This window comes from Patiria miniata, unplaced genomic scaffold (genome assembly GCF_015706575.1).
Source record: "Patiria miniata isolate m_02_andy unplaced genomic scaffold, ASM1570657v1 HiC_scaffold_3, whole genome shotgun sequence".
Lineage (NCBI taxonomy): Eukaryota > Metazoa > Echinodermata > Asteroidea > Valvatida > Asterinidae > Patiria > Patiria miniata.
The window spans coordinates 8,603,439-8,891,796 of NW_024037069.1; the positions used below are offsets into that span (position 1 = coordinate 8,603,439).

General features: G+C 40.6%; 12 protein-coding genes, 15 non-coding genes and 1 pseudogene across 31 annotated transcripts; 19 read left to right on the forward strand and 9 right to left on the reverse strand.

Moving 5' to 3' along the window:
* The first annotated feature begins 223 nt into the window (after positions 1-223).
* On the forward strand, positions 224-6,897 carry LOC119738492. Its single transcript, XM_038213397.1, has 4 exons — positions 224-684; positions 2,880-3,014; positions 4,587-4,739; positions 5,415-6,897. Exons 1-4 carry the CDS (start codon positions 322-324, stop codon positions 5,514-5,516), a joined length of 753 nt encoding a protein of 250 aa, XP_038069325.1. The 5' UTR covers positions 224-321; the 3' UTR covers positions 5,517-6,897.
* Positions 6,898-8,989: 2,092 nt separating this feature from the next.
* Positions 8,990-26,310, reverse strand: LOC119738180 (TBC1 domain family member 22B-like). The gene is made up of 11 exons (XM_038212928.1): positions 26,042-26,310; positions 24,570-24,886; positions 22,745-22,939; positions 21,877-21,947; positions 21,160-21,288; positions 20,001-20,066; positions 17,655-17,769; positions 15,354-15,545; positions 14,538-14,665; positions 13,416-13,511; positions 8,990-9,336 (listed from the first exon to the last, which is right to left on the reverse strand). The coding sequence occupies exons 1-11, from the start codon at positions 26,158-26,160 to the stop codon at positions 9,196-9,198; spliced, it is 1,569 nt and encodes a 522-aa protein (XP_038068856.1). The 5' UTR covers positions 26,161-26,310; the 3' UTR covers positions 8,990-9,195.
* Positions 26,311-29,201: 2,891 nt separating this feature from the next.
* Positions 29,202-31,454, reverse strand: LOC119737227 (very-long-chain enoyl-CoA reductase-like). Its single transcript, XM_038211417.1, has one exon. It carries the CDS (start codon positions 30,969-30,971, stop codon positions 30,123-30,125), a length of 849 nt encoding a protein of 282 aa, XP_038067345.1. The 5' UTR covers positions 30,972-31,454; the 3' UTR covers positions 29,202-30,122.
* Positions 31,455-31,593: 139 nt separating this feature from the next.
* LOC119737226 (ceramide kinase-like) lies at positions 31,594-54,694 on the forward strand. Its single transcript, XM_038211416.1, has 13 exons — positions 31,594-31,878; positions 38,100-38,234; positions 41,165-41,287; positions 42,386-42,514; positions 43,020-43,083; positions 43,955-44,100; positions 45,149-45,223; positions 45,943-46,095; positions 47,747-47,852; positions 49,579-49,685; positions 51,542-51,753; positions 53,216-53,436; positions 54,417-54,694. Exons 1-13 carry the CDS (start codon positions 31,758-31,760, stop codon positions 54,529-54,531), a joined length of 1,707 nt encoding a protein of 568 aa, XP_038067344.1. The 5' UTR covers positions 31,594-31,757; the 3' UTR covers positions 54,532-54,694.
* An 8,583-nt stretch (positions 54,695-63,277) lies between these two features.
* Positions 63,278-97,233, reverse strand: LOC119737182 (glucose-6-phosphate 1-dehydrogenase-like). 3 transcript variants are annotated; one of them, XM_038211358.1, is made up of 13 exons: positions 96,923-97,233; positions 81,396-81,485; positions 79,432-79,469; positions 78,751-78,859; positions 77,576-77,793; positions 76,023-76,181; positions 73,306-73,431; positions 71,875-71,968; positions 71,245-71,431; positions 69,796-70,031; positions 68,823-68,899; positions 67,754-67,846; positions 63,278-66,272 (listed from the first exon to the last, which is right to left on the reverse strand). In XM_038211358.1, the coding sequence occupies exons 1-13, from the start codon at positions 97,112-97,114 to the stop codon at positions 66,185-66,187; spliced, it is 1,707 nt and encodes a 568-aa protein (XP_038067286.1). In that variant the 5' UTR covers positions 97,115-97,233; the 3' UTR covers positions 63,278-66,184. The 3 variants fall into 3 exon arrangements, with proteins under 3 accessions (XP_038067286.1, XP_038067287.1, XP_038067288.1); XM_038211359.1 differs by lacking the exon at positions 96,923-97,233 and adding an exon at positions 93,008-93,369 and having other exon boundaries at positions 66,185-66,272; XM_038211360.1 differs by lacking the exon at positions 96,923-97,233 and adding an exon at positions 88,925-88,995 and having other exon boundaries at positions 66,185-66,272.
* Positions 97,234-100,665: 3,432 nt separating this feature from the next.
* LOC119737144 (protein disulfide isomerase Creld2-like) lies at positions 100,666-128,004 on the forward strand. The gene is made up of 13 exons (XM_038211263.1): positions 100,666-100,856; positions 103,490-103,767; positions 104,476-104,558; positions 109,646-109,700; positions 110,948-111,056; positions 112,878-112,916; positions 113,652-113,701; positions 114,614-114,740; positions 116,198-116,299; positions 117,274-117,453; positions 118,667-118,801; positions 120,712-120,756; positions 126,906-128,004. Exons 2-13 carry the CDS (start codon positions 103,624-103,626, stop codon positions 127,115-127,117), a joined length of 1,281 nt encoding a protein of 426 aa, XP_038067191.1. The 5' UTR covers positions 100,666-100,856; positions 103,490-103,623; the 3' UTR covers positions 127,118-128,004.
* A 260-nt stretch (positions 128,005-128,264) lies between these two features.
* Positions 128,265-174,069, reverse strand: LOC119737142 (ATP-binding cassette sub-family C member 9-like). Its single transcript, XM_038211260.1, has 31 exons — positions 173,075-174,069; positions 171,891-172,133; positions 171,028-171,219; positions 167,786-167,941; positions 167,237-167,392; positions 165,955-166,089; positions 164,726-164,888; positions 164,495-164,535; positions 163,520-163,768; positions 161,916-162,095; positions 160,391-160,469; positions 159,962-160,067; positions 159,285-159,383; positions 158,660-158,825; positions 157,813-157,950; positions 156,639-156,852; positions 155,981-156,198; positions 155,053-155,219; positions 153,705-153,774; positions 153,248-153,405; positions 152,459-152,551; positions 150,577-150,679; positions 149,946-150,059; positions 149,032-149,143; positions 147,794-147,921; positions 147,447-147,525; positions 146,016-146,124; positions 144,841-144,944; positions 144,123-144,256; positions 130,402-130,464; positions 128,265-129,026 (listed from the first exon to the last, which is right to left on the reverse strand). The coding sequence occupies exons 1-31, from the start codon at positions 173,684-173,686 to the stop codon at positions 128,889-128,891; spliced, it is 4,719 nt and encodes a 1,572-aa protein (XP_038067188.1). The 5' UTR covers positions 173,687-174,069; the 3' UTR covers positions 128,265-128,888.
* LOC119737146 (ATP-dependent DNA helicase Q-like 2) lies at positions 137,063-139,127 on the reverse strand. The gene is made up of 2 exons (XM_038211264.1): positions 138,939-139,127; positions 137,063-137,779 (listed from the first exon to the last, which is right to left on the reverse strand). Exons 1-2 carry the CDS (start codon positions 139,115-139,117, stop codon positions 137,200-137,202), a joined length of 759 nt encoding a protein of 252 aa, XP_038067192.1. The 5' UTR covers positions 139,118-139,127; the 3' UTR covers positions 137,063-137,199.
* A 165-nt stretch (positions 174,070-174,234) lies between the features above and the next one.
* Positions 174,235-185,032, reverse strand: LOC119737143 (battenin-like). 2 transcript variants are annotated; one of them, XM_038211261.1, is made up of 13 exons: positions 184,654-185,032; positions 183,928-184,012; positions 183,093-183,173; positions 182,779-182,858; positions 181,794-181,885; positions 180,957-181,029; positions 180,478-180,618; positions 179,938-180,109; positions 179,451-179,519; positions 178,422-178,477; positions 177,036-177,129; positions 176,139-176,279; positions 174,235-174,970 (listed from the first exon to the last, which is right to left on the reverse strand). In XM_038211261.1, exons 1-13 carry the CDS (start codon positions 184,734-184,736, stop codon positions 174,854-174,856), a joined length of 1,284 nt encoding a protein of 427 aa, XP_038067189.1. In that variant the 5' UTR covers positions 184,737-185,032; the 3' UTR covers positions 174,235-174,853. The 2 variants fall into 2 exon arrangements, with proteins under 2 accessions (XP_038067189.1, XP_038067190.1); XM_038211262.1 differs by lacking the exon at positions 183,093-183,173.
* Positions 185,033-192,721: 7,689 nt separating this feature from the next.
* Positions 192,722-209,549, reverse strand: LOC119738378 (battenin-like). 2 transcript variants are annotated; one of them, XM_038213252.1, is made up of 13 exons: positions 209,106-209,544; positions 207,784-207,874; positions 206,467-206,550; positions 206,127-206,206; positions 205,537-205,622; positions 203,878-203,950; positions 202,977-203,117; positions 201,919-202,102; positions 199,183-199,251; positions 196,153-196,208; positions 195,568-195,661; positions 194,968-195,108; positions 192,723-193,483 (listed from the first exon to the last, which is right to left on the reverse strand). In XM_038213252.1, exons 1-13 carry the CDS (start codon positions 209,303-209,305, stop codon positions 193,367-193,369), a joined length of 1,416 nt encoding a protein of 471 aa, XP_038069180.1. In that variant the 5' UTR covers positions 209,306-209,544; the 3' UTR covers positions 192,723-193,366. The 2 variants fall into 2 exon arrangements, with proteins under 2 accessions (XP_038069181.1, XP_038069180.1); XM_038213253.1 differs by lacking the exons at positions 195,568-195,661; positions 196,153-196,208; positions 199,183-199,251 and having other exon boundaries at positions 192,722-193,483; positions 209,106-209,549.
* Positions 209,550-213,543: 3,994 nt separating this feature from the next.
* LOC119736432 (ficolin-1-A-like) lies at positions 213,544-221,894 on the forward strand. Its single transcript, XM_038210450.1, has 2 exons — positions 213,544-214,471; positions 221,809-221,894. Exons 1-2 carry the CDS (start codon positions 213,544-213,546, stop codon positions 221,892-221,894), a joined length of 1,014 nt encoding a protein of 337 aa, XP_038066378.1.
* A 3,085-nt stretch (positions 221,895-224,979) lies between these two features.
* Positions 224,980-225,052, forward strand: Trnaf-gaa. Its single transcript has one exon. It is a non-coding gene; the product is annotated as a tRNA-Phe (tRNA).
* Positions 225,053-225,156: 104 nt separating this feature from the next.
* Positions 225,157-225,229, forward strand: Trnaf-gaa. The gene has a single exon. It is a non-coding gene; the product is annotated as a tRNA-Phe (tRNA).
* Positions 225,230-225,335: 106 nt separating this feature from the next.
* On the forward strand, positions 225,336-225,408 carry Trnaf-gaa. The gene has a single exon. It is a non-coding gene; the product is annotated as a tRNA-Phe (tRNA).
* Positions 225,409-225,514: 106 nt separating this feature from the next.
* Trnaf-gaa lies at positions 225,515-225,587 on the forward strand. The gene has a single exon. It is a non-coding gene; the product is annotated as a tRNA-Phe (tRNA).
* Positions 225,588-225,693: 106 nt separating this feature from the next.
* On the forward strand, positions 225,694-225,766 carry Trnaf-gaa. Its single transcript has one exon. It is a non-coding gene; the product is annotated as a tRNA-Phe (tRNA).
* A 106-nt stretch (positions 225,767-225,872) lies between these two features.
* Positions 225,873-225,945, forward strand: Trnaf-gaa. The gene has a single exon. It is a non-coding gene; the product is annotated as a tRNA-Phe (tRNA).
* Positions 225,946-230,163: 4,218 nt separating this feature from the next.
* Positions 230,164-230,236, forward strand: Trnaf-gaa. Its single transcript has one exon. It is a non-coding gene; the product is annotated as a tRNA-Phe (tRNA).
* Positions 230,237-230,339: 103 nt separating this feature from the next.
* On the forward strand, positions 230,340-230,412 carry Trnaf-gaa. The gene has a single exon. It is a non-coding gene; the product is annotated as a tRNA-Phe (tRNA).
* Positions 230,413-230,518: 106 nt separating this feature from the next.
* Positions 230,519-230,591, forward strand: Trnaf-gaa. Its single transcript has one exon. It is a non-coding gene; the product is annotated as a tRNA-Phe (tRNA).
* Positions 230,592-230,697: 106 nt separating this feature from the next.
* Positions 230,698-230,770, forward strand: Trnaf-gaa. Its single transcript has one exon. It is a non-coding gene; the product is annotated as a tRNA-Phe (tRNA).
* Positions 230,771-230,876: 106 nt separating this feature from the next.
* Positions 230,877-230,949, forward strand: Trnaf-gaa. Its single transcript has one exon. It is a non-coding gene; the product is annotated as a tRNA-Phe (tRNA).
* Positions 230,950-231,055: 106 nt separating this feature from the next.
* Trnaf-gaa lies at positions 231,056-231,128 on the forward strand. Its single transcript has one exon. It is a non-coding gene; the product is annotated as a tRNA-Phe (tRNA).
* Positions 231,129-231,234: 106 nt separating this feature from the next.
* Trnaf-gaa lies at positions 231,235-231,307 on the forward strand. The gene has a single exon. It is a non-coding gene; the product is annotated as a tRNA-Phe (tRNA).
* A 106-nt stretch (positions 231,308-231,413) lies between these two features.
* Positions 231,414-231,486, forward strand: Trnaf-gaa. Its single transcript has one exon. It is a non-coding gene; the product is annotated as a tRNA-Phe (tRNA).
* Positions 231,487-231,592: 106 nt separating this feature from the next.
* Positions 231,593-231,665, forward strand: Trnaf-gaa. The gene has a single exon. It is a non-coding gene; the product is annotated as a tRNA-Phe (tRNA).
* Positions 231,666-232,021: 356 nt separating this feature from the next.
* On the reverse strand, positions 232,022-248,148 carry LOC119738282. Its single transcript, XM_038213120.1, has 9 exons — positions 248,046-248,148; positions 245,132-245,372; positions 241,003-241,099; positions 239,830-239,882; positions 237,897-238,025; positions 236,878-237,071; positions 236,209-236,283; positions 234,462-234,675; positions 232,022-233,595 (listed from the first exon to the last, which is right to left on the reverse strand). Exons 2-9 carry the CDS (start codon positions 245,355-245,357, stop codon positions 233,561-233,563), a joined length of 1,023 nt encoding a protein of 340 aa, XP_038069048.1. The 5' UTR covers positions 245,358-245,372; positions 248,046-248,148; the 3' UTR covers positions 232,022-233,560.
* Positions 248,149-249,459: 1,311 nt separating this feature from the next.
* LOC119738719 lies at positions 249,460-270,294 on the reverse strand (annotated as a pseudogene).
* Positions 270,295-288,358: the final 18,064 nt, after the last annotated feature.

Genomic DNA, 288,358 nt, shown 5'->3' on the forward strand with positions numbered 1-288,358 from the left:
CAGTAAAAGCAAATGCTAGTTTTTATTCATAGCCCCATTGTCACCCCATATGCATCAGTGCTGTCTCGCTACATACAATACTGTCGGCACTTAGCGTGCGATTAGTATATGCAGGAGGCACATCAACCGCTTGCTTCGTCAACGACATAGCCTATGACGTCACAAGAAAATAAATTATAAAGCTCATAGTCTAGTGCATGCACAGCATCCATGCATACACGGACTGTCTATAGTGATATCAGGGCTAGGCTTGACAACAGCCATCATAATCATCATTTTCTGGCTATACGGCGTTTTGGCCAATGCGCGCCACATAAAAAAATGGCGAAATGCCAAGTGCCCGAGTGCTTCAACCGGCGCGATAAGGACAAAGGCAAGAAGAGTTTCTTCCGCATCCCCGACCCGGCCAAGGGGTACCGGGACCTGGCCCAGAGGTGGCTGACCAACATCGGCTCGGGTAGGCAGGTGGAGGGCTTCGTCTTCTCCAAGAACAAGCTGGTCTGTGAGGACCACTTTGAGGTGACGTGTTTCAGGGAGGATCTGCAGGCCCGGGTGCTTGGTTACCGGCCGGCGCGCAAGAAGCTCAAGCCGGGCTCCGTGCCAACCATCTTCGCGAGCTGTCAGGACGGGAGGCGGGACCCGCAGCGACTCTGGCCCAGTCAGCATCTCACGGTTGGCCGCAAGGTAGGCAGTTTTTGGTGGGAATGTCAATTGTATTGATGACCTCTCATGAATATTCATGTTTGGTTATTATGAGCGCGTGCATTTCGAACGGTAATAGCTAGGCAGTCATGCTCTTCAACATGTTCCTTTTCCCCCTCTCAATAAATTTTGATCTTTGAGCGTTTTATTTTAGCCAAAAATCCTTTTAAAAGTGGGTGTTTATAACCCTCGAAAAAAGGCTTTTATTTTGGATTACTTAAGCGCACAAATGAATTTGCCCAGCCCCGGTTCCATAAAGGTGGTGGGAAACCGTGGCGGCGCCAGACTCTTCAATTGGTGGGGGGATGGGGGCGATTTTTTTCTCAAGCAAGGGGGGGGGGCAAGGAAGACAATTGGGGGCAAATGCCCCCGGGCCCCATTGCCCCTCCCCTTCCCGTAGTGCAGCCTCTGTGGAAAACATCCTTCCCTTAGAGAACTGAATTATTGTCCGATGGCAAATAACTGGAAAGGCCTCATTAGTCCATTACTAAATGCAGGCCGATTTTGGTCAATGTCTCAAAAATGAATTTCTTTGTATTCCTAGGGAAAACATTGCAATTTCATTTGTTCTGGTGACGACACGCCCAGTCGTATTTCTCGTATCCCTCCGCTTATTTTAAAAGCGATGTTTGGGGACATCATTCTGTTTGTCGTCACTGTTTAGGAAATGTTGTAGATTGATCCAGTGCTCAGTTTTACGATAAAAATAAAGAATGCTGAATTCATCTTAAGAATTATGCATGCAGGTCTACGTCTCATAAATATTAAAGGCACGCGCGCGCGCTTGGTACGCAGCAAATATTGGCAAACATCTGGCAATTGATGGTGAATGGACCAGTGAAAATTCGGCTCTCGATCATGAATATTGTATGAGGTATAATACATTCTACCTCACCATTACCTCCACTCAAAATCACGTGAGATTGTATTGTCTGGTTGTACTGAGGTATGCCACACATTTTAAGGAACAAAAGAAAGCAGAAACGGGCCTACCTATATAACCGGCCGTTTCGTGCTCATTCATCAGTTATTCAAAGTAGCATTTATTACACTGGCTGAACCCAAAATTATGGACGGTGGGGAACTTTTAGGGAGTGCGTCACGTGACTCCTCATTACGGTAATGGATAGGTGGAATCCCAATCGAACTTCACTTCGTTCGTTTAATTGGGGAATTATACGGGTTGAGACAATAGTTCGGCTATATAGTTCTTTAATTATGCGTTGCAGGTGTCTCGATCAGAGGCTGTTCTTTGTTATTTTAACTTAGTAACAATTTAGTGACAATGAATTCACAAAAGGTTTACTCATGCCTATATTAGCCAGTCAAAACCACTGCCCTCTAATCCGCCTCAACACACAAGGTCTATAGCCCTAAAAAAAATCATCAAAAATAATGCAAATTTTGAATCTGATCGTCTTATGATAATGTCATTTATATAGACCGGAATATTGTTAGCTACATTTTGATACCCCGTTTGCTACCAAAGACTGTAAATCGTCCAACATTGACAACGGTTTATGAAAAAAATGGCGATTTGAAAAGTTGCAAATTTAAAGAGTACGCGAGTGGAAATTTCTGCGAGTGACAATGTCGCACTGCCCGAAACGAACGGCAGGGAATATCAATCGCATAATTCTTAAGATGAATTCAGCAGCAGGTGTAGTGCATGGGAGCACGCGCATTGAAGTACCCGCGCTTCGTTCGGGCACTGAGCAGTCGATTGGGGCCAATTACGGGCATGTGTGTTTACGCTTTGCAATTTCTCCATGCGTATAATCTTTAAATGTGCAACTTTTCAAACTGCATCATTTTTCATAAACCGTTGCCAATCTTTGACGATTTACAGTCTTTGGTAGCAAACAGGGTATCAAAATGTAGCTAACAAAATTCCCAAAGGTCTATATAAATGACGTCATCATAAGACGATCACATTCAAAATTATGACCCCTACAATGAGTGTGGACTTTCCTTTTTTTGCGTACAAAATTAATGTATCCTTAATGATAATTTTTTTCCTGTTCGGTTATACATTTAATAGGGGGACAAGGTTGTGATTTTCCTTGAATCGATTTGAAATGGTACAATTCTCGATATAATCATAGTGACATAAATAATGTTTAAAAAAATTCTGCAATAGACTTTTTTTAAGTTTGTATTTTTGTTCTTGAATACAGAGTTCCAAAATACGTTCCAGGCTTAAACCAGACCTTTCACTTCCGGTTCCGGGTGAACTTCAATCGATTTCCAGTTCTGTCTACGGAGCCGGTGAGATGAGCGGGCCAGCGGAACCACCGCCCTCCCAGGCACGTGTGAGGATGCCTCTCAACTCCCAACCCCATCCCACGTACCCAAACCACCCACCCCAAACCACTAAGCTACACCAAAAACGCGTGCGGTCACTCGCACTACATCGTTAACATCGCTGTACTGCAACGTCAAGAGCCAAATCCGGCAATTGGCACATTCTGTACACTATTGGTCATTTTCTACAAATATACTGATTTAATAAGAAAAAAAGATGGCTTACCAATAAAAATAAAAATAATAATAGTTGGTTTTTATAAAGCGCACGAAACCACCACGACTGGCGCTCAAGTTACCCCTGCTCATTGGGCCCATGAAGCATTCCAAATACCATCTCAGCTCCCCAGCTCGATGCTGCCTGTTACTGTTAGGCGCAAGGAAGCTATTAACCATCTCTGCCCTCACAGGTACCCATGTACTCCTGGGTGGTGGAGAGAAGCAAGGAGTGACAAAGTGCCTTGCCCAAGGGCACACGCACCATGACCCGGCCCCAGGCTGGACTCGAACCCACAACCTGCTGCAGCTTTACCCGCAGACCACGAATCCAATGCCTTTAACCACGAGGCCACAGCATTCCACTCAAGCTAGATGAACGTTTTCCTCACATGTATTCATTTAGACCAATATTCATAAAGACATAATAAGTGAGTGTTTATGAATGGAAAATCAGGTGAAGCCACTACATGCATGATTGTGCAAGCAAACTTTTGACGGGATGGTGTTATGTTCGAGTCAATAACAAGTCATCTCAAGCCAAAAGCTGTTCACAAATGAACTTGTGACAAAACTTCACAGAAACATTCCATTGTCATTATTGTTCAACCCGTTTCAGTCAGGGGCGGATCTAGCTTTCAGGAAAACGGGGGTTGGGTGCGTGTGTGGGTGTGGGTGTGGGTGGGTGTGTTTGTCTTACATACGCAGTATGGACTTCCGAACAAAAGACGTCCACATAATGTAGGTAGCACCGACGTTGTGTGGACTTACCCCACGTCCACACAGTGTTTCCCCATTTCTGGAAAACAGGTTTAGAGGCATTTTTGGGTTAGGTTTATCTGTAGCAGAATGAAGAGAAACACTAAAGGGAATCATAGAAAAAAAATTGGGTTGAAAGAGTTTTCACAGTTTGAGAAAAATGAGTTTTTTCACTGGTTTTTCTTAACTACACGAAAGCAATGGAAAGTCTACACTAGTCATGTGAAACAAGTATGGGTGGGTGGGGGTGTGTGTGTGGGGGGGGGGGTGATACGAACGGGTGATGAGCGAAGGCGTGCCAAAGGCAGGTATTCTGCATTCTAAGGCAATTTGAGAATAAATTTAGGAAATTTAGCACTCCGTTTTTGTTTTTTTGGTGGCCCCATTTTATAATAGTTTAAGAATTTAGTAAGCAGGTGAACTGCCGCTCCCCCCCCCCCCCCGATCAACTACTGTTTCCTGTGACTGGACTTGTGAAAGGTCTTGTGATTTATTCTTGACTGGACTTGTGATGGACTTTTGGCAGTGAACGCGGCTCGACTAAAACAGTCACTGTCATGTGACAAAAGCTCAAATACCAAGTTCTTTGATTTTTTTCCCCGTAGCAATTACCAAATTCCTTGCCAGCTGAGAGCACGATGGGAGACCAGGATGACTTCACGAGAGAGCCGGGTACCAGGCAAATTCTGACCCCTGTGGTCAGTGCTGCTATGAGTCCACCTGACACATTGAATCTGGCTCCTGGGAACCACCTCAAAGTATGTCAAATGTCCTTGTTTAATGCAGTTTGGTCGATGGCCGCAATTTTCTTTCTTACGTCTATGGCTAAGGACTTTTAACGGTGATGTTAGCCATACTCAAAGACAATATATGATTAGCCACAAAAAATAGCTTCACGTATGCAGCTATGTGCTTGTGCGTGGGTAAAGAGAGCCAGTCTAGTATCCTCCTTAATTGTACCTTTCTTGATGACTGACTGACTCACTGACTGCCTCCCCTGCAGTGAACAAGGCAGTGCTATTGTATAGGATTACCTGAACTGCCAAAGAATGAGCTTAAACCGATCCATCGAGTAGACGAGACGCATGAAAAGACTTCAAGTGCGCTCTGGCACAAGCTCCATTCGGCTGTGTGCACAAACCAAAGACGTTCGACTTAATTTGGACACTACGCCTATGCGGTAGCCCTGAAAGGACATGTAATGTCGTCAATGTGTTTTACGTTCGGATGTCGCTAAAACGGTAACCAGGTCAAAAAAATGATCAAAAAATGGTGACGATAAATTTGGTGCCAAAAAAAAAAATCCAAATGTCTTACGAAAAAGAAAAGACTTTAAATTGTGCGCTCTTTTCCCTGCTCTTTCTGTTCGAGCGATCTTTTCCGGCCAAAATATGGAAATTATAAAAATTGATCTCTATCTGTTCTTTGGGCAGGTTCGCCTGGTGGAATTCGCCGACAAGGAGGTGCAGACGGATCCCGTTCTTATCTTGCCGATCAGACGATACAACTGTTCGCAACGCGACAGGGTGTCATAGGCCAAGGGTCAAAGGGTGAAATGGAATCCACAGTAACACCAAATCCATAAGACTGGAATTAGGTACACATCAACGCATTCTCATCATAAGATGTTCTTTGCTTTAATTTATGTACAAAATATCTTACATAGTTATACTCTGCCAAACAAAAAATAATGTTGACTTCATATTGTGCAATTTGTTTTTGAAATGTATTTCTTGATAACATTCAAACATTTCCCGTTGGTGTAAAATTCAAATATCTGCCTATATAATAGCCTGTGAAATTTCTAATAATTGGGCAACAATTGTACTTAATAAGAGTAAATAATTCCATTCTATTCCATCAGCCGTTACTATTTTTAGACATTGATCAATCAGATACAAAAGAGCACCTCATTTTTTTTTTGCTGCTAATTTTCACCCCAGTGCCTGGCATTTTTTTCCCCAGTCAAGATTAAAGGCAAAACAGTGAGGTGGCCACATTTGAACACTAATATATATCCCAATATTGACTTCTGTGCACATTACAACTCTGAACCTGGTACCATTTTCTATCCACCCTAGCATATCAAGTAATCCAATATGTCATCGTCTGCTCTAATATACTGAGAGTAAAACAAACCACAAGTATAATGTGCCAGCAAGTAAAATCAAAGATGCATTTTCACAACTAAAAGGTAATATACAACATTTTCTTTTGCTGTAATTTTCACAGATGGATTTAGGGGTTAGTGTTTTACAGCAAATATTGTTACACTAACCTGTTTAAAGGTTTGAGTTCATAGATGCTGGAAAAACCAACAAAAAAAAATATGCTATTCTTGTAGTCTGGTTCCCTGACCCTACTTTGACGAAACGGAGCAATTTATAGACGTTGCGAAATTGTCATGTCATTGGGAATTGATACAAAAATTCCACTTTTCTTGAAAATGCAGCACACCAGGTGCCATGATTTCACAGTATGCTTGAGACTATTATTCACTTACATTTATTTCATAATAAGTTGGTAATTTTGTTTTTTGATGTTTGCAAATGTTGTATTATTACCTTTAAGCGTCAAACTGACATATTTATCCACAATTTGAAATTCCACAACCGTCATCTGCCCAGACATCCTACTTCACCATCAATGATTCTAACATCCCAGAACCTGATTTTTGTGACATTTTGCTTAAGGGAGATTCTAAATCACAAACTTTTGTACACAATTCATTTCTCGTGCAGTTGAATATAAATGTGTGTGGCAGTACAATTACAAAATGAGTCTGTATTGATGATTTCTTTGAAATGTAATAAAACAGAAAATGCTGATAAGTATAAACAAAGTAGCTGTTGTTAACTGTTGATATATTGTTTGTTTCTTTTCTTCTGCTTTTTTTTTTTGGGGGGGGGGGGGGGAGGAATTCAGTCGATTCACAATGCAGTGCGTCACCAAGAGTATGCCATGGAGAGTCCATTTTTCAAGTTTACTGTCAACAAAACATGACCCATTTGAATGAGTGTCTGTAGACAACTTGAGCTAATTTGTCATAGATTGGGGCATAGCGTTCTGCCACCTTATAAAAAAACCACCATATTGATAACAAGAAAAGAAAAGAACAAACATATACTCGAATCATACCCTTACGAAACTACTGGCCGGAAAAACTAACAATTTCAAATGTCCCGCGCTGTGAATTTGTCAACCATCTCCCACAATGCACTGGGAAAAATGTCTATCCGTGGCAAACTCTTGGTGGCGCACTGCATTGTGACTCGCCCGAATTGAGTCTCAATTCAAGCGTCTTCAATTGCAAGCATTTTCTTCCATTTGAGCCATGTATCTACTGGGCAAATAAGCAAAAGAAAAATTGTTGGTACTAACTGAACTCTGCCCAGACCTGCGGTAGCTACTGACCAGAAAATCTTAATTTTCAAACAATTAATGCAGGCTTTCAAGCGAACCCAGGTGAATAAGTACAAGAACAGTAGGATTAGGACTTTGAAGAACAACATCAGGATAAAAGTAGGGCTTCTGCGGCCTTCCAGGAGTAGTTTTCGTTGATGCTCACCCACGTCCACGGCATCATAAGCCTCGTTTGGCATGTTCTGTACTCACAATGAAGATATATGCCTTTGACACTCCTACAATGCACAAACATTGTGACGGTGGCAAATTTACGCGCCTTTTTTTTTTTTTGAATACCAAAAATACAATAAAAAGAAGACTACCAACTGTGCATCACCAAATTTTTCGAAAATATGAAAATGAAACAAAATGTAAGCAAAGTCAGTGCATCCGGACATTTTGAATCAGTTGCTGTTATTGACAAAGTGTACAGAATGTTTGCTTTGCTTTAATGCATTATTCCCAGTACTGCCCAAAACGGTGCTGCCTGTTACTCCCTGTACTGCCCATAACCGCCCAAGGACTTTGTGGTTTTACGGATTCACCAGGGAATGAATGCAATGAAGTACAGGGTCCAATTTCATAGCACTGCTAAGCACACAAATTTCTGCTAACACAGCGTCTGTCTATTTCATTGGGACTGTAAGCAGCACACACGCTACCTCAGGGGAAAAATTTGCTTAACTTAGGCGAGCCATCAGATAACAGACCGTTCGGGTACCGGGTCCGGTATGCTAATTTCTTTCACCCCAATCGGTACTAAGCCAGAAGCCACCCGGTCACTGAAGCGTGACGCCCCAATCGGCCCAAACTGGCGACTCAGGGTTTCACAATAGGCAACATAAATTGAAGTCTGGCCATTGTTGGAGGATTATTCGGCCCGCTAGGATTACCAGCGGCAACTTCTATGAAGCTCATCACAGTCATTGTTGCCTACTGGAGGATTAGCGCGTCGCAAATTGGTTCCTTTGTGATGAGCCAGAGCCATGGTGCAGAAGTCTGGTGGAGTTAATCCAGGCCGATCGGTTCCATGCAAGGTCCCAATCCCTTCAACATACTGGGCGGGCTCAACCCCGAACGGTCCGGGGAGGGATTCTAATTTGAGGGCTCGCCTTAGTGACATAACAACAGATATCTCCATGCGCCCTACCCTTAGCACACACACGCCGTGAAATAGTGCTTAAGGATAGCACATTTGTGACCTACTGAGGCAAAATGAGGAATGTCCCCCAAAATCTTGTTTCACGTTATCGACGCCTGAAATCGGATATACTAGAAAAATCAAGACAAAATTGATATTGATTGTTTGGTATTTTTGAGTAGCCAAGGTATCCAAGATTCCAAATTTGCAATTTTTTGGGAGGGAAAAAATACCCACAAAAGTGAACATACAGAAGAACATTTTTCAGTGCCGGTGGTGGCGGAATGCAAGTCTTTTTTGTTTTCGAAATGAGGGTTGCGAAACTTGGCAGGATACAGTTGAAGTTCCTGCGTCATATCTTTGGAATAAATTGAGCTACAGAAATAAATTTGGTGTCATTGGAAAGCCCATGATTTGCGCTTTAACATGATGTACATAACGTGAAAAGTCAAAGGTGGGGGTTATTCCTCATTATGCTATGGCAGGTCACATTTGTCTGCTATGCTAAGCACAACTTTTCTGCTAACTGTTAAGCAGTGCTATGAAATTGGGCCCCCGCCCTAACGGGTAAACTTGTGTAGTTCTATGTCCGTCTGTGAGCAGTTGCTGGTACACCGTACCTTGGCTCGTGTCTCGGTGGATGGGCTGAGGGCTACGGCTGACCGATCTCATTTCTTGGCCTGTTGGCTCAAGTGCCGGGGTGCGTCTGCAAACATGTATTTGAGGCTATAAGCTTCGGCTAGTAGCAGGCTGATGTCTTGGTTGGTCCAGCTGGCTGTTGGTAGGTTTTGAAGCAACAGCATGATACCCTAAACGCAGGAACAAAACAGTTTTTGGATTTATTTTTTAATTTTATCTTGGTAGGCCTAGTTAGTTCTGCACTCAGGGTTCCCAGCACTTTATGAAAACAAAATTCCCTGAGTTTTCTCAAAACCGCCACACTCACTGGTTTGATTGGAATCCTGCTGCTGCACAATTTTAACTTGTTTTTGGATGGGGTTACGATTGAGTATAAGCTTTATGTGGCCTCTCTGGCTCCCATATATTTTGCACTAAATTTAGTCGGTTGTGTAATTTTGTAATTGTGCGTCTGGAAGCCAGACTGAGGGAGCGATGGTCGTGTATCTGGAACCTGTAAATGCTTTTTGATTAGCGCAATATATAAGGGAGCAGACAGCGTCATCTGCAACATTAGCCGACATTTGAAGAAGAAAAAAAGTTGGGGAAAAAAAAACAACCCGCGTCTAGGGCTGAGTCAATTCGAATAATTGAATATTCGACCTTCCAATCGATCGAATATTCGAATATTCGGTTATTTGGCCATTCCAAATTCCCTCAAAAGCAAAAATATGCCATACATGTACATGTAGTCAACGTACGTGCGCACGTCAGCATGCCATGTATGATTTCTTCACAGGTAAGTCAGGTATTTGACAACAATCAGTTGTTCTTCTGTCGTCAGTAATTTAAAGATTAACAATAACCAGAGAAGCTAGAGTGAAGGATTCCTTGTTTGCATGGGGGACGTATTAAGCCGTGAACCCCAAACACGGCGGGTGGCGTCAGCTATTGTGACTCTCCGACCCTTAACTCTCAAACAGGAACCGAGCATATCTATTACTGGAAGCTTCTTGAAGTCTACAAAACGGTGTACTTCCTAGTCACAGTATTGAGGATAAAAAAATCACTTTTATAATAATAACTCGCACTTTTGTCACCAAGAATTGAGGAAATGATTTTATATCATTTTAAATAAACTTATTCTCAACAACCAAAAACTCCAAGAAAAAACCTATATTATAATGTCTTTATTCAATGAAATATGGGTCTTTGAATTGTAAATGCATATTTAAGTTTATGCAAATAATGGGCGTGGGCGCGGCATACACACGCCCCAGCTTGACACGTGCAAAGCAGTATTTCCTTGTTTGCCCACAGGGGATGTATTATAAGCTGTGTACCCAAAACACGAAGGGTGACATTTCAGCAAAAAAAAAAAATTAAAAATCGCCAGCCGAGCTCCGGCGGGCGCATTGTTGGCGGGCTAATTAGGGCACAGGTGCGCTGACCCGGTTCTTTTGTCTGGCTAAGTGCGTGCTCTGGAGATAACTTTCTAACAAATAGGCCACTAAAAGGTTTGGAAATTCCAACTTGCAACATTTTGATACATTTTGTCTAGCTGTGGTTTTCTATGCTGGGAATCAGGGGTACGGTGCGGTGAGTTGACCGCAAAGTCTGTCTGGCGAAATAAAATGAGAGCTCTTTTGAGTTTGAAATCCTCTCTGTTGTCTGCCCTTTTTCTTGCGTTTTGCTCGACTTGGAGGACATAAGCCAGAGGTTCCCGCTATTATTACTGAAAGTATAATTGCTGAACTAGTTTTTGAAGTGTTTATGTATGTTTTATTTGTGCAAATATTGGGTGCAATTAGCAGACTAACCCAGCGAACAAAGCTGACGGACAGCGAACGAAAATGTGTTCGATAAAAGGGTGCTCTGATCAGTTGAGAGAACTAGAATATTTTGTACACGTATTACGGAGGCATTGAGGCGAACATCTAACAGCCATAATAAATTTACCCCTAAAAGTAAACAAGAAATTCTTTAAAAAAATCCCAGAGTCCGTAACGTAAATGAACCAAGGTTTTCAAAACGTTTTAATGTAATGTTGGGGTTCATGACAAGTTTTCTACAACACCGCCACGTGCTGTGGGCAGCATACTGCGTGCAAGGCGATTCCCTATAACCATGTGCATTCGACACGATTGAACAGGCGATGGAAAACTTTGGGGGGAATTGGCTTCGCTGTATCAGTGTAATGTACCGCTTCTTGTGCGACCCTGTGCGAGCAGAACGTCCTCAAAATAAGTACATGAAAACGGAAAATACAAAGGCCCAAACAGAAAAAAGAAATCAAGTTCTTTGCATGAGATTGCAGAGGCCTTCTACATCGATGTTGGCATGCCATTTTCGCGATGTCAATAGCCGATCCAGTAAGCCCCTCCCACTGCGCACGTGGGCAAATTAACACGTGCTCCTCTCCAATGCCACGCTGCATTTTCCTATGCTGCACACATGTACATGTAACACCAACTTGCCAGGATCGCATCGGGGAAAACAGCGGCGGTTTTCTTTTGAAAGTAGGGATTGTAAGTAGGACAACAACAAACAAAAATACGGACAACGGAAACATTACTACTCATGCTAGAAGTTTGATATGAAAAGGTGTCAGGAAGTGTTTTGTGAAGACATGAAAGACAAAATGTCTTGTTTATCTTGTCGGAAGCATCAGCGATTGGTGTTGCAGTCCGGCGTTAAAAAAATGGGTTGGCTTTACTGCAAGCACTCCCAAAGCAGAAGTAATATATGTGTGGCATTATTGCTTGGCATATATACAAGCTACTTTTATGGGGGTTTTTGGCAGCAACTTGAAACTTAACTTTGAGAATACACTTTTGCTGTTAAAAAAACAGTTTTTTCCACCTTTTTATTTCATTGCATATCACCACCGAATATTCTTATTCGAAAATAAATATTTGAATATTCGATTATCGATCGAATAACCGAATATTCGAATATTCGGCACAGCCCTACCCGCGTCGCCGCACCACTTTTGGGGCAAGCTCCATACCAGAAACCGGAGACTTTTTTTTTTTTGGCCTAACATCACATTTTTCGTCCTGCAATCTTCAAATAGACCATGTTGAATACTATGATAATTATTTCCTTCATGGAACATTTGATAGGCGTATTACAGGGACAGGACAAAAAGTGGGCCCGCCATTTATAGAGTGACCGATGTGCATTGCATTACAATGCTTATGTGGAACGTGTAGTGATCTTAGAAGAATGGTTGACCTACAAATGGCTTGTAGTCAGTTCTTGATGCCTGAGCAAGTAAGATAAAAAATAAGCATAGTTCCCCACTCCCACCTTCTACTTTCTGTGGGTGGCTGTCCAATCAAAGGGGCTCCGCGCACAAGTACCCCCCTCAATGGTTAAAAATGGAGAGTTTAGTGAGACCACTAGGAGAGACATTCGAACGCATTGCTCATACTACTGGATGCTGGCGCAAAGACACTACGGGTCTGTAAACCTTCAGAACTAGAAAGCAATCGGAGAGCGCACACCGCCGAGGCTGAACAAAATCTAATCGATTTGTTCTTGTACCAAGGACGACCCCTCTACATATATATGGTTGTGTTGGTCTACCTTTCCACTCCCCCATTGTATAAAATGGTCTAGTTCATTGACCTGTGTGGTTAGTTTAGTTGGGTGATAAGGCATACAGGATCACCAGGTCAGTGCCACACACACGAAGCTGTCACACAGAGCGATCTGGTGTCAGTTTTCCATATGATGGGTAAAAAATCCTTTGAAAAAATCCTGCATCCCGACGCACATCCGGATCACTTCCAAAATCTAAACGATTTGTACTTGTACCAAGGACCACCCTTTAAATTTTATTTTATGAAAATCTGTCGAGAACTTTTTGAGTTATCCTGTTCCTAGACAAACACACTAAACAAACAAACCAACGCCGGTGTAAACATAACCTCCTTGGTGGAGGTAGTATAATAAAGCCCGTTTCGTACTTCACGCGAAAACGAAAGCGAAGCGAAATTCGTGACGTCAACAATACGTTTGAAGCGCGTCCACCATTGTTGACGACATGAATTTTGCTTCAAATTTGCTTTCGCGTGAAGTATGAACCGGGCTTTAGTCGTTCGTTTTTTGCACAATACGCACACAAACCAGTACCAACACGCGGTGTGTTCCTCCCAAAGGGGCTCACCAAAGTGGTTACAAAGCCCCAGCTACTAATCCTGCACAGAGTCCACAGGCCACAACCTTCACTGTAAGCTGAGAGACTATAGACTGCACAACATACCTGGAAGTCTTTCTCTTTCATGGCGGCGTCAGCAAACTTGATAAGGAAGGCAGCACAGACGTAGAGATGGAACACGGCAAAACCCTCAGGCTCGCTCTGAAAAGGAAAACAAGAAATACCAACGATGATGATTAATTGTCGAAGATTGTCTCTATATTTCCTTAACCCTAACCTCACCTAAAGCTACAAATACTACTAGGAGTAAACTTTAGTATGGAGTACCTCATCATAGAAGTGGACACAGCACTCATAGTATTTTCTGGTATTTGCTACCTGCATACATAATTTCTGTAGTACTTTGCAGTGTGTGGTTCTTTACTCCAAATTAATTCTTAGGGGGTAAGGGTTAATAATGACAGTTCTTTCATTTAACCCTCCTGCTGTTTGAACAGTTACAGCACTGATCCCCTGCCATGCATTTATACACAAGCTAGTCAACACCAATCAGATCATCTTTCTTGTAGACATTGTGACAATCACATTTTAACAACAGACAAAAGCAAGTAACTGGTAGGCACAGCTGGCTTATCAATCTCGCACGGTCAAAACAAAGCTGTATCAAGTTGCATAACAGTCACAGCCAGTCAATCCTGCTTTGTGCAGGCAGAGGGGACTCAGATAAGAATTGGAATGGGCCCTTAGGGTTGTGGAAATCGCAAAGCGGGTCTCAGTAGGGTTAAAGAAAAAAAGGCATGAAGGCAAATCATGAACTCACGCAAAATGTATACTTCCAACAAAATGTAAATTCTGAGGGAACTAGCAACTTCAAAAGCATGCATGTACATGTATATTAGGAAGTAGTGAATTTCAAGAAAGCAAATTTAAGAAAGAATTTAAAAAAAAAGTTAAGCCCAATGTATACTTCCAACAGACTGTGAATTCGTAGGAAACTACCAATTTCACATTTTGTAAAGGCTGAAAACACATTTACACTTTGCTGAAAAATGATTCACAGCAGCCCTTTTGCTTACACGTATTGGGCATGTGTCACACAGAGTTCAGCTGCTCACCTAGTCTTGGGCCAAGACAGGACTATTTTTCTGTTCCCCTGATGCAGTCGGCCCTATCCTCAGTTAGGGGAACAAAATCTAAGTCCAGTCTGGGAACAAGACTAATGCTCACCATGTACGTGTCCCAGAGGCGTATTGTTCCTTTCAACGGCAGTTCCCTCATCAGCAAGTTGTTCATCCATCGGAAGGCAAACTGAAGATACTCTACTTGGTGGCTGAGTAGATGGTGGTGTAGGGGAGCTGTGGTAAAGGTATGCAAACGCATTACAGGGCGAGTAAAAAAAAAAGGCAACCAAATGTCGCCCCCTATTCTTTTTTTTTAAGTTCTGCATGTAGCACTTTACAGATCTCGGATGTGAAAGCCCTATTAATAAGCTTTCTTTTAGTACAAGAATCATTCATATCGCATATATACTTTTCGAATTATGGACTTCTAAACACAAATACAGTTTCAAAATTGTGGCCACGAATCACAATAAAGGTAAGTGATATTTCAGCAAAACGAAAACCATTCGCGTATAAATAACACATCAGAAACACTCTCATAACAATGATAACTGGATAAAATACTTATCACAACCTTTATTTAAACACACATTGCTTCCAATGTTAGAACAACATGCTTTATAATGTCAAGAGTTAAAAGTCCTGCCCTGCCTTCTACTTTGGCTACCCTGGAGACTTATGGGATTATTCTGATATCATTTTCATGACACGAATGGCCACATTTTACTGAAAATCCCATATCTTAAATGTGATGCCGTGGACAAAACTAAAAAAAAATGTCTTTGTGTTCAAAATTCTCCAACAAGTTAGGTTTTGAAAGATGCTTCTTTTGATTTTGAGTGGTGTTATTATTGGAAACGAACGTAATGCATGAAAAGCAAATGATCCTAATACGCCTTTAACCCCTGACTACGCTTCCTACCGTTGACTCTTTGCACGAGTTCTTTGAGTGAGTTGATTTTGGCCTGAATGCCCGGCTGGGCAAAGGTGTAGTTGTCCTGGATGCCGTCCAGCAGCTTGCTCATGCACCAGAACGTGTCTGCTTCCACCTTGCGTATCTTGTCTGTCGGTAACGTCGTGATGTCCAAGTTATCTGTAACATCTACATTTTCAGCTGGGAAAAAAATTATGTAAAATAACAACATGTTATACATTTTTGACTGTAAGTTTCCACACTGGTTGTTTTTCTAGACTAATGTGGCCCTGGCGTGATTCCTTCCAGCAATGGCCGAGTAGAATTTTAACCGTAACACCCTAGGCCTTTTTGCTAGGATGTAGCCTCAATCCTGCAAAATTCTCCAATTGGCCTTATGGAAAAATAGCAATAGCATCAATCCTGCAAATTCCTCCATTATCTCTTGAATATGGTCCGTGGAGGAGTGACCACTGCCTGAATCCTGCAAAATCCTGTGGCAGTGACTGTCAATATGTTGAGGCTTGGCCAGTGACACCCTGGAGCAGTACGGAGGATTTCAAGCATAATCCAGGCCTGTATTTATGCATGGCTGAGCAAAAACAACACAAGGTCCGGCACAAGACCTTGACAAAGTGCATCCTACGAAATCAGTAACGCACTTTTGCCATATGTAACCTCAATCCTCCAAATTCCTCCACTTTGGCAAAGAGGATTTTGAAGGATTCAGGGCGGTTAGATTTAAAGAAACGGTTTTAAAAGTAGTTATAGACTACTCCGGCGACTGTTTTTTTGTGAAGTGGCACCAGGCTAGCGTGAGTCGCGCTCAGATAATACGCACACACTGCGGACTCCTTCAACCAATAGGATTACCAAAATGCGAGTGCACTTCGTTTTGAAGAACGCATGCAGCGTTCCCGTGAGCGTGGTACCACCGCAATAACGGCTTCTAATTCTGGTCGCCAGATTCCATTATACGTTTTTAGACAGCCGTCAGTAATCAACCATTCGATTAACTAGGGCTGTGCATCGGAACCGGGTACCTGCGTACCCGACCGTTAGAGTCAGGAACCAGTTCTAGATTATGGGATCGGGTACCTGTAACCAACTTTATAAAGTACTTACATGTAGTTTCTTCTCAGACAATGACAAAGAAAGGTTTTGAAGTCATTTGTGGGGAATTTTCAAAATGAAAACCAGGCCACATGGGAAAACAAAACATATTTCACATTTATGACGCTCGCCAAAAATGCAGTTTACACCGTAAAGCTACATAAAGCTAACTGTACTTGTATCTTGTTGTGTTGATGCGCCGATGCGGTAGTACATGTAGTATCGTGCAGACCTTTGTAAACAATCTCAACAGTAACTTCCGAGATTTGAATTTTGGCATGTTTGGTGTTGGGTTTCTTTAACGGGTACCCACGTACACATGTTTTTTATTCAATCGGATACCAGGTTCCTGTGCTACTCGTAAATGCACACCCCTACGATTAACCCTAGCCCCTCTTAGGAATTTTGGCTAAAAAGCCTGCTAAACACAGCAACATGCAGCACTTGTCAAAATGACAAGCCTGCCCAGTGCACATGTAGCAAGATCCATCAGCTCAAAAGTCTCAAGGCCAAACTGCCTCAGAGTTTGTGGTCATCGAATGCAGCAGGATACAACTGTGGCATTGCTCAATGGCATTAGCTCTCATTATTACAAAATTAGCAGTTTATGCACTGGTGTTGATGGCTCAATGCAGCAAGGTCCCACAGACTTTTTACACATGATGCACTGTGCTGCGTCTGGCCAGGTTAGGGTTAATCAACACTGTCACTACAAAATGATCATTTAATCAATCAAGAAATTACATATTAAAATCCGGCTCCGACAACAGCCTGTCAGGGCACTGTGACACTGATAAGGCCAAAAAAAAAAGAGTCCGGTTTCTGGTATGCACGCGCGTCGCCGTTGCCATGCGCGTCGGCAAAATGAAAAAGTTTTTTTTTCAATGAAAGATGATGTCTCAAAACCGCCAAACTCACTGGTTTGACTGGAATCCTGCTGCTGAACAATTTTAACGTGTTTTTAGATTGGGTTATGGTCGAGAATAAGCTTTATATGGCCTCTCTGGACTCCCATATATTTGCACTAAGTTTAGTCGGGCACCATTGGCAGTCATCAGCCGACATTTGAAGCAAAAAAATCAGGTAAAAAAAAAAAAAGTCGCGTCACCGCACCACTTTTTGGGCAAGCTCCATACCAGAAATCGGAGACATTTTTTTTTGGCCTAAAAAACAACTAAATGTGCATTTAAGAATTACCTGTATGTTCGGTAAGGAATACTACAAAGAAGGGAGTAACTAGATCGTTGATGCCTTGGACATAACCACTGGCTGGATGCCGGATCGCCCAGATGTACAATATTCGTTCAAAAATCTGTAAAACAGAATATAATCAATATCAGTTGGGCAAAGCACATTTCAATTGGAAATGTCAACGGGGACTTTAACTATTACATATCTGGATTACAAAATTAAACGCAGGAATTAACTAATAAATTGTGGATAGCAAATTTAAATGAGGTGAAACTCAATTAACCCTAACTCCCTAGGCCTTTTCGCTAGGATGTAGCCTCAATCCTGCAAAATCCTCCAATTGGCCTCATGGAAAAATAGCATATAGCCTCAATCCTGCAAATTCCTCCGTTGTTTCTTAAATATGGTCCATGGAGGGGTGACCACTGCCTGAATCCTGCAAAATCCTCCGGCTATGACCGTCAATAGGCTGAGGCAGAGGCAGTGACATCCTGGAGCAGTGCGGAGGATGTCAAGTATAATCAAGGACTAAATTTATGCACGGCTGAGCATAAACAACACAAGGTCTGGCCCAAGACCTTGACACAGTGCATACTCCGAAATCAGCAACGCACTTTGGCTATGTAACCTCAATCCTGCAAATTCCCCCAATTTGCAAAAAGGATTTTGGAGGATTCAGGGCGGTTAGGGTTAAAGGCAACACCTCTTTATAAATTGACTATCAAAATTATTTCCGGGATATAAACAACAAACTCTAGAGTTTAGGGTTTTCAGCAAAACTCAAGCAAGTTTGAATCCTCCAAAATGGCAAAGTCATAGTGGTGCTATCTTCCTCTGTCCTGCAAAAAATCCTGAACGGATTCTGTTAGATTTTAAAGGGATGTTTTGAGGGTAAGAAGGGTCATTCCTTGTCGATTCATTACAATTTTGACCAAACCCTCACATATTTAGGATATTTGGTGTGATGATTGGCCTATATGAGAATCTCCCACAACTATTTTTTTTGGTGTAAAAATTCATTACTAAGAAAATTTTAGAGCGTCTATCACAAAATTTTCTCAGATTGATGCTTACATCATAAACTAACAAGTGAAAAAAAAAAATTACGACATTTGATTACTTAATTTTGTAATTCACTGTCAAAAGGCATTTCGTAATGCACTAGCGCTGTACTTCATGCTGCGATTTTTGGTTTTATTTTATGCATTGGAGGCCATTCAAGAGCTTTTAAAATGACATAAAAGTTGGCTTTGTAGGGGCTTTACTTTTGGAGATAGAAGTATTTAAAGTTCGGAGGTCACGCTAATCAGTCAAAATGTGTTGACCCGTATCTCAAATACTACTGAGCCACATTACCACAAAACAAACAAAAAATCGGTTCTGGGGGTTTCTCACATCCCTAACCTAGTCTAGAGGCTAGACGTTGTTATTGTCTGTACGCGATAACCTGCCGCGCCGCCGTGATAACCGGCCGCCGCACGAGGGCGCTATCACGACCAACCAATATCGCTCGCAAACCCGTCAGAACAACGTCTAGATCACTTGCTATTGGTTGTGTAATGCGCGCACCGGTTTGGCCTAATATATGCAGCACGCAATTTAAAAAATTCATAGTAGTTCCGAAGCAAACTCTCAAATTTCATTCGGTAGGTTAAAAGCTGCAGCAAGAATTTTGTCCGATTTTACTGGTCAGCTCTTTTGTTGTGTGTAGTATGTGTGGAACTGAAAATGGACCGTAATTGCCTGCAGAAGTCGCGCATGCGCAATAATTTCCCCCATTTTTCAGGGGGAGATTTTAGCAAGTGATCTAGATGTTGTTCTGATGGGTTCGCGGGCGATATTGGTAATCGCTATTGGCCGGTTATCGCGGCGGCGCGGCGGGCTATCGCGTACAAACAATAACAACGTCTAGCCTCTAGACTATCCCTTACCCTGCTAACGCAACAGAATGCAACAGCGGTAAAAAGTTGTTGCAAGTTGTTGCATTTAGCAGCCAGCTCCAGTCCCCATGCTTTGTTGCATCTTGTTGCATTTAGCAGGGTAACTGCTCATAGTGCCAAGGCGGTACAAGAGTATCCACTGTTGCAGTTTGTTGCATTTAGCAGGGTAACTGCTTGGTGCCAAGGCTGGTATGCATTGGGTTCACTGCACAATGCAACAGAATCAACTGTTGCAATTTGTTGCAATTTAGCAGGGCACTCATTTGGGTTGAGTTCAAGAATACCCGAAGGGGTTAGGTTTGAAGGCCAATCATCACACCAAATATCGTTTCAATCTGTGAGGGTTGGGTGACAAATCATGTTGTATTGACACGGAATGGCCCAGAGTTATAATAAAATCACAACAGCTCACCTCTTGAACTTTTGGTTGTTGAAACAGTGGTACTAGGGGGTTGGTTCTAGGGATGTCTATGTGAATCTGTAAACAGGAGTAAACAAATGACATCATTTTCTATTTATAGAAATCTGGACATAAACATGTTGTAGAATTCTTGCACATAACTACACAAAAGATAAAGTCTGAACAATACATGCATAGAATGGACAGCCCGAAGGTTCATGTACCTGTACATCCGGAAAATATATGGACGTAGGTTAAGTGATTTAGAAACAATACAGTGTTTTGAATTATGAGGAAAAAAAATTGTATGGAAGCTAACATATTTTATATCTTCAGTACTACAAGCATCACAACAACAAATATGGTGTCAAATTAAAGGGGACATCAAGATCTTTCATTTGAGTGGTATACCAGTGGGATGAAATGTAGCTAAGTACTGGTATGTTTTTTTTGGTGGAAAAAAAACAAACCCTTTTTGGGGGGCTAAAATCATGGATTTTGGGTAGTCATTTTGCCACCTTGTGTTAACACACGAGTGTAATTGTGAGGTTTTTGTTTTTGAATCAGAGAGAATGGTTTAAATTCTATGCCAAAAGATTTATTTATTGTTTTTATTGATTATTACCTTCTTAAATGTTTAAACTTGTACGAGAAATGGGCGGAAAATCTGTAACGTAAGTTACCGTAACGAAAGTTACCACCATTTTACAGCATGTGGCCAAAATCAGAAATGAGATTTCCTGTATTACCCTACTAATAAATAATTTAGTTACATTGTACCAGCAAATATATGGCATATATTTCTTTTATCAATGCATTGTCCAGTATAAGGAGATTTTTGAATCAAGACCTCCAAGAAATAAATGCATGTCCTTTTCATGAAACAAAAGTTACCAAAGTTTAAACTGTTGCCCCCCCCCAAAAACACAAGTTGTCCACTTCGTATTCATGAATGTGTTCAAACAGACTATGTTACAGTGTTCAAATAAAAAAAACTTCTGACCTTTGAAACCACTGCATTAAGTTGTGAGACTCTTTTGTGCGTGTCACAGTGCCTAAAAATGTAACGAAAGTTACCGTGGAATTGCCCGAAAGTAAACAGGTAAAATAGGGCTCAAAGTCAACATGGATAAAAATGAAGCTACTGTAGAAAAGAAAAAATAGAACTGACCTGCCTAAACATATCTTTGTGTAATGAATCAGTCCTCGTGCCGTAGTACTGATCTACAAAACCAAAATATTCCTCTTGTTTCCGCTCTAATGTAAGTTCCCGTCGGTCCGTGTTGGCCGGTAAATAACCCTGGTGGGAACAATGAAAGTAAGGAATCATTTGATGGACAACTATGAGTATAAATAATTTCTGGTAATGAAACCAAGGAGTCCTCAAAAGTGCCTTAGGCACTGTAGCTCACAAGCCTGAAGAAACCTGTGGAGAGAAGACAACGAGAAGAAGTTACAGTTTTAGAGGTGGGAGGAAAAGCCCAGAGTATATTCTGGGGAAAACCCATGGAATCAGGTAGGGACTGAAAACCCAATCCACATATTGGCCCAGGCAGGATTCGAACCTGGGTCACAGCGGTGGAAGGCAAGGAAAGTACCGCTACGCCAACCTGACTCCTCATCTGTGGCACTAGCTCGCAAGCCTGAAGAAACATGTGAGAAGACAATGAGAAGAAGTTACAGTTTTAGAGGTGGGAGGAAAAGCCCAGAAGAATATTCTGGGGGAAACCCACGGAATCAGGTAGGGACTGAAATCCCCAAGTAATGTTTCCATTTGCACCCAAAACTAGGATGAGGTTTAATGGAATTGCTGGAATGTTAGATTTTGTTTTGTGACCACTTCATAAAAAAGATTCATAATTAAAAAACAACAAAAGTAAGAGTTTACCAATAGAAGTTTCCAGGCTGTTGGACGGACCGCCCCTGAAATTCCTGACCAGCTAAGCTTTCTAAGGTCATCTGGAAATCAATCAATAAAAAAAAACAAAGTTGGGAAAAAGCTTTTATGGATAAACAGTCAGAAAACGTTTTGCTGGAACTTTCAATTTTTACAGTAACTGACCTTACTACAGCGTGTCCCAATAAACATTGTGCATGAAGAAATCGCTGATTTTCTCAAAAGTTGGTCAAACTAGCTAATCAAATTTTAAAGCATTTTCAAGCCTATGGTCTTGTTTACAATTGGTGAAAAAAATCAAGAAAATCCAACTATGCAAATATCTTTGACTTGGTAAGGCTATGTATTTTTCGACCTGCACAATGTAATTTCCACACTTAGTATTTGCTTTTATACAACAATTATTGGGTTATTGGTATGTGTTACGCAGTGCTTGAAATATTGCATGGCCTTCATGTTGCAATTGGATAAGAGTGTTCACAGATAACATTTTGGGTAGATAACATTATGTAATCAAATCTAATACATTTTCCAATGCCTAATATCTGGTGTTTAGTCTTTGAAAAAAAAAGAGCTGAAATCAGCTTTAAAGCTGAGATTTCACACCCCTGTACTTATGCATGGCTGAGCAAAAACAACACAAGGTCCGGCCCAAGACCTTGGAAAAGTGCATCCTATGAAATCAGTAATGCACTTTTGCCATGTAACCTCAATCCTCCAAATTCCTCCACTTTAGCAAAGAGGATTTTGAAGGATTCAGGGCTGTTAGGGTTAATGGGGTTAAAAAAAAGTTGGGTAGAATTTATAGAGCTGCTCTGCATTCTGTAAATATCAATTTCTTTACAAATGCCACACTTACCTAGTTCTGTATTAAGGCCACTCAGTAGCTGCTTAAACTTGGCCAGTTTGCCGACTTCCCTGTCGGGCATGGGCATGGGGCTGGTTCGGATGGGGGAGGAAGGAACAGGAGGCTCCAGGTCCGAGTTCTGCCTAACTGCGAGGCCTGGAACGCCGGACCGCAATGAGGGGGAGGGTGGAGGGGTTTCCTGAGGATCTGAAAGAGAGAACATGGAGAAGATGCAGCTCAAAATAAAGGCAAAGAATTAGCTCCTTGCTTCCTGACAAAAAAAATGAACAACATTCTTCATTTTCGTCATTATGAACTAGATTATCCCTAACTCCCTACTGTCTTTTACTAAGTACTGGACCAAGTCCACCAAAATCCATCAATCATACTGCTTCCAATGCAGGCTTTGCTTTAGGCCTCCAGGCTTAAGTCCATCATACATGTACTCCATCAATGTTTAGTCAAACCAGGCCTGCAGGACCAAGTCCCCCAAAATCCACCAAAATGGGAGGATTGATTTTGATGGAGTTGGGGAGGTTGGGGTTAAAGGGGCACTAGGTCCTGAAATCCCCGAAAATTTTATGTTGTGAACTGTTTACTTATCCTATTTCAAACATCTGGTTGAAAGGAAACTAACCTAATGTCTTACCGTTCCCGAGAAAAAGACGAAAAAAAACCTGCTTGTTTACATCGGACACGACGGAGTACAAATACGTTTTTCGTGTCGTTCTCAGTGTACCATATACACGTTGTGTGTCTCAGGAACAGCGGTGACCAATCACCAATGCAAAAAAAGTGGTTTCTTCAACGTCTGCAAAAAGTGAATTCTTTACGAATGAAATCACAACTAGCATCCAAACAGCTCGAATTTATGGGGTCGCAAAAGTGGACCCCGAAATTCGTTCTCACACGTATAATACAGGAATAACAGAAAAACGCCCAGTTTTGAAAGGATAGTTGTGTGGATGTTTATATCCTACTTCTAAATGTTATTTCCGATTAACACCATCTTGTTCAAAGCGCGTTTTGTAGCCCAATTGGGCTGTTCCAGGACAGTGTCCCTTTAATGTATGTACCTACATGTACAATGTACAAAATGTAAGTATTTATTTTCTTGTGTGCCAGGGTAAGTCATCCCTGTATGGGCTCCTGAGTTGTAACATTGCCACTAGGAGTTGTAACATTTTAACGTGTCACCACGTCAAGGTATTGAAAACATGCAATACAAGAAAATAGACTGGCACCGGAAATAACCAGTCCAACAAACCTTCAGTGCTGCGTCATTCAACTGTGCCAAAAGAAACATCTGGCATGTCTGGTACTAGTCTCCATTTCTACACTTTTCTCCATTGTCAGCCACCAGACTAATGGCAGTGAATGAGTGGGTCAGTCTTTTCAAACAGTTGGACCATGGTTGGACATGTACCAGTCTAGTCTTTAGCCTCATTTAAAAAAAAATGACTTGAGTTTTCAAACTTGGCCGGTGAAAAACAGAGGACCTTTTCTTTGCCCAATGAAAGTGTGTCTCACCCCCGCCCCACCCCCCCCCCCCTCCCAATGGGTCATTCGTAGACTTATGATAACAACCCCATTGTGGTCGTTAACCGGTTCGTTAGTGTGACGTCATCTCAACTTAACAATGAGTTCTTCACACGGTGTAGCATAGCACAAATGGAACCGGAAGTTAACGGAACTCAAGCGTTTATCCAATGGGTGCTAGTTACCAGTGGTGCGTGCGCGTGTATGCCGTTTTTACTAAAGAACCGGATACTGGCAGTGAAGGTTTACACAAAAATAATTTTGGCCCTTAGCCTGACCGAAGAGCAATCTGTTTTACCTTCTCTCCGTTCTGACACATCTCTGCTGGGCGACCCCAACTCAGTGTCTTCGGACCTGATTCTGGCCTCCAGCATCTGCGCCTGCTGAGCGGCCCTCTCGGCCTGCTCACTCCTCTGCTTCTCCAGGGACAGCTGTCTGGCTTTCAGCATCAACAGTTCCTCGTCGTTTACTTCCCAGGCGTCACTGGTCTTGCTGTCAAAGGCGGCGAAAGCATCCTTTTGTTTGGGGCGGGGTTTGACCCCAGTCTGGTCCCTCATTTGTGTCTGGTTCAGAATTTCACTGGGTGGATACTTGGCACTGTACACAGGTTTAATGCTGCAGTTGACAGAACAAAACAGAGGTTTTGATTATGATCACAACTACATGTAGGCCTAGCCCCACTAGTGTGGCCCGAATATTGCTGCGCTGTATCCTTCCGTATACACACTGAGACTGAGAGACGGTTTCAAGATAACAGGCGGTCAAAATTGTAGGGGGCCTACTGCCTTTTGAAAGTATTGGATGTATTCTACGACCTCCCAGCCTTTGCTGCTCCGGGCTATAAATTATGTAATCTTACCTCCGATTCTTCGAGAAATCCAAATGAATGCAAAGTTCTGAATTAATTCTTTGGATGATACATGTACAACTAGGAGTCAGTATTCCTCTTTATGTCAGGACACTTGTTTTATTTTTAGAGCCATGCTGATACTTGTTAATATTATTAGCACTGATTGAAAATGACTTATTTTGCATGGGTTGCTGACTGAGTGAGATACACAGCCCAAAACCATTGGATTCCCTCAACCATTTTTGTGGCGATCGTGTACTGTAGGGCCCGGTTTAAGGGAACAAAATCCACTTTAAAATTATTAGACCAACCAAACTAGTTGGTGACATTCTCAATAAACAGGTATGTCATAGATAGAGGGCAGGGTTTTTATTTTTGGAAGGAAATTTGGGGGTAAAATGACGATGACAGCATGGCGACAACACGCGACCCAAAAATAAAGATGGCGATCACCGTGCGATGAACCGTAGCATGCACGGCGCGCCAAATTAATCACAAGGCACAAACCGCGCAGGAGAATCGCGATTTCTACCCCAAGAAACTGTTCAAAATTGCAAAACGGGTGAATTAGAATTGAGAAAAGTTTGCTTTTGATTGTAAAGGTGATTATTGATCAATAAAAAACATTTTTTGACTCTAAATCTAATTTGATCAAAACAAAACAGGGGCCCTACACTACACGATCGCCATTTTTGTAAACATTGTGTAATGTTTTGGTTTCGTAAAACTTAAAAGAAAAGACCAAAAGTAGGCAAAACTGAAAACAATAAAATAGTGAGCACATAATGTGCCTAGTATCAGTATCAACTATCAAGTATCATTGTGTCAATGCACCCCCCGCCCCCCCCCCCCCCCCCCCCTCCCCCTCCGCCTTGTACTCAGGTTTACGCCCGCACGCACTGTTTAAATACCATGTTTACCTTCCGGGCAGGCGCTCCGAGTTTTTCTTCCAGTGCGTGGCTTTTTTCCCCGTCCCTTTACTGCCAAATCCCGAACTTACGCCCGTTGGAACTCGCACGTTTTCATTGGCAGATGCCATTGCGTCAAATTGGCCAATTTATACGGCAAGAATAGGGCACGGAGGAGGAAGGAACGCGTCGGAAATTGTTCAGCAATCAAGTGAAACACGGAAATGTACACACACTACACGGCTGCCATATTGGAAGTGTTGACGTCAACATTTCAATGAAACATTTCCCTCCTTTTTTTACGAATGGAAGATCTCAAGCGCTGGTCCCTTACGAAAAGACGCATACAAAAAGCCACAGTCATCTTAAAAAGTACCAGTATAACCCTTTAAGCTTCTAATAAAATGTTCCTAAAATTCTTGATGTGGTGGCCTCTAAAGGCCACAACATTCCACCATGCCTGCAAAATGTGTTATTCAAGTACATCTATCATGATAATTTAACGACACCGGGTTTTTTGTTTTTGTAATGACTGCCGCAAGTCAAACTAATGATATCACTTTTTAGAATAATTCTAAAATGTTTCATTGAAATATTTGCTAAAAGAGTGGCAATATATAGATTCGATGAGTAGAGCGTCATATCGCCAAAAAAATCAGTCGCTCCGGCCCCCCGACTGGAAAATAAATAATCCTTAATTTTAGTCGAAAACCTTTTCTTTTTTCTCGATTTGCAGGTGATTTGAATGTCCCGTGGAACGCGTATAACGATACATATTGTCCGACAATGACTGTTCGGTTTTCAACAGCGCCCCTAAATATGGTTACTCTAAGAGTCAGTTTATAATTATAAAAAAAGAGGCTTGTTAGGCCAAAAAAAAAAATAAGTCGGTCTCTGGTCAGCGCGCGCGTCGATTTTAATCATGCGCGTCGATCTTTTTTTTTCTCCAAAATGTTCCGCGGTAGCTCCAACAGCGCCCTCTATTTCTGCACCTCCTCAATTTTTTTTACCAAAGAGCACCAAGGAATGGGAAATTGCACCAAGGCAAATGATCGAAAGCACCAAGGCAAATTATGGAGGACACCAATGTACTTGAGGACACCAAAAAAGCAAAATAGTACCTACCTTGTCTGTACAATCCAAGCTTGAAGAAAGAAAAAAAAAAGGAAAAAAAAAGCCGCGTGGCCGCGTCAATTCTGGAACTTTGGTCTGACCAGAGACCGAATATTTTTTTTTTGGCCTTATGTTCCAGGTACGAAGCTGAGTTAATTATTCGCGAAATCTGTTTCTGTAGTTTAAGTATTCTGTTGATTTGTCCGACAGCAGAATTACCCCATGCTAAGATCCCATATGTTAAGTAAGGTAAAATTGGTATTGTAAAGTTTAAATGATTTATCATGAGGAAAAAACCTTCAGTTTACATATGACACCTAGTGGAAATATTATGCGCTTGTATGATTATTATTTTTTTTCATTTTTTCCATGAAAGACTCTCATCGATATACAAACCTAAACATTTCACACAATCAGTTTTTATGATGAGTATGTCGTCGATAAAGATTTCAGACAACGAACACCTTGACCAAGGCTAGTAGTTGGTATTTTGTTTAAAGTTAGAGAGGGGGTGGGAGCTGACGACGACACGTGACTTTTAACGGCACCACCCTTTCCGATCGTCAGGTATATGGGAATATTGACCTTTCGCGGTAGAATCGCGTTAGAATCGCGTCAACGCTTGTGAAATATTGTCCAATTACATAATATACAAATGGACGTGGAACGCGCGAAATCTGAGACAAACAAAACTTAGCGTACACAAACTTTGTAGGGCCGTGGCTTAGTATCGCGGTAGAAATATTGTCCGATTTCATGATCATATACAAATGGAACTTGCGCGCAAAATCTGAGACAAACAAAACTCAACGTACAAAAGTTCCTCAGGGTTGTCTAAGGGGAATGGCTAACGGCGAAAGATCAATAATGATGCCCACCCATTAGTAGTCTAAGTATCACCCGTTCAGAGTCGAAAGTCTGACATCTCCTGACATGCAAATTTATGCAAGCCGCGCGGCAGCCAATCGGAGTCGACTTTATTAAATCATGACGTCATTTCATTCCCAAATCAGGACTAATTAACGCGTTGTCCAATGCCAGCCGCAGTTAAGCCACGATGGACTTGGCGAAATGCTATAGGGAGGCCGTTCTCAGAACATCACACTTGGCGTTGGAGGTTCGAACCCCAGGTTGTCACCACTGACGTTTACTCGGTTTTTTTTTCGTGAGAGCGGAGGGGTGAGGGGGGGGGGGGACTGACGACGACACGTGACTTTGACGTCACGACCGGCAGGAAATATAGATACACGTTTTCTGTTTTCTCATAAAATTTGCAAGGGCTCGTTTTGTCTGTATTTTTTTAAATGTAGAATCAACTGAGGCTGAAACCTCAACAAGTACACCCTTCTTGAGATTCTGATCAATGTTGTGTAACGGGAAAAAAACCCACAAAAGCATTACTATTACTACTATTGTTGACAGCTTGCCTTTTTTTGCGACGTCACTTAAAAAAACCAACCATATTTTCGGATTTTTTGGGGGGTGGGGGATGGCCTCCGTTGGCCCCCTGGATCCACCCTTGAGTATAGAGGGAAACTTCACCCATGAGTTGCGTAGCTATGTGGAAGGAAATGAACTACACCTCTCAACCGACTCTTAGTAATAATCCCCGAAACAAAATTAAACTTGGGCCACTTTCTCAAAAATATTACCGTCTCAGTAGCTTATAAGCAAATGCCGCCATTTTGTGAACTAGATCAGTAACAAAAACAATTTCGTTAGGAATGTCCAACGATATCTGCGTTGCTTCAAATTTGTTTGGATATTTATTTGGATATCTTTTTCAACGGAAACGCGATTCTAGAAAGTTGCAAACCAGTTGCCGTACTTTTCCCGAAAATTTTGCTACATTGAAAATTGTCATCTTACATTTAAGGCATTGTATCGTTATTTGATAAAAAAAAAATCAAGGACTTGTCTGAAATTTTCAGTCCAAAAAAAATCTCATGCCAACACGAAATCTCGGAAATTAACGCATAACGCGTCATTTCAGATAAGACCTATTAGAAAACCTGATGACACTACGGTCACCCCCATGCGTTCTTTGCCTAACCAATAGATATCACTTTTGAAAACAGAATCGGCGCGTGACATGTTTATTTAGATAACAATTGACGGACAAGTTTTTTAATGAAATTATAGTGTGTGAAGTATCTAATTTTTATTTCACTATCAACTGACATGTTAGGTGCCACATTAACACAAGACACTGATTAGTACAAAGTCCAATTTCTGTTGCTGATAAACGGGTTGAAGTCCTTTGCAATATTGAACTCGTGCAAGGTTTTATTATACTATTCACTAATAAAAAAAAATATCATAATTTTGTGATGCATGTATTCAGGTTACGTACATGACGTGCTTGCCATTATACTTCACTTTGTCTAAATTTATATTTCATTTTTTCCTGATCCAATCAGTGTTTGCAGAGCTGAATCAACAATATGAAGATAAAAACTAAACGATACATCACTTAAATCAAAATGAAAACAGATACACAATGCATATACAGATTCAATTAAAGCAGAACCCTAACTTCGGCTAGCATGATTTAGGAGCCATACCCATCCTGTCAAATTCCAACACCATGTGGGAAACAGGCTGCACACACTTAATATACATTTCTGACTTTGTTTCTGGAGGTGTGCCCACCTAATGTAAAAGACTGTTAGTTTAGGGGTACTGTTTCTGGAGGTGTGCCCACCCAATGTAAAAGACTGTCAGTTTAGGGGTACTGTGTATACCATCCTGACAAATTCCAACAAAACATGCCATTGGGGCTTGATGGATTGGGTTCTGTTGGTGTTTTTTTTTTAATGTCCGCTTTCATTAAGTTGCTATTTCTAGGACAATCCCCGGCATTATGAATAATGGTATCATATCAAAAAGATGACAAGAAAAAAATCATGTCAATGAGAATGATCCCATATTGAAAATCTATCAGTTTTTGATTATCAATTTTGGGTCCGTACGTATATCTTCAAAAAATAAACGGAATGAGTGCCTTTCGGCACGTGGGATACAGCTCTCTCCCGTCCCGTCCGTCAAATTCCTCCTTGTACCGCCGGTGGTGCTTGGTGGAGTAAAATATCAAAGTTATGACTGTTGCAAGAAGAAATAGGGCTCCATTCAGGGTCCAAGTTGCCAGGAAGAATCCCACCCACGAGATGATTTCACTAGTGTAGTGTGGGCAGGACACCAGGGAGAAGAGCACGCCCCTCGGGATCACGTGGCCACTGGGCGGAGCTTGCTGCCCCTCCCTCTTTCGGTCACCGCCGCGGAGCCTTCTCAGCTGGATGTGGGCGGCGCAGTTCCCGACCTCCCCAGCAATGAAGATGATGGCTCCGGCAACAAAGAGGGCCACGTGGGTGTTGATGTATCCCAGGTCGGGGCGTAAGGCCCACCCCGCCCAGAAACCAAAAGTCCAGTAGTAGACCGGAGCGCCCAGCGTTTCCCCGAGGGGCATTTTTCTCTTGTACCGGTGCACGAACAGGACCTCCGCGGTTCTTCGAATGAAGTGGCCCACGTACAGGACCATCAAGATGACCTGGCCACCGGGCTGCCAGCGACCGAAGCTACCGGAGTTAGCGGTGACCATGCAGCCGATGACCGGGAAGGGTAGCTTGGGTAGGCCCGGAACAAGAGACGCGAGCAGGAAACTCACAATCGTACCGATGTAGAACCCGGAGTTGACGACGACTGCATTGAAACCCTTGGTCGTCTGCGCCGCGGCGCTCGGACGATTGACGTTGATTGGATCGGATTCCCGTCCTTCGTCACTGGATATGGCTGGTTCCGCCATTTTTCTTCTCCTGCTTTGTTTAGGCATGAGATTGACTTCTAGTCCAAAATGATCAGACTTTAGATTGTGAAACAACAGGTGACAATCACAGATAGCAAGACCCGTGGCGCGGCATTGACACTAGCACTTGAGTGACCTTGAAAACAGCTGACCTCAGAGAGGCCTAGCTGTTCAAATTCCAGAGGAATATTCACTAAATTAATTTAGAAATTAATGATTTCGTAATGCAAGAGGGAAAAAACCGAGGTTTAATTATTCTCTCAAATTAAAGGAATATTTCAACGAAAAGAATAGTTGTAGCCATGTGATGTTTTGGAGAACTCATGCATTTTTTAATTTGTATTTTTGATATGTCAGCAAAGAGGCACCGTACATTGACCCTGCACGCCGTAGACACTTTTCAAAGAGCTGCGGAGTACTAAACTTGTTAAGGTCCAATTTTTCCACATTAAACTTATTTCAATATTTTTTTATTGGAAATACACATTGGATGATTTCTAGTGCAAATATCATCATTTTACCCGTGTACAATTTTGAAAAACTAATGGTATTACCGATTATTAAATGTTCTTTTCAGCAAACGGATGAAATATTAATGGACGTGCACAAGTTTATGTTTTTAAAACCAAGGTCAACAAACTATCGATTGAGTTCAACACACTTTGTTCATACGACAATTCAACATCAACACAACCAAAGACTGCACAATTTTTACGGGCACGTACTTGTAAAATATCATCAGTATTTCGTGATTTGATCACGCAGGTCATGTTAAAATCACGCAGTATGTAACTGGCAGCATCGTGCGCGGCAATGGCAGAGGATGTGGTACTATTTTCCGTGTTGAAGTTGGCCGGAAAGCCTTTGGATGTGACCCTCTCGAGCCGGACGATTTCATGGGTTGCCAGCGCCTCATCCACGGCGGAGACCCGCGGTAAGTCTGGTGGTGGTAACCGTATTGTGCGTGATCATCGGTCGGCAAAACAACTGCTGCAGTTGGCGCACGCAGTAAATCGTGGACAAAATGTTGCAATCTGACGCAACTTGTTTCTTCATATATCATCTCAATGAAGATCATTCATTGCAGAAATGACGATAAGACATTAATCATATTTTAGCACACAACCAGAGGGAAGGTCATTTGCATGTTAAAGATAAGATAGGATAGGCCTAGATCATTTGTCATTTGTGCATTTTTTAATTTGAAGCAACAAAAGCGCTCAAAATATAAAGACGAGTGCTTAACAATTGTATTTAACCTGATGAAGTTTACAAACCAACTTCTTGGGGAAATTTCCAAAAATTTCCATCTTTGGAAATGGCTTTCTTTTATTGTTTTCTTCAAAATAACAGCATGCCGGAAAGAATAATTTCAAGGGGAATTTAGTACCATTACTACATGTATCTTCAAACTAAGTAAAGCTTTTTATCAATAATTTGGTGATTTTCTTTTTGATAGCTGCAAAGTGCAAATGATCTACTCTACCTTTAATGTTAATCTTGAATTTAATATGTAAAACTTGTCATACTTGTGTTAACCTGTGCCATCTGTCATTGTCTGTGTATCGATCACCAAACCGTATTTTATTTCTAGCCGATTACGCAGGAATCAGGCAGGGTGCCAGTGTGATGTTGCCTTATATTTACAATTTTTCAAATGAGACAACTGGAACCGGTGAAACAGCAGGTATTTTACCTGGATCACTTTTCTTACGCTGGACATTTCAAGGGATTTCATCGCATTTCTCTCAAGCCAAGCCAAACATGCCAAATCAGGAAGATTTTACTATCATACATGTACATTCTACCTCCACCATAAAAAAAGGTCAGGCAGGGGCGTAAATCCCGGTGGGGATGGGGGTATATATCTTCCCCCCCCCCTCCCCCACTTGTTGACCCCTACAGGGTATTTTTTGGATTTTGGTCATCCCCCGTCCCCCTCACCCAACTCAGCACAGATTTGCGCCTCTGAGCTCAGGAATAGAAAAGTCTGTGAAACCAACTTTTCACTCATGGAAATGCATGGGACAACTTATTTTCAAGACAATTTTTGGTTCTGTGTACAAAAAGGCCTAAATGTATTAACAATCCATACATGTGTAATTTATACATCGCTAATCCATACATCGCTAATTTAACTGAAATATCTTGAACTAAAAAGTTGTGCCATTGTGTTGATGTGGCTCTGATCGAGGAAAGTTGGATGCTTGTCCAGATTTTCTTTTCCTCCATTTCTGACCATTCATGGTGAGAGATATGAAAGTGAAATCTTTCTGCTCAATCTTCTTTCCCGTCTGCTGTCATTTTCTAAAATAATGACCTTTTTTTGGCATTTTGTTCTGGTAGCATTTTGCTTCTTACCTGCTTGCTGCACCTTGATTTTTAAGATAGTTGCCATAACTTATCTTCCTGGGTTTCCTTCTCTGGCTGGCAATTTCAGCTACGCCATCATGGCAGTCAAAATCAATCGATTGGCCATTTTGGACAGTTATTAATTGAAGAAACATTTGATTGTCTGAGAATGATCGAACAATAGGAGGGTTTTAAAGGGCAAACCCCAAACTTGTAGATGTATGGGGTTAGGATTGACACTTAAAAAGTTTGTGTTTGTGAGTAAAGTATTAATTTTTTTTTGCATTTCCCTGTTAAATTGTCATCCATGACATGTACATACATGTACACGTACACGTATGTATGTACCCTAAGTTACCACATGACAATGTATGTATCTTTCCTCTCACATGGTAACATGCATTGTCAGCCTGCTTATTACTTGGGTCAATATTGGTCAAGACCCCCATTGGTTTGTACACAGTAGGCCAGGAGGTGAGGAAGAAAATTTTGACCATTGGTGACCTCTTAAGCAAAGGGAGTGTTTTAATTAATAAACAGTGGGATTGCAACCCCATATTGCTCCTTTAAACTTAAAGCTTTTAGGAGCAAAATAAAAAAAAAGGAAAAAAGTATGCAAAGAGATCTTGAATACTCCTCCTTTTGAAGGTAAAAAAAAATATCCTTCTGGAAATTGATGATTTTTTCCCCCTAAGTTTTGCGTAAATGTACAGCACCAAAGACTGTGAAAATATAGTCTTGAATTTCATTGTTGATTTTCTTCCCTTATTATTTTTTTTCCTAGTAATATATTTTTTTTTATCAGTAAATTATTAGCAGGGAGTTTACATGTATGTCTTCTAGAAATGCTCAACCATGTGGCATTTACATGCTTCTTTTCCTAAAATGTACATTTTATTTCTTTGGTTTATTTAAAGGCTTTGATATTTTGGGGGAAAACGTCCAGTCTTTCCTTCGCATGTTATAACCCCATCTCCTTGAAAGTTGGTGAAGGGGTGTATGGAAACAATACTTTTTTTTTCCAGATATTTTTTATCAGGCCTATATTTCACTGTCAGTTTATATTGATTCTTCTTTTTTATTACCTAAAGGTTACAGGTACATGTACATGTACATGTATTGCCTCTAAGTTCGTTCTCATGGAACAAACAGCACAGTTCAAATGACCTGCATACAGGGTCTACAAATAAACAAAGATAGTGTTCATAATACCAGCATCCATGGAAAAAGAAGATAGCATGTATTTGTATACACATGTACTTTGGACAGTTAAATATGTTACATGTACAATGTAGGTACAGTCGGACGCAACTAGAAATTGTTCTATGGGCTTCATGCGCAGGTACCCCCTCAACGGTAAGAAAGGGAGAGTTGGGGGTGACCACTGGGAGAGCTAGACATTCAAATGCATTGCCCATGTCGCCTAATGCTCATGCGAAGGCTTTACACATTTTAAAACAAAATTTGTTGTGCGTCACATCCTTTTCAGCATACATGTACAATGTATGAACCAGTACACATGGTACGTATGCGTACGCGGTGTGTCCTGTCGTCCGGTGGGTTCCCAAAAGTGGTAGAAAAAGCGCCCTCTCCGGTTTGCGGCTAAACTTTGCGCACGGAGCCCATAATACATGTAGGTCTTTACACACAGGCAATGATTTTTCCATTCATTTCTTGATGGAGCAAGATTTCTTTTGAAAATGCAAATTAAAAAAGTCAAAAAATTAGATCCATTGTCGATTGACTGGGTAAACAGCAGTTGTTTTTTGTATGAAATGCAAAGTCATCTGGCATCAATGCTTCACATTGTTCCATCATTCATTGAATTGTTTCCTGATCAATGATCGTTATCATGCATCTACTTCAGTAGCACTTCAGTGGCAGATTTAAAAACAATGCTGAGCACTCATTTGGGTGGTATTGATTTCAATTACGTGTACACGTTCGTTAACAGAACACTACAAAACTTCAATACATGTTTATAATTAACATGTACAATGTACGTCATTGATTTCTGCAAAGTCTACCTGTATGCGTGTGTATACACGTGTTCATGTACAATGTATTGCAGTGTTTCATCATACAATGCAAAGATCTGCTTTTTACATCAATCTATTTAATATACATGCTCTCTACATTTGACATTTCCATTTTTAATGATTATTGGAAGATCGTACAAATTAAAGTACATGTAGGTACAGAAATAGAGTCAATTCATTTTCCAGAAGGTACTTTAATATGATGTGAACAGCTTCCCCCCGGCCCCCCATTATTTAAAGGTATACATGTTTGTTTTTTGCTTTTGCTGTAATTTTCAGAAATGGATAATTTATAGCAACTATTGTTACTATGACCTGTTTAAAGTTTTGTGGATACATGTATGCAAGTTTCATCAGCTTTGTGCAAGAAGGTCAGATTTAAACGCCATACAAAAAAAAGTACATGTAGTACATACATGTACATGTATTGCAGCCTGAGGTTGGGTTAATACTGCAAATTTCATGCATCAACCATTTTGTAGAATGTGGGGATCGCTGTATAGGCCTACCCAAACAAAGCCGCTTTGCAATAAAATTCAATTGTAGTCATGGTTGTGTGAATTGTCCTTCACCGGGGCCCAATTTCAAAGAGCTGTCTATCAGAAAATATTAGCTTAGCAGATTCGTGCACAATGCAAAACAGAAATCAGCTGGAAACCAGGGCCCAATTTCATAGAGCTACTTAAGCACAAAATTTGCTTAAGCACGAAAAAGCATTTCTTAGTAAAATTAGGTTACCAGCCAAAACTCCATGTACAAATAAGGTGCATTGCTTGTGACTGGTATATAGCTGTTGTTTACTTAACATAATAATCGAGTGGAGTTTTGGCCGGTAACCTGATTTTATTCAGCAAAACTTTTGTGTGCTTAAATAAGCAAATTTTGTGCGTAAGCAGCTCTATGAAAGTGGCCCCTGTTACAAACGATACACAATGCATGGTGTTTTGGACTGGCAACCATTTTTTGCTGAGCAAATATTTACGTAAGGCTATGCATTTTCATATAATTTGGACTTAATCCAATTTTCGAATATTGATTTCAAAATGCAATGATCAAGTTAAACATGCGCAAGCCTCCACTTGCTGCCTTTGGACAAGGGCAGCCTCAACTGGCCTTGTTCCAAAAAAATTGACGAAGAGCTTACTAAAATAATATAAAGAACAGGTGGTCGTGGCTGATATTTGGCCAATTGTATAGAAGTAATTTGAGCTTATATTTAGGTGTTGGGCTTTAGCCCAAAACCTATTGTTTTTGCTAGGGTTTTTAGGTTTTTTTTCTTCTATACACATTCCTTCTCCAGAACTGTGTGTCAAAATGAAAACATATATGAACTTCAATTGTCAATACATGAATGCACAACCTACCGCAGATGTGCTTTTTTGCAATTACGTAATCATGACATCATCACGGATCACATGACGTCACTTCAAAGTTTAATAAATTTAATCTTTGAAATTCCATATAAAATCAACCGTGAGAGACCGGAACCTGCAATTTGCGGGAATCGACATGGTAATACATGATCTTCATTTTATTTTGTGCTCGTAAAATCACGTGACCCTTCCTTCCGGTCGAAACCGGAAGTGCCTAATAATTTGAAAGTGGAAAAAGATATGAACTTGCTTTAAACGATTGAAGTGTCTGCCTGGATTGACCTTTCAAAAAAAATAATGGGTGACGCCATGAAGTGTTGGAGCGCCCTCTAGCGGCAAGTTAAAAAACGTCAAAAACGCATTTTCACTTGATGTCTGTGGCGAAAGTTGCGGTAATCGCTTCAAAGTTAATGTACATGATGACCATAATGCAGGCAACACCTGTGCGCGAAAAAAAATGATTACGTCATCAGACCGGAAGTTACAATAAAAAGACCTTTAAACTTTCAAAAATTGCTAGAAAATATACCGTGATAGATATAATCAAGATTTGGCTGTATATAGCACAGTTCAAATAGCTCTTGAACTTTCTGGTAATGACGTCATAATGACGTCATCAAGTATCGTATTACAAGCAATCAAAGATTTCTAGATTTAATCTTTGAAAATCAATATAAAATCAACTGCTACAGATTTGATTTTGTTTTTTATGGCAATCGATACAATATTGCAGGGTCTTCAGTTTTGGTATTAAGTGCAAAATCATGTGACCCTTCCTTCCGGTCAAAACCGGAAGTGCCTTATTAATTGAAATTGGCAGAAGATGCGAACTTGCTTTCAACGATTCGAGTGTCTGGGCAGTACTGTACAACAATATTACAGGTGACGTCATCAAATGTTAGAGCGCCCTCTGGCGGCATGTTGAAAAGTCAAACATGGATTTAAACATGCATATTTTGAGTTGATGTGTGTGGCAAAGTTTGCGGTAATCCATGGCCCAACACCGTGTGGTTGTTCCTACAACCTCTAGTTGTCATTGATACTTTTAAATCGTAGGTGATAATGGCTTTCAGTTTGACAAGCAATAAATTTTGACTTTTTTCATCGTCTTCTCCAGACTGCTAACATTTTTCGAATATTTGAATTGAAAAAATGCTATTCGGATTTCGGGTTGATTATCGAATATTCGAAAATTCGGTATATATGTAACACAGCCCTAACATTTTTTTTGCTTACAAAATGTACATGAAGCTTTTTTTTCTGCTCATCAACTCTTTAAAATTTGCCGCAGAAATCATCAATTTTTCATTTCTTTTGGATGAATTTTCTTTATTTCCTTTTCTTTTCCTTTCGATAAAATAACAAATTTGATCTTTTTGGATCCATGGCAGAGGTCCATCACTACCACTTTGTAAAGATGAGTAAGGTCATCACAGCGGTGGTAGACAGCGAGAACGCAGGAGACAAAAACCCCGGCTCGGCCAAGCCAAGAAAACTCGACAACCATGACGACTTGACATTTACAGGTATGAATGGCATTTACCTACATGTGGTAGTCTCAATCCAAGACTGGATTCGGATTTAGTACCCATAATGCCGCGTGTCCCTGCACACTCAAGCCGCTGTGGCAGTAGAGGGCACCAACATGAATCAATTATAGTCTTAGGAACTTTGGCGCTCGAACCCGAGCTTCGCTGAAAGCATGTATCTAGGGAGTCAGGTTGGCGCAGTAGTTACTTTCCTCGCCTTCCACCTCTACGGTATGGCCCGGGTTCGATTCTAGCTGCCCTGATCACATGTGGATATATGGGTTTTCAGTTCCCACCTGATTCCGTGGGTATTTTTACCTAAAATATTCCTCTGGGGTTTTCCTCCCACCTGTAAAACTTTAGTTTCTTCTCATTATCTTCCCTCTACAGGGTTCTTGAGGCTTTCAAGATTTTGATTGATAGATCCTTGGTTTCATAACCGATAAAAATGCCCCTCACACACATTGCCCAGGCATGTACAGCGTGAGATTTACTCGGAATTTCGTGGGTCTGAGAGCCAAATTTCCATGACTGGATTTGGTTCATCCAGTACCTCGCATGCAATACATACGCAAGCTAATTAGCGTGAGGTTTACTCGGAATTTCGTGGGTCAGAGAGCCAAATTTCCAAGACTGGATTTGATTCATCTAGTACCTCGCACACAATACGTCGGTACATACTCGAGCTAATGCATGTACAGCGTGAGGTTTACTCGGAATTCGTGGGTCAGAGAGCCAACTCCCCAAGACTGGATTTGATTCATCCAGTACCTCGCATGCAATACATACGCAAGGTATAATACATATGTTACAGCGTGAGGTTCACTCGGAATTTCGTGGGTCAGAGAGCCAAATTCCAAAGACTAGATTTGATTCATCTATTACGGTACCTCGCACACAATACAAACTCGAGCTAATGCATGTACATGTACAGTTGACAGTTTGAGGTTTACTCAGAATTTCGTGGGTCAGAGAGCCAAATTCCCATGTCTACATGTAGATTTGATTCATCTAATACAGATTGTCACAAAGCTGTGTTAAATCCAGAAAGCAGCACACACAAAATAAAGACAATTTATTCTGATGCATGATGGTAAAATTATAAAACCAAATTGCCAAATTGCTGTGAATGCTCATAAGCCAGCCTTGGCACAGGTGGCCGTGAATCCAATTAATGAAGCATCCACACATGTTGCAGGTTGCCTGTTTTCCTTATGCGATATATCCTTGTGATTTAATTGGATTTTACATTTATGCACTGAACACTAACCATATGTGGTATTACACTGTACATGAAAATGTAATTGCAGCAATGAATGTTAATGTTATTCCACCAAGCATACAGTAATAATTTAGGTACGAGTACAGTCATTCTATAAATTTAGGGTCCAAAGTGAGACATTTGTTTTCCTGTCCATACCTCTGAACTTTGTAATTAAGAACATTTGGCTTCATCAGAGGATTTTTTTGGCGGGGGTAGGTACATGTAGTGTGCTACATGTGCATGCATAATCGTTCTCGGAGGACAATTAACTGTTGTAAGGAATGCATACGGAATTCTAAAATCATAGATGTCAGATGTAATATGGACAGGAAAAGAGACAAAAAATACAGAATGATCCAGTATTGAAATACAATAGGATTATTGAACACAAAATTTCTCACATGTGCCTATAGGGGCCTAGATAGTCAGAAGGTCAAAATAATTGAAACAGGCAACTCATGGGCTACATGTATACAATACATGTACGGTACAAATTGTAGTATTCAAATAGGTATGTTTACAAATGTACATTGTGAGATGGTAATACAATGTACATGTACATGTATGTACCTTTATTTCCTTTGAAATTGATCTGTTGTATTGCAAAATGTTGCCAATTCCCTCCAATAAGTACACACATGTTATTAAAACTGAAATGCACACAACTCATAAGACAAACACAGTTTTCAGTAATAAAAAATACACGTAGACAGTCCTTCTGTTTTGAGGCGTGCGATCACACACCCACGCCATCACACGCCTAAATGCTTCCTGAGAAGTACGAATAATCGCACGCCTGAATCCCTCAGTACCGCACACCTCTGCATACATTTACAGCATAATTATACTTCATAATTTTTGAAAAATAAAATACGTCTGTGAAGAGAAACGGCTTTATTGTAAACCAAGATGAATATTATGAAGAAAAAAAAAACCAGATTGTTCAGTCCCAGCTTGGACCACAGAATCACACACCTAGAAAAAATCACACGCCTTGAAAAATCACACACCTAGAAAAATCACACGCCTAGAAATATTCAGGTGTGCCTTTTTCCACACACCTGTGATTTTCAAATCAGAAGGACTGCGTAGACAGAAATTGTTTTCCTGTTTTGTTTTTTTAAATTGCATACAAGCACTCAAAAACTTGCATGTTGTGTGGGCGGCTGTGGTCAAATGGTTACGGTGTTCGACTCACATGCCGTTGTACGTGGGTTCGAAACCTGATGGGGGACATGGTGCTTTTCTTCTTGGGCAAGACACTTTACTACAATTGCCTCTCTCCACCTATGACCGTGGTACCTGTGAAGGTACAGACCAGAATGCGCTGATCTTGAGCTGCTGCAAAAACTGGTCTCATGGCCTGATGAACAGAGGTACTCATTGTGAAGCGCTTTGAGACCTTTGGTATAAAGCGCTATATAAGCACCACACTATTATTATTATTTATGTGTACAACAGGTTTAGGGTCTTCAAGACATAGACAAATGTAAAATCAGCGAAATGCGTGTTTCTGTTCACGTGATTAGCCCACTTGACCTAGTTTTGTGTCATAATTCTTTTGTAGAGATGTAGTTGGTTATGTTATTTGAATGTAGATGGAGTGAATCCTAAATGTTCTACATTGACCATTTCATTGTAAAGTTTTGTTTTGATTTCCCAGTACACTGCATTCGAAGGAACAGCCAAGGCAAGTGGAGAGTGCGGGAACTGAAATTTGAGTGTTCGGATCAGGAGACATGCCGGCGATGGGTGGCTCATATCAAGGAAAGAATTGTAAAACAAGGTACAATGGATTCACAACGTTAATATTAAGGCATAAAGGATCATTTACTTTTCATGCATTGTGTTCGTTTCCAATAATAACATCACTCAAAATCCAAAGAAGAGTGTTGAAATCCTAACCTATTGAAGGTTCAGCTAAGTGGATATTACACATTTTGAGAGAGAAAAAAAGGGAAAAACAGTGCACAACTTTTTGACCACGAAACACGATTTCGTCCATAGCTTGTTGGAAATCACCTACATTTCTTGATTTCCTCTAAGTAACTACAAGCCAGACGGAATAATCTTACAGGATGTTTAGTGCCACTACTATCTTCAGTACAAGTACACTTTTTTATTAGAACTCAGTAGGCTACTTTGGGTATAAATGCAAATAATCCTTCAATGTAGATACTTTTAATCCTGCTGGAAAACCTACAATCCTCCATAGTTCACTATTGTGAAAGAACCCCATTCTAAGGTTTATAGAAGTACGAAAACTCAAGATGGCAGGGTTATTTTTTATAAATTTGGCACATTATCCAAAACCTCCTTGTGGATTTGAAGGACCATTGAATGACCAAGATTCAAGAACTGAACAAAATTTTACGAAACCTACTGGTGGATTTGAAGGACCTTTGAAGGACAAATATTCAAGCTCTGAGCAGCATTTCCAAACCCTTCAGGTTGATTTCAAGGACCTTTGAAGGACCAAGGTTCACAATTTGAACAAGTGCATTAGGTCTTCATGATGAAATTTTATTGGGTACGAAATGAACAAAATTTAATTTCCACAACTTTGTGGTGGATTTGAAGAACCTTTGAAGGACCAAAATGTAAGCAATGAACAACATTTCCCAATCCTTTCAGGTAGATTTGAAGGACCTTTGAAGGACCAAGGTTCACAAAGTAAGTTATAAGATAGGTCTTCAGGATTAAACTTTCTTGGCTACATTGAAACAGAAGAATCGGTACATTTGTGTATAGGAAATTGTAGACATCAGTATTGCCCATGTCCACGATTGTTTTTACAATCTCAATCAACGGCTCTCATACTCTATGTCTGAGTCTAGCATTTATTACTTCATATCCTTCAATCACTTTTAATCTATCTTTTCAGGGAATGTCAGGCCACAGAATCTGTTGGTATTCATTAATCCGTACGGTGGCAAGAAAGAGGCTGGCAGCATCTACGATACGCACACTGCACCGCTGTTCAGCCTGGCAGGCATCAAAACGACCGTCATCTGTGAGTGAATAAATAAATAAACTACATGTAGAAAGCTCTCAGAAGCGCAAACCTCCGCCAAGGTTAAACAAGTACAATGTACTCACCATAATGTCAGTACGCCCGCAGGGCGTGATTGACATAAGTCAATAATGGCAGTTAAGGAAAAGTATTAAACTTAACTATGCATACTCCGAATGTAGTCAAATACTGTGCTTCTAAGGTGTTGTAAATAAAATAGGTTTGAAAGCATCATTAGTTGTGCTATGTACCGTATATGTAGGTTTAACTCAAAAGATAATCACATGAACGTAGCTCCCTTTTTGATAATTAAGGTTTTGTTTAAACATTTTGGAAAATTTTTTTAACAGATTTAGAATTGTTTTTGATTAAACGTTTAAACATGTAACGGTCACATCCTTACTTTGGGGCTTATTTGACTAAATTTTTGTCAGGTTGTGATTTTTCGGCAAGCCCCAGGCATATCCCTTGACCAGATATCTAATATAAAACCTTGTTTCTGCAGATACTGAGGCCAAGAACCACGCTCGGGATGTCATGCTGAAAAGAGACTTGACTGAATTTGATGGGTAAGATTCCTCTTTCCCCTCAAAATGTCTGTTAGTTTTCTTCTTCAACTTTTGGTGAACTACTAGGCAATGATGATTATACTCTTCAAAATAACTGGCTTTCTGAATAAAGGATTAATAGTGTGGTGAAGTAGCTTTTAAACATCTGGGTAAAGAGCCAGTTAGAGGCCTGGTTGCCGATGATGGCCCAAGCCGAGTAAAAACCATAATTTGGTCAGAAACATAATAAATTTGAAAAATTGAAAAGGTTCCGACGATGGTTTGTTCATCAGCTTTACTACATGTTCAGGTCACTTCTATGGTGTGCGTCGTGCATGTTTGCTCAACATCTCATTCCCCTTATATGGAGACGAAATCAGCGGTTCTCAAGCACCCATTTGTAGTAGGTGTGCACAGCCCGTACTGTGGGCATGTGGCGAGCAATGTCCCGCGACAGGTTTTAAACATAGCTGGCCGGTGTTTAAATGGCGTTATAAGACCACTCATGTGTCAGGCTCTTGACCCATTTAGGAATGGGGTAACTGTCTCCCACATTTATGAATAATCGTTAAATATTGTTATCTGGTGTTAATGAAAACAAGGATTTCTCAAATTGGTGTGGAGAAGATGTTGACTCAGTTTTAGAGGTGTGAGGAACACCTCAGTAAAGGTTATTGGAAACTCTGCAGAATCAGGTAGTGAGTGTATATAAACCCAATCCTTATGCCAGTCTGGGCAGGATTTGTGCCCTGGCATGCCTGATCACAGAGATGGAAACAATACTGCCCTATTTTTTATCTCCAAGCAGCATCCATTTCCATCAAAGAAATTGAGCTAAAAGTGTGAAAAGTAAGGATTCTCAAGTATAGCAACGGTTTGATATTGTTTCCAGGGTTGTCTGCGTCGGGGGTGACGGAACCTTCGCGGAGGTCGTAAACGGTCTTCTTGTCCGTACTCAGCAAGAAGGCGGTGTTGACTACAACGACCCTGATACGACCCCTCAGTGCCCCCTCATGAGGATTGGAGTCATACCTGCAGGTAACAATAAGGCAATTAGGAGATTTTCATCAGTTTGGCTCTTATCGAAAGTCAGTTCAAGGGTGCTGGCGACAGCTAATTTACATGACCTCTCATTGGACAGATTTTGTCTCAAAAGTTTTAAGAGTTGGAACATTCCTGGCAAAAAGTCCGTTCAAAATCCGGACCATTTCGCCATTCCACTGAGAACACAGACAATTCGGGCGATTCACAATGCAGTGCGCCACCAAGAGTTTGCCACGGAGAGTTCATTTTTCCCAGTGCATTGTGGGAGATGTTCAACAAATTCGCAGTGCGGGATGTTTGAAATTGTTAGTTTTTCCGGTCAGTAGTTTCGTAAGCGTATGATTCGAGTATCTGTTTGCCCTTTTCTTTTCTTTTTATCAATGTGGTGTTTTTTTGTAAGGGGACAGAATGCTATGCCCCAATCTATAGCAAATTAGCTCAAGTTGTCTATTGACATTCATTCAAATGGGCCTTGTTTTGTCGACCGCAAACTTGAAAAATGGACTCTCCATGGCAAACTCTTGGTGGCGCACGGCATTGTGAATCGCCCGAACTCCAGTGGAACGGCCGAAAAGCCCAGTGATAAAACGACCCAGGTGGAACACATCTATTGAGCGTGCCATTGGACTGTGTCACTGTTAACCATATAGTACATTTAGTAATCTTTGCCTGTTTCCAAAGTAAAGAATATGTCTGTCTTCACTATTAAAGACACAACCCAAACTGGGAACGGTCCCTGTGTGAACCAGAAATTCCCACCTTCCAGACAGACAAGGGAATGTTCTGACGGAATGCCTCACTCTAATGGGAATGTTCCAACGAGAACGGTCCAACGGACCACGAGCACTCCCGACTGATTCCCGAGCATTCCCGATTCTTTTAATTGGTGACCCGGGGTCAGCTCTTCTGAATGTGCTCAGAAAGCTCTGTTGACGAATGAGTGTTGCTTGATGAATCAATTTCACCGTGAACTGAACACAGCTTTATCACGGGTGATATGAACATAATTTTTCATTTTCTAGGTTTTGTTTCGTTTTTTCAGGTTCAACTGACGTCATAGTCTGTGACACTACAGGGGTTACTGACCCCGTGACCTCCACTTTGCAGATTGTACTCGGTGAGTACTTGATGGCCACTACGCAGTAAATAGATTTATTCTGTCGATGCTGCCCTGAAAACAAAATGCAAGCTTCGTTGCTGAAACAGCAGAAAAGGCAGTAGCTATTAAGCTTGCAGTTTTAGCAAAACTTGAGTAGTTGAGATTTCTGCTCGTAAACGTGAGGTTGTGGTTGGTTTTCTGTCTTGTGCAAACTTCTAAGTTTGTTGTTCCCCAGGCTCCGAGAAAGCCCTGGGCACACATTTGGCTTGGACATACCTTAGTTTATAAACTTGCCAGCTCTTGGGCGGATATGTAAGAAAAAAATATATTTGGGGGCTAATCGTCTTTACTCACAGAAAAAGCTGAATTGCAAAGGACACAGCACCACCGTGGTCGAACCGAAGGCAGTTAAAGGTACTGGTACCTTAGGCAGCCGATATACGACCCATGTCTTACCACTGAGCACAACCAGATCGGAAGAGTTGATTTTGTCGGGGAGATAAACTGGAGAACCCAGAGAAAAACCCTCGTGGCACAGTTTAGAATCAACGAACGACTCTACTCACATGATGACCTGAGCCGGGAATCGAACCCATGCCACAACGGTGAGAGGCGAGCACTGCATCACCAATGCCATCCAGATATATTGCAGACTGTGCACGTACTTTCCCTTCCTGAATTTGTGTAAATCATTGTTTGGTCTTTTTTATTTCCTTTTGTGTATTGTCCATCGTCAGGTTGTTCGCTGGGCCTGGACATATGCTCAGTGCACAGTGGCCATCAGTTACTACGCTACACTGTCTCCTTCATGGGCTACGGTTTCCTTGGCGACGTCCTGAAAGACAGCGAGAGCCATCGCTGGATGGGGCCACACAGATACGACTTCTCAGGTTGGTATTATGTCCATGCACAAACTGTAGAGGGCGACATGTTGAATGCAGTTGATAAGTACTTGCTTGTTGTCCTACCACACTTTTTTTTTCTTAAAATTTCAATTTTTTTTTATATTTCACATGTTCCTCATTCAAACAGAGCCAAATAAAGTGGTGAGAGCCTGTTTAACTAGAGTTGAACTATTGACCCTGAAACTCTTAGCCAATCCCCAGCCCCTCTGACAAGAACCACATGTGTAATAAAGTCCTTATAGTGAGTCTAGCTGGTCTCGCCGCAGGGCGTGGATTATCAATCATCCTTTCAACAAGACTAGCCAGCAAGTCAGTAGTTTGCAGTCCTCTGATGACCACTTTAGGGACCTTGACCATTCAGCCCCGGCATGAAAAGGGCCCCCCGGTAAGCTCGTCCCCTCCCAAGTAGTCCTTTCGTACTGTCCCAGCTACGGGCCCAGGAGCTGGTCTGGTTGCTAATCAGGAACTCCTCTATCCTGGGGTCTATTGTTTGCAAGTGTTGACACATGTAATATATCCCAGAAGAAACCTGCTTGTGGTTTTCATCTCTCAGCGCGAAACAATAGAACACTTCCGTCGGCACAGATCAAAACCCCTGCCATGCGGTTTCGCACACAATGGGACCGTAAATTTAAAAGGCGTTTGGAAGGATTTTATCTTTAATCCGGTAAATCTGCTATTGTTCTGCTCTGGACGTTCTCTGAAGGGCAATAAATTGATGCGCCTGACTGACTTCAAAACTTCTGGTCAGACAGGACCATGTACCGGACGAGACTGGGCTGAAGACCGGACTGGCTCTGGACCGGACGAGGTACCGGGGGGCCTTTTCATACCAGGGCTGAATGGTCACGGTCCCTTACAACCTAAATTTAATTGATAGACAGCAAAGAGTGAATTTGAACCGCTATTATCACAAAGTCCTGGCCACCGTGCGTGGAAAATGCCATACTAACGTCGAGGTTAAAGAATGAATGTCCCTATTTGAACTAACAGTTGAGTACAATCACTAAATTTACAATCCTGGTTCCCTGCTTTATATTGTAATACTGTGGCTATTGATTACCAGTCATGCAACCAACCTTAGCTGGTAAGTTTGAAACTATTTCCTAGTCCAACCATCATTGACTAGCAAGCACTCAGTGTAGATCAGTCAAGCCATGGTTATCATATCGGCCATCATTGTGTTTTTTTCGGCAAGGTATGTACCCCTATGGTTTGTAAATATGTGATAGCATTGCAGCGGTGGCAGCTTTTTGGGTGCTATCACCTTTTAAAAACAGTGGTGGCCAAAACATGCTTGTAAACACATAATTATAATTAATTTTTTAATATAAAAAGCATATTGGCTTCCATTTTGAAAAAAAAAAATTAAAGTGATAACACCCCAAAAACTGCCACCACTCATACTGCAAATCGAGCTATCACACATTTTTCCAACTTTAGATGTGCATATCTTGCCAAAAAAAACACTTTGAGCATTGCTCCTTGCGATCATTTCATACCAGCGGCCCATTTTTGGGACCAAAGCTGATAGCCCAATAGTCCCTGAAGGAATGTATGATACTGTACCTTTACCAACTTTCGGTCTAAAATTTCTCTGTTTGTCTATTTAATGTTTTTTTTCTAAATTGACCAGGTTTTAAAAAGTACTTTGGGAACAAGGCCTACGCAGGTGAGGTGACTTTCTTGACCAGTGGTGATGAGGACCATCATCCGCAAGACAAGACCAAGTGCAGGGTCGGGTAAGCTGGATTCTCCCGTCGCAAAGCCATACATTGTTGGATTAAATCAATCTCATGGTGAACTCAGATGGAGTGAACAATATAGAGGGCCCCTTGTGATCTTCCATCATTGTATAGCCCTTTTCACACTAGAGCCTCTCAGCCCGGGTTGAACTCAACCCTGGGCGAACCCAGTGCCGCCCCGGGTTCAGTTTTTGATTCTTTAACCCCACGTTCAACCCACTGATCTCTATATAAAGACTGGATAGCGGATATGCATACAACATTCACACAGTAGACTTTGCATATTGACCAATTCGCCCCTGGTCTCACGAAGATGGCCGCGTATATACGAACGTTCTACGCGTAAATACGCGCGCGTTGTATCAACAGTTGACGCGCATTTTGGTCACGTACACATATTATGATGTTCTAAAAAGGACACATTTCCGTAGTGATTATTATTTCAAAAACGCCGAAAAAGTGATTTGCGGCATTTTAAAGGTAACCACGACGTTAGAAAAATTGTAGTAAACCTTGGTCAGTTGGTCAGTGGTGGTGGCCAAAATATAAGTCAAGTGAGCCGCGACGTTACAAAAGAAATCATGATGTCTATAAAGACGGCAACTTGTCCTTTATAGATCACCAGCCGGTCTCACCAATATGGCGTCAAATTCGTACATTGTGCGGCTCTTTATTAGCTATCCAGTCTTTATATAGAGATCAGTGGTTCAACCCCGCATCGTTTCACACTTGTTTCATGCAAATCAAGCTTATCATGCTCAGTTACTACTGTTTCGAACCCTGGCAAGAATTTCAACCCGGGTTGAAAATCTCAACCCTGGTCTGGAGCAGGGTTGAGTTCAACCCCGAGCAAAATAAATCTCAGTGTTGATGCTGGGTTGACGCAGGGTTGAAATTCTTCAAGTGTGAAACGATGCATGTTGTCAACCCTGCGTCAACCCTGCGTCAACCCCGAGATTTGTCTAGTGCGAAAAGGGATTATGACACACTGTACAAATGGGCGTGTTCAGGACGAAAAATGATGTAGAACAAAAGAGAACAATACCGTCCGCGATTCCCAGCATACATCCGTGTTTTGGATCATGCACAAAATATATGGGAGTCTTTCTAAAAAGTTAGGGTACAAACAAAAGAGGGACAATAGGACGTCCACGGTGGGAGGGCGACACTCGACTGTGCAGGGGTTTGCTGCCATTTGTGGTGCAAAGTACACACACTGACTGACTGCCACTTGTGAGCCTGGCATTGCGATATTGTTGATAACCCAGTAGCTGGGTAGATCCATCTAGCCCATTGGGGAGACCAGATACTTGAATACTGTTTCTGAATCAATTCGGGCAATTCACAATACAGTGCGCCACCAAGAGTTTGCCACAGAGAGTTCATTTTTCCCAGTGCATTGTGGGAGATGGTCGACAAATTTGCAGCGCGGGACATTTGAAATTGTTCGTTTTTCCGGTTAGTAGTTTTGTAAGCGTATGATTCGAGTATCTGTTTGCCCTTTTCTTTTCTTTTTATCAATATGGTGTTTTTTGTAAGGTGGCAGAACGCTATGCCCCAGTCTATAACAAATTAGCTCAAGTTGTCTACTGACACTCATTCAAATGGGCCATGTTTTGTTGACCGTAAGCTTGAAAAATGGACTCTCCATGGCAAACTCTTGGTGGCGCACTGCATTGTGAATTGCCCGAATTGAATAGATTGCCATGTCTTGTCATTGTAGGTGTGCCGTTTGTCTTCGACGATCAGATTCCCAAACCAGCGATGTGTTTGAGTGTCTCGATAGCAGCACGGGTGGACCCGACTTACAGGATGACAACAAATCCCTAGGTACATTAAATAAAGGCAAAGAATTTGTTTTTGTTATCAGTTGCTCAGTTTCTGAGTTTGTTATTCTTCAAAAAATGAATATACCTGAATCAGGAAAATGCCCATTCTGTCTAATGTGAAAATGCATTGGTGCAATTTTCCAGTACTACAAAATAATTTATGCTCTCCGTGTCATGTTTCCCCAGTAGATTTACAAAAGGTTGCAGAGAAAATGCCTGAGAACATTGCAAATGGGGTGCTGTGGTCCAATGGTTACGGTGTTTGACTCGTGTGCCGTAGTACATGGGTTCGAATCCGGACCGTGGGAACATGGTGCTTGCGCTCCTGAGCAAGGCACTTTACCATTATTGCTCCGTCCTTCGGATGAGACGTAAAGCCGTAGGTCCTGTGTGTTGTGTAATGCACGTTAAAGAACCCAGTAACACTTGTTGCTAAGAGGAGGGGTTTGCCCCGGTGTTTCTGGCAGTGGCAGCAATTATGCGCCGCAGCACCTAGCAAAAAGGTGCTACATAATGGGTCTCATAATGTTCACATACATGTACTTCATTTACCTGGCTTTGGTTGCATTCTCCCCAGCGCTTTGTATCCTCTGGCAAAAAGCGCTATATAAATACAGTTATTATTATTATTATTATTATCTGTGTCAAGTTTCCCCAGTAGATTTACAAAAGGTTGCAGAGAAAATGCCTGAGAACATTGCAAATGCCTGTAAATTTCCCTTTGATTTGAGTACATTTCAGAAAGATTACAAGTTCCCAGCCACTCTGGAAATCAGGGGAAACGAAAATGAGTTTCCATTTTCCCAGTCAGGGAAAAATCAGGGAATATGGGAAAAACACCAAAACTCAGGAAATAAAACTGGGAATTTAACAGTGACCCAGGAGGGAAAGTTTTTTTGTTGACAGTTTGGCGAATGCCATCTCTGTTGCATATGGTGAGGAAAGGATGGCTATTAGAGGAGAAGGCAGGCCATCGCTTGTCAACATGCCTGTGTGTTATCAGTATCTTAGTTGCTTTGCTGCAACCACCTCTTGACTTTCCGACAACCTCGTTAAACTGCAGATATTTCTCAGGGAATTTTTGACATTTGTCAGGGAAATATCAGGAAAAACCCAGTGAATTGTGTTTTCATAAAGTGCGCAGAACCCTTTATTACTCATTAAATATGTCTCATTATATAACCGACACACAGATCCTTGTCATTTGATTGGTGGAACTCACATCACATGACATTCGTTATTGCTCCCATTCACGCCGCGGCTCAAAAAGTACTATCCGCCCATGGGGAATGGGAAATACTATTGAACAGTTAGGATCATGACGCGGTATTTATGTGCAAATGCATGCTGGTGTGCGCGTTCAGCGTTGCCCGTAGCGCGTATTGTTCCAAAGAGCCAGCGCTACAGCGTTGGGTTCAAACATTTTTGTGAAGGGGTGGTTTGGAAGAGAGAAATACATTTTCCTCCAGTTTTGTATTGAAATAACAGTTCAAATATATCAAATGACAAGGATCTATATGTCAGTTATATAAAACAAATATTGAGTGGCTTTAAGTTGTGAAATGGGAGGAATATTATCGCTCGGTAAAATCTGGACTTTTCCAGTTCACTCGGCTTCGCCTCGTGAAATGGAAAGGTCCAGATTTTACCGAGCGATAATATTCCTCCCATTCCATGCTGCGCCACTCAATATTTGTATACTGCGGTTTGGTTGTGATTTCTGTCAAACTTCTATTTAAAAGTTGGATGATTTGATCAAAAGTGTTTTATAATTTTAAAAGCCAATGTTTATAATTTTAAAAGCCATTATTTGCAATAAAACATGAGGTTTTTGGAAATACGTATTTTTTTTTCCAGTCAAGGAAAACAACGGGAGTTGGAAGAAAGTGACAGGCAGTTTCTGCGCAGTCAACGCCGCCCTGGTAAGCGGCTGCAACCGACTGGCTCCCAACGGTATAGCGCCCTCATCGCACCTCGGCAACGGATGCCTCGACTTGCTGCTAGTCCACAAGTGCTCGCGGTTCAATTTCCTCCGACACCTCATTCGGCTTGGGAACTCAGGAAATCATGTGAGTGATTCTGACACTGATTGGTCTTAGAGGCAGTGGACAACATCAAATCAAATCAGATCACAGTGATTCAAATCAGATCCAATCAAATCAGCATTTGCAAAAATACAAAGGTTTGTCAGAATAATATGAAACAGCTTACTTTTTAGCCGCGGGATAGCAGCTCAACAAGTCTTCATGTCTCTCTGTTAGTCCGTTAGTTGGTAACAAACGTTGACATTGTCTATTGCTCCAACATATTTTGACCAATTTCAATCAAACTTTGTCAAAAGTATCAGTAGCCCAGCCCCAACATGTCACATGACCAAACTGGGGTCAAAGGTCATCAGGGGTCACTGGGGTCAAACATCTGAATTTTTTTTTTTAATCCAAACACTACTCCTTCCAGAAATTACATGGCACAATAACATGACTCATGCATGAACACAAATTTGTTGGCCCACAGCTTCCGAGATAATTCAGATCGAGCTAATTTCGAACATAAATAATAGTGTTTTTATCCTGTGAAATCATGGCACCTGGCTTTTATATTCAAGTACGTTTCTCTAATGCATACGCTCACTTAATATGCGGTTACATGTATGTACTTTTCCCCCCGCTGGGGAGTGTGTGGCCTAGTTACTAGGTTAGGGTTCGTGACTCATGATCAGAGGGTCCGGGGTTCGAATCCAGCCGCTGGTCATAGGGCAAGGCACTTCACCCCCACTTGCCCCTCTCCACCCAGGAGTATAAACGGGTACCGGCATTAGCTGGGGAGTAACCTGCGATGGACTAGCATCCAATCCAGGGGGAGTAGAAATATTCTCAGTCGTTTCATGCTACTGAAACCGGAGATAAACGCCGGCCTGATGAGCCACATTGGCTCGGGACAGACTTTACTTACTACTTACACAGACACACACAGGCATGTAGATTTCATCGGGGTCTACCCGATATTCCCCGATACCTATGTTCCCTAATTTTTATGTTCCCCGAAATCCTTAGGGTTAGGGTTAGGGTTAGGGTTAGTGTTAGGGTTGGGGAACATAGGTATTAGGGAACATAGATATTGGGGAACAAAGGTATCCACCCGATTTCATCTGCAACATAGCAAGCTGGAATTTGAGGGTTGAATACAAACAGTACTTTTTGTTTTGTTTTTCTATCACATATGGACACACAAAATGAAACAGGCCAGTGGAACAGCATGCATTGTCAATTATAACAACTGTAAATTTTGTGCACTACCTTTAAACATAATCCGATCAGTTTCTGCAAACTGAACGTGGACGTTTCAGAGAAATTTGAAAAATGTAGTCACTTTTTTAGGGGAGCCATTTTTTGACAAGATTATCAAAACTAAACCTCTAGATGGTCAGAAACAATCTGGGATCAACTTTGTATTATAGAAAACACTGCCAAATGATAAATTTCATTTAAAAGCTTTTCCTTTTTTTTCCCCTCATTTTTTTTTCTCCCTCAGTTCAACTTTGACTTTGTTGAAGTGCACCGCGTCAAGGAATTCACATTCAAGTCCTTGACGAGCCAGGACCTGAAATCAGCCGGTAACCCGGCCGGAGAGTCCACCTCAAATACATCGCTGGTCAAACAGCGGCAATCGAGGTACCAGGCAACGGGCGACAGCAACACCAGTACTTGGAACCTGGACGGGGAAGTTGGTGATATTCCTGACATCAACGTTCAGTAAGTTGAGCAGACCATTTGCCAAATCACCCACCCATTGTTGTTGCAAGAGATTTATAATCAGTATGTTATTCGCTGCTACAGAGTCGGATACATTGTTCCAAAGAGCCAGCGCTACAGAGTTGGGTTCAAACATTTTCGTGAAGAGGTGGTTTGGAAGAGAGAAACACATTTTCCACCAATGTTGTATTGAAATAAAAGTTCAAATATGACAAATGACAAGGATCTATGTGTCAGTTATATCAAACAAATATTGAGTGGCTTGAAATTGTGAAATGGGAGGAATATTATGGCTCGGCAAAATCTGGAATTTTCCAGATCACTCGGCTTTGCCTCGACTCGTGAAATGGAAAAGTCCAGATTTTACCTGCCGATAATATTCCTCCCATTTCACTCTGAGCCACTCAATATTTGTATACTTGTCACTAAAGCTAAGGCTTGGGGCATGTGATGTGATGTCCTGCATGTATTATATACATGTGTAAATCCACTGTACATTTTATCGCATTTTATAGCCTAAACATTTCGTGTACGTTGGTAGAGGGGATTTGGTAACCGAATAGAATAGAAGAAAGGGTAGGCCTAATGTGAACTATGTAAACATCCCCCCCCCCCAAAGTCCCCGACTAACCTTCCCCCTTATATTTTTCATGTGTGGGCAATACAACAATTTTTTTTGCCATAGTGTGCCTAGGTGTTTACCCACTGGTGTTTTTGAAATTTCTTTTTTTTTGGGGGGGGGGGGGACATGGTGCCAAAAAATCCACTCTACCTTTGTCTAGGGAAAGTCTGCTTGCCCACCGTGGTGTCTTTTGTGCAGTGACTCTCTCTTTGACTCGGTTACTTTGAACGCTTTACATCTTTTCACTTGACCTGCAGAGTTTAAAAAGGTTTTACATTTTGTTGTGAAAATTGGCTTGCCAATAAGATGGTAAAAAAAAAACCAGAAGTAAGCTTTCGGTATTCTCTTTTCCCATCAGCGTTCACTGCCAACTCATCAAGATTTTTGCCTACGGCCGAGAAGACGTGAAATCCTTGAATGCCTCCTGCTGCATGTCCCGAAACCGGACCAAGAACAAGTCAGCCTGGAGATGAAGACCATTTTGCAGATCTCAGGAGGTCACCTTGATAATTAACAGTTGAAGATATCAACTCTTTCTTGCACCAAAGCCTCGCCCCGGCACAATCGCCAGCCAACTTTCAATGTTGTCACAGTTATGTGCTCTTATCAGCACCTTATTTATTGTAGCCTTGGTCAAGGTGTATTTGGTCGTTATAAAGCATACACACTAGCAGCACGCTATGCACACATGTACATACACGGACAGCGACCTCAAGCTGCTACAAAATGCAAATTTGTTGGGGAAGAACGAACACCTTGGAACAACTTTTTCTTTATTTTGTCACTGGATTCATTTCCATTTATATTTGGTCTGCAGACTCCAAACCTGTTGGAGAATGTAGCCACACTATCCTGCTCTCTATCCATGTAAACATTATGAGCGTCTATAACCAAGTACTGAAGAATAATCTCATCTGTATTCGCATGTGAGGTTGGTTTTTTTTGTGGTACGGTTATATCATTTAAAATACTTTTACCAAGCAACTGCCGAGGTTTTGAGTGGAAAGGTTGGCCAGTTACTGTCCAGGATTTATAGGAAAAAAAAAGTTGCTCGCAACTGCCAATGCTTACCAAATTAATAAAAGGCTTGCTCGCTACTGCTGAGGCTTACCAAATCACTAGAAGACTTGCTCGCAACTGCCGAGGCTTACAAAATTACTAGAAGAGTTGCTCGCAACTGCCGAGGCTTAGCAAATTACTAGAAGACTTGCTTGCAACTGCTGAGGCTTATCAAATTACTAGAAGACTTGCTCACAACTGCCGAGGCTTATCAAATTACTAGAAGACTTGCTCGCAACTGCCGAGGCTTACCAAATTACTAGAAGACTTGTTTGCAACTGCCGAGGCTTAGCAAATTACTAGAAGACTTGCTCGCAACTGCCGAGGCTTACCAAATTACCAGAAGACTTGCTCGCAACTGCCGAGGCTTACCAAATTACTAGAAGACTTGCTAGTAACTGCTGAGGCTTACCAAATTACTAGAAGACTTGCTCACAACTGCTGAGGCTTACCAAATTACTAGAAGACTTGCTCGCAACTGCTGAGGCTTACCAAATTACTAGAAGACTTGCTCACAACTGCAGAGGCTTACCAAATTACTAGAAGACTTGTTCACAGCTGCCAAGGCTTTCCAAATTACTAGAAGACTTGCTTGCAACTGCCGAGGCTTACCAAATTACTAGAACTTGCTGGCAACTGCCGAGGCTTACCAAATTACTAGAAGACTTGCTTGCAACTGCCGAGGCTTACCAAATTACTAGAAACTTGCTGGCAACTGCCGAGGCTTACCAAATTACTAGAAGACTTGCTCGCAACTGCCGAGGCTTACCAAATTACTAGAAGACTTGCTTGCAACTGCCCAGGTTTACCAAATTACTAGAAGACTTGCTCGCAACTGCTGAGGCTTACCAAATCACTAGAAGACTTGCTTGCAACTGCCGAGGCTTACCAAATTACTAGAAGACTTGCTCGCAACTGCCCAGGCTTACCAAATTACTAGAAGACTTGCTCGCAACTGCGGAGGTTTACCAAATCATTAGAAGACTTGCTCGCAACTGCCGAGGCTTACCAAATTACTAGAAGACTTGCTCGCGACTGCCCAGGCTTACCAAATTACTAGAAGACTTGCTCGCAACTGCGGAGGTTTACCAAATCATTAGAAGACTTGCTCGCAACTGCCGAGGCTTACCAAATTACTAGAAGACTTGCTCGCGACTGCCCAGGCTTACCAAATTACTAAAAGACTTGCTCGCAACTGCGGAGGCTTACCAAATCACTAGGAGACTTGCTCGCAACTGCGGAGGCTTACCAAATTACTAGAAGACTTGCTCGCAACTGCCGAGGCTTACCAAATTACTAGAAGACTTGCTTGCAACTGCCGAGGCTTAGCAAATTACCAGAAGACTTGCTCGCAACTGCCGAGGCTTACCAAATTACTAGAAGACTTGCTCGCGACTGCCGAGGCTTACCAAATTACTAGAAGACTTGTTTGCAACTGCCGAGGCTTAGCAAATTACTAGAAGACTTGCTCGCAACTGCCGAGGCTTACCAAATTACCAGAAGACTTGCTCGCAACTGCCGAGGCTTACCAAATTACTAGAAGACTTGTTTGCAACTGCCGAGGCTTACCAAATTACTAGAAGACTTGCTCGCGACTGCCCAGGCTTACCAAATTACTAGAAGACTTGCTTGCAACTGCCGAGGCTTACCAAATCACTAGAAGACTTGCTTGCAACTGCCGAGGCTTACCAAATCACTAGAAGACTTGCTCGCAACTGCGGAGGCTTACCAAATTACTAGTAGACTTGCTTGTAACTGCCGAGGCTTACCAAATTACTAGAAGACTTGCTTGCAACTGCCAAGGCTTACCAAATTACTAGAAGACTTGCTTGCAACTGCCCAGGCTTACCAAATTACTAGTAGACTTGCTTGTAACTGCCGAGGCTTACCAAATTACTAGAAGACTTGCTCGCAACTGCCAAGGCTTACCAAATTACTAGAAGACTTGCTTGCAACTGCCCAGGCTTACCAAATTACTAGAAGACTTGCTCGCAACTGCCGAGGCTTACCAAATCACTAGAAGACTTGCTCGCAACTGCCCAGGCTTACCAAATTAATAGAAGACTTGCTTGCAACTGCCGAGGCTTACCAAATTTCTAGAAGACTTGCTCGCAACTGCCGAGGCTTACCAAATTACTAGAAGACTTGCTTGCAACTGCCCAGGCTTACCAAATTACTAGAAGACTTGCTCGCAACTGCCGAGGCTTACCAAATCACTAGAAGACTTGCTCACAACTGCCGAGGCTTACCAAATTAATAGAAGACTTGCTTGCAACTGCCGAGGCTTTCCAAATTACTAGAAGACTTGCTTGCAGCTGCTGAGGCTTACCAAATTACTAGAAGACTTGCTCGCAACTGCCGAGGCTTACCAAATCACTAGAAGACTTGCTCGCAACTGCCCAGGCTTACCAAATCACTAGAAGACTTGCTCGCAACTGCCGAGGCTTACCAAATTACTAGAAGACTTGCTCGCAACTGCCGAGGCTTACCAAATCACTAGAAGACTTGCTTGCAACTGCCCAGGCTTACCAAATTAATAGAAGACTTGCTTGCAACTGCCGAGGCTTACCAAATTTCTAGAAGACTTGCTCGCAACTGCCGAGGCTTACCAAATTACTAGAAGACTTGCTTGCAACTGCCCAGGCTTACCAAATTACTAGAAGACTTGCTCGCAACTGCCGAGGCTTACCAAATCACTAGAAGACTTGCTCGCAACTGCCCAGGCTGACTTAGTCACTAGAAGACTTGTTCACAGCTGCCGAGGCTTACCAAATTAATAGAAGACTTGCTCGCAACTGCCCAGGCTTACCAAATTAATAGAAGACTTGCTCGCAACTGCCGAGGCTTACAAAATTTCTAGAAGACTTGCTCGCAACTGCCGAGGCTTACCAAATTACTAGAAGACTTGCTTGCAACTGCCCAGGCTTACCAATTTACTAGAAGACCTGCTCGCAACTGCCGAGGCTTACCAAATCACTAGAAGACTTGCTCGCAACTGCCCAGGCTGACTTGGTCACTAGAAGACTTGTTCACAGCTGCCGAGGCTTACCAAATTAATAGAAGACTTGCTCGCAACTGCGGAGGCTTACCAAATCACTAGAAGACTTACTCGCTACTGCCGAGGCTGACTTAGTCACTAGAAGACTTGTTCACAGCTGCCGCAGCTTACCAAATCACTAGAAGACTTGCTCGTAACTGCCGAGGCTTACCAAATTACTAGAAGACTTGCTCGCAACTGCCCAGGCTTACCAAATTACTAGAAGACTTGCTTGCAACTGTGGAGGCTTACCAAATTACTAGAAGACTTGCTCGCAACTGCCGAGGCTTACCAAATTACTAGAAGACTTGCTCGCAACTGCCCAGGCTTCAGGTAGGACCCATTCACTCTGAGCGGGAAAACGCCACCTGGCCAATATCCGAGCCCAAAGAGTCGAAGATTAAACTGAATTTACAGTTTGTCAAAAAGTCTCTGGGATCACTGCAGTTGTCGTCTCTGGGAGTAAAATGGAGTGTCTGTGTCTGCGTGATAGCGCTTCACGTTTTATACAACTGTTACATAATAGCCCACTTTAAGGAAAAGAAAAGAAACACATGCGTCTTTTGCATGAAACAAACTCTTTTATTTGCCACATAGCAGTCGCATACTTTTGACCATTTAATACAAAAAGGAGGAATTCACTACATGTTGCTGGCAATCAAGCAACAAAATAGATAAATGATAAGCCAACATGATCTGTTGTGCCAAGACGTTCATTCTTCCCCAACTGATTTGCATATTTTGTAGGCGCGTTAGGTCGCTGTTCATGCTCTGTACGTACAGTGTATGTATGCATGTAGTGCACAGCTAGTGTTAACGTGAGCGGCCAGATACCGTCACGGACACTATCGACGAATTTGAATACCTTGACAAGGCTATAAATTGTGGCAACAGTTATATGTGCAGTACTTTTTAGATGATATATTTTATTGTATAGATATAATGTTTACTTAAAGATTACACTACATTGATTTCGCTGTCATGGAGTCGTGGATTGATGGGCTTTGTGAGCGTAGCATGCTGAGATTTCCCTGTGCTGCATTTACCTCCAGTCTATTATCAGTGCAAGTACTAATAGTTTGTTCCTTATTCAAATCAACCACAAATAGGTGAAAAGAGGGCTTGAAACTTGTATTCGTGCATCAGGCTCAACAGGGTAAAACTTTTCGCTATCAAGTTGAATATGATGTGACATGCTCCTACAGGAATTAATTTGAATGTTGTTTCATTTGATTGGACATTCATATGCCTGAAACAGTTAACCCATTCCTATTGGTCGAGAGCCCGTCACGTGGGTGGGTTTTAAACGGTTGATAAACCATTGACTGGTTTTAAACACTTTTTTTCGGCACCGCTGCATTCTGCGCCACATCACTGCAGTACACGCCACTTGCACGTCAGTCTCCATGTAAGGAGATTTTTAGTACTACTCGCGCGAGGCACATACCATAAAAACATGGTTAGAGGGGTGTTTCACTAAACATGAAGTAAAATCGTTGAACAAATTCATTGGAAATTTACAATTTTGTACTTGTTTTGACTTTTTGACTGAAAGCAAATTTATGAATGGGACTAAGTGTTGGCCGGTAACTGGCTAGGGGGCCTGGTCACTGATAATGGCCCTCGTCTTTGGCTCGGGGCCATAATTGGCGTCCAGAGGTCCCTAGCCTGTTTACCGGCCAATCACATGTTCATTCCCTTAATTATTATACGTTTCTTCTACCGTGTACTAGATTTTGTTGTTTTCATCAAACAATTACAAATCCTGTTATTGAGGCAATATATGACAGCATTTTTTATTTTTAAAGTCACAACTTCTTTTTTTATGGAGTCTAATCATGTTCTCAAAATATCAAAAACATCAGTTAGGTCGTACCTACAATGTAGGTACCGTGCATTACATAGCATTGGAAAGCTTGTTACATGTATTTCTCTTGATTTCTCTTGATGACAATCTGAAATTTGTAGAAAAATCTTTGAATTGCTTTGAGAAGCAACCATTCTGGTCACATACTTTTTGGAGCTTTGGTGATCGGACTTAATTTATAAAGTTTTGTTTTTTATGTCGTAGTTGTGTGGATGATACATTTTATTGTATTCTGTGGTTTTTTAGTGTGATATTTACGTAGACTCAGGTTATAGAGACATTTCTTTTATTTGTAAATTTGGCAACTTGCAACCATTCCGGCAAACTTTTAAGTTAAATTTTAGTTGTTTTCAAATATACCAAAAATGTGAAATTTTAGTTGATATGATATGATACTTTGCAGGATTTTGTGCGAACAATTCAAGAAATACGATTCTGCGCCACACAGTATATACATTTGAAATCTGACAAAGTTAGCAATATGTTATAAGAAACATATTTGTTTCATCGGGTTTGGGTTTGAGGTAAAGTACTTGGCAATGAGTTTATTATTTAAAAGAAAATAAAGGTTAAAGTTCATTTTATTAAAATTCTGCGGAATTGAAATTTTCAAAAGTGCATAAGGCCAGCAAGTTTGGATTTACAATCACATTTTACCTGAAAAGCAACAAAAATCAAGTCTCTAATATATTCTAAAGTGTCAATGAAAACATATTTTTTTATATTACATAACAGGACTGGTATAATATTGAGCCTGACGTGGTATATTATATTGGACCATGCTTGAAAAAAGTGCTATAATGTGCAACATCATGTTAACAAAAGGTCAGGGGTTAAAATGATTTGTTGCTAGTCTACTCGTAAAATTTCATCCAAAGAAAGTATTAGCAGTATTTGTATTTGGTGAATGGGCGTGTAGTGACATACCTGTGTATAGGACAAAAGAGGGTGTAAAACATGTGGGTCACGCCGTAAATTTGGTGTCCATTTTGTAAGTGTGTCACTGTTACATCTGATATAAGATTTTTGAAAATTCAAGACACTTCTTTAATGCCTTCTATAGAGTCCAAGAGTGATTATGTAATAATGATAATAACTGTAATGCTTATATAGCACTCAAAGCGCTTTACATCATGATTAGGCCACGAGACCACGCGGCAGCCGATATCACTTATCAGCACACACTCTGTCCTCTACCCTCAGAGGTACCCCTTTATACTCCTGGGTGGAGAGAGGCAATTGTAGTTGAGTGTCTTGCCCAAGGGCACAAACACCATGATCCTGGCAGGGTGCGAACCCACGCACCATTGTACATGAGTCAAACACAGTATTCCACTGTACCATGGCATTCTATGTAAAGCAATGTACTTGCCAGACAAAAAAGTTAGCAGTCAATGTTAATGGTACCTCATGGCAAATTACAAAGATTAGGCGCAACACACTCAAAAGAAATGTCGTAATTTGGACCTCAAATTTATGGAACGACCCATGTATCATATGACTTATGTGCATTGTAGCTCTCTTATGGAACACCTTGGGAATCATTTTAATGTTGCACCAAAGTATTTTGTGTGATAAACCCCCAGAAGGTGTTTTGTAGTATTAATAGGGTGTTACTGGTAAATTCAGTTCGGAAGCATTGCTACAGTTTATTTTTGTTCAAGCGAATGACTGGTACCTCAGTTATCTGTTTATTCTCACATATGTAAGCATGATGATGGACTGAACAATGTTTTAACTCAAAAGTCAAAAAAGTTAGCATTCCATCGGTGAGAGGGTCTAACTTAGGCTCCAATTTATGAATTCGAATTGGTTGACTATTGTGTCTGAACAGTTTTAAAGATTAGAATTGTATTTCACCACTTTTATGTACACCTTCAGTATTTCAATTTTAACTGTTGAACATTCTTTAAAAGGTCACAAATTGAAGAAAGTATTCTTTAAAATCCTGTGAAGTAGACTTTGAATTAAGAAGAGCCATCATGTTGATTGTAAAGTTAAATTCATTGCCTTGCCTTGAGAATTTTCACCATCTTGACAATTAAGTCTGTGTTAAACATCGGAGAAATTCCACAGTTCTCAGCCAGCTATATTTCACACTTGTTGATTTTTTTTGTAGAGAGATGCACTTGCATGTAATGCGCACTGGCTTGTCCCCTGCCGAAATATCAATTGTCACTTTTTGGAAAAGAAAGAGAATAAATCATATATTTCAAAAGAAAGTGTCTCCCATGTGATCCTGTGATTATTGTGGTTAGTTTGTTTTAAAGGGCCCGTGCAATGAATTTTTCATTTTGTGCAACTTTCTGCTCTTAAACATATGAAAACCATTTGACATATTCCCTTTTTGGTAAAATTGATTGAACAGTGGATTTCTTTAAACATTTTCCATGCTTTTCCGGACAACTGAGGGCGCTGTTGCTGTGATGTCATTTCAGGAAGACACTTCCGTTTACGGGTTTTCTGTTCAAATTGTGAACTCAAATATTTGCTCATTTGAAAACAATACTGACAAAGGGTTGCTCATTGACTTACTACACAACGACAACTCACCAAAGAGAAGAAAATGTATGACACTGAAAAATCACAAAATTCTAGGAACTATTTGTGTTGAAAGAGCTGTAACATTGAGGTTTCTGCCTCAAAACGCTTTTGCTCATGAATACTGAATTTGCATTAGCATAAAAACCACAACGGCACCAAAATGCCCTTCAAACTGGCGAAAATGAAACTTGAAAATAAGGTTACATGGCACATAAAAGTGCATTTTCAAGGATAGCATTGCAACAAATTCCTTTGTATCGGCCCTTTAAATGTAGAGCAGGTTTTCTTGAGCCTGGTTTTGGGTGGTTTGTCACTTTTCACTCTTTTTTCTTCAATGAAATTACATGTTTATCAAAGCCCGACTGTTTCTCAATCCCCTCTTTTTACCCCGTTCCATTTGGGTCCCTAGATCCAGAAATACAATCAATTAAGTGAAGGGTGTAAATTTGACTTGGGCCACTCTCACCTGGACATGCCGAGTCTGGGTTAAGCGTTGATTAGGGATCGAATCGGCATTGAAGTTGGTGACATTAAACAGTTTGAATTATCTGTTTGCTGAATGTTGTACTTTTTTGGCAAACTCTGTATCTAATGTAACATTTCATTTTCTGTTGGAGAACTCTACTTCCATGCAAATAACCCCACATCGGGAAAGGGGGGGGGGGCAGAGATTAAATATGTCTTCAAAAATCTACAATGTGTCACACTTTCAATAACTGCCTATTTTCTTTTATTTTCAGCATCTGAAAATTAGATTTAGATCACTTTTTTTGCACAGTTTTGAGCAACTCCAGAGATTAAAGACAAAGTCTAGTAGAAAGTGATAAACAACTGTTCCATGTTTCAAATTTTGGAATCTAACCAGATCAAACAAAAGGTAAAATGCAGAGTTTATCAAAAACCAAATTTACTTCATTTTTTTAAGTCAACCGTTACTGCTTAAGTTATAACAATGCTTTTGAAATAAAATAATTGAAGATTTTGCAATTCTTTTATTTAACATTTGACATTTTTGATTGCTTTTTATTGCCAATTTTTAAATATCCATCAAAAAACCAAGCAGCTGAAAGTAGACTCCTAGGAGTGTTGAATTTTTTTAACAGTTTCAAACCAGTTTCTCAAACTTATCTAAATAAAGTTTGGCTATTAATATAAGCTTTAACGAGGAAAAACTAACAAGTTCAAAATTAAAACGTGTAATATAAGCACAGATTGTTTTAGTGCACTTTTCCTGAAGCAATTTCAAGTCTTACAAACATATACATCAGTTACTTAAGGTATAAAAAATACTTTGTAAACATCTATAAAACATTTGTTTTTAATTTAAATTCAAAAATCTTTTCTGTTTCCTCCACTCGTAATGCAGTCTCCATTATACATGGTATAAAGAACATCTGCACGTACGAAGAAAAGATATATTTTCAAGTAAAAGTCTATCTACCACAAGTATTATTTTTTTAATTCATTCCGTTTAGAGGGCAAACAATGGAAACAAAATCACAAATAAATGCCCTATGAGGATGGAAAATGTACAGTAAACTCACAAAAATACAACTGAACAAAAAACTGCCTTAAACATATTTTGTTTGGTCCAAACGTTTCCCTAGTCTGTGGAAAATCCCCTTGCTGTTCGGCGAGTGAATTATGCAAAACAAAACTGCATCTCGACCTCGCGATACTGACCATTCAGCGGGCGCCTTCTATCGGGTCTTTGGTAAATGCCGTTGTTGTATTACAAAAACATCTCAGCCCAATTCGGGCGAGTCACAATGCAAGTGTTTGCCATAGAGAGTCAATTTTTCAAGTTTACGGTCGACAAAACATTGCCCATTTGAATGAGTGTCAGTAGACAACTTGAGTTAATATGTTATAGATTGGGGCAAAGCGTTCTGCCACCTTATAAAAAAACACCATAATGATAAGAACAAAAGAAAAGGGTAAACAGATCCTCGAATCAGACAGTTACGAAAGGACTGACCGGAAAATCTAACAATTCAAATGTCACGCGCTGCGAATTTGTCAACCATCTCCCACAATGCACTGGGAAAAATGAACTCTCCGTGGCGAATTCCTGGTGGCGCACTGCATTGTGCATCGCCCGAATTGACCAATCAACAGCTTAGTCTACATTTCTGATCAAAATGATGTCACATTTTCTAATGTAGACTCCAATTGGCTGGCGCGTGAGGTCGCACAAATTTTTGCAAAACTCACATCAGACGTCGGTTACTGAGAGGATTCCGTTGGACAACGGGAGATACTCAAGGCTACATTTTGTTACGGCTGGTTTTGGAAAAAAATTCCAAGATATGCGTACGGTTACTGATGGGTAAAGAAAACATCTGCGTACTCTTACAAACATTTAATAAAAGCAATTTTTTGTGTTCAGCTGACTCATATTATAAAAAATACAAAATGCACCGACAAAACATGTTACCATATTCTCCCACAAACTCTCAATGATGACTACTGTTAAGAAAACGCCTTACCGTGGTACCAGGGCTAAAATAAACCCAGTGCAGCAAGTTGAACTTGTAAAATAACTATATGCCTCTACCTTCTAAAAGGCGAAAATAGAAAGGACATTTTTACACTACAGTATATAACTTTTTTTTTTCACTTCAAAAATATGAAGACAGAAACAAGAATGCTAGTTTTTCCCTGACAGAAAAAAAAGATAAAACGGACCAATTCCACGGAGAAAGTGCATAAATTTAACTACAAAAAAACCCGACAAGCTTGGTATAAAAAGGTTACTAGCCCAAGTCTAATGTAATATTTCACAACTGTTGACTGCCGTGATGTGGGATGTGACATTCTTAATACCCAAAAGGTTACTAGCCCAAGTCTAATGCAATATTTCACAACTGTTGACTGCTGTGATGTGGAATGTGACATTTTCAATACCAAAAAGGTTACTAGCCCAAGTCTAATGCAATATTTCACAACTGTTGACTGCCGTGATGTGGGATGTGACATTTTCAATACCAAAAAGGTTACTAGCCCAAGTCTAATGCAATATTTCACAACTGTTGACTGCCGTGATGTGGGATGTGACATTTTCAATACCAAAAAGGTTACTAGCCCAAGTCTAATGCAATATTTCACAACTGTTGACTGCCGTGATGTGGGATGTGACATTTTCAATACCAAAAAGGTTACTAGCCCAAGTCTAATGCAATATTTCACAACTGTTGACTGCCGTGATGTGGGATGTGACATTTTCAATACCAAAAAGGTTACTAGCCCAAGTCTAATGCAATATTTCACAACTGTTGACTGCCGTGATGTGGGATGTGACATTTTCAATACCAAAAAGGTTACTAGCCCAAGTCTAATGCAATATTTCACAACTGTTGACTGCCGTGATGTGGGATGTGACATTTTCAATACCCAAGGGAGGCATAGCACCGAGGCGAAGCCCTGGATGTGCCACAAGTGGGTTAAAAACGGCCGTCCTAGGCTCTGAAGGTCACATAGTGGGTGAGGCCATACTAACCAGCCACTGTTACACCTCGGCTGATTACATGGCCTGGAAAATGACAGGGCGAAGAGGTGAAAGAGAAGGTCTTTAAGCGACAAACTGAGGATGTTGTCAGCGTTCCAGGCTGGCTACTTTCTACAGATTGGGGTTGGTCCACTTGTACGTTCCGGTGAATTTGAAGTTGTTCTTTTCCAGTAGTTTGTCTGCCTCTGGGGGGCCTCGGCTAGAACAAAAATGACAAATCAATGTTTCACTTCTCGCAGACAATTATGTATTTTTGAATATTTATATATCCCTTCTCGTCATATGTCCTGCTTTGGCAAAATCAAAGGCTTTGAGATGTCTTGCAGCCATGATCCAGCAGACTGTAAGGAACACACTCTCTGAGAAATTTCGCAAAACTGAAATACTGTAGCTTATTCGATTGACAAGATTGTTGAAATTGTGCAGTAACAGCTTTTGTTTTTGTTTTAACTAACCCTCCTGCTGTCTGAACACTCACAGACAGTCAAACAATTGATAATCTTTCCCCAGCCATGCCTTTTTCACAGGCTAGTCACCAGCATTCAGATCATATTTCAAGCACTGAAGCACTGTGACCAGTCAAATTCGGTCAACAGACAAAAACAGGCGAGTGGTTGGCATAGCTGGCTTATCAATCACCTGCAGTCATTAAGCATAGCTGTATCAAGTTGCATGAACAGTCACTGCCAGTCAATCCTGCTTTACATAAGCAGGGAGCTCTTATCCCTTAAAAACGGTCACTGGGATTGCTTTTGACTGAAAAGGGCAAGTTTGCACAGAATGTATATGTGTGCTTGCATGGGAGGGTTAATTGGAAGGTAAAGCTTTAAGGCTGATACCTGCCATGCAATGTTATACAAATATTGAGTGGCTCAGAGTGAAATGGGAGGAATACTATCACAAGGTAAAATCTGTACTTTTTCATTTCACGAGGCGAAGCCGAGTGAACTGGAAAAGTCCAGATTTTACAAAGCAATAATATTCCTCCCATTTCACAATTGAAAGCCACTCAATATTTGTTTTATATAACTGACATATAGATCCTTGTCATTTGACATGTTAAAACTTTTATTTCAATACAAAATTGGTGGAAAATGTACTTCTCTCTTCCAAACCGTCCCTTCACGAAAATGTTTGAACCCAACTCTGTAGCGCTGGTTCTTTGGAACAATGTATCCGACTCTGAGGCAGCCTATAACATTCTGATTATAAATCTCTTGCAACAACAATGGGTGGGTGATTTGGCAAATGTTCTTTCCGACTTACTGAACGCGCACACTAGCATGCATTTGCACACAAATACCGCATCATGGAACAACAATGATCCTATCTGTTGAATAGTATTTCCCATTCCCCATGGGCGAATGGGACTTTCTGAGCCCCGGTGTGCATGTGAGCAATAACGAATGTCACGTGATGTGAGTTCCACCAATCAATTGACAAGGATCTGTATGTGAATCGTACAATACCTTTAAGAGGTAGAACTTGCTTAAAGCAATGACGCAAATATAGAAATATTCATGCGAGTGCAACATTTAGAATGTTTCATAATGAAATAAGCTTGCAGTTAGCACAATTTTCTTATTTTAGCTATAGTAATTAGCCTAACTCTTCAGACAGCCATTACACAGGACCATGCAATTGGCTCAATTCTCTTTTTCTGTCCATGTTGTGTCTTACCTGCCAAAGACGTATTCAATGGGCTTGGGTTTGTTGTTCTCAATCTCATTCAGAACAGGTGTGAAGATGCGCCAAGCCTCTCTCAACTCATCGCTGGAGACGAAATGGGACAAAAAAAGACAAGACATACAAGATGGGATTTGGTCGGAAATGTAATACGTTGAAAATAGGTTGGAAATTCCTACCCACTTTTGTTCCTGTTAAAGGGAAGATACAACATTTGCAAACATCAAAAAAGAAATGATCAAATTATCACGAAATACCTTACTGAATTGCTAGGGATTGACAGTCTTAAAGCACCAGTAAAATGGTGGCTCCTGGTGTGCTGACATTTTCAAGAAAAACTGTATTTTTCCAACGCTGGTCGGCCGACCAGCGTTGGAGAAAACTGACTTTTTTCAAAAACTGCTCCTCATTTTTCATATTTAGTTATTCCGTATTTTCTTTGCAATTGATTACACACTTGTGAAGGGGTACAAGCCTGCTAGACTGATTCTTTGACCTTACAATTCCCTAAAGTCTTTACATTTCTCCGTTTTATCTTAAGTAGGGTCAGGGAACAAGACTACAAGAACATGATTTGTTGTCTTGGTTTTTCCAGCATATACAAGCCCAAAACGTGAAACAAGTCAGTTTAACAATATTTGCTATAACATACTAATCCTCCAAATCGATTTATTTCTGAAAAGTGCAACAAAAGCAAATGTTGTACATTCCCTTTAATAACTGGTAAGGGCTGATCCGTGAGGGGGCGTCAATGGAGGCCGTGCCACCCCCCATTTTTTTGTTTGAAAGTGACGTCGCAAAAAAAAACAGCCACTGTGTACAACACAATGCACCAATGCCATGATGAGTCATAGTGCCCCCCCCCCCCTTGCTTTTCATATTAAATTTAGGATGGACAAATTTTGGACCCACTTTTTTGGGGAACGAAAAAATTTTGGTCCCCCCCAAAAAATTGTGTTCTTCCCACTTATGCTTAATAAAAAGCTGTGCATTTTCAAACTATTTTAGTATTCAATTATTCAAGCTTGGCTTCCATCGAAGAATAATCAACGTTGGAACTCACCTGCGCACAAAGTGGATCTGGAGTCCACAGAACACATCCAGGATAAGGCGCTCGTAGGCGTCAGGCATCTTCACATCCTGCATTGTGGACAAAGGAAAGCTGGTAAGATATTGGAGAGATTATAAGATTCCAAATTCCACCACAGATTCCAAATTCCACAACAAGGCATTGATAGCAGCACCCACTGCGATATCAGATGGAAACCAGCCCGCCAACGCCCAGCAAGCTTTAATAGTGGTTGGTGAAAAGACATCTTCACAGAAGGTCATGGGTTCGAGTCCCAACCACGTTACATTATGAAACCGGGCTTGTGGCCTGGTTACAGATAATGTCCCTCGCCTTTGGCTCGGTCCATTATCAGCGCTAGCGGGATTTACAAGTACTTGTTTAAAGCCAGCCCAGCACATATTGATTTCCTAACTACACTTTGCCTCCCAGTTTCATAATGTTACTTGGTCGGTCAAAATGTCAAAACAAGTCAAACTTTCACAAATTTCCAACAATTTTGTTCAACGATTTTACTTTGTGCTTTGTGACACACCCCTCTAACTAGTTTGTGGAACGTGCCTCGCGGGAGTAGTACTAACTAAAAAAAATCTGCTTATATGAAGATTGGCGCGCGTGTGACGCATCCTGCGTAATGTGGTGCAGAATGCAGTGGTGCCGGTATGCAGTGTGAACTTAGGACTATGAAATACGGACTCATTGGTAGTATTGTGCATGCCTAAGTGAAGGTAATAGGAGAGTGACTGGTCACTTATGAGGGTTCAACCAATAAAAGGGTAAACGGGAGCAGATTCAAAGGAGTCCAAATTTCATGTGACACCGGAAAAAAAGGGTTTAAAACCAATCGGTGTTTAATCAACCGTTTAAAACCACCCACGTGATGGGCTCTCAGCCAAACTGTCTTACGTATTTATGAAGGTAACATAAAAAAACACTTTTTAATGAATAAAACTGAGTAAAAGAAAACCTTGTATCTGGCTCCATAGGTGAGATCCAACTCAGTCTCTTTTGGAACGAAAGACATTCCCGGGGATTTGGTCATCATCTTACAGTAGACGGCCTCGTTGGGCTGCACGCGGATGACCAGCTCATTGCGCTTACAGTCACCGGCGAAGATATCACCGGGAACATCCTTGAACTGGATTCGAACTTCGGCCTTGCGTTCGTTAAGCGCTTTGCCACATTTCAGTACAAATGGAACACCTACAAATAAAAAGGATAAAGATAAAACTTTTTGATGCAAATTGGTTCACTGCGATAGGTTTGACAATTACTGTGTACTGTGGTCAAGTTGAGACTTGAACACATTGACTTGAGACTTGACCAGATGTGACTTGAGACTTGACCACAGTGACTTGAGACTTGACCACAGTGACCTGAGACTTGACCAGAATGACTTGGGACTTGACCAGAGTGACTTGAGACTTGACCAGAGTGACTTGAGACTTGACCAAAGTGACTTGGGAATTGACCAGAGTGACTTGAGACTTGACCAGAGTGACTTGAGACTTGACCAGAGTGACTTGAGACTTGACCAAAGTGACTTGGGACTTGACCAGAGTGACTTGAGACTTGACCAGAGTGACTTGAGACTTGACCAGAGTGACTTGAGACTTGACCAAAGTGACTTGGGACTTGACCAGAGTGACTTGAGACTTGACCTGAGTGACTTGAGACTTGACCAGAGGGACTTGAGATTTGACCACAGTGACCTGAGATTTGACCAGAGTGACTTGAGACTTGACCAGAGTGACTTGAGACTTGACCAGAGTGACTTGAGACTTGACCACAGTGACTTGAGACTTGACCAGAGTGACTTGAGACTTGACCAAAGTGACTTGGGACTTGACCAGAGTGACTTGAGACTTGACCTGAGTGACTTGAGACTTGACCAGAGGGACTTGGGACTTGACCAGAGTGACCTGAGATTTGACCAGAGTGACTTGAGACTTGACCAGAGTGACTTGAGACTTGACCACAGTGACTTGAGACTTGACCAGAGGGACTTGAGACTTGACCAGGGTGACTTGAGACTTGACCAGAGTGACCAAAGGCCTGACCAGGGTGACTCAAGACTAGACCAGAGTGGCCTGAGGCCTGACCAGAATGACTGGAGTCTCGAACAGAGTGACTTGAGACTTGACCAGAGTGACTTGAGACTTGACCACAGTGACTTGGAACTTGACCGGAGTGACTTGAGACTTGACCACAGTGACTTGAGACTTGACCACGGTGACTTGAGACTTGACCCGGGTGACTTGAGACTTGACCAGAGTGACCAAAGGCCTGACCAGGGTGACTCAAGACTAGACCAGAGTGGCCTGAGGCCTGACCAGAATGACTGGAGTCTTGAACAGAGTGACTTGAGACTTGAACAGAATGAGACTTAGCCAATGTTCAACCATGACCTACGTACCGTCCCAGCGTTCATTGTTAATCCTGAAGACCGCCGAGGCGAACGTTGGCGTGACAGATCCTCTAGGGACAGTGGGGTCCTCCAGATAACCCTCCTTAGCATCCCCTTCTCCGTCGGGATTACCGACGTACTGTCCCAGCACCATGTCGTCCAGCTTCAAGGGAGGGATGCACTTGGCGACTTTCACCTGTCAAGCACAAACAAAAAAGATTGTCTTAATTGGACTTTTGGTGACACGCTGGAAAGAATAGGGGTAAACTCTTGCATGTTCGTATCAAAATTTACCCAGTCCAAATGGTGCTCTCCAATTGTGTCTGCCATGTTTCAAAAAGGCTCATGGGAGATATTTGCTGTATTTAATTAAACTAGAAATTGAGGAGACTTTCTTCAATACTTCTCCTCAGGTATGGTTGAAGGGGTTGTCCAAAAAGTGGAAGCAGAAAGTGCTGCGTGAGCGGGTACATTTTTTAACCATTACAATTATAACATCTTTTTTTATTATAGGAATGAAAGTTTTTAATATGGCCAACATATACCAATGCAACTAGCTGACTCGATCATAACATCCATGGCTAATGATTATTGAATAAATGCATGCCACGGTCCAACAATCAACTTGGAACTACGTACCTTTTCATCGCGCATGTCGTCTGCGCTGGCACTGGTCGGTTTCTCCATGGCGACCAATGTCAGAATCTGAAACAAATGGTTCTGCATCACGTCCCTGCCAAAACAATTACAGAAATGAAGCTGTCAACAAAACGAGCAAATTGTATAAAAAAAGATATCTTACATCTTTTATTATGCCACAAACAGACTTCAGGAGGGCATTTGGAGAGGGGGGGGGGGGTGTGCAGCTTGCCCCCCCCCCCTATGATGCTTGTATGTTTGGGTTTCACCTCAAGTTTTCGCCCCTCCCCTTTCCATAAATCCTGTATCTTATTTCACTCAGACCTCACTTTTGTTTTCTGATTTTCAAAATTCATATCCATGTTCAAGCTCAAAATACAACTTTTCCTAATAGTTGAATTTCAAATGAAATTCCCCCGTCCCCACAAAAAAAAATATTATATATAGGCTATTTTGGAATAATACTCTTTTAAAGAAACAAATAAGTATTACATATGGTTGCTCATGCAATATCCACACTTTCACATTCAAGCGGATTTTAAATTGAAAACATTCGCTAAAATGTTTATCAAACTGTTAAATTTGTTTTAAGGTTGAACAAAAAAATTGACTGGGGCAGGGTTTGAACCTACGACCTCCAGACTACCGTTCCGGTGCTCTACCAACAGAGCTATCCAGCCCTAAGTTGGTGGTTTCCCAATTTGTCAGCGTCCTTGTTCAAGGGGCGCTACTCAGAAACCATACACCCATATATGCCATGTAGTCAGGGATCATGGCCAAAGTCATGTTGCTAGCAACATTAGCACTGTTGTAGATACTCACAAAGATATGTTATCTAAAATAATACTGCTACTGCTGAAATAGATCTGTTCCACTCTACATTTTTTATTTTCCCCACTTCATTTAAGACTTTCGTGAATGAAGAATAAATGCAATGCAACCTCTTACCTAATGATGCCAAACTGGTGACTTGACATTTGACCAGAGTGACCTGAGACTTGACCACAGTGACCTGAGACTTGACCACAGTGACTTGATACTTGACCAAAGTGACTTGGGACTTGACCAGAGTGACTTGAGACTTGACCCGAGTGACTTGAGACTTGACCCGAGTGACTTGAGACTTGACCAGAGTGACCTGAGACTTGACCACAGTGACTTGAGACTCGACCAGAGTGACTTGAGACTTGACCAGAGTGACCTGAGACTTGACCAGAGTGACTTGAGACTTGACCAGAGTGACTTGAGACTTGACCAGAGTGACTTGAGACTTGACCAGAGTGACTTGATACTTGACTAAAGTGGCTTGGGACTTGACCAGAGTGACTTGAGACTTGACCACAGTGACTTGAAACTTGACCAAAGTGACTTGGGACTTGACCAGATTGACTTGACTCATGAATGAAGAATAAATTCAATGCAACCTCTTACCTAATGATGCCAAACTGGTCGAAGTATCCACCACGCCCTCCGGTGCCAATGGGTTCCTTGAAGGTGATGACCACACTGGCGATGCTATCACGGTTCCAGACGGGACCGAAAAGCCGGTTACCAAACCTGCGGATGAATTACCAGAGAAATGAGAATTTAATTTAATAAACCTGTACGACCGTAGTACGGTGGGTGTAAAAGTGATAGTGAGACCCATATTGGCCGAAATTGGCCCCAGATTTTACTAGGCAATGCTTTGTGCTTACTAGCTTTTTATGGATTTAAGTTGGACACTGAGCCTGAATTCTTACAAGTTTGAATCTGACATTCATAAAATACCTAAGACAGTTTACCCATTCCTATTGATCGAGAGCCTGTCACGTGGCCGGTTTTAAACGGTTGATGAAGACATGGCTGGCTGGTCTTAAAACACTTTTCCAGTGTCACATGAAATTTGGACTCCTATGAAATCTGGTGCCAGCACCGTTCTGTTGGTTGAACGTTCACAATCCTCACGTAGGCATGTGCAATACTGCCAGTGAGTCAGTATTTCATAGTCCTAAATTCACACTACACCGGTACATCTGTGTTCTGCGTGACATCATGCAGTACGCGTGACGCGCATGTCAATCTCCATATAATGAGTTGTATACCAGAGTGCCTTACCACTGTGCAGGGCGAGTCAAAAAAGCAAAACCCAGACGTCAAGACCATTGTTTTAGTGAAGTTCTGCATGTCGCCCTTTCAAAATCTAGGATACAAAAGCCCAATTCATAGGCTTTCTTTTAGTACAAGAATCATTCATATCATTCATGTACTTTTCAAGTTACGGAATTATATTAAACATACATGTAACCACCGTTTTAAAGTTCTGTCCACAGATCACAAGAAGGTAAGTGGTCTTTCAGCAAAACGAAAACAAATCTCATAGGGATGTGCGTGGATTGTTTTCATGTTGCTGAAAGAACGAACACCTTTTTTGTGATACGTGGACAGAACTTTAAAACGGTGGTTGTGTTTAAAGGGAAGATACAACATTTGCAATCATCAAAAAGCGATAAGATCAAACGATAACAAAATATCTTACTTGACTGTTAGTGAATGACAATCTTAAGCGTCCTGTAAAATCGTGGCTCCTGGTGTGCTGACATTTTGATGAAAACTTGTAATTTTCTTACGCTGGTCGGCCGACCATCGTTCGAGAAGAGTGCCTTTTTTTCAAAACTGCTCCTAATTTTTCAGATGTAGTCATTCCGCATTTTCTTTGCAATTGATTACGTATCTGTGCAGGGGTGCAAGCCCGCTAGACTGATTCTGTAAACCTTACAATTCCCAAAGTCTTTATATTGCAACGTCTCACCTAAAGTGGGGTCTGGGAACCAGACTACAAGAATATGGATGGTTTTCTTAGATTTTCCAGCATCTCCGAACCCAAAACGTTAAACAAGCTAGTTTAGCAATATTATTCATAGCACGCTAATCCTCCAAATCCATTTAGTTCTGGAAACTGCAGCAAAAGCAAATCTTGTATATTCCCTTTAAAACTCCGTAACTTGAAAAGTACATGAGTGATTTGAATGATTCTTGTACTAAAAGAAAGGTTATGTATTAGGCTTTTATATCCTAGATTTTTAAAGTGCTACATGCAGAACTTAACTAAAACAATAGTCCCGACATTTGGGTTTCGCTTTTTTTGACTCACCCTGTAAAGCTAGAGGGGAGTTTTGTTGATCAAAATCATTGAAAATTATAATTTGTGACTTGTTTTTACTTTCTGACTGAAAAGTTTTTATGAATGGGAATACATACGGGTATGTGCTTGGTTGGTAGTAAACACTACAGGGTGGTAAAAAAAAAAGGACACCCACATTTGACAGCAATTTTCACCTATTTTTAAAAATTATTTTTAACTGTCGATTAGTAGCTATTAAAGTACTGGCCGTTAAGCAAATGTGACGAAAAAATCGTTGTATTTGCTCATTTTGTCGTTGAGCTATGCTAATTTGAACATTTCATGTGCGAAACCTGTTTATCCATGGAGGTATACATTCCCTTCGCTTGACTGAGCTCAGCTATCAGAGCTTTTGAAAGGGCATGGCATTTGATTGTTATGTTATGTAATGTTATGCAACAATGAACTTAAGCCGACAGCTCATTGAGTAGATGATCTTAACACTGACATGAATAATTGGACAGCTTAAAAGAAAGTCACCATCGCAAAATGTATTTTGGTGGGAAAGTTTTTTAATTTTTATGAACTACGAAAAAAACGTCAAATTTACATGGAATAACCCGTGGACAAGACTGATTTTGGTGACTTGTATTCAAATTAGCATAATATCACAATTTTTGCGACTTTTTCTAAGCTTTTTTTTCACCATGCATAGTTAAAGGCCTATACTTTACTACTATGTGAAAAAATATTTAAAATAAGTTCATTAAGTAGGTAAAAATTGCTGTCAAAAGTGGGTGTCCTTTTATTTTTAACCACCCTGTATGTTTAAGATGGGGTGGAGTCTGGCTGCTGATTATAACCCTCGCATTCAGCTCGGGTAATTATCAGCATTCCAGACTCCGACTGGTCTTAATTAAGTGTTTAATACCTCCCAAGGACATATTTATTCCCTTAAAAATGGCAGTGCTTGCTACTCATTCAGGTTGACCTTTGACCTGACACCAATGATTTATATCCCTTCCCCCACCCCCAAGCGACCTACCTGAGAATCATGATATTCTGCACCATCTCCTTGCCCAGGTAGTGATCGATACGATACAGCTGGTCCTCAGTAAACAATGACTTCAGGTGATTGGACAAATCATTGGATGACTCCAGGTCACGGCCGAAGGGCTTCTCGACGATCACGCGAGACCAGCCCCTGCAAATATGAGGGAACAAAAGAAAGACTCACTCTCGAATCATAGTTGGAAAAGATAGAATGAAATATTACCAAATGACTTTGCAGCATGAAGACTGATATTGGACTCTGTCATATTAACATAGAAATGATAGTTATCTTTCAGAGTCCGTTTATTATTAAGTAGGACGTAGCTTGCAAGGTCATCACGACCTCTTCATTCAGTGTTGTGGCTAAATTCCTCGGCTCAGGTGACCACTTTTAGGGGGGGTCACATAAGAGCAGAAAGCTTAGTTGATCATAAAAGAAAGCTTAGTTGATCAGCATTACTAATTGTAGCAGAAAGCTCCAATTGAACTATCCAAATGAACGCAATATTAGGAGAGTGAATTCTCCATGTACACTGGCTCATTATATGTACTGGTAGCAGTATATGTTATACATGTAGTATAGTCCATCACAAGTCCATAAAGTCCGGTGCTGTCATGATTCCACTAGCACTTAACAGGGGTTGAACAAGAACAAAGACTGCCGACAATTCATTTGAATAGCTAGCGATTTTACTTGAACTGCGGTGGACTTGTGAGGGCTAACACACTGGTAACGGGTACCAACTTGTGAGCCAATAAACTGGCTTTATTCCATGCGCAAAGATTTACATTGTATATATGTAGGTTCAACGATTGTGTCAATGGTTCCCTGCACGTGCTGGATATTGAAGGCTTCGGCCAGGTTCCTACACATCGTCGCAGAGCTGATATACCGACGAATAAGTGAAAACCCTAATTCGAGTAATTCACGGTTGAAGTTGGACTTATTTCTGGGCGTTGTATTTCACCCTTAATGTTTCGATATTAACTTTTTTGGTGTATATCCGAAATAAAATAGGAAACGTAGTATCCATCAGGTTACTTATTTAATCAGAGTAGTTGTGCGATATGTTTTTATTTGATCGTAAACGTATTCGTCAGATAGTCAAATTACAAAATCTCTAATAGCCGGTTGTTTTTCATACTGTTTGTATGCTATTGGTCTGGTTGTCGGATCGCACACTGTACAGCCTTCAGCGCACGCGATCCACTGACAAATAGCATTCATTGGTACTTTGAATGCACGCCTTCCATTAGCTGGTAACCAGCACACTTTCGTATTCGTCACTATGTCAAATTATGGATTTGTTATTATGACTGATTCGCCACAGGTGGGGCCCCGAATCTCAAAACCCAGACAAGAGTTAAGAATTTTGGCATAAATACTTGAAAGAGCAACCTTTCAAAACCACAAAAACGACAAAATCTCAAAGTCGCCAAAATGGTCGATTCACCAGTTTGTCAGCTCTGCGATGATATAGACAGTTTGGGTTAGCAAATAAAATTCTCCTGTCTTGTTTGAATGGAATGCCCGAACAATCTTACGTGCTGGACATGCAGTGTGTCTTGATGTGCTTGCTCACATCCTTGAAGACGTTAGGAGGCAGAGCCAGATAGAAGACCCTGTTGGTCTTGGCGCCTCCTTCTAATCCCGTCAGGACTTCGTCGAGATGCTCAAATGCCGAGTCGTCCGTGTAGGAGCCCTTGACGTAGCGGTTGGCCGCAAAGAACTGCTCCAGCTTGTCCGCCTCGCCATCTTTGAGCTGGAATTTGAGATGGAACAGCAAAAAGGGATAGGAATCGGTGTTGGATTTTGTCACGTTTAGCCAAATTGCCATGCCCTGTTTAAAGGTAGAGTGGATCATTTGCAGCTATTCAAAAAGTAACTGACCAAATTATTGTTAAAAAGCTTACTTGGTTTCAAGATTGTAATGGCACTAAACTCCCTGCGCCATTATTTTATGCCGTCATTTTGAATAAAACAACAACAGAAGGTCATTTCCAAAGATGAGTCAAGTGGCGCATTTTTTGGATTTCCTTTTGTAGTAGTTGGTTTGTAATTATGTGAATCCGTGAATGGGTGTGCGCAAGTGTTGACACGAAGCAAACGCAAGCACAGTTGCTAAGTATTTTCTGTCGGTTCAGTGCTTGACATCGCGTAGCTGCAACCAGCTAAAATAAGAACATGTTCCGGATGCAGATTTCAGACGCAATTAAAATATGACTCGGCAACTTTTGAATTGAAATCCAGATCCTAGAATATTGTTTTCTCGGAATATAGCGCATTCACAGACAGGACAGAGCTAAAAATCCATCAGGCTACTTGATAATCAAGCACCCATCTTGAGATTTTGAGCACTTTTGTGGCTTCAAACAAAAAACTGCACAAATGAATGACAAATAATCTACTCTACTCTGTATTATGAGCAGCAAAATATCACTTCCATTCCAATGAATTCTTCAAGGATTTTGAAAGCTGCTACCCAAACAGGGCAGGCACTCTTAGTACTCAGGATTGGCTCAAAGGGCGCCGCCATTTGGACAACAGTTTTTTGTTGATATTAGTTCGACATCGTTCCATTTGTAGCTTGCATGATCGCAGCCCAGGCCAACAAATGCAAACATGTTGGCATGAGTGGAACGCACAGCACCCCTGGTTGACTGAAAATGTCCGCATACGAGTCAATTTATAGAAATTAGGACTTGTATTTTTAACATACCTTCAAGAACGGAGACGTTCTGGTCTTGATGTCAGTGATGGAGAGAACTGATCGGGCGAACCCGACAAACATGGTCTTCTTGGGCAAAAGGCCATCCTTGTACAGCCACCTAAGAAATCCAGTGATGCGTTACAATTTATGCATTAAATTCAACGTCATGCATGTGTGAGAAACATATGGTACGTGTTAATTACGGAACGGCTACACATTCAACATGTAAAATATAGGGTTCTGCCAAAAATATCCAATATATACAAACATTTGATCATGCACCGAATTTGAAACAATGTGAGACGTCTCAAAGTGATGACAAAATGTCTGTGATATAGATTTTAACCCTAATTTGCATTTTTATAATCTTTACAATTTTTTTCACTGAACAATGAAGATGCCTTTTCACAGTGATCTCAAATAGTACCGTATATCTACTGAGCTGAAATTTTGACGGGATAGTTTCTTTATTAACTTGCTTTGCATTTATTGTACTGTACCGGTATTTCCTTGCATTAAATTGCTAAATAAACACATTTTTTTTGCAAAGATGACAATAACATGACCTTTAAAGGTCCATAAAAAAATGGATCAAGTGGTGCAACCGATACCTCCCGGGTACATGTACATGTACCGGTATCAGCTGGCCCTTAAAAATATTATCCAGGGATACCACAAGACTATACTCACCACAATGTTGGGTAAATCTTCTTCTTTGCTAGGTCACCCTTAAATAAGAAAAAAAACACAAATTGTTGGTCCAAAAAGAGAAAACAAATTGTAATTTTATTATATATTTTACTCCATATTAATTATCAAGCCCTCACTGCTCTCAGGCCTAACTGCGGTTCAATGTACAATTCATTAATAACAAAAAAGCTGTTTACAAGTTACCACAAAAAAAGGTATATTAGATAAACCACACAAAGAGAAACTGACAAGGTCCGTTATATCAAAGTTGAACAAACCATTGATTGGAGCGGGGGTTTGATCCTCGTGTATTTCCCTTTGTGTGGTTTATTTAAAAAATTGTAACAAAATGCCTTATACTCTTTGAGTCATCCCTTTGCTACCAGTATTTTCCGGGTTTGCAGCATTGCTACATGTAATGTCGTGACTTTGGGTGTGATTCCCGGCTACATGGCATTATGGTTTATGGCTTCTGGCCCTGGCACCCCTTGAACAAAGACATTGACAAATTAGGGAACCACCAACATAGGGCTGGATAGCTCAGTTGGTAGAGCACCGCAACGCAATCCGGAAGTTGCAGGCTCAAACCCAACTCCAGTCAATTTCTCTAGAAGAGATTTGGTTTATTGCTATTTATATACAATTGTATACAATAGAAAGTGTACTGGTTTTCGTGCTCAAAAACATTAAAATACATTAAAGCTTTATATTACAAACAACTTTGATTAACTTTGAAAACAAATATTAGACCAACCCTAAACCATTCCAGCCAAGCCCCGCTCCCCAATCAAAATACATATACAACAGATGAATGCGAGTGAAAAAAAGGTTTTTAGCAGATAAGAATTTATGAGCATAATTAGACAAGTTACATACGTCTATATGTATGTAACCCCAAACACTGTCAGAGCTAGATCAGGTAGGCCTACACATGCATGCATATTAAATGCAAGTTGTGTAATAAGACATGGGACAGCACTTTTGCCGTACTTTTCAACCTAGTCTTGCTCCGAGACTGGATTTGGATTTTCTTCCCCTTATACAGCCAGTGCGTGACAAGCGAGGTCTGTATCAACAAGATGAATCAAATCCAGTCTGGGCAATATTGGCAGTACTACCCACGAAAATCCGAGCATACCTGTATTCAAGCTATATGTAATGCATTTTCCCGGGTAGTGCTGCCAATATTGCCAAGGCTCTAAGATTTGACTCATCGTGTTGATAGAGACCTCTTCTTAACAGCGTTTGTCACAGGACCGGTTGCAAAATACGGTAGTGGAATAGAAATCCAATCTTTAAACAAGACTAATTTCAGCCTTGACTCCAGGCTCATTTATACTGGTAATGTCATTTGCGCCTAAGCTCTACATGGCATGAACACTGGAGTTATTTTTGGCAGGGATCCAATATTTCTTAACAATCTGCTGTGATTATTAATAAGGGAATAAATACTTCCGGAGGTATTATAATACTCTGTTTAAAACTGGTGTGAGTCTGGATGGGAGATAATTACCAGAGGCCAAGCCTTCCCATTCATAAATACCTTTTTGGTCAATACAACAATTTTACTTCATGTTTTACGAAACACCCCTCTGACTATAATATGGAATGCCCCACCACAATTGCGTGCGCATTGCGCATTCCACCTCCATGGTCGCGCGTACTGCGCCGCAAAACGCAGCTGGGCTGGTGTAGTGTGAATATCGGACTATGAAATAATGATTCACTGGTAGTATTGCGCATGCATACGGTACGTGGGGAAATTGAACGTTCAACCAATGAAATGTAAAAGGCATCGGATTTCATGGGAGCTAGTCCAAATTTCATGTGACACTGGAAAAGTGTTTATGACCAGCTAGCCATGTCTTTATCATCCGTTTAAAACTGGCCACGTGACGGGCTCTCGACCAATAGGAATGCGTAAATGGTCTTAGGTATTTATGAATTGTGTATTATATACTCACGGATGCACCGAGGATGATGAAGATGTGGAGGTCGTCACCACAAGCTTCGTTCATCGTCCCCTTGATGATGCTCAGCCCCTCCTGGCGATTCTGAATCAAAATCAAAATCAAATCAAATCAAATCAAATCAGTGAGGTTAAGAACCCAATTGCTTGTCATCAAACTTTTTGTGGCCAAATGCTGCTGACTTTTAGAATAATCTCTGCCACCTTCCCTGAATGCTACATTGTACGTGTTGATGTAAAATGGACACAAAAATCCCTCTTCAGTGCTAAGTGATGCCGACATGGATCAGAATTACATGTCCCAAAGGTGATTGAAGAACTGTTTTAAAAGCGCTTTAATGGACCTTACAGTTGCCAAGGTAACCGAGGCAAAAGCCTGTGCATCATCGATACTAACTTTGTGTGCGTGCGCAGTGTACAAAACATGTAGACCAACAATACCATGACATGGACGTACATGTACCGGTACATGTGCTATGATTTGATGAAACAAAAACTGTTTCAATTTTCAGACATTGTTGATTAATTATAGAGATACATCTTAAAAATCACATTTCAATTTCAATGTTGCACAAACACAGAACTGATGCCCTGGCCTACACTGCGCTATGGGGAAGTTTTCAGGCAAATTTGGACGAAGTTTTGGGGACTCACTGCTGTCCCCACAGCATTTCTGGTCCCCACAGCGTTTTTAGTTACCACAAATACCTCGTACAGACGAGTGTAAGTCCCTACAACTACGGAACAAGACATACATAACATGGATACATACATGTAAAGAAGACTTGACAAGAAGTTGCTCTCTGTCGTTGGATCAAACACCGACTGAGTGCTAACCGTACAGTACCGAGCATGTCCCGCCTTGATTTCAGAGGAAAGTGCAATGAATCAGCATTTCCCAACAGTGGCACACTTCAAGAACAACTCATCAAAGCAAGTGGATAAGACACACATTCTCAACAGAAAAAAAAACAACCAGAAGACAGCCGCACTCTCTGCTTCGTTACCGATTACCCTCACAAGTAGGGACACACAGGTAATTGCAGCGACCGCAGTTTAACAACTTGTCCTTGTCAATATAAACACACAGTCAGCGGCGCTCTCGTCTCTCGAGGGTAAACGTCAGCCAGAGTTTCTGCCAACTCATCCCAGTGGCGACTTCAGAATTCTCAATCTCGCCTTGTAATGGTAATTTACGTTCCAAAAGTGCAAAGCAATACCCACCCTCCAAAGTTCAACGTACCCGGTACCGGTACATGTGCCCACAAAAAGTAGGCGAATTGCCTGAAAAATCAAACTTCCAATTGGTCTGCATCAAAATAGAGCTTATCAGAACTTGTGACCCAGATGAACTTCAACCGGCAAGTGTCATAATATCAAGTATACATTGAACCTGTATTTTATTTAGTAAACTGCTGTTTTATGAATGAGACCTGAAACTATGTACAGTTTTCTGAGTGTATACTGTACATGTAGTCCATGTGGTTTATGTCCCAAGTTATTTATGATTTATCACTCAGTTTTATTAACTCAGCAGCTGCGCACAGCATGGATGACTCCATGGGAGAATTGCAGCATCCCATCGGTGTGAGTAACAGCTGAAGATTCTGCAAACAAAGTCCATTTATTTCAGCCGTTGAACACGGGACTTTCTTTATCTAATTGTCAATTTTTAATCATACTTGAACCATACAGTTGCAAGCTACCGTAAAACCTTACCAGTAGGCCTATATAAGTACGGCAAGTATATTATCCAATTAAATGTCCGGAATGCAGCTGCGGCAGTCTCAACATGATTGACCAATCAAATTCCAATGCCAAATTTCAATATTTTATGCATTAAGCGCTTGGCCATTTTCTGTTGGTATGTGTAAGTTCCTATATACATGTATATTCCTCAAACTTCAACAACTGCATGGGAAACCAACATTTGCACAACAGTTGTAGCTTAAAGCCGTGTTCCTATTGGAATTAATTTTGTAAAAAAAGTACCAGTTATTTAACATTCCATTGTGGTTATTCTATTTGCACAAATCATTTGGTTGCACAAACTTTACCGCACCATTTTTTAAAAACTTTTTCACCCGCCTAACGCCAGATGTCTTTGTGGAAAAACACATCAAGAAACATTGCAGACCACAGCAGAAAAAATGGTAGAAACTCACATACATACAAACTTTGTACATAAATTGTACATGTACCTGTAGGCCATCTGTTGGCCTACATGTGCGTATCATACCCTGTGGTGTATGACTTAAGCGGGTCAATAAAGATGATCCGTATGGAAGTCACGTGACCATAACGTTAGTTTTACATAGCAGTGTCCATCCATACGGGACTTTTCTGCATGTTAAACCGATGTAATTCTTCTGCGATCCAGTTGGCTCTTTAACACTAACTGCTGTGGATCGTAAAACAATAGTCACACTTGACAATTTAGGAAGTTTAAGCCTATCGGCTGTTTACACATGTACCGGTATGTGGGGAGTGTTGACTAGTGGTTAGGGGTTCATGACTCAATATCAGAGGGTCAGGGGTTCGAATCCAGCTGCTGGTCATACATGTATGTTGTGTCCTTGGGCAAGCCAATTCATCCCCACTTGCCTCTCTCCACCCAGGAGTACAAATGGGTGCCGGCATACATGTAGATGGGGAGTAACCTGCTATGGACTACCGGTAGCATCCCATCCCAGGAGAGTAGAAATATTCGGTCGTTTCATGCCACTGAAACTGGAGACAAACGCCGGCCTGATGGGCCACATTGGCTCATGACAGACTTAAATACTCCTTTTTAGAAAATAAAATGCTATGGATTCATATTTTTCACATTTGTCTCCACTTTATATATGGCCTGTACCAGTTCCGCCTCATTTTGCCAGATAGAAACGCCTCACATTTATGCAGCCTAACCAAGCCCATCAGATCTAGATAATGTACCGCACATGGACAAGCTTCACACAAGCTGCAGATTCATGCCGACATTACTAAGCAGGTCTGACGGACTGTTCAAAGCATTAAAATGTACAATGGAGGTTCACGCACTTCACAAAGAAATGGCCATGTAACTGAATGCCGTCTTTAATCTGGCATCATTTGTAACTGATATGTCTGCGCCAGGATCATTCCCCCAAACTAGATCACTGACATGACTGCTGACATTTACTACTCACTCAACACCCAGGACAGAAATGAACCGACATTTGTACATGTATGTACCGGTATGTACACTCAACTGAACTATTTGTGGCAATTGAATTATCTTAAAATTCTTCTTGGCTTGTACGCCTCTAATTTTTGGTGTGTCCTTTCAAAACTGTTTTCATGCCACGGAAATTTAAGCCCCTTTGAAAACAAAATGAAGAAAGAAAAAGCAAATCCATCAGTTCCAGTAATTCAGTTTATAAAATTAACATGTTATAAATTCATTGAAACTATAGGCATATGAGATATTATATTAAAGGAAACAAATTTTTTGCTGTTGCAGTAAATTTCAGAAACGGATGGATTTGGGGGTGGGGGGTGTTAGTAGTTTATAGCAACTTACACCGACGTTTTGTGTTTGTTGATACTGGGAATAATAAACAAGAAAAGCAATCATGTTCTTGTAGTCTGTTTCCCTGAAGGTGACCTCATCATAGATGAAAGATGTAAGGGAGCAATTTATAGCTGTCAGTGTCAAGGAATTGTAAGGTTTAGGGAATCAGTCTAGCTGGCTTGTACCCGTTTACGAAGAAAATGCGGACAAAGTATGATAAGTTTGGAGCAGTAGGCTACAATTTGAACAAAAAATCAAATTGATACAAAAATACAACTTTTCTTGAAAATGTCAGCACACCAGGTGCCATGAGACTATCATTCACTAACACCGTATTCGTGATAATTTTTTTTTTATGTCTGCAAATGTTGTGTATATAGGCCTATGTGCTTGACCGGTTCTAATTTTGTACGTTTAAAACCGGCTGGGGGGCCTGGATGACGCGAATGATTTTTAGAACAATTGAAAACACTTTCAAAACTAATAAATAAATAAAAATGTAACAAACCGTCCTATACATTCTTGATATCCTGGTACAGTATTTGGTTGGAGAGAGTCATATAACAAAAATAAGCTTAGGTTACGATAGTGAATTTGTCCATTATACACACAAGCGCTCTTATTTATTATTGGATAATAAATTAAATTAGGCACAGCACATGCACTGCAATTTGACAATCCGGGGAATAGCGAGCCATAGGCCTACTGGGTACCGTATTTTTAATTTAATCATAACTACGCTGTTCTTTTCAAATGATCAGATTAACTTACAAGGACCCAACATTTACAGGCATCTGTGAATTTATAGGCATAGCCTACAGTACAGTCTGAGAGATCAAATGCTATTGGAATTGAAGACCATGAAAAAGATTTTATAAAAAAAAAATATCATACATGTATTTATAATAATGCACAACCATTCGTGTTACGGGACATTGCATTTATATATGAATTATCATCAGATATAAGTGAAATTTATATGCTTTTTTTTTTTTTTTTTTAAATAAAAACGTGAAAAAAACCTCCCCCACAAAACATTTGCTAAAGTCAGAGAAAACTAAGGCGAGGCGTCATAAATAAATTAACCATTCGAACGCGTGCGCACGCTAGGAACGGGGCCTTTTGTTACATCTACCTCCCGTTCGCACGCGTGCTCACGGCATCCCGTTCCGAACGCGTTCTTATACAACAAAAGGCCAGTCACGGTCTGTGCACACACGAAGAGCTCATCGGCACAAAAAGTATCCGACAAATTTTCTCGTCGCTACAGGCTAGCCCGTACAGTACAGGGGGGACCTATAAAAATACGGGCACCTTGAACGGGGAAAGCAGTCCTTTGCAAACTTTACTATCAGTATGTAAAAACCTTGAATATTCGATTTATAATTCGCTGATCGTGTGTACAAGGCCAGTTTATAACATCAGTCAGCAAACTTCTTACAATGTTTAAACTTGTTTTTGTGAACATTATATGCAGTACCGTACCTGCTAATTTACATTTCCGTGCTTGTACCCAAAAAAAGAAAGAATACTCGCACTTCGTTTTACATAAAATAAGTGTTAAACGTCTCAATTATTTTTTGGGTTGGATACGATCTAGTGTAGTATGTCTGGTTTTCTCAATTTTTATTTTAAAACGACTTTATCTTCTTCGTCTGTTTTCATTTCTGTTCTTCGCATCTTTGTTGTGCTGCTCCCGTTCTCGCACGCAAAGGAACGGTTGATTAACATAACAATACCCCCTCAGTGAAGCTTGCCCAAGCACGATCTACGGAACGCGTTCTAAAAGCCATTCGGCACGGGAAGGAACGGGGGCCGTTCAGAACGGGAAGGAACGCGTGCGTACGCGTGCGAACGGTTAATTTATTTATGACGCCTCGCCTAATGTTATTGAAAAATTATTATTTTACACTTTATTCCAAATAAAAAGCGACCAAGAGCGTACATGTACTTCTATAGGGTTCAAAATATTTGCATAATTTTATGCAAGCGCTTCATGGGCTATTATAAATAACCCGTGGCCAATGAAGCGCTTGCATTAATCATGCAATGCTTAGAATTAGTGCTGGGCAAAGCATTTTATCTGCTGGTGTGCCACAGTCTTGTGCATATTCACACGTGTACACATTTTTAGCCCTTTAAAGGGAAAATACAACATTTGCAAACATCAAAAAATAAAACTACCAAATCATTTTGAAAAACCTTGCTGGACTGTTAGTGAATGATAGTGTAAAGCATCCTGTAAAATCATGGCACCTGGTATACTGTCATTTTCAAGAAAAGTGGTATTTTTGTATCAATTTCCAACGCTGGTCGGCCGACCAGCGTTGGAAAAAAACTGGCTTTTTTTCAAATACTGGCCCCAATTGACCATCGCACTTGTTTGCAATCGATTACACACCTATGAACGGGTACAAGCCAGCTAGACTGGTTCCCTGACCTTACAATTCCCCAATGTATGAAAACTTCTCTGTTTCTTCTTATATGGAGTCAGGGAACCAGACTACAGGAAAATGATTGTTTTTCTTGGTTTTTATAGCATTTTCGAACCCAAAACCTCAAAAAAGTCAGTGTAACTATATTTGCTATATATTTCCAACCCCCCAATTCCATCCATTTCTGAAAATTACAGCAAAAGCAAATGATGTATATTCCCTTTAACAAAAAACACTCCAAACCACAATTAACAAAACCAACTTCATAAATTTGTAACTCTGTGAAGGCCAGCTGTACAAAATATTGCCTGTGTACATTATTTTTTCCTCTTTTTGGTTTGTGAGTAGAAACATAAGAATTTGATTTTCCTTCTTTTATTTCATTGAATTAATTTTGTAAAAGGGTCATTCCATAAATTTGGGGTAAAATTTCCGTGTGTGTCCCTGTTACATCTGATGTAAGATTTTGCCAAATGCAGGACCAATTCTTTAATGTCGGTGCCGGCCAAACAAATACAAATAGTTTGAAGTCAATTATGGTAAATTCACAGATCAGGTGTAACGGGGACACACACAAAAAATCACGCTTTTGGACCCTAAACTAATGGAATGACCCAAGGCGTGCTGTCGCATCCAATCAGCGTAGATAATTTATCATCTTTTATAGTAGATATCTACATGTACAATCTCACGATATCAGGATTCTACCGTAACTTTCAAATCACAAATTTATACAAAGCACGCATTCAGATTCAGATGGCTAGAAGCAATCACCAGCCATGCCAACAGTCAAATATGAAGCAGTCGGGGCGGGAAAAAAATTTTTATATTTTTGGAGACTGCCAAGGTGATGCAGTGCCATACATGAGACTATCAGCTGAAATCACCAGTACATAGCACAGAGTCGTGACAGCGAGTGTAGGCCTACTACAAAAACATCCCCAGGCCAATATTATGAAAAAACGCTGGACCGCCAACACCCCTAATGGGTACAACGGAGTTCATTTTACCCGTAAATCTGGATTGCCTCGATTGATTTCCACACTTGGGTGGTTTGTGATTTCCTCCGGGGTCGTTTCCAATTTAATCAAAAAGAGACAGAGTTTTAGTATACGTACAGTACTGTAGGCCTACTACATGCTTCTCTGAAATAAATGTGTATGATGTATGTACTGTAGATACTATGTGTGTACACGTCAATTTTTTTGCAGCACAAATTTCAGAATATATTTTTTTCTTGTAAAATACATAAAATGGAGATTGATGACAGTGGAGATTAGAAATTGATGATTGCGGAAAACTAAAAAAAACAAACTTGGTAAACAAGTTGGACCAAAAATATCCAGACGTTTTGTTTCAACTTTCATACCGGTATAATCAGGCCCATAATACAACTTCCAAGGGTGTGACTTTGCGTTTAATGTAATCAAATAAGTGCTTCAAAGGTTTTTTAATGTTTAAAAGTCACATACCAGTACTTCTAGGGTTTTCCTTAACCAGAACTCCGAAGGAGACTTTTAAACAAAGTCATTCAGTTTTTAAACTGTCACTTACCAAAATGTTGAACAGTTTTTTAACACTCTAAAAGCTTTGGGTCATTACAAGCCACAACCGACGAGAGAAAGATTTCTTTTCTCATTGTGGCCCCAAATTTATAGCAAAAAGGCACCCATTCCAATTACAGAGAAAACAGGATTTGACCATGGGCATACATGTTACACTGTACGTGTACATACAGTACAAGACTCTATGAACATTGTACAAATTAACTCCAGAGTCTCCACGTCCTGGTTGTGTGGCTAGCAATGCGTGCACACACACCAAATATGATGCAGTACCCTAGTGACATGTCACAGCCTGGATATCAAGAAACAGGAATTTCCTGTTTGGGCTTTGCCAATATTGATGATACTACAAGTACACTGTACATGTACACCAACCAGCATATTTGTGTGCACTGTGGCCAAACATCCTAAAAGAGGGATTCCGGCCTGAAATCCCCAGAAAATTTCATGTTTTGGATTGTTTACTTGTAAATTTATACTATAATTTACAAGGTCTAGTTGAAAGGAAACTGACCTAACTAAACCCTGGTTGTTTACATTGGACGCGACGGAGTACGCATGCATACATTTTTCCTGTTGTTTTCATTCAATGTACATACGATACACATTGTGTGTGTCACATAAATTACACACAGCATCAATACACAAATGTGGTTTCTCACACGTCCGCAGAAGGCCACCATTGTGCGGCAGGATTCAAAACTAGCACTGAACAGCTCGATTTTTTTGACAAAATTGCGTACCCCCCCCCCCCTTGAAATTCGTTCTTGCGTGGTTCTCCCAAGAATAACTCCAAAACGCCCAGTTTGTGAAGGATGGTTGTGTGGGCGTTTATGTTATACTTTTGAATGACACTCTTTCCATTAATATCATCTTGTTTACAACACGTTTCGTAGCCCAATTGGGCGTATTCCAGGCCGTACATGTAAGTCCCTTTAACCCTCCTGATATTTAAAGGGACATAGAGGGAATTATTAATAATAATAATTATATTAATTACTGTGGCACATAGGCCTACATCAAACAGGTTATCATGGCGCGGCCATTATTACCCCTGCTCACTGGGCCAATGGAAACATTCCATAGACCATCTCCGCTCCCTGGGGAATTAATAATAGATTTCCAATGCTGGCACATTGGCACAGTCAGCTCAAAATCAAACACCTTCCCATCTCTACCCTCACAGGTACCCATTTACTCCTGGGTGGGGAGAAGCAATAATGAGTGACAAAGTGTCTCGCCCAAGGGCACGCGCACCACAAAGCACACACCCAGGTTGGAATCGAACCCACAACCTGCAGATTTACCCACAAGATCGTGAGTTCAATGCATCAAATCACGAGGCCACATTACTCCACAGTGTATAAATGACATCTAGCAAAACAAACAATCTAAAAATGTTGTTGTCTCAAGCAGTTGCAAATTTCCAGTTGTACTGATACAATGGGTCACACAATACAGAAAGAATAGTATTCACAACACAGGCACTATGTTCCAACCTCTACCTTCCACAGTGGCAGTGAACACAACCCAGTGACCTGATTAGAAATCTCTACTCTATTGAAGAGTGACATTTTAATTCAATAAAATGACATGCACTAGAACTAGCGTGAATGGTGTGCAGGAAATTGTGCATGCCGAGTGCTAAGGCCAGATGAAAGAAATAGTTCTGCTTCCAATTACATGGCATTTGAAAATGCGGTAGGTACATGTAGGTAGGGATTTTTTTTTTTGGCAATTTGTTTGTGTACGATCATATGGAGGTGTCTGCATGTAGTCAAGGGTAAAAGGTAGTCATTGATGGTTTTCAGGGTTTCTCTTCATTCCCCCCCCCATAAAAAAATAGGGTAAGGGCTGTCAAAATAGTATACTTAGTAGGTATGGAAAATGGAAGGGTATCCGGAAGCAGATTAAGTTACACTACATACATGTAGTACTATCTCATCTTATTTTTAAAAAAAATTATAAAGGGATTTAGCTGTGATTGAAGTTTATTATTTACAATTTGATGTACTGATTGTGGGCAACAACATTTCAAAAACTTCTAATACAAACACAGACAAAAATGACAATGTCTAGACTGTATTAATGTTTAATAATTACCGTGGCTTCCCGTAGCTAGTATGATGCATTAACACTACTAATAAAGGCAGAAATTTAAGTGGTATCAAATTGAATAAAATTAGTAAAAAAAGATCAAATAAGAACTTTGTCTCTCGTTAATTACCAAGGAACATGACCAGTAATTTGAGACTGAATTTTCTGCAATAACCTAACTTACAGTATCAATCATTGGCATGTGTTATTTTTAAAACCAGGAAATAGGGCCTATTTATTTACCAAAGTTAGCCTACATACTTAAAGCGAAAATACAACATAGTTTGCAAACATAAAAAAAATTTACCAAAATTTTTCGAAATACATGTACCTTACTAAGATATTGTTAAATGACAGTCTAAAGCACCCTGTAAAATTATGGCACAAGGTGTGAAGTCCTTTTCAAGAAAAGTGGTATTTTTGTATAAATTTCCAACAGTGGTCAGCTGACCACCGTCGGAAAAACCTTTTCAACTACTGCTCCAAACTGACCATTTTTCAGTCCAAATTTTGTTTGCTATATTGGTTACATGCAACCTCGTCCCCAGGGTGTCGAGCAGTACGCGCCCACCACTACCTGCTCTCTCACCCTGGTATTGGATCATTTGCATCCATGTGTGCAAGATTTTTGAACACGTAAGCAAATGAGGAACAGTCTGGTGCCTGGGTATGCGTTACACATTAGCGTTTGTTTTTGTATGCGGTGTCTTGGGTAAAAACAGAGTCGATTCGTAGCAGCGCGAGCACGGCGTGAGTTACGAAAACACGATTTTTGAAATCAAACTGTTACGATCTTATCGAGACAACATGCAGTATCATATTTCATATTTAGGCCTATATGAGCAAATTGGAAAGAAAAAATAGTATTTTCGAGAAGGCGTGGACGAATGATCGCGAAAACACACACTGCACGTTGTGAATAATAGCACCAAGTACACGATAAAAATCCATTACTAGCTAATTGCGGTATCCAATCAGGATACAGGAAGAAAGTTTCCTATCCAGGGCTTACTATTGGAAACGCGGTTGGAAATAAAGTAAGCACTGGGGACGAGGTTGGGTTACATGTTCATGGACGGGTGCAGGCCAGCTAGACGGGTTCCCTTACCTTACAATTTCCCAGCACCCATAAATTGATCCATTGTATCTTTAGTGGAGACTGGAGTCAGAGAACCAGAATATTGAAACATTTTTGTTTTTCTTGATTTTCCCAGCATTTTCGAAAAAACAAAACTTCAAACATGTCAGTGAAACAATATTTGATCTATACCGATGGTTACTATTTACTAACCCCTCAAATATTTCATTTCTGAAAACTACATGTACACGTACAGCAAAAGCCAATGATGTGCATTCCGTTTAAGGCTACAGCCTACATGTCCAAACTTATTTTTAAAAAAAATAATTAATTAATGTCCAAAAATAAAAAGGATCACATAAAACCCAAGGCCAACAGGGAGTATTTACAATTATTTAGTTTTGTGATAACTACAGCTTTAAACTGAATAGGCTACATATATGTCATGTATACATCACTAAATCTCCTGTCCAGACTAAATCTTGATAAACAAACTCTTCTTATGGAGCTATAGGCCCCTACATACATGGTTATCTCAAAACGACTGTTCAAACAAAGAATCCATTTCCTTCATTAGTGTAAGTTACTCTGCTTTTAAGTAACTCAAACCTCTGCTGAAGTCAAATTTTGAACTTGTTCCCTTGGTTTGATTTCATTGTGCCATACCCCAAACAAACCCATCCCTAGCCACGCCCACACTCAATATACAAAATGTATACATGTACATGTACGTACATTTGTACATGGTGTACAGAAAACTACAGGATACCGGATACTGTGATGACTGTCATGACTGTTGTAATACAGGTTTTTCTACTTTACAAAATACAACAATACAACATTGCGATCACACCTTTTGACATGTACAGTTTTGCGATTAAGATTCGTTCGACATACCTCTGTTGCTCCACTTTTTGCCATGCTGAATATTGCAGTGAACGATCACTATGCACAGAATTTCTTGTAAATTCTAGCAGACGTCGCTAACAAAACTGCAAGTCACTCCCGGTGTTGAGTGTGTACACGCAGAGTTGGTGATTATTAACCCGGCTGGACTCGGCTTGCTCTAGTACCGACTGTCTGTACGTGTGCAGATGGTTTTGTGGTACGATACAGGCAACTTTCTCGTAGCTCGTGCAACAAAATTCTGACCAGGAACAGACATCAATCCCAAAGATAACTGTCTGGTTTCATCACCCGATTCTCGATCTATATCTCATAGCCGGGTGCTTACTTCCTCATTCGACCCAGCCTAGTATGTAAATTCTATGTCCTTGTAATTGTACAGCTCGAAAACCTGCGATTGTTGACTTGCGATGGCACGTGTACTATGCATGTATGCAGTACGTGCAGTATATATAACGGGTTTATCAAACCTCGGCCCCGCGTGACAGTATCGGATCCAGGCTTCAAAATAACAATTGTTTTAAGCCTCTTCCTGACTCCATAGATCTTGCTTCCATCATCCAATATTTAGGCGAAATTCTTTGTTAGTTTGATTCCGACAGTGAATGTTTTCAAGTGGTTCTGGAACCGAAATGAAGCGAATCCGGAACTAAGCCGTAAGTTTGGAAATGATCAGTTCGAGGTACGGATGACCCGATTGGGACATCCTCCAATATTTTAGGCTAACATTAACTAGGAGCGTCTTTACGAAGAGGACCATGACCATCGCCGTTACATTTTAATGGCAGTGTCTTGCAAAAACCTCACCTTTCTGTGTTAAGATTTTTTCATTTTCTCCACAAAGATGTCCGTTATTCATGGGTATGTATTATTTTTTTTGCACCACATCTTTCGCCTGAGGTCGCTGTTCATGATAACAAGTACTACATGACACTGGACAAAGCTGGGCCGCGTTAACCCTTGCTCTTCAAAAAGAATTTTTTTTTTTTCTCTCTCTCCTAAGAAATTTTCGATTTGTATTTTTGTTTTATTCCAAATTTGATCGTCTGCAACTCCCTGGGAAAACAAGGGCTTTTATTTAGCGCACAAATGAGCCCGCCCGCCCTCTATAAGAGCCGAATTATAGCAGCCAATTGCAATAATTCGAATTTGGAAGGAAAAAAACTAAACGTTGCTGGAAGTTTGCGTTCGCTGTCTCATTCAAAAGTAACAACTTTTGTACTGCTAGGAAAATAGCAATTGGAAAAAAAACACTTCCGAGTCGATTCGAAAATATAATGTACGGGGAACACGACTTTAATAAGCCCTAGCCCTATCCAGCATTTTCTTTAACCCTGCGCAGCGTTTACAAAAAAACTTTACAACAACTCGTCAACTGCTGCCCTTTGGGCAGCAGGTACTTTCCCGCACTACGCAAGACCCTATTCATAGCAATACAACAAAAAGCCACGTGCCAGACAGTGTCCAGACAGTTGCCAGACAGTGCGCTGGAAAGACAATTGACTGGCGGCTGTGGTATGCAGTTATGAAGGGAGATGACTGTGTCAAGTTACAGGTCTTTGTTAATGTTTCAATGAGACTTGGCAGGAGGCCTGGTCGAAAGTTTGTTGACACGGCCTGGGTGTAGCCCGGGCTGCAAAGTTCATTGAACCAGCTTATTTGGCAAGGGTCGAATGAGGATTAGATGGAAGGTGACCGTCATTGGCCCTCAATTTTTTTTTTCAAAAAATTCGGTTACCTGGGGCCCAAAGGGCAGCAGGTCACTCTGCGCAGGGTGCAGTTTACGCTACAATTCACGTATTGGCTTTTTCGATCACTTCGTTTATTTTCTCCTTCGTTTCTACTTCGTTTATTTTCTCCTTGTTTTTTTTTTTTTTTTGCATCTTTCCCCACTCCCTCTTAATGATGGTGCAACTTTTTCGCGTCGTTTTCCTCGTGAAATAAAATTGGCGGATGCCAGAAGACGTTATAACCTTTGTATTACAATGTTTGATCTTTGCACCACATTAAGACCTGGTTTGTTTGATCATTTAGTTTAAATGCAATGGGCACATGCTTTATGGTCATCGACAGTGGTGTCTCCACTGGCCTTCGCTGATACGCCACTGTCGTTCCTGACATCAAGGTACTTCATCGTCCATAAGCTACGACGGGTTTTTTTTATATACCGGTACATATATATATATATAAAACCCCTAATTTACTTAATATGAGAAGCGGTAATTTAATGTCGTACCGTGATCCAGGGGCGACGGAACCGTGGGTGGCGGGCACTTCCCCCCTACCCAGATTTTCTCAGGCCAACAAAAGTGCCCCTCTCGCGGTTATAAAATATGTGCCCCTCGAGATGAAAACAAAACTGCCCCTCAATTAACGCATACGTATATGAAAGCATGATCGCGCGATAAGTAAAATTGTCTCCTCTCTTGTAATGCAAAAGTGCTCCTCAAAAACACAAGTGCCTCTCTCGCACCGTCTAGATGAAAAAAACTATACCCCTCGAAAGCACAAGTATATACCCCTCTCGCAATAACAAAGTTGTGCCCCTCCCGAGATGAAAAATGTGCCATCAAGAACAATAGTGCTCCTCTCGCGATAACTTCTCGAGATGGAAAACTGCCCCTCAAAAGCACAATTAGTGCGCCACTCGCAAGATTAAATTGTGCCCCCTCTCAAGATGGAAAACTGGCCCCTAAAAAAATAATAGCGCTCTTCATGCGAATGAACTAGCCATCAAAAGCAACAGTACCCCGACAAACATGGTCTCATAACTCGGTAAAAATGCACACAAAGAGCAAGATGGAAAATGTATTCATAATTTGTTCCTCGTCATATAAGTTTATAGCAAAATGAACGGGACCATCATCTATTATTCACTTTCACACAGACGAAGCCGCGCCCCTTTTTCTGAGCAAGTGGGCCGTTTTTTAGGTGTTGCCCCTAAGTGTGAAAAGCGTTCCGCCGTCGCTGCTGTGATGTTTTCGAACTTAGAAACAAAGTAATCGTTAAGTTCATTTCTATTATTTTCCCTAATCCAATTCGTACCAAGTGAAATAATCATTTTAAGTAATAATGTTTGACACTAGAGCCTAAATTTACTAGTATCAGCTGTAATTTTAAGAAAGAGTACCTAATAGTTGGTAGATACGTGCGCTATATAAGACTCCGATATTATTATTATATTAATTCAATATTAAAGCCATCACAATCTTTTCCCTGCATGCAATGACCTATCAATCATCAGAAAGCAATAACATGTTCTAGAAAATATTGAAGCATTATTTTACTCAGAAAACACTTTGAAATGTTTCCAGACCAGTCTCATGTAGGGTTTGTACACAGGGTGTCAAGTATGGAATTCTTTCCAATTTTTTTTAATGTCGGATTACACTTAGCAATTGTGACAATAGCCCAAACTACAGTTGTTAGTTACTGACAGTCTAGTCCCGACTGTAACTAAGCTGTAAATAGGTCAACCATTTGGACGACGTTGTGCATGACAACAAAACTGTAGGATGTCACAAAATTGTCACTATGCAAGCGCTATGCAGTTGAGCAAGTCGAGGGGTAAGCTAGGGGGGGGGGGGGTATACATAATTTGTGTGGGGATTTAGGGTTTGTTGGAGTGTAGTGATTTTAAGATATACCCCGGGGCCTACATAATTAGGTATTTATAATATACTTTGTTATATATAGTGTTGTCGGGCCCTATCATACGAAAGGATGGGCCGGACCCGGGGTATGACGTTCCCTAACACCTATTTTTACCCAATACCGATGTTCCGAAATCCTTATAGGGTTGGGGAACATCGGTATTTGGGGAACATAGGTATTGGGGAACATAATTATGCACCCGCCGGTCCCTCTAGCTGTCATGTTGTTCAATGCAGTCTTAGGCTCCTATACCTTTTCGGCCTCTGATGCCATTTCGTTGGGCGTTGGTTGGATGGATGTGGGCTGAAGGGTGGGCTGACTTGCTGGAGGTTGACTTGGTTTCTCTTCTCCTGATGTCGGCGTGGTCTTCCCCTGAGGAGGCTTAGGTTTCTGTTGCTGCTTTTTCTTCTTGCCAGAAGACGCACTGTTGCCCATAGGGGGCATGGATGCAACGAGACGGGCTGCACAGGAGCACCTTACGATACGTTACATATAGAACTCAATCGGTTACTGATCACAGCAGAGAAGCAGGCGTCATGCATGGGCAACTAAACTGACAAGTGCAAAAAGAGGCACACACAAAGAGATATTTGTTGAACTATTCAAAAGGCGCTGTGGGATATGCGGACACTTATCCATTCTACCGAGCTTAGCAACACTGTACACGAAGCTAAACACATGTCGGCGCCCCGTGGGTTCAGTATACAGGTGCACAATGCGGAGAAAATACAAAGGTCACTCGCGAAAGGCTTTTGTAGATATTTTTCATGCTTGAAAAAGCATGAAAAATAACCTTGTTTGAAGGCCGGGAATTTTTCTAAGCTTTGAGGATGTGCTGTGGGAAACCTATTGGCTTGGTTAATATCTAGCTTTAGCTGAAGGGGGAGGTGGATAGGTGGTTACTGAGCGGGGCGGGGTTAAAAAGAGACCGTCGTCCGAGGCAGCAGCGGCGTAGCCAGGGTTGTCATCATGGTGTGAGGAGGGGGAGGGGAGATGGATGTTATACAGTCGGGGGCAATTTTTGTTAAAGTCGTTAACCATGGTCACAAAGGACTCACACATTTCCTTGGGGGGTTGCATGGGGCGACGATATTTTTTTATTGGGGCGTGCGCCCCCTCCCGGCCCTTGGCTACGCCCCTGCGAGGTACCGAACAGACCCTTGACAGGCTGACAGCACCTACCGTGACATCACGACCGTCAAGGCCTAGCGTAACGCCCTGCCAACTTCACCAGGCTACCTATAGTCACGTGAAGCTATAATCCCGGCCAAAATGGTTGGGACGCTTGGAAATCAACCTTAATTAGCCTGCCGCGGTCATCTACTCTCCCGCTCCCCTGGTCAAAGTTGTTCTCTCCAGCTGATGGAGCATACACCGCGCAATGAGAGACACCATTGACAGGGGGGTTGGGGGCCCAGCGAGATTTGGCCAGATTGTAGTGACAGCAAGCATATATCAAGGGTCCGTGCTCAATGCTTAGATATGATATGCTATGAGTGTCAAGCCCAACGGTGCAATACAGCTGGAGGACACTACACCCACGCGGCAAGAAACGCAAACTAACCCGTATTGTAGATGGACCCTTTTATAAATTGAAAACATTATTTGCCGGTATTATTTAGGATTAATTTATCGTTTAGTAAATTAAGTGATTATTACATCATTCCTGTTCCACTTATTGAGTTTTCTAAGTAAGTGTAGGCTAGGATTATTCTATAATTAAGTTAATTGATGATTAACTAGATTATTTTGTGATAAATGTGTTAAATTATTCACTAAAGCCTTAAATATAATTGGTACTCTTAACGCTCTAAAATTCTTCGTATTAGTGACGTGAACGTTTTGGTTTCAAATCTACTTTCGTTGAAACGTCTCTCACGGTAATACAGATTTCTTGCAAGCTTAAATAAAGTCGTTCGCCTGGCGTAACATTCATCTCAATGGACCACCGTCGTTTAATTCTTTCAAATAATAATTCCCCGAGGCTTTTGCATGGAGAATTTGTAAATAATAAATTACTTAACAGAACGTTTCAGGAGAGTCTTGCAGAGTTTGCGCGAAGTTGTATGTGAGGGGAAAAGTCGGGAAAATCGTGCTGCGCTATTACTTGGGAAATGCAGTTGTAGAAACACCAAGTACACGTTCCCAAAATAAAAACCTCAACCACATAAAACTTTGAACTACACGGTCCACATAAAAACATGAACTACCCGTTCCACATAAAACTATCAACTTTAATACACGGTAGAGAAAAAAACCCACTATGAATAAGAACGTGTAGTTGATATTGTTATTTGAACAGGTTCATGTAGTTTTTTTGTTCAAGTAAACTTGAATCCTCGATCCTTAATGTAGATGAGGTGTTTATATACACGTTCAAAATACAATAAAGAAATCCAATTCGTTGGATTTTTTGTTAGCAGAGAAATGTACCCTAAAAATGACTGCTGTGACATGAATTTTTCTTAGGAACATACATGTAGTTTGTGCAACTTTTGTATAATGATGCTTTATTTAGTGACAACTTTGAATTTGTGTATTAATCCGCCTCGTCACATTTCTCTTCTTCGCAAGATTATTTTTTTAAATGATTAATGTTTCCTAATTTGAGAAACAAGGGCGGATCCAGGGGGGGGGGGCAAAGGGGGCCATGCCCCCCCCCCCAAAAAAAAAACGAAACCAAATTGTTTTTATGTGACATCGCAATAAAGGCAGGCAGTGAGTACACCACCATCTTTTCCTCAAAATAACATTGGTTAAAGTGGTCAGAAATTGCCTAAGATCGCACCACAGAGCATCTAGAATCCAAAAAAATTTCAGGGCCCTTAAGCGGGCCCCGAACCCCACGCCGTAATTTTTTTGACCCACTTTTTGGGGGGACCAACATTTTGTTTGTTTGCCCCCCCCCCCAAAAGGATTGTGTTCTGGATCCGCCCTTGTTGAGAAACAGCTCTAGTTCAAGTCAATTTTATCTCCAATTTTGATCATCATATTTGTTTTTTTTTAATATTGTAATGCCCTCTCTGTTTGTTGTTTAGTATGTGCAACTTTTTTTAATGAATGTAATTACCGCAATTCCGCTTTTGCCTGCTGTAATTGAATGAAAATAAACTATTTTCAAATTCAAACTCAAATTCATATAACGTGAAGATGATTCCCCCTTTTTTTTATTATAACTTGTGTTTTAAATTTCTGCTAGCAGAAAAGTAAGGGTTTTTTTTAAATGCAGTGTTGCAATTTCAAAAAACCTAAAATACTACTAGCAGAAAATGGGAAAATACGGTTGTCCACTTTTGACGCTCCATCTTTTTTTGGGGGGGGGGCGGAGGAGCTGGGTTGGGCTGGTACCCATCTTCCAAGTTCAAAATGGGGGCGCTCTTCAAAAATGACCATTATTATGCATACTGCAAAGTAGATGCCCATTTTCACGGCGCATTGTAATGGTTTTTGAGCGGGTTTTCTTTTGTGGGATTGATGTCAGAACTCTCTAACCATTTATTGAAATAACCCCCCCCCCCCCCCCCCCCGGATGCGAAACTGTGACTGTACTAGCAGAGGGAAATGAATACCTCAGTCTCCATGGATCACCGGGAGAACTAGGCTGAGAGTTTAAGAAGTCAACTTTTGCTTTATTAATCCTCACCCACAGATCGTGCTTGATTTGAACTGCTTATTTAAGTGATTAATTAACCAAAATCCAATTAAAATTTTCTATTTAAACGTTTCAATTAGTTGAACTTTTGCCAAACCACCCTTCCATGAAACTATTGGGCCCAGCATTGAGGCGCGTGGATTTAAAAAAAAAATCCTTAAAATTTCCTTAATTTTGTCATTTCCCTTAGAAAGGACCTTGGCAGGTTAAAAAAATATCCTTATAAAAAAATAAGGAATTTTAAGTGGGAATGATTGTTCCTGTTTTAGGCCCGGGAGCCTAGTCCTACTAGAGGGCGGTGTTCATAGCCACCGTTACAGTTTTGGCGTGCAGTTCACGTAGAGCGGGATAATGAGACGGCTGTTTTGTGTCTTTGTTGTACACGTTCCTTTTGATGTGGCAAAAATCCATTGGCTGGTACGTGCAAGATGGCGGCGCCCATGGACCTACAATTTTGATCAATTCAACTTGCAGGTTTTACGCTTATCCCATTTATAAACGATTAGCTTTTTGATGGTTCTACTGTGTAGAAAGGTAAGTGGAAAGATCACCTCAACAGACCGGGTCGAAAGGTATTTAATGTGTCGAATAGGAAGACACTAAAGTAAAGAATTAACGCAGTGGCTATCGTTACGGCAGCCGTAACACATTTCCCATTTTCTATCGTTTCGGTAGTACTGCAACTTTTATAAAAACATGAAAAGAAAATATAAAATTAGAAGGAAAAAAGTGAATTTGAACGTTATGAAATTCGGACTTTATTTCCCTTTTAAAAAAAATCCTCCAAAGCCTCAGGTCAGGTTAGAAAAGGAAAAAAATTCGAGTGCAAAACTGAGATGAGAACCCGCAACCTCGCGGTGCAAAATCCTACCCTCTATCGACTGAGCTGTCGCACTGCTCGCTAAAACGTGGGGAAACAAATAATTACAAAATATACCTGCATGCGTATCAAAAAAGTAATCGTAGAGGGCGCTTAACAACGGCTGCCGTAACGATAGCCACTTCAAAGAATTAAACAAAAAAGTAGGGAAAAAAATGCTGCAACCTGACGCCACTCAGCGGTCGTGTACAAAGTCTATGGAAAGTCAAGAACATTTTAGTCAGACTCCCTATTATCGCGGCATCCCTATTATCGAAGCATGGGAAATTTCTCTTTTTGTGTTGCCAAACTCCTTCAAGTGGCGATTTTTATCCAGTTCAACAGTCATTAAGGACTTTTTGCCGAGTTGAGATGATTAAAAAATGTTGTGTCTTTCGGGACTTTTAGTTTTAACTTTTAACGATTTTTAATAAATATTAACTTTTTCCAAAACTTGCAAATATTTTAATATAAATCTGTAATGGTGCTCTGTCCATGAAAGTTCTATTGTCTGGTTCCCATTCTTCAGCTGCAAATGTAAAATGAAGTCGAAGGATGATATTTGCACCGCAAAATTGTAAAAACCTTTACGGGATAAAAATAAGCACAGCGCGTTAACAAAAATACATGTAAAACGGCACACCGTGTAAAGTGAATGGCGCCCCAAATCGCCAATCAGTAGACTTGCCTCAGTGATTTGTGTTCTCCTTTCGGGGGAAGGGTAGGGTCTTAAGAAATCATCCTGCAGACATATAGTCTTTTATCAACTTGAACGTTACAGGGAAAATATCACACTTTGTTCAGGGGATGTTTTGGTCAAACATTAACTATGATATGAATAAAAAAGTTGAGACCATTATAAACAACACTTCCCGCATACTGCGATAATAGGGAGTCCACCTCCGTTCGCACACTCTGAGCATGTCTATTTTCACAGGCATCGTACACGGAATAAAGCACACCACCGTCGGATTTGTTTATATCAATTTGAAAAGGAAGAGTTATACTACACAAAAGACAGGACAATTCGGGAAGGTTAGTGGGCAATCTCTATTCCGAACGAGAAACGTGATAAGTACCGCGGTAATACGGCGACCCATCCACTTCCTAACAAATTGGAATATCGAAATGTTTCGCAGTCCCAGATTCATGTCTTAGGCCTATATCCTCATTTTGCAATGACTGACCTTCATTGAGATGATTGATGAAGAAAAAAGTGGCGTCAGGCTACAGCTTTACACAGCATGTAGTAGCCTATGTACAACATTTTTTTTCCTTTTTCCTTCGCAAACATCACATTGCAACCAAAACTTTCATTTTTGTAAAATTTATATATTTTGCTTTCAGGCATTGTAACACTTTCCCCCTTGTTTGTTTATTGTGTTTTTAGTATTTTCCCTGGTTTCACTTTCAGGTGACCTTTTGCCCTTGAATTTAACGTGCCTCTTGCTTGTTACTTCCTTGTTGAATACATGTAGGATGGGACTCCGTATTATCGCGGTACTTATCACGTTTCTCGTTCTGAATAGAGATGCCCACTAACCTTCCGGAATTGTCCTGTCTTTTGTGTTGTACAACTCTTCCTTTTCAAATTGATATAAACAAACCCCACGGTGGTGTGGTTTATTCCGTGTTCGATGCCTGAGAAAATCGACATAGGATACCCCATTCAATCAGCACAAAAAAAATTCTGACCGACCGACCCTATTTTTTGAGAAGCATGTAATCGGAGGCAGAACTATATTTTTTGGGACTAATATGTACATGTACATGAATGATGTATGGGTAAGAAATTACTTGTGTATAGACCCATGAATGTGGCTGCCTGTATATATAGCCACGCTCCAGAGTTGCGTACAAACATTTCGTGCGTGCATGAGTCGGAGTTCCAGCATACCGTGCGTGACCTCAGAAAATCAAAAGTTCTGCTCGTATGTTTGTTGTTGTGTTGAGGTAGTTTTTTCTCCTCAGATTTCTTGGCAATGCAAAATCCTACGCTCGCGTGAATGTACAGAACGTGCCGCATGACAATTTTGGGTGTTTTTACGCGAGGCTGGAGTGTGGCGTTGTTATTGACGCCACGTTTACGGGTCGCGTACATGTATAATGTTTTGAGCTGTATTTATTTCAGAATTTCATGATTATAACTTACATTTGTATGCCGATCCTGAAAATTAGGAGCAAACTAATTCTTTCTAAGGCTGATGGAACAGAAAACTCTGTGCTGTATTTGTTCCCTTGCCTGCTATTCCTTTTTGCATTTTGTTTATATACAAAACTTTTCTGATGTCGCATGCATTTTGTACAGACTCATCATCGGCCGATCCTGAAATTCTGCTTGAAACTGATTCCTGCCAGGACCGAGTTGGAACGCACCAGTCACATGCTTTGTTTGAAGACCCACTGGCCCAGGTGATATAGAAGTGCACGTTACTGTTAGCAATGCCTCCAAGGAAGACTGCAATTGTCAGTGTCTCAATCATCTTTCTGCTGTTTGTCGGCGGAAACTTGGCAAACAAGAAGAAAAACGAAGAGGTTCAGAAGAAATGTGACACGTGCAGGGAACTGGCCAAATCTTTTAAGGAGGTAAGGCAATGACACTCTATATCATCTTGGTCTTATATTTTGTTTCAAGAACTTTCAGCTTGAACTTGTATGAGTTTAATTCTGTATCTTTCATTTTTGGACCCTCATCTTTGGCCGCTGCTAAACTTGTCATTTTTTGAGGGGATCGTGTATCTAAAGGCCCCGGTTCCTATAAGGGAACAAAATCCTTTTAAAAATTATTTGACCACCCAAACTAGTTGGCGACATTAAGAACATACAGGTATGTCATAGATAAAGGGCACGTTTTTGAATTTTTTAAGGGAAATTTGGGGTTAAAATGACGATGACAACGACAAAACGCAACATGAAAATAAAGATGGCAATCACCATGTGATGTACCGCGAGCGTGCAAGGTGCGCTGAACCTCACGGCACCAACCGTACACCGCGCAGGAAAATTATAATTTCTACCCCAAGAAACTGTTCAAAAATTACAAAAAAAGGTGTCATTATATTGAGAGAAGTCTGCTTTAGGTTAAAAAGGTCATTTTTGAGTAATAAACAACACCCTTGACTCTCATTTGATCGAAACAAAACAGGGGCCCTACACTACACGATCGTCATTACTGTTGGATTCAGGATTTGGAGGACATCACTTGATTATCTTTTCAGAAAGATGGTCAGAAATTGATTTTAACGAATTTTTAAAGAAGTATTTATGGCTTTTGGTTTTTCTTTGATTGTGTAGGGGATGGAGCGAACAGCTCGGTACAACTTTGCTGGAGGTGACACAGACTGGGAAGAAAAGAAACTTGGAAAATATTCCACCAGGTACGTAAATGCACACATGACACTATCGCTTGGGTTGTGACACAGAAGTGCAACCCTAACTGAACTCAACCCATCAAAGTTGACCAGCAGGTTTTGTTGAAATCTGTTAGAATGGGTCCAGTACCCCTAAACTGATGGTCTTTTGCACTGGGTTTGGCATACCTCCAGAAACTAAGTCCAACAGTGTGTGTGTGTACAATTTCCCATGTGGGTGTTGGAATTTGCCAGGATGGGTACGGTTCCCAGTAAATTATGCTATGGGAGTTGGGGTTAAGTCATTATTTGGTGCAGACAGGGCTCTGGAGTGCTCTGAAACGTGCAAAACTAAATCAGGCCCACTTTACTCACAGTTTAGCCAGCAAATTTCTCAAAAAATTTCACTGGGGCAAAGAAAATGTCCTCAGTATTTCACCAACCAAGTTTGCAGACTCAATTCAATTTTTAAAGGAGACTTTCTTCAATATTTTGCACATGAGAGGGAAGTCAAGTGATTTCAAAATGGGGCTAAATACTAGACTGGTACATGTCCAACCATGGTCCAACTATTTGAAAAGACTGACTTCTTTTCAGGGTCAATAGTCTGGTGGCTTGACTATGGAGAAATGTGTAGTAAATTGAGACTAGTTCCCGCTTCATGACACATGTTTCTTAAATTCTTTTGGCATGGTTGATTGATGCAGTACTGAAGCTGTGTTGGACTGGTTGTTTTAGGTGCCAGTCTATTTTCTTGTTTTGCATGTTTTCAATACCTTAAGTTTTGGGACTCTCATACACAGTATTGAGAGTCCCAAATTTTCGGACTAGATTTGGTGCATCTAACAACACCTACTGTAACACATATGGGCAATTCTCCATGGGAGAGCAAAAAATGTCAAAAATAAATATTTACATATTAAACCTTTTTTGTACTTTTTCCAGACCTCAATTAAATGGGGAATTCAGTTCAAAAAACGAAATTGAAAAAAAATACATATTTCTGGTAAAAACAGTGATTTTTGCAATTTATGATTAAAAACGTTCAGATTTGGTAAAAAAATAAAATTTTGTGTATGTATTACTTTCTGAATTATAGGGAAAAGATTTGATTTATTTTATGATGTTACAAGTTACTAACATTACTCAGGGTCATTAAAAAAAATTTAAAATATAAATATATATATATATATATAGTGTAGGCCTTCATTTAAAAATGTCAAAATTAGCACGTAATTCCGTTACCAAAAAAATGGCAAAAGTTACTTATTTCACAAATTTTCTTGTTTTTTTTCTTCAAATCATGTATGTTGAGAAAAGACCCTACTACAAACATAAATGAAAAATAAAAACTTAAAATAGTAATTTCTTGGCATTTTTCCAAGTGGTAACGGAATTACGAAACGGTAACGGAATTACGGTAACGGAATTACGCATGCACAAAGTATGCACATTTCCTCCAGGTAATGTACATGACATATTAAATTGGAGATTTGCATGTAACCTTGGACAATAACTTTAAATACTAAATTACTTGTTAAATCATTTCCCTCTTTACTTTGCTATTATACAATTAAAAATAATCAGGTGTTCCATTGATATTTTTTACTTTTACTTTTTCTTTTTTACTATTTAAAAAATGCTAATAGTTGTTTGGATGCTTAAAGGGAATATACAACATTTCCAAACATCAGAAAATAAAACTAACAAGTTTTTACGAAATACCTTACTAGGATGTTGGTAAATGATAGTCTTAAGCATCCTGTAAAATTATGGCACCTGGTATGAAGTAATTTTCAAGAAAATGATATTTTTGTACACATTTCCAACGGTGGTCGGCCGACCACCGTTGGAAAAACCTAACTATTTTTCAACTACTGCTCCAACTTTACACTCTTTCCAGTCCAAATTTTGTTTGCAACCGGGTATTTGTTACATGTTCATGAACGGGTGCAGGCCAGCTAGTCTGGTTCCCTTACCCTCCAATTTTCAGGCATTTATAAATTGACCAATTTTACCTTTAGTGGAGTCAGGGAACCAGACGACTTGAACAGTTTTGTTTTTCTTGATTTTTCCAGCATTTTCGAACACAAAACTTCAAACATGTCAGTGTAACAATATTTGATCTATTATACTAACCCCTCAAATAGTTCACTTCTGAAAATTACAGCAAAAGCCAATGATGTACATTCCCTTTAAATATGTGTTGCCAAAGCCATTGTCTGGTACCCACAGAAAATATATTCGACAACAAGTATATGAAAGTTGAGTACCAGACTGTACTTGTACTTCTACATGTTCTACTTGGCATTTAACTTAACATCTTCCCTTGCTCAGAGATGCCAACCAGTGCAGTTTTATTGTATTTTCCACGATAAACTAGTGAAATATGATAATACAAATGTTCATAGTAAAATTCGATTTTCGGTAAAAAAAATATACATTGCTAACAGGCAATGCAGCCATCACCAGACTGCTTTCATTTGACTTTGACCTTTGACCTAAAAAATGAAGCCCAGACATATTTAGGCCTACATTTACATTTTGATCTGCTAATTTTCACTTAGCTTTCCCCTTGTGGCATTTTATAAACTTCTAAAATTTGTATTGTGATGAGTTTATGTTGAATTCAATGTTAATGTATTGCATTTACCTATTACATGTAAACCTATGGCGTAATTCCGTTACCGCCCAGGCGTAATTCCGTTACCGTGATTAAAATGCAAATTATGAAAAGAGTGATTATTTTTTCAACTTTGTTCTGCATTGTAGTTAACAACACCCCTGAACTCTACAAATAACAGGTAGTGTCCAATTTTAAAATTTCCAAACTTCAGAGAGTTTTATTAATTTATGCGAGAACTCAAATATGCTTGTCCTCTGTCCGTAATTCCGTTACCGATATTAAGCTCCGCCCCTTAAAGGGAAATCTTGTGGGATTTTTTTTTTTTTAGCGGTCAATCAATTCTATTGGGTCTTGGCTCCCTTTCCATGTTTAGATTAGTTGCCTAGCATAGAACATATTTTCTTGGGAAAGAATAATCCTTGACAAAGTGACAAAATTCCGTAATTCCGTTACCAAAGAATTGCCCATATATATCACGAAGTACATGTCCCGGTAGCACGACTTATTTTATTCTGAATGTGCACAAAGCCATAGAGTCTTTGCGTGAGCGTCAGACATCATCGGCAATGCGTTTGAATGTCTCTCCCAGTGGTCTCCCCTGACTCCCCTTCTTTAACGTTTAGGGGAACTAGTGCACAGAGCCTATAGTGGAACAATGCTGAATTCCCCAGATACAGTTTTTTGGAAGTTTACATTTTGTGGGACTTATTTCTGTGATGAAAATGGATTTCTTATATTTTCTACATCCGCACACAATTTGTTGTACATGTACCAAACAAATTCATCCTGAACTGTGTATTAAAAACAGCTGTGTACAGCATTCAGACAGCTCTTTTGTTTGACTGTTTGTACATGGTACATGTATCTATACATGTAAGTGTAATACTGTGGAACCAAGAGAATTATTGATTTTTTTAAAATGAAAAACGACAGATGGTACTGCATTAATTACTTGCATACAAGATTGCAATCAGGATAGTGTTTACTCAAATCCTGCTGTCAATATTTAAATTTGAAGCAAAAGTAATGATACCACAATTATTGGAATAATTTAGTAATTTATCACGGTGGAATGTCGTATTGAACCATTCTGAAACTAACTGTGAAAGTACACATGCACGTTTGGGTATGCAACAAGAATCATGTCTTCTGTCAACGTATTTTGTGTGAAAACATATACTAAACACCCTCCTCCCAATTTTCTAAAAGTACTTGCGAATCTTCATAAGGCTAAAAAAAAAAATGGTTCTGCTTCCGGTTTACCCTACCTACCCTTTTTTGACAGTCCCTACCCTAATTTTTTTGGGAGAAAAATGAGGGGAAAATCCCAAAAATCATCAACTACTGCCTTTTACCCTTGACTACATGCAGACACCTCCATGTGATCATACACAAAAAAAATTGCTATGCCATGTAATCAGAAGAAGAGCTTTTTGGGCATAAAGCAACTGGCAATGTAATCAGAAGAAATGATTTCACAGGAAAAAAAGTAAAGTACTTGTATCATTGCCACAAAGAAAATGTTATCCAGTTCACATTGGCTAACATGTAATACACACAAAAGTTTTGCGGTATTCAGTACGGATGACAGATAAACATGCAGCGAGCGAGGCCGGAAATATCTGTCAGCAACCCGCTCGTAGTGTGCGAGGCCGGAAATATCAGGGTGTGCTACCTGCAGATGAGGGCCCGAATCCGTCTGGCATCGAGGTTCATGCAAACAATCCCACGCCTGGGTCCGGTCAAAGTCAAAATACTCCCAGTGCCAACTGGTTAAAGCTACAGTCCATCATTTGTAATTAGTGCATTTTGTTCGTTTGAAGCAACAAAAGAGTTCAAAATCTAATGAAGGATACTGAGCAACTAACCTGATGAAGTTTCAGCTAAGCTTCAGCTGTTCATTCCGAGAAAAACAGCATTCTAAGATCTCAATTTCAAATCAAAAGTTACTGAATCATGTTTTGAATTGTTTTGAATTGCAGCTATACGCGACGTCGCGCACTGATCCGACGAATTACAACAACGGCGCGCGCGTGTGCGTCGTTCCAATACTTGTGCGCGCTGCACTGAATAACAAAACAAACTACTAATTGAAATTTTCCTACGGTGCTTCTTAAGAATCACCGTTGAAAATGCCTTCTTTCATTGATTACTTCAAAATGACAGCTTCCCAGAAAGAATAATTTCATAGGGAGTTTAATTCCCTTACTATCTTTCAACCAAATTTGTTTTTCAACAATAATTACGCCAGTTACTTTTCGGATGGCTGCAAATGATGGACTCTGGCTTTAAAGCTGCAACCTTGATTTGATACTTGTCACAAGAATGTCTGGACAGTTTTAACCAAATTTACCAATTGAATTCTTTACGAGCTCCATCTTTAACAGGGCTCTACAACTTTTTATGTTCAATACATGTGTGTGCCTTTGAAAATTTTGAAATTAAAAAAAATCACATTCTAGTTATTTCTCTTCTTTTTTTTACACAGTGAGACAAGATTGATTGAAATCGTGGAACAGGTGTGTTCCAAGGATAAATATGAGGTGAGCAGTGCATTCGGTTGGATCACTTGAAAATTCAAACGAGTCGTGTTAGTGTTGGGCAGATGCATTTGTCCTGTTTTGAATACGTTACACTTTCAAAGAAACTTATGAAAACTACTGTTAAATTCAGTACGTAGACCAATGAGTTCTCTATTCCTACCCCCTTGTCTAGGTTGAGTGATCTATCTCCTCAAAGGCAGGATGTCTTTGAACAAACGACAGACACCTAAAAGAGTGTTCCTTTTAGGGTTATACTCGGAGGCAAATCCAAAACAAATCTTAACACCAAAGAGTTCGAATGACACTCAAAACTTATTGCGCTATAAATTCATGTTGTCCAAGAGTTTTTATCTGCATGTATTCATGTACGTGTTCTTGTGTCCCTGTCTTCTGCACTTCAAAATCTTTCATGTTTTGCGGAAACATTTTTTGCCCAAAGAGGTAGCACCCACACTTCAAAATCCGTTGAGGTCATGTTAAGTGGAGTAGGGTAACACTTCAAACTCCACAACTCTTTTCTGTGGTTAAGATACGTGCAAGCAGGTGGATTTTGGTCATGCTTCACTGCTCTCCACAGTGCTTTACTTGTGCAGAAACTCTCTGTATGACACATAACCCACCTCACTCCTCCAAAATCCTCCTGGCGGTTTTGGAGGATTCTAGAGGATTGAGGATGAATGGTGATTGAATCAAATGAGGATTCTGGAGGATTGAGGATGAATGGTGATTGAAGCACATGAGGATTTTGGAGGATTGAGGATGAATGGTGATTGAAGCACAAGAGGATTTTGGAGGATTGAGGATGAATGCATCTTGAGGCAGGACTGTCTGATGATTTTGAAGGATTTGGCGTTGGTTATCCTTCATTTAAACACGAGTGCAAAATTTTGAGATGAGGAGGATTTTGGAGGATTGACGATGAATGCATTTTGAGGCAGGACTGTCTGACAATTTTGAAAAATGTAGGCGGAGTTGCAAAATTTTGAGGATGGTTCTTAGCAAAAAGGGCCTAGGGGGTTAGGGTTTTAAAGTAAATGTGTCGTACAAAGAGTTAAGACTTCATAACCTTTCATCTAAAGGGCTTTAAAGGGTTTCACATATAACTGTTGCATTGAACATTGATTCCCAGGTTCTGCCACCTCAGTTCTGTGACACACAGATCAGATGATTGGCGTCAATGTTTCAAACCATGTGTTTACTTGTTGTTATTTAGAGGAAGTAATAACTCATGATTGTCTTTTGTGCAGTGCAATACCATGCTGGAGCACAACGAGGAGACACTAGAGACATGGTGGACGGAACATCAGACCGACCATCCAGATCTTGTACAGTGGTTTTGCATTGACACTCTCACAAGTAAGAACTCTTTGCCACAGATTTTGGTCATGCTATTGTTTGCGTGTATACATACATACATGTATATACTGTACAGGAAAAAATATGTCCAGTAGAATACATGTACATGTGCACGTATCTGTAGTTGGCAAGATCCTTATATCCGCTCCGTTCACAAGTACCCCCTCACCGGCAAAGAAGGTACAGTTGGGGGTGACCGACCGACGCCATCTTGCCTGACTGCAATTCATTTGCTGCGAAGCGCGGCCAACCACTGCGTGTACATAGTACATATCCCCTGGTGTACATGTATGTGCGTCACACACAAGGAACGGTGCGCGTCAACCAGCTAAATGTCCTGCCCATGGGACGTCGTTGCTACGTAAAAGGGCGCCCTCTTTCATTGGCGCACGGAGCCCATTCCCTTGACTAATATATGATTGTGTTGTTTGAATATTCCTTTAAAGGTAATATACAGGATGCCCCCCCCCCAAACAGTTGTGCAAGCAGATATCTTTAAATTTCTCAAAAATTACCGAAAAGACTGTTTCATTTTAATTTTAATATCTTGTGTACATGTATAATCAGTAAATATGTCATGGAAACCCATTCATGTAAACCAGAGCTGAAACAGATTATAGAAAGGATATGTGTTTTCCAACCATTCCAATGGGAAGTACACATTGCATTGGAAATCACTCAACCGGCACTCTGCAATGGGTCTCTTCATAAACTGTGTAACATTGGAACGGGAGAAAAACACATTGTCGTTTATAATCTGTTGTATCTCTGGTTTGCAGGAATAGATTTTCATTAAATTTTTGCTGTGATTATACACAAGAGTACAAGCAATATGCTCCATCAACATGAAATGCTGTTGTTGGATACTTTTTGAGAAATTTAAATATGTCTGCTTGCTAAACTTTTTGGGGGTCACCATGTTGCAAACATCAAAAAACAAAAATACCAAATTATTATGAAATTCCTTACTTGACTGTAGTGTAAATGAATAATAGTCTCAAGCATCTTGTGACATCATGACACCTGGTGTGCTGTCATTTTCAACAAAAATGAAATTTTTATATCAATTTCCAATGGTGGCTGGGTGACCACCATTCGCTCTTTTTACGCTCCGTCATTGGACATGCAGAGCCTCGATCTGGCAACCTTACACAATAAAAAATAGCCAGTTCAGTGATCTGAACCCCGACACGGGAACCACTGAACCGACTATATTTATTGTGTAAAGTTGCCAGATGGAGGCTGTGCATGCCCATGGAGGAAGTGTGAAAAGAGCGAATTGGTAAAAAGCTGACTTTTTTTTTTTAAGATACTGTCCCCAGAATACCAAATTTAGTTAGGCCACATTTTGTTACACATCCGTGAACGGGTACAAGCCAGCTAGTCTTGTTCCCTGACCTGACAATACTCTGACCTCTATAAATCGCTCCTTTTTGTCTGAAGTAGGGTCAGGGAACCAGACTACCAAAACAGCATTTTTTTCCTTTGTTTTTCCAGCATCCATGAACACAACACTTTAAACAGGCCGGTCTAACAACATTTGCTATAAAATACTAACCCCCCCAAAATTATCCATTCCTGAAAATTACAGCAAAAGCAAACGTTGTATATTATCTTTAAGTACTTAGTGTTTTGATCATTACAGCACCCTTGCTACTTCTTTTCCTCTTTGGTCACATGCCACTTAAAACTACCCAGAAACTCAAACAGTACACACAGAAAAGTGATGGACAGAACATTTTTGTGCATTCCAGTGACTTTACTTGAAATGTTTCAGCTTTTCATTGATTCCACTGTTGTTGTTTTTCAATTTGTCTACAGTTTGCTGTCCAGATAACACATATGGCCCAGATTGCCAAGGTACAGTATTGATGAGATTTTATGAATTTTTTTGTTATAACAGGGGGGCTGTGGTCCAATGGTTACAGTGTTCGACTCGTGTGCCGTGGTACATGGGTTCGAATCCTGATGGGGAACGTGGTGCTTGTGCTACTTTACCATTATTGCTTCGTCCTTCGGATGGGACGTAAAGCATTTTGGTCCCGTGTGTTGTGTAATGCACGTTAAAGAACCCAGTAACACTTATCGCTAAGAGAACGGGTTTGCCCCGGTGTTTCTGGCAGTGGCTGCTTAATGCACCTTATAAACCCTTATAAAGGTGCTACATAATGGGTCTCATATTTCTCAAAAACTTCATTTACCTGTCTTTAAAAATAGACATAATTACCAGCGCCTTGAGTACCCAATTGTTGGTAGATACCTGCGCTATATAAGACTCTGGTATTATTATTAGTATTATTATCGTGAGTAATATCACTGAAGTAAAGCATTTTGTTATTATTTGTTTGCACAATTTTGCTTTTATGTAGTTGTTGAATGTAGACCTGTAGACATGTGGACCTGACATGCAAAAGCAATGCAAAATATGATTTTCCAAATGGTGTCAAGTATTCACACAGCAAATTTGTAAAGCTGGAACTCATTTGAACTCAAGCGAATCTCAGATCAAATGTGTTGGAAATCTGAAGTGGCCTGTTTAGGGGCGATGGAGTTCAAGAAATTCATTTACTGATTGTGAATTTTGTTTGTTTACAGAATGTCCTGGAGGCATCGAGAGACCATGCAAAGGCAATGGAAAATGCTCAGTAAGTAATCTAAGGGAATTTTTTTTTTTTTTGTAACTTTTATTTTCTGGGGGGGAGGGGGGAGGGGGTTTGTGGCATTGTTTCTCAGTGTGGTTGAACGTGGATAAATATAATATAGTCAGAAAATTGCTTCAAAAGGATAAGTGTGAAAAGCGAAGTGAAGTGTGATAGACAAAAATTTGCTTTTGTGTGGTATCAAAAAGAATCCATTTAACCATACGCTATAGAGTACCGAAGTGAATGCATCATGTGCACAATTGTGACCTGTTATGTCAAAAGCAGACGCTTCTGGGCAGAGGTTGAAATGAAGATAAGGCAAAAAACGCTGTGGGGGCGATTTTTTTCGATTTTCAAATGTTTGCATATTTGTAATCCTGAACATGTCTAAAATATACTATAAACGTTTGAAACCCTAATTTGAACTCTAAATATAGTATTTTTGATGATTTGTTAAGGCGTATCAGTTAAAGATATTACTGTTTTGTGACGTTCGTGGCCATTTTCTCAGTTTTCTACTTTTCAACACAATAAACTTCAAAATAGCATAACTCTGCCCAGGAATGACTGGTTTCAAAAATTGAACCACCTATTAAAAGTGAAAAAGAACATATTTTAACAATATGCAAAAATCTCATTTTTGACCTTATGCCCAGAAGAGTCTGATTTTGACAGAACAGGTCACAATTATGTGTGTAAAAGACATTTGCGAGTGGTTCAGCCTGTGAACCAACATGCGTGTATAGTCCATTCCTTTGCACTACACTTCCCGTTTCAAAATGACGTCCACGCTTCGGTAGTCTATAGCTAGAGCAATTTGGGTCGGTACAGGCATTAGCAGGAGGGCCGGCAGGGGTGGTACACAGACTTAAGGGATAACTGACGAATTTGCTGTGATGTGTGTTCTTCTTTCAGGGCGGAGGTACAAGAGCAGGTACGGGGAAGTGCAAATGCAACGGTGGATACAAAGGTGAACTCTGCGATGTCTGCAAAAACGGCTTCTTCACGGAGATGAGTAACGAAACACACACAGTCTGCACAGGTTAGTCTTCATTCATAGTAGGAACGTTGGAGAGTGCTAATTGTGCAATATAAATAGATTTTGAAATTGAAAATTCTAAAAGTGGCTGGAAGATAAGACTAATGAAATCCAATTAAAATTTGGATTCAGCTCATTGAGTACTGAATAGATTGCCTTTATTAGACTAAATTAAAACAATACACAATTGCATTAAAAGCCCAAATGCTCTTCTGAAATTTTGAGATGATTTTTCCGCTCACCAAACGTCAGCGTTAAGTGAAAATAAGGGAGGATCATTTTAAGTTACTGTGTACAAAGCAGCGAAAAAGTACAAATTTTTGATAAAAATGCCAAATCTCTTCAAGTAACAAGAAGATCACAGATCGTATTGATAAAATTACTATTATCCCGACGACGAGTGGAACACAGAATAAGGCTTATTTCGCCTGTGTCCCATATGCCATGCATTACATTTTCCGTGTTCCACACACTTCATTTTCCGTGTTCCATGGGCGTGAGTGGGATAATGTTATTGCAAACTTGACGCAGAGTAAAGATGGAACATACACACTGTACACGACCTTTATCAGCGGTTTGCCTATTACAAGTGTGTGCAGCGGGAATGGCGTGCACATCTTAGAATAGTACAATAAACTCAGTGTGATGTGAACTGTGTTATATGGGATAATACCACACTGTTGTCGCCATGGATCGACCAATCAGGATCGAGAATTCAAGTTTGCTTGAAGATAAATTTTCATTTATAGGTAACATTTTCTTGATCGCCCGTTCTTTATTCAACTGCTGTGAATCTGTGACCATGACATTTTGATGGAAACTGGCTAAATATCTGTAAAAGCAATTCTAAAGATTGCTGGGTTACATTACACAAATATTCAGTGGCTCAGCGTGGAATGGGAGGAATGTTATCGCAAGGTAAAATCTGGACTTTTCCATTTCACGAGGCGAAGCCAAGTGAACTGGAAAAGTCAAGATTTTACCGAGCGATAATATTCCCCCCATTTCACAATTTAAAGCCACTCAATATTTGTTTTATATAACTGACATATAGATCCTTGTCATTTGATATATTTGAACTTTTATTTCAATACAAAGCTGGAGGAAAATGTATTTCTCTCTTCCAAACCACCCCTTCCCGAAAATGTTTGAACCCATCGCTGTAGCGCTGGCTCTTTGGAACAATACGTGCAACGCTGAACGCGCACATCAGCATGCATTTCCACACAAATACCGCGTAATGATCCTAACTGTTCAATAGTATTTCCCATTCCCCATGGGCGGATAGTACTTTTTGAGCCGCGGCGTGAATGTCACGTGATGTGAGTTCCACCAATCAAATGACAAGGATCTGTATGTCGGTTAAATAAACTTGTATATCGGCTGTTTATTCATTCGGGTAAAATTATCTTAACATTTGGACTGATTTTTTTTGTCATTTTATGCTTACTGTTTGTCAGCATGTGACGACTCGTGTGCAGCAACCTGCACTAAGGGCGGACCCACAGGATGCAAGAAATGCAAAGGGGGCTACAATATGGTGGAGGAAAAAGGTTGCCAAGGTAACCGGCCAGTTTAATAGTGACAAAACTTTGAAATAATGTGTTTTTGTGGCTATGTGTTTAGTGAACTTTGAAATAATGTGTTTTTGTGGCTGTTTCTCTTAAAGATGGACAAAAAAATTTAGGTTTTTTTTTTGGAGCTACGGTGCTTCTTGAGCACCGTTGGAAAGGCCTTCTTTTGTTGATTTCTTCAAAATGACAGCTTGCCAGAAAGAATAATTTCACAGGGAGTTTAGTCCCCTTACTATCTATCAACCAAGTATGTTTTTCCACAATAATTACGCCAGTTACTTTTTGGATAGCTGCAAATGATGGACTCTGGCTTTAAAGCTATAGTCCATCATTTGCAGCCATCCGAAAAAGTAACTGGCGTATTATTGTTGAAAAACATACTTGGTTGAAAGATAGTAAGTGGACTAAACTCCCTGTGAAATTAATCTTTCTGGCAAGCTATCATTTTGAAGTAATCAACGAAAGAAGGCCTTTCAAACGGTGCGTCTTAAGACGCACCGTAGGAAAATTTAAATTAGTAGTTCGTTTTGTTATTCGGCGCAGCACGCGCAAGCACTGGCACGACGCACAGGCGCGCGCGGTTGCTATAATTCGTCGGATCAGTGCGTGACTCGCGTATAGCTGCAATTCAAAACATGATTCAGCAACTTTTGATTTGAAATTGAGATCCTAGAATGCTGTTTTTCTCAGAATATACAGCTGAAGCTGAACTGAAACTTCATCAGGTTAGTTGTTCAGTATCCTTCATTAGATTTTGAACACTTTTGTTGCTTCAAACGAACAAAATGCACAAATTACAAATGATGGACTATATCTTTAAGACATGGGTTGTATTGCAGCTGCCTAAAGCGCCTTTACATGCCTTCGGCTCTGCCACATTGTAAGCTGCGTCCTTCCCAATTCAGCTTCTGCTGCGAGCAAGGATGATTAACCCCCAAAATGTATTTGTATGATTTTTGCAGATATTGATGAATGTAACCAAGAGAAACCACCGTGCCAGTCCAGTGAATTCTGCCAGAACTCTCCAGGGTCTTATAAATGCGTAGAATGCAATATGGCGTGTGATCAGTGCATAGGGGAGGGGCCTGACAGCTGTGTCAAATGTAAAACTGGCTTCCAAATGATAGACACTACATGCAAAGGTAAGGAGAAACTGAAAGCGAGATTGAAGAAATCAAGCCTTTTATTAAACTCTTTTCGTAAATTGTGAATGTGGTGAGTAGTGCAGTTAGAGTATCATTAAATTGGAGACCCAACTCATTTATTGTGGCTGCCATAGAGGTAATTACTAGAGTGCTAACTCATGTACAAAGTGATGCCTGCTGGGCGCATTCATGTTTGTACACAAACCTATGGCGAACAAGAAATTCTGTACGTCTTTTGTACGACGATCTGCATTTGTATTCCATATCGGTGCGTCATCGAAGCCGATACGCCCAAAACTGAAACGCACGGTCAGCAAATGAGCGTGTCATTTTGCTCTATGCAAACAGCGCAACATGTGTGCGTCCCTCCGCTGCAAATGCTTTTCGCCGTGACGTTTTTTGAACCATCATGGCGCGCTTAAGTTGTTTGCGTATCGTCTATTTGCGCGTTGCATTTAGAGTACACTATTAAAATTCAATCCACCTATTTTGATAGTGTTCTACAAACACGCACATGAATTCAAAATGTCTGCACCCAGAGCGGCTTCAAAGTGTCTCCGCGCGCAAGAATGAAGAGTTAGCGCTCTAGTAATTTAATATAGCTCTATGGTGGCTACCCATCCATTGTGGCCACCTGTCAATCATGGCCACCTTTCCATTGTGGCCACCTGACCATTGTAGCCACCTGTCCATTGTGGCCACCTATTCATTGTGGCCACCTGTCCAATTGTGGCTACTACCTGATCATTATGACCACCTGTCCATTGTGTAGCCTCCTGTCCATTGTGGCCACCTGTCCATTGTGGCCACCTGGCCAATGTGGCCTCCTGCCCATTGTAGCCACCTATCCATTGTGGCTACCTGGCCATTGTAGCCACCTGTCCATTTTAGCCACCTTTTATGGCCACCTTTTCGTTGTGGCCACCTGTCCAATTGTGGCTACTACCTGATCATTGTGACCACCTGTCCATTGTGTAGCCTCCTGTCCATTGTAGCCACCTGTCCATTGTGGCCACATGGCCAATGTGGCCACCTGGCCAATGTGGCCACCTGTCTACTAAATATTTGTGTGGTCACCTGGCCGTTGAAGCCACCTGTCCATTGTAGCCACCTGTCCATTGTAGCCACCTGTCCACTGTGGCCACATGTGACCTGTCTATTGTGGCCAACTGTCCATTGCAGACACCTACTCATTATGTTTTTCTCTCAGATATTGACGAGTGTGAGACAGACGAGACTTGCAAGAAGGAACACATGTTCTGCAAGAATGTACCTGGCAGCTTTTTATGTGAATGCGAGGAGGGTTATCTACAAAGTGCAGATGGCTGTGTCCCTAAATCAATTTGTAAGTTGTGAGAATCTTTACTTTTTGATTTTGCTGGTCCCAGAGAGCCAGCGTTGTGTCCTCCTTGCACCTGACTGACTGACTCACTGACTGATTGACATTTTACAATTGTTGACTGCTGTGATGTGGGATATGACGTTTTTAACACCCGAGGGGTGCCGAGGGTGCTATGCACCCCGAAATATTGTCCAATTGTGAAATATTGTCCAGTTGTGAAATATTGTCCAGTTGTGAAATATTGTCCAATTGTGAAATATTGTCTAATTGTGAAATATTGTCCAGTTGTGAAATATTGTCCAATTGTGAAATATTGTCCAATTGTGAAAATATTGTCCAGTTGTGAAATATTGTCCAATTGTGAAATATTGTCCAATTGTGAAATATTGTCCAATTGTGAAATATTGTCCAATTGTGAAATATTGTCCTATTGTGAAATATTGTCCAGTGACACGATATACAAAATGGACACGGAATGCGCAAAATCTGAAACAAACAAAACTTAAGGTACAAAATTCCATAGGGTTGTCTAAGGGCGATAGGTCAATTGGGCGAATCCGTGAATGGATGCATGCATGCTGACACTGTGCGCGGTTGCAATTCTTAGCGAGAATCGTCGGTTCAGTGTGTGACATCACTTTGCAACAATCGTCTGAATGAGAATCATGTCTCAAATGCTGATTTCGGGATTGTGTCATAACTCGGCAACTTTTGAATTGAAATCGAGATTCAGAATATTGTGTTTTCTAGAAATATACAGCATTCACAGAGCGAACGCTTCATTGGGTTAGTTGTTCAACACTGGTCTTTAGATTTTGAGCACTTTCGTTGCTTCAAATGAAAAAAATGCATAAATGACAAATGGTTTGCTCTACCTTATTGGCCAAAATGTCATGCAGCGTGTGTTGCTTGCAAGTGGGTCTCCCCTGTTTTTGGTTAGCATGTAAATCCAAAAATTTAACAGCAACAGGACGACTAAATTCCTTTGTAGACTACGGTTCTTCACCGCTACTAGGTTTAATCTCAGAGCCATCAATATTTACTATTATACAACGCCTGAATAAATCCCTGTCGTCTGATTGGTGGGTCGTTGATCACATGCCATTGAAGTACTCGTCCAATGCACGGGGCGGCAGCACGGCAAAAATATACGTTCTACACTTTTGCCGGCTCTGACCAGTCAGATGACAAGGATTTATTCAGGTGTTGAGTAAAACAAAAAAGGAATGTTTCACATTCGTGCAATGGAAAAAAATTATTTCATTCAGTGACTGGGCTTCGTCTTGTGAAATGGAACGTATCATCTGTCGCCATATGAAATTATGCTCATTGCACTCACAAACATTCATTATGTGTATTTTATACAACACCCGAATAAATCCCTGTCATCTGATTGGTGGATCGGTGATTCGTCCGAACGCACAGCGCGCACGTGGCGCGCAGCGCACAGTGCAATGGAGGTTCTATCGCACGGTGAATAAAACTTCCATTGCATGGTGTCACAGCTGCCGGTGGTGGCGCTGTTTAAAATCAAGATATATTGAATATGATTGTTCTCAACCTGTTGAACAGTTTGCATAAATTAAATATGATGAACTTGTCGAACTTTCCAACAGTTTTTAATCCGAATAAATTGGCTATTAAAAGTCAACCAATCAGATGACGAGGATTTATTCAGGTGTTGTATAAAATAAATAATGAATGTTTCACGTTCGTGCAATGATAAGAATAATTTCATTCGGTGACAGATGAAATGTTCCATTCCACTCGGCTTCGCCTCGTGGAATGGAACATTTCATCTGACACCTCATGAAATTATGCTTACCATTGCACTCACAAACATTCATTATTTGTGTACTATTAGTTAGTCGGATAATCAATATTCAACCTTTTTTTCTTCCTTTTGTTTGTAGTGGAAGGAAAGGATATTCTACCGGACCCCTCGCTGAGTCTTAAAGGTGAAATTCTAATCTATCTTCTTTACTTCTTTCTTTTTGTTGGGTCCATTTTGGCCAGTAGAGGGAGCCCTATCATGGCCGTTATATTTGGGATGGGACTTGGGGTGTGGTACATCACAAGATTCTTTGCTCAGCATCAGGAGGCAGTAAGAGACACATGAGAATTGTAGGCTGGTAGGGGGAGGGGTTAGTTTGGGAGGATGGGGGGTGTTGGAAAAGGGAGGGGTGGATTTGAAAAGTGCACATTCATGCTTTTATTCCCCTTCAAGTAGCTTGGCATTCTTTCACCTTTTCATTAATTAAATAGAGGTTTTTGAAAAGGGTTTTTACTGAAACAATACATTAAAGCTATAGTCCATCATTTGAAACTATCCAAAAAGTAACTGATGTAATTATTGTTGACAAACATACTTGGTTGAAAGATAGTAAGGGGACTAAACTCCCTGTGAAATTATTCTCTCTGGCAAGCTGTCATTTTGAAGAAATCAACGAAAGAAAGCCCTTTCCAACGGTGCGTCTTAAGACGCACCAATGGAAAATTCCGTCAGTAGTTCGTTTTTTTATTCGGCGAAGCGTTGGCACGACGCACACGGGCGCGCGACTGCTATAATTCGTTGGATCAGTGCGCGACATCGCGTAGCTGCAAACGGCTCAGAGAGAATGTGCCTCGGACGCTGAATTCAGGCCTAATTCAAAACATGATTCAGCAACTTTTGATTTGAAATCAAGATCCTAGAATGCTGTGTATCTCAAAATATACAGCTGAAGCTGAGCTGAAACTTCATCAGGTTAGTTGTTCAGCAGCCTTCTTTAGATTTTTAACACTTTTGTTGCTTCAAACAAACAAAATGCACAAATTACAAATGATGGACTATACCTTTAAAGTTATATGTAGGGGTATCCAGTTTCGAATAATTTAGTATTTGATTACTCGAAACTGCATTTGACCGAATATTCAAAGCTGCCGGCTGCAACTGCGTGCGCGCGCCAGTAAAAAGTTGCACAAAGAGTGTGGCAGTCAAAATTTGTAACTGTAAAAGTGTTTTAACCTGCTAAAAGGATGGGAACAATGAACACGCCGTCTACAGAAATTTTACTTTCGACAAAAAAAGTGGCACCTGACAATAAAGCGCCGCAAGTTTATGATAAAAACATTACAGTCATGGGTACATGTATGTGCATGTGTTTTTCTGTTTTCAAATATTCAAACCAGCAAAAAGCTATTCGAATATTCGGATGATGATTGAATATGTGAGTATTTGGTATAGTCTGGACAGCCCTAGTAATATGGCATCTTTTATTGGAGAGATTTTATTTAGTCCAGTCTGTCAAAATGCAATAGACCACTTTTTAAGGAATTCTGTAAAGTTGATAATTAGCTTAAGCGTGAGTTATTGAGCAGTCCGCTACCTAAAAAAAATCCTCCATTATTTGCTTGAAAAAAAGGGCAAAAATCCATTTTAAAGTTTACTTTCGGACAGCTTTGAGTATACAGTGCTGTTGAAATTATGTCGGTGAAGTTCAAACCAATCACAGGGTGAGTAAAAAAACCACCAAAACCCAAATGTTGGGACCATTGTTTAAAGGACGTTCTGCATGTAGCATTTTCAAAATTTAGGATATGAAAGCCCAATTCATAAGCTTCCTTTTAGTACAAGAATCATTCAAATCACTCATGAACTTTTCAAGTTACGGAATTTTAAACACAACCACCGTTTTCAGGTTCTGTCCACGGATCACAAAAAAAGTTCAGTGTTCTTTCAGCAAAACGAAAACAAATCACATAGGGATGCGTGTGAATTGTTTTCGTTTTGCTGAAAGAACGCACACCTTTTCTGTGATCCGTGGACAGAACCTTAAAACGGTGGTTGTGTTTAAAATTCCGTAACTTGAAAAGTACATAAGTGATTTGAATGATTCTTGTGCTAAAAGAAAGCTTATGAATTGGGCTTTCATATCCTAGATTTTGGAAATGCTACATGCAGAACTTCACTAGAACAATGGTCCCAACATTTGGGTTTCGTTTTTTTGGACTCGCCCTGTATTTAATTTACTGGTACATGTACATCCATGATGTAGTAATGGTCTAGGAGACTACAGACTGGGAGTTTGAGGTCATTTCTCTGAATCATTAGTTAGACATCATGGCTTATTGGCTCTGTCAAGGACATTGTATTTCCTTTCATAATATTGGAATTGCACATTTATATTTAGTGATTTGTAAAATGGGCTACGTTCAATAATAACAATATTAAATTTAGGTTTTGCCCTTCACCGACGTATAAACACTGTATACTCAGTGTGTTACCTCCCGAGTGAAAGTTGGACAAAATCACTCGGGTGGGACTCAAACCTATGACCTCCTGCTTTGTAGTGCAGATGTCTTACCACTCGACCACCGAGCTAACGGGATCGATTGGCTGGTTCGAATCTGATGTACATAGCAGCGGGTACCGCATTAATATTCATAAGATGGGATATTTGCGTCGGGGTGATGTATATCAAATTTAGGTTTTGCCCTTCACCGACGTATAAACGCTGTATACTCAGTGTGTTACCTCCCGAGTGAAAGTTGGAAAAAAATCACTCTGGTGGGACTCAAACCCACGACCTCCTGCTTTCTAGTGTAGATGTTTTACCACTCGACCACCGAGCTAACAGGATCGATTGGCTGGTTCGAATTTAATGTACGTAGCTGCGGGTACCGCATTAACTATTCATAAGATGGGATATTTGCGTCGGGGTGATGTATATCAAATTTAGATTTTGCCCTTCACCGACGTATAAACGCTGTATACTCAGTGTGTTACCTCCCGAGTGAAAGTTGGAAAAAAATCACTCGGGTTAGACTCAAACCCACGACCTCCTGCTTTCTAGTGTAGATGTTTTACCACTCGACCACCGAGCTAACAGGATCGGTTGGCTTACCATATTGCCGTTGAAACATGTAAATTTATGTAAAATGGGCTACAATGTATATTATAACGCCATTATATATACACCATTCTTGAATTTCTTGTTCAAGGACGCCATTTTTATTTATCTTCTATCTTGTGCACTATTTATGAGTAATATCTCCCATCCCATTTGATGTTGTGGAATTTTTGTATATTTAAAATAGTTTTAAGTCATCAGGGTTCCCACGGTCCAAATCCTGGAAACTCCTGGGGAAAAAAGGTGTCCTGGAAAAGTCATGGAAAATTGGGAACAATAAAATAGTCATGGGAAAGTCATGGAAAATTGGGAACAATAAAAAAGTCATGGGAAAGTCATGGAAAATTGGGAAAAATAAAAAAGTCATGGAAAAGTCATGGAAAATTGGGGAAAAACAAGTCATGGAAAATTTGGAAAAACAAAAAAGTCATGGAAAGTCATGGAAATTTGGGAATAATAAAATAAGTCATGGGAAAAGTCATGGAAACCAAGATTATGTAACCATGGTAACTAGGAGTATTTTTGATGGGTCACTTTTGATTTGATAATGGAATGATGATTATTTTTAAAAGCTAACAAATGGTTAGCCCAACATCAGTGGTTCGTCAGTGTCATAATACCAAACATATTCTCTGCAAAATGGCGTTGAATGTCAGGGAAATTGTCATATTTTATTCCTGGAAAGTTCTGGAAATGTCATGGAATTTGGTTTTCAGATTTCTATGGAAACCCTGGTCATTGAATCACTTCTAAATAATTCTCCAAATGCAACATGCAAGTATTTCTCCAAATATTAAGTTTAAAATGTAATTTCAAACGTTGAAAGAAAATGCAACTGGCCATATTTGCCAGAATAAAAGGGTTTTGCATATATATATAATGGTAGTCTTGTTTGGAAATTGTACTGAAAGTGCCCTTTTAAACATTTTGTGCGAAATTGTGTTTGACTTTATGTAGAATTTAGTATCGTGTGACCAAAGATAGCTCTTTTTAATAATCATGCACTATAAGATATTTCACTTGTTCAAAGTACTTTCAACGTGTGTGTTCCATTGATAATTAAATTACACAAGCTTGTCTTCCTCCAGCTATTTAACCTGTCTTTAAACCAGAATTTAATCTGTTGCTCTGATTGCTTCAATAAAGGTATGTAGGTTAGTTTGCACTTTTTGCCAAAAAAATGCTTATAAAGCAACAAAATTGCAAAGCAATTGGCGTAGGGTGCATAATAATGAACCTGTTGAAGTTTTAGCTAAGTGGCTACTTTACATTTTGAGAAAAGAGAGATTTCTGATCTCATAAGTGGTTTCCGTTGGTTGCACTTCTGTTTCAAATGATGCTGTTTCATAGTTATTTTTAATGATAACACCAAAAAAAAGTACAAAAATTGGTAACTTTCAAAAACCATTGGACATACTTGAGCGAATGCACCAATGGCGTACTTACATGTACAATAGTACGGCAGACAGGTGATGAGATTGTTCATTGATGATAAAAGCATGGCATGTGGCACACAGTAAGAGTATGTCATGAGAAAGATATTTGGCAATAGGGCCATTGCAGATTTGTCCTTTCAAAAATTAAAGGTAAAATAACAAGCAATGGCAGCCATTTAAAAAAAATTGAAAATTCTACCTATATTTTTTTCAAAGGACAAATCTGCAATGGCCCTATAGCCAAATATCTTTCTCAAGACATTTTCTGACTGTGTGCCAAATGCCATGCTTGTATCATCAAAGGCACAATCCCCCCACATAATTCCCCTATCTGCCCCACTACATTGATATGGATCCCAACAGCATTCATAGACAGTGGACGTTCCAATCATGGCCTTTCACCAATAGTGCCCCTCTCACTGACCCATGTGACTTGGCCTGCATCCCAATACCGGAAAGTCAGCATCGCCATTTTAGTAGGCAAATATCATATTGCGCTTCGTGCACTGGGTAATAGGCAAGCCTTCAAAGCTGTGGATGGCAAAAACTGTGAGAAAAACGCGTAGCCAACACCCAGTCCTTGGTCGGCACATGATTGTGACAAATGTACACGGCACAGGTAGTGACCATTATGCCATTTGGTAAAGAATTTGCGATTATTTTACCTGAAAATAAGCCCTACTGTCCAGTTCACAATGCACGACGTGGATGCGAACCAAACGCTTGCCTACTGCAATGGTGGCCAATTGCCGGGAACTTCCAGGTGGTCACGTGGTACTTTGATGTCATATGATCGGACCCTATTTGTACGAGTTCGTGTTTTGAGTTCATTTTGTGCAACATGCTGTTATCCACCCACTGGGTTTGCTGGTGCTTTCAACACCTGATCTGACGAAACCCCCTCTGGCCTTAGAAGAGAAAAACTGGAGCTGAACAAAAGGTTCAAAACTCTTTGAAGCTCTTATAGTTGTGTTGCAATAAGTGGAGTACTAGTCTGTCATGTAATATATATGTTGCTTGTTAATTTGCTCTCGTTATTTATTGATTTTTTAACCTGGTGTGATTTTCAATTTTGTATTGTATTGGCTTTGTGAAGTTGTGCTTCTTTAGCATGATTTCACCTGTACTACCAGTATTGTTGATTTTTGGAGTTTTTTGTTATTTTACTGGCACGACTGTAAGTAATTTATAATAAGATAAGTTGTTGTGGACTTGCGGTAGCACCATGTGGTTAAGTATATTTTGCGAGTATGTGTGGTTCTGAAAAGTAACAACTGTATTTGTTTAATATAGTGACAATGTATATTGTAATAAAGTAAGTTCATTGCATGAACATGCATGGTGGTCAAGGTCAAACTAAATGCACTGTTTTGTATGTTCCTTTTCGTTTTTAACAAGATTTTGTGTAAGATTGATTTCACTGTGTGTACAATCCATGGTGTTTGTCAATCATCTGTTCTCAGGGAAACAGCCTCAGTGTTGCTGTTTGCCATCTGATGCAGGCTGAAAATCAAGCTGGTTTCCACTCTTGTATCTCAATAAGTTGTTAAAAGCTCTTGTATTGAACAACTTAAAAATAGCCTTGTTGTTTCTTGGTACGTTCTCAACAGCTTTGCAAACACTGGTGTGGATGGAACCCATTTGCAACGGTTTGCAAACCATTACATCGTTGATGTCAGAGAGGTACAAGCTGCGCGGTGTTGTTTTGCAAAGTTTCTGTTTTAGCTTGACTAAACTTGAAACTAAATTATTTGTTGTTGTGCCACCCCTCCTTTGCAGATGGTGATGCTCCACCTGCTGCAGAAACAGATCAGGAAGCAGACAGTACCACTACCAAAGGAGGGGAGGCCGACAATATCAGTGACGAATCTCTGAGAAGGGAAACAGGGGAAAATAAATCCAACACTGAAGAACAGAATGATTCAGTGGATACAAACAGTTTAAGAGCTGAGGAAATGGAGAGTATGGAACAGCATCATGAAGAGTTATGATGTCTGTTTTTATTTTATATTCGAATTGGAAAATATTTCCCTCATAGTATTTATAAAATGTCTTTTTTTCACTGAGGCATTGTATCAAGTTATAAATGAAAGGTCACTAATTTTAGGCGCCATTTTGTAAAAAGAAGTTAACGAACATCTCCTTACTTTAATGCTAATGTTTAAAACTAAGCAATATTGACGTAATTCAACCACGATATTAAAATATATTAAAATATACGATTCCGATTGATGTGAAAAAAGCGTGTTTCTCTACAGCTAGCTTTTTCTTATAAAGCTTGAAGTGGAACATGCAAGTATAGTCTCAAAATGCACTGCAAAAACTGCGACTACTTTTTAAAACAATTTACACTCCCTAAATAATGCCAAGTTAACACTAGCTGTTGCATCAGGAAAAAATGTTTTGTTCTCTTTTTGTATGCAATTTTTAGCTGTTAAACTGGGCTCAAGGTAGATATGAGGCTCTGTCTAAAACCTACTTTTTTTAAAAACAGTAACCGGTATGGTATATATTACAAGTCTGATAGGATATGGGACCGCTGTCCGCTTTTCAAAACTTTCCAGGTCAGCATCTTCAAACTCTATAAACTACAATGCCAAACTGCAAGCTTTATCGCAAAAAGTTACGGATTGTGTTATGAATACAGTGGATGTTTTTTTTTTTCAACTTCCTAGGAAATGTATATATACATCGTCTCGAAATTGAGATGCACAAATGTCAGATATACCTTTGGTACTCAATGTGGTCGGTAGCCCTGCCTTTATCTCCTGTACTATTCAACCATTTATTACTGTTATTTATCTCTACGTAATATTCCCCCAGAATTGAGCGGAGTTGGTGAAAGGTATTAAAACATGGAGAATTTATTTGTATCTTCTATTGTGAGTTTGACTTTAAGAATTATTCTCTGGAAATCATCCTTATTTAAAAGCAAAAGCAGAACTTTCTAAGATGCTGCAGATTGTTCCAAGTTGGGATCTTGGGGGGAGGATGGTTGGGTCGGCTAAAACAATCCCAAATTTCCTTCAGTTCCCTCAAATAATTGACTAATAATCAATTCAATATACACATCTATGTTCATTGCTTTAGATGTTTTGTCTATTTTTATGCCTGACTGCAATGCCACATCTAGCTTGGACTAAAATGACTAAACCGCAACTGTGCTCAGTTACTGATTGGAGTTTACTATAAACGAAGCAAAGATACTATTATGATGAGCAAGCAAGTTTGTAGTGAAATTCCTACAGCAGCTGTATATATTATATGCAGTCCTGGCCGAAGAAATAAAAGTCAGTTAAGTCCTTTTTTGTTCTGAGTTCTGCCCTATAGGCCAAGGCATTTTTGAGTTCTATTGCCCATTGTGTTCAGTTCTTTGGACTGGGCAGGGCAGGGCATTCCATTCTACGCGTCGGTATATAAACCAGGAGCACATGCTTTCACCACCCCACTCCTTCGCTGTGTAGAGACTTGGCAGTGTTATGGTCGTCTACTCTACAGTTCCAGTCGCCATTTTTATGCCATATGTGTCCAGATAGGGGAATAGGAACCATTAGGTAGTGTTTGCTCCTTACAGTGACTCTTCCCGTGGAAGGACACACTACTTTTGTATATACGCCCGTAAATAAATATTATCGACCAAACCAAGAGAAGTTTGACGTACAACCAGGAGTCCAAAAGAAGCCGCTGCAAGTTTAGAGCGCAGACTCCAGATGATTAATTTAGGGTTAATATTTATAATAAAACTTAGTCCCTAAAACTCAGTTACTGATTGGAGTTGACTAACGAAGCAAAGATGCTATTATGATCAGCAAGCAAGTTCTCTGGTGTGTCGTACTCGATGACCTCTCCGTCTGCCAGGGTCAGAATGGAGTCGGAATCCAAGATGGTGGCCACTCGGTGCTGTTTGAAATGATAAGCAAATAAAAATCAGAGTTTTATACAGCGTGTGTCAATAAAAACGCAGGATTAGAAACAAAAATATTAAGAATATAAACCACCCTTATTCATCATAATGTTAACCCTCTTTTCAAAGTACCTTTCCTTCTCTTCACTATATGCTTTTTATCCCATCTCATTTGGACAATCCTGTCCAGAGATAGAGTACATTGAAGAAGGGTTATAATTCCAAGCTGGTCTGATTTGTGAAATCACACATACCTAATGAAAGGTTTGAATTCAGTACAGGTGAAAGTATTTGTGGATCACAAAGAAGGACATGTCTGGCAGGATTAGGCTTACATTTGATATGTCAGAGACGACATTCATGATGCTTTGAAACAATGATAGTCCAGTTATTAAATTTAAGTTATTCTTATCATCAGTTGTTTCAAAGAAAGTTTTGTTCTGGTTTAATTGTCTTCAATGCATACCTGCATTGTACATAACTGGTCGTTGTGTTTAGGTCATTGAATCAGACCAACCCGCTTCAGAAGGGCTTCACAAAACTTGTCATAACTTTTGAACCAAAAGTCCAAATTCCACCAAACAAAAATCTTGTCAAAGATGAAATTATGGAAAATCAAATCCTTATCAAATTAGGCACTCCAGTAGCATAATTTTCTCAGAAAAAAATCGCTTTGAATCCTGCGTTTTTATTGACACACGCTGTATATGCACATATTGGGACTCTTACCAGGGCCAAATCTCATGGCGCTGCTAAACACAAGAAAAGTGCTTGCTATAGCAGAACATGTGCTGACCAGACCTTCAGCACTATTTCATGGCATGGATGAGCTAACCGTTGTTACGTAACTCTCTAAGTTAAGCAACTTTTTCCTTTTGAGGTAAGCATGTATTTTGCTGTGCTTACTGCCTACGGTCTCCATTAAATAGACGGAAGCTCTACTTCTAGCAGAAATGTGCTTAGCAGTGCCATAAAATTGGGCCCTCCAGTGGTGTAATCCAACAAAACAATTTTGTTTCTTTTCAGAACTTTGACCTTCCAATACAAAACATAGCTTTAAAGTGAGGTTAACCCTGCAGGGCCCGGGGTTGATTAAATCTGCTCAACTGTCTGCTCAACTGCCAGTGTTCCCAATTGTCAATCAGCCAAAGCAGCCCTCTTTTGTTAGAAAGTAAGATCACATGACTGTCGCTTCCTGCATCTTGATGCCATCTTCATTATTGTGTAACATTGAATTCCACTTTAATCCCTATCTCTGGCCCCACCGTTAGGCCCTTCCTGTGAAAAATGTCAAAAGTAACTTAAGAAAATTAAATCTGCCCCCAAATTTGATGGAATTTCACACCGATCCTTTCCGGCAGTTTCACTCACCGCGATAGTTAAGACGGTGCAGTCAGCAAACACTGTGGCAACAACTTCCTGAAGAATCTTATCCTGTTGAGGGAAAAAGTGAAACACTATTAATATCGGTGCAAAATTGCTAAAATCAATCACAGTAACCATCTCTCTGCCCTTACAGGTTCCCATTTAGTCCTGGGTTGAGAGAACTAATGAGCAACAAAGTGCCTTGCCCAAGGGCACACGCACCGTAACCCCAGGCTGGACTTGAACCAGACTGGGACCGTGATAGACCCGTGAACGTGGCGTTGTATAGACCCGTGAACGTGGCGTTGTATACAACGCCACGTTCTTATGTCATTTCGAACCTGGCGAAATCGATCCGACATACATAATTCCGTATGGGTGTTGAGTACTCACCTAGAAATCTAAATTTGCCCGTCCGATTGTTTCGGCTGTGTAATTTCGACGAAATTTGCCCATCAGTAAAGACCCATACGAACGTGTAGAATTAGATTTTAACCTGACAAGTGACCCTGACAACTGACCCCGGACGAGTACCCGGGTCATTTGCGTGCAACAGATTGACGGCTGTTTCATGTCGCAACCACGAAAAAAAACCCCGCAAGATGATTGGCTGCTCGGCTCACGTGTGCGCTTGCACTAACGCGCGCATGCACTGCACTGCTGCTCGTCTGTGTGGGATCGCGTGTGTACAGAGTACGTAATACAGGTCAGAATTTTCACTTCTGAATGAGCACTATTTGCACATAAAAATCATTGAAACACTTATGGAAGCATTACCTCCTTTGTAAATAGTTTAAAAGTAACAATCAAGGTAACTGGGATTAAAAATAATAGATAAAATCTCACAGTGATCATTTACTATTTTGTGCAACGAAGACCTGGCGGTCTATGTAATGTGTGTAAAGTACATGTACATGCACATGATGTATGCACACATGTGATGTCTTGTTACATGTACATGTACATGCAGCATACATGTGCATACATGTGCATACATGTGCATACATGTGCATACATGTGCATACATGTGCATACATGTGCATACATGTGCATACATGTGCATACATGTGCATACATGTGCATACAGTACATGTACGTGCACGGTGTAAATGATATAATGTACATCATTTTACAAGTGCACTAGCTGCTGCATTGACTGTCTTTTTTTTAACATTGTTGTGTGAGGAAATTCATTTTCAACTTCCGAGCTTTAAACTATTATTGGCAGAGGCAGTTTCACGCACTACGCGCTATTGGTTTGCATTTATATTGGTCAATGGGTGTATGTACATCATGTTCATGAGCATGTTTCATATTTAGAACTGGAGCTTATTGAAAATCCTCAAAGTACATTGTTTTGTCAGTCGTGTAACACTAAATCTTAGTGAATATCATCAAACGTTTGTTTTTTGGTTTGTTCATGTATAGACCTGTCACTTCTGATGTGATTAAGGACATTCAAAGCGTGTTTTGGTTTTTGTTGGTGAGTTGAAGGGTACCACTACATGTTGTTTCAGTTGAGCATCACCTGAGTGAACATCATCAAACTTCACTTTGACCATGGATTTGAATAATTGTCTCAATTGTCAGCATCCTTTTGAGAAGCAAAACAAAAATAAGGGATGGAAAAGGGTTGGCATTCGAGCATTGCATCTCTCACCAAGTAATTTTGGAGGAACAGATGGATACATTTGTTGGTCGTGCAAGAATTATGTAATAAAAACCATCAAAGTGACGCCCAATATAAAAGGCAAGAGCATGAAGAAGAGAGTGCTCAGTTCACCATGGAGCATTCGAACTCCAAAGGCCCGGCGCATGAAATCTCCTAAGTCATGCAGGTCTACGAATAAAATTTCATTCAAAGACAGGGCCAAGTCTGCCATAAATGACAGCAAATATGAAATAGCCTTCAGAGCGCTTTTGGAAAGTAGCTCTGCTAGCGAAGCTTTCTTGAAAATTGTAAGAAAAAAGATTCAGGAAGAAGTCAAACACTACCCCAAAAAGGGTAACTTTTCTCGGTCTGCCAGTACTTTCGAAAACCTTCATACCTGGAAATGGAAGGAGGTTATTGAGGAAGCTGCTTTACACATGCCAGTACTTGTGAATGCACTTCAAGGTAGTCTCCCAGACCCGGGAAAGACTAGACCAGGACCACAGATCTTCTGTGGTAGGAAAATAACGTATAAAGAAGAAGCTGAACTCTTGGTTCAAATGCGTGTGGGTTTTCTTCTGTCCGTTATGTTGTACTCTCACAAGGCCATGATTTTCAAGTTCATCCAGAGTTGTCTTTCCCTGCAACTTTGGAGACACGGTTGCAGCCAAGCACTCATTGATTGTCTACATAGTCTTGGAATCTGCCAAGGAATGTCAGCCACGCGAAGCACCCTTGACAAAGCGTGTTTGAACTCCAAAACCAAAGTGAAACAGTGGCAGCATGACATTGAAGGCATCATGACACAAGCAGAGGAAAGACCTACAGGTTGTACATCTGAATCAACATGTACACCCGTTCAGGGTGCTAAAAGGAGATTATTTTCAGGCGAGGAATGGGATAGTGATGGTTGGGACAGTGACAAGAGTGGAGGTACATGTTCAGATGGATCATTAAGCAGTTGTGATGACAGTACTGGTGACTTGTGCCAAGTTGGTCCATCGCAAGAAGAAAAAATCCAAGTGGATGTACATGTACCTTCATGTAGCTCATCTCAAGAAAAGACACAACAGGAAAACACAGGAGATGTAAGTAAACAAGATGATGCAGTTCCAAAGGGTGCGGACAACAGAGGGGATGAGACAGGGATACCTGGATACTGTATCACTTGGGATAATGTCCAGATCCAAACAACAGCACGTCGACAATCGCGTGAGCAAGGTAACAAGTTCAAGATTTGGGCAAATGCATTTGCCACAAAGAACAGAATTCCTGTTGGTGAGGAGTCATATTGTGATGTTGTCCAGGCAAAGTGCATTCCACTGAGTAAGTTTCTGCCCTCTCAGTGTGATTGGGATGATTTGAAAGCTCAAGTTTGTGGTGTTGTGGAACGCATTCTTAAAATGCATTTGACATTTCTTGGGAAGGTGAAGTGTTCACCCTCGGCCAAACATGTCTACAGTGACCAAATGAAGGGCAAAAGTGAGATAGTCAACTTGGGTGTCATTGAAGAAAACCCCTCCACCACGCATGGAACTGTTCGGATCATGACTGACCTCCATCAGTATGTTCCAACAAACAGTAAATCTATGCATCCTATTGTTTGCTTTGGCGATGGCTTGTCGATTGAGCGAATGCTTGACTCCCAAAAGTCAAGATGTACAGGTCACACTATGAGAACAAGACTCCAGGGATTAGTACCATGCCCACAGGAATTCCACAAGCGAGGCATTCTTTTTCAAGACACAATTACCAAATTCTTCAAAGGTAATAGTTCAACTCAGCGAGGATCACTCTATCAATTAAAGCAAGCTTTCAATCACAAATCGGTGAACAAGAAAGTGATGGAAAATTTCAATCATGTGGCTGATTTGCTCCAATTCACCACCCATGCTTACTGCACAATGCTGGCTATGAAACTTGGTCGGATTCAAACAACAACTGATGCACCGTCAAGTTTTCCTTCTTGTGAGCATCCCACAGAGCAGAGTGAATGGCTTAGCAACCTCGCCCATGAGGTTGTCGATTTCATTTGGCCCCAATTTCCGTCTGAAGAAGTCAATACTGTGTGCTCACAAAAGGGCATTGATTCTGAAAGCAAGCATGCTGCATCACGTGTACACGTGCATCACCTTGAAGGGATGAAGGATGCTACTGATGCTGAAGATGATGGTTGCAAATGTGGAGAGAGTACAGGTGAGGATATGGTAAGGTGTTCAAATTTTGACTGCAGTTGGTTCCACCATTCTTGTGTTCAGCTCCAGGAGGTTCCTAAAGGTGATTGGTGGTGCTCTACTAAGTGTAAAAAGTCCAAGTCTTACATTTATTGCCACTGTCACAAGAAGACTGGCCATGAGGATGAAATGGTACAATGCGAGATGCAAGATGGATGCACCCAAAATGAGTGGTACCACCCTGATTGTATTGGTGAAGGGGCTGATGACTTGCCTGATAAATGGTTCTGCTGCATAGAATGTGAGAAGAAAGGATCAACAGAAATGGCAGATGGTGGTGATAGCAAGTTGGAATACTCAAAGGCCTTGTTGTATGACGGTCTGTACCACCTTGCTTTACGAGATTCCATACGTATTGGTGATGGCCCTGCCCTGATGAAGCACTGGCGTTTCAACATGATTCCATTTTGGAATAACAACCACTACAAGTATTTCATTTTGGGTCATAATATGCTAGCTGCAGTGAATGGCTTCTATCCTGCAAGAATTGCCCATGACATCACATGGAATAGGGTAGCAAACTTGACAGGTAGGGAGGAGGGAAATCTTGGTTTGGATCTAGTCAATGAGTTTCTTAATCGGGATTATAAGGAGATGCTGAAGAGATCAAGGGGGGTGTATACAAAACAGCAAGTCCATCGATGCAGCCAAATGGCTGGGGCATATGGTCGCGAACTTGACAACCTCTTTCTCCAGTCCATTGTGGGGATTGAAGGAACATCGTCAAGACACCATTATGAGAAGTATGCCAAAGACGTGCAGCTGTTTGTAACAGAATACCAAGATGATTGCTTGTTTGACTTTGTTCCTGGACGCTTCCATCGTTCCTTTCCAAATTTCAGGCATGCAGTAACCATCAAGTCTCCGGAGAAAATGGGTGCAAAACTTGTTAAACTGAGCAAGTCAATGGACGAGTGGAGGTCAATTTCCGATTTCCATTGATGATACATGAGACCATTTTGTTACAAAATACAGCCAATAAGAGACATGACAATTGAAAGATTGGCACAAAAGCCACAATGAAGCATTCCACCTGTTCTATTTTGAACACATTTCATACAAATGTAAATAATAGCACTTGAACAAGACTTATGAAACAATACAAGATATACCTGAAGTAAGTCAAGGAAACCTTCTGTTCATAATAACTTAAATTTACCAGATGATTGATCTTGTTTTAAAGATTGTGCCTTGATGAACCTGAAATTTATGCCGAAAAGAAGTGAAAAGTACAGTGCATGCACATTGTAATCTAAACTCTGAAATAAGTGAGTATAATAACTGAATATAACTAGAATTTGTGCCAACCTAAATTTCTTTGGTGAACATGGTGAAAAAAAGCACTTTGTTTTTTAATAATGCATACATGTATGTGTACTAAAGCTTGATCATCTTCAGATTTCATCTGAACTTGGTGGACACCGGGAGTTTTGTACACAAAAGGGTGACCTAGCAGTTTACTAACCCAACGAAACAATGTATGTACCCTGGTTTTTTTGTGTTAAATAAATGACTAATGTACATGTAGTACTATAACGGGGTCTCTATCAAAAATTAAAGGCCTACCGCTATTTAAAAAAAAGTAATAGATACATGTACATTAAATTCAAAACCATACGCCTAAGATAAATGAAGGTACATGTACATGTACATGTACAACCCCTGAGTGGGTACATGTACATGTTCAGTGTACAGCTCATGTTTACACACGTTTAAGCACCAGTTTTCAATGAAGAAATTCTAATTCTTTGGAAAGATTTGTATAAGTACATGTAGTTACTATGGGGGTATTTTTTTAGGGGGGGGGGGCCCTGGGATATTCAAACAAAGTAAATGTACCCACATGTACCCAGTACAAACCCTACATGTACTTTGCCAGACCATTTATGCTTCTCAATTTACATTCGTGTAAGTGTTTCAATGTAGAAATGTGCAAGTGTTCGGTACAACAAGCTTATATCTGCACCTGTATACATTGTACATCTGTATTACATGTACAATATAGCGGTACATGTACAATTTCACCGGACACGAATGTATTGCTGCCTTCATTTTCATTACTCATCTGGGATCAGAAATCATCTTTGTGAAAGAGGTAAGTTTTTATATTTCAGTAGTACATTGTTGTACGCTACATATCTGTATATTCTTATTAACTTTTAACAAACCAATGGGGGTCTTTATCAATATGAAAATGTCCATTCGGAGCCGTGTTATTACTTGAGTCAATATTGGTTAAGACCCCAATTGGTTTGTTAAAAGTATGCCAGGGGGAGTGGAAGGACATTTTGACTGCTTTTCAGTTTGTGACCTTTAAAATAGCAGTAGGGTTTATTACCCATATGTATAACTACCGGTATGAGAACCAAACAAGCACATCACATACATGTTTTCATTCTCGGCAACATGAAATTCCTTTAACCTTAACCCCTTTAAATATTCTTCAGGCCTACCAGCAGATACATACTTTTATGTACATAAAACACAACTTAAATGAAAACCCTGCAACATGTTAAGCCAAAACAAAAAATAGTTCTGCTTCTGGTTTGCCTACCCTAATTTTTGTATGGGAAAAATGAGGGGAAAAACACCCAAGATTATGGATTGCTACCTCTTCCCCTTGATCACACCCAGACGCCTCCATATGATCTTACACAAAAAGTCCTCATTTCATTTCCAACATCAGGTATATGACCAAGTTAGTGTACAAATAGTTTTTTTTAAATTCTGGTAACCCCCCCCCCCCCTGCCCCCCTCGGCAAAAGCAAATGTTGTATCGGTATATTATCTATACAGAAGTGGATTAGCTAAATGTGGAAGTCATACTAAACTGTCAACATACAGACATGTTCATGTACTGAAAAAATTGCTGAAACGATTAACAACACATCCCCAGATTGGTCAGTGTTTACTTTTTGTTCATTTTTGAATTCTGCAGGGGCATCGACTTCGGCAAACTGAGCAGCACATGCACTTTGTGCATTTGCATTCCTCAATGCATGTGCTCTGACAGCTGTCTTCATCATGAACAGGCTGTGGACCCATCTCGTCCATCCACAGGTGGGACAGAATAGCTTCCCTCATACACGGGACCTCACCACTCTCCACTCCTGACACCATCTCCTTAAACTCCATGTCAGTTGTGACGTGACCGCGGGTTGGAGTCCGATACAGCACTGCTGTCCCTGGCTCACCATCCCGACTACAGCGACCAACCTCCTGCCAGTAGTCAACAATGGTCTTGGACAGCCCCCAGTGGAAGATATACCTGACTTTGTGCACCTCGATACCCATGCCAAAAGCAATTGTGGCAATGATGCAGCGGAGATTTCCATCGGTAGTAAATGAGTTTACTACCCTCTCTTGACTGTCGATGTCTAGGGATGAGTGGTACATGTCAACAATGAGATTCTTTGGCAGTTTCTCATTGTTGACCCATGCTGATTTGCCCAGTGTTGCCATGATGAAGCCAAACAATTTACAAACTTGGCCAATGTATCTGCAAAATATTCAAAAATTGAAATAGGAATGATCATTGATTTTTAGAAGGTTTGCATGGTTAAGGTAATAATGATAAAATAAGTTGTTGCGGTACCACCATGTGGCAAAATCTTTTTTGTGAGTATGTGTGGTTCTGAAAAGAACCGGAGGGTACTCAACGTTTTGGACAGTATGCTCTGTCTGTCCCAGTATCTCTCTCATGCTTCATTGCCTCCAGGCTCCAAGCACTATAACCAGGCACCAGGCACCATATAATCCCACTTCACTGTTGGAATCCTTCAGTCTCCTGACAACGGACAGAGCATACTGTCCAAAATGTTGAGAACCCTCCGGTTCTTTTCAGAACCATACATAATCACAAAAGAAATTTAGCCACATGTTGCTTCTGCGACAACTTATTTTATGATCAGTGATTTGTTTGCAAGTGCTACATACATGAGCCTTATTCATGAGTTGGCCATAAAATCTTAAGTTTTTAAATTGCGAAGAGAAATTAAAGCAAGTTAGTCTGGCACCATCTCGTACAACAGTTAACAATTAATGAAATACATTTAGGGAACTTGACAAAAATGGCCAACTCTTGAAAGGCCCATGTAGTTCTGGTTCAAAGAATGGATGTTGATAATGCTCTCATAATGCAGGATGCCTTATTAATTGCAATGTGTACAGGCAGTACTGCATACAGGGTGCAGACAATTGGCCTACCTGTTTGTAAATAAATTGAATTCGAAGTAAAGTTAGTTTAGAAATCGAGATATTCTCAGCCCATTTACAAATGTAGGTCTTCAAATCACGTATTAAAGGACAATCAACCCTAGTCCCTTTCTTCCCACTTCACAATCAACCCCTCCCCCCCCAAAAAAATGAAAAATATTGAAAATTTGAAAAAAGGGACCAGGACAGATCGCATACTTTTACACATAAATTGGGACCCCCTCTCAGTCTCACTGCAACACCCTCTGCATTCTCAGCCACACTCCCCCCCCCCCCCTCAACCGGCTTCCAGTAAAGTGCGATGCTTCAAAGTCAAAATTTCACCAGGGTACCCTTAGAGAGTGCTTGAGCAAACTATCAGATAAGAAACAAGGAAACACGTTTTATCCATTTCTTCACAATTCCTATTGGCACCCAACATGAAATGTATACTCCATTCATACCTGCAGTAAATTATGGCTTTCTTGGCCTGTGTGCCATGAGTTTGCAGCTCTGCAACGTACTCTTGCAGCCATTGCGGCTGTTCGATGTCGTCCTGATCTTGTCCTGATCTAGTCCGTGGACAGAATTGTAGGAAAATGTTCGGCCTAAAAGAGGGAAAAATATGGTAAACTACTTGCATGTATTGTGGAAGGTCATTATGTAAACAATGTTAATGTTCATGATCATGTGCACTTTGCCCAGGTGTGCATTGTGTTGATTGACATACATACACATGTATATGTACATGACTTAATGTTATCTTCGAAAATAATACGCATGTACATTGTTGGATGTAATCTTGGTTACCAACATATGCAGTTGTCTTGGTATTAAATATTAGGAAATTGTTGAAAGCTTTAAAAGTTCTACATTTATTCATTACATTACTGCATGGAAAAAAGACCATGTTTGATCCGGAGATGAAGGATGACTTTTATTGTTTAAATTATCTTTTTTCTTCCATGTGACAGTATTGGTCAATGGCAATGGAAATTTTTTACTGATCAAGATAGTCCTTTGCCACAAGTGTTTTGGAAAGCATGACTTGACAAACATGACTTGTATATACTTTAGATATAAATTATGTGATATGGCTCAAATACTTGGGAAAAAATGCAGACAGTAATAAATGATAGATGATAAATAGTCATGCAACAAATGTTCAACCACCTTTGTGATTCACATTTTACCTGTACATTTCATTCATGAACATGTATACAATTTGAGGCAATTCCAAATGTGGTCTGCCAACATGTACATTTGTAAAGCTAGGTCTGACCTGTCTGGACTTCTCGCTACTACTTCTATTTCAGCAGGCTCCAGATGTAGTGTGTCGAAAATGCTCGTCCTTAGTGCCCCTGTCAGTGTAGCAGTTGCTACCAGTGTCGGCACGCCATCGCCAAGCATGCTGCGTATTTGTCCAACCTGACTATATGCCTCACGAAAATCATGTCCCCTGGAAAAATAAACACATTGTTGGGAACTATTGTCCTACTGCCTTTTTCTTACTTGCATTTTGGGATTTGAGTCTTTTTGAATTCAGTTTAATTGCTTTGAATTTAAATATCGTAAGGTGATTCCAGAGGTTTATGAAAGAGCACAAATGTCTCATTTGTCAGTATTTCTCAAGCCCCCCTCCCTTCCCCACCTGAAAACCCCGAATGTTTAATACAAATGTACATGGTATAACACAGAAACAATAATGAAGCAGAAAGAGTCGGTAGAACTGGACCACCGATTGTTACTTGTTTTGTTCATTCTGTCTCTCTTTCATTCTTAATTTTTGTAATTTGTATTTTCAATTATTTTTTGAAATTATTCGTGGTGGATTTTTTTTGTAATAATGTACATGTATGCGTACATGTAAAACCTTAATTTCAAACATCCATCTATCTTAGCAGAACCCAATGACTGTTGAGTGTGAAAGTGAATGGGCATTTTAAGTTCAGAAAATATGTCTGCTGGTTTAAAAATCCTTTTGTTGAGTAATATATAGTTGTTCCTAAAAAAAAAATAAAAGTTAAAATGGTGAGTTTATGCACATGTCTTCAGATTTCTTTGTTTCTACTCAGACCCATACTGCAATGTATGTGGCTCCCTTTCTGAAAACCCCAGTCTGCATTCAGATTCTTGTCATACAGTATTCTTGCCAGATAGATAGTAAGAAATAGACACAAACAAAGCAAGAGTGGTTACCGGTAGTTTACCATCCAATTACAGTTATGAGAAAAGATTAATGTTGAAGTCCTAAAGAAGTTCCATTTACCATTGTGCGATACAGTGCGCCTCATCAAATGCAATTAAGCACACATGTTTCCTGAAACGGGTTTGTCGCATCATCTGTCTCCAAGGTTGGTCTTCTGCCAGCAATGCCTCTGGTGAGGTGAATATTAGACTCGTCCTGCCTTCCATGATAGCTGAAAAGAAAATGTTGCTTAATTGATGGGATTAAAGGGATTAAATACATGTTCTGACATTAACCAAGCATTGGCAAACATTGTCTTTTTTTTTTTTAACTACATAACATATCTGTTCATTTTATTCACATGATAACAGCAGGCGCAGCAATAACTAATATAAGATGGAATTTTTGCGTCGGGTGATGTAAAATTGTTTTAATAACTAGTTATGTTAGTCTCAACAAAATGTACACTGACAACACAACATGTTACATGTACAGTGTATGCTGATAAAAACTGTCCAAAAGAAAACAAATATTCGGTAAATGTACAAGTAATATTTGTAACTGAATAATCACAATTTAAGACAGTCAATTTCACTTGGCTTTTCAGACCCCCAGGTGTGGAATAACCTGTATTCAATTTAACATCCTTAATAAAGTGCCCTCTTCAGCAAGTGAACATTGAAGGTCATTTATTTACAACTCACCCTTTCTGTTCTCTGCTTTCATCTCTGAAGGAGGTAAGATGCAGCCTGCTGTTATGAACCCACTCTCACCCCATCTTTTGACTTGGTCCATCATCAGTGCCCTCAGTGGAGACACTATCAGGGCAATGTGGGGGCTGTTTTCAGGGTGTAGCTGTGTATTAAAAACATGTAACCTCATTATATACCAATTAGTCACCAAGCAAACTGATGGTATATATAGACAGAGAACTTAATATCAAACATATTAATTTTGGTGTAATTGGGTAGGATTAGGGCAATGTGGGATGGGTTGGGGAGCAATTTCACATTTAATCTTTATTCTCTTAAAGATATGATAATGGGTTGTCTATCCATTGCAGTTCCTTTTTATGAATTTGATTACAACAATTATAATAATTTTATTAACCTTCACTAGGCCAACAAATGAAACGAGAACAATGACAGTGCAAATATGAATTTTATATTTAAAAAAAATCAATTTAACTATAAAAGCAAGCAAAAATGTAACTACAAAAGTAATAAAATTTAATAAGAAAAATGTAATACAATTTCATAAGAAAGAAAAAGGTAATCAAACTGTAAACTTGCAAACAATGAAAATAGGCCTATTATTGAAAAGTAAACATAGATTACACACAAAAAAGGAAACAGCTTGGAGTAGAAAAACAACAAACAAGCAAACTTACAAACAACCAATTAGCACCAGGGAATAGAGATATAGGTAATAATAATTTTAAAAAAAAACACCCAAAAAGGGGGAAAGAGTCATTAGGATGCAATCCAACGAAATAGGGTTCAGATAAGAAAACTGAAAAATTTACCCCCCAAAAATGGAGAAATTAAATTGGCAAGAACAAACAAGTGGAAGCTCCAGGTGGAACCTCAACTTGTCAAACAAAAGCAAAATAAAGAATAATAAACTAACCTTATCATGTATATATGGTATGGATGCAAATATGGTGCTCTTGCCCGATCCTGTGGGGAGGACAGCTATCACATTCTTGTTGTCCATAAGAAGACCTATAGATTGTTTTTGTGGTGAACTCAATTGATAACCGAGTTCACCAACAAGATCAGAAAGGATCTTTTCCATGCTGGCCGTTTTACTTATTTTTCAAGGAGCAGGTCTTTCTGATTTAAGGAGCAGGCGTACACTAGAGCATGAATGGCAACTCGCTATCAAATGTCATGGCACAAGAGGTGAAAAGTGTAATGAATGCATCTTTTTAACTCAGTTATTAATACAATTTGGATATTAAAGTGAAAAACAATTAGAATATTCTTTTATGATGAATTAAATTTTCAGGAAGCCAGATCCACCCATTTCTTGTGTTATATATATATTTTTTTATTGAAAACCAAATTAAGCACAAGAACTAATGTTGCAAAGTAGGGTGTAAATGTTGCAAAGTAAGATGTAAATTTGCTTTGCAGGTTTTGCTTAGGAATTCCTTGTATTTGTAAAGCAGGTCCTTGTTATTTGTTCAGGAAATCAGCAATAAGATTTTCTCTCGATTTCAGTCTTGCCAAATAATTTTCGCGTCGCGGCGAGTAGTGCGCCCGTGTGCGGTGCGGTGAGAGAAGAAAGGACTTGAAACTTGTCTAAAACGATGTCTCTTTTAGCTGCGACAGTAAACAGCCGTCTGATCATACGAAACAGACGGCACAATATAACGCAATGCGCATGCGTCAGTTGGGAGAAAATGGCAGCTCGCAGTAGCAGCAGGACTTCATGAACTGGGGCCAGAATTTTCCTCAAATTTCGTCAAATGCAAGTTTTGACGTGCAAACAGATTTCAAGATAGCTTCATATGTGAGTACTTATTACATGGGCAAAATAACGTCCAGTGTGTGTAACGGAGGGAGTCAGAGGGACACGTTCGCCAGGTTCGAAATGACATAAGAACGTGGCGTAGTTTACAAGCAAGCCACGTTCACGGGTCTAGGACCGTGAGTGCATAAAAACGTGCAAAATTACTACTGACATTTTTTTACTCACCATTCAGCTAATTAATGCCCACAGAACACATACATCAAAATGCTTAAGTTGCAAGCATGTCACCTGCAAAATTTGAGACCTTAAATCCAATTTTAAGGCAAGTTTTTGACAGTTCAAAAACCATCCACGTCATTCTCCATGCTTAAGAAATTGTGGTGTGATTCCCAAGGTATTCTGGGTAGGTGTAGGAAGAGCCTTGCAGCTTACTTGTTTTTTAATCAATGGCCAAATGAACATAGCGCCCTCTGTTAAAAAATGAAACATTCTGCATTCACTCAGATCAACAAGAGGGCGCTGTTTTATATACACAATGAAAATGTTTTAGCTGAGGAGTATTTTTGCACAATGCATTGCAGTACACATCAACCTGATGTTTCGCGTTTGGATTTCGATAACTCCCTGCAAAATTAGAATTAAACGCTGAATTTTTGGTGATGCAAAGCTCACAACAGCAACTTTGCAGGGCAGAAGTTTTGGGGATTATTGAAGAAACTGTAGTGAGTAAGAAGCTTGCACATTTGATTCACACTGGTTTTATTATGCAGCACAAACTTTTGCACAATATGGATACCTTAAGTTTTGGGACTCTCATACACAGTATTGAGAGTCCCAAATTTTCGGACTAGACTTGAACCCACAATTGGCAGAACTACCTGCCGGTCACAAACTCAATTCTCCAGACCATAGGCCATGGTGTGTGGACCAGAAGCCCCCCCCCCCCCCCCCCAGTATTCAAGTGATGCTGATGTTGACTCACCGTGTCCATATCGATGGAGGCCGTAGCCTCATCCATGATGAGAATCTTAGACCGTCTCAGGAAGGCACGAGCCAGACAGAAGAGCTGCCTCTGGCCAACGCTGAAATTCTCGCCACCCTCTGATACCTCAGAATCTAAAAAAGGAATATTATGGTGTGCATTTGGTTTCATTAATGGCCAGATGTTATTACCATTGTCAAAAGATAGAGCTGTCTTGAAAACAATTATGCTGGCATTTTTATTTATCTCCGATTTTCTTGGCATTAAACGAATAAGAATATTTTTAATCCCCCTGGATGGGATGCCAGTCCATCGCAGGCTACTCCCTAGCTAATGGCGGTACCCAGGCTCGTCGCTAAGTGTGCCCCCCCCCCCCATCGGCAAAAGCCATACGAGTAAAAATTAACTACAATTGTGTTTTTGTCTTGTGGTGTGGCCCCCTAGCTGGTACTGTACGTGCCTCCCCCATTATTATTGTCATTTGAGAGTTAAGGAGGCTTTGTGCTCCCTCCCTCCTTTTTCCCCCTGGCGCAGAAGTTGCGGAAGGCAAAAAATGACCTTCCTATCAAAAGTACACCTCTGCAATAAAATCACAGTTACACCACTGTTTCAAACACTTTTCCCCTACTCAGCATCCATTTAAGCTGGAAGAGAAAGTCAAATGAAAATTTTGACCTCCAAAAATGCTATTTTTGATGGGTTAACATGATTTACTAACCTAGACCTTTTGGCATCTGACTGACCGTCTCCTTGAGCTGAGAGATCTCAAGACTGTCCCACAGTTCATCGTCAGTTCGATAGTTCTCTGGATCCAGATTGTATCTGTTACAAAAAAACAACACAATTACCTGTTATATTTTTTAATAAGATGGAATTTGTGTCATCAGATGTAAATTTTTATGTAAATGGTTTTGCCCTTAGGCCAAAAAGAAGAAGTCTTCGGTTTTTGGTATGGAGCTTGCCCCAAAAGTGGTGCGGCGACGCGGCTTTTTTTTGTTGTTGACTTTTTTTCTTCTTCAAATGTCGGCTGATGACTGCAAATGGTGCCCGACTAAATTTAGTGCAAAATATATGGGAGCCCAGAGAGGCCACTTAAAGCTTATTCTTGTGCAGCAGCAGGATTCCAGTTAAACCAGTGAGTTTTGCAGTTAGTGAGACATCATTTTACATTTTTTTTTTTTTTTTTTTTTTGCCGACGCGCATGGCTACGGCGACGCGCGCGCATAGGCCTACCGGAGCCTTTTTGTTTTGTTTTGGCCTTAACTGCCCTTTGACGACGTACTTTTAGTCATTTTCTGAGGACTTGCAAGAAAGAATTCAGAAGCTAACTTGAGAGGGACTCGAAGCCACGGCCTCCTGCTTTAAAGTGCAGACGTCGTACCACCTAACATGAGCTTGCAGGGGTCCATGCTGCATACAGTGTTTACAAAATATGTCGGCTAAAGGCAAAGCTGTGTTACTAAAAATCGTACATAGAAGAAAGGAAATTTGGACTAGACATTGACATTGGATGGCTTGTTATTAGGGCACTCTAGACAGTGTGGTCAATATCTTGTAAAGAGAAGGAAACATACTAGGCTATAGCTTTTTGACAGAGAGTTTTAAATTTGGCTTTGTAACTGGAAATACGGTATAATTAATCCTTGGAAATACATTATTTTGTCTGATACTACAATTATGGTTTTGTCAAATCAAATATCAAGATGCAAGTATGGTATCTGAACTTCGCTCATACTTTTAGAAATTGATGTAGCTAGGCCTATGTAAGTTTACAAGGTTAGTACTGACTGATGACTCAGATTGTTTCTTATCTCTCCGTGTGGTTTAAGCATGAAGCATAAAGCATTTTTACAGAAATTCAAGAAGACAACCCTAAAGTCAGCTGTAGATTACCTGATTGTGCCATTAAACAGGACAGGATCCTGGGGGATAATGGCCAGGCGCTGCCTCAAGATAGTTAAGGGGACAGTGTTGATATCAATGTCGTCAATAAGGATGGAACCTGAGACATAAAATCCGAGATAAAAAAAAATCAAAACAAAATGGTCCATATCACAAAGGGTTGAGGTAGTTGAGCCCGTCACAAATTTATCACAAGTTTTGTCACAAGTAATTAACAATAATCTACAGCACTGGTACGAAATGCCAAGGCGTAGCAGCTAATTTGCCTTGACATTTCAGTTTTGAATTTTTATTTATTTTGACAACATCCAACAGCGCAAGCGCCAGAACAGGATGGATGAGTGATAGAAGATGTGGAAGGGATTGCAGTTTTAGTGGTGGGAGGAAAACCCCAGAGTGATATTCTAGGGGGGAAAAAACACAGAATCAGGCAGGGACTGAAAACCTAATCCACATGTTGGCCCAGACGGGATTCAAACCCCAGTCACGGCGGTGGGAGGTGAGGAAAGTACCACTATGCTAACCAAATCCCCCAAATGTTGAGGTACTTGTATTGACTGAATATGAATCTTTTCATTTTATAACAAATATGAGAGAAATAGGAGACACCAAAATATTTCGTTGTTCCCAGTGTTCTGGACGAAGGATTTTCAGTGGCAGCTGTTTGGAATGTGCTTCATCAAGAGCAATGGATACCTCTCTGTATGTCATTTACTTTGAGAAGGAATACCCAGTGCTCTACTCCTTAATTAGTATGATACCCCAGTGTTGTAGTCGAGTCACAAACGTCGAGTCCGAGTCCCGAGTCATAAGCCTCGAGTCCGAGTCCGAGTCTCGAGTCACAAGCCTCGAGTCCGAGTCTCGAGTCACAAGCCTCGAGTCCGAGTCTCGAGTCACAAGCCTCGAGTCCGAGTCGCGAGTCACTTGTTCTTAGTTGTTGACCAAACTAATCAATTTTTTTAAAATTATTTTTCAATCATCCATTCTGTCTTTTAAGTAAGTCCCAGTGTATATAGTTTACCTTGTGTGTGTACATGTTGTTCAGACCCAAAATGTGTTTTCCTTTTAATTCCCATCCCTAAAAAAATCCTCCTCCATCCCTTCCCTCCATGTTTTATCATCCAAACATTATTCCTCAATGATCCTTTCCCATCCCTATACGTTAGGTTTTTTCTTTTGATGAAAATACATGACTCGAGTCACGAGTCACCAAGCTCGAGTCAAAGTCATCATGGTCGAGTCCGAGTCGGAGTCCGAGTCATTTTCCAATGTGACTCGAGTCGAGTCAGAGTCACGAAAAATGTAACTCGAGTCCGACTCGAGTCCGAGTCCTGGACTGGAGTACCAACAATATTGCTCGGGATGGTTTATGGTGATTTTCTACCCTCGCTGCATAATTAAACTGGTGTGTTTGAATGATACCTTTGTAAGTGTCAATGATTCTGAAGAGTGCCAAGGTAAGCGATGACTTCCCACTTCCTGTCCGGCCACAAATACCGACCTGGAATTCAAAGCAGAAAAAAGGTAAAAATTAGATTTTTGAATTTGAAATGGAAGGAAGAGTCTCCCCTAGAAATTATGCACTCAGAATATCCCCATGAAATTATCTTTTTTTCATAGGGTTGTCTGATGTGGATTTCAGTACTACTTGTACATTTTCTCGATCCGGCAATCAAAAAATTTACAATACACCAACAAATTGATAACACAAGTGTGATATAGAAAACGTTGTTTTTAAAGACAAAAACGTGAGACTTATTAAAGAGTACCTTTTCTCCAGATTTGAAAGTGGCTGTGACATTCTTGATGACAGGGTCAAGTTCCTTAGCGTAGCGGACAAAGATTCCTTTCATTTTGATTTCTCCTCGCTGGGGCCAACTCTCTGGGGGCTCTGTACCTGTGAGGATTAAAATTCAAAAAGGCAAACAATCAGTGAATGAAGTGGTGTAACTTGGGGGGGGGGGGCAAAATGTTGCAGGACACCCCATACCAGCTTAGAGATAGGGCAATGAACTTTTTTGGGTCAAAACTCAAGGAGTGCCCCCTCCATAAAGGCCTCCTTCCAAATAGCTAGTGGACAGAGCTAAGACTCCCCAGCTATCATTCAACTGCTCCTTCCCAAAAGAACCCCGTATAATTTAGTGTTTATCACAAACAGACATTTGGAACCAGTGTCTATTAATTTTCAAGAATTCTTCTCTTGGTCCTCAAAACGATATTGAACATCCCTTCGTAAAATACAACTTTGGTTAAGAACAACAATGTGTTGTGAGGAAATTGGGGAAAAGGACATTTTTGCTCTAGCATTAAGTGAAATTTTCTCTTGATGAAAGGGTTAAAGCCATGCGGTGCATGTCAGATAAGATGTGAAGGTTTCATGGTGAGGATAGCAAAAAGATAACGATTTACAGTATATGCAGTAGCAGCATGTGACAAACTTCTTTTGTGAGTTTGTGACGCTCTGAAAAGAACTGGGGGAAAATTTTTCTTTGGTATATTTCATTTTATCAACAGTGTATGATAAAATGCTTTATACTCAGCAGGTACATGTTTGTATGTACATGTACATGTACATGAATTCATTTTGCACGTAGCCCTAGTTTTATATACATGAATACAGGCCAGCAATCTGGCATGCTGCCAAGTATTTGAGCTAATTAGCTGGATCACCTCACTCATTTTCTCCAGCCTTGCACAGCTGCACTCCATGACCGTATTTGGTAATCAGAAGGTATGCCAGTGAGAGATTTGAATATGCAAATGTAGAGGCCAACTTTGAACCAATGAAAAAGTTTGTTTTGTCTTATGTTGCTTGGTGTGAAGTGGTGGCCCGTGTTGGGCCGGCTGTGCTCACTTCTGTCACAGTCATCGAGAGAGCAGGATCACTTTTCATTATGCACAAGTATATGCCCTAAAGGGAAAGTGCCTTTTGGGTATCTCGAGCTACATAAAATTCTTCAACCTAAAACGAGAGGAATAACTGCAATAAACGAGGCCCAAAGTGTACCTTTGTAGTTTTCATTGGAAATGCTGGAGTACTCTTTGATGCGCTCGATTGCATTCATCTGCATCTCAGTCTCAGCACCGAAGCGGACGGCAAAATTCATGAAATTAGCAACCTGTGAAATTGAATTCCAAACATTGTCTAGTTGATAGGAATATAGTTCTTTACTGCATTCTTTACTTGGTGTTTGGGGGAGGGACAGATTATCAGTGACATATATAGCCAGGCTTTGAAGCTTAGGATTTTAATTTATCACATTTTCTTCGAGATCAATTAAAGAAAGCTACTTTAAAACTGGGTTGGTATTGGCCAAGTACCAATGATGTTGCCTGAAAAAAAGCTTGTTGGAAATAGTCCTCAACATCCAGAGAGCTATTTAAGGATGTAGTTCAAACAAAAAATGTAACATTTGTTACAATTTGTTTGTTTACCCCCACAGCCCAACAAACAAACAACTCAACAAACACATTCATACAAAAAATGCACAAATCTCTAAGAGAAAGAAATCAGGTTTCCTTAAAGATCCATCCCTACGCTTCCCGCCAAAAATGAATATTTATGTATTTTATACAGAATTTTCAACTTGTATGTTTATTTTAACCAAAAAACCCCTATTTTTCCACCGATTTTTGGCATCTGCAACCTCAAAAAAAGTGCTTTTATTTTGCACACAAATCCATCCACCCTACAAGAGCCGCAAATAATTTTAATTTTGTATTAATAATTATATTTGAATTTTTTAACCAAAAAACAACAACAATACATCGGTGGATTTTCTTCATTAAATGTCCCTTTTAAAAGTGACAAACGTCTTTATTGCTGTGGGAAAATAGAAAAGCAATTGAAAAACAAAATTTATTTTTCGGGGTGAAACTCAATATAGCACGGAAATTCATCTTTAATGTTTCGAAACTCACCACCAGTGTGTAGGACACTGCCAACCCAACTTGACTGGGATCAATGGTGCCATTGATTGAACTGATAATGGTCCCTACTCCAGCTACCAGGATGCCAATCACCCCAATCAGTTCCTGGTACAAAAAAAAATCAGACCCTTTCTCAAATCGAATTTCCCCAAAGAGTAGAGCGTCAATGTTTTCCCTTCAGAGATTATTATTCATTTATGCAACTCAGTTTTATTTATTTAAGTAGCGCATACAATATTAAAGTTTGAACTTTCAAAAAACAACACCATTTTTTTTTTACATTTGGAGCTCACATCAAGTGATCCACCCAGAACCATCATGCATCCATGTCACGCACATCATGGGAAAAAAAACAAACCCTGAATTGGCAAATGTGAAACCCGTATCAACATATTCGTTTTCTAGCACTCGATTGGTTGACGCAATTTCCCGTCTGCTTACTTTCGCCCAATCAAGGGGCTTTCCTGCGCGTTAAATTTGCATATAAATACCCTCATAAACAACTGCACCTGTGTCTATCCCCGATATGCATACAACGTGCTGTGAACAATAATGCAGTATCTCCGTACCGTTTGTGGCAAGTGAAGTCCATCAAATTTGAAGATTATAAATGTGAACTTACCATTCGCATACCAGCCCATCTGTGCGTTGTTTGGAGGTACAGAAAAGCCGTGTTGTTAACGTTTACTTTCTGAAGGAGACTGCCGTAAAAACGGCTCTGGTCTCTGTTAAATACAAAGCATAAAGTATACGTGGATAAATTAAAAATATACGTAAAATACAGCACAGTCAGCAGGCCCGGACGGTAAGTTTGCATGTAAAGATTGTAACCATAACAAATTACAATGACCTATCCTTGGGGATACGCCAATAGGGGATTTTGACGTGGGGATTTTGCACTTCTATCCGAAAAGCGCAAAATTTAGGCCAGGTTGGTTGGACCAGGTTGGAACCCACTTCATTATTTTCACATCAAATAGGAGCCTACAGATAATAATCAACGTGTTATGAATAGGACAATAACCCAACAGTGGGACTTTTCTTTCATTCGGCAAGATTTGGTATAAAAATCTTAGTTTTTTTAAAACTAAACAATACCGACTGTATACACTTATAAATAACACGCTTGTGTATCAATAAAAAAAAATGAAAAAATTGGCAAGTTAGGAAATAAATGTTTAATGTTCAAAATTCAGTCGTCCGTTGGGGATAAAGGCTGACTGATTATAGTCCTTGCATTAAAGTCGTGTCCAGGTAACTACAATCCCGGCCAAAATGGTTGGGACACTTGGAAATACCTTAGCCTCCAACGGTCACCAACTCCCCCGCTCAATGTTGTTCTCTTCAGCGGATGGAGCACACACCACGCTATGAGAGACAACATTGACCGGGGGCTGGGGGGTTGCGGGCCCAGCGAGATTTGGCCAGGATTGTAGGTCCACGTCCGTTTAATATAGCTTTTCCCGGCCAATTTCCTAAAATTTTCATTCACATCTGAAAATAAGTCATTCAGTTTCGTCTGAATTTGAGAATCGCTCTGAACATGCGTTTCATTTTCACTACCAGAGCATTCGATTCCATTTCAGTTCAATCAATTCAGTGATTGAACAGCACATTTCGTTTATGTCCATTCAGATTCGTGGGCGATTTCAAATATTCACCATTCTATTACACTATTAGATTAATGCCATCGGCACCAGATACAATTAAGGGTTTCCTTTTCATTAACCGTAAATCAAATTAGCTGTACCTGAAATCAATTTAAAAAAGGTATGCTTGCGTAAATGAATGCGCAGGTAACGTAATTGGCCGTCTGTTTCTCAAAACCGAATGCACGGACAACGAAAACCATTGAATTATCATTGAATTGAAATGGGATAACGGGCGTGCATTCAAATTCAGACGAAAACGAATGACCGATTTACAGAAGTGAATGAACACTTCAAGAAATTTCGCCGGAAAACCTATATATCAGCAATTCTGGACAAACAAATTTTGTGAAAATTCAGTTCTGGGTTAAATTATGTCCATATGAATATAAACACTACTTCTTTTGTTTTTTTTCCCGAATTTACTCATTTTAAGAGGGGTTTTATAAACTGTTTAGAATTCAATTTCTATATCTTTATGGTTTCAATTTCGATATTTATTTCTATCTTGACGCCACTAATTTCATCATATATTATCTCAATGAAGGTCAACGATGTTGAAAAAAAGGGAATCTGGGACTGAGATACATTTCCAATGTTGGCAGAAAATACTTTAAAATGCACTCGACTCTCCATAGACTATGATCACAACTAAATAAGTGGCGTCTGAATACTACATTTTTCCTTTCTCTTTTTAGATCATGAGTTTACCTTCAAATACTAAAACTTTTGGAAATCAGAAAAAAAGATATGAAGTTGCAGAAAATGAAAGTCACGTCCTCTTTGTCCATCACAACTGTTTTACAATCGATCGATTACCGATAATCGATTTCAGATGACCATCACGTTTTATACCTGTACGCTCGAATGGTAGACAATCCACCGAGAGTCTCCGAGAAGTGTGCGAATACAGGCGACTTGGTGACACTGTCGAGCCTCTGAAGAGATCTGCCGAGGAAACCCTTAAAATGGTAAGTCCATCACATTGATTCCTTGGGCGTTCCAGCAATAATAATTTCATGTTTAATTGGGGCGGGGAAAAATCCAAACATCATTAACCTCCTTGATTTTTTTAAATTAAAAATTGAAATGTAACAGGTACCGCGGGGCATGCTGTGCTCGTTTTGACGTACGACTTGAAACAATACATTTTGCATTTTGCCTGGGAATTTCAACAAATAGCATAATCAAACGAGCCGAAACAACCAAGAAACCCTAACGAACATGGCAATAGACTATACAGTGGCGTTGCCCAGGGTGTGTGTGTGTGTGTGTGGGGGGGGGGGGGGGTTAAGGGTGGTATCCCCGGCCCCCTCCAATATTTTGTGAAGACTGCCCTTTTTTTACTTAGAAATCAGCAAGTGCCTTGGGTTTTTTTATCAGTGGCCTTTTACGAGTGCCCTTTCTGTAATTTCGCGTAGCTGTCGGCAATTGTGCCTCCATGAAAGCACCACCTATATTGTCCGATAGTGTAGATCGTCCGGTTTGAACAGCGGCCCCATAGGAAGATGGTACCAGCCCCCTCCCCCACCCCCCCCCCCCCCCCACCCCCACCCCGGAGAAACAAATCCCTGCGTACATTGTAGCATGGATTGCGAATGCCCTGTAACGAACGTTTAGATACCGAAAAGTGACACCGCTTACCTGGACGTTGTGACATAGAACTTTGCCAGAAAGTAATAACTGACCATCATAGGCACAACGAAGATGAGGAAAATCGGAAGGATGATGGAATTCACAACCAGGCCGCTGACGTAACCAACAGAAAAGAAAACCGTGGCATCCATACTCTGGTAAAGTTTCTATATGATGAGGTTGGAAAGACAAAGTTGGAACAAACGAAATTAATTTGATCTAGTTCAGGTATTACGGGTATTTCCTGCTTAATCGTTGTCGGTTATTTTTGGGAACACGTGGTTTGGTCGTGTTCACGAGCCGAGACAATTGATGAGCTATTGAGCCATTTCGGTTGCCAGTTCAATTGACGCAATGATCCCTATTTTTAGAAGTGGTTTGGGGTATGGAGTGACCGAGATGCAAAGATATTCTCTGTTTAAAAATATAATGTGGACCTTATACGTCAACTTTTCTCCCCTCTTACCATATCCAAAAGAGTGGTGTCAGCGGCAAGTCGATTCAAGACGCGGCCCAGAGGAGTCGTGTCAAAAAACCTGCAGCAACGAAGTCAAGGGAAAGCAACATGTAAAAAATAATTAAATGTATAGCCTTTTCCCCTTTATTAGACATTAAACAGATATTGAAATACGAACAGGACCGGACAATAATTAGCATAAAAAAATACGCTGTTAAATTATTCATTTCAACGTTTTACCCTAATATTTAGGGGAAAGATATTCTGATCGCATTCAGCACGTGTACACAGAATCAAAAACAGATTGTCGGTCCTTGTTTTTAATTTAGAAAAATATATATTTATATAAACTACTCCTAACAAGTTTCAGCAAGCGTCGAGCTTACGTGCGGTGGAACCTTTTTTGCGGAATTGTTCACTATACTCCATCCCTTAAAGGGAATGTACATCATTGGCTTTTGCTGTTATTTTCAGAAATGAAGATTTGAGGGGTTAGTATAATAGATCAAATATTGTTACACAAACATGTTTGAAGTTTTGTGTTCGAAAATGCTGGAAAACCAAGAAAAACAAAAATGTTCAAGCAGTCTGGTTCCCTGTCTCCACTAAAGATGAAATAGATCAATATTTATAGATGCCGGAAAATTGTAAGGTGAGGGAACCAGTCTAGCCTGCCCGCACCCGTTCATGAACATGTAACCAATAGCAAACAAAATTTAGAGAAAAAATGGTAAATTTGGATCAGTAGTTATAAAATAGTGAAGTTTTTCCAACGGTAGTCAGCCGACCACCGTTGGAAATGTATACAAAATTACTATTTTTTTCAAAATGACTTCACACCAGGTGCCATAATTTTACAGTACGCTTTATACTGTCATTTACCAACATCCTAGTAAAGTATTTTGTTAAAACTTGGTAGTTTTATTTTTCGATGTTTGCAAATGTTGTATATTCCCTTTAACAAGAAATCTTACGGGCATATAGGATCATGCATTATGTTCGGTTCCAATAAAACCAACACGCAAAATCCAAAGAAGAATGTTCCGAACCTATCCTGTTGAACTTTCAGCTCAGCGGATATTACACTTGCCGTTAAAAAAACATTGAAAAAATGCACAACCTTTTGATCACGTAACACGATTTTGCCTATAGCACTCTTTATTTCCAAAAAAAACCAGTCGGTTCACTGATCGTTGGAAATCACCTACATTTCTCAATTTCTTCTAAAAGACAACAAGTCAGACGGTATAATTTCGTTAATCCAAGTAGGCTTTTTGATATGCAAAGTTCGATAGGTTACTTTAGGGATAAATGCGAATGATCCTCTGTCCCTTTAATCAGGAAAATTATCATTTACCTCATGGGGCATCTTGTAATATTTTGAAGCATGCTCATGTGCAGATCACGCGAGGCGATGTAGGCGCCGAACACGATGAACAAAGAAGCGATCAAAACGGACACAACCCCGCCAACGGACAGACCAGCATAGCCAGCAATGTAGTACCCTAACATATCGTCTGTGGACTGAGATGCAAAGTAATAGAGATTTATGTCAACTCAAAAAGACCATTTACGTGCAAAAATGTTAGAACTCACATATCATTGGTCTGATCATTACTAAAAACTGATTGATGGCTCATATTATTATTATTATTTATTATTATTTATTCGGCCAACAAATGAACAAAAGTACAATGACAAAGCAAAGATATATCAAAAAGTAAACAAAATTGGAAATTGAAAAAGTATGACCAGACAAGACTGAATGATGCGAGAAGGAATGGGTCGAGGGGGGAGGGAAGGGAGGGTGGACAGTTTGACAGGGGAGAGGAGATAGAGGGACAGAAAACAAAAACAATATAACATTCCAAACCGGCCAGGGTAAACAAAAGTGTACTTAAACACTGTAGCCCTAAGGCCTGCATGCCTACCCATATTGCACATCCATCATTTTCTGAAAGGGGTCCTCTTTTTTGTTTGTATGCCTTCCCCAAATTCATAATTGGAAAGGGGGTGTCTAGTGGAGGGGACACCGGCCTCAAGCAGGGAGGGGGGGGGTGCGTACCCCATCGACAATGCCCCTCATTAGTCAATCCACTGTTTGCGTATTTGAGAATAGGCCAGGATGCAATTGATAACAGAGGGTACTTAATCACTCTAATTTACAAGCGTAAAGATCCACGTAAGCTATACCTGGTTAAAAAAAAACAAATTAATATAATCTACGTCAATGCCGTATGCAATTATCCGTACGTTGTCCCCTTCAATCAAATCATAATATTTACATTGCCATTCATGTCATCTGTCATTCCTGCTGTCGACCACTCTGCCAGCCAGAAGTTGGTTCCCACAGTGAAGCCTGCGTTGGCTACATATCCCAGAAGGAAGGAAATCGACATGGTCCACGTCATAGCTCGGCAATAGTAGGCATACACCTTGTAAGACACCGAACCTCGTTCCACTTCTTCCTCTTCAATTAGCTTGGTGGCTGTATGCGAGCTTTCTGCGCAGAACAACCCCAAAAGAACAAAGAGTATAGAGACTCATATTTCTCAACAATCACGTGCTTTTTAAATAATTTTATAATACCAGTATCACTGTTTTCCACTTCAAGTTGGTGTATACGTGCTTTTTTGGGTGTGGCATCTTGAAAAATAGATTATCAAATTGAATGGATAATTTTCCAGCATTACATTAGTTATCAGCTTTCCAATGAGATACCGCACGAAAAAAATCGGCCGACGACAAGTTATCAATTGAATAATTTCACTTTTTGAAATAAGAGCGGGACGCTCCTAATATGTTCTGAATAGTGTGCGCAATTTCTACCCTGTAGATATACACCAATTACCACTACTCTAAAATTCTTCAAGTTTATCTTTTTCTTCTGTTTATTTCTCTTCACGGTAAGTCCGGATCTCTTTGATACGTTTTTTCCCTTACGTGAGTCTTTTGACAGTTCTCGTTTGAGTCTCCTCTTGAAGACTTCTCTCTTCTCCTCGTCAGACATCGTCATGATGATCTCATCTGCCTCCGTCTCTGACTCCGTCGCCGTCTTGACGGCCTGTTGGTACTCACTGTACAGCTCCGGTGCCTCATCGATGATGTCTTGCAGAGTTCCTTGGTAGGCAATCTTACCATCTTTCATGACAATGATCTGGTGATTGAGGTTCAGAGTGGCCTACTTTAGAGTTTGTGACTCATGATCAGAGGGTCAGGGGTTCGAATCCAGCTGTTGACCGTATTTTTTGTCCTTTGGGCAAGTTACCGCGACTTGCCTCTCTCCACCCAGGAGTACAATGGGTATTTGCCGGGGAGTAACCTGTGATGGACTGGCATCCCATCCAGGGGGGGGGGGGGATAGAAAATATTCTGAGTCGTTTCGTGCCAAGGAAACTGGAGATAAACGCCGCCCTGGTGGGACGTGCATATTAGCTCCTGACAGACTTTAGGCCCACTTGCATTAATGTGTGTTTAGCTTCAGTGGCCCACAGAGGGCAGCATAAATAGGGAGGGAGAGGTGACAAGAAGCGGTAAGAAGGTTGCCCGTGGTGCCCAGACGATCAAGGGTTAAGGGACCGGAAAGGGCAACTGTTCTCGATGCAGTCGAGAAGAGCTGCTGTTAATAATTGCTCATTTTAAAGACATGTAGGTTCATTTGCGTTTCATAGATTATGTTTATTTCCAATAACAACACTCAAGATCCAAAGAAGAATATTCAAAACTTAACCTGCTGAAGTTTCAGCTTAGTGGATATTACACTTTTCGAGAAAGCTATAAAAAACAAACATGCACGAACTTTGGGGTCACGAAACACGATTTCGTCTATCCTCGAACTCTTTACATGTATTTCCAAATAGTCGTTGGACATCACCCAGGCTACATTTTTTGATTTCTTCTAAATGACAGCAAGCCAGACGAGATAACATCACTGTGTGTTTAGTATACCAGTACGTTTTTTAATCCAAGTAAGCTTATTTGTAATTAGATAGGCCTACGTATAATTATTTGTGACATTCCTAACAAAATGGTGAGCACAGTTTGTCTGAAAATAAGTGATTTATTTGCGAACATTGAAACACCGATGATTGTCTATTTCTAATGTTTTCTTTCTTACCTTGTGGGCATGATGCAAGTACTGCAGTTGATGCGTTACCAAGACGACGGTTCGTTTCTTTTTCAGTAGGTTACCGACGATAGCTTTGCGGAAGACGTGCGATCCCACGTGGACGTCCAGGGCCGAAAGTGGGTCGTCCTGCCGGGAAATTAATCACGATGGAAAGAGAACTTGTTTTAACAAATTGGTAACGTATATTTCATGAGTGATTTTGTAGAATTTAATTATTCCCAAACGCAAGGCAGTTGTAACTTTTATATATCTGTGGAGAAAGTATGGGTCACACGGCAAAAACTGTATGCAATAAGAATTATACTTTTATATAATAAATGTAAGTGTCAAAGCTGATTTTGAAAAAAAAAATAACATTTCCATCCTTTTTTTCCCGATATGACAATTAAAAAGAGCAATACAATATCAAAATTGTCTTTCTTTAAAACGTTTCTATCTTGTCAGATACCAAAACGTGATGAAGAAATTTACCGAAAATATAGGGAGACATTCCCATAGGGTTGTGCACAAAAGTTTCAACTGTCATGACCCAAAAAAAAAACCTTTTCCTTGTCCTACACCCACGAATTTGGGTACATTCATGTTTTGAACCACGAGCAATCGATCTAGCCTATTTGCGACACTAAAGTTTTGCCTCTAAACAGGAATTGTCACATTAAGGAGACATTGAAATGTCTCCCTAATGTACCTTGTCTCTCTAAGGTATACTGATAACCAAAAAAAATTCCTTAAGGGTACATTTACTGGAATTATTTCACAATCAATTATCCCCCCCCGGCCAACCGCCCCCTCCCCAAAAATCCTGAGCGTAAAATAAAAGCAGGGGTAAACCAACCAGTATGACGATGTCCCTGCCTGAGTAGACTGTCCTAGCGATGCTGACTCGTTGTTTCTGTCCTCCGCTCATATTGATTCCCTTCTCTCCAATCTCAGTCTGGTCTCCTCCGGGGAGGATCTCAATATCTGGCTTGAGGGCGCATACGTCGATGGTTTTCTTGTACCTGTGAAGAATTGTCAAGCAGTTTTCAGGCTTTTGTATGGTATTCTTTGTAACAGCCCTTTACGAGTGGCTGAAGTGACGAAATGTGATTTTACAATAACAAGTTGAGGTTTTTTGGCCCGCATTTGGGATTTTTCTTCCATTGACAAGGTTGATAGTGTAACCAATAACTAAGATGCCTTGATACATCGCGCACGAATGACACAGCTCTGTAGGCGTGATATTCTGGTTAATACGGTGCTTGGGAAATACGTGCTCAACTTCGATTTAGCTTTTTCCCATTGAAATTGAGACCAGATATAGCTCGTAAGCGCCGAAAAAATCCACGCTCTGACCACAGTTTATCGTGTGTCACAGTTTACTTCAGGCACCAGTGGATATGTTGTAAATGTATAAGTGTCAAGTTTCGTAACTGGTGTTGTTCATCACGTATGTACAAAAAGCAGGGCTTATGAATTACTTTTTGTTGTCGAACTCCTCGCCGAACAGGATATTTCCCTTTAGAGTGTCGTTGATTAACCACGCTTTCTGGGCTCCGTATGCAACAGACAGTGTGCTTCTGCAACGAAAAGGAACCACAATGTTTTAAAGCAAACAGTTACAATACTTACCTTTTCTCCTAACAAATTGCGAATGAAGTACAATACTTTGGGATGTGAATGCCTCTAGAATGAACAATGGGCATAACAGTATCCGCACTTGAAGTAGGCCTGTACCACTCCTGTTTGTTTAATAATGATTCCGATTTTGCCTTTAATAGTTATTTGATCATCAAAGTTCCGATAATATATATCAAAGTTCCGATTCATTTATACCAATCATTCAGGTAATATTCGTTCCTGGATGACTTCAAAATGTTATTGCTCTTTTTATTCAATTCAGTGCAACATTGATTTCTATTCAACCCCACACTAAAATAAAAATCAACACGCATGTACATTGAAAGAGATATAAAAAAAAAAAACATAGGCAAAACAAAAGTAAAAACCACAGAAAACACAACATTAAAGAAAAAGGCAATTAATTTATAACTTCTTTCATTTTAGTGGCATTCAACTGACCTTCGCTACTTCCAGCTGTACTAGCTATCTGCATGTATAATCGTTTATAAAAAAAACTGAAATATGAACGACTCACTCGTTGAACTGAACGTTTCCTGATAAGGTTGTCATCTCGCCTTGAATGGCCGACACTAATGATGACTTGCCGCTACCCACTGATCCTATAACCATCGTCAGTTTACCTGAAATAAATTACCGAGCAAATAATGTTTTTATTAATTTAGTTCCCTTTCTTTTGGACGGTATGCAAAACCTTAAGATGGAGCTTACTTTTCTGGAGAAAACCTCGAGTGTAGCCTATGTTTCCTGACGGTTAAGCTTACTGACGGTAAGCTTCAACAGTTTGCCACTCTTTCTTTATAGTCCTATTGGTATTATGAAAGAATGTAGTTGGAATGTCTCAAACGCAATTGTTCATTTAGAGCATCACTCTGACTTTATCAAAACATCTTATGTCATGAAGACTCAAGTCTCAAGACTCGAGTTTAGTACTTATCAAGGATACCTGCAGGAATGTCAACATTGATGTTTGAGATGATGGGTACGCTGCTGCCCTTTTCCCAAGTGAAGTTGCCGTTAGTAATCTAAGACAGTGAAAGGGGTGAAATGGTAGCGACCAATAAATGTAATATTCATCACTACACACCTACACACTCAGACTAGACACACTAACGCGTGTTCACCGTCGATCGTGGACGTCCTATTGTCCCACTTTTAATGTTTGTACTAGGAAGACTCCCATAGGTTTTGTACACAACCCCAATCGCGGACGTATGCTGGGAATCATGGACGATATTGTTCTCTATTGTTCTCTGGTATTTTTCGTCCACAGTTTGAAAAAATGAAGACGTACATGTTTACGTTACATACCAAGTGTGGACATTCCCTTGGTTTCGTGTAGTTTACAAAAACCTCGGAAAAAATAATTTTACTCTCACTGTGAAAACACTTTCAATCCAGGTTTTCTATGATTTCCTTTAGTGTTTCTCTTCATTTTGCCACGGATGAACCTGACCCCAAAATGCCCCTAAACCTGTTTGCCAGAAAAGGGGAAACACTGTGTGGACTTGCCCACGTCCACAAAACGTCGCCTCTACCTGGTTTCTTTTGTTCGCCGAAGTCCACACAGTGAATGTAATGCCAACCCACACACACACTCACATACACACCGTACATACTGAAATTTGTATCCTTGTGGAGACATTCCTTTGTTCGTGCGATCTGATTCACCGTGCCCTCTGGAGACATGCACACAATAGGGAGCAAAAGATTGTATACGTCTCCACAAGGCAATTTCTATGGATGAATACGTCTCCACAAGGTTTTCACGAAATATATACATGTATATGGATTTTACTCAAAAACTAGGAATTGCCGAGGTATGCTGATTTGTCGCAAATGGTAGATTTTCAGAAAAGGGATATTAAGTCCTAATTTCAGCCAATGAAATTAATTCTGGTTAAAATAAGAGCATTTTGAAACTGTACTTTCAAACTCGAAAACTTTAGTGCACGAGTTTTTTTATGGTGTAAATCGAGTATTTTCTTTTGTTCCTCCACCCTTTTCCTTTGTTTGTACTCCAGCTTTTTTTGCAACAGCTCTCATTGGTTTCGTAAATCTTTTCTAATCGAGGTCACCGATGACGTTGAACGTGTGTGTCCTCAATTTACACCTACTGAAACCTCACAAAATACGCTCAAGGAAAACCAAGAATGCAGGGGAAATATATTACGCACGTATATTCCACCAAGTGAGGGCAAGATTAAAACATAAAAGAATTTAGACTTCTAGCTACATCTATCTACAACAACACGCCAACACATGTTAAAGCCTGTCCGTCACTGTAAGAGTATAGACATAGGTACAATTTTTTTATTAACTGATTCCTATTGGAGAGTATGTATGGAGTATAGCCATCAGCCACTTTTTAAACTGACTCTGCGTGAAGATACCTGCAGGGATAGACCAGCAACTTTGAGATGTGTTGAAACTAAATATTAACCTTCACGACAGTTAATATGATGACATACCTTGATTGCTACTGATTTGGGCAAGCGACTTCTCTTAGTAGTCTTGGTGTGATTGGTTGCCTGGTACCCGTCGGGTCGTTTAATCTTCGACTCCTTGATCTTGGGCAGCATGTGCGTCGCTTCGTCGACGTCACTTGTCATGACGCCATCTTCAGTCGCATCTACAGTGGTTTCGTGTTGCTGTTAAGGCAGTTAATTAAAGTTTTAAATACTTAACTTCAGGAGGAATCAATACCTGAGACGATGCATAAAGGTCAGTTTAATGCCGATTGCATAATTCCAAAACAGATTGCAGTTGCGTAGCACGGTCATTTTTTTTTATGGGGGGGGGAAAATTTCTTTAAAAGGGCACTTGTACATCCGTGCTGAAATGTAGACACGTTTTTTTCTCCGGACACTTGGCCTCCGTAAAATCAAATAAGGGGGGGGGGGGGGGGGCTGGTAACATTTGTCGATGGGGGCGCTCTTCAAACTCGACGATTGTGCACACTAATGGACTATATATGATGCTTTTCAGGGCGATACATGCGCAAAATTTAAAAAAGAACGGCCGATGGAACAAAAAAGGACACGACTTTGTTTTAAAGAAAGGGAAAAGAAAGGCACCGGAACGGCCGTTGGGACAAAAAAAAGGGCACGGGTTTGTTTTAAAGAAAGGGCACTTGTTCAGAAAAAAAATGGCACTTGTTAAACAAGGGCACTCTTTACAAAAATATTGGGGGGGGGGGGTTAAGCGCTGGTAAAAAAAATATTGGAGGAAATACCCCCCCCCCCTACCCCCGCCCCGCTGGCTACGCGTATGGATTGTGCAACACGGGCTTGCTGTGCGTACCGAGGTAAGTGTTTAATTTATATCATAGTCATTAGATGAAAAAAATTTATAATGGAGAAACGGAACAAAAACTCATCATTCATTGCTTTTCGGAAGCTAATAACTCCACATTTCCGGCTTGCCCTGCAGCAAAGTTGCAATTAAGTTAGCGAGATAATTAATATGCACCTGCGAGGAATAATGTAAAGAACATGTGTATTCTCCAATCAGCCTGCAGAATCGGGAAAGAGGAAACCTATATATCGCCGAACCGTTGAGGACATGTTAACAATCATATGGCCGGGTGGTAGAGTGGCATTCTTTGCCAAGATAATAGGGAAAGTGTAAAGACAAGTGACAAGGTCCGAGCTATAATCCATTGCTTCTCTCTATCTAGGATTAAAGTATGATCATCACAACTAAAAAGCGTGGATGTTATTTGGCCAGCAAGAAGCACAATGGAGTGATGAAATGCAAGCAGGGGTACAACCTCGTTTCCTGGTGTGAGCGTATAGATGTTCACTACGTATCGCAAGGCATGCGATTTCCACAACACCAGCAGGTTACAACAGTTTGGACCAATATATCGCTGTCACCGAGGCATTCTCAGTGCAGTCATCCCGATCTTTTGGGTAGGTATCCCCATTTGTCCATAAGGACCCTACATCGGCCATATCAAGTGCGCAGTCGGTTCATCTCTCCAGGTTGTCCAGCAATGGTTTGCACCTGATGGTGCCAGAGACTCATGTGGTTTTACCCACGTATTATTTACAAGACAGGAATGACGACTTACGTAATCATAAGGGCCCCGTCCATCGTCCACTCTCTCCCTCCAATCTTCTCCCATGCAACTCTTCTCCACCTCCTGAGCAAGGAAGAATTTCTGGAGCCGCATTGTGCTGATATAGCCGTTGACTATGGCAGTCGTTATTAGCGGCAGCATGAAAAGGGGGCCGGAGAGTATGTTGAAGAGCGCCAGGGAAGAGAAGGCTTTATCCGCGGTCAGCGGCTCACCGCTGAAGGCGGTGTACGTGCCGAACGTCTGCGAAGGGAATTTCGAGTGTGGGGCATCGTGAGGCAAGTGAAAGACTAAAGAATGAAAATTCCATCTTTACGACAGACTTTACTTGAACACCTTTTGATGAAACGGTGACGAGGAAAAGTCGTTTCAACCTTCACTTCATAGTCAGTTCGGGTATTGCATAAAATGTTTTTATTACCCGAAATTTCAGTGTCAAAAAATCATATTTCACAAGTTTCTCATTCAAACCCCATGTTCAAATAAAGGTAAAAACACGCGCAAGCCCTTTATAATAGGTTGAACCATTGACCCAGAAATTACCTAGCGAAAGCACCAGCCCCAGTAACTAGAACCATCTGTTTATGTCAACAACTCCCTGGCAGGGCAGATATCATCAATCATTCTATCACTAGAATTGGCAATGAACATTAAATGGCATTTTATTTCCAATCCTTTGAGATCCACTACACCCCCAAACAGCCTCAAGACTATTGTTGTCTTAGTGGTTGGGATAAATACCCAACGTACTGAGTTCAGTAACGTTCTGACACATGTACAAATGGCGCAACCGAGGGTTAATTACATCTAAAAACCAATTAGAGTGAGTACATTGTAAACCTTTACGTTAGTCTAATTAATAATAGCTCACACATCAAGGTGAGATCAGCTACAAAAAAATAGAAATGCAAAAGAATTTACACTTCAGAAATTGAATCAATAATATTTTTACTTTGTTAACAGACTTACCAAAACCGTTACAATTAGGGGAGACGCAGAAACTATAAACCCTGAAATTATGAAAGAACAAAAATAGGAAGATTTGGAACAGAATTGAGGAAGAAAATAAATCATCACATTGTCAGATGCGACTATTTTTGCTACTTTCCATCCGACAAAAACGTTATCTTAAAAAACAAAATTCTGTAAAACGACAAGGAACGCAGCGGGTACACATACAGCCGCGAGTACACGACATACCAATAAGTCCATAACAAACGTTCATCTTGAGTAGCGACAGAAGCTCATTATTGCGTATGTTCTCCACCACCTTCAGATAGAGATGCTCCCATCCGTAGGATTTCAGGAGTTTGATGCCCTGGAGTATCTCGTTTGAATGCTTCAGTCGTTCGTCTGCAAAGAACTGAAATTGGCAACAACGTGTATCGTTCTAGCTGTACTATAAGGGATATGATGGATTTGTTATTGTTTTTTATTGAAGTAAAGCAATCTGTTGTAGAACAAAATGCAGTTCTAATATAGGAATTTAATATTAGAAAAATACGACTTTACATCAGTGGCGTCGCCAAGGGGGGGGCCAGGGGGGGCACGTGCCCCCCCTGGAAAACCTAGTGCCCCCCGAGTGCCCCCCCCATCTGAGATTTGGGTTGGTAAAAAAAAATTCTGCGCGTTGTTAAAATCATTACCTCGAAAATAGCAATTTCTGGAGATATCTTCAGATCGAATTTAGCATCAAATGTGGCACCATTTTGCATCTAGCCCATCCTCCGTATGCGAAAATTTTCCAAAGGGGAGGGGGGCACCCCCTCCCCTTAGACCCCTCCCCCAGGACGGCGATCCGTATCCACCTAAGTGCCCCCCCCCCCATCAAATGCTGGTGCCCCCCCTGTGCCCCCCCAGACTGAAAAGTCTGGTGACGCCACTGCTTTACATCGCATTAATTCCTGTGCCTCAAGAAAATGTTTCCTTAGACACTTATTTTGAAGTTCAAATATGACTGGAGCGGGCTTTGAACCTGCGACATCTAGATTGCCATTCCGATATTTTACCAACTGTTCTCCATTTTATTCAATGTCTTAAATGTGTTCAAAACACACTATATATATATAGTCAAAAGCCATAAACCTGTGAATGCCAAGTAGCCAGAGAAAACTTGTTACAGGGTTATGTTATAAGTTTGGGTCCCAAACTGTGACATTTTGGTGTCCCTGTTACACCCGGCGACCTGTAGTGTGTCATTTTACATGGAAATAGCATTGAAATTGATTTCAAACTATCTTTTATTTGTTGAGCAGGTACTTTGCATTACATAATCACTCTTAGAGGTAGAAGACATTACAGAATGTGTTTTGAATTTACAAAATCTGATGTCAGATGTATAACTGGGACACCAAAAAATAAAAATTGGACTCCAAATTTATAGAATGACCCTACAGTGAGACCTGTTAAAAGAACATTGCTATAGTTACCAATGCTTTCTTCTGATGTATAGCCATATAGTTGGCAATGCCTAACTGCAATGGAATCACGATGACGTAGACCACAGCTCCTAGCAACGCGGCCACGCCTAGAGCCTCGTACAGGAAATACAGCACGAGGGCAACCTGGTATCAGTGCAACGAAAAAACAACTAGCGTTAGTAAACCACACAACAATTACTTACAAAACCTACAAAGACGAAAAGATTTTGTTGGTGATACCCTAAGAAATTCCATCCATTCATTACCATCCGTATTTCGATCCGTAGGTCACAATGTCGGTCCGTCGGTAAGGTGGTATTCGTCGGTCGGTCGCACCTTCACAGTCACATAAGCTTTCCTGAAGAGGAAGTCTTACTGAAATGACTGAAACGATTTGATTCAAGTTGATTTGTTCCGTAAAAATGGATAACATTGGCATGATCCCAACTGTCATTATTATTATTATCATTGTCAATGATTTCTGACAATGAAACCAAGGAATCCTCAAAGGCGCCCTAAGCACTGTAGATCGCAAGCCTGAAAAAGCCTGTCGAGAGAAGACAATGAGAAGAAATTACATTTTTTTTTTTTTAGGTGGGAGGAGTACCCCAGAATCATATTCTTGGGAAGCAGGCAGGGTCTAAATATACCGAATCAACATGTGTCCGGGGCAGGAATCGAACCCTGGTCACAGCGGTGGACGATATCCATACTTTCATTAAAAGCCTTTTAATTGAAATACAGGGTGACAGTTTTAGCCGATTTCGGCTAACTTTGACAGATTTTTGGTTAAAAAATGAGTTTAACAGAAAATTTGACAGAATGGATTTTTTTGGCAGATTTCTGACAGAATTATGCAAAAGTGGTTATTTGACAAAAAAACATAGCAAACTTGAAAAAGAAATGGTATATTTGTGTGAAAAAGCTTTTCAAACAAACCCTTGCATAATGGGACAGGTTGGCTAGTCTAGGTGCTGAGGTTCACTGGGAACCGGACTTCGTCGTGACGAAAATGTTATGAAATTTACGCAATTTCATAACATTTTTATGTGACTATAGATTGTTTAGGATGTAATTTGAACCTTAACTAAGGCAAAACTGCAACACCTGCATGTGATTTTAAGTGGTTATAGTGTATTTAGAGTTATTTGGGGGAATTTGGCAGATTTTTGATCAAAAATCTGTCAGATTTAATCTGACAGATTTTGGAAGTGAATTGAGCAGAATTTGGCCATGACATAACGGTCACCCTGTTGAAATGTTCCTCCAAATATTAGGGTTTTTTTCTTACCAAGAAAGGAACAGTCCAGGAGAAATGGAAATACTGGAACATGTACAGCAAGTTCATGGGATCCGTCGACATATGATTGGTGATCTGACCCGCTGTCATGTCTCCCCCAGTCGTAGCGTACGTTGACAGACTCAGTGATTTCTCGTACACCATTGTCTATGAGGCACAAACACCACACTCGTAAAAACACATAATGGTAAACATATATACAGATATTAACATATATAAGTTATTCATTTTCATATTTTCAGTTGCAAGTAGGGAGTTCAGTATGAGGTAGTTTCCAGTCAAACATTTCCTCAAATTTTAATTGGGAATGAATAAGTTGTATATAAGGAATATAATGGGTGTTTTTTGAAAGATTATCTTAGTTTGTAAAGACACAGATCCACTTGTTAATCTTTAAGTATAGATTAAATATTGGGCATTATCAATATGAAATAGAAAGGCAGTACAATAATTTATATAAAAGTACAACGTCCGACAAGACTTGATTTTAAAAGAAAGAAACAGTAAGTTAGAATCAAAAGAAGTATACCTCCATCCTACCTGTATGCTAGAGCGAACGCACATGCCGTAAAGTATGGAATAGAAGAGCGACTTGTGGACCATGATGAACTGGAATGACGAAGCCAGGAACGTCGCGCCAATTAGGACAAATCCATTGGCTGTAAACTCAGTCAAGTCGATGAAGTGGGGGCGAACCTGAATTTTGTTTTAAGAAATGATGCACAAAATGTGAGACCTTTATTTTTTGTTAGCTTAATGTATTTGTGTATAATCGTTCTTGTGTCCCTGTATCTTCTTTGTTATTTAGGGAGCGTCTCATAAGTTGGAACGCTCGGAACGTTCTCATTGGAACGGCGTGTTCCCGAACTGGAACGCTCCGGCGTTCCATTGGGAACACGGGACCGTTCCGTTGGAACGGCTAAATCCCTTTGCGAGAACGGTCCAGCGGAACGGTCGGGCACACGCGTTCTATTGCGCGCTCCAGCGGAACGTTCCCAGCAAATCGCGTATACCATGGCCCAGTTTCGAATATTTGCCCATTTTGCGTCAGGAAAAATGGCGTCGCGATCTCCGGCAAACCGTGCGTCACTGAATGGTAGGTTTTGCCTGTTTTTGAGGATTTATATGTAATATTTGGACGTAAATGTGAAATTTCTGTGATGGTTTGGGTAAAAAGTTCGACACAAGGTACGAGTGAGCGTTAATGCGGATGGAATCTTGGTAAATCTAATGATGTAAATATCGTTTCTGTGGTGAAATGTCGGTAGCCCCGAACCTACCATCACATGCAATCGCTACGCTGTGGTGAGTGTGTATTCACGTCAAAGTATGCTTGCGCAAGAACAATATTTCTTAAAATAATACTTTGATAATGCGTGAGAGATTAAGGGAATCTCCTAAAAAGTCGTAGATAGAGAAGGGGTGAGGGGATTTCGAAATATGTTAAGTGAATTTCTGTTAAATATTATAATCGATTACGAAACGCAGTGGCTATTGTTACGGCAGATGTGAAGTTCTTCGGTGAAATTTCGCCCTGAACTTTTACATGGCTACGGTGATTGTATTTTCTCGTTTACAATTGATACAGGGCGCATGTTTGTAGAATGCATTCAAGGACAAAAATTGTCTTGGACACTACGTGATAGGTTTACTGAAATTACCCAACAAAAATAGCGTAGAAGGAGTGAGGGATTTTGAATTAAAAACAAATCATTTCCAAACAAGAACTATAGTCTTCATCTCGAAAACAGCCCAGCTGATAAAATGTACTTGAGGGGCCTGAATGTTTTGGCATGGTACTATGCTATGCTTTTACGAAATAAAAAAAGGATAAAAGCGGAGCTTACTTTTGACGATATAATTTTTGTCAGACAAAAATCTGCGTTTGAGCATAAACTCTGACTCCGGGTCCTGCTGCACGGACGTACTCACGTACGTATACCCAAGCGCGAATACCCATCCGCGGAGCGTTCCGCCGGGAACACGGTGTTCCCTCCCCGTTCTAGCTGGACCGCAGATCGGTGCGTTCCATTCATTGCGCGGAACGCACCCGCGTTCCATTGGGAACGCGGCACGTTCCCATTGGAACGCCTGGCGTTCCTACGGAACGTTCCATTGGACCGCGAACGTTCCCGACTTATGAGACGCTCCCTTATGTTCAGGGGACTCGCACTCGACAAGCTGTGCGTTGTGTGGGTCCCCTGCAGCTCTAGGCAGTGTCATTCCCATGCTATTTTTATCTTTAGTTTCTATAATGAATTAGTTTCTAAGTACACATTGTTTTTTCTGATACCTTTAGATTAAATAAAGTAAAGTAAAGTAAAAAGTAATAGTAAGTGAACATTTCTATATATCGCTCTAAATAAAAGGTTGAGTAAAAACTATAAGGAAATGTTATTTGCCCAAAATCGATGTACTCGGTTGTAACGCGGTTACAAATTGGCCAACTAATTTGATTGCTCTTCAGACCCAGTGTCGTAGAGAGGGGGAGGGGGGGGGGTGGGGGTGGGAGATGCAGAGTGGCAGACTGCAACAGGATGCTAAAAGCAGAATAGAAGCAAAATAGGGTCAGCAAAAATGGGTTAAAGGGAAGATACAACATTTGCAAACATCAAAAAACGAAATGATCAAATTATCACGAAATATCTTACTGGATGTTAGGGAAGGACATTCTAAAGCATCCTGTAAAATCGTGGCTCCTGGTGTGCTGACATTGCAAGAAAAATGGTATTTTTCCAACGCTGGTCGGCCGACCAGCGTTGGAGAAAACTGGCTTTTTTCAAAAACTGCTCTTAAATTTTCATAATATTTTTTTCCGCATTTTCTTTGCAATTGATTACACACCTGTGAAGGGGTACGAGCTTGCCGGACTGTTTCTCTGACCTTACGATTCCCCAAAAGTGACAAAATGCTTCGTTTCATCTTAAGTGGGGTCAGGGAACCAGACTCCAAGAATATGATGTTTTTCTTGGTTTCTCCAGCATCTTCAAGCCCAAAATGTGAAACAAGTCAGTTTAACAATATTTGCTATAACATTCTAATCCCCAAATCCATTTACTACTGGAAATTGCAGAAAGAGCAAATGTTGTACATTCCCTTTAAACGGGACGAAGAGTCTATTTTGCAACCCGGCGGGCAACTTTAACCCTGACTATACGCGCCTGGTCAGATCCACTGAGAATGATCACATTTCGTACTCTGTAAAAAAAACAGTGTTTAGAGTTAATTAAAACACATTTCTAAACACTTTTTTATACCCATATTTTAAACATGTTTGAATCATACGACAGTTGATTCATGTTTGTCTGTGAAATATTTAGTTACGTACGAAAGCCCATTAGTGACACCAAGTACAAATTGCAAAAGTTAATAAATATGACTTATCGGGTTGAAGTCAAATGACAGGCGAAATTGACAAATTATCATATGTAAAAAAAACCCGAACATTGAATTGAACTTTGAATTATGTATTTACTTTTTTATAAGTTAATATTAATGACACTAGGCCTATCAGGCTTTCGTACTGTGCAAAATTCTAAACGTGTCTCAAATAAACAAGTGAAAAAAGTGGGTAGAGGTGTTTAAAAGCTCAGCACCACTTATACAGGGTACTGTTTAAGTTTTACACAAATGTATGTGTCTGCAACTGGCACCTTATCATTTATCTTCCATTGCGTAATCCATTCCGACAAATTCTTCAAATTCCTCGTTGTTCCGGAGTGATTGTTTTCCTAATGAAATCTCCGACAAGATTTAAGTACGATAATTTTCTACCCTCTCACCTCTTCTTTCGACTCATGTTCGTTGTAAATATCTTCGACGTAGAGCACTATGCCAGCCACGCAGAGCGGGCCTACAAGACCGGCAAAATCACCGGCCAGTTTCATTATCCCAGCCCAGGCCATTCTCAGCCCGTAGATACGGAAGATGACTTTACTCAGCGAGGGCTGACGACCCTTGGCCGCAGCTTTTAGCTGACGTTAAAAAAACAGAGGAGGAAGAAAAGTATTACTTAAATTTATTAGAAGGACGTTGTATTTAGAAAACTGTTGATTATGATTTTTTTTTCTACGGCGCAAACATAAACACAAGAGCCCCTGTCGCAAAATGACTCCTATTTTGACAATAATGCAGGATTTGTAGTGAATGTCGTCAAATCATATAGTGTAGCCTATAAATCTAAAACCTTAATTGTACGCTAAAGGTTGAATCTTACGTATTTTATTCCACTTTTGCAATTTGTAACATGAAAACTTGTGGGAAAATGCCGAATTAAATTTGGGTCTGAATTTTGACGTGAGGAATACTATGTACTAAAGAATTGGAACCATGTAGGCGTGCATGTAGGCGGGGCACGGGACCCCCCCCCCCCAGCGGAGATCCGTGCCCACAGGGTGCCCCCATTTAAAATCCCAAATTGCCGCACCCCCATACCCGCAGTGCCCTCTAGAAGTTGAAATCTAGTTAAGCCGTTCATGTATACATGTAGCTACAATAGTTAGGCACAAGATATCCTTATATCCCTTTTTCGGGAATTATTTTGGTAAAGCCTGATTATGCTTTTTTTTGGATGGATATACTTCTAAAATGCTTTTAAAAGGTTGAAATAAAACAAAAGCAATATCAGGGAACAAACAATTTGTACCTTCTCTTTTTGGAACTCCTCCTTGAATTGCTGCTGGAGCCGCTCAGCGCTGAGTTTCTTAGGCAACCTGCCCAGGTCTTCTGTGGTGAGTGTCTGCCTGTAGCCTAGAAAGAAGATCCAATTCACCCACCAGAAGACGAGCTCGGAGAAGAAGTTGACGTAGTCATTGCGGTACAGCAGCCCGGGGGAGTTGAGGTCCTCCGGTAGTGTGTCGTAGTCACGGTGACGACACCGACAAAACACCTGTCAATTATCGAGAAACCACAAAAGCCTGTCAATGTCGATTGGTCATGTTGGCGCATTGTGGTTCTTTCCTCGCATTTCCAGCTCTCCATGGCCCGTGTTAGATTCTCGCTCAGTTACAGATTCATGTTGATTGGGGTGCCAGTACCTACACGATTTTTGTGTTTTTTTCTCCAAATTATTCTCCTCTGGTTTTCCTCCCACCTCTAATAAACTGAACATTTCTTAGGCCAAAAAAAAAAGTCTCCGGTTTCTGGTATGCGCGCGCGTCGCCGTAGCCATGCGCGTCGGCAAAATGAAAAAGTTTTTTTTTCAATACAAGATGATGTTTCAAAACCGCCAAACTCACTGGTTTGACTGAAATTCTGCTGCTGCACAATTTTAACGTGTTTTTAGAAGGGGTTATGATCGAGAATATGATTTATGTGGCCTCTCTGGACTCCCATATATTTGCACTAAGTTTAGTCGGGCACCATTTGCAGTCATCAGCCGACATTTGAAGCCCCCCCCAAAAAAAAAGCAGGTAAAAAAACAACAAAAAGACGCGTCGCCGCACCACTTTTGGGGCAAGCTCCATACCAGAAACCGGAGACTTTTTTTTTGGCCTTACGCAGTCTTTTTTTTTCAGGCCTGCGAACTTCGGTGTCATTGGAGCTTTTGAGGGCTTGGAATGCTTGCTTTATAAGGTGTTTCCGAGGCAACGGATGTCGGAGAGTACAACTGACGAGATCTAGAATATGCCAACGGGTTTTTGGGGACTCATGACGGTCAGCAGATCAGGCCCTATATACCCCAAAGGAAATTCTGAGACGAAATGTTCAGGGGAGGGGCAACAGGGCAAGTTATGAAACATTTGACAACATCAGTGCTGCCAACACTCCATAACATTTTAATTACTTTTAGAAATTCATAACATTTTTTATCATGGGTCATTAACTCACCTTCAACCGGATGACATTGAGTTCCAGCGTAAGAAGCACCACAAAACAAATCAGCTTCAGTATGGTCAGGTCGAACCGAGTAATTGTAACCGACCGTTGGTCTAGCTCCAGTAAGTTGATGAGCCTTCCGATTTCTCCTAGAGCTGCTGCTGCGTAGTAGAGGACCAGGAGGAAGGCCATGCCACTGACTTTCCATATCTCCATGTACTGGTAGTAGACAAGAGAGAAGGAGATAGCGACAAGTGCGCAGATGGGTGGGACATACAGATGTGGCCGACTGGCGCCCAGACTCTGGATGTAAGTCTCATCCGTCAGGATGCCTTCCGCTAATGAGGCTAGGAGAAGGATAAGAAGAATGATGGTCACGGGCCATCTTATGGAGTGACCTGGAAAACGGATGAGGTACTCCGAATTACTCTTCCGGAAGAATATGCAGCATCCCAGGAATAGGCCGACAACGGAGAGGAGGAGAAACACCAAGTGTGGAATGGTGTCCAATGCGTCCACGAAACAGGTGTTATCGTGTCCATTGACTAGATTGAAGCCTCCTGATCTATCCAGATCCGAAGAGTTCAATCCGCACAGCCATTGCCAACCGATGCTTTGCGCCATGACTGTGTAATCGTATTATCGGTCTCGGAACGACAGGTTCTAATCACATCCCAGCCAAATGGTGCCCAGTAGGCCTATATCAGCATATCTTAAAACATTATATCAGACGTCAGTGCAGCATATTCAACGACTAATGTAGCCTATGGAAGGCAGGAAGGAAACTTATTTCACCGACTGCTGTTTCAATGAAAGAGATTCCTGCCAAAGTTGAACCAACTTGTATTTCACAACACTCAGCAACAGGTTTGCACTTTGGTATGACATACAGTACACCTTAGCACAGAGCCATACGTCAAATATTAGCTTACAGATGGAGGTCGTGATAATGGACATGTCATGTTACTTAGTGCCCGAATCTTGTGTTTAGAAAATATATATATATTACATATCATTCTAATTCGATAAGAGGTCATTCATTCATTCCGTAAACTTTGAACCACCAAAGTTCAGAAGAAGTACATCTGTGTGATAATATATACATTGTGTACTTAATATTTCAAAGAGCGACGAGATTTATTGCAAGGTAAGCATATCATGACCAAGCAAAATTATGCAGAAACGTTAGGAATACTTTATTACCGTAAAGAAAAATTCTCACTCTCCGAGGCATCAAACTAGGAAGACTAATTACGCGAAAATATTGATTAAAAACCACGCAACAAAAAGGAACATAAAAAGTGACGTTTGTATTTTTAAAACAGTACATAAAACATTACGTCTCTTATATAGGAAACCAGATAACATTTAGATTACTACTGTTACCAATCATTTTAAAAGCTCGATAAATAACATAAGTAAACTAACAAAACGTTATGCATGCACAAAGTTAAAAGCAATTTTATGTGCTGTAAAATAGTACATCATGACTTGTATAGTGTGTTTTGTACCAAAAATGAAATTGTTAGAATGATACAAATCTTCAATTACAAATAATAAAAACTGCTTAGGAAATGACAAAAGACGATACAGCCTTTCACAATATAAAAAGGTTAGCTCGGAAATATTGTTGACCCACAGTTTATATTGGTCAGAGTGTTTTGGGAAGACTGGGGGCAAATTAATGTGGTCGCCTCAAAGATGCGGCCAGTTATTTAATATTGGAGCGAATTTTGAAATTGTGAATGGGTTTCTATTTCTCATGGTAACCAGTCCAGTATTTTGTGGGATTTACTGCTGGCACAATGCATTATGGACAGGCACGGCTAATACTCCAGCCAAGGATGTCCCGATCGTCAAAGCAAGTATTGTCGTTCCCATTGCAAACTCCTTGTATTTGGGACTCTCCTATAAAAGACATAATAGGTGGAGAAATAGAATTATGAAACCTTTGAATCAACCAGGAAAGGTCATGTGGCAATAAATTACAGTAATTAGGATTACCTGGAGTAATTCCTATTTCTTTTACAAACCCTTCGAAGGCCTTCTCATTACACTTTGAATTTTTTCCCCGACCCTCAGTCCTTGGATAATGTTGCCAAATTTCTTTCATTTAATGCCCACCAGAAAATTAGACCCCCTATAAGTCCCAGCCTCCTTTTGGTAAATCGAACCCCAGATGCGCTACTGGTAGAGAAATCATTACACAGACCATCATTATTTCGATTTACCTACCCGACACATAGGCGTAGCCAGCGGGGTGAGGGGGGAGGGGGTGAGGGGGCATTTTTCCCCCAACATTTTGTAAAGACTGCTCCGATTTTGTTAACATACAGGTGTTTTTTTTTTCCTGAACAAATACTCTTTCCAAAAAAGTCGTGCCTTTTTTTGTCCGTTAGTGTGCATAATCGTCGGTTTTGAACAGCGCCCCTATCGATTATGGTACCAGCCCCCCCCCCCCCCCCCCCCCCACACACACACACACACTATTTGATTTTACGGAGGCCAAGTGACCGGAGAAAAAAAAGTGTTTACATTTCAGCACGGACGGGCGAGTGCCCTTTTCAAGAATACCCCAATTAAAAATGGCCTTGCTACGCCCCTGCAACATGAATTATATTTGAAAGAAAGATATTTTATTAATTCTTAGTACAGGGCTCACCCAAGCACCCCCCCCCAAAAAAAAAACCACGTCGATTTATTTCGTAACATTAACATTATTGTTAGTATAAGCTCAAGAACTATGAACAATTTTTTGTTGAACTTTTGGAGCTTCGGTGACATAATGAAGGGGTATAACGTTTACTCAGGTTAGGCGACGGATAAAAAAAAACCCTAAACAGGCGCTCCTTGTTAGGAGCGCCTGTAGGTGCCATCATTATGTCCTATGTAGGTGCCATCATGTTTGTTGAATAACGATTACGTTGTCTGGCTTTCTTTCGTTTTACGCATTTTCCCGGTGAAGATACATTGTACAGTGAAACGCTCGCTACCCTATACGTCAAAATAATTCATACTAGCCTTTTTTGCGTACGACATAACGTTGCTCCTTTATGAAAGATTACTCCTGACTCACTTTGACTCTGATTTGATAGAAGGTGTTGACGTAGGCCGATCCTGCCACCAACCCCTCCAGCAAGACGATGACGAAGACGATGGCTATACTCGGCATGTAAGTGAAGTAGACTTCTGTGAACACTAAGACCAAGACACACCACTGCATCAAAGTCGGGAAAAAAGGAAAGATTTTGCTGTTAACATCGAGACCGACAGCGTCTTAAATAGTGCAATCCTTATAAAATGCACCTTTGTGTCCCATTTAACCTTATTTTCAATTTTTGTGTTGCCATTTTCAAGGGTACTATGGTGCCTTTTTATGCTAATACGAATGTAAATATTAATGAGCAAAAAGTGTGATGTCATTTCAGGCAGGAACCTCATTGTTTTAGTTTTTTCAGCATATCACAAGTTGCCATAATTTTGGGTATTTTGGTGTTGTAAATGTTCTGTTCTTTTGTGATTGGTTGTTGTGTCAGTACATGGCAGTAATCCAATAAGCACACTTTTTTCCACAATTATTTTCAATAAACAATTGTGTTGGTTCTCAATCAGAACACAAACCCCTAAAGCGAAAAGTGTCTTCCGGAAATGACATATAAAACAGCAACAGCGCCCTCAGTCGTCCAGAAAAGCATGGACATTTTAAAAATGTTTAAAGAAGTGCTCTTTTCAATAAAATTAACAAAAAGGATGTCACATAGTTTTCATACATATTAGAGGAGGAGTAAGTTGCACAGAATATGTTCCTCAGACATAATGGACATAGGACATAATGGAAATTATACACAAACGGAGAGAGACTTTGGCTTTGGTTTGTTCACCCCTGGGCCAACCCAAGGAATAAAGGGTTCAGGAACAAGAAATCATATAGAGTTTACTTGAAAAGGGATCTCATCGGAATAATTAAACATACCTCTAAAATGGAAAAGATCCAGAGCCGTTCGACTCTGACGATGTTAACCGACGAACGCGAGATGAACGCACCTAATCGGAACAGAACCTGTAGCCTGTTACAGATGAGAAGACGTCCGAAATATTTAATTTACAACTGTATGGTTTTACATTTCCCATAAACTGTCCTTTTTTTCACAGACAGTAGGTCCTGTAGGGGCCCCGCTGATTTAGACCATTTGCATATAACGTTACATCCGAGGACAGGGCCAATTTCACGGCGCTGCTAAGAACACAAATTTGCTTAGCACAAAAAAAGTCTGGCTTATAAAAGCAGGTTACCAGCCAAAACTCCATGTGATGTATATTGCTCGTGATTAGTATTCAGCTGTTGTTGGCTGAACATGAAAATCACATGGAGTTTTGGCTGATAACCTGCTCTAATAAGCCAGACTTTATTTGTGCTAAGCAAATTTTTGTGCTTAGCAGCGCCGTGAAATTGGGCCCAATATACAGACTGTATTCGTGATCTTCCATATTGAATTGAAAGCGAGGCGAACTCTTCAACTTGCGAGTGGAAATGGAAGCAATGAAATAAAGTTCGTTACAAAGTAATACCAGTCTGCTTTGATAAATTATTTAAAATTAGTGATTAAACATACCACAACGGTTTAAGCTTAAGCCACATTTAAACAAAGCGAGGCTTAGAACGCACTTCAATCATAAAATAGTCTGGCACTATTCCATTCAACAGTTTACAATTTATAAAACATAGTAAACTAGAAAGCACTCCGAGATCACAAACCTCCGCCAAGGCTCAACAAGTCCCCGCCATAATCACCCAAAAGAAATACTGGCATAAATGGTGAAAAAAATCTTTTTAAAAATTCCTGGATTCAGACCCAGATCCGGATCACTTCCAAAATCTAATCGATTGGACCACCCCTGAAAAATTCTTATAAATCTGTTCATAACTTTTTGAGTTATCTTGTTAACAGCAACCAACCAACCAACCAACCAAAGAACCAACCAACAAACACCGGTGAAAACATAACCTTCCTGGCGGTTGTAAAAAAAAAAATCAGTCACAAAGGGTCTATAACCATGTGTACCACATAATTATTCGTCACCGTCACCACGAAGTGACTTTAACTCCCGCAGAGTGGAAAATGTGTGTTTCGAGATACAGGCGGTTTTTGTAACGGCTGTGCTTGTCTCCAGATGCCACATTTTCACTGGGGGGAGACAGGGGAGGGGCGCCCCTACGCCCCCCCCCCCCCCCCCCCCCCGTAGCTACACCGCTGACGTTGCGCAACTGCCGACTGATCAGACATTTAAATTCCTAAATGTTGTGTCACAACATACGTTATATGAATTACGTCCAACTGTACAAATCAAGAAGTCCTACCATCTGTATTGACTGTCATGTGTCAAAAATGTTCCCCTGAAGTATATCAGCTCCAGCTGTATAGTGGAAACAAAAGAATATTAAAAGAAAAGTCTCAAATTCACGCAGAGATAAGACCCCTTTCAATCAAAGGCTTTAAAAACGTAAATATGGGCCTTATTCACGAGTTGGCCATTTTGTCGAGTTCCCTGAATGTATTTCATTAACTGTTAACTGTTAAATGGGATGGCGCCAGACTATTTATGCAGGCACAATGCAGCCTTATTTTACAGTAATTTTTTTTTTAATTTGGCTTTAAACATTAGGGAATGTTTCATTACAAATTTTATATCATTCATTGAAGCAGACTGGAATGTATTATAAATATACTTGCTTTCATTTCTCTTCGCAAGTTCCAAAAATAAAGATTTTACCTAACTTTCAATTTAATATGGCCGACTCGTGAATATGGCCCATAACATACTCAGGCAGGAGCCTCTAAATGTCATTTCGTGGTTTGTCATTTCGTGGTTTGTCATTTCGTGAAAATTGACCAAAAATTTATGAGCCCCTAAGTTTCCGATAAAACATAACTATCAATTAACCAAAAATTGCCCAAATAGTGCAATGCCGTCCACAGTAAATGCACTTTTGGCAAAAGTTTTCGGAACACGACCTTTTGTTTCGATCGATGCGCATGCGCATCTCATTTACATTTGAAGTGAGACATGCCGGAACCGGGCCAGAGCTTATTGTGCACTCGCGCTTTTTTTTATAACATTTTCTTTGCATTGTGTACATAAGTTTCAAGTTTAACAACCTAAACATCCTATAGTTATCTGCTCAATTCAATTAAAATAAAATAAAAATTAAATAATGAAAATGTATGAAATTGGAGCTGAGATCCTCGTTTTGTAAATGTAGGCCCCCTATTATGTCAATATGTACCCTTTAGAAACCAACAAAGATAGACATCTACAAAAAGATAAAGAACGCTTGAAATACATTTCAGTTAATCAGGTTAAGAGTCAGTCATAATGAAAAACTTACCAAGCCCTGATTGGTAAAATACTGAGCGATATACACGAACATCAGCGGGAGTATGTACTTCAACAGATACTGTAGGGTAAAGCAGGGCCATGCGAAGTTAACATTAACTGCAAACTTAAATACTTTTATTGATTGCTAATTCGTAGCTATGAAACTATGAAATCCCAACGAAATAATACCATCACATTTTGTCAGAATGATTTGCAAAAGATGTATACAAAGTACACTATTGCTTGTATGTTTATTGTGGGAATGATCACAAGTATAAAATGCGGACATCATCAGCAAAGAGTAAGATGATCATGACAAATGCAACTCTTAAAATCGGACCAACATGAAGCACTGGCAAATTGGAAAGGTGAAAATGACCAGTATTCAAGTTCACATAGCCTTTCACATTTTGAACCCATTTGAAATACATGTATACAAAAAATATGAAGAGAAAACAAACCCTTCCTAAGACTAATGAAATGTCTTTATCTTTTACCTTAAAGTGGTGGAGTCTCTCTTTGAGCGTGAGATGTTGTCTAGTGGTAGTCTTCATCTCTTCTTTAGCGCCCTCTGTATTTCCATTCTCTAGCAACCGTTGCTTTTCCTCATGTTTGGCATCATGTAGAATGGGTCTCTTCACGGGAACCTTGACTAAGATACCCCAGTAACTGCGAATGGAACCGTCCAAAACATTTTTGATATCAATTGCGACATGTGATATGACACGTAATTCGGCAGACTCATTTCAAGTCTGTTGCAGATTGAATAGATTTTCAAAATTAAAACGGTCGATCAAATGGAAAGCACTGCCATGTTTGTCATGCATGAAAACATATCGGTTACGTTGACTTCAAAATAGCAAAAATACAAGGTGCTTCTGATACAAAGCAAACAATTGACTTGTGATGTTTCATCTTTCTATAGTGTTACAAGTTGGTAGTTAGGCCTACAACAGTAATATAAGTCATGACAAAAGTTTCAAAACAACTCATTCTTCTCCGATTTTTCATTTTAGGAGTGGGATTTCAACCTTCACCTGATGATCATCAGAGCGGGCACAACCAGCATAACGAGCAGCGCGTTCTTCGGGGCTAGAACCTCCGTCAACCCGGCGTACGTCAGGCTACTGACGAGGCCTGAAGCTCCCGTCCCCGATGACCAGGTCGATACAGCATTCCTGATGGAGTAAGAAACTGTTAAGAACTTCCCTGTCTTGTGCAATCATACAAATTCAGAACTGTGAAACGCAACTCTTAAAATTGGCAAATGTGATCTACTTTTTGTTTAAAACGCAGGCAACGTTCAGTTTTCGACATTTTGTGTACGTTTCTTGGTTAATTATACCATTCCGAACATTTTGTAGACAAAATGTCTACAAAACATTGACTGTTTTTTCGGGGATGAAAGTGGTGCCTCACCTCTGTGTGAGTGACAATTTGGTTTGAAAAGGCTGAATAGAAAATACGGAATTGATTGTTACTAAGAAAACCCCCCTATTTTTGAAGTGACACTTACTTGTCATAAAAAGATGAAAGACTAAGATAGGTGAATTCACCCAGACCAGTGGACAGACCAGCCAAGGCAACTCCTGCATGAGAACAGAAAACACATTCACGTTTATAAACTGTTTTGTAAAAAAAAAAAAAAAAAAAAAAAAAAGGCGTTACGCGGGCATCGGCAACATGCCATAATCATAATACTGCAGATTATATCTGTACTGATTACAACTACATTGCATTGGTGTGATTTACATTGCCTGATAATCACCCCGTGTTACCACCCCGTGCGACCAAACTTAAGCATGTTGTCACCATGTCCTTGAAGAAATCCATTCAACCACTATCACACAAAAAGTGACCGGACAGATTGAGATAGGTGTAGCATAATTAATGTCACCACCAAATCATATTTAGACCCAGTCCTATTGGGATGGAAGCACAAACACTCCGGACCCCGCTGTCACCCTCTGTCCCCTGAAAGATGAGTTTTGTCTCTCATCGGCAAGTAGAGTCTGTCATGGGCCAATGTGGCCCATTTCTAGTCCCCCTGGATGAGATGCTAGTCCATCACAGATTACTCCCCAGATCATACCGGTACCCATTTATACTCCTGAGGGGAGAGAGGCAAGTGGGGGTAAAGTGGCTTGCCCAAGGACACAACACGAGTCCATCAGCTGGATTCGAACCCCGTATTCTCTGATCATCGGTAAGCAACCTCTAAAAGTCATGATGCTTAAAGACTAATTTACTTCTTCTTTTTAACCACAACAAACTCAAAATCTTCGGCCGTCCTTTGAAAAAAAGTTACCAATTAACGATTATTGTGACACCATCATAAGAGTTTTCGTCTTACCCGTTAGCGCAACGCTAACTACACGAACCCCGATAAAGGCAACAAGAAGAAAACTGGATGTCGCCGTTAGAACACAGACGGCAACTCGAAAACTGAAACAAAATAATGAAGATGAATGCAACATGTACCTGCATATTCATGTACTGCCAAAGCAAACTCACGTCAGTCAGAGCATGATTGAGAACCTCGTATTAATTTTTTTAAAAATGCGAGGACAAATAAACTGTATCCTCAAATACTTGTAGGCAAATGTACTTGTCAACTTAAAACCTGGAGCGTTTACGGCACAATGACGTTGTCGTTTTAAGTACTATACAGAAACATTTAAAACTTTACAAACGAAAAATACAGAAGTTAAGGTTTTTACTAGTGAAATTACGAATTGGTATCCAAGTATTGGTGGAAACAAGGTTTGAAAAATAAAACGATTTTAAGCACATTGCTAAAAAAAACCTCTCACCTTTTCCTAAAGCTTAATAGAACTTTGCAAGAGGGTCGTCAATGTGCACGCTTTGCGTAGCACTTATACAGGGTCGTGGTTTCTGTATTGCTTTATATTTTGTTATTCCCCTTTATACCCATTAATATATCGAGCGATCACTTTGTCATGTTCCGAAAACACATACATTCTTCAATGTAATCTGAGGATTACGCGTCCACCTGTGCAGAGAGCCAAAGAACGTCTGATATATCCTAGCACGCACGTTGCAGCTAAATTGACCAATCAACAGCTTAGCGCACATTTCTGATCGAAATGACGTCACAATTCCTAAAGTCGACTCCGATTGGCTGGCGCGTGGAATCTTGCATGCTGATAGTATCAGACTTTGGTTACGGAGAGGGCTACAACGGATGGTACTCAGACTACTGCCAATACTGGATTGTTCACACACAGAACACAAGCCTAGTGCTCATTAGAAAACTTGCAAGAGTGAAACTTATGTTGGCTTATGGGGCAGACTTTATTTTTGTAACTTTTACTTACTCGTACGGAATGTAATCGGCAAACCAAGGCCCAGCCAAATCAACGATCAACTGCGGTAGAATATCAGCCAGTAGCACAACCTGCAGTAAATAAGGACCCGTTATCGTCTGGCATAAGAACATCTTGTTTACCTATTGCAGTGAATAATATTGAGCTGGTGAAGTGACATGTTCCAGATGTGACACCCAGCCAAGTGCAATTTGCTGCACTGTCGTACATTTGAATATAGACATTAATTGTTACCTTTGAAAGTTAGTTTATTATTTCGAAATTGTTTATTTATTTCGACAATTTTAGTTCGCAGGAAGCCTTACCCCAGTTGAGAGAGAATTGCAGTCAAACCGTGATACCTCTGTGCTGTTAGTTAAGTTGAACATCTCTTGTGGGTCTACATCCTGTGAAAATATTGGTAAGAGTGCTTCCTATTGTGTTTTTTTTTTGGAATGTTAACTGCCGATGGTGTATCTGTCATAGTCGTCGTGGTTATTACTACCGTTATCGTCACGGTTCTCATCGCCACCTAAGTTATTGTCATCCTTAAGGGCGTACATAGGACCATTTGCCTTTCATTCATTTTGTTCGTTTCCAATAATAACACCACTCAAAATACAAAAAAAGAACGTTCAAAACATAACCTGTTGAAGTTTCAGCTCAGTGGCTGTTACCATTTTCGAGAAGACAGTGAAAAACCATGTACAACCGTTTGATCGCGAAACAAGATTTCGCTAGCACTCCTTATTCAAAAACGAAAAACTGATCGTCGGAAATCACCTGCATTTCTTGATTTCTTCTGAATGACAGCAAGCCAGACGGAATAATTTCACGGGGTCATTCACCAGTACAATCTTTAATCCAATAAGCTTTTGATAATTCGGTGCACGTATAAAAGCAAATGATCTATTATGCCTTTAATATCTATATGACCATCACGGCCACCAATGTCACCATTAACGCAATTGTGGTAGTAATCATCGTCATCCAACTTCACCGCCGTCACCATCGTCATTGTCATTCCCATCATCCCTGTCAGATTCACTAGCTGTCAGATTCACTAGATTCATGGCTGTCAGGTTCCCTAGCTGTTACTAGCGTCAGTCACATGCTCGCTTTTCGTTGTCATCTTTAAAATGTCACATGAATCCTACTTACCGTTTCAGGAAGTCCACCTTTAAGGATATCGTAAGCAGCACTAAGCATGACATAGAAGCTGCAATTATTACATAGACCAAGCAACCTGTAGTTATAAAGGCGTAATTTAATATATCTTCTGATATAGATTATCTTCTCCTGCAATGATTACTTGTTCCTGTAGATGCGTGTAAATCGTTTAGGGAGGTTTCACAAGCAAACGGATACGCTTACACTTACGTTTAGCTATCCGTATCCGTTTTTTACTGACGTGTAGCGAGCGAGATATGCGTGTCGTCTGCACGTTTAGCGGATAGTGAGTGGCGTATGACGTCATAACTGATGACGTATCCGTCCCACTAAACGTATCCGTTTGCATGCGAAACCTCTCAGGGTCCCATCGCGGAAATCACATTTTAGTGAAAATATTCATGTATGGGCTTATTATCTGAATATGTGCACGAAGTTTCATTAATTCTGTCAAATAGGTCTTCGCAATGAAAATAGGAATCATGTTTCCGTGGCAACACTGGACACTACCGGTTTCAAATTGGGTAGTTTTTAGAAAGACACAATAATATCATGAAAGGCTACTGTTCTTTGGGCTGTATAGGCCCACAGCATGCATGCACGTACAGCATTCGTTCCTAAAGCTGTCGTGCCTTTGAATTCCAGGGCAACAATTTCCCCTGTTCATTGTAGGTTAATTGTGCCCCCCCCCCCCCCCCCCCCACCAGAGTTTCTTACCAAAAAGCCACCAGATTTCTCATCTTCGCTCTCTTGTTGTTTTTCTGATCGGCGGGTTTCAGCGGTTGAGTTACCGTATCCATGCTGACTCTGTAGTACTATGTGGGCAAGTCTGTAGTACGTGCTTCAACTTGTACCACTAATATTAGCAGTACCTTCACAAAAGGTTGGTTAAACTATAGTACGCGAAGCGTAACCTCTGGAGCTCATACTGATCCAACAAAGAGTCTTCGTCGGAGGGGCACACCATTGATTGTGTGATGCCCGCACTACATCAACGGTCCCAAACTTTATAAGTGTTATAGGACTGGCCCTACCTAAGTTTGGACTGTCCTCGGCCAAGTTCGCGCAAGGACTATAGTTGACCAATGGTTAACCATAGTTCGACTAACGTTTGCCCGAACTCTGGCAAGTCGACGGTGGTTGACTACGCTAGTCGACTATTTGGAACCAACCTGGTTGCTTCGCTGGTAACCAATAGCCGCGCGCATTCATAACGCTAGCAGAGAGCCAGGATCCAGAAGTTTTGCGATGACATTTTGACCAGCGTTTGACTAGAGACGTTCGCACGTTGCTATCACTGCGCAGGCGTAAGGTACGTCACAAATCAACCACTAGTCGGCTAATGGTCATTGCCCGAACTTGGCCCAAACCGATGTGTTCTAACTGGAACACTCCAGTTAATTGGGACGGTTCCAGCTGAAGTTAAATGGACCATGGTCTAGGTGGCCGTAACAATTATACCAAGGATTCACTGAAGCTCCCCAAGCGATATATGCTGCACCACTTTGCATCAGTATGTGGTGCAGCGCCCGTTAGATGAATTGGGACTGGCGAGTGTGGGAAATTCGAAAAGCTGGACGATCGGAGCGGGAGTGCTCTAGGCATTGCCACATTTCGGTAAATAATCCAGAGTCATTGTTCGGATTATTGAACTGTCAAATGGCCTTGCTTACACGGCGCCGTTTCAGGCCATGAACGGCAACAAACAAAGTGCCTTAACCAAAATATATTGTGCAGTGTTGCTAATACCCTTGGGGCCGGGTATTTTATGAGTGTACTTCACAAAGGACATTTTCAATACAGTGTTTTTCAGCTAACTTGTTTGTTGGATCGAGGTCGATACCAGTTAACCGTGACGATTTTACACGTTTGGTATTTCTACTGAAATGGGGCAATTCATCACATAACAACGTACGAGTCACGTTCTACAATGAGGTTATAATGCCTCGGCCACCATCTTTATGGTGCAGGACAATGGTGTACGTACTTGGACATTTCAATTACTTTTCCTAGCTTTGAACCAGAACGTACAGAAGGGTTCTATATGCATCCTATTCTGAGGTCACACATAAATACAGCCGTGTTTGTAAAAAGAAAGGCTTTCAAACTTGTGTTAACTTGGTACATTATTCATAAATGTTCAAGCAGAACTGACAAAGCTGGGCATGATAAACGTTAATGACCGCGTCACACAACTCAAGCTGAATCATGTTTTTAAAATTTTTTATGAAATGGCACCAGACTATCTCTGTCATAAATTTAGGAAGGGCTCAGATATGCACAATTATTCTACCAGGGGCAGTTCCGCCAATTTTGTTGTTCCAAGAATTAAAGGGCAAGAGTGCACTTCATTTTTTTATACCGGAATTCATCAATGGGATTTACTTCCCAACAGCATCAAATGTTCAATCAATCTTCCTCATTTTAAAAGGGCAGTGAAAGAACATCTCTCTTCTTATTAATTTTGTTTTTTAAGCAGCTGAGATTTTTGTGATTTCTGTGATTTTTTCTTTAAATTATTTTTCTGTTGTTAGATCCAGTGCAATTTCTTTCTTTTTTTTTGAACTTTTTTTTTTGTACTTGTACTTGTATGTGTGTTTTTAAGGACCCCGATGTAATTAAGCCGTCTGATAAACAGCTTTTCGGGTTATCCTTGGCTTTGTATTTACATGAAATACGTTCGTTTTTTATACCATTGTATGTTTGTTTGTTTGTTTGTTTTTGCCAAAATTAATAAATAAATAAATATATAAATATTGACGTCATGACAGACGTGACACCATAAGGGGGCAAGTTTGATGACTAAGTCGTATTTAGATGCAGCATCTATTATGTAACGATCCGAACATTATCTTCATAGAATTTTAAAATTATTTGTATTTCTGGAAATGTAAAAAAAATATAAGTTGGAACTTAAACTTGAAAAAAGCGAAGAGATTAATTGCAAGGTAAACATATCATGACCAAGCAAAATAATGCAGATACGTTAGGAATATTTTTTACCGAAAAGAAAAATTGTACTCTCAGGATATCAAATTGGGAAGACGAGTTACGCAAAAAACTATGGAATAAAAACACGCGAAAATATGCACATAAAAGAAAATGTGATTCCTGTATTTATAAACAGTACATGTACGTTAAGTCTCTCATAGGGGAACTAGACGATATTTGGATTGGTTTATTCAATAATAAAAAAAAAATGGATTAATAAATATAAATAAACAACAAAATAGTATACATATAAAAGGTCAAAATCGATTTTTGTGCTGTAAAATAGTACATCATGACTTGTAGCGTACGTGTTTTTTACAACAAAAAAATGAAATTGTTAGAATGATATGTAACAGCCTCAATTACAAACATTAACATCTGCTTAGGAAATTCTACAATGATAAAAGACGATTACAAATCTTACACAGTATGAAACGTTTAGCTTAAGCTCGGAAATTTTGTAACAGTGTATGCGGAAGACATGGGCAAATAAAATGTGGTCGATCGCCTCAAAGATACGGCCGGTTATTTAAATTGGAAAGCACTTCGAAATGGTGAATGATTAACTTCGATTAACTTTGACCAATAACTTAAGAATGAGAAATCCCGTACATTTCATGCTTAAGAATGGCCTAATTAGCGCTAATTATTGACCGTTAATTAGAATTTTGAGTCAAATTGATAAGTTAATCGAATACTATCTTTTTGCATTGGAACCGTTCTTGTGCGCGATTAAAAGTCAATTTTGGGGGGTCTTTAGGCGGTGCCCCCTCCCAAACGCACGGGGTGTGACATTAAAAAAGGACGGTTTTGAAGGTCACTGTGGACACCCCCCCCCCCCCGCCCCGCCTACTCGCTGCCATCATCAAGCATTTTGTGCGCGATATTCTAATTTAAACCTCACTGGGCTCTCGGACTTATGGGACATTTATTGTGTATACAAAACGGAGAGAGACTGTGGTATGTTCACCCCAGCCTTTTCAAAGGCTATGGAACAAGAAATCAAATACAGTTAGTTTGAAAAAGATCTCGTCTACATAATTGAACGCATGCCTGCAAAATGGAAAAGATCCAGAGCCGTTTGAACCTGACGATGTTAACCGATGAACGGGAGATGAACATATACCCAGTCGGAACAGAACCTGCATTAGCCTGAAGAAAAAGTCGTGAAACAAAACAAAGGTTTCATATTCAGTTGCCTTGAAGAATTCTCCCTCCTGTATACGCATAGTCAGGTAACTTTTCCTTCATCCACACAGTAAAGGTCCTGGACCTTGTCCTGGGGTCCAGGACCCACACCGTCTTTCCATGGTAGGTCGTGGGGTCTTATATAGATCACGACCCATCCAAGGACAGATCTAGGTCTCCTGGTTCATTAGTGCAGGCCACACATGGTTATACACCAATCCGGGCATTTTTTTTTCAATGTTATCACAAAGGCCCCCTTCAATGGCGAAAGCATTGTGCTTGCTATTGTTCAGATAATCCCTCGTGGGGAACCTGGTTTTTTTTAGTACAAATTATTATAGCGCGCACAATAGTTTCTCCGTTCAAGGGGTCCAGTGTGAGTGTACATTGATCACGTGCGAGGATTCGTTTATAGACGTTTGTGACAGATTTTTTTACTTTTTTCAAATCTGAATTTAAACACCAAGAAAAATCCCTTAATAAGTATGTACAATATAATTTGTTTTTTAACTCGCCAGCTACTGCTACCTGTGCTTTCGCATAATTACCCATTATTTTAAGCAAACGTTGATATCTGTAACGACAGACTCCCCAGTATATGTCGTACATCTGTAAAGTTTCAATTCAACCTATTAAAATATTTTGTTATGATTATTCGGCACTCTCATGCGCCCTCCGATGTACGTTATAGGCTTACATGCTCTATGTAATGGAAAATTAGCATTTAAGCCCATACCTGTTTTGAGATTTGGACATTTTGTGACGAAGGTATGCCCTATTGCCATAAACATGGTGTCAAAATAACCGCAAGACATCGGAACAACAGTCAAAGAAACTTTGCAGGATTTAAGAAATGCTTTGCGACGATAGGAGCCAAAATGTACATGGAAGGGGGTTGCGGCCCCGCCCCTCCGCGCTCTTCGCACCACTCTTAAGTTAATTAGTCTGACCAAAAGTCACTCTTAAATTATATTTTCATGTTCCACATGTGCCAAGGCATCAATAGAAATTGTTTCATGTCCCCATTTTTAATTTGAAGTACAGTTGCACAGCTTCTATTCGATCTGTTAGTCGGCACTCTGGTGCACGCTTTCATTTGCATGTACTTTTCAATGGAAAAAGTTAACATTTGAACATTTTGTGTTGAAGGTATGCCACATTTCATAAACCCGGTATCAAAATAAACACAAGGCATCTGAACAACTGTCAAAGAAACTTTTTAAGATTTAAGAAATGCTTTGCGACGATAGGGGCCAAAATGTACACGGAGGGGGGTTGATGCCCCGCCCCTTTCTTGCTTTTCCCACCGGTCTTAAGGTAATTAGCCAGACCTAAAAGCCCCCTTACTAGTAATATTTTCATGTTCTACAAATGCCAAGGCATCAATAGAAACTGCTTCCATTTTCTCCTTTACCGTTGCGTTGCCACGGTATCAGGGAAAATGAAAAGAGGGGGTGACGGCCACGCCCACCCTCCGCGCTTTTCAGGCCGCTCTTAAGTTAATTAGTCTGATCTAAAATCACTCTTCAGTTATATTTCCATAATCTACAAGTTACAAGCTATCAAATGATACTGGTTTTGTTCTTGTTCTCAAAATTTTGATTAAATGCAAAATTGGCCACATTTGGCATGGCGCCAATGGGCCTTTGTCTGATCTAGCGAAACTTAAAACTGGCCATTCTGTGATCAGGGTCGATGATACTACGCTTTAAGACAATCAGGGGATTTGTTCCCAAAATTTTGATTAAACCCTATCCAGCTCACAGTCTAAGTGTAAAAGTCGCATTCTGGTTCCTGGGTAAACTGACTTTAAAGTCGGGTAAGTCCCCGGACCGCCTCCCCCAACCTTGTTTCCATTAGTGCGTGTACGATCTTGGTGCGCCATGTTGGGTCCCATCATGCCTTGCGCGATATAAGGAACGTGCCTCCCCCACCTTCGTATCGCCCCCCCCCCTTTTCTTGAGAGCTAGATCCGCCCCTGTGAACCATGATGGATGCACCTGAGGCCAAAAAAAAAGTCTCCGGTTTCTGGTATGGAGCTTGCCCCAAAAGTGGTGCGGCGACGCGGCTTTTATTTTTTTTACCTGTTTTTTTTTTTTTGGGGCTTCAAATGTCGGCTGATGACTGCAAATGGTGCCCGACTAAACTTAGTGCAAATATATGGGAGTCCAGAGAGGCCACATAAAGCTTATTCTCGATCATAACCCCATCTAAAACACGTTAAAATTGTGCAGCAGCAGGATTCCAGTCAAACCAGTGAGTTTGGCGGTTTTGAGACATCATCTTGTATTGAAAAAAAAGCTTTTTCATTTTGCCGACGCGCATGGCTACGGCGACGCGCGCGCATACCAGAAACCGGAGACTTTTTTTTTTTTGGCCTTATTCCGAGGTCACGCATATTAAATACACGGAGTTGTGTTTGTAAACAGATATACATTCACACTTTTTTAACTTGGCATATTATTCCTAAATTTTGAAATATTGACGTCACGACCGATGTGACATTAAGGAGACAAGTTTGATGACTAAGTAGTATTTAGATGTAACCTTTATTACATCAAATTATATTATGATCCAAAAATATTCTTGGAAAATTGTATATATTTTTTTGTATTTTTGAAAATTAAGTAGGAACTTGAACTTAAAAACCCATTTGGACGTATTGTGCAGACAATTTTTCCCCTAGTCAAAACCATCGAATTGGTGCATTTGCCATAAAAAAAACCTGATTGAGCTAAACAGATAATAGTAAAATGGCAAACATTCAAATAGAAGTGTACATTAGTAGTACAGTGACACAAATTATTAAGAAATTAATCAAACGACGTTTCACATGAAATTCAACAGAAAATGTGGATAAAATATAACCCTGAATAAAGAGCTGAAATCCAAAACAAAAAATGCTGAAATCCAAAACAAAAAAGCTGAAATCAGCTTTAAAGCTGAGATTTCACACCCCTGTAGTATACTGGGTCGATGGGACGCCAACTATCATGGCATCTCCAACTCTAGTTACAGGCATGCAATTGGAAATTTAGAAAAAAAACGAGGAAACTCCAAGCCACACAAGACTTTGTACAGTGTTATTTTAACTTGTAACGGCATTCATGAGAAGTAAAAAACGAGGAAATCAGCGGATTCAAGGAAAAGTTGCATGCCTGAAATTAGGATTGTCCCAACTATAGATAGGTATTCCTGAGCTATAGCTGGGACGTAACATCGACACTGTTCGACTGAATTAGCCAGAGGTGTCGATGACAAGCACAAACCGAAATATTCCTGCTAAAATAGTGGAAGTAAGACAAAGTATTGTTCCTTAGGACGTTCATCGTTAAAATCACCTTGATTACATGGAACGTGCCAAAGCGTCCACCCTTTAACAATCTATTATTTATATAAGGAGGCAAAAATGAATAACAAGTGCAGGTCCAGGTCATTCAACTACACGCATTATTAATGCCTATTAAAGAGGTTGTGGAATGCTCAAAGACATTTCCGTCATTTTTCGGTATATGTAGCCTAAGGTGTGATGAAATAAAAACGACTATTGTTTCTGTCATGAAATGAGTACAAAATGTACTTTTGAGAGCTGTTTTTCAGGTCCAGTTTCGACCCGAACATGCAACTGTGTAAAAGTCGTCGTTGCGGGCAGCAAACAAAACACAGTAAACCGTGACGTAATAAACAGGACTCCCGATGCAGAGTAGCATACACGAGTCCTGTTTATTACGTCACGATTTACTGTGTTTTGTTTGCTGCCCGCAATGACGACTTTTACACAGTTGCACGTTCGGGTCGAAACAGGACCTGAAAAACAGCTCTCAAAAGTACATTTTGTACTCATTTCATGACAGAAACAATAGTCGTTTTTATTTCATCACACCTTAGGCTACATATACCCGAAAAATAACGGAAATGTCTTCGAGCATTCCACAACCTCTTTAAATTAAACTGCGGAGATCACACTGTCTAACATTACAGAAAAAAAGAATTGCACAGTAAAGAGAATAGAGGTTTTGTTATCCTATTGGTCTAAGGAGCCTGAAGTGTGGGTGCACACCTCGTCACCCTTTTCACAAAGAGCCACATATGTCAAAAATTATCATTTTTAAACAATGTACTTAACCATTTAAACAATGTACTTAACCATTTTGACATGATTCTGTAAGCAAAACATCATTAATTTCTAAGTTACATTAATGTTGCAAGGGGCAGAAATCTCGATAAATGCATTTTGCGTTTTCACGAAGAGCCACATACATTTGGCCCTTTGAACGCGTACAAAACCCATTGCACGGAAATACGTCAAAGTAGGTCAAATGAGATTTCCATTTTCACGAAGAGCCACATATCTTTGTTACATTTTCAGCTGCGCGCGCGTACTCACGTGCGCCTATGGAAATACACGTTGAACAGAAAGGGCCAATATGTCGGAAACCCGAATTTGCGTTTTCACGAAGAGCCATACATGTATATCTTTACTAATTAATTTCAACCAATTAACTGCTGTATTAAGTCTTATTACCGGGTTCATGTAAAAATTCAGCTCTCGTAGAATCGTGTGATGGTTTCCTTGCTGCACAAAGTTGTTGCAAAGTAGTATTTCTTGCAGTTTTAAAATATGAGAAACTTCTTTTGCGATTATCTCGAAAACACTTTTCTTCACAATCAACATAATATATATAGTATGTGGCTGTTTGTGAAAACGGTGACGACCTGAGCACAAGCCTCGTTCAACCTCAAGAATGACTTTTCTTCGCCGAATTAGTCTATGGGGCTCTGTGGGCCACAAGAGAGGACGATTTTGAACTCTTTACAGAGCCCCGTGGATGAAACAGACCGGTGACACCGCCTGTGCGTACTGCGTACATGTACGCGCGCGTCTCGCCCAAAGTATGCACGACTGATTTTATATTCTAAATGTGCACAAAGCCATAGCATCTTTGCGAGAGCGTCGGCGATGCGCTCGAATGTCTCTTCTGATGGTCTCCCCCAACTCACCCTTTCTTGACAGTGAGAACGGGGTACTTGTGCACGGAGCCCATAGACTTGATGACCTGGTTGTTTATACATATGCGCTTCCCTATGGGAGCCAGGTGGACGACAGCCATAAGCATCCATTAGAAAATGCACATGGTGGACGTCATGAAGTCACGGGTCTATACTACACATCACAATACGATATGACTGCAAACCCATAAGGAAGACACTGGATTCAATGAGACTTCAGATAAGACCACCGCCATTGCATTTACAGCCGGCAGAGTGCGTTATGGACAGGCAAGGCTACCGCCCCAGCCAGTGATGTGCCCATGGATTCAGCAACTGTGGTTGTTCCCATGGCAAACTCTTTGTACTTGGGGCTCTCCTGTTCAAGAAAAGAAAATCAACAGATTAGATGAGTTGAAGGGAAAATACAACATTTGCAAACATCAAAAAATAAAACTACCAAATCATTTTGAAATACCTTGCTGGACTGTTAGTGAATGACAGTGTAAAGCATCCTGTAAAATCATGGCAGCTGGTATACTGTCATTTTCAGGAAAAGTGGTATTTTTGTATCAATTTCCAACGCTGGTCGGCCGACCAGCATTGGAAAAAACTGGCTTTTTTCAAATACTGGCCCCAATTGACCATCGCACTTGTTTGCAATCGATTACACACCTATGAACGGGTACAAGCCAGCTAGACTGGTTCCCTGACCTTACAATTCCACAATGTATGTAAACTGCTCTGTTTCTTCTTATATGGAGTCAGGGAACCAAACTACAGGAAAATGATTGTTTTTCTTGGTTTTTATAGCATTTTCGTACCCAAAACCTCTAAAAAGTCAGTGTAACTATATTTGCTATATATTTCCAACTCCCCAATTCCATCCATTTCTGAAAATCACAGGAAAAGCAAATGATGAATATTCCCTTTAAACCTAGCACTGTAGCCAAATCAAGCTAATATCAAAACTTGAAGGTGAATGTTTAACCAAACAATGGCATTATGGCAAAGTAATCGACAAAAAAAGTTCATGTTCATGAGTGTTGCACTTGTGTAAACATCGTTCGGCATAACTTTTTTGTCCCTTGACTTTTTCATGGGCAAAACTTTGAAAGGCAGGTGATTTGATAGTGGAAAGTCTTAAACAATTTTTTATTCAAAGTAAAACAACTTCCAAACCATCTTATTTTTGTGCAATGATTTTTTGCAGTGTGATTACTTTGACATAACAGTACTGATCAAATGCTTACTGACCTAATTAACCTCATCTGAGTTACCCTGTCCTTCGGTGGAGTCAGGTTGGTGCCGTGGTTTTGTTCCTCAGCTTCCACCTCTAGGGCCCGGGTTCGATTCCTGCCCAGCCCCTATGTGGATTGGGTTTTCAGTCCCTAGCTGATTCCGTGGGTTTCCCAAGAACATTCTTCTGGGGTTTTTCTCCCACTTCTAATACTGTGAAATCTTCTCATTGTCTCCTCTCTTACAGGTTTCTTCAGGCTTTCGAGCTAAAGTGCCTAGGGCACTTTTGAGGAATCCTTGGTTTCATTACCAGAAATAAATAATAATAACAACTCCAACTTTCCCCATTTATTCCAAAATTCCACAGAGAAATATCCATGCTAGTTTTGTATTTCTTGATATTAAGTATCAATCCTAATTATCATCATATAAAACTGTCACCTTATGCAAATTACTACAACCCTTGGTTTGCAATGGAGTGCAATTAGCAAATTACAAAAACTGTACAAATACAGACAAGTTTGAAAGTTGATTTGCCTCGGACAACACTGTCACCTCAATGCAATTGACAAACTGGCCTAAAGAAATCTGAGTAACACATCTCTAACCCTCAAAGTGACTCACATTTTCTCTGATTTGATAGAAGGTGTTGACGTAAGCCGCTCCTCCTAGAAGCCCTTCAAACAGGATGATGGCAAAGACGATGGCAATACTTGGCATATAGGCGTAGTAGGCAACAGTGAACATCAACACTAGGACACCCCACTGGAAGGAATGTGAATGCAAGCATACGGTGAGACTTTCAGGTATTGAAGTCACCAATGGAATAGAGTACTGTGGGCTCGTGATGATCTGGTGCATTGAACTCATGATCATGTGGGTAATTCTGCAGGTTGTGGGTTCAAGTCCAGCCTGGGGTTGTGGTGCGCGTGCCCTTTGGCAAGGCACTTTGTCACTCATTGCTCTTCCCCACCCAGGAGTAAACTGGGTATCTGTGAGGGTAGACATGGTCAGGTATTTGATTTAGCAAATTGCACCGATATGGCAGCATTGAGCTGTATACTCCCCAGGGAGTGGAGATGGCCTTTGGAATGTTTTCATTGGCCCGGTGAGCCATAGATTTGTAAAAAAAATCAACAAAACATAGCCAAAGAAATATTTAGTATTTCCAAGATGATTTGACTTTGAATAGTAGTCTTTCTCATCATATCACTCAAAGCCTACCTGTAGAAGAGAAAAGATCCAAAGTCGTTTGAACTTGACAAAATTCACAGATGACCTGGAGATGAAGACACCTAGTTGGTACAGAACTTGAAACCTGACAGCCAACCAAAAAATTATGAACAGACTTTTTATTGTAAGAATTATTCATTCATGGGAACACTTACTTTATTCCAAATTTTCTTTGAAAAAAATTTGATTGCCTAACGTTTTTTTTAAATCCTGAGCAGTATCCTGTTGGGATCAAAATGTTAGGCCGTCTAATTTTGCTTGATTTGCACATTTCAGGTCAATCCAGTCAGAAAGCAGTTTGCAGCAGTTTTATTCATTCTCAGAATTTTCTTTTACAATTTTTACAATTTTTTTAATACAGAAAATTGCTGCAAAACATTTGTATGTAACTCCTGTTTACTCCTCCAACTTTTAATCTTAGTGAAAATAAAATTTGTCTACAAAATGATTCCTATTCTTTTGGCATGCTCTGACCCTAGATGCCATCCTTTATAGCCAATAATCAAGTTACAATGCTCAGTAACAACCAATTGACCAAAACTTTATATGTAATCTATAATAATCAATACTTCGTACCATCTGTACTGTCCCTGATGATCCAACCAAACTCCTTGGAAGTAAATCAGCTCGAGCTTCATCGGAAACACAAGAATAACAAAATGTTAAAGGGAATGTACAACATTTGCTTTTGCTGCAATTTTCAGAAATAAATGGATTTGGAGGATTAGTATGTTATAGCAAATATTGTTCAACTGACTTGTTTCACGTTTTGGGCTTGTTTATGCTGAAAAAACCAAGAAAACCAATCATTTTCTTGTAGTCTGGTTCCCCGACCCCACTTAAGATAACTAGAACGGCGAAGCCGCCATGGCTCGCTGTCCAAGGCAGGAAGGGAGGCTGAAGGTAGGGTTGGGGATGGGCATGATGGAAGGGGATCAGGATTCTTGTTGATGTGCCTAGGTGTAGGGGTCACTTTTTAAATGTCAACATAAAAAGTCAACAGATTACCTAATAAATACATGTGTATATAGGTTAGCCGTCACTGTATTATGGGGGAGTTTCCATTGTTAGGGTAATTAGGACCCAGTTGTGGATTTTTGCAGCCCCAACAGTGTCTTCTGCTCCCCATACTTGTATTACCATGGGAAAACTCTTGTGTAGTCGCCACAAATGCAGAACAAGAATGGGTATACATGTACATGTAGACACAGCACCATCACCACCTCCCCCAAACCTTACCCCATCCCAAAACCTTACCCCATCCCCAACCCGCCCCCCCCCCCTCCCCCACCCAACCCCCTACCCACACCCATTCCATCCTCCCCTAATCATCCCCACCCTATCACCTACACATACAAACCCCACCCAAACTCCAATCCCTATCTCCTTCCCCCTCCCCTGACCCGTACCCTTCCCTACCCCAACCCCCTACACCCACCTTCCCCATCTTCCCCTATCTGTCCTTACCCACCCCTACATATCCCCACCCTAACCCTTACTCGAATTCCAATATCCCGCCCACCCCATTCCCCCACCCATACATCCCCACCTGACCCCATGCAACCCCTACTCTGATCCCTATATACTGCCCCCTCCCCTTATCCAACCCCTACAACAACCCATCCCTACACATCCCCAACCCAACCCCTACTCCGATCCTATATCCCGCCCCCTGCCCAACCCCCTCCTAACCCAACCCCTACATCCATGCCCATCCTCTCCAGCCTGTCTCCCCTACCTGTCTCTCCCTACCTTTTGCCACCCCACCCCTACAAATCCCCACCCCACCCAAACCCAGTATTCCAACGCCTCTCCCCACCCCACCCCAACCCGCCCCGCCCCACCCATCCTATAGCTCCCCTACTCATCCTACTCACACAAACCCTAACTCCAACCCTATACCCCACCCCGACCCCACTCCACCATCCCCTACCCCATCCCTACTCCAACCCCATAAACTAAAAGATCAAACCAGAAGCTCATGCACATCCCCAAAATGCATAGTGTACATGTACATGTAATACCGGTATACACACATGTACATGTTATACCAGTATACATGTACATGTAACAATTAAAAACTTTAACATTTCCTTGAATTAAAGTTCCTCAATAAAATCATAAAATTTACTGCAATGATATGAACCTAACTGAAGTTATAGGCCTAGAGATGATACCTGACAACTGCATTTAATTTTTTTCCCCAAGTTAACTAAAACCAAAAACTTCAACATTTTTATCTAAACGCGGACGGCCGGACGGACGGCACGACGGACGGACGGGCGCCCTGACAGACGGACGGAAATTGGTATTACATAGGCTCGCATCTGCTTCGCAGCTCGCCAAAAAGGAGAAACGTAAAGACTTTGGGGAATTGTAAGGTCAAAGAATCACTCAAGCAGGTTTGTACCCCTTCACAGGTGTATAATCTATTGCAAAGAAAATGCGGAATAACTGAATATGAAAAAATAGGAACAGTTTTTGAAAAAGCCAGTGTTTTCCAATGCTGGTCGGCCGACCAGCGTTGGAAAAATACAGTTTTTCTTGAAAATGTCAGCACACCAGGAGCCACGATTTTACAGGATGCTTTAGAAGGTCAATCCCTAACAATTCAGTGAGGTATTTCGTGATAATTTGATCATTTTGTTTTTTGATGTTTGCAAATGTTGTATCTTCCCTTTAAAGGCCATCTTAAAGATACATAGGATCATCTGCGCTCTTTATGCATTTTTTTCATTTGAAGCAACAAAATTGCTAGAGATCTTTTTTTTTGAGAAAACAGAGAAAAGCTTGAATTTTGGGGGGCTCAGAACTGGATTCCCTTGCTAACACATATTCTGGATTTCACACATTCTGGAACTGGATTCTCTTGCTGAAACACAAAAAAAGTGAGCCGGCGGACAGACTTTTTCAACCACCTTCAATGATGTTCTGTTTTGATGGAAACCATTTCTGGCAGAAACACAATTTGGACAAGCCTGATCTTCACTTTGAGTAAAGGTTTTCTCATGTTCCTATGTGCCTTTTAAAATAAAATTTAAAAGTTTAAAGGGACACTGGGTCCTGGAACAGCCCAATTGGGCTACAAAACGCGCTTTGAACGAGATGATGTTAATCGAAAATAACATTTAAAAGTAGGATATAAACATCCACACAACTATCCTTTCAAAACTGGGCGTTTTTGTGTTATTCCTGTATTCCTGTAAATTCGAACTGTTTGGATGCTAGTTGTGACTTCATTCGTAAAGTGTTCGCCTTTTGCGGACATTGGAGAAACCACTTTTTTTGCACTGGTGATTGGTCACCGCGCGCTGTTCCCGAGACACACAACGTGTATATCGTACACTGAGAACGACACGAAAACGTATTCGTACTCCGTCATGTCCGATGTAAACAAGCGGGTTTTTTTCATCTTTCCTAAGGAACAGTAAGACATTAGGTTGGTTTCCTTTCAACCGAATGTTTGAAATAGGCTAATAAGTAAACAATCCAAAAACATGAAATTTTCGGGGATTTCAGGACCTAGTGCCACTTTAACAAAGAAACCGATGAGTACTTATGGATAATGTATGTGCATGAATTTTGAAAAAATGCCTTTGGACTTACCAGGCCTTGATTGATGAAATATTCAGCAAAATACACCAGCATTAGAGGAATCATGTACTTCAGGAGATGCTATGGGATGGGGTAAGATAATAAGGATCACAGCAGTGTTGGAGCAAAGGCTTTGACCCTCAAGGCCAAGGCCAAGGCCAAGGCTTTGACCCTAAAGGCCAAGGCCAAGGCCAAGGCTTTGACCCTCAAGCCTCGAGGCCAAGGCCAAGGCTTAACCCTCAAGGCCAAGGCCAAGGCCCTGTTTATGAAATGACCACTGATATAGAACTAGTTATAGTCACATGAGTGACACACATCATCACGCAAGGGCGGATCCAGAACACAATTTTTGGGGGGGGGGGGGGCAAAGAAATTTTGGTCCCCCCCCCAAAAAAAAAGTGGGTCAAAAAATTACGGCTTGGGCTTCGGGGCCCGCTTAAGGGCCCCGAAAAAATTGTGGATTCGAGATGCTCTGTTGTGCGATCTGAGGCAATTTCTGACCATTTTAACCGATGTTTTTTGAGAAAAAGATGGTGGTGTACTCATTGCTTGCCTTTATTACGACGTCACATAAAAAAAAATGGTTTCGTTTTTTTTTTGGGGGGGGGGGGGCATGGCCCCTTTTGGCCCCCCTGGATCCGCCCTTATCATCACGAATTGCTCGTTACGAAGAACAACATTTCTTTAATTGCAATCAACATGCTCGCATAGGCCTACACCGTTTTATGACTGCACTGTATCTATTAAAGTATAAGTTCAGGTCTTCAATATGGTTTAACTAAACAAAATAATGATTTACTTCTATATTGACACACAATTCTCCCAAGTGTAACAAATGGGGGATCCAAGAAACTGATTTGGGAAATTTTTATTTGCTGGCCCAACATGGTCAGAAATATCAGCATTATCTAAAACAGATACATGCAAATCTTTAGCACTTATCAGGGAGACATATACAACCAATCAGATCTATTCCATAGTTATATGCAATTAAAGTGATCATCTCATTAGCCCCACAAATGTACGGAATATATTTGCAGCAAATCTACTACAATGGTAACAAAATGTGATGCTACAAAAGTGGAAGTGTGCCCAACACACAATCTATAGGGTGCTTCCCTCCTCCATGGTAATACGATTAAAATGGTAACAGCAAAATTTCGAACAGATTTATCTGGAAAATGCAAAAATGTATGGGCCTTGAAGAGCCTTGACTCAAGATTGCAAGGCCCTGAACCCTCAAGGCCAAGGCTTTTGCCCTCAAGCCTCGAGGCCAAGGCCAAGGCCCTAAAATCCAGCCTTAAGGCAGCCTTAAGGCCAAGGCCCAGCATCAAGGCACTACATCACTGGATCACAGTAATTTAGGAAGAAGTTGATGAAGATTTTTTTTTAGGAAGTAAACACTGAAACCCCACACTGGGATTTGAAAGTTGACTTTAAAGAAAAAACTCAAGTACAACCATGAAGTGACAAACCTACCTGATACGTAACATCAACAAGGAAAGGAAGAAAGCACGAATGAGAGAGTGGTAACTAATGCTAGGTTCACACATTCCCGATTTTTAAGCCGAATGTCCGCGAATAGCAATTCTTGAGTAAATCGGGGAACGGTTCTTGGCTGCCTCGGAATGATTCTGTTAGTTCGGTGAAAGATCGTTAAAGATCGAGAAACGCCTCAACATATTTTGGACATGTTCAAAATTGTCGGGGTGATTTGGGAACCTATTTCAAATTTTGGTTTATTCTTGCTGTATTCATAACTAATTCTGGATATTCTTACAGCTTTCTGGACATTCTTACAGCATTATTACAAGTTTCGTAGAGTCATTTTTTGGTGATAACAGTCCAGAACCATGCCGATACATTACGAATGTATCAAGAAATGTACGAGTATCATAAGAATAACTTACGAATACACTAAATTGGCATAATTCTAGGTCTTTCTGGATGATTCTTGAGTTATTCGTACGTTATTCTTGACAAAATCGCTACAATTCAGTTTTATTCTGCACTAAATCGCAATCATTGAGCTTGGTTCAGTCTGATTCGGCTTCCAATTCGTACCTAGTGCTTGATTATTTGTGTTTCATTCTTAAGTTATTCTTACTAACAGCGAATAGGCGCTAATTTCTCCTGATGCCATCAAGAATTTGTATTTGGGATAGATCGCGTGTACGCGGCAATAATTAGGGAATGTGTGTACCTAGCTTTGATAAAAATAAAGCAAGATAAATTTTCATTCTCGCAAGTAGAAATACAAGCTGTTTGTGTAACTACATGTTTGCCCTGGAGCAGTGAATGTATCAACAATTACTGTCAACTGACGGCACATTTCTCTAGTGCACTTGGGGTAAGGTGTGTTCCTCTTCTGAGAAGATGCTCTTGTGTTTTTGGATATTCACATGGATGGACCATTATGCACACACAGTTGGTGCTCAAGGCTCTTAAGCTTCTTCATTATTTCCCTCATTGGGCCAATGAAACTGTCCAAAGACTATCTCAGCTCCTTGGGAAGAATACAGCTTGACGCTGCCATTTCGGTGCACAGCAGCTAAAATCAACCACAATAACCATCTCTGCCCACACAGGTACCCATTTTGCTCCAGAGTGGGGAGAAGCAACGAGTGACTAAATGCCTTGCCCAAGGGCACACACACCACAACCCCAGGCAACACCACACCACAACCCCAATGCACAACCGGCAGAATTGCCCGCAGACCACAAATTAAACGCTCCAGATTGACTTACTTTGATGTGGTAGATCCTCTCCTTTAGCATGAGATGCTCCTTTGCTGCCATCTTGATGTCTTGGTCTAGATCGTCCACGCCTTCTGTGGGTTCACATTCTATCAATCGTCTCCTTGCTTCATCCACTGGTTGGTCATCCCGATGGGGTTGCAACGTTGGGGCTCGGACTAAAATACCCCAGTAACTATGCAAACCAGTATACAACATTTAAAAATCCACTACTAACAACTACATGCAAATTCAGGGGCTGTGCTGAATATACCGAATATTCAAATATTCCATCTGCAAAACTAATATCCGAGAGGCATTTTTTCCATTCAAACAGTCTAAACATGTGGACAGTCTTGTGATGATGAAAAATGTCCACAATGTTATATTAATGTGTCAATTTGTCAAAATGCTGCAATGTAATAATAATAATAAAAAAAAAAAAAAAATAACAGGTTCTTATATCACCCTTGATCATTGGGCCAATTAAACTTTCCAAATACCATCTCAGCTCCCTGTGGAAAGAAGCTAATTCAATCACAATAACCATCTCTGCCCTCACAGGTACCCATTTACTCCTGGGCGGAGAGAAGCAATGAGTGACAAAGTGCCTTGCCCAAGGGCACACGCACCATGACCCCGGGCTGGACTTGAACTCACAACCCATGTAGGTTTTGGGACCAGTTGAAGTTTCCCCCCCCAAAAAATGACGTATTTGGCGAAGTTTAACCAACCACAAGCGTCTCCAATGGGCTCCTTGCACAAGTACCCCCTCAACGGTCAGAAAGGGAGAGTTTAAGGAGACCACTAGGAGACTGATTCGAATGCATTGCCGACAATGCCCGACACTCAAGCCAAGATGCCGTGGCTTTGTGCATCCAGAATACAATGAGCTGCATGTACTTTGCGCTTTACGTGCGCAAACTAGTATGCGCACATGTGGTGTGTTTGGTCCACGGGGGTCTCAAGAGTGATAAAAAAGCGCCCTCTCTTGATCAAGCATAGAGCCCATACTCAAAACAAAAAGTACATTTCCCAAAAATGTTTGATTTGATCATTTTATTTATTACCTGATTACCATGGCAACTGGTACGATCAACATGACAAGCAGCGAATCCCTTGGAGTCAGTATCTCGGTCAGACCTGCATAAGACAACGCACCAATCAAACCAGCGGCACCAGTACCGGATGACCACGTCGAAACAACATTCCTGACCAAAAAAAGGTAATAATTTACAAAAACAGAAATTCTTACTAACTAGAATATTTGTAAGCATCCTTCATGGCTCAGCGCATTATGGGTTAGCAAACACCCAAACCAACACGCGGGTCACATGAGTTGCTCTAGGTCTTCAGTGTTTTTATGGGGTTCACTCCAGTGTTGTAGTCGAGTACTCTTTTCTGAGTACCGAGTACTGCCAAGTACTTTGGTTACCGAGTATGACTACTTGTACTTCTGAGAACAAGTACAGGTCTCGGAGTACAAGTCCTTGTACTTCCAAGTACGAGTACTTCTATTTCCTAATACGGCCATACCGCAAGTGGTTCATTGTGCGGGCCCAGGCCCAGTCAGACCGATATACAGACCCACTCACGGCTAGCTGTTAAATGTGGAAACTTTGATTTCGCTGCAAGCCAATCAACCATTTCCAATTGAAAGTTCGATAATAAATTAAGGTTGTGGTAAGTCAAGCTATACAGTTTTTGTTCGAGTACTGCTATTCGGGTAAAAGTAATTTGCTGCCCGAGTACGAGTACCGTCATTTCGAGTTTGGGTACTTTGACATTCAAGTACGAGTATGAGTACTCCAAAAAAAGTAATCGAGTAGTACTCGAGTACGAGTACCGAGTACGAGTACTACAACACTGTGTAACAACAAATGTTTATAAGACTATGCAGAAATTATACCAACATAAAACATTGTAAAATGAACTAATTTATGTAAGATAATAAATTCAATATTTTCTTACTTGTCATAAAATGACATCAGACTAACGTATGTGAATTCACCTAGGCCTGCAGACACACTGGCAAAGACAACTCCTAGAAACAAAAATAACAAGATCCATTGAGAGTTAGTGCTAAGTGTAGATTATCGCGAAGGGTTGTGGCCTCATGGTTAAGGGCACTGGATTCGTGGTCTGCGGGTAAAGCTGCAGGTTGTGGGTTCGAAGTCCAGCCTGGGGTCATGGTGCGTGTGCCCTTGGGCAAGGCACTTTGTCACTCATTGCTCCTCTTCACCCAGGAGTAAATGGGTGCCTGTGAGGGCAGAGATGGTTGCAGTGATTGAATTAGCTTCCTTGCGCCTAGCAGGCAGCATGGAGATGTATATTCCCCAGGGAGCTGAGATGGTATTTGGAATGTTTCATGAGCACGAGTAATAATGATGTGCATGTAGTGCCTTGAGCACCAGTCCTGGGCCCAATTTCACGGCCCTGCTAAGCACACAAATTTTGCTTAGCACAAAAAAAGTCTGGCTTATAGAAGCAGGTTATCAGCCAAAAAGTCCATGTCATTTTCATGCTAAGCAAACAACAGCTGAATACCAATCACTAGCAATATACATCACGTGGAGTTTGGCTGGTAACCTGCTTTTATAAGCCAGATTTTTTTTGTGCTAAGCAAATTTTTGTGCTTAGCGGTGCCGTGAAATTGGCCCCGGGTGGATACGTGGACTTTATAAATACCCACTATTATTATTATGATGAACGCTAGTGGTAATGCTATCAGACATGAGATCCACACCCAAATCGACCTTTTTGGGATGTACACCCATGTGTTTTCTGTCCCAAAATTGAACATCGCAATGTGATATCAGTCCGGAACTCGTCCATGCCCTCTGCCATGGATAATCAATGCCAAATGTAAAACTGCAAGAAAATACACCACAAGTAATAATAATAATGTAATAATATGTGGTGCTTATATAGTGCTTTATACCTATCAATGCCCTTCATCATTATTACCCTGCTCATTGGGCCAATGAAACATTCCAAATCCATCTCAGCTCCCTGGGGATTATACAACTCAATACTGCATGCCAGTTCGGCGCAAAGCAGCTAAAATCAACCACAATATCTATCTATGCCCTCACAGGTACCCATTTACTCCTGGAGGGGGGGGGGGAAGCAATGTGTGACCAAGGCACATGCACCATTAGCCCCAGGCTGGACTCGAACCCACAACCTGCAGAATTACCCGAAGACCACAAATTCAACGCTCCAGACCACGAGGCAACGGCACTCCACTCAAATGTACACACAACAACTTACTGATCTGATACTTTGTGTGAACCACAAAAGCAAATAGACTGCATGTAGTCAAGCTGGGAATATAGGAGTACTGAAACTATGTGTTCACCAGACCATTAACAACCGTTAACGAAGTTATACAGGTGTGGGCAGGATACCGTCATCCAATGAAAACATCTATTCATTTTCACAACAGTTTCATCGATTGGTATGTATTACCATTCAGCACTCCAGACTCAAGAACCATCGAGTTTCATGAACATAGGTCTGGGTGCTAGGTAAGCCAATGTAAAAATTATTCCCAGATGACCGCTCCATCTATAAACAAGAAAAGCCCTAAAACATTTGATATTTGTCTCAAAGTGGTTTATTTCTTACCCATCAGACTCAGGGCCACAACGTGAACAAACGAGACAATGAGAAAACTGGATGCAGCAGCAAGTACGCAAATGGCGATTCGCACACTGGAAAGAAAATACAAGGGACAAAATGTATAGTGTAATGAAATTAAATACAACCATTGTTTAGAGTGGCAAGGGTGACCAATGAAATGTTGCCAAGGGGGGCATAGCCAACGAGGGCGTGGGGGGCATAGCACACACTCCCCCCAAATAAAACACTGACGATCATCCAGCAGCCCCCCCCCCCCCTCCCACCCACTGGAAATTTGTTTGCCCTTAAAATGGACATGGTTAACGGGTTTGACAGAAACTGGTGGCCCTCCACTGTAACATCCAGCCCTCGCCACTTCCCCCCCCCCCCCCCCCCCCCCCCCGGTGAGAATCCTGGCTACGCCGCTGACTTCAACTGATTATAGGTAGCTCTATTCAGTTTTAATTTTGGCCTTGCTAATAGAAACATGATTTTCTCAATCAGACTTGACAATTTCAATAAAAAACCACCGCCAATTTCTCAGTTTTGACTTGACAAAATATTGTATATTTTCATTGGGCTTAAAGTTGACTCACCCATATGGAATGTAGTCGGCGAACCACGGTGCTGTCAACTTAATGATCAAGGTGGGGAGAATATCAGCTAACAGAACAGCCTGCATAGGAAATAAGTTATAGATTACAGATATAAAGAGATTAAAGATGGTAGGATGGCACAGTGCGTAAAGCACTTGCCTCTCACTGCTGTGGCCCAGGTTCGATTCCTGGTTTGGGTAATACGTGAGTACAGTTGTTCGTTGATTCTCTTCAGGATCCTGTGCCAGGAGAGTTTCCGGATTATATAATAATGTTCTTAAAAAATATCAGAACCAAACTGAAAAAAAGAAAAATCTGGAATCTTAAGGCCAAGGCTTACCCCTGTTGAGATTGGGTTGCAATCGAATCGGCCAGCGGACGTGCTGTTGGTCAGGTTATACATGGTATCTGGAGGTTCCACATCCTGACAACAAAAGAGGAAAAAAATATCGCCACAGATTCAACATTTTGAATATGAATGATAGACCGATTCACTAGGCTCAGCCCATTTATGGTTCGACCAATCACAGCCTCGATGTGACCAATCGACCACTTTATAATAATGTCAACCGGTCCCTCATTGAAAATGTACAGGGGTCCAAACCAATTTTGTCTCAATTTGTCCAGGATTTGTTGCTTTTTTTTGTTGGAAAACCCCCCTGAAATTGGCAATACATAGGCATGACTTTCCGGCCTAGGTGTATTTCTTGGGGCATAGAATAAAAAAATTAAAAATTGCTTTTGCCCCGTACGCATGAGGGCAATGGAAATCAGCAGGGCTCCTTTCCACACGAGTGAAAAAAAATAATATCGTGTGCTTCGGAGTACCCGTCCACTAGATTTCGTGATGAGTCGAGGCAGGCTTCACAGGAATCTCTGTTGCTCTTTTATATTTAAGCAGTGGATATTTGGCCGGTGCAGGTTATCATTTAGTCAATGTAATTTTCACGAAGGCCTTCTATGATTAGCTCACATATAAAACCAGTCAAACCTGGATAAAGTGGCCACTATGAACAGATGGCAACAATGGAAAGGTTGAGTAATTCATGTGCAATTGTTGTCGGGTCCAACCAAACCGAGTAGGTGGCCTCTTCATCAAGGTGGGCAGAGTGGCACGTTTGACTGTACATCGACTGGCCGTGCCAGCTTCCTTTTTAAAAATATTTGTTGTCTGAAGGTTGTCTTTGATGCCTTCGGTAAACTAGTGTTTACTTAAAGAAAGCTGGTGCAGCCAATATGGCAAATACAATGTACCAGTATATAGGGCCTATCCGTCAATCAGAGAAAATAGCGTTTACTAAAAGAAAACTGTCGCCGGCTGAAAATCCACTGCCTTTTACTTAACAATGTAGATAGGAAAACATAGGAAACCAACAACAAGCTGCTTTGAAGTATTATTTCACTAAAATAGGCCTACTTTATGCAGAAAAACACTTCATGTACATGTTGGTGATGCAGTCTGTCAAATAAAAAACAGTACATTGGACAAACTTTTTGTTTGTGAGATAGATTTGTACAACAGATACATGTAGTTCTACAAATCTAAAAAAAAAAGTAAACAAATATGAACTGAAGATGCAGACCGACACCAACACCAACAGAGATGTGGTAACATTTGGAACCCACATCTTTCAAACAAAATGTGAATATTCCTTACACTTTCTGTCTCTGTTTCTTTCTTTTCTAAGATGTCATAGGCAGCACTCAGCATGATCACATATGCGTAGTTATTGCACAGTCCAAGTAACCTATTCAAATTAGAGAAGAAAAGAAGAAGTAATACTGTGTATGAGAGTCCCAAAACTTAAGGTACTGAAAACATGCAATACAAGAAAATAGACTGGCGCCTGGAACAACCAGTCACACAAACATGTACCTTCACTTCAGTACAGCATCAATCAACTGCCAAAAAAATTATCCAAGATGGGGTTGGGGAAACGATTGATGTTGATAGGCGCATAACAGAAACAAAACACTGATGAAATAAAAAAATGTAAGTAAAAATAGACATGATAGACACCTATCACTGTAACAGAATCAGCATGATCAGTAGGCCCGTGAACGTGGTGTGTAAACAGTGCCGCGTGCATGGGTCTACATCATGATGTAGTCCGAGTAACTTGGATCCAACTTATCGCCTTTTTAACATTTGGACATGGTCTGGCGATAGTATCGCCAGACCATGTCCAAATGTTAAAAAGGCGATAAGTTGGGTCCAAGTTACTCAGACTACATCATGATGTAGATCAGAACTGAATGAGCTGGTTCGCATATATCGAAAATATCACACCCAACATTTTCCCAACATCAAGTTGTGTTTTTCAAAAGAACAAAGGAAAGAATTTTTACGAGTTCTGTTCAAAGCTGACTTTTGCACATGACTGTCCAGTACCAAAGTGACTTTTGCAGGCTAAAGCAGTCCTTTTTCTTCAGCTAAACTCATGTTAGTTGTAATTTTGAAAGCACTTTTAAAAGAAAATGTGACTTTCCTACCGTTTTTTTTTTGCAGTTCGCCATCTTGCTTTTTTAATATATTTTCTGTTTGTCGTCTTTAAGCCCTCATAAATCAAAGCCCTGCCCTCTTTCTACAAAATTAAACCTGCTGATATTCAAGAAGGTACATGTGTATCATTGCCAACTGTTCAAATGTGTCAAGAAATATCAGAATGTCACTTTTGCATGTTTTGAGTGTGCATTTGGTCAGCTGTTTTGGTGAGTCTTTTGTTTTAACCTTATACAGGAACGGGGGTCCTAGGGGTAAGGATTACCAAACTGATTTTAAGACATGAATCTTGGACTGAGAAACATTTCCAGTTTTGTTAGGAAATACTTTAAAGAAAAGTTTAATTTAAAAAATTCTTGGCTCTCCATAAACTTTGTACACAACCGCTGAAGTGTTTGCAACATTCTTTTCAGAACGAAGAACACAACGGTAGACAATACGTTCTTTTGTGAATGTTGTAATGACTTATTACTTACCAGAAAGCCACCAAGTTTCTAATCTTGGTTTTCCTGTTATTCTGCCGAATTGCAGCGGCTGCCGCCATCACCGGCAACTCGTCCGTCATGTCCGTTTCCTCCATCATGTTGGCCGGTTCTATCTCTTCTGATCTAGTCAAATTGGACAGAGGTAAATCCGGAGCTTCACTGTCTGGATGACGTACAAATAATTCATTCATAAGCCCCTGAGAGCTGGATCGAATATAATCAACAACAACATTTAAATTTTAATCGACAAGAAGTTAGAACTTTTCATGTATGGATGTCAAATTGGCATGAAAGTGCACTTCAAAGGGCGCCCTCAATTGGCAGTTCAGTGAACATGTCAAAACTTAGTCTTGGTCCAAGACTGAATTTGTTTGTCCTGTAATCAATCTTTTTGGTAAGGAGTTGTTTTACTATGCGTGCTATAAATCTGCAGAATATGGATTGTTGCCTTTTCTGCACAAAAAAAACACAGCTAACTCGATTAATTTGACGTCTAATAATAGAGACCAAATTACTTTCATTTTGATAGCTTAGCAGAACTGGGCCCAATTTCACGGCGCTGCCGTATAAAAATTTGCTAAGCGCCAAAAAATCTGGCTTTCAAAAGCGGGTGACCAGCCAAAACACCACGTGATGTATGTTGCTCGTGGTTAGTATTCAGCTGTTGTTTTCTTAGCATGCAAGTCAGATTTGTTTGTGCCAAGCAAATTGTTGTGCTCAGTAGCGCCGTGAATTTGGGCCCAGTCAGGATCGCCATCGTTATTAACAGGGCCCATGAAATGTAATTTTTCTTTTTAAAATGCAATCCTTGAAAAAGCACCTTTGTGTCTCTTTAACCCTTTTTAATTTTCGTTTTGCCATTTTTAACGATATTTTGGTGCCTTTTTGTTTTTCATGCTAATGCGAATTTCCATATTCATGAGCAAAAGTGTGCTGTCATAATATAAGGCAGAATCCTCAATGATGTTGCAATTAGTTTATGCACGAAAAGTTACCAAAATGTTGGATACTTCGCTGTCGTAAACTTTCTTTTCATTAGTGATTCGTTGTTGTATCAGTTCATGGCAGTAAGCCCAATGAACAAACTGTGAGCATATTTTTGGGTTCACTATTTAAAAAAAAACCCGCCTATTATGAACAATGTCAACTCGTCCCCACTGACTTTATTTCCAAACTCGTTTCCAACAAGCCCTAGGATAGCAAACTTTCTTCCTGTATCCTGATTCGATACCACATATGGCTAGAAATGGATTTATATCGTGTACTTGATGTTGTTATTTACAACGTGCAGACGGTACGTGTTTTCGCGATCATTCGTCCATGCCTTCTCGAAAATATTCATCTCCTTTCCAATTTGTTCATATTGATATGAAATGTGACCCTGCATGTCTCGTTTACGATCGTAACAGTTTAATTGAAATAAAATCGTGTTTTCGTAACTCACGCCATGCTCGCGCTGCGACGAATTGATTCTGTTTTTATCCCAGACACCGCATACAAAAACAAACGCAAATATAACGAACTGACAGGCACCGGATTATTCCTCATTTGCATACGTGTTCAAAAATCTTGCACATGCAAATGATCCAATAGAGGTGGGTGCGTACTGCTCGACACCCTGGGGATGAGGTTTGAACAGTGTCTCCTGAAATTCGCTCGTACCCCGCCCTGCAAACAGGACGCTGGGATACTCTATTGAATTCACTCTCTGATTGGTTGGATTTTGCGTGACCTGTGACCTGCCTCGGGGTTAGAAGTTCGAATCCCAGGTAGTCACCAACGACAATAATTTGTTTTTCGTCAGAGCGGATGAGATTGGGCACTGTATGACGACGACACACGAATTTTGACGAATTTTGACGTCACCCCTTTGCAACAGGAGGTTTATATATTATAACTTCCCGGCTCGGTAAATGTGAGCCGGTAGCCCAGTCGGTAGAATGTCGTTGTCAGATCATAAATCTCGGGGTTGGAGTTCGAACCCCAGGTAGTCACCAATGACATATATATTGTTTTGTCAGGGATGTGGGGTGGGGGACTGACGACTACACGTGACTGTTTATGTTACCACCCTTTGCAACCGGGGGTTTACTATACATGTCCTATATTATAAATTCCAGGCTTGGTACGAGCCGGAAGCCCAATGAGTAGTGTGTCGTTCTCAGATCATAAATCTCGGGGTTGGAGGTTGTCACCAGCGACAATTAATTTTTTCCGTCAGAGCGGATGGGGTGTGGGACTCATGACGACACGTGACTTTTGGACGTCACCACCCTTTGCAACCGGAGGTTTATATAATTATAATACTCGAATCACACGCTTACGAAACTACTGTTCGGAAAAACCTAACAATTTCAAATGTCCCGCGCTGTGAATTTGTCGACCATCTCCCGGAATGCAATCAGAAAAACTTTATTTTGAATCGCCCGAATTGACCAATAATATTGTTTACATATCAAGTTAAATATACTGCCCTCTCTCGTAAAGCTTATAATACCATGGGGTCAGCGTGGTTCCATGGCGGTCATCTATATACTCCGTTGCATGCACTCTAAATACAGCAGCATACATAGCCAGAAACCAGACATGGACTTGTAGCCAGACGTCTCGTTACTCGGTATACAATCATGCTAGGAACCAGACTGTTGCCCACAAAAAAAAGAAACATTTCTCTTTTAATTACGTACTTTGTCCAATCGAACACAAATTCGTCCTAAAGCTTGATACTTTTATTGGTTCTGCAGGTTTTCTGTTTCATGAGGTGCCCCCAAAAGGACTAAAACCCCTATGCGTTTTTATCCAGGGCAGTTTTACTTCCACCCCACTGCTTGCTCACGTGAGTGTGTGCATGAATCTACATTGATTGGTGAACTGGTCTATTCAAAAAGGGCCGGTCCCTTCATTCGAAGTCAGAATCGACGATGGAGGGACTGAGAACCAGTCTCAGGTGGAACTGAGAGCTAACCAAACAATGACACACTAATGATCTTGGGCGCATGTTCAGTAAGAACAATAACATGTTTGTTCCGTCAATGTGACGACCAGAAATCTGTTGACGGCATGGGCTGACTTCTCGTCGACAACAGCGGCGGTTTTATTGTGCTAAAAAAGAGGGCAACGATAATGTGAGCAAAATGTGCAGTAACATATCTTTGTTGAAATATTCCTCATGGTGTATGCTAGATTTCGTCAGCTTGAGGAAATCCATTGAAATAAATGTTATGAGTCATACATCTGAACGTGACGTCACTATTTTCTGACGGACTTCAGTCGTTTTGTTTTTTTTCTGTTAATGAAAGTCGATAAGAAATGAATTGAAATGTCTGGCAAATTGCGTTTTGATTCTTCAGGGCAAAAACATCGCCTCACTCGTTTTTGTGTAACCAGTGTTGTAGTCGAGTCGCCAACGTCGAGTCCGAGTCCCAGGTTATTAAACCTGACTCCGAGTCCGAGTCACGAGTCACAAGCCCCGAGTCCGAGTCTCGAATCACAAGCCTCGAGTCCGAGTACAAGTAACGAGTCACTTGTTCTTAGTTGTTCACCGAACTAATAAAAAAAAATTAAATTATTTTACAATCTTGTCTCTTAAGTGAATTCCAATGTATATAGTTTACCTTGTAATGTGTACATGTTGTTTAGTACGAGTAACGAGTCACTTGTTCTTAGTTGTTCACCGAACTAATAAAACAAAATTAAATTATTTTACAATCTTGTCTCTTAAGTGAATTCCAGTGTACATATAGTTTACCTTGTATGTGTACATGTTGTTTAGACCCAAAATGTGTTTCCTTTTAATTCCCATCCCTAAACAATCCTCCTCCATGATACTGGACACTTTTTGGCTTGACACCATGGGCCCCTCAGGTACGCCATCTTGAATTTCGAAATGGCCCCATCTTCACTTTCAAAATGGCTGCCAACCTAAATTGCTAAATGCGTCTATTCACTTCAGTCTTCATGTCAATGTAATGAGTAATGGACGAGCAATATTATGGCGCATTTGCATGGTGAGAACGAGGGGCTACATTTGGGACGTGGTGCGATGCCATTGGCTGCAATCCAGTACATCGGCGACCAATCAGGGTCTTTCATCTCCGTGGAATGTTCATGCTGCCTGCAGCCCGGAGTGCTGCGTCGCCAGTTTCATTAGTCCAGATGGTTTGATGCAACGTAGGTAAAAGATTTAAAGTTGATGACGGGACTATTTGACTAAGTTTGTTTTCACAAACTGAAATTTGATTTGTCCCCCAAAAAAATTGACGAGCATCTTTAGACCTGAGGAAAGTTCTTGTAAATCAGTTGCCATGATTTTGTGCAAGAACATCTTCATCATTTCAGACCAATGACTTGACGCTCTTTTTCGAGCCCACGCCCAAAGTTCACAAGCAAACGTCAAACAAAAACATTTGTTTCATCAGATTGTAAAACAATGGCAGAACAGGAAGCCGGAAAACACGTTTCTGAGTTGATGATATTTTTGGGAGCGGTCATTTTTGTCACTGGACACCCATGTCATTCACGCCAACAAATCATGTACGCCGCTGAGAATCGTGCACTGCGAGGATTTGCATATGCCAACAAAACTGTGCGATCTCGTGTCATCTGTGCAAGGGAATGCAGCATGGACGAACGTTGCAAGTCGTTTAACTTTGTCGGCTGCAATAAAATGTGCGAGCTGAACTTTGCCACAAGACGAGAGCATCCCGAAGACTTCAATACAGCTCATCGTGGGAGTGTGTACTTTGATGCAGATGAGGACACACCTCTCTACTCACTGATTGATAGCTCCGCGAGTCGCTACAAAACTTGCAAAATGCTCTTAGATGCCGGTTATCGTTCAAGCTGTATCTACACTATCTACCCAAAGGCATTTGGCAACGACAGTCTGCGCGTCTACTGTGACATGGAAACTGACGGCGGGGGATGGATCGTGTTTCAGATGCGACAGGATGGCAGTGTGGACTTCGACCGTACCCTGGCCGAGTACCAGTCTGGCTTTGGCAATCTATCCGGTGAGTTCTGGTTGGGCAACGATAACTTGGTGGCTGTGATTTCTGATCCTTCACCAGGATTATGGCAGCTACGAATTGATTTAGGGAACTGGGAGGGTGAGACGGCATGGGAAAAGTACGAAGATTTCCGCCTATCTCCTGATACGTACAATCTGCAGTATTGGCAATACGAGGGTATTAATACTAATGGTGACTCCCTTAGTAAGGCTAAAGGACAACCATTCAGAAAGTGTTCCCCCTCGCTCAAAGGAGCCTGGTGGTTCCCTCAGTCCTGTTTCCTTGGTGATATTGACAGTAATTTGAATGGTCAATATTACTTTGATGCGAATGCAGGGTATGATCAAGGTGTGTACTGGTATTTTTTTACGGCTTATGAATATTCTTTGAAAACAAGCAGCATGAAAATACGTGAAATGGGCAAATGAACGTTCACTGATCTGTATCCATTGATTTGATACAGCTGGCATTTACAACTTTTTCACTGACAAATCATAATTATGCCAGCATGCGCATAAATGGACCTGACGCAAAAAACAAAAAAAATCATCGAAATGTACAGGGCTTTACATTCGGGTCATTTTCTCTCAATTTGTCCAGGTTCGCCCTTTTTTTTTTTTTTTTAGAAATCCCATTTAATCGCCATAGTCATTACTGTCTGGCCTAAGTTTTTATGGGGGGAGGGGGCCAAAATAATAACTGACAAATTTGTTTTCATCCCATGCGCACGAGGTCGAAGAAAATGGGCATGGCTCCTTTCCACACGCGCGAATGAATATAGGTTTTCCCGGCCAAGTTAGCAGATTTGGCGGCCAAATTGGCGACCAATCATCCATTTTCGCACGAATTTGAATGCATGTTGAGATCAACATTCAATTACCTAAAACATCAATCATTTTCACAATTAGAAGCATGTGATTTCACATTTTAAATTCCAAATTTGCCGGAGCTTCAAACTGTGTATAGGTTTGCTCATTCGATAAGCAAGCATAATATAATGTGAAATATAAGCAAAGTAATTCAAAATAGGTCCATGTCATTCCGTTGTTTGTTAGAATAAGATGGAGTGCATTTGTTCCAAAAGGATGGGGGACACAATATCAAATGTTCCCCAGCCCAGGATTTTTGAACTCGTGTGTCTAATTTACAGGGCCACACTGTTTACATACAATGTATCTTTTGCTAAGAAAATATTGGCTAAAATAGAAATTGCCCCAGATCGCACCACAGAGCATCTACAATCCAAAATGTTCGGGGCCCTTAAACGGGCCCGCGCTCGCTTTAGTTCTGATCAAGGTATGTCCCCCCCCCCATTTTGAGACTCGCTTTAGTTCTGATCAAAGTACACCCCCCCCCCCCCCCCCCCACTTTTGAGAAGCGATTGACGCCCCTGGCTAGCTCATGGGTGTTACACAATTTCAAATGTAGACGGTGGTAGTTTGATCTAAGCTTTCGATGGCAATGCCCAAGACAATCTTGAACTTGCAGACAATCTTGGAATAAACAGATCTACTGCCAGGTCAGTTTTAGCAACGTATCTGAGATCTGGCAGACGGCAAAAGCTGCCAAGAGGAGGGGCCAGAAACATGAAATCGGACCACGACATGAAGCAGAAATTTATTTGTAATGCAAAAAGTGCTAAATAGAATGCGCGGAAATGAAAACGAAACCAAGAATCTCATGCAAATAACCCTAAACCAAACCGACTGCTAAATTGAATGATCACTTAAACCGAATGACATAACTTCAATTTAGGATGTGTTAAACATGAAAATGTCGGATCTTAAAACGAATTTGAACGCCTGAAATCTAATGCGAAGCACGGGAATGACAGCAGGGCGCTACTTCACTTCGAATTGGTCACAATCAAGATGAATTCGAAATGCTATTTTTGCGAAATCGGCCGGGAAACCTATATCAACTGAGTGCTTCGGGGTACCAGCAAGCAAATTTTAGGACCAAGTTGCAGGCCGCGGTACCGAATCGCAATGGGCTGAATAGCCCGTGATTCTCGTTCACGCTTCGGAGACAGGCCCTGCTGATTTCCTTCGACCTCGTGCGCACGGGATAAAAGCAAATTTTTCAGATTTTATTGTGGGTGCACCCCCCCCCCCCCAAAAAAAACCCTCTCAGGTCAGACAGCTATTGTACGGCAACCTAATAATACTGTAATATGTAAATTTACGCCTTTGTAAAAGAAATCACTTGAAAGAAATCATGTCTTTTCGACTCAATGACTTAATAGGCCTATAGGGTTTTTTCCGGCCAATATCCGAATTTTTCTGGTCATTTTCATTATCAGCCATTCAATTTCGCGTGATTGTTTGTACATGTACACATTTAATCAAATTAGGCGGGGTTTTTTTCATTGTTGAGGCATGTGCAAAAGTTAGGAAATTGCACATTGTCAAAGTGGCTCCATCTTAAAGGATGGCTCATTAGCTTTCACTTGGTACCTTATTTGCATCTCTTTAGCCACGGATGACTGGGCACCGTTGATTGCCAAACGAAGGCAAAAACCCTCTTTTACAAGTTTCGTCACCGACACCACGAAGTAACACTCATAAACCATATTTTTTTCGATTTTCAGTTTTTTTGATTTTTAAACATTATTCATCAAGGCCTACCATTGCACGAAGTTTCAAAGCTTCAAGAGCTTTACTTTAACAATTACGCTAAGTATCCATGGCAACTTTTGCGCAAAATTGACAATTTTCGTTTTCACGTAGTAACACTCAAGTTCCATTTACCATTGAAATGCATGGCGCGCACTCTGCTCATAAGTGAGCAAAAACGTTTTCACGAAGTAACACTCTTCTTGTAACAAGTTGTATGAGCGCGCGCGCTGACCTGAAGTTGCACTTTCCTCGTGTTGAATACATTGAAGAGTGTTATACTTCGTGAAAACGAAAATTTACAGTTTTGCAGCCTTTTCGGTTTCACGAACTAACACTCATCTTTTTTCTCTTATTTCTTGTTTAATTTAATACAAAAACGGGTGAAAAACAGCAGATTTAATTAATTCAATTCATCAAGTGTCCACAACGAGAAACCCAACTGAAAATACTCTGTCGTTTTGACGCAAAGTGTTGTTTTAGAAGGCGTTAAACTTTAGTTGCCGTTTTCTCCGATTGCTAGTTTTTACTGATATGTAGATGGTGTTACTTCGTGGTGTCGGTGACGGTTTGCTGAATGCTGGTGAGTTAAGCTGTCCACAGAATGCGCTGTACTGCCGCTGAAAAAAATGGTGTTAAAGGGGTATGTTGGAGATGTTACTTAACATGGTACATCATGTTGTCCATGAATAATTAATCATTCCAAAGATTCTGTGCTTCATATCCTTTTTAACAAACTGTCCACAGCGACAGCGCATTCATCCGACAGCCTAAACTCACCACCTCAGCAAACTTAGAGACTTGTTTTAGGTGCTTGGTCATCCGTGACTGAAGAGATGCAAATGAGGTATCAATGACAAGCTAACGAACCATCCAAGGTGGAGCCACTTTGACAGTGTATCAAGTTCATAACTTTTACATATTAACCCCTGATTTTGGATTTTGTTTTTGATACACTCTGTATTTTTATCTGTGCTCTTCTATCTTTTGTTTCAAATTGTGATTGTGGTTTTCTTACATCTGTTCAACACTTTTTTTCATTTTACCCTTATGGCCAAAAAAAATACTCGGTCTCTGGTCAGCGCGCGCTTCGATTTTAATCATGCGCGTCAACTTTTTTTTCTTCAAATTAACACGGAAGCTACAACAGCGCCCTCTATTCCCGCGCCTCCTCAAATTGTTGTACCAAGGAGCACCAAGTAATGGGGAAATTGCACCAAGGCAAATGATAAAGGGCACCAAGGCAAATGATGGAGGACACCAATGTATAATGAGGACACAAAAAAGCAAAATAGTACCCACCTTGTCTGTACAATACAAGCTTGAAAAAAAAAAGCCACCCCCCCCCCCAAAAAAAAACCGCGTCGCCGCATCAATTCCGGAACTTCGGTCTGACCAGAGACCGACTATTTTTTGGGGGGCCTATCATAGCTTCACTTCATTAACAAAATGTCTACATTTTGCGTCACAAAATACGAAATAAGAGCACTCATGTGGTTTTGTTATATGGTTTGACAAGGATGTGAATGGTAACGATTTTCTTCTTTTTTAACATCTAGTTAGAGTCCTTTGTTGTCAGTAATCAGGGGTGCTTGTCTTCTGTATTTGTATCATTCATCGATCTCTTACTGTGTCCAGCATCTTGGCATGTTGTACCACTGTCAACAAAGTGGTAGGAAAAAAAGAAATTAGTTCTACCAGACTGCCATTGACTTTTTTTTCCTGAAATATTGACTGCGATGTTTGTCTGTTTTCCTTTGCAAGTTTTCGTTCATTAACGGAGTTTCAGTTTTCATCCTGCCACAACATTATTTCATAAATGTTCATGTTTGTGTCAGTACACCAAGTTCCACTTAATACTCCACATGTATTTTTAATTTTCGGGTGTGAGGGGTAAATTTTGGACACGTTATTTCTTTTTCACGTCTAGCGTTTTATTTTTTATTTTTCAGTTGAAATTAATTGCGATGTAGTAACAATTTTACAAATAACTTTTTTCGAGGGTGATTTTTTTTAACAAATATATATATATGCACCAAAAGAATTGCACATTTGAGAATTTTTGCACATTGTTTTACCTTTCAGTCTCCATTCGAATGGCAGAACGTATAGCTGGAAACTCCAGCGAATCTCAATGCTTCAATATTCCATTTTGATATGACGGCGTAATTTTAGGATTGCAAGCCAAGCCGATAGTGCTCTATCTCACATCACATAGCAGTCAGTTGTAATGTTAAATCGTGACAAAAACTCAACACGAAACAGGTGTTTTAACTCACTCTTCAAAGGAATAAACTAAATCACTGCTGTGCAACTTGTTTGAATATAGGTTTTCCCGGCCAATTTCCTGGAATGGTCATTCACTTTTCAGTCATTCCTTTTCGTCGGAATTTGAATGCACGTCTTAATCCTATTTCAATTCAACGAAAGTTCAATCGTTTGCATTGTCCGTGCATTCAGTTTTGAGAAACAGACGGCCAATTACCCGGTTACCCTTGCATTCATGTACGCAAGCATAGGCCTACCTTTTCTGAATTGATTTCAGGTACTGCTAATTTTATTGACGGTTAATGAAAAAGAAATCCCTAATTGTATCTGTTGCCAATGAATGGTGAATGTTTGAAATCGCCCTCTAAAGCCGATGTCACACGGGGCGAACAAGAAGTCTTGCGAACGAATCTGAATGAGCATAAACGAAAGGTGCTGCTCAATCACTTAATATTGAATGAACTGAGAGCAAAAATGAAACTCGTGTTCAGAGTGATTCTCAAATTAAGACGAACACGAATGACCGATTTTCAGAAGTGAATGAACATTGTAGGAAATTAGCCGGGAAAACTAATATTGAAATCATGGAAATCATTGAAAATAAAACCTAACTTATCATACCTTGTTACATTTAAGATGCATTATTGTTCATTAGTGATGGCGACGAGCATATGTTACAATCTTTGCTTGTATATTGCGACAAAACTGGTTCCAATGACCAATGACGTTGAATAAACTGAGTGACGAGAACCAACCAATGATTGATTTGTTTCTCAATTAATTCAAAGTTCTGAGTGTGGGAGAATGTAAAAGTTACTGCCTAGTGACTTGGACTATATGCTTCAAAACAAGAATGTTTACCATTCGTTTTGCAACCTCGTCTATGGGCTCCGTGCGCCTACCAACGATGTCCCATGGGCGGGACGCAATATTTTTATTCACACAACTATCTGGGGTACTTTGTGCGCTTTCCTATGGGGCATGGTTTTTATAACCAGGCTTGAGTTGAGGCTACTATTTTACAACATGGTACGGATTTCGGACTTTATTTCCCTTTTAAAAAAAAATCCTCCAGAGCCTCGGATCAGAAAACAAAAAGAAAATTGCTTCTATACAAGTAGTATCCGACTAAAAAATAACGTTTTTAAGATAAAACTTTAAATTGTTAAAAAAAGAGAGCAAAATCTGAAGGAGCAGAGCAAGGAATCGACCTCGGGACCTCTGATCAATTGCCAGTATGCCTAACCACTAGGCAACGAACGAAGGTGCTCGACTGAACTCTCCAATTCATAAATTATATACTTTCACACATGTGGAGAGCGTATACGCGCGCGCGTGGGTAAAAGGCAAAAGGTTACAGGATTGTAGGGCGCCGCAGGCTACGTAGTCTGAGTATCACCCGTTCTACGGAGCGAGCCGTGTGCTCCGTCTTCAACGAGCGTCTATTACATAGACTACAGGCTACGCGGCGCTTTACAATCCTATAACCTTGATTCAAGTCGCCTGAAAAATGGGTACCCTGTACTTTTGTGTAAATAAAATATTCGCGGGCGGCATATTTAGCTGGTTGACGCGCACCGTTCCTTGTGTGTGACTCACGTGGAGCGGATAGGCCGTAAAGCCTTGTGTGTAACTTTCACCACATGATAAACGACTTTTCTGCAACAGTGTAAACATTGAAATATGTAATATTTGAAACTTGAAAAGAGAGAGTTGATTCCCCAGTCGATGTAGGCTTTATTCACGAGTCGGCCATATTAACAATATTACAAATTAATGCCAGTCTGCTCTCGGATGAATAATGTAACATTAAGGGAATAAATGTGTGCTCCGGAGGTTTTTTATCACTCTGTTTAAGACCACTTAGAGTCTGGGTGCTGATAATTACCCAAGCCGGAGGGTAAAACAAAATCATATAATTCGTTCAAAACATCCCGATTTTGTTCAACAAATTCACTTTATGCTTTTTGAAACATCCCTCTTGCAAAATAATGGAGTGTTCAGCTGGCGAGTATTAAAGATGTAAACAACCCTTTTATGGATATTGACGCGCGCGTATCATGTTCTGCGCGATGTCGCGCAGAACGCACCTGGCGCGTTGCGTTTTGAATTTAGAACTATAAAATTCTGACTCCCTGGTAGTGTTGCGCATGCCTACGTGATGATTGTGAACGTTCAACCAATGAAACGATAAGAGGCACTGGTTTTTTAGGAGTCCACATTTTATTGTGACACTGGAAAAGTGTTTAAGACCAGCTAGCCATGTCTTTATCATCCGTTTAAGACCGGCCGCGTGACGGGCTCTCGACCAATAGGAATGCGTAAACTGTCTTAGGTATTTATGAATTGGGATTAAATAAACCGAAATGATTTAAGCCACATTTAAGTGAGGCTTGAAATGCATACCTTTTATACAATAGTCTGACACTGGTCATCTCATTCAACAGTTTACAATTTATAAAAACATTCAGGGAACACGATCAAAAGTGGCTCCCTTGTGAATCAAGCCCCAGTCACGCATTCACGGTTTGGAGCTAGCTGTGGACATCAAGGGTTTATAATAAGGGAATAACAGTGTGAGGAGCCGGTCTTCACTGCGTGATAATGACCGGGTTTGGGGGTGACCGCTGTTAATGGACCGAGACGCACGTTTTTAAAGAAATAAACAGTTAAAATGCTCCAATTTTGTGACTTTCTTTCGGCGATATTTCCAGACTTTTTTGTGTTCATGTTCATGGGCCATATTTTAACTTATGCGTGGTACCCTGTCTCTTCGATAAGCGTTGTTATATACACCAACAGCCGGGCCCAGGCTGTGCTGGACATTGCTGGACAACGTCTTCATTGCGTACGCGTACGACGTCCGGTTTGGACTTCTGCTGCCGTAGCGAAACAAAATATTTACAACAATGTTTTCATATTTTTACCTGATGGAGGAAGCTGAAATTTCGTTCACACACTCCTCGTGTCCAGAATTACAAAGATAAAGGAAAGGTAAATATGTCGTTGGGCGAAGTGTTTAAAGCTATAGTCCATCATTTGCAGCCATCCGAAAAGTAACTGGCGTAATTATTGTTGAAAAACAAACTTGGTTGAAAGATAGTAAGGGGACTAAACTCCCTGTGAAATTATTCTTTCTGGCAAGCTGTCATTTTGAATTAATAAATACCTTGGAGAGTTGATGGTTTCTGATTGGTCGAGACTCGATCACGTGGCCGGTCATTAACGGTGATAATGGACCGGCTTCAAAGATCATGCGAATAAATGGCCCCTGAATCAGCATTGATCCAGCCCCGTTCAGCCCATGCAAGCCAATGATTGGCCAAAATATAGTAACAGTCCTGCGGTAGCTTTTAACAATTGAGCACTGCACATGCGCTCAACCCCCATCGCGTGAGACTGACGCGCGCGTACGCAACACAGTTGCTAGGGATGCGTGCGTGCGCGCGCGTAAGGAAGTTTTGAAACGACATCGTACAGCAGTGCAGAATATACTGAGGAATTTTACGACGAAAGCGTAGATCTACGATTAATTTTCTTTGAACACTTCACCCACCGACATATTTACCTTTCCTAAACCAAGCATCTTTGTAATTCCGAACACAGCAATGTGTAAACGAGATTTCAGCTTCCTCCATCAGGTAAAAATATGAACGCAGTGGCTATTGTTACGGCAGCCGTAACGCATTTCCCATTTTCTATCGTTACGGTAGACTGCAACCTGGCAACTTTTATAAAAAAAAAAGACAAGAAAATATAAAATTAGAAGGAAAAAAGTGAATTTGAACTTTATGAAATTCGGACTTTATTTCCCTTTTAAAAAAAATCCTCCAAAGCCTCAGGTTAGAAAAGGAAAAAAATTCGAGTGCAAAACTGAGATTCGAACCCGCAACCTCGAGGTGCAAAATCCTACCCTCTATCGGCTGAGCTGGCGCACTGCTCGATAAAACGTGGAGAAACAAATAATTATATACCCGCGTGCGTATCAAAAAAATATCGTAGAGGGCGCTAAACAACGAGTGCCGTAACGATAGCCACTTCGAAATATGAAAGCATTGTTGTAATTTGTTTCGCTACGGCAGCAGTTTCTGTTGAGTTTACGTCGTTATAGCTGATAAGCTAAAATATGTCCCATGAACATGAACACAAAAAAGTCTGGAAATATCGCCGAAAGAAAGTCACAAAATTGGAGCATTTTAACTGTTTATTTCGTTATAAAGGTATTTATTAATGGGAATAACAGTGTGAGGATCCGGTCTTTACTGCATGATAATGAAGGGGTGTGGGGGTGACCGCTGTTAATGGACCTCGACTGCGTCTCGGTCCATTAACAGCGGTCACCCCCAAACCCGGTCATTATCACGCAGTGAAGACCGGCTCCTCACACTGTTATTCCCTTAGTAATCAACGAAAGAAGGCATTTCCAACGGTGATTCTTAAGAAGCACCGTAGGAATATTTAAATTAGTAGTTCGTTTTGTTATTCAGCGCAGCGTGCACAAGTATTGGAACGACGCACACGCGCGCGCGGTTGTTATAATTCGTCGGATCAGTGCGCGACGTCGCGTATAGCTGCAATTCAATTCGTACATGTACGATGTCCAGTCGTTTTAAAACTTCCTTACGCGTGCGCACACCAATAGCAACTGTGTTGCGTACGCGCGCGTCAGTGTCACGCGAAGGTGGTTGAGCGCATGTGCAGTGCTGTATTGTTACAAGCTACCGTATGACTGTTGTAAATTTGGCCAATCATTGCCTTCCATGGGGCAGGATCAATGCTGGTTCAGGGGCCATTTTTTTCGCTTGTTCTTTGAAGCCGGTCCATTATCACCGTTGATGTGATCGAGTTTCGACCAATCAGAGACCATCAACTCTCCAAGGTATTTATTAATTCGCGATAAACCGTGGGAGTGCCGTATTCATCCTTAGTACCTCCGTGGTTATCCGTCATCTTCCTTGGGTATTTGTGGAGGGGCTACGGAAGTTTTAAACTGTTCCAAACTTCCGTGGTGAATCGTCATGAAAATTAATCAATGCCCGCTAAACAAGTGAGAGCTAGCTGGTAGCACAATCGCAGGGGTTCAGCTAGAGCCTCTCCTTTGACGGCGCTAAGCTGACTGACCGATAGGTTTATAACCATCCCAAAATGCTTTCAATACAAATGAGAGCTGATAGGGGGGGACAGGGGCTCTTTGCCCCCCCCCCCCCCGGCGGATTTTTTGACAATTTCTTTGTCAGCAATGATTTTAATAAATGTTTATAGAGTTCTTCTGACATCCATCCCACCAAAGAAAACCCGATCAACAACCATTACAATGCGCTGTGAAAAATGTCCATATAATATGTAGTATGCATAATAATGGTCAGTTTTGAAGAGCGCCCCCATTTGGAAGATGCGTACCAGCCCCCCCCCCCCCTCCCTTTTTAATTTACGGAGGGCAAGTGTCCGGAAAAAAAGACATATCTAGATTTCGGCGTGGATGTGCGGTTGCCCCCCTGACATCAAAAGCTGGATACGCTGCTGGACTACAGTCTGGCACGGAGTCCGATTGATAGTGCTAGCTAAAAAAAAGAAAAGTTTCCTGTATTAACTAGGTTCCCAATGTCAAAATGAAATCACTGAAGAATGTTTGCACATTTATGTTTTCAAAATTAAAGAATGACTTATCGAGTATCCAGATTGTCTCCGAGGAAAGTTGATGTCATGATGAGGCCTCACGCGGAGGTCCGCGATATGCTATTCAAGATCCGTTTTCTGTGTTATTTTCAAGTTTGACCTCAGCAAATAGATTTGTTTTTCAATTGCTATTTTCCTTGGAATATGACAGTGATTCAATTTTGAGTGAGACATCGAACGAAAACAGTTACAACGTTTAGTTATTAAAGTACATCGTTTTTGTTTTGGCCAAACCTTAACGACGTACAACATCCTGGTATCGTCCTTATGATCGACTGGCGAGTGTATATTTCATCAGTCGGAATAGCTCAGTTGGGAGAGCGTCAGACTGAAGATCTGAAGGTCCTTGGTTCAATCCCGGGTTCTGGCTATTCCAACTCGGTTCTGCGTGTTTTTTTTTTTTGGCCAAACCTTGACGATGTCAAACATCTTGGTATCGTCCTTATGATCGACTGGCGAGTGTATATTTCATCAGCCGGAATAGCTCAGTTGGGAGAGCGTCAGACTGAAGATCTGAAGGTCCCTGGTTCAATCCCGGGTTCCGGCAATTCCAACTTGGTTCCTCGTGGTTTTATTTTGTTTGGCCAAAACTTGACGATGTAAAACATCCTGGTTTTGTCCTTATGATCGACTGGCGAGTGGACATTTCATCAGCCGGAATAGCTCAGTTGGGAGAGCGTCAGACTGAAGATCTGAAGGTCCCTGGTTCAATCCCGGGTTCCGGCAATGCCAACTTGGTTCTTCGTGGTTTTATTTTGTTTGGCCAAAACTTGACGATGTAAAACATCCTGGTTTTGTCCTTATGATCGACTGGCGAGTGTATATTTCATCAGCCGGAATAGCTCAGTTGGGAGAGCGTCAGACTGAAGATCTGAAGGTCCCTGGTTCAATCCCGGGTTCCGGCAATTCCAACTTGGTTCCTCGTGGTTTTATTTTGTTTGGCCAAAACTTGACGATGTAAAACATCCTGGTTTTGTCCTTATGATCAACTGGCGAGTGTATATTTCATCAGCCGGAATAGCTCAGTTGGGAGAGCGTCAGACTGAAGATCTGAAGGTCCCTGGTTTAATCCCGGGTTCCGGAAATTCCAACTTGGTTCCTCGTGGTTTTATTTTGTTTGGCCAAAACTTGACGATGTAAAACATCCTGGTTTTGTCCTTATGATCAACTGGCGAGTGTATATTTCATCAGCCGGAATAGCTCAGTTGGAAGAGCGTCAGACTGAAGATCTGAAGGTCCCTGGTTTAATCCTGGGTTCCGGCAATTCCAACTTGGTTCCTCATGGTTTTATTTTGTTTGGCCAAAACTTGACGATGTAAAACATCCTGGTTTTGTGCTCCGGAGGTTTTTTATCACTCTGTTTAAGACCACTTAGAGTCTGGGTGCTGATAATTACCCAAGCCGGAGGGTAAAACAAAATCATATAATTCGTTCAAAACATCCCGATTTTGTTCAACAAATTCACTTTATGCTTTTTGAAACATCCCTCTTGCAAAATAATGGAGTGTTCAGCTGGCGAGTATTAAAGATGTAAACAACCCTTTTATGGATATTGACGCGCGCGTATCATGTTCTGCGCGATGTCGCGCAGAACGCACCTGGCGCGTTGCGTTTTGAATTTAGAACTATAAAATTCTGACTCCCTGGTAGTGTTGCGCATGCCTACGTGATGATTGTGAACGTTCAACCAATGAAACGATAAGAGGCACTGGTTTTTTAGGAGTCCACATTTTATTGTGACACTGGAAAAGTGTTTAAGACCAGCTAGCCATGTCTTTATCATCCGTTTAAGACCGGCCGCGTGACGGGCTCTCGACCAATAGGAATGCGTAAACTGTCTTAGGTATTTATGAATTGGGATTAAATAAACCGAAATGATTTAAGCCACATTTAAGTGAGGCTTGAAATGCATACCTTTTATACAATAGTCTGACACTGGTCATCTCATTCAACAGTTTACAATTTATAAAAACATTCAGGGAACACGATCAAAAGTGGCTCCCTTGTGAATCAAGCCCCAGTCACGCATTCACGGTTTGGAGCTAGCTGTGGACATCAAGGGTTTATAATAAGGGAATAACAGTGTGAGGAGCCGGTCTTCACTGCGTGATAATGACCGGGTTTGGGGGTGACCGCTGTTAATGGACCGAGACGCACGTTTTTAAAGAAATAAACAGTTAAAATGCTCCAATTTTGTGACTTTCTTTCGGCGATATTTCCAGACTTTTTTGTGTTCATGTTCATGGGCCATATTTTAACTTATGCGTGGTACCCTGTCTCTTCGATAAGCGTTGTTATATACACCAACAGCCGGGCCCAGGCTGTGCTGGACATTGCTGGACAACGTCTTCATTGCGTACGCGTACGACGTCCGGTTTGGACTTCTGCTGCCGTAGCGAAACAAAATATTTACAACAATGTTTTCATATTTTTACCTGATGGAGGAAGCTGAAATTTCGTTCACACACTCCTCGTGTCCAGAATTACAAAGATAAAGGAAAGGTAAATATGTCGTTGGGCGAAGTGTTTAAAGCTATAGTCCATCATTTGCAGCCATCCGAAAAGTAACTGGCGTAATTATTGTTGAAAAACAAACTTGGTTGAAAGATAGTAAGGGGACTAAACTCCCTGTGAAATTATTCTTTCTGGCAAGCTGTCATTTTGAATTAATAAATACCTTGGAGAGTTGATGGTTTCTGATTGGTCGAGACTCGATCACGTGGCCGGTCATTAACGGTGATAATGGACCGGCTTCAAAGATCATGCGAATAAATGGCCCCTGAATCAGCATTGATCCAGCCCCGTTCAGCCCATGCAAGCCAATGATTGGCCAAAATATAGTAACAGTCCTGCGGTAGCTTTTAACAATTGAGCACTGCACATGCGCTCAACCCCCATCGCGTGAGACTGACGCGCGCGTACGCAACACAGTTGCTAGGGATGCGTGCGTGCGCGCGCGTAAGGAAGTTTTGAAACGACATCGTACAGCAGTGCAGAATATACTGAGGAATTTTACGACGAAAGCGTAGATCTACGATTAATTTTCTTTGAACACTTCACCCACCGACATATTTACCTTTCCTAAACCAAGCATCTTTGTAATTCCGGACACAGCAATGTGTAAACGAGATTTCAGCTTCCTCCATCAGGTAAAAATATGAACGCAGTGGCTATTGTTACGGCAGCCGTAACGCATTTCCCATTTTCTATCGTTACGGTAGACTGCAACCTGGCAACTTTTATAAAAAAAAAAAGACAAGAAAATATAAAATTAGAAGGAAAAAAGTGAATTTGAACTTTATGAAATTCGGACTTTATTTCCCTTTTAAAAAAAATCCTCCAAAGCCTCAGGTTAGAAAAGGAAAAAAATTCGAGTGCAAAACTGAGATTCGAACCCGCAACCTCGAGGTGCAAAATCCTACCCTCTATCGGCTGAGCTGGCGCACTGCTCGATAAAACGTGGAGAAACAAATAATTATATACCCGCGTGCGTATCAAAAAAATATCGTAGAGGGCGCTAAACAACGAGTGCCGTAACGATAGCCACTTCGAAATATGAAAGCATTGTTGTAATTTGTTTCGCTACGGCAGCAGTTTCTGTTGAGTTTACGTCGTTATAGCTGATAAGCTAAAATATGTCCCATGAACATGAACACAAAAAAGTCTGGAAATATCGCCGAAAGAAAGTCACAAAATTGGAGCATTTTAACTGTTTATTTCGTTATAAAGGTATTTATTAATGGGAATAACAGTGTGAGGATCCGGTCTTTACTGCATGATAATGAAGGGGTGTGGGGGTGACCGCTGTTAATGGACCTCGACTGCGTCTCGGTCCATTAACAGCGGTCACCCCCAAACCCGGTCATTATCACGCAGTGAAGACCGGCTCCTCACACTGTTATTCCCTTAGTAATCAACGAAAGAAGGCATTTCCAACGGTGATTCTTAAGAAGCACCGTAGGAATATTTAAATTAGTAGTTCGTTTTGTTATTCAGCGCAGCGTGCACAAGTATTGGAACGACGCACACGCGCGCGCGGTTGTTATAATTCGTCGGATCAGTGCGCGACGTCGCGTATAGCTGCAATTCAATTCGTACATGTACGATGTCCAGTCGTTTTAAAACTTCCTTACGCGTGCGCACACCAATAGCAACTGTGTTGCGTACGCGCGCGTCAGTGTCACGCGAAGGTGGTTGAGCGCATGTGCAGTGCTGTATTGTTACAAGCTACCGTATGACTGTTGTAAATTTGGCCAATCATTGCCTTCCATGGGGCAGGATCAATGCTGGTTCAGGGGCCATTTTTTTCGCTTGTTCTTTGAAGCCGGTCCATTATCACCGTTGATGTGATCGAGTTTCGACCAATCAGAGACCATCAACTCTCCAAGGTATTTATTAATTCGCGATAAACCGTGGGAGTGCCGTATTCATCCTTAGTACCTCCGTGGTTATCCGTCATCTTCCTTGGGTATTTGTGGAGGGGCTACGGAAGTTTTAAACTGTTCCAAACTTCCGTGGTGAATCGTCATGAAAATTAATCAATGCCCGCTAAACAAGTGAGAGCTAGCTGGTAGCACAATCGCAGGGGTTCAGCTAGAGCCTCTCCTTTGACGGCGCTAAGCTGACTGACCGATAGGTTTATAACCATCCCAAAATGCTCTCAATACAAATGAGAGCTGATAGGGGGGGACAGGGGCTCTTTGCCCCCCCCCCCCCCGGCGGATTTTTTGACAATTTCTTTGTCAGCAATGATTTTAATAAATGTTTATAGAGTTCTTCTGACATCCATCCCACCAAAGAAAACCCGATCAACAACCATTACAATGCGCTGTGAAAAATGTCCATATAATATGTAGTATGCATAATAATGGTCAGTTTTGAAGAGCGCCCCCATTTGGAAGATGCGTACCAGCCCCCCCCCCCCTCCCTTTTTAATTTACGGAGGGCAAGTGTCCGGAAAAAAAGACATATCTAGATTTCGGCGTGGATGTGCGGTTGCCCCCCTGACATCAAAAGCTGGATACGCTGCTGGACTACAGTCTGGCACGGAGTCCGATTGATAGTGCTAGCTAAAAAAAAGAAAAGTTTCCTGTATTAACTAGGTTCCCAATGTCAAAATGAAATCACTGAAGAATGTTTGCACATTTATGTTTTCAAAATTAAAGAATGACTTATCGAGTATCCAGATTGTCTCCGAGGAAAGTTGATGTCATGATGAGGCCTCACGCGGAGGTCCGCGATATGCTATTCAAGATCCGTTTTCTGTGTTATTTTCAAGTTTGACCTCAGCAAATAGATTTGTTTTTCAATTGCTATTTTCCTTGGAATATGACAGTGATTCAATTTTGAGTGAGACATCGAACGAAAACAGTTACAACGTTTAGTTATTAAAGTACATCGTTTTTGTTTTGGCCAAACCTTAACGACGTACAACATCCTGGTATCGTCCTTATGATCGACTGGCGAGTGTATATTTCATCAGTCGGAATAGCTCAGTTGGGAGAGCGTCAGACTGAAGATCTGAAGGTCCTTGGTTCAATCCCGGGTTCTGGCTATTCCAACTCGGTTCTGCGTTTTTTTTTTTTTGGCCAAACCTTGACGATGTCAAACATCTTGGTATCGTCCTTATGATCGACTGGCGAGTGTATATTTCATCAGCCGGAATAGCTCAGTTGGGAGAGCGTCAGACTGAAGATCTGAAGGTCCCTGGTTCAATCCCGGGTTCCGGCAATTCCAACTTGGTTCCTCGTGGTTTTATTTTGTTTGGCCAAAACTTGACGATGTAAAACATCCTGGTTTTGTCCTTATGATCGACTGGCGAGTGGACATTTCATCAGCCGGAATAGCTCAGTTGGGAGAGCGTCAGACTGAAGATCTGAAGGTCCCTGGTTCAATCCCGGGTTCCGGCAATGCCAACTTGGTTCTTCGTGGTTTTATTTTGTTTGGCCAAAACTTGACGATGTAAAACATCCTGGTTTTGTCCTTATGATCGACTGGCGAGTGTATATTTCATCAGCCGGAATAGCTCAGTTGGGAGAGCGTCAGACTGAAGATCTGAAGGTCCCTGGTTCAATCCCGGGTTCCGGCAATTCCAACTTGGTTCCTCGTGGTTTTATTTTGTTTGGCCAAAACTTGACGATGTAAAACATCCTGGTTTTGTCCTTATGATCAACTGGCGAGTGTATATTTCATCAGCCGGAATAGCTCAGTTGGGAGAGCGTCAGACTGAAGATCTGAAGGTCCCTGGTTTAATCCCGGGTTCCGGAAATTCCAACTTGGTTCCTCGTGGTTTTATTTTGTTTGGCCAAAACTTGACGATGTAAAACATCCTGGTTTTGTCCTTATGATCAACTGGCGAGTGTATATTTCATCAGCCGGAATAGCTCAGTTGGAAGAGCGTCAGACTGAAGATCTGAAGGTCCCTGGTTTAATCCTGGGTTCCGGCAATTCCAACTTGGTTCCTCATGGTTTTATTTTGTTTGGCCAAAACTTGACGATGTAAAACATCCTGGTTTTGTCCTTATGATCAACTGGCGAGTGTATATTTCATCAGCCGGAATAGCTCAGTTGGGAGAGCGTCAGACTGAAGGTCTGAAGGTCCCTGGTTTAATCCCGGGTTCCTGCAATTCCAACTTGGTTCCTCGTGGTTTTATTTTGTTCGGCCAAAACTTGACGATGTAAAACATCCTGGTTTTGTCCTTATGATCAACTGGCGAGTGTATATTTCATCAGCCGGAATAGCTCAGTTGGGAGAGCGTCAGACTGAAGATCTGAAGGTCCCTGGTTCAATCCCGGGTTCCGGCAATTCCAACTTGGTTCCTCGTGGTTTTATTTTGTTTGGCCAAAACTCGACGATGTAAAACATCCTGGTTTTGTCCTTATGATCAACTGGCGAGTGTATATTTCATCAGCCGGAATAGCTCAGTTGGGAGAGCGTCAGACTGAAGATCTGAAGGTCCCTGGTTCAATCCCGGGTTCCGGCAAATCCAACTTGGTTCTTCTTGTCTTTTTTTTGTTGTTGCAAAACCTTAACGATGTGAAACATTTTGATATCGTCCTTATGATCGATGGCGAATGTATATTTTATCAGCCGGAATAGCTCAGTTGGGAGAGCGTCAGACTGAAGATCTAAAGGTCTTAAAGTGTGTCATTTTCCTTGCCCTGATACCTGACCACTGCATAATTATGAATTAAAACATCTCCCTTGCAAGCTTTCATTTTAACATCATTTTAGGCCTGTTGCTCACTCCCAAAAATTTGGTTTATCTGCCTTTGGTTGGGTAGGTAGTTTTGCTATTCACAAATACTCTTAAAGGATAACTACAAATTGACAATTTCAAAAGTTGATCGCCTTTCCTCACGAACTCTTGTTTAATATGACAAGTTAGGAACAATAAGTAGTTGAAACTCTTTTAAGATAGTAAACATACAATGCGCCTTTAATTTTCAATAATATATCATAGAAAAATTGCTCCAAACAAATACCAAAGGATATCAGAATCAGAATGCTAAATACCTATCTCTATTTCTTGCAAAACAAAGAGAGTAGAAAACTATGTCGACTTAACATTCTAATTAGCAAGTGAATCAAATGCGATTTAAGATGGGATAACGATGGGTAATAGTCAAATCGACAATCTATTTCAAAAATAATTGAAATCCGAATCAGTTGTTTCATCTTCAATGAACAAAGACAGATACTATTCAGTATATTTGGGCCTTGAGTGGAAAGAATTTAACACGGATAATTTCAATTGAGGTATTATGTACATTTTGCCTTAATATAGGTTTTCCCGGCTATTTTAAAACATTTTTCATTCAAATTCACCAACTGTGACATTCAATTTCGTCCAAGAAAAAAATCACACGCTTTTACCAAAACCAATTTAGTCATTTACCATTCAGTTTCAAAGTTTGGTCAACCTCTTTAGTCATCGTGTCGAGGATATTTGTCATTACAGATCAAATTCGCCTAAAGCTGTTTTGGAATGGCAGCATTCAGAGATCAAATTCGTCTGTTATCAATCAAAAGATATTGCTATTGATTTTGACAAAATTGAAAAAAATTATGTATAAATTGTGTAGCATTAGACGAATATAGTTTCTCAATAGCATCGATTCGGCGTAGACGAGACGAAATCGAATTCTCCTAGTCGAAACCGTGTGCTGATTGTTTAAATTTGTTTGGACTAAATTTGAAATTGTCTGACAAAAGACGAAATTAAACATGGGAAGTGCACTAAATCGATGTTGCCGGACGAATTTCAATAAAAGAATCGCTGAATTCGAACGAAATATGTTTTAAAGTAGCCGGGAAACCTATATTGAATTGAACCTATATATATTGAATTGAACAGATCGAGCGTAGAAAACATATACATAGCTGACACTCAAAAAGGTAAAGAAAAAAACGTTCCAAAGCGTTAATTGCTTTTTCGCTACGAACAACCTATTCGCACTTTCCTACACCATGCTAGAAAACATTGAAACAATCACCAATGTATATTCAAAAGATTTAACGTTTAACATTACATTTAAAGTCAATGTATATAAATTGACCAATTTAAGCCCCTTTTTAAATTTAATAAGAATGCAATTGTGGCTTGTATATAATTCTGTTAACTCGCAGTCATAATGGCCTTATCACCAGGAAATATGGTATATTAAACATATGGGTGATCATGATAAATTGAAAAGTCACATGTGCAGTTCCGGTTAGGGCCAAAAGCTTTACGATGCTTCAGTTTGTCAAGTTGTGCTTGATCTCTACAGACATTCCGGGTAACTGTGTGTTTTTACTGAATTCCTTACAAACGTCAAGTGAGATGAGATGGAGTGAGAATCGGCTTCTACCTCATCCTTGGTAACGGTGAAGGAATCAATTCACGCACTCCACTTCGTGATCCGATTGATCTAGATGTGGGGAGTAAAATAAAATCATGAACAAATATCCACTGACGAAAAAAAACCGATCGTCCACGAGCATTACGCTAACTGTAATGATATACGTTGGAATGCGATTTGAGGTTTTGCATTGGCGAATGCACCATGTGAATAACAACTCAAAACGAGAAGAACCACAGATGTTAAAGGGACACTGCGTCCTGGAATACGCCCAATTTACAAAACGCATTTTTAACGAAATGATGTTAATTGGAAAGAACATTTAAAAGGTAGATTATAAACATCCACACAGCCATCCCTTAACAAATCTGGGCGCTTCTGTAATATTCTTGTGTAATGTTATAATTCGTGCGAGAACGACTTTCGGAGTCCACTTTTGCGACCCTAAAAAGTCGGGCTATTCGTGCTATAGTTGTGATTTCAGCCGTAAGGGTTCGCCTTTTGCGGACGTTTTCAAAACTTATTTTGTGCATTGGTGATTGACCACCGCTGTTCGTGAGCACGGTTGGGTGTACGTACGTGTGTAATACCAGACACACACAACGTGTATCGTACATGGTTTGAAAACGACAGGAAACACGTATCATACTCTGTCGTGCCTGATGTAAACACTCGGGGTTTTTCGTCTTTTCTCGGACACGGTAAGACATTATTTTGGTGTCCTTTCAACTAGACGTTTGAAATAGGATAAGTAAGCAATCCAAAACATGTATTTTCGGGGATTTCAGGACGCAGTGCCCCTGAGTTAGGGCAAACGGGTTGAAATGTCACTCTTCGACATCAACTGTGTGAGATAAATGCTTTATACCGTTAAACAATCAAAAATTGTTAAACCGTGATCAATCGTCACTCCCGTGATGATTGAATGAACTTACCGTGATTAGTTGTGATCTCATCACAGATTTGCCTGTACTGTGACGTCTGCTTCAGCTGGTCGAAGGCCGGGTCCCACCAATTGGGAAGGCGGCTGTCCTTACGGACCATCATGCCTGCCCCGGCTTGCATGCAGGTCGTGATGGGATTCCCAGCGGCTACGTCCAGGTCAGTCCGCAGATTGAAGATCTGGTCGTTGGCAAACACAGCATCGACCTGGACAGTAAATAATGAAATAGGTTAAACAAGCCCTCTCTCGCTTCGGATAGGCAGCATTCGGATACCTATACTCGTTGAAATCTGATCGGTTTTAATGCCGTCCCACATGGGCCTTCTTCACGAGTCGGCCATATTGGATTGAGAGTGAGGTAAAATCTTCAGTTATAGAACTCATGTAGAGAAATGAAAGCTATGACGTTACAAGTTAATACCATGTGCTATGAGGACTCATTTAAAATTGGTGAATAACCAAACTCTAATGTTTTAAGCCACATTTAAAAAAAAAGTGAAGCTATAAATGGAATAAATAGTCTGGCACCATCCCTTCAGCAGTTCACAAATTATTAAATACCTCCAGGTTACACGACAAAAATGGCGAACTCGTGCATACGGACTCATAGCCCTGCCATGACTGGTGCGATGTTGATGAATTTTAAATGAAGTTTTCAAGGAAACCAAAGGCAATTTATGCTAAAATCATCCCAAATGTGACGTCATGATCAGCCAAGATGTACATTTACAAATGTAAAATTTACAAATATTTCAAGATGGTATTAACATCATTTAAAGATCATGTAATTTAGTCCCGTCCTTTTAGAACTGCCTTAGACGAAACGTTGTAGTGAACTGTTAATACATCATCAACTATATCCTATAGACAATTTTCAAATTAGCACTGAAACCGAGGCTATCAGAGCTAAGCCATTGTATGAATTGAGAACCTTTTTTAACCTCTCAATAAAAGCCAGCACTGAGGCCCTCGGTTTCAGTGGCAATTTGAAATTCGTTAATTGGCCCTGTTTTACATTTCTCACTCTGCCAATGCTCAGATAGTGTATGGAATATCCCCTTGTACATCGAGGGTCTACACTGTAAAAACTGACTTCACCTCATGTACCTGTGCACTAGCACATTTTTCTCCCAGAATCATGAACACCTGAGGCTCTTGACAGGAAACTGACGCACTTGAGGTTATCATGCAGCAGCACAAAAGTGAAGCTCAAGTGCATGAGGTATTACAAAGTTGCCAGTTATCACTTGGTGTACTTGAAGCACATGGGGTGACAGTCGGCTTAACCGCAGGTGTGTGTTTTACCCAACATTGACACTTCATGTGCATCAACTTTTTTGATTCACGTGCATGACGTGGAGTCACTTTTGACAGTGTATGACACGAGAGCAGATTCAGCGATTAATTATGCAAAACAAGACTGTGTCCTCGAGTTTCCGACCATTCAGCGGGTGCCTTCTATATCGGGCCTTCGGTAATACGTTGTTGTATTATACAAACACATGGCATTTAAGTGACCAGTCGACAGCTTAGTCCACATTTCTGATCGACTCCGATTGGCTGGCGCGCGGGGTCACATAAAATTTGCATCTTAGGAAATATCAGACGTTCAATCGTTGCTCTGCACACGTTATTTCCTGTTCCTCAGACTAATGCTCCCAGATAGTTCACGTGAACAATATCCGCTGCCTCTTTACGTTTAAGTAACATGTATTTTGTTTCGAGGGGCATCAACTAACCTCTCCGCCATTAACGCCTGCTATTATTTCCTCCCTGGTTGAATAGTGAACGATCATAGCTGTTCTATCAACTCCCTGTTTATGAAAAAAATAACACTATACAATGAGATAACATTGAGAAGAGAGACAATATGGACTACCAGATTATAATACAAGCTGGAATGGGACACCTCTATATCCAAAAAGGTCTTTTTTTTTTTCTTTCTATATTTCTCTGTGATTTATTTTCCCCAAACAATATTAGCCATTAGAATTTTGCTTTTCTTTGAAACTTTCATTGGAATTAATTTAGTGGTTGCGAGAATTGAATCGAAATTTTGGGGAAAAAACCCGCTTAGGAGAGAGTTCAAACATTCAAAAGAATGTTATCAAAAATTGAGAAGGAAGAAGGATTTATCATGACATCAGACAATAATTGACACCGGATCCCATTGTAAGTCTCCAATAAGGATACTTTTTTCATGCACTGAATAGTTGTTATTACGCCGAAGATCAATATCACTCCACGCTTTGTTTTGATAATGTCTTTGATGTAGTATGATAATGTTAGGGAAAATATTGACTGTCCTTGTTGATTGCCATTCTGCAGATTTGCGAAGACGCTTTTTTACTCAAAATTTTGCTCTCGCAACTTTTGACTCGTCGTGTTGAGTTGGGTCATATCCCTACCGTGATGCCGGCCCTCCGCACGCAGAAGATGTTGGAGGCGTGGCCGTCAATGAAGGCGATTTTCTTGCCGGTGAGATCAGTGCTGCTGAAGGCTTGCGGGTTGCCTCGCTTCACAAAGAACACTGCGGACAGAGGCTGGCGGAACGGCTTGGAAAAGGATACGGAGGCTATCCGCTCGTAGGTAGCAAACCAACCTGTGGGAGGAGGGGGTATCCAAAAACGATTACTTTGATTTTGATATAAGTAACGAAAAATTGCAATTAAAAACCGAATACATCATTTAGAGTATCGTTTCAGGCTTGATTTCCATCTTGGCATCACTGTGACGGTTTTTAACAAGATAAGTTTCAGGAAGTCGTGTTGCCCGTGGCCAACCTTGAAATTCAATTGCAAACTCGCAATACATTTTTAAAGTCCTAGCATTGCTTTAGACCGGTTCTTGCAGAGAGTCGCTCTACACTCATTGTGGTGCCAGTACAGGCAGAAGTATTATGTCAAGCGTTGGGGAGTGGTTCTTTTGTTCAATAGATTGCACAATGTTTCCAATAGTCAGTCAGATTGGTGCACAATATGATGGAATATGTTCATTTGATGATGAAAGCATGAAATTTGGCACCTAGTCAGAGTATGTCATGGAAAAGATATTTGGCTATAGGGCCATCGCAGATTTGTCCTTTAAAAGATATCACTGAATAACATGCAATGGCCGCCATTTTGACAATTTTGAAAATGTCTTGTTGTCCTATGATATGTTTTTCAAAGGACAAATCTGCGATGGCCCTATAGCCAAATATCTTTCCCATGACATACTCTGACTGTGTACCAAATTTCATGCCTTTATCATCAAACGAACAATCTTATCGCCAATCTGCTGTACTACAACTGAAGTTGGAACCACCGTGATTGCCATGACTCTGTGCCAGGATTGTCATGTAGGATTCTTTCCTACACCGCATGATCTAATCGTCAAAATAGTTTTAAAGGTGTATACGTTGCAAAGGATAACCATTATGCCTTACCGGTGCAGGCGTCGTACCAACGGCTGACAAGCCCCACCCCTACGCGTGGTCGCTGGTTGGGCATTTGGGTGTAACAGTTCTCGTACACGTCCCACATCAGCCTGCAGTTCTTGTTCCCGAAGTTGCACACTGCAAAATCGATTGAGAAAAAAAATCTAAATCTGTATCTTTTTCTCCCAAAGAATCCCCATTCCTTTCCACCCTCCTGTTTTTTTTTAAACTCTTTCCAACATACGCTCCCCATGGGTCTTATTCACAAGTCGGCCATTCTGAATTGAACATCTTCATTTTGGGGGAACTTGCGACGAGAAATGAAAGCAATGACATAAAGTATGTTACAAACAGTCTGCTCTGATGAATAGTTTTAACATTTGTGATTAAACGTACCCCAATGTTTTAAGCCACATTTTCAAAAGAAATGAAAGTGAGGCTAAAATGTTTAAATAGTCTGGCACATCCCATTCAACAGTTCACAATTTTCAAAATGCATACAGGAAACACGACAAAAATAGCTTCCTCGTAAATCAGGTCCATTTTCAATCGAGTTGCCCTTATCTTTCCCCGTGTCTTCCTTCCAATCCTCCGTAAACACAAGTATCTCCTCAAGCGAATTAAACCGATTTTCTCATGCAAATTAAATTTGAAAATAGAAACGAATCCAGAGATGTTTAAAGGGAATTTGCTTTTGCTGCAATTTTCAGAAATTAATGGATTTGGAGGATTAGTATGTTATAGCAAATATTGTTACACTGACTTGTTTCACGTTTTGGGTTCGTAAATGCTGGGGAAAAAACAAGAAACCAATCATATTCTTGTAGTCTGGTTCCCAGACCCCACTTAAGATGAAACGGAGCAATTTATAGACTTTGAGGAATTGTACAATCAGAGAATCAGTCTAGCAGGCTTGTAGTCTTCACAGGTGTGTAATCAATTACAAGAAAATGCAGACGAACTAAATATGAAAAACTAGGAGCACTTTTTGAAAAAAAGCCAGTTTTCTCCAATGCTGGTCGGCCGACCAGCGTTGGAAAAATACAGTTTTTCTTGAAAATGTCATCGCACCAGGAGCCACAACTTTACGGGATGCTTTAGACTGCATTTCCTAACAATCAAGTAAGATATTTCGTGATAATTTGATCATTTCGTTTTTTGATGTTTGCTAATGTTGTATCTTCCCTTTAATATACGCAAAGACAGAGACGAAGGTGTGATTTCTAAACTACCACTGACTCCTATATCATATTTCACCGAGTTTTAATCCTTGGTTGAAAATGTGATTTCTTTCACTCAAAAAAATAAAATTATAGGGATCATGACATAAATTTTACTTGGGAACATATTTTGTACAACTTTCTATTCCTCTTAATTGTAGGAAAACTATTTGGCATCCCTTTAAGGTGACTCTATTTTTTTTTAAAGTGCAAATCTTTAAACATTTTATAAAAGATTGTAGGCATTTACTAACATTTGAGGGCATTTTGGCTTTGATGTCATTTCAAGAACACACTCTCGAGAATGGGGTTTTCTTTTTAACTTGTGAACACATTTTCTCTTTGAAAACATTTTTGAGAAATGTTTGCTCTTTAACTTACTGTCATGTACTGACCCAATAAGGAATTACCAAACACAGAAACCTTACAAGAAATATTCACAATTCTGGCAACTATAACATTGAGGTTTCTGCCTAAAATGACATCACAATTTTACTAATGAATATCGAGTCCTATATAGACATTTGCATTAGTATAAAAAGGCACCAAAATACCCTTGAAAATCGCAAAATGAAAATTTAAAATAAAGCTAAAATGGGACACAAAGGTCCATCATCAGGGATTGCATTAAAAAATATATATTGCATATAATGCCCTTTAAACGTAAAATTGAAATGCCTGCGAAAGAGGTGAAATTTGGATGTTCGTATTTCTTTACTCACCAGCCTCAATAATGTCAACGTGGAACCCCCGTACTGTTCCCGTGAGGTCATCACTATAGGAAAGAATGAAGAAAAAGTCAACGGGAGACATGCTCGAGTGAAATAACACCTCCTCACTCTTCGCAAACAAAATTATCAAAATAAAGTTATCCATGGATTTAAAAAAAAATCTTGCTGACGTCCAAGGTCAACTTTTAAAAAGGGGAAAAGGTTAAATATCACTGTACTCTCGGACTAGAAATCACTTTAAACAATGGATATGGGCTCCGTGCGCCAACGAAAGAGGGTGCCCTTTTACCTAGCAACGACGTCCCATGGGCGGGACACTTCGCTGGTTGACGCGCACCGTTCCTTGTGTGTGACGCACATACACCAGGGGATTCAGTTGTATACCACTGCAGTATGTACGCAGTGCTAGTGCAAAATTGCAGTCAGGCAAGATGGCATCGGTCGGTCACCCCCAATTGTACTTTCTTTGCCGGTGAGGGGGTACTTGTGAACGGAGCGGATAGAGACGCTCTTTTTTTCAGTATAATTATGTTGCACGACCGGTTCTTTGTTCATGCGCATTTTGAATAAACACCTTGTACAATTAATTGGGTCATGATATGGACAATGTATAACCAACGGGAACATAGGGTTGCAGACCAGTAAATAAATTGCCAGAGACCTCAATGATAAATGCCCCCCCCCCCCCCCCCCACTTCAGAAATTCAGGAAAAATACTCACAACTCTCCAAGGTATTCGAAACACACATTAAATTAAAACTTATTTCATCATCTTTCATTCTCTCTTCAATTTTCGGGGGTTAACTGATGACTTTAAGGAGAAAGTTCAATCCGAAGATGATCACTCCTTAAAATAGTCCTGAAGCCAATCGCCATTTTGAAAAACGATACCTACACTTCATGGCAAAATAGAGCGCTTTGAGGGCCCCAATTTCATCCAAATTGCACAGAACTACAAACTCACAGTCCTGTGCACGGCTTCCACTTTAATTTTTTTGTTTTACAAACCCTCAGGTTCATAGCCAACAATATGCTCAAATAGTGAAGATACAAGTTGAGGGCATGCAGATCGTAATCTGGCCGGCGTAGGCAATTTCGGACCGATTTACTGCCATGCACCCCTAGGCTGGGAGTCTCAACGCGCAACGATATGGTCACACTCACATGTATTCCAAGTTGGTGCCGTCATGGCCGATGGCAAACACCCAGATTTTGTTGGGGTCTTGGTCTTCTGGAACGGGAGCTACACCTAGGTAGGCACCTGAACAAAAGGAATGAACGACAGTGTAGGGTAGAGGTCGGGTAGAGGTCGTGTACACTCTGCTTTATGAGTTTCACACTGTGTAAAGCATCGGTGTGTACAGACGGCACTTTACACCTTTGACGCCATGCCTGTTGGTTGCCAACAGGCCAAACAGCCACCCACGCTCTTTCATGTTTCTCCCTATAAAATTATGCAGGGACAACTTTATTAACCCAGTTACATTCTGGTGATGAAACGTGCAGCGTTTAATACAATACTTTCTTTCTCTGGTTAATAGTTGGCCATAGTACGAGAACGATGCATGCATGCAATTTCTTAGACAAGTTTGACATGGTCTGTAGCTTGAGAAAACTATTATCATTTGGTTGAAATGTGTGCTTCTTTGCTTCGTATTAAAACAATGTTATAGGTTTTTCCGGCTATTTTAACACTTGTATCACACGAATTCCCTATATCGATACTTTAATTTCGTCCCCAATCATCACCAAGCTCACTTCTCAATTTGAATTTCAGAAAGCTACCACTAGATTTCATTTGCTTTTTCAATTCAACGCAGATGGCTTCACGAGACGAATTTGAAAGATTTTGGACGAATCGGAATGCTAACAGTTTGAAATATACTGAACCTTAAATGAAATCTAGTGGTGGCTTTTTGAAATTCAAATTGAGAAGTGAGCTTGGCGATGTTCGGGGACGAAATTATATCGAAAGTATCGATATAGGGAATTCGTGTGATACAAGTGTTAAAATAGCCGGAAAACCTATATTATCATAATATTTTTTTTTCTCCCGAACAAATTGTACATTGTATAGTACATGTATCAACGTTTTAACCCACAGGCATTCCGTGAAAAAAAAACACGCAGTGTTATATACAGTACAATGAGCAATCCTTTTTTCTCTCTCTCGTGAAAGTTGGCTTCAAGTGAGCGCGCAGCTTGCATACAATTTCGTAAACAGGTTTGTAACGGTCTATAGATTGTGAAAGCCTTAAGCCTTTGGTTGATATGGCAATAGTATGGTGGCCCTGAAGGGACATCGCATATCGCAAACGTGTGCGCATACGTATGCGATGTCGCGAAATTTATCGCGAATGTGTGCGCACACGTATGCAATGTCGTGAAACAATTCGCGAATATGTGCGCACACGTATGCGATGTCGCGAAATTTATCGCGAATATGTGCGCACACGTATGCAATGTCGTAAAACAATTCGCGAATATGTGCGCACACGTATGCGATGTTGCAAAATTTATCGCGAATATGTGCGCACACGTATGCGATGTCGCAAAATTTATCGCGAATATGTGCGCACACGTATGCGATGTCGCGAAATTTATCGCGAATATGTGCGTACACGTATGCGATGTCGCGAAATTTATCGCGAATATATGCGCACACGTATGCGATGTCGTGAAATTTATCGCGAATATGTGCGCACACGTATGCGAATTTGTTTGCAATGTCGTGAATTTTATTGCATACCTTGTCGCATACCTTTCAGTAAAATTCCTAATGAACTGGGGAGTTGTAGCAGCTAGTCTGGAATCTAGACGTACTGTTAGATATAAATAGGGTCTGACTAATAAACCTGTCGAGCGCAAACTTGCTACTTGCGCAACTTTGAAATTTGCGCGCGCAAGTTTGAAACTCACGTGGTGTCATATTTCAGCCAATAAATATGCGCACGCAAATTTAAATTGCCGTGATTTGCAGGTGTTGCGATCAATTTGTACATGAACTGCACGTTCTATTAATGATAAATGAACTGCTACGAACTGCTAATAATACCACCTAGATAAAATTACTTGATCTTCCCAGTAGATGGATGAAATGGATTATGCAATAAAAATTCAAATTTATAAAACTATGTTGGGTACATTTTGTTTTAAAGGGGTGTTATAGGTCAGCAGCACTCCCTTTTGTGCACTTTTAGAGTGGAAAATGGAGACTCCTGATTAGGGCCTTAATTAACAGCTAATTAGTGGACCGAATTGGCCCCCTCCAAAATTTGATCTTCCCAGTAGATGGATGAAATGGATTATGCAATAAAAATTCAAATTTATAAAACTATGTGGGGTACATTTTGTTTTAAAGGGGTGTTATAGGTCATCAGCATTCAGTTTTGTGCACTTTTAGAGTGGAAAATGGAGACTCCTCGATAGGGCCTTAAATAACAGCTAATTAGTGGACCGAATTGGCCCCCTCCAAAATTTGATCTTCCCAGTAGATGGATGAAATGGATTATGCAATAAAAATTCAAATTTATAAAACTATGTGGGGTACATTTTGTTTTAAAGGGGTGTTATAGGTCAGCAGCATTCCCTTTTGTGCACTTTTAGAGTGGAAAATGGAGACTCCTCATTAGGGCCTTAATTAACAGCTAATTAGTGGACCGAATTGGCCCCCTCCAAAATATGATGTGCCCAATAGAAGGTTCGGTTAGATGAAAGCATAAAAAATAGTACATTTATTGTATAACTTTAACATTTCGTTGGGAAAGTCCAAGAAATCCTTTCACTACAAACAGAGAGGCAACCACCTTTTACTCTATGTGTTTGAGATTTTGATACCGCGGTTGAGAACGCGGCTAAGAACGCGGCTAAGAACGCGGCTAGGTTTTGGGCCCATAACGCGGCTAAGTTTAGTTTGGTATGACCTTGGCCACGCTGAAATGTAACTGCCTGGTACCCAAGCTCCTGCCTTGAAGTATCTTGGGTATACAAAATGGGACCAGGGCCACTTGCGTACTCCCTAGGTCACTAACAAATTGCCCGCAAAAATGACATCACCCCAAAGGTATGCAACAAAGGTATGCAATAAAATTCACGACATTGCAAACAAAATCGCATACGTGTGCGCACATATTCGCGAATTGTTTCACGACATCGCATACGTGTGCGCATATATTCACGATAAATTTCACAACATCGCATACGTGTGCGCACATATTCGCGATAAATTTCGCGACATCGCATACGTGTGCGCACATATTCGCGAATTGTTTCACGACATTGCATACGTGTGCGCACATATTCGCGATAAATTTCACGACATCGCATACGTGTGCGCACATATTTGCGATAAATTTCACGACATCGCATACGTGTGCGCACATATTCGCGATAAATTTCACGACATCGCATACGTGTGCGCACATATTCGCGAAAAATTTCGCGACATCGCATTCGTGTGCGCACATATTCGCGAATTGTTTCACGACATTGCATACGTGTGCGCACACATTCGCGATAAATTTTGCGACATCGCACACGTGTGCGCACACGTTTGCGATATGCGATGTCCCTTCAGGGCCACCATACAATAGGGATAAATATTACACGAGTGTGGAAATATTATCAATGGTGCAGCGTTGCATTGTAGAAGCCGGGGACAAAATGTACGCTTGGCTGCACTGCACTTTTGGACTTCAACCCTGTTACGCCCCAACTACAGCGATAGCCCCAACTGTCCCGGCTGTAGTTGGGACAGTCCAAACTGTAGTTGGGACGATGGAATAGTTGGGGCTCAATTATTTACAGCACCCATGCACTCTGGGTTCCAGATCAGTAAATATACTGGCATAGACCTCAGTGGTAATTACGCGCACTTCCCAAAATTAATAACAAATACTCACAACTCTCCAAGGTGTTCAAGACGTGCATCAAATTAAAGCTTATTTCATCACCTTTCATTTTCTGTTCAATTTTTGAGGGTTAATCCAATGACTTTTGGAGAGAAATTTCCTAAAAATAGTCGTGAAACCCATCGCCATTTAAAAAAACGATGCCTACGCTCCATTGCAAAACAGAGCCTTTTTATGGCCCAATTTCATCCAAATTTCGCAGAAATACAAGCGGACAGTCCTGTGCGCGGCCTCCACCCTTCTTTTTTTTTTACAGATATAAGTTTATGGCCCACAAAACGAGCTAATACCGAAGAATTCGAGGGCATGCAAATCGTGATTTGGCCGGCGTAGGAAATTGTGGGCCTATGTACTTGCCTGGACCCTCATGCGTGTTTCTTTACCTGATACTGCCCCGCCGCCGTTTGGTATCTGCACGGTGGTGTTCACAGGTGTGTTGGGCCGGCCCAGCGATATGGCAGCCAGTATGACGGCCAGGATAGCCAGGACCGCAACGATCAGTACCGCCACGGTCAGGCAGAGCATCTCACGACCGGTGGACATGTTGTCTCGGATCACCCCTTTACCGGCCTTCTGGCTGGTTAGATCCGCCTCGTCACTTTGTGTCATGGCTGCTGTGTCCAACTTTGGAATGAAATTACCAAAACAACACTAGAATAGGACTTTAAAAAGTGCTGCCTGTTTATTTTGCATACGAAATAGCCCACTTATTTTCACTCATTTGAAGTACTTATCGGGCACAGAATAGTTGGTTGTGTAAGTTTTCTGATTTAACACTTTTACCTTATTGTATCAGCATTGTGGAAACACAGGAAAAGGACTATATACTTTAGCACTGCAAAATGTGATGCACAGGTTGCCTAAAACGTGTAATTGTAAATTTATCCACAGAAAATATCCAAATAAATTCACGATTCGGCCATATTGAAATGATAGCGAGGTAAAATCTTCATTTTTGGAACTTGCGAATAGAAATGAAAGTAATGAAATAAAGCCAATTACACATTAACACAGTGTGCTCTGTTGAACAGTTTATGATTTGGGATTGAACATACCCTAATGTATTAAGCCACATTTTAATTTTAAAAAAAGTGACGCTTGGAATGCATAAATAGTCTGGCACCATCCCACCAAACTCAATGTCACACGTGCGCGCGTTTGTGAACAAATTTAATTTTAAAAACTCATTGATTAATGTGCGCGCGACATTATTGCGCGACAAAATCGCGTGTACGTGTATCATACAAAATTCAGGGAACACGATCGAAATGGCTACTTCGTGAATAAGGCCCATGATTCAAACAATGAGAAAGTCATCCAACGCGGCCTGCTGAGATTTCTCTATTATGTCATGTTTCGTATTATGTAAAATTGCCCATGAAGGCAAATTTAAGCTGATTCCACGTCGGTTCATCACAGGGCCGCTCGGGGGTTGGGCTAAGCCATGATTGACATTCAAACCAAGCAAATTCTATATGTCACAATGGTTGTATAGGCCAGGGAACACAATAGGCCTGGGCCTACTGGCCCCTGTCTGAGGGTACAACGACGAAATGCAAATATCGAACTTTTCTGTCCCGTCCTTGAGACTGTCCCTTACAAAAGTAAACCTAGTATAGAGGCCATTTGAATTAGAGAGCAATACACGTTGACATTTGGGGTAGTCAGTCTTGCGTGAAATGCAGGCGACTGATGGAAAAACACACGTATCGCTATTGCGCATGTAACAGTGAACAAAATATTGACAACTCTATAGAGACGGTGAACGCCATCCAACTTAAGGATATGGTTAAAAGAGAACGAGTTTCTGGGGCCAAATTTTGGTCAATAATCTAGTTTAGTCTACCTGATTCAAATCCAACCAAAATAGTACGGCCTAACACAGAGACGTATGGGTGTAATCACAGTGCTTACAGGAGATGTGGAAGCTCTAACACCCAACTTCGGTGTAAAAATACAAACTTATTGAAATGATAACTAAAAGGTACATTGGTCACATTTTTTACCAGAGTTTATTGTGCTTTTTTTATTCTTGATATCAGGTCGACGAGGAGTGGATTCCATAGACAATGTTTTCAATATTTGTCCTCTAAATTCTGGTTTAACTTGGGAGGTTGATCGGTGACAAAGAGGAATTGTTTTAAACTGCGCGCATTTGTAAATCGGTATAGACCCACACAATTTAACACAAACACGACACTATCCTAGCTTACACTGTCATCTATTTCTATTCGGATCGTCTTCCTTTATCCCAGTGTAGATCATTGCCCATTGCCTATGGAAAATATGAAATGAATGGCCCAATTTTATAACTCTGCTTACCGTTAGCGAAGAAAATCCCTACTTATTGTGGCAGAAAAATCCCGTGCTTTATACGGTAAGCGTATTTTACAGGTAAGAGAGGCATTTTGGCTTAAGCCCATGCGTACATCCCGTAACTAAGGATTCTGTGCTTACAGGGTCAGCGCAGATTGTTTTTATTTCTACTTGCGCCGTTAGCACAGAATGGTGATGATCAGTTAGCGGAGGCATGAGATTCGGCCCAGGTTCCATGTAACTATATACAAACAGGGATGCGATGTTACATGTAGTACGGTGGTCAGAAGTCTGACACTTTCGCAAAGTCAACCATTTTGTCAATCATAAAACTTAACGCAACTTCAAACTGGAATTTTGGCTATCGAGTCTTGAATCTACTCTTTAGATTACGATAATGGTCAGGCCTATATATGCATGGGTTAGGTATAACTTAAAATCACATCTGCCTAGCGAAAATGGTCATAATACTAATAATGTGTAATCGTTAATTGTTATATAGGTCACCCTCTGAATCCCTGGGTTACAATTAACTACCGTAGCACAGATTCACTAGCGTACAAAGTCACAACTAATTACGGTTACATGTAGAGGTGCCCTTTCTGTGACCTAACAAGTACATAGTTACAAGCTCCCGCGAGATCAGACCGCTAACTTGATCCAAGTTACATAAAAAAAAGCAAATGGGGCCTTAAGCAGAACTCGCAAAAAAAAAATAGACCTCATAGCATCTTGCACAAGTGTTGTATTAAGAATTCATTGCAAGTTTGAAATTGTATTGCACAAAGACGGATCTAGAAGCTACAAATTAAAACGCCCTGTCAAAGTAGGCCATCCGCGTATATATCCAACTCATCAAAATATAGCGTTCTTTCCACATGCCAATTTGTCATCACCCCAAAGTTTCACCCAAAAACCTTGTTCCAATCAATCGTACTAATTTCTTTTCGTCTGTAAGACAAACATCTCGATAAAACTTACCTGTTGTTGATAAACTTTGGGAAGCCAAAAACTTCTGTGTTGTTTGTGCACGGTGCGGCGACGCTATGAAGAGAGCCTGTTGGTGAAATGTAGTGGAGGAATCCGAGGCCACTTAAATTTGCATATGAATAGGATGAATAGAAACGTACCTTCATACATACTACACAATAGTACAAAGGGGCCTTTTTCCAGGGGAAAAATAATATCGTCGAACTTTCTTAAGGTCACTTGTTTTGAACAATCTGCAACTGGGACTGGGGTTGTTCGCACAAAGTTTACCAACTTTCACTGTTTTTTCTTCTTCAGAATGTTCGGATCCCAAGAAGTGACATGCGAATAAGTTATCTCGTTTGCACACGATAGTATCTCATTTTTATGAGATAATCCAGAGGCTATCTCTTTGGCACGAGATTTTAAGACATGAGAATATGGTACAATAATTTAGCATGTTCCTTCTTGGGCCCCTAGACATCTACCCTGAAATCAAATTTCTGGAGTTTACTACCACAAGAATTTCCATCGGTTGGCCAAGTCTAAAAGGGCCAAGTGTGGATATAGGCTTTCGATTTGCGATATATAAAATTATGAAGAAATACGGTTCATGAATATGTTCCTTCGCGTTTCTTTTGTAAAATCTACAAAACAAGACCACTGTGATCCTGTTTTATTTCCACTAATCGGTTAGGTGTCATCGCGGAAGCCTGGGCGAGGTTGACACGAAACAAAAGAGCACAGAATGAAGCTCAACATGACACAACATACTTCACAAGATAATGAACCCTTGTATAATTCTGGAGTACTGATAAAAATGAGTACCTGTAATTTACCAAAGCAACACAAAGTAAAGCACAGCATTACAACAAAGAAAGCAGAAGGCGATCCCGTTAGCTCGGTGGTCGAGTGGTAAGACATCTGCACTAGAATGCAGGAGGTCGTGGGTTCGAGTCCCACCCGAGTGATTCCCCCCCCCCCCACAACTTTCACTCGGGAGGTAACACACTGAGTATACAGTGTTTATACGTCGGTGTAGGGCAAAACCTAATTTGATTTACATCACCCCGACGCAAAAAAAAATCCATCTGATGAATAGTTCATGCGGTAACCGCTGCTACGTACATAAGATTCAAACCAGCCAACCGATCCCGTTAGCTCGGTGGTCGAGTGGTAAGACATCTGCACAAGAATGCAGGAGGTCGTGGGTTTGAGTCCCACCCGAGTGATTTTTTTCCCAACTGTCACTCGGGAGGTAACACACTTTACCTTCAAGTAAACTTGAATCCTCGATTCTGATTGGTCGATCCATGGCAACAAGCCGTGCTACATATAACCATGTACATGGTACATGGTACATGGTTATATGTAGCACGGCTTGTTGCCATGGATCGACCAATCAGGATGGAGGATTCAAGTTTACTTGAAGATAATATTCCATGTTCCACTCGCGCTCGCGGGATCAGTTATAGAGCATACAGTGTGTATACGTCGATGAAGGGCAAAACCTAACTTGATTCAGAATATAGATATTTTATATTTAAAATAACCAAGCCATTCAATTGGAAGAGATTATAACCCAACAGGTATATTAGATTAAAAGCAAAACAAAGTTTAAAGACTATATAGGCAGTGTGTAGGGTCGTTTTCCCATATAAACAAATTAAACTTCAGTCCCTGTAACTACACTTGGTACCTAACTAAGTGTTCGAATACTTAATAAATACAACCACTTGAAATTCCCTTTATTTAACGAAAACTTAAATTGCTAATTACAGAGAGCGCGCTTTCCCTTGGATTTGAAACAATACTACGTAACAATCAACCAGCTGGTTCAAAGTGAATCCATGATTCCAGTTATGGAGTCAACGTCACCTGTAGAATAATACAATTAATACAACCACTTGAAATACAACCACTTGAAATTCGCTTTATTTAACGAAAACTTAAATTGCTAATTACAGAGAGCGCGCTTTCCCTTGGATTTGAAACAATACTACGTAACAATCAACCAGCTGGTTCAATGTGAATCCATGATTCCAGTTATGGAGTCAACGTCACCTGTAGAATCAGTTGACACAGTCTACCCCTACATCCGAGTTTCCTGCATGAAAAGAAAAAGAAGAAACAGTTTCATATGACCACATTCTGTCCGGTACTGATTATTCACTCACCTCTAAATCACAGGGTTGTAAATTGGCACCATACATTATATAGGGTGAGTAAAAAAAACCGAAACCCAATTGTCAGGACTATTTTTTTAGTGAAGTTCCGCATGTAGCACTTTCAAAATCAAGGATGGGAAAGCCCAATTCATAACCTTTCTTTTAGTACAAGAATCATTCAAATCACTCAGGTACTTTTCAAGTTACGGAGTTTTAAACACAACCGCCGTTTTAAGGTTCTGTCCACGGATCACAAAAAAGTTCAGTGTTCTTTCAGCAAACGAAAACAAATCACATATTAAGGATGTGTGTGAATTGTTTTCGTTTGGCCGAAGGAATACACACCTTTTTTGTGATCCTTGGACAGAACTTTAAAACGGTGGTTGTGTTTAAAACTCCGTAACTTGAAAAGTACATAAGTGATTGGAAAGATTCTTAAAAAGAAAGCTTAGGAATTGGGCTTTCATATCCTAGATTTTGAAAGTGCTACATGCAGATCTTCACTAAAACAATGGTCCCGACATTTGGGTTTCGTTTATTTTTTTACGCACCCTGTACTAATTTGCTTTATACCTCATATGTCAGGAGTGCACTTACAGTCATCCTTGATATAAAGAAATAAAAAGGTGTAAGCTTCTTACTGGCTACACTGACATGAAATATGAAAATCGTAACAGCGAGAGAGTCTGACATGATCGACTCTAGCAGATTCTTTGTTTCTGAAATTCTGATTGGTCCAACAGAAAATACTGTTTCGAATAGAAAGATTTGCCTGACAAAATGCCATGGGATGCCTCATTACCCTCTCTCTGCTGATTTTTGCTTACCACTTGAAATATTGCTGTATGTTTTAATCTGCTAAGCAAGTCCATACAATTATTTCAGTATTTCATCTGGCTAACTTTATTTACGTGAAATGCAATGAAGAAAAAATGTCCCGTTAGTTCTTTAGTATGCAAAAGTGTTACTTTTTCGTGGAAAACGTCATTCACTTTCAGAGGCATGGGATTTTGCCTTGAGCCCGACTCACAACTTTCCGATTTGACCGGTTCACCGGATCATCGGGCCATCGTCGTACATAGGTGTGCGCTGAAAATTCCGACCGATCTGACCGTACACCGGGCGATCGGATGAAATCAAACATGTTTGATTTTTTTTTCGCATCGGATTTCACCGGATCCGATGTCACTGGGAAGGTGTGCGGGCAGCACTCCGATTTCACCGGACGCGATATTTATGTTAACAAATCAGATTCACGAAGAAAGTCACATGATTCAAATGTCACATGTCATCATGTGACTGGTCATCATGTGACTGATCATCATGTGACCGATTATAGAACGGAATCAGGCATGTTTGCGGGTAACGTTGCGGTCTAAATAAACGCAACGGTGAAAAAAATCACCGTACCTGTGATGGGTTGATCCGGTGATAAAACCGGTAAAATCGGAAAGGACTGGTGTGCGCTATCACACCTTCATCTACATGTATCAACATTCCAGTGATGATTGAATGAACTTACCGTGATTGGTTGTGACCTCATCACAGATTCTCCTGTACTCCGACGACTGTTTCAGTTGTTCAAAGGCCGGGTTCCACCAATCAGGAAGGCGGCTGTCCTTACGGACCATCACGCCTGCGCCATCTTGCATGCAGGTCGTGATGGGGTCACCGGCCGCAACATCCAGGTCTGACCCAAGATTGGAGAAATGGGTGTTGCTGAATACGGCATCAACCTTCGATGGATAAAAAGGAGCGGGCACAATAAAGCCATCAATGCCAGTATTCACTTCCCGATAACTCAATGTTGTACAGAGGGTTTAGTTTATGCTGTATGGGGTGAGTCAAAAAGAAAGTTACTGAAGTACAATTCTTGACTAGTAACTGTGAACATTTCACGTAATTTGCGTATACTGTAATCACAAGTTATCTTTATTTAAGTAGCAATACCACAACATTCAGCTGCTAACACAGGTCATTACCCGATACGCATTGGTGAATACCTTGTAATTAAATACTATGGGGTTTTCCTACCACCGTGAATGAACGAAAACTTGAGAAGGAAAACAGAAAGAAAATCATCATCACGATTTCGGAAAAACCACTTGATTTGTTTCTTATATCATACAAAACACAAAATCTGACAGAGAAATAGCGTTTCAGTCTTGATTCAAATTATTAAACTCTCATTTGCATTTGAATGTCTGTGCGTAATCTCTGATTTCAAAGTAGACTTGGCCAAGTCTGGGTTGCGCTCGGTCTGTATCTAAATGTGCCAAAGCGCATACGTACACTGTACACGCCGTATCATAATGCGCCCTCATGCGTCAAATCCAGACCTACATGTTAAAAACGTACATGTACATGTACATGTTATTTTTATGTGATGCAGCAGCTAACTTTTGCACCACATTGTATGCACACATGCTCTGCAATACATGCACACACATGTACGTATAATACGCGTGTTGTACAATGTACATACAGTGTGTGCGCATTGTTATACGGCACTGAAGTGGAATGCGTGCTAAAGTGTACCTTGTCGTGCATCTGGAAAGACGTAAAACCAAGTGAGTTTTGTGATTTTTTTTTAAGATACCGACTGAAAGCAATTCCGACTTGAGTCAAGTCTAGTTTCAAAGCAATTAGCATTCCATGGACAGCTGACACAATGGGTAATTTTAGCAAAGCATGCATAACTTCTGACAGCAAGGATTAATTTCAGTAATTTCTTTTTTTTTTACGTGTGGAAGAACATGCTGGTTAATTCATGCTTTATTGCTGTATCAACATTTGATTGCTTTTTTATGGGGGAACAGGGGCGTATCCAGGATTTTTTGCGGGGGGGGGTGGGATTCATCAGCAAATCAATACTGAAATATAGACAGGTTTTTTGTTCTCCGGACACCTGGCCTCCGTAAATTAAGGGGGGGGGGGGGCTCATACCATGCTTTCTATTGGGGCGCTGGCACACAGCTGGCTCTGTCCGAATTTTGTGCACAGGCGGATATTATTACCAGTGTGTTTTGGGGTGTATCAGAGCAGGAGGGGTTTTCACATTACTTGTAATGTATTTCTATGAAAAAAATTGTCATAACTGGGGGATGGGGGGTTCGACCCCCCCCCCCTTGGATCCGCGCCTGGGGAATCATTAATCCAGGTCTCTTTCTTTTTACTCACTCTGTATTACTGAGTATATTGCAGGTTTTTTGTTTTTGTTTTTACAGAACATAAGCAAACCAATGAACTTGTTTTACTTTAAGGTTGGGGTCAAACGTAAAAGATATAACGATTTGTTTGTTTTTTAAGGTAGAGCTAAAAGTAATATAGGGCCTACAACATCTACATTAGAAATCAAAACCACCAAATTACTATTAACTCCTTAGCCCTTGTACCGCCCCAAACCACCCTGCCTGTTATTCCTTATACTGCCCCAAACTGCCCCAGCACTCTATGGTTTATGGATTCATGGAGGAGTAAATACAGTGTAATACAATTTAATACAAGTGCTAAAGGGTTAGATACTTTTACTGTCTTGACTGTAAGTGAACAAATAGTCTTAAGTATCCTGTTAAATCATGGCACCTGGTGTGCTGTCATTTTAAAGAAGCGTAGAATGTTTATATCAATTTCCAACGATGGTCTGGTTCCTCAACCTGACAATTCCCCGACGTATGTAAATTGCTCAGTTTCGTCTGAGGTAGGGTCAGGGAACCTGACTACAAGAACAGCCTTTTTGGGGGGGGGGGGGCAGGAGCATCTATGAACACAAAACTTTAAACAGGTCAGTGTAACAATATTTGCTATAAAATACTTACCCCCGAATCCATACATTTCTAAAAAATTACAGCAAAAGGAAATGTTGTATATTACCTTTAATCATGGATTGTCTATACATGTCCTTCAAAAATAAATCATAGAATCTCTACTAAACTGAACCGTATACATGTACAACATTAAAAATCGTCATGTCGATTTCAATGGTGTCCAACATTTACGGCTTGAGGTCGTGCAAGGACATGGGCCGAATTTTCTCGATTTGTTTGGCATGCTTCGTCCTTTTAGGGGGGGGGCGAGGGAAAGAGGTGGGTTGGACAAGTGAGGTTCGAAGGAGAAATGTAGGGTCGCCGCTCCAACTCAAAAGTCAAGATCTCTTTAACAAAACTTTTAACATACATCTTCAGCATTGACAGCTGCAATGGCGGCACTCCTAGTTGAATAGTGACGAATGTTGGCATCCGGCAGGTCCGATCCCTGGACGGACAAATTAGAAAAGAAATGAAATAATCGGTGATCGAAAGATGGGGCCAGACTATAGCGGCCACAAATTCAGATATGAGATCGAGATAAGTTGTCGTTATTAGAAGTTCATTGTTTTCTCTCGCATATACCCAGGTAAAGGTTTAGACACGCCAAGATCAGTATAGTCACTTTGATAAGCGCTAACATTGTTTTAATGTCATGAATAATTTCATACAACAGATTTGTGGCCGGTCGGTGACCTAGTTGGATTTTGCGCATTGTGCGCATTATACATGGTGAGTGTGCGCCTTTATCAAGTAGAATGTCTGATACCATCTTTATGTAGTGCATACTTCGTCAGGTACAGGCCTGCCCCCCCCCCCCCAAGTCCCTCTGGAGGGTGTATAGAATTCTCGTAATTTATAGGGGGGAGGAATCAAATTCAACTAAATAATTGATGAGCCTAAACATTGTTCTTTCTTGCGTGAAAGTTTTGTTGGATTCGGATCAGTGGTTTTGAAACAAAATTCAACAATGTAACGCCAGTCCATTTTGCTCCATTCCAAGTTTGACAACACATACACTGAGAGCGTACACTATGTGTTTCTGTTTTCTCAGGCCCGCCCCTGCCTGAATGTCCTGAATCACTTTGAACTGTTATAACAGGTGTCTGAGACATTCATTTGTTATAATTAAAGAAAATAGAATATGCACATAACACATAGCCACAGTCAACAGTGAGATATGTCAACAATATTATTCCTCCTGTTTTGTTTAGTAATTTAATCAAGAAGCATATTTAAGATAAATGTTCAACTGTGAATGGTGCAAAACACTACTGTGTTACACAACTGCCTTTATTTGGAAAACCGGTGAACTGAATTCGATGGAAATTTTACAGAAATAGTACAATAGATTTGCTTCACAATTTTGTAAGAAAAGTAGATGTAACATTTAATTCTTTTTTTCAAATTCTGCTACTACCTGAGAGGCATTTTTTTTTTTTTTTGGGGGGGGGGACACCCTGTATTGTCAAACATGGAATGGAGCAAAATGGACTAGCTTTACATTAACGGCCTTTGTTTCAAAACCACTGAAACGAATCCAACAAAAACTTCACACAAAACAGAAAAATGTTGGGCTCATCAATTTTATAATTAAATTTGATTTATTTTGTCATAAATTACGGGAGAATTCTGTACACCCTCCAGAGGTACCTTTTTTGGGGACACCCTGTACAATTGAAACTGTTGAGTCTATACAATGCAGAGAGGCACAGTTTGGAAGAGCATGCTGTAACATAACAAGGCTAAAACCTCTGGCGTTTACCGTGATTTTCGCTCGTAGGAGGCAGAATTCGTTGGACGCATCGCCGTCAAAGAACCCGATGATCTTGTTCGTCAGATTGGTGCTAACGAAGCCCCTGGGGTTGCCCCGCTTCACGTGGAAGACACTCTCGATGGGCTTACGGAAGGGCGTGGTGAAAGACACGGAGGCGCTCCGCTCATAGGTGGCATACCAACCTGTAAGTGGAGATATTAACATTCGCTCATGTCTTCTTTTTTTTTTAACCCTAAAGGGGCCGGGTTATTTTGACCATATCTCAGCCGGGGGGGGGGGGGGGGATTCCGCCCCCCTAAGATCTCGGCCATCGAGTGACGGAAATTTTTGAAACTCAGCACATGCATATAGAGCAACTCTTTCTAAACATACCCAAGAAATTTCATGACTACAGGTCAAAGGGTGTTGGAATTATGGCTAATTAATTATTCATATGTACGAATGGCAATTCTGCTCTGTGTACACGACGTATATATGCGAAAATTCAGTTTTCACGCGCCGGAAAATGTTTCGCTACGCGGCAACCTGTGGTTCGATTTTTATGTTCTTGGTATCAAAAGATGCGCAAAGCTCGAGGCTAAAAAGTCATAACAGCTTGGGTCGCGAAATTTTTTTTTTAGAGGCTATCGCGGAAAATGTTGAGGGGCCCGGCCCCTTTAGGGTTAAAGTGAAAGCACCACAACTTCACAGTTGTTACTCATTGCCAAGATTTTGGATTTTTTTGCTTGGGCGATAAACTGTACCCCTGGCATTTGACCCACCAACAAATGGATATGCCACAAATGAAGTGGGGCCAAGGTTTTTTTTTTTTTTCAAACGGCTTGCTAACGAATCGAAGTGATGGATTTTAGGTGGGGTTTTATCTTCGGCGTTGAAGCTAGCCTTGGTCAAGGCGTTCGTCCTTATTCGTCCGTACGTACGCGGTAGACGATCAGCGGCATATCCTCGCTTTGCAGTGCATTAAAAATACAGCGCGAACAGCGACCTCATGCGGCCACTATTTTATGCAAATCAATTAGATTCGGACGAACACCTTGGTCCAATCGTCCATGTGAGGTTTTGGGGGTGGTGCTGATTATGCTGATAGCCTAAGCTGAACTTAAAAGTCGTTTCTTATTTGTCGATCGTTGCGTGGAATCTTGCATATAGTTAGCGAGCGGTACTAATTTTTATGGCCCCCGAAAAATATTGTGTTCTAGATCCGCCGTTGATTGCAAGAGTGATCCCATTGTGTAAAGGCATACAGGATCATCTGCTTTTCATTCATGTTGTTCGTTTCCAATAATAACACCACTCACAATCCAAAGAAGAATGTTCAAAACATAACCTGTTGAAGTTTCAGCTCGGTGGATATTGCACTTTTCGGGGAAAACAGTGAAAAAAACATGCATAACCTTTTGATCACGAAACATGATTGCGTCTAGGCCTATATAACTCTTTTGATGTTCAAAAAATATGTCACTAGACTGATCGTTGGAAATCACCTACATTTCTTGATTTCGTCTAAATGACAGCAAGACAGACGGAATAATTTCACGGGGTGTTTAGTACCAGTACGATCTATAATCAAAGTAAGTTTTTGGTAACAATTCGGTAACGTAGGTCACTGTTGTAACAAATCGAAATGTCTGGGGTGCGCAATTCATAGCAAATTTTGCCTTGCACTGCAAGTGATCTTATTATGATATGAAGAAACACCAGATTTGGCTTACCGGTGCAGCCATCATACCATCGGCTGACGAGCCCCATCCCTGGGCGTGGTCTCTCCCCCGCCTTGGAGTCGTAGCAGTTCTCATAGACGTCCCACATCATTCGGCAATTCTTGTTTGCCACGCTGCAGACTAAAATAAAAAGACCAGACATAAACGAAGCATTGCTGTTTATTTTTGTTTTACTTGGCGTTCCTTTCGTCACAGTATCACAATGGGCGTCGCGAGGGAGGGGGGGGGGGGACAAGAGGAACGCTTGCACCCCCCTCCCCCCAAAAAAAACCAAAAAACGAGGGGTGTCAATAGGGGTGGGGTGGGAAAATGTCCCCACGCCCACCCTCGAAAAAAATATTAAATTCAGAACATGCTAGCGAAAGTACAAGGTTTTTTTTTGGGGGGGGGGATGTGCTTTGCCCCCCCCCCCCCAAAAAAAATCAAGACGACGGCCATGAGTATAACGATAATAAAACGAACGTTCTTTTGTGGGTTAAATGATTTAGGCCTTACGACATTATTGAAGGCGCTCCATACAGTCTTGTCTTACAAATGTTCGTAACTGGGATTATATCGATGCAGCTTAGACTTAGGACGTCTGAACCGAAAGTACAGTGGCGTTATGACTATACAAAGGGGCATGGGACACGCCTCCATCCCCGCCACCAATCAGGGCTCTCCCCCCACCATCCCCCCCCCCCCCCCACACCATCTTACCAGCTTCAACGATATCAACGTGGAATCCTCTGATTGTTCCTGACAGATCGTCTCTATCAGTGCAAAAAGAAAACAAATTTTACTACTATTATATCATACCAGCGGGATGCCGCTCGCTAGCTGGTCAGTGCGCCCTCAATTGACGTATGTCTAAGAAGGGGTTCATGAGTGTTTTCAAAGAGATAATGTTTTAAATATTTAACTATTCAAAGTCAAAAAGAAACGTTTTTGGAGTATTTTCATTGTCAAGAGATAATGTTGTATTATTTAACTATTCAAAGTCACACAGAAACATATTTGCCAAAAAAAAACAAAAAAAACAAAAACATATTTTTTTTCTGTGCCAACTGTAACTTCAGAGGACAGTGAAATCGGTGAATATAATCAGGTAAGGACTAATAAGGACTGGAGTTTTTAGGCCTTTTACAAAAAAACGTGACACACAGACAAATCAAACAGACAGATGCATTAGACAAACAGGTATGATCTTTTAATATAGGATAAATAATCTATAAACCGTCTTCTTTTTTCCAACTGATTAAAAAAACAGATAGTTATGGAGGGAAGGAATATGCTCAATGTGGAATTGTCTATCCTTACATCGGTCCTTTATTATGCATAATAGTTTATTGTAATTGTCACCTACATGTACTCCAAGTTTCTTTTGTTGTCGTGCCCAATTGCGAACACCCATATTTTGTCCTTATTATCTCCTGCACAGGAATCTGAAAAAAAGGTTATATTTAGTCAGCCAACAGACAAGAAACTATGTACGTCCTTCAAATTGCTGAGGGGCCTGAAAATTGTATCTTTCCACACAAGAAAACCATCTGGGGTTTTCCAAGCCAAACTATCTCTTTGAAATGAGACGGGGATGGGGCAAACAGCACAAATCGTTATTCTGCTCAGGTTTTTGAGACTTTGCAAAATCGGTATAAACTGGGTTGAAAATGTACAGATAACGGCACGGATAATGTCAATCGCTTTTTGTTAAGCAAAATGTACTATTCGTGTAGGTTTAGGAGCTGTGCTATACCTGAGGACAGGCCGTCCAGTTGAACTGCCGTAGTTCCTGGGCGAGAAAGGGCGATGGCCGAGAACCAAGGCGATGACGGCCACGATCCCGAGGAGGAGTACGGCGACGTCATGGAAGAGAGCAGCACGTCTCGGTGAATTCCTCGCGGTAGGGAAAATATCCATCCTGTCGTAAGAGGCCTCGTCACTTCCCGCCATGACTGTCGGATATATTAACTAGAAATCAGCTCCTCTACAATTCCTGAATATAAACTACCATCTGTACAGTCTACGTGTACACAGCGCGACCTCATACCATTGTTGCCCTCAACCTCATGTGTAAAGTGGAATGGTCTAAAGGATAAATCTACTTTGCTCGTGGCGTCACTCAGACTTCATAATACAAAACCTGAAGCGTATGTATGGCTACAGTACAATCTCCACTATAAATACGATTAAAACTAGAGGTTCGCGTTTGTTACAAACGCAGAGTGGTCGGGCAGACATTTTTTTTCAATAAACACTGCCGTGTTAAGTTATGAATATTTTTATGTAAGAACAAAGGATCACGAAATTAAATCCTGTCAGGTACAATCAATTATTTTGTGGTAAAATTCAGTAAACATTCTATGTACACAAGTTATTTCTGGCTTGATGACGTGATTATTCAAAAACGGGAAGTGAATAATGATTTAGTTCGGAGTGGATAAATGTTCATTGTGAAGTTTAGTGACGTATGAAAGTATGGAAAATATGCGTGTATTTATTCATAACCACTAACTTCCGGTTTGATGACGTCACAGTATTTGGCAGCAAAAAGTGAACATTGTAATGGATATCGTAACTTGGGCTACGAAGATATACGACATGAATCGAATGTCAGAATATGGTCGTTTTCAAATTCTCACAGGGGTAACTTCCGGTCTGATGACGTCATGAATTTGAAACCTTGCCAAGTTATTTTTCGTTAATCAAAGAATATCAAGGAGCGATTTGGTAAAATTTGAACGGATGGTTTTCAAATTAGAAAGAGCAAACACTGTGTTATGTGCCGCTACGGGGCGCCCTTTCGAAAGATGACGTCATCACACATTTTTTTTGTCTGGCATTCCTCAATAAACACTATCATAATTTATATGTGTGTTGTAAAATGCTTCCGCTTTTGAATTACATTCGGTTTTCATTGCACTTCCGGTAATACCGGAAGTGAAGGTCAAGCGGTTTTGTGTCCGGGAACAAGAAATGTTTCTCACGGCATGGTCTACAACCTCACGAAAAAACCAACACGATACTCTATTTAGTTCAAAAGATTTAGCGCAAACTATTTTGTCAAAATTTGCCCTGAAATCGCTTGTAATTTGATCCCTGATGACGTCATGATGACGTAACAAAATTTATAACATTTTCGTAGCATGGTACAAGTTCACATTAGGTTTCTGGGTCATACCGTAAGCCGTTTGGAAGAAATTCGAATCTGCTTTGTTTTGATTTCAGGCTAAAGTCTTCATTTCTTTTCCTTCAGGTAGACCCGGAAGTAAAGTCAAGCGAGTTCACGTACACGACAAAAAAAAATGTTTATCAATTCATGGTCTATCCGATTACGAAATACAAACATCATTGATTATTTTGTTCAAGAATTATAGGTGAAAGTAATTGATCACTTTTTCAGCTAAAATCGCTTGTAATTTGACACCTGATGACGTCATCATGACGTCAGAGTAATATGCACCACTAGGGATGAGGGTCGATATATATTGAAAGTTACAAGTTCATATCATGAACCGTTTAGCAGAAAAGCCGCGGAGACGTATAGTCCAGAAAAAAAAAAGATTAATCGTAACAACTCCAAAGAGTGGTCGGGTTGTGCCCGACCATTCAATTAAGGTACCGTCCATTCCACTTGCAAGTCTTTCGCACGTAAAGATATTTCAATTATTTGTACTCTCGGCCCAACGTTAAAAAAAATCATCAACAAATTTCTTCATTCCTCTCTCGTCGAAAGAAAGTAATACATTACGGTGGACAGGATGTTAAAAGACGTACTCCCCAGCTTGTTTTAAGCTCTGGCAGGAGCCTCTACATGTTACTTGGTGGTTGGTCGGTCGGTCGGTCTGTCTGTCTGTCTGCCTGTCCCCGAAAATTGACCAAAAATAATTGACAAAGTTGACCAAATGCCATGCCTTGGTCGTGAAAATTAATGTACTCTTGCTGACGGTTTTAGGAACAGCCATTTTGTTTAAATTGGTGATCATGTACGTTTATTTTGCATATGTCTGTCTCCGAATATTTACAGAAATAAACATCGTAAGTTTCCTAAAAAATTAACTGCCAAATTTTTATTTAAAAAATAAATAAATAATATATTAAATACTTAAAATTTGTTCGTAAGAATTAGAAAAGATGTTTATGAAAACTTTGTAAATAGAGGCAAAATATGTGCAGTAATGTAGTCACGTGGTATTTATCACAAATCGCTGTATCTTTATATTAGGTATACATCCAAAGTATGGTGTTCCATATGTGCCATCGGCGTCGCATTTTTGGGCGTCGCATTTGTAAGCTCTGGCAGGAATCGTTTTGATAGATTTCATGCAGGACTTTCATGCAAGATGCCAGAGCTAATGGTGCATTCGCACTTGTTTTAGTTGCACTCCGAAAAATATATTTGTTTTGTTAATTACTATTTTTCCAGCAATACAAAAGGTCTCCACAATAGAGAGACGTCGGGTAAACGATTCCGCCCACGATTAGTTGTGGAATAATTACTACATGACAATTTCGAATGAATTGCGGCCCAACAGTACTTCTCGCAGGGTGGACTGAGTTCTGTGTCCTATAAAGCTCAATAAAGTTGGAACCGGGGACTAGTACACCCGGGGCGGGAGAATAATTCATCTAAACTAAAAGCTTGTTCTCATGGAATTGAGTACCGAAGTGTGACGTCATTTACAACCAGAAAGTGTAGTGCGAACGAATGGAGTACGCGCGCGTGTTGGTTCGCGAAGATTTGTATAAAATGTACGTACCCCTTTCGTCTCTTTACAACCAAAGATACAGGGTTTTTTTTTGCGAAAAACGAGGCTGCCATAATCCATACCGTACAGGCATCGCGAGTTTTGAATAACAAAACATTTTCGTACGTGACGTGACCATATAGATATAGAATGAAAAAGACTAGATCGGCAGTGCGTACAGACGCGCGTTCTGCCAAAGGCAGCGCCCGTGGGGCAATTGTTGCGTTACGCGCACCTTTATTTCCGTAGGTTTGTATGAAAAGATATATTGTATGTCCTTAAAAGTACTATTTTGGACCTTAGTAAATACATCGCGTAAATACTCGGAGTAGTGTGTAGGGTCTTTAGCGGACAAGACAAAAGAATTTTATGCATAAGGTAACAGACAATGGACTCATTTGCATATCAATGAAACTAATTACCATATGGATGGATGATGTTAGCATAATAAAAGAGCGCATGGGCGTGTGTAAGGTTTACTGGACAAAGGATGGGTCTAAAAAATGTTTTGGACAAAGGGGGTAGCCCACCCGGCTAGATGGAATAGCGGACAGAGGAAAGACCTGAACCGGAATAGTGGACAAAGGGAGACTTGAGCCGGATTATGAATGTCAAACGTTTGAAATGACCCAGACTATCATTTGTATTCATTCAAAGCAGTGTGCAAACAGTGAATAATAAAAACAAAATGCAGGCCACACCAACAGAGCGCCAATTAAGCCGACTAGCTGGAAATCTTGTGAAAAAGTGTTTTTACTCTGGTAAGAATGGGGAGTGCGAGCGACCTTGGGAGAAGTTAATGATGGATCTCGGTCTATCAAGAGCCGCTATGTATAGACATTTAGAGGAAAACAAATTTTGTGAATGGGGTCAATGTTTTAACGCGCTTATAGAGTTACTCATTTACTCATTTCGTTACTCATTTACTCATTTGATTAAATGATGAGTAATGATGAGTAATGATCAGATAGCGCTGTTTCCCTAATCCATAAAGACGTAATTCTTTCAAGACGTGTTCATTATATCAATTATCTTTCACCGACTGAACCTACCTGCATGTACAGTGGGGGATGGATTATTGAGCGTTCTAAATATCGATTGCTAGGAGTTACGCAACAGTAGTGAACGCTGACTCCCTTTATTGGACAATGGGACTTAATTGGCAGCGCACGGCATGTGCGGGAGCTTCAAAAATCTGTACGTGAAAGAAGTCAATGAAGTTGACTGACTTAACATGATTTCAAGCCTTAATACCCCTTTACCGTTGTCTGTACAGGAATGCACCGAACCCTACCACCGTGCCGGACTTGTTTACAAAATCAAGGATATATATATATATAACTAGGTCTTTTTGTGTTTAAGCAATAGTATGTACTTCTATTTTATATTGAAGATTTAGAGTGTCATAAGGCAACTAACTTTTTTACCCCAACAAAGTCCCAAAGTTGGACACGGTGCGTGATAAAGCCATACATGAAGCATTAAAGACCGTAAACATTTCGGGGATTATTGACAGGGCGTGTCCAAACACTAATTATATGACTGCTTGACAGTAGGGCTTTCCCGATTGTTTAACTGTAAGACAACACCAACAAAGAAAAATACAACTGAAGTAAGTGTATACATGATAACATCATTGCTTTATTGACGTCATTTCTCAATAAAACACTCGTGTGTTTTTTTTAATTTGTCTTTAAATGTATTCTTTGCAATTAAATCATCAGTGATCTTAATGTAACGTTGACTAGTCTTTAATCGTCACTGTCTTCCTCGTTAACGTCATCTTCATCTAATTGAAGGAACAGGCCGTCAAATTTGGCCTGGTGTTTAGATATGACCCGGCTGACAGCTGTGGGCAGTAGAATACCGGAATGATTGACTCTGTCTTCGATCTCGTCCACAATTTCTTGATGAGTATCATTATCTTTCAGATGTATGTAACTTGACAAAAAATCTTTGTATTTGTTGAAAAAGATTCGCTTGACTGCCCACAAGGTCTTCCAGTTGGCCTTTTCCGTGGCCTGATCTTCATTCATACCCTCGTTGATGTACTTTTCATGTTTTTCACTCCACATCTCATCAATCGCTTCTTTTGCCTCTCCCAACCAGTCTAAATAGGCTGTATTGTCTTCCAAATCAGAACTAGACTCATCTTCATCAGATGATTCGTCATCTTTCACCTCCGTGACGGATTCGGAATCATTTTCCTCAAGATCTTCGTCTTCATCATACGTAGATTCAGTTTCATAGTTTTCCATTTCCGGATCTTCAAATCTACTGCTTTTAAATTCAGGTTCAGAATTATCCACCTCAACTTCGTCTATGTCGGATTCATCTTCAGCATGTGCATTTTCGGTATGTCTCAAGAGGTTATATCTCCGTCCAAAGCGTTTGTCACACTGGTGACAAGCATAGGGTTTGACTGCAGAAATAGTATTCATGTTGAAGCTTTTTAGGTTAATCTCCGAATGGTAAGGAACGGATGAAATCATTTAATATATATCTACTTATTTGGTTACTCATTTCGTTACTCATTTACTCATTTCGTTACTCATTTACTCAGTTCGTTACTCATTTACTCATTGCGTTACTCATTCACTCATTTGCTACTCATTTGGTTACTCATTTCGTCACTTATTTGGTTACTCATTTGCTACTCATTCACTCATTTGCTACTTATTTGGTTACTCATTCACTCATTTGCTACTCATTTCGTTACACATTTACTCAGTTCGTTACTCATTCACTCATTTGCTACTCATTTGGTTACTCATTTCGTTACTCATTTCGTTACTCATTTACTCATTTCGTTACTCATTTACTCATTTCGTTACTCATTTACTCATTTCGTTACTCATTTACTCATTTCGTTACTCATTTACTCATTTCGTTACTCATTTACTCATTTCGTTACTCATCATTACTCATCATTTAATCAAATGAGTAAATGAGTAACGAAATGAGTAAATGAGTAACTCTATAAGCGCGTTAAAACATTGACCCCATTCACAAAATTTGTTTTCCTCTAAATGTCTATACATAGCGGCTCTTGATAGACCGAGATCCATCATTAACTTCTCCCAAGGTCGCTCGCACTCCCCATTCTTACCAGAGTAAAAACACTTTTTCACAAGATTTCCAGCTAGTCGGCTTAATTGGCGCTCTGTTGGTGTGGCCTGCATTTTGTTTTTATTATTCACTGTTTGCACACTGCTTTGAATGAATACAAATGATAGTCTGGGTCATTTCAAACGTTTGACATTCATAATCCGGCTCAAGTCTCCCTTTGTCCACTATTCCGGTTCAGGTCTTTCCTCTGTCCGCTATTCCATCTAGCCGGGTGGGCTGCCCCCTTTGTCCAAAACATTTTTTAGACCCATCCTTTGTCCAGTAAACCTTACACACACCCATGCGCTCTTTTATTATGCTAACATCATCCATCCATATGGTAATTAGTTTCATTGATATGCAAATGAGTCCATTGTCTGTTACCTTATGCATAAACTTCTTTTGTCTTGTCCGCTAAAGACCCTACACACTACTACTCGGTGCGCATTTCTAGCTTCGCACGCGTTGAGCTTGGTCACGTGCTGGAGGAAAGATACAGTTAGCTCCATTACTTTACGTAATTTTGTTGCGCGTCCCAAGAGACAACAAAAATGGTGGAGATTTATCGCACAGTGAATGGGCGCGTGTGGACGCGCTGCCGATCTAGTCTTTTTATTCTATATCTATGGTACACTTTCAAAATCCAATCCATCTAATTTCATTATGTTCTACAAACACGCACATGAATTCAAAATGTCTGTGCCCAGGACGGCTTCAAAGGGGCTCCGCGCGCAGGATGACGAGTTAGCGCTCTGTTTAAAGATATAGTCCATCATTAAATTTGTGCATTTTGTTCGTTTGAAGCAAAAAAAGTGTTCAAAATCTAATGAAGGATACTGAACAACTAACCTGATGAAGTTTCAGCTCAGCTTCAGCTGTATATTCCGAGAAAAACAACATTTTAGGATCTCAATTTCAAATAAAAAGTTGCTAAATCATGTTTTGAATTGTTTTGAATTGCAGCTATATGCGATGTCGCGCACTGATCCGACGAATTATAGCAACCGCGCGCGCCTGTGCGTCGTGCCAATGCTTGCGCGCGCTGCGCCGAATAACAAAACGAACTAGAAATGTGTTTGTGGACAAACACAAGCTGTTTCGGATATTTGAAATACTCTGTGCACGTGATGAACACTTGATGAAGTCACTTCGAATGTCATCTGCCAAGTGAATATTCAATCAGACATAAAGTGCCAAGGTATGATTTGAAGAAAAAGTGTACAAAACCTACGGGGAAAAATGCATCTTTAATGTGAAGTAACCTTACCACCTGATGATGTCACGATCACGAATTTCTTCTAGAACCATCTGTGGGTGGTAGTCTAAGTGTGTACTAAGTCTAACGTCGATCGGATTTACAAAAGTGCCTAAGTAGAATGTTTTAAAACGTGTACAAATCCTATGGGGAAAAAATGCATCTTTAATTTGACGTAACCCAACACCTGATGGCGTCACAATCACAAATTTCTTCTAGGACCATCTGTGGGTGGTAGTCTAAGTGTGTACCAAGTCTGACGTCGATCGGATTTACAAAAGTGCCAAAGTGGAGTGTTTTATAACGTGTACAAACCCTATGGGGAAAAATGCCCCTTTAATGTGGCGTAACCCAACACCAGATGACGTCACGATCACAAATTTCTTCTAGGACCATCTGTGGGTGGTAGTCTAAGTATGTATCAAGTCTGAGGTCGATCGGATTTACGAAGAGGCCAAAGTGGAGTGCTTTAAAACGTGTACAAAACAAATGGGGAAAAATGCATCTTTAATGTGACGTAACCCGACACCTGATGACGTCACAGTCACGAATTTCTTTTAGGACCATCTGTGGGTGGTGGTCTAAGTATGTATCAAGTCTGAAATCAATCGGATTTGAAAAAGTGGCAAAGTGGACAGGTGGAAGAAACGTGTGTTAAACCTATGGAGAAAAAGTCTGAAAAAGGAGAAGAAAAAAAAAGAAAAAAACTAGAAATGTGTTTGTGGACAAACACAAGCTGTTTCGGACATTTAAAATTCTCTGTGCACATGATGAACACTTGATGAAGTCACTTCGAATGTCATCTGCCAAGTGAAAAGTCAATCAGACATATAGTGCCAAAGTATGATTTGAAGAAAAACGTGTAGTACAAAACCTACGGGGAAAAATGCATCTTTAATGTGAAGTAACCTTACACTTGATGATGCCACGATCACGAATTTCTTCTAGGACCATCTGTGGGTGATAGTCTAAGTGTGTACCAAGTCTAAAGTGGATCGGATTTACAAAAGTGCCAAAGTAGTATGTTTTAAAACGTGTACAAACCCTATGGGGAAAAATGCATCTTTAATGTGACGTAACCCAACACCTGATGACGTCACGATCACAAATTTCTTCTAGGACCATCTGTGGGTGGTAGTCTAAGTATGTATCAAGTCTGAGGTCGATCGGATTTACAAAAGTGCCAAAGTGGAGTGTTTTATAACGTGTACAAACCCTATGGGGAAAAATGCATCTTTAATGTGACGTAACCCAACACCTAATGACGTCACGATCACAAATTTCTTCTAGGACCATCTGTGGGTGGTGGTCTAAGTATGTATCAAGTCTGAGGTCGATCGGATTTACGAAGAGGCCAAAGTGGAGTGTTTTAAAACGTGTACAAAACATATGGGGAAAAATGCATCTTTAATGTTACGTAACCCGACACCTGATGACGTCACGGTCACGAATTTCTTCTAGGACCATTTGTGGGTGGTGGTCTAAGTATGTATCAAGTCTGAAATCAATCGGATTTGAAAAAGTTGCAAAGTGGACTGGTGGAAGAAACGTGTGTTAAACCTATGGAGAAAAAGTCTGAAAAAGGAGAAAAAAAAAAAAAAAAAAAATCTTAACGAAAACAATAGCTGTTTCGGTGAGTCACCGAAACAGCTAAAAAATCTTAACGAAAACAAGAGCTGTTTCGGTGTGTCACCGAAACAGCTAACTACTAATTTAAATTTTCCTACGGTGCGTCTTAAGAGGCACCGTTGGAAAGGCCTTCTTTCGTTGATTACTTCAAAATGATAGCCTGCCAGAAAGATTAATTTCACAGGGAGTTTAGGTCACTTACTATCTTTCAACTAAGTATGTTTTTCAACAATAATGCGCCAGTTACTTTTTCGGATGGCTGCAAATGATGGACTATAGCTTTAATATAGCTCCATGGGCTGTTCACACACATTCCGTGCGCTTGAGGTATTCACTTCGGTACTCCATTGCAGACGCCCAAGAAAAAACTTCGATTCGTTAAAATAAAAAAATTCAAAAACAATCTTGAATGTTCTTCAGGGACAAAAACCTGAATTTGTAGAAAGGCACAGACATAATTGTTTTAGACACCTCCAGAAGTTCCGGCGCATGGGCGACGACACGTTATTTTTTGAATACGTTCCCCGACTCCCCGCGGAAAGTATAGAACCGCCTCGCAGAGAGGTTATTAAACAAAATTAAAATTGACTGCTTCGAGTGGTGAAATATAACTAGCCTCCCGAGGCGATCCATTTTCCCGAGGTGAAAACGAGGGAAAATAAAATGTTCAATGGATCATGGTGGGAGGCTAGTTTTACTACACCACGAGATAAAGCAGTCAAGTTTTGTTTTATAACACCTCCTTCGCGGATTCTGATTTTAAGCAGTACTGATTGATTTAATCTAAATACAATGAAAATGTACTTCTATTTAAATAACATATTAGTATATATATTTTTTCGAACTGCCCCTTCACGAAATGTTTGGATCCATCTCTGTAGCGCTAGTGCTTGGGAACGATAAGCGCAACGCGCACGGCACACCCGTATGCATCATACCACGCCCCTTTAATAAACAAACCTATGAAATTGAGTACGTAAACCTTAGTGTTTCTCAAATTTTGTATATCATGTACCGGTAAATTGGACAATATTTTCACAATCTGCGTTGATGCTATGCGTGTAGTACTTTGGTTGTTATGGTTGTTACGGGTATAGTACTTTGGTTGCTACGGGTAGTTTGGCCAGCACGACAGCAAAAATAGCGAATGCCATGTGACTCGCTCTCGGCCAATGAAGATGCAGAATCTGTGGGTGAGGTGTTATAAAGCCGATAAGCCATGCCTGCATTCAAAACAGAATTATTTTATATCCCCGAACCATTGTGTTCTGCACTATTTGTTATTCTACCTGTATCAGCTGAAGCGTGCACGGTTTAATGTATTCCTTCGTCTATGTGCGTCGGAGTGCAGTACTTTAATATTTCGACTGACAATAGAACCTAAAAAATGCTGGACTATTCAAACCATTCATAAGGGAACAGATTTCCTTTGAAAGCTTACAATCCCCACCCCAGCGAGCCAAAGCTGGATCCGGCCCTGATACTCCCTCATGATCTCGATGAAAATTGGCGTCCCAACACGAAGCAGTAACGCCCTTAGCTGCGTAGATTATTGGATGTTATTCTACCTGTATCGGCCTACAAATCTACAGCCAAATATTTTTCACATTACACTGACGGTGTGCCAAATACCATGCTTTATCATCAAAGTGAACTATCCCCCAAATATTTCCCCTATCTGCCCAACTAAAACGTACAACCACTCTTAGTCAAAGCATGATGTAGTTGCGTACCCATGCACGTTTCACCCAAAATCCAAAGCTATACCGCTCACCCCTTGTGATCAATTATGGGATAATTGACATACCCTCTTAAGTTTGAACGCAAGGCAAATAAAACGCGTAACGAAACTTACCTCGTGATGTAGATCTTCGATCGACACTATGCAAACCTATGCAGCTGTGGGAATTGGTTGCGGTACAAATTCTGTGCATGCAATACTTTTGAGGGAATTGATCTCCACCCATGACGTCCGACCCTTTTGTGTACAAGCGCTCCATTATTTTGCACGAATGCGGACAGGCGATACCTGTCCGCATTCTTTTGGAAGGTGCAACGCCACAATCACTCCATTGGCACTATAAAAGGCCAAAAAAAAATAGTCTCCGGTGTCTGGTATGTGCGCGCGTCGCCGTATCCATGCGCGTCGGCAAAATGAAAAAGTTTTTTTTTCAACAAAAGATGATGCCTCAAAACCGCCAAACTCACTGGTTCGACTGGAATCCTGCTGCTGCACAATTTAACGTGTTGTTAGATGGGGTTATGATCGAGAATAAGCTTTATGTGGCCTCTCCGGACTCCCATATACTTGCACTATTAAAGTTTAGTCGGGCACCATTTGCAGTCATCAGCCGACATTTGAAGCAAAAAAGACAGGTAAAAAAAAAAAGCTGCGTCGCCGCACCACTTTTTGGGCAAGCTCCATACCAGAAACCGGAGACTTTTTTTTTTGGCCTAAAGAATGGACCGGGAAACTGGAGGGGCAATAAAGAAGAACCGATAGAATGATAGACTTACATTGCAAATTTGAAACTTGATTATACCATTTATTTTTTTCATTAAGACCTTTTACAAAATATGTTCACACAGTTAGTGCACATAACATCCAATAATCTACAATGATGGATATTTTGTTATACATGTACTGGATTTTCATGCAGTTCGGACGTGTCAGTTGCACTTTGCAATGGGCATGCAATGCTTAAGAAAAGTCTCGTATATAGTATGACGATAAAGCGGGACAAGTTTGTCTTGCTTTCGTAAGACCCCCTTTTTACAGGGCTGCCACCTTTGGGCCTCCCTTGTGCGACCTTAATACCGGCCAGGCAAGCCCGCGGGAACGGAGGGGGGGGGGGTGGGGGGGGGAGGGTGCTGTGGGCGCTGCAGCACACCCAACTTTTTGGATTGGGGTGCTGAAATATACGGAAGTGTATTTATACGGAAGTGTATTTATACGGAAGCGTATTTAGGACACGGACAAATAAAACAATTGACGCACTCTATTTCGCCCGGGCGGATTACTATTTCGCCCGGGCGGATTACTTTTTCGCCCGGGCGGATTACTATTCCGCCCAGGCGGACTACTAATTCCGCCCGGGCGAATTATTAATCCGTCCGGGCGAAATAGTAATTCGCCCGGGCGCATTAGTAATCCGCCCGGGCGAAATAGTAATCCGCCCGGGCGAAATAGTAATCCGCCCAGGCGAAATAGTAATCCGCCCGGGCGAAAAAGTTATCCGCCCGGGCGAAATAATAATTCGCACGGGGGAATTAATAATCCGCCCGGGCGAAATAGAGGGCCGGACATTTTTTTTCCCTAAAATATGTCCTACATACACTTCCGTATATTTAGGACATGACCAAACAAAAATTATCCGGCCCTCTTTTTCGCCCAGGCGGATTACTATTTCGCCCGGGCGGATTACTTATTCGTCCGGGCGAATTACTTTTTCGCCCGGTCGGATTACTATTTCGCCCGGGCGGATTACTAATTCGTCCGGGCGTCAGTTACTATTTTGCCCGGGCGGATTACTATTTCGCCCGGGCGGATTAGTAATTCGCCCGGGCGGAATAGTAATCCGCCCGGGCGGAAAAGTAATCGGCCCGGGCGGAATAGTAATCCGCCCGGGCGGAATAGTAATCCGCCCGGGCGGAATAGTAATCCGCCCGGGCGGAATAGTAATCTGCCATGGCGGAATAGTAGTCCGCCCGGGCGAAATGCTAATCTGCCCGGGCGAAATAGTAATCCGCCCGGGCGAAATAGTAATCTGCCCGGGCGAAATAGTAATCCGCCCGGGCGAAATAGTAATCTGCCCGGGCGAAATAGTAATCCGCCCGGGCGAAGTAGTGGGCTTAAAAAATATTTTCGGTCATGTCCTACATACGCTTCCGTAGAAATATGCTTCAGCACCCCCTACTCCCGGGCAAAAATGTGTTCCAGCCAGTAGTGTTTTACGACGATGAAATTGCGCCGCTACGCTAAACATGATGCTTGTTCTACAACTATCTCCTTCGTTTTGTTCGTTTCTAGTTTTATTGCCGCGGCCAAGCGCGGCGCTTCGAAAGTATAGCACAAACACTGTAAAATATCAAGAGGAGGTATTTTCTAAATCTTCAGACAGTGCAGAATCGATATTTCTCTCAAGGTATCTAAAATCATGACATGTCTATGATATTTCCGCCATAAAATCCCATAATGGAAACTTTGACCGGAAAGCAATAACCTCGGACATGACAATGGTGGCAAAGTTGTTTATACTTGCCAGGATTTTTTTCATTCGATCTTTCAATAGGGGCATTTATACCTTTCTCCTGATCTACTGATCATAAACATAAAGATGCATTTTGTCTTTTAGTCTTTTATATTTGTCATTCCCTGTAACAAACAAATAACACTGCAAATATACCGAGAGCTACATCGTTTGGTGAGTCAGAACTGTGTGAATATTTTTATGAAAAGAAATTCATCCGCTTCCAGTGGAACCATTTGTTTTAACTTGAACCAAAAATATCCTTTCAGGTTTTATAAGTTTCAGTATACTTCAGTATATTTCATCACAGTAGTGCATCCAGAATCCAACATTTTCCGGGGCCTTAAAGCAGGCCCCTGGCCCTCTGGCGATATTCTTCTGCCTCCCTTGTGCCTTCTTTGGCAGACAAAGAGCGTGCTTTGAACGATGACTGTGGCGACCGCTGTGCCTCCATTCGGCGTGGGTCGCCGTAGGTTGCACAGAGGAAGCACAGGGGAGGCAGGCGAGTGGCTCAATGGACGCACAGGTCGTTCGTAGCTCGACATAAAAATACCCGCATATTGCAGTTTTGGTGGTTCAAGGGAGGCACAATGATAGCTGGAGCAGTTACATAGAAGCAGGATTTTCTGGGTTTAGGCGACCATTGAGCGTCCTGGCCATTTTTTGGTCGCTCATAGGTAGTACAAAGGTCGCAGCCCTGTGTAAAGGGGGCCTAAGCGTGAACTACTTCTGGCTTCATTATCCGGCGTTTCAGCATTAAATATCATCATCCCTCTTCAGTCCGCCCTGTGTATTCTTGAACGGCAAGAACTCTTCAAGACATTTGTAGGCCAACTTCATGGTGTCGAATAAAAGTTGCAGAGAAAGCACAAGTTCATGCAATGTATAGCTCCTGGAAACTTGTCGCCGTTTTGCTTCTTGACTTGACACATGTACTTTTTGCAGTTTTGAGTAGTTTGAGCTCATCCTTCGTCAAATGTCGCAATGATGGGTATTAATGGGTCTCGCATTGCGTTGGCATTGCCACTGACGAAATAGTCCGACTGCCTACTTGACCTTCTTTGTCAGCAAGTCTGTAATTAGAATATGAAAAACAAAATCTGGAAACTACTTTTTGGGGTCATGAATCAGACGGAAGCGTATAAATTGATGAACATTCAAATCTACAAACAAGTATGAAAAGGTACAGTCCAGCTTTGACATCATACATGTACAGTGATGATTTGAAAAGTTTTCATTCAGAACCATTTTGGTGTCGGCAAACAAAAGGTGTTTTTTTTATTGAACTACATCAGACGTCTAAGAGAGTGGACTTTATATTTTCATATTTTACCGAAAAAAAAAAACAATTTTATGTATCCGTGTTTTGTTTTGGGCGAAAATAGAACCAATTAAAAGTACTGGTCACATTGAGTACTTCTTACCTTCTTGTACTCAATACGTGCAATCTCCTCATATATAGCTCTTTGGTATGTCGAGACGGTCCTGTCCTTTCTGGGCAAGTGAATCTGCCAGTAACTAGTCGTCTGATTTATCTGACCCCATCGGCTGGGACGTTCTTACCCACGAATGGCGCGAATACCTTGTGCATTATCATTCACTGAAAATACACCTATATTAAAAACAATTCGCACTTTCCCCCCTTCTTTTTATGTCAAGTATTATTCTGAATCTATAAGAGATATACGCACTGTTTCTCACAAAGTGCACTGTGGTATTTCCGCCATAGAATTGCTATCAGGTGGATCTTAACAGGGTCAGCTTTTTGACAATTGTAAATGTACATTAAACACCTGTATATTGATAAGTAGACACGTTATAAATAAGTACATTAAGCACATTGTAGACAGCCCACTCAATTGCTAAATCTTTTAAGCTGTTAACTTTAAGCTAGTGGCGCACACTGCACAGTTATCCACGTCTACAGGAATGCAATTATAAGTAAAGCTAAAAAAAAAAAACCTCTCTGTAAGATAATATAACCACATCGATCAATACTTTTCTGATAGCCCTTCGATGGAAATCTGTCTCAAAACGGGTCAAAGTATAGCAAATTACAGTTCGGATGGGTATATTTCTTTGTATTTCAACCAAAAAAGTTTTTAAAAAATGGTATTGGGCATTTTTTGCAATCACAAATTTCAATGAATATTGTTATAAAGTGGTCAAGGAACCACTTGTTCACTATTATTTTAGGCCTATTTGAATAATCGTAAGATGTTTGAGGGATCTCATTCCCGAGCCTAAACCTGTCAAACGCAGAGGCGTAACTAGGGTCAAACTGGGGGTGGGGGACCTGATGGTCATCATTTTTTTCAAGGAGGCACCAAAAGCAAATGAAACGTATCATTTCAATAGTGCAGTATTCTTTTTTAATTTGACTTACACTGGACTGGGACCAGCTTTATACGAGGCTTGCCTAGTCATATACACCACGTGTACAATAGTCTGGCGCCGCTTGTTTTGTGTACTTTGTCTTCATTACACTACTTCTACTACAGTTAACAATTGTTGACTCCTGTGATGTGGGATACGGATATGACCTTTTTTTCGCCTTGGGTGCTATGTGCCCCAAGGGAGTTAAACACGGCATATCCCACATCACAGCAGTCAACAATTGTGCTGTTATATCGTGCCAATAACTCAAAAAGATAAATGGTTATAACTTACTTCGTGAGAAATAAATACATCACTGCGATGTAATCTTAGATAACTGAAAGCTTTAATGTCCGTTTGATAAGTTGCAGTTCGCATTGCACATAACTAGCGCACTGGCAGGTTGGACACGCGCGCGCAACGCGCGCAATGCGATATCACACTTATTGTTTGACATGCATTTTAATTTTACAGCATATGGCCGTCCTAGACCAATGAAATTAAAGTATCCAAGCACACGATATAACAATACAATTTATTTTACAAAGTGTTGAGCAATTCTGACTCAAGTGTGCTCTGTGACCAGCTATAGGCTTGCGTTGTCTTTATTTATCTATATATCCTGAGTAATGAATATGCTTACATATGTCATTTCCCCCTGCTTTTATGGGAATTAGGTTGACTACTCGCGAGTACTCGACTACTCGTGAGTATTTCTTTTCTTTTCGAGTACTCGAGTAGGAAAATCTACTACTCGCCCAGGCCCAGTGAACAAAATTAAATCATTTGGTATTAATGGCTTTGAAGGTCGGGTTGTTTTTCTCCTCGGTTGAATGTACTTATTTATCCCGTAACGTCGATAAAAGAAATAGTGTGGATAAGTAATTCAATAATGAACGATATTAGCATTGCAAATTGGTGATATTTTGTGGGAGCAACTTATTTGCATGACAGGTTGCAAGATAATTTACATTTCGCTTTGTAAAAAATGTATAGTTAACTTCCTATTATAAAACCAAAAAAAATATCTTGTGAATTCGTCATTGGACCTCTAGATTACATTCTTCGCTCAGTTTCCAATAACCTTGTCAAAATAGTCTAGTTTTGTGATATCACATTCATAAAGACGAGGAACGAATTGAATATTTGATTCTTGATTTGTATGCTACGTCCTTTGATACTGATTTCTATTGCGAGCCTCAATACTATAGGAACTTATACGCTTCATGTGTTGCATTATGAAGTTTGAATGGCTCCGCTAGCAGAGTTGATTTATCCAGAAAGACCGCTTCACTTAATAATACAGCAGGCCAACAATAGGAAATAGAATTGGTTTTCTCGGCCATCGCCCTATCTCGCCCAGGAACTACAGTAGTTCAAATGGACGGACTGTCCTCAGGTAAAGGAATGGTAAAGTAACGGAACGGCTGGTATTGTAGGCACGGTGATATGTGAAACAAGCATAACATTTCTATGCGCTTTTTTTTTTTTTTTTGCAGTCAGGTTATAACGGTTTTCTCGGTAATTGACACACAATAATGATGGTGTCATGACATTGTAGGTGTGAAAAACCTCAGTGGCCTACGCAAAACAATACGCCTGTCGATGATCTATTTCCCACCCCAGCTGCGTACCATGCGCCAGAGGCACTAGGTCAGAAGTGTCACGCGTATACAGAGAACCCGGAAACGTCTGAAATCTCACTGTTTGGCTAAAAAAAAAGGTCTGAGCAATAATGTGATCTACAGTTTGGCTAAATTCAGTGGAATTAAAATGGTTTTAGTTGTTAATTTCTCTTTTGCCTACGCTGTACCGGTCTCGTATCTGAACGAGTGAGACTCTTGTTTTGTCGACCCTCTTCATAACGAGTCAACATTAATTCAGGATTTAAAAGATTCTCTTATTAAAAAGAGTTGTATAAACCCAATTTCGACTGAAGTGGCCTGAACCAATGTAAATCTATTGATATTACCGTCATTCGCTTAGTGTGAGTAAAAGTCGATTTATACTTCACGCGAATGTTAGTTAGAAGCGAAGGGACAAATTCCTACTTGGAATTGGAAACCGAGGTTCCTGCGAAATTCGAGGCATGGCTGAAGTGCTTTGAACTTTTCACATTGACAATACTCGACAAGACGAGTATATGAACTGCCAGCTAGAGAAGTTTGGTTTTTCTTATTCAAATATATTTAGGCCTAATAAGTGTATTTTACTGCATGCCAATTTACTTTCAGACAAAGGCCGCGCTTTTCGCTCAAAATGGTCGTATTGGAGCAAAACGAAGACTGCACTGTCTAAAAAAAAAAGAAGTCGTTTCTGTGCGGGTTGCTGTGCTATGACGTGAATTCCATCCATGTGGCTGTAGGTTGTCATGTGTGAAGTTGTTTCTTATCCAAGCACCCATGCTACAAAATGTCCCATGCGAAGCTTGCTGTTTAAGTCTACTTCATTGTATCTGTGAAAGAACACTTAGATCGGGCACGCTATATATCGTGCACATCATAAGTCCCATCGAACAAAATGTGGGCCCAATGAAAGCACACTTCAACTTGGGCTGCCGAAATGAAATATTTCCTGATTGTTAGGCCAAAAAAAAAAAGTATTCGGTCTCTGGTCAGACCAAAGTTCCGGAATTGACGCGGCGACGCGGCTTTTTTTTTTTCTTCAACGTTGGATTGTACAGACAAGGTGGGGTACTATTTTGCTTTTTTGGTGTCCTCATGTACATTGGTGTCCTCCATAATTTGCCCTGGTGCTCTCGATCATTTGCCTTGGTGCAATTTCCCATTCCTTGGTGCTCTTTGGTAAAAAAAAAATGAGGAGGTGCGGCAATAGAGGGCGCTGTTGGAGCTACCGCGGAACATTTTGAAAAAAAAAAAGATTGACGCCCATGATTAAAATCGACGCGCGCGCTGACCAGAGACCGAGTTATTAATTTTTTTGGCCTTAACGGCTTTTTTTCTTTTCTTTCTTCTCTCCAATTGGAAGCCATTGGAAGAGTTTATTAAAGTGTTCAAACTCTCAACATAGTTTTTACAGTGCTGAATTCGGCGTTAAACTCAAGCTTAGGAAAGAATATAAAGGCTTAAAATAAGATATTAGTTTTTGCGTGGTGGAGTGTCAGTATCGTTTGCGGTTACACCATGTGGTAATAACTACTGTCGCTCAGTAGATATTAGTTCTGATAAGAACTTGTCCTGATTATTATCAACTCTGCTAAGTAGTTTAAGTTTTGATAAGAACAGTCCTGCTTTGTTCTAAAAGAACTTGTCTTCGGTCTCAACGTTTCGACTAGCCTGCTCTAGTCATCGTCAAGAGACTGCTCAATATGCTCCTATACCCAAATACCGATGTTCCCCGACCCTAGCTCTAGCCCTAACCCTAACCCTAACCCCAATCCTAAGGATTTCGGGGAACACCGGTATTGGGGAACATCGGAGAACCCCAACATCACCATACACGGCACTATTTCGAGTCTGGTCAGCAATCTACATACCTTGTCTCCACGGTAAGCGACCCAAACTCACAGAATGTCGAACTCAACTTGAGAATCAGAAACAGCTTCCCCCACCTTCAGGAGGCTTCAATTCAAACAACAGTTTGAAACTGAAACTCAAAGTGCCTATACGAAGAGAGCTGGACTACACAATGTAGAAGAAACGAGCAACGGCTGAACTTATTCTGCTAATGGATACTGCTACTTACTGGCCTGCAATCATCTATGACGAAGACCATATGTGACGCCAAGTTTACATGAATTATTTAAAAAAAATGTATATCCATGTAATTCATTAATATTTGTTTACTGATCGTGAAATTTATTATTCAAGTACAGTTCAATCATATGTAAATAAACATGTTGTGGCGCATCGTTCTTCTGCCACTTAAGGCTAAAACACTCAACATTTTTAAAATACTGTTCTCACATCAAGGCCAAAATAAAAAAAGTCTCCAGCTTCTGTAAATGGAGCCTGCCCCAAAAGTGGTGCGGCGACGCGGTTGTTTCCCCTTCTTTTTGTTTTCTTCAAAGGTCGGCTGATGTTCAAATGACGCTTTGATCTCCTTAAAACTCTCAAAATATCCTTTAGAGTGGAGCTTGAGTTGACCTCAGTAAGGTCATTTGGCTTGAGAAGTCTGCACCAAATTACGATCTCGACCGACACGAATATTCTTCGGGAAATTTGGATAGTCGAGTCAAAAATCAAAGGCGGTAGTGTAGTAACGTTATTATTTTTTTGTTCTGGTAATGAAACCAAGGATTCCTCAAAAGTGCCCTAGGCACCGTAGCTCGCAAGCCTGAAGAAACCTGTAGAGAGAAGACAATGAGAAGAAATAACAGAGAGGTGGGAGGAAAAGCCCAGAAAAATATTCTGGGGAAAACCCACGGAATCAGGTAGGGACTGAAAACCCAATCCACATGTTGTCTCAGGCGGAATAGGTTGTAGCGCTAAAAGTTATGAGAAAATTTGGGTGTTCGCAATTGGGCATGAGGGCACCAAAGTCGAATACACGTAAGTACAGGTATGAACGGGATACCATCAGCCGATGAAAACATTTATTTGTTTGCACACCAGTTTTCAACGATTGCGATTAGTTTCCATTCGACACTCCATACTCAAGGACCATTGTGTTTTAACCCTGCGGTGTGCCACAGTACTGACATCGTCAGTACATTTTTAAATAATTTTATAATTACTCCGTACTTTTTTGCGTCCAAAAAAAAAATCCATACTCCACAAGTTCTCTTTTGAGACACAGCTAAAAGCATCGTGAGTGCCCCTTTAACCCTGGTTGAACTTTACACCCAGAATTTCTGAGGCAAAGATCAGACCCAGGCCAACTCTCATTGGATTTGTATTGTTGGGATCCAACCACCAGGCTTGTGAAGTACATGTATATTCTACTGTTAACACAAGGTCGTCAAGGCTGTTGTGGTAGAGGGGGGAGGGTGGCCAGGCAAAAAACAGGGAGATAAAAGTTCGAATTTTTTTACAATTACAAGTGCCATTTACATTTGGACGATAAAGACAACTTGACGTAGAGGGCTTGTTCACACATTTATTTTATTTATTTCATTTTACAAACGGTATTTCAAGCATCCCATTGCAAAAACTTAACGTTGTTCAATACATTTGCCTATGTAGACTTATCGGGCACGCTATCATTTTTGTCACGAAGGCCCCTTCGATGGTGGATGAAATGCTAGCTATTGTTCAGATAATTCGTCAAAGGGCAGTTGCTGTGCACAATAACATGCACAGCGGTTTCTCCATTAGATGGGGCCCCGTGACAGTAGTAACGTGCATCCGGTAAAATCATTGACCGTGAAACGTATGCATCAAACGTGTCACCTGAACGAATACATATGTCACATGATTCAGAATATAAAGCTTCTTATAGTTAATATTCCACGGCGGTCAGCGTGGATTCGTAAAAGCGTGATAAATCGGATGTCTGAATGCTGCAGGTTGCAGGTTCGAATCGTGAAGGAATTTTACATTTTTATGTTTTTCCCCCAAAAGTGAACTTTCTTCACTAAATTTTGTTTGATCAAGTCCTGATGATCGATATAATATATTTCACCCTGTATTTCTCATTCATGGTTCTGAAGGATTTTATTCTAAAACCAGTCCTGTACCAACTGACGCAGCGTCTGACACCGGCAGCACTGAAACCGTGCAATGGAAGTTCTACAGTGCAATAAAACTTCCATTGCACTGTGCGCTGCGTGTTGTGCGTTGGGACGAATAATTCAATTACATGTGATTACGATCCACCAATCAGATGACAGGGATTTATTCAAGTGTTTTATAAAGATCGTATGTATAGAATATATATACAGGGTGTATCAAAAAAAGGTTACCCCACTTGAGAGGGTTATTATGGCCAAACTATTTGTGTACAAGCAAGAAGCATGGTATCATCTTAAAGCTGAAGCTGTGCGCTTTCAATGATACCTTGGGTTACATTTCAGAGTCACGCAGAGCAAACTAACACAAATTTATTTGCTCAATATTTTTAAATTTTAGTGAAGGGCTGGGGAGGGGCGTGCATCCCCGCCCCCCCCCCCTTTATCCAACAGTACAAAACTGCATCTAATTACGGCATATGTCATACCCTGAGGAGGGGCAATGGAGAAAAACATGTTCTGGGCGTTGTCCCTTAAAAGCTGCCGTGAATTTAAATTAGGAGGACAGCGCAGCAACTACGGAAATATGACGTTCAAAATGATAATTATTCTGTTTGTTGATGAAGAAAATAGCACACTTAAACAACTGGATGCAGGGTTTTTTAAGCACAGCATTTTAAAACGGGAAATAAATACGAGAAATAAAATGGACCAAACTTCGAAATGAACATGCAGATTGATAACCCATTTTGAATTTTGTTGGAGAAATAACTACTACAGGTTAGAAATATTACTTTACGGACATAAAAATATATCTTTCCATACAAACCTACGGGGAAAAAAGGTGCGCGTAAAGCCCGGTCCATACTTCACGCGAATGCGAGTGCGAAGCGAATTTGACGCCATGGCACGTTCGCTGCGAAATTCGTCCGAGTTGAAATATGTTCAACTTTTACGCATTCGCAGCGAGAAAACTTGCCACGACGTCACAAATTCGCAAATTCGCGTACGCTTTCGCTTTCGCGCCGAGTATGAACCGGGCTTAACCATAACTATATAGAATATCTCTGTGACGAAAATGCCCCCAGTCATTTTCTTTAGACTCACCTTATGTCTAGATTATCCCTAAATTAACCTCCATCCATGTAGAATATATTTCCTCCAAGTTATGATTGTTTTAAGAGGCATAATTTATCGCTATTTTACCACGATGTCAGCTGTTCCCATGCATTACTGCAGCGCACATGTGTTTGTACGCTAAAAATAGGGTTTGCTTAAATTCAAGATGGCCGCCTTCTAGACCTCTCAAACTGTTTCGGATTGGCCTGTAGTTTTAAACGATTATTTCTTAATTTAGTCTTTAAAACTTAGGAATAACACACTAGAAAGTTGCCTTTATATAATTTTTATCTAGTTCAGTCCTCTAAGTATGTTTTTGGAAGATTATTTATGAATAAGGAATTATTTACAGAATTTCTTGCACTTTTCGTCTGCTAGGACATTTATGAATATTTATGAGATGAGGTCACTGTATTTTACTGAATGGGACTAGGTTTGTTTACGTTCGGTAATAACTTTATTCTTGGGTTTTCTTGATGTACTTCAGTCATTTCCGATCCCAGTCTTAGGTTTAACTTAAAATGTAGAAAGGGGAGATTATTGTATATTTTGATTGATGAATTTGCAGCATAAATTATTGATTTCTCAGGTGATTGAAAACTTTGTTGTGCATAGTAATTTTTGCCAGTTTCCAACTTGTGGGCGTGGCTTATTTACTTCGCGTATGGAGCGCCGCGCGTATGGAGCGCCGCGCGTATGGCGCGCAATTCAATGGTATAAAAAGGACAGATTTTGGTTGATTTAGGGTTGGTTGGTTAGTTTTGCTTGTGGGTTGAATCTTGTACTGCTGATCGCTGAGGAGGAGCTGAGGAGGAGCTGAGGAGGAGCCTAGGGAAGTGTGATAGTATTGAGAAGTTTATAGGGTGGAGTCTGAAACGGAGGAGAAGCCAAGGAGGAGCTTAGGAGAAGTTTGCGAAACTGAGGAGGAGCTTGCGAAATTGAGGAGGAGCTTGAGAAACTGAGGAGCTGCTTGAGTAGCCAAGGAGGAGCTGAGGAGCTGGGACAGTTCGTAAGTTATTAATAATTGGAGTGGAGTGGAGGAGCAAGATAGATAATTGCAGTCTGTGAATTATTTCCAGTGCTGCTAAGATATTCAAGAAACTACTGGCTGACCTGTCAGAGGCCTTTGATGGAGTTTTAGTTATTTTTATTATCTACTGGCAGACGTAATTGCCTAGTGATACTTATTTTTCTACTGGCAGACCGAGTTGCCTAGTTATTTAATTTCTACTGGCAGACGGAGTTGCCAAGTTATTTAATTTCTACTGGCAGACGGAGTTGCCAAGTTATTTAATTTCTACTGGCAGACGGAGTTGCCAAGTTATTTATTATCTACTGGCAGACGTAATTGCCTAGTGATACTTATTTTTCCACTGGCAGACGGAATTGCCTAGTGGTACTTATTTTTTAACTAGTGATATTATTTGTAGGTATTGAGGTTGCCTAGCCCTTTAAGTTCAGCACTGTTTACTGGAATAATTTGAGTCAACTATTATTCCCCCCAGTACAAAGTTTACTATATTTTATTGAATGCACTCAGCCATTTTAATATAACATTGTTGACTAGTGGAGAGAGAGAGTACTATTTCTTATAGTATAAATAAGTATATTCAGGAAAATAAGACCTTGTCCTGCTTATTATCTTTTCACCTTGGTCATATATTTTGACGGCGAACCTTAGTCTTAGATCAAGAAGTACTAAACCGGTGAGGCGGAACTCCGGAGGTTTAGGGCCTATAAATTTTCCGCCTGGTGGCAGCGCTATCGTGGACTGTTTCTGAGACGAATAGAGACAGGTCCCGCATTTCCGCCACATCTCTATAGTCCAGGCAATATAAGGTTTGACCTCAAACAAATTGCAACAGAATTTTTTTTTACCACAGTGCATTTCTTTAAGGTCCCTAAAATGACATACTACAAGTCCAAAAAAATCCAAGTTGTGGAAATATGCCTAATTTGCATAAATCCAAAATTGCCGCATATTTTAGGACTTTCACAATGATTTGGTCATATTTCTCATACTTTTAGCTTCTTGAGGAACTTTAAACAATAATTTTAGTCCTTTAATTTACATTGATTTCATCATTACTCTAGTCCTAGGTAAATTTCAAGATCCCTATGTTTCCCAAATTTGCCAAATGCGGTATAATAATTTGCATAAATGCCGTATATTAATTTGCATAAATTAAAGTTAAAATTATGGCTGTCATGTGTTGACATCACAATTGAATTTTCCCTAATAACTTCTAGTTCAGTTACATGTATGTATACATAAATATCACACCACAGAGCATCTCTATATGGTCCCGAAAAAAAAGTACAAAAAAATCCAAGTGGAGGAAATATGCTTGATTTGCATAAATTCAAAATAGCCACTAATTATATGATTTTCATATTGATTTGGCCATAACTCTCGTCCTACATTGCTTTTTTGGGTACTTTAAACAACAATTTGTCCTTTTACATTGATTTCATCATTATTCTAGTCCTGGGTACCCTTCTAGATCCCTATGTTTCCCAACTTTGCCAAATGCCGTATAATAATTTGCATAAATGCCGTATATTAATTTGCATATAAATTAAAATTAAATTTATGACTGTCATGTGTGGACATGCCACAATTGAGTTTCCCTAATAACTTCTAGTTCAGTTGTGTATCACACCACAGAGCATCTTTATATGGTCCCGAAAACAAAAGTAAAAAAAAAAATCCAAGTGGTGGAAATATGCCTAATTTGCATAAATTCAAAATGGCCACTAATTATATGATTTTCATACTGATTTGGCCATAACTCTCGTCCTACATTACTTTTGGGGTACTTTAAACATTTTTTTTTCCTTTTACGTTGATTTCATCATTATATTCTAGTCCTGGGTACCTTTCGAGATCCCTATGTTTCCCAACTTTGCCAAATGCCGTATAATAATTTGCATAAATGCCTTATATTAATTTGCATGAATTCAAATAAAGTAAAGTAAAGTTGAAGTTACAGCACAATTAGGACCCATGTTGGGACTTAGGCCATGGAAAATGGGTTGCGTGGGTAACTATTCATCAGGTTTTGCACTTTTATTGAGTCTAATTTAAGAGGCGCAAGATACATATTGAGTAATCTTCATCCAAGAGCAGAATGACAAAGTTAAATACTAATTCTTAACAACTAAAAAGGAACAAGTAGCAAGTCAATTAAATAAAAACACAATCATAGTTAAAGTCGCAATTATTTAAGTGGTTCTCGCTAAATCACTTAACAATATCACTTTCGAATATGCAACTCAAAATACAAAATACGGAATAGTAAATGAAATGAAAACGTAGCTTTACTTCTTATCATTATATGATTACTGTGAAGGGAGAAAACAATTGTACTTTTCCTGATAATCCAAGTTCAGTTATGAATACAGAAATATCACAAAGATTCATATTGGCGGCCTATCATCCATATTGGCTTGCATGCAATGTTAGTCTGATTGTTATCATCTACACGTACATCATTGTATCTTAGAATGAACACTTATGTGGCAGACTATAATCTTCAGCAGCCTAGGATCAAGGTCTGGTGGTGGCGAGTTGGCACAACTAGTGCCACGGTTTTCAGTGCAAGCAGCTGAACAAGAGACACAATACTTTCGGCACGTGCAGTTTCTATTCGCACAAGTCTTTCTAGCGTCCTTTCGTTTTTGGACGGTTAGTCATGACGGTTCGTCATGACAGCTCGTCATAACGGTCGTCCTGTCCAATCACATTCCTCGCTGAAACGAAGGGGCGTGATCAATACAATTTTGTCAATCAACTGGCTCCTCTGTACGGTAACCTTTGTCATTCGTAATAAAGACTTTAGAATGCAACAACAATGCAACAACAATGCAAATTGAAATCGAATGCAACAACAATGGAAATTGAAAGCCAGCCCATGCAGTTGCTCACTTTGAATGGGATTAGTGCGGGAGTTTCAAAAGGGGTACAAGGCCATAGGCCCTACATTATTTTATTTACCACGCGAGGTTTAAAGTTCTTAAGAAAAGGAGCAGGAAGAAATCTCTTTCATGCAGGGACTATCTTAGGGCGCCGATGAACTCGTACAAAAACATGATGGATTACAGGGTTCATTTGTTTATTGCGAGAATAAATTGGCAAACTTTCATCACTACATGTAGTTTTGAACCCAGTGCATGTGTTTATATATACTATGTACATGTGGATTCAAACACTAAAATGCCACTTTTGCAATATACCCCATAATCCTTCATTTTTCTGTGCGACTTCATCTGTGCCTGCATGGAAGAGGTTTTTTTCTCAATTCTTTTCTTTCAGAATTCTAAACATTGCACGACATGTGCCTCCTGCCTAGTTTAAGTCATATTTGCTATTAATTTAATACACATTAACAAAATGGGCGTCTGCAGGGGTGTCACTGGGGGTTGGGTGGGCAAATGTCCCCCGCCCACCCAAAAACAAAATGATCAATTGAAAATATGCTAGAGAGAGTACAAGGATTTTGGGGGACAATTAATTTGCTTTGCCCCCACTACAAAAAAAATCCTGGGTGGGCCAAATGAGTGGCAAATTAAGTGCTTTGCCCAAGGGCACACGCATCACAACCCCAGGGCGAAATAACAAGAATTATTTTATTTCATACACTTCTCTTTTTTTCGCCATAACTGATTGCAATGGTACCTCACCAGTTTAGTTTCAACAGAACGTAATAAAAAACATGTATTTTTAGATGATAAGCATATGTTACATAAACTCCAGGGACTCAGGGGCTCTGTCAAATTCCAAATTGAAGTCTACCGACACTGCTTATGTTTTTGTGTAGTCATAATGTGAACCAAAAAAAGTGGATCACGTCTCCCATATTAGGCAGCTTTTTTTCTGCTTCTATTACTTTGACTGGATGGCTGGCTTTAAAATAAATTGTCTTCACAAATTAATATTCATGAGTAGAAACGAGGAAGAACAAAAGACAAATGGACAATAATTGCAGCCTCTCATTTCCAACAAGCCTCCTTCTACAGTATCAGATTTAGAGGGGGCGGTTGCAAATCCTCTCTGCCGTTCAGCAGCTGCCTAATTTTATAAACTATTAAAATGAGACCAAAAAATAACAGAGCAAACTTTTATTATGCCCTGCAAAAACCAAAAAGCCACAAAATCCTTTTTTTTTTCTTTTAGAAAATATTGAGCATATTTTATTGCTTATGCAGAAAATTATGATTCGTACCGTCTAGCCATAAACCGTTCTTTCGATAATTCAAAATATAATTTTATTACGTCTGTGCAAAGACAAAACAGCCATAATTTTGTGTACATTAACTCCAAGGACTTTAGAGGATCCGTCAATCTCCAAATTGAAGTTTGACGTTTTTATTTTCGGGTAGCCATGTGCAGCACCAGAAGTGCGCTTCAAAAGTTAGATTATGTCTTCCATATTATTTGTCGAGGCAGCAACCAACTTCCAATTGAGCAAGCAGTGATCAAACTCCGTTTTTGTGCCGTAGTGTGGTTAGGGTTTGTGACTCATGATCAGAGGGTCAGGAGTTCGAATTCAGGTGCTGGCCATTATGTTGTGTCCTAGGGCAGACTTCATCCACGCTTGCCTCTCTCCAACCAGGAGTATAAATGGGTGCCGGTATTAGCTGTGGAGTAACCTGCGATGGACTAGCATCCCATCCAGGGGGAATAGAAATATTCTCTGAAACCGGAGATAAATGCCGGCGCTGTCCATGGCCCAATGGGCCACACTTGCTCCTGACAGACTTTACTATACAATTACTACTTTTTATCATCAAAAAAGTGGTGGGTAAATGCCCCCATGCCCACCCTCGAAAAAAGATAAATTGAAAATATGCTGGCAAAAGTACAGGTATTTGGGGGTTTTTTTTGGGGGGGGGGGCGAAATGTGCATTACCCCCCTCTAGAAAAAATCCTGGCGACGCCCATGGCATTCGACGTGGCAGTCCCTGGCAGGTAGGTGTGTGTGTGTGTTCCATAATTATTTGAACAATAATCTAAAGTCTTTATTCCCGAACAACAAAGTTTACCGTACAGAGGAGCCAGTTGATTGGCAAAGATCCATTGATCACGCCCCTTCGTTTTAGCTAGGAATGTGATTTGCCAGGACGACCGTCATGACGAGCTGTCATGAACCGTCATGACTAACCGTCCAAAACGAAAGAACGCTTCTTACACCCACATCTGATGACCTCAAGTAGTGATGGTGGTGCTGGCGGTTTGTCCGTTTGTATGGGAAGATTATTATACGGCATTTGGCAAATTTGGGAAACATAGGGACCTAGAAAGGTACCCAGGACTAGCATAATGATGAAATCAATGTAAAAGGACAAATTGTTGTTTAAAGTACCCCAAAAAGCAATGTAGGACGAGAGTTATGGCAAAATCAATATGAAAACTAGAGGTTCGCGTTTGTTGAGTTACAAACGCAGAGTGGTCGGGCTGACATATTTTCTTGTGTTTACAGTGACTTAATCATAATTGAACTGCACATTACCCCTCCCTTTACCCTGCATCCATTACCCTGTGTTTTTCACAAAGAAAATCACAGAACCTGCAGTTGAACTTGTTGCTACCTTGTTAAGACTTGTAGGCCTATCAGGAAGCGCACATCTGGTGCTACATGGATGGCTACTCAAGCATACAACCAGTTGGGACTATTGGTAGAGTTAACGAAGCCTCTAACGTGGTTGGAGTTTATGCAACAGAATTATGCTAATCTTAAAATAAAATGGCTGGTTTGGT

Coding starts and splice junctions, on each gene's coding strand:
- LOC119738492 (XM_038213397.1), top strand. CDS start 322: ATGGCGAAATGCCAAGTGCCCGAGTGCTTCAACCGGCGCGATAAGGAC. Junction 685..2,879: donor ATCTCACGGTTGGCCGCAAG/GTAGGCAGTTTT, acceptor TCTTGAATACAG/AGTTCCAAAATACGTTCCAG. Junction 4,740..5,414: donor CTCCTGGGAACCACCTCAAA/GTATGTCAAATG, acceptor TTCTTTGGGCAG/GTTCGCCTGGTGGAATTCGC.
- LOC119738180 (XM_038212928.1), bottom strand. CDS start 26,160: ATGGCATCTGCCAATGAAAACGTGCGAGTTCCAACGGGCGTAAGTTCG. Junction 21,948..22,744: donor TGGCCTTAATACAGAACTAG/GTAAGTGTGGCA, acceptor ATTGATTTCCAG/ATGACCTTAGAAAGCTTAGC. Junction 20,067..21,159: donor ACAAAGATATGTTTAGGCAG/GTCAGTTCTATT, acceptor TCCTGTTTACAG/ATTCACATAGACATCCCTAG.
- LOC119737227 (XM_038211417.1), bottom strand. CDS start 30,971: ATGCCTAAACAAAGCAGGAGAAGAAAAATGGCGGAACCAGCCATATCC.
- LOC119737226 (XM_038211416.1), top strand. CDS start 31,758: ATGGCAGAGGATGTGGTACTATTTTCCGTGTTGAAGTTGGCCGGAAAG. Junction 31,879..38,099: donor ATCCACGGCGGAGACCCGCG/GTAAGTCTGGTG, acceptor GATCCATGGCAG/AGGTCCATCACTACCACTTT. Junction 47,853..49,578: donor AAGACCAAGTGCAGGGTCGG/GTAAGCTGGATT, acceptor TTGTCATTGTAG/GTGTGCCGTTTGTCTTCGAC.
- LOC119737182 (XM_038211358.1), bottom strand. CDS start 97,114: ATGCCCCCTATGGGCAACAGTGCGTCTTCTGGCAAGAAGAAAAAGCAG. Junction 76,182..77,575: donor ACACACTGCATGTCCAGCAC/GTAAGATTGTTC, acceptor TCATATTTGCAG/GGGCTGGTCTCGCGTGATCG. Junction 67,847..68,822: donor CAGATCCACTTTGTGCGCAG/GTGAGTTCCAAC, acceptor TTTCGTCTCCAG/CGATGAGTTGAGAGAGGCTT.
- LOC119737144 (XM_038211263.1), top strand. CDS start 103,624: ATGCCTCCAAGGAAGACTGCAATTGTCAGTGTCTCAATCATCTTTCTG. Junction 103,768..104,475: donor TGGCCAAATCTTTTAAGGAG/GTAAGGCAATGA, acceptor TTGATTGTGTAG/GGGATGGAGCGAACAGCTCG. Junction 104,559..109,645: donor CTTGGAAAATATTCCACCAG/GTACGTAAATGC, acceptor TTTTTTACACAG/TGAGACAAGATTGATTGAAA.
- LOC119737146 (XM_038211264.1), bottom strand. CDS start 139,117: ATGCAAGTAGTTTACCATATTTTTCCCTCTTTTAGGCCGAACATTTTC. Junction 137,780..138,938: donor AAAGCCATAATTTACTGCAG/GTATGAATGGAG, acceptor AATATTTTGCAG/ATACATTGGCCAAGTTTGTA.
- LOC119737142 (XM_038211260.1), bottom strand. CDS start 173,686: ATGGCGCAAAGCATCGGTTGGCAATGGCTGTGCGGATTGAACTCTTCG. Junction 164,889..165,954: donor TACATCAGAAGAAAGCATTG/GTAACTATAGCA, acceptor TGCCAATTTCAG/TTCTTTGCAGACGAACGACT. Junction 158,826..159,284: donor GAGGAGTTCGACAACAAAAA/GTAATTCATAAG, acceptor AATTCTTCACAG/GTACAAGAAAACCATCGACG.
- LOC119737143 (XM_038211261.1), bottom strand. CDS start 184,736: ATGGATACGGTAACTCAACCGCTGAAACCCGCCGATCAGAAAAACAAC. Junction 180,110..180,477: donor CCCGCTCTGATGATCATCAG/GTGAAGGTTGAA, acceptor TTCCATTCGCAG/TTACTGGGGTATCTTAGTCA. Junction 177,130..178,421: donor CATGACAGTCAATACAGATG/GTAGGACTTCTT, acceptor CATCTGTAACAG/GCTACAGGTTCTGTTCCGAT.
- LOC119738378 (XM_038213252.1), bottom strand. CDS start 209,305: ATGAATGAATTATTTGTACGTCATCCAGACAGTGAAGCTCCGGATTTA. Junction 205,623..206,126: donor GCCGACTACATTCCATATGG/GTGAGTCAACTT, acceptor TTTTCTTTCCAG/TGTGCGAATCGCCATTTGCG. Junction 203,118..203,877: donor CTGATGTCATTTTATGACAA/GTAAGAAAATAT, acceptor TTTTTTGGTCAG/GAATGTTGTTTCGACGTGGT.
- LOC119736432 (XM_038210450.1), top strand. CDS start 213,544: ATGGCAGAACAGGAAGCCGGAAAACACGTTTCTGAGTTGATGATATTT. Junction 214,472..221,808: donor GAATGCAGGGTATGATCAAG/GTGTGTACTGGT, acceptor ATACACCAACAG/CCGGGCCCAGGCTGTGCTGG.
- LOC119738282 (XM_038213120.1), bottom strand. CDS start 245,357: ATGACACAAAGTGACGAGGCGGATCTAACCAGCCAGAAGGCCGGTAAA. Junction 239,883..241,002: donor GGCACCAACTTGGAATACAT/GTGAGTGTGACC, acceptor TCTTTCCTATAG/TGATGACCTCACGGGAACAG. Junction 237,072..237,896: donor TTGGTACGACGCCTGCACCG/GTAAGGCATAAT, acceptor CTCCTCCCACAG/GTTGGTTTGCTACCTACGAG.